The 210,901-nt window shown below is 50.7% G+C and overlaps 9 protein-coding genes across 18 annotated transcripts; 3 read left to right on the top strand and 6 right to left on the bottom strand.

Annotated features, from left to right (window-relative positions):
• Positions 1-15,660: 15,660 nt before the first annotated feature.
• TOB2 (transducer of ERBB2, 2) lies at positions 15,661-27,786 on the bottom strand. 3 transcript variants are annotated; one of them, XM_027594152.2, is made up of 2 exons: positions 27,398-27,786; positions 15,661-19,633 (listed from the first exon to the last, which is right to left on the bottom strand). In XM_027594152.2, the coding sequence occupies exon 2, from the start codon at positions 19,532-19,534 to the stop codon at positions 18,533-18,535; it is 1,002 nt and encodes a 333-aa protein (XP_027449953.1). In that variant the 5' UTR covers positions 19,535-19,633; positions 27,398-27,786; the 3' UTR covers positions 15,661-18,532. The 3 variants fall into 3 exon arrangements, with proteins under 3 accessions (XP_027449953.1, XP_027449951.1, XP_027449954.1); XM_027594150.2 differs by lacking the exon at positions 27,398-27,786 and adding an exon at positions 26,072-27,343; XM_027594153.2 differs by lacking the exon at positions 27,398-27,786 and adding an exon at positions 24,412-24,547.
• A 6,234-nt stretch (positions 27,787-34,020) lies between these two features.
• Positions 34,021-43,656, bottom strand: PHF5A (PHD finger protein 5A). Its single transcript, XM_027594532.2, has 4 exons — positions 43,465-43,656; positions 43,024-43,047; positions 42,132-42,298; positions 34,021-34,669 (listed from the first exon to the last, which is right to left on the bottom strand). Exons 1-4 carry the CDS (start codon positions 43,514-43,516, stop codon positions 34,580-34,582), a joined length of 333 nt encoding a protein of 110 aa, XP_027450333.1. The 5' UTR covers positions 43,517-43,656; the 3' UTR covers positions 34,021-34,579.
• A 3-nt stretch (positions 43,657-43,659) lies between these two features.
• ACO2 (aconitase 2) lies at positions 43,660-99,468 on the top strand. The gene is made up of 19 exons (XM_027594524.2): positions 43,660-43,797; positions 43,940-44,055; positions 76,634-76,770; positions 81,111-81,369; positions 84,785-84,877; positions 88,628-88,786; positions 89,013-89,163; positions 90,362-90,466; positions 91,428-91,519; positions 92,566-92,671; positions 93,811-93,968; positions 94,189-94,262; positions 94,749-94,860; positions 95,734-95,856; positions 96,037-96,192; positions 97,126-97,317; positions 97,758-97,890; positions 98,438-98,559; positions 98,966-99,468. Exons 2-19 carry the CDS (start codon positions 44,020-44,022, stop codon positions 99,101-99,103), a joined length of 2,346 nt encoding a protein of 781 aa, XP_027450325.1. The 5' UTR covers positions 43,660-43,797; positions 43,940-44,019; the 3' UTR covers positions 99,104-99,468.
• A 154-nt stretch (positions 99,469-99,622) lies between these two features.
• On the bottom strand, positions 99,623-128,427 carry POLR3H (RNA polymerase III subunit H). 2 transcript variants are annotated; one of them, XM_027594530.2, is made up of 10 exons: positions 128,050-128,427; positions 126,528-126,620; positions 116,929-117,052; positions 111,896-112,213; positions 111,520-111,649; positions 108,876-108,972; positions 103,947-104,033; positions 103,458-103,521; positions 101,728-101,929; positions 99,623-100,754 (listed from the first exon to the last, which is right to left on the bottom strand). In XM_027594530.2, exons 5-10 carry the CDS (start codon positions 111,628-111,630, stop codon positions 100,701-100,703), a joined length of 615 nt encoding a protein of 204 aa, XP_027450331.1. In that variant the 5' UTR covers positions 111,631-111,649; positions 111,896-112,213; positions 116,929-117,052; positions 126,528-126,620; positions 128,050-128,427; the 3' UTR covers positions 99,623-100,700. The 2 variants fall into 2 exon arrangements, with proteins under 2 accessions (XP_027450331.1, XP_027450332.1); XM_027594531.2 differs by lacking the exons at positions 111,896-112,213; positions 116,929-117,052; positions 126,528-126,620; positions 128,050-128,427 and adding an exon at positions 111,790-111,808.
• On the top strand, positions 122,326-134,555 carry CSDC2 (cold shock domain containing C2). Of its 4 annotated transcripts, none has more exons than XM_027594526.2 (4): positions 122,326-122,720; positions 130,406-130,704; positions 131,868-131,990; positions 132,599-134,555. In XM_027594526.2, exons 1-4 carry the CDS (start codon positions 122,535-122,537, stop codon positions 132,759-132,761), a joined length of 771 nt encoding a protein of 256 aa, XP_027450327.2. In that variant the 5' UTR covers positions 122,326-122,534; the 3' UTR covers positions 132,762-134,555. The 4 variants fall into 4 exon arrangements, with proteins under 4 accessions (XP_027450327.2, XP_027450330.1, XP_027450326.1 ...); XM_027594529.2 differs by lacking the exon at positions 122,326-122,720 and adding an exon at positions 123,018-123,170; XM_027594525.2 differs by lacking the exon at positions 122,326-122,720 and adding an exon at positions 124,278-124,359.
• Positions 134,556-134,859: 304 nt separating this feature from the next.
• On the bottom strand, positions 134,860-144,334 carry PMM1 (phosphomannomutase 1). 2 transcript variants are annotated; one of them, XM_027591794.1, is made up of 8 exons: positions 144,173-144,334; positions 141,521-141,638; positions 140,354-140,430; positions 140,136-140,227; positions 139,794-139,893; positions 136,668-136,743; positions 135,776-135,891; positions 134,860-135,401 (listed from the first exon to the last, which is right to left on the bottom strand). In XM_027591794.1, exons 1-8 carry the CDS (start codon positions 144,257-144,259, stop codon positions 135,279-135,281), a joined length of 789 nt encoding a protein of 262 aa, XP_027447595.1. In that variant the 5' UTR covers positions 144,260-144,334; the 3' UTR covers positions 134,860-135,278. The 2 variants fall into 2 exon arrangements, with proteins under 2 accessions (XP_027447595.1, XP_027447594.1); XM_027591793.1 differs by lacking the exon at positions 134,860-135,401 and having other exon boundaries at positions 135,437-135,891.
• A 9,058-nt stretch (positions 144,335-153,392) lies between these two features.
• Positions 153,393-172,398, bottom strand: DESI1 (desumoylating isopeptidase 1). The gene is made up of 6 exons (XM_027591797.2): positions 172,093-172,398; positions 162,038-162,059; positions 160,822-160,891; positions 158,407-158,516; positions 157,613-157,735; positions 153,393-155,922 (listed from the first exon to the last, which is right to left on the bottom strand). Exons 1-6 carry the CDS (start codon positions 172,178-172,180, stop codon positions 155,829-155,831), a joined length of 507 nt encoding a protein of 168 aa, XP_027447598.1. The 5' UTR covers positions 172,181-172,398; the 3' UTR covers positions 153,393-155,828.
• Positions 172,399-172,520: 122 nt separating this feature from the next.
• On the top strand, positions 172,521-195,047 carry XRCC6 (X-ray repair cross complementing 6). 2 transcript variants are annotated; one of them, XM_027591795.2, is made up of 13 exons: positions 172,521-172,689; positions 173,307-173,390; positions 175,621-175,733; positions 179,859-179,997; positions 180,261-180,515; positions 181,191-181,374; positions 183,706-183,892; positions 185,814-185,982; positions 186,692-186,853; positions 188,370-188,499; positions 188,955-189,055; positions 192,824-192,937; positions 194,640-195,047. In XM_027591795.2, the coding sequence occupies exons 2-13, from the start codon at positions 173,315-173,317 to the stop codon at positions 194,831-194,833; spliced, it is 1,824 nt and encodes a 607-aa protein (XP_027447596.1). In that variant the 5' UTR covers positions 172,521-172,689; positions 173,307-173,314; the 3' UTR covers positions 194,834-195,047. The 2 variants fall into 2 exon arrangements, with proteins under 2 accessions (XP_027447596.1, XP_027447597.1); XM_027591796.2 differs by lacking the exon at positions 192,824-192,937.
• A 5,936-nt stretch (positions 195,048-200,983) lies between these two features.
• On the bottom strand, positions 200,984-209,148 carry SNU13 (small nuclear ribonucleoprotein 13). 2 transcript variants are annotated; one of them, XM_027595643.2, is made up of 3 exons: positions 209,026-209,148; positions 203,018-203,138; positions 200,984-202,206 (listed from the first exon to the last, which is right to left on the bottom strand). In XM_027595643.2, exons 1-3 carry the CDS (start codon positions 209,026-209,028, stop codon positions 201,944-201,946), a joined length of 387 nt encoding a protein of 128 aa, XP_027451444.1. In that variant the 5' UTR covers positions 209,029-209,148; the 3' UTR covers positions 200,984-201,943. The 2 variants fall into 2 exon arrangements, with proteins under 2 accessions (XP_027451444.1, XP_027451443.1); XM_027595642.2 differs by lacking the exon at positions 209,026-209,148 and adding an exon at positions 204,568-204,676.
• Positions 209,149-210,901: the final 1,753 nt, after the last annotated feature.

Here is a 210,901-nt window from a genome sequence, read left to right as displayed (position 1 = left end):
TGTGGGTCTCAGTACTGATGTTCAGACTGCGTAACACCACCCGGCCTTTGTCCATGTTCGGGCAAGCCCAGCCTCCCTTTCCTCTCTTCTCTGCCTCACAAACTCCTAGTCATCCCTCCAGGCCCCAGTCCGCTGTCACCTCTGCCAGGAAGGCTTCACCAACACTCTTGGGGACAAGTTGCCCCTCTTGCATGATTCCACACCTTCTTCTGCAAGCATCCAGCCAGGCCCAGTCCCGCCCTCACACTTGAGGTGAGGAGCCAGTGAGTTACAACACACGAAATCCTTAGAATAGCACCAGGCACGGAGCAAGCAGCCGTATGTACCATCTATACCCGGGCAACCTGCCCTGTGTGTCTCTAGCCCCATCCGCTCCCCCAGCTCCTGACGCTTACCTGGCACCTCAACTGGGAGGTCTCTCAGGCATTTCACCTTAACCTGCCCAGAGGCTCCTGGTCTCCCCCACACCTGCTCCTCCTCAGTCTTCCCCTCACGGTAAAGGGCCCCACCGTTCCTCAGGTGCTCAGACCAAAGCCTGAGTCCCTCCTTTATCTCCCAGCCCCATCCAGTCCGTCCACAAATCCTGTCAGTTCTCGAATCCAGCCGCTCCTTACTACCCCCATGGCCGCCCCTGGTGTCTGAGCGGCTGCTGTGTCCTGCCTGGATTGTGGCAGCATCCGCCCCCCTCTTCTCCCATTTCCTCTGTTTTCGTTCTGCCGCAGTCTGTCCTTCTCACGACACCCTTTCAACCACCTACCATATCCCACGGCTCCCATCACACTCAGAAACACATCCAAACTCCTCCCCACAGCCTTTGACCTGCCCCCCCCCCCCCCCTTGCACCAGGCTCTAGCCACTTTGCCCCTGGGCTCCTCCTGGGTCACCGCCAACTCTTTCCCATCTCAGAGTCGGTGCACTTGCTGTCCTGTCTGCTGGAGTGCTGTCCCCCAGGTCTTATTGGCCTGGTCTCATTCTCCGGGCCTGGCTTGCCCAATCCTTGACACTTGGCTCACTAAATGGCTCATTAAATGGCTGCCAACAGGGCCAGGTGTTGGCCAGAGTGCTGTGTCATCACCAGGTGGCGCTGCAGACACGTCCCTGGGCCGTGACCTCCGGTCCAGCCTCCAGATTTGTGCTGTCAGCAAAGCCTCCCCGCCTCCCTTCCGTGCCAGGCCGTGCTGTGGGACACCAGCTGACTGGGCCCCGGCCCTGCCTGTCTTCCAGCGGCTACGGGTGGACGTGGTCCAGGGGTATCCACAGAAGCGTGGAAGGGAGGGAGGGAGGCCTGACGGCCTCCCATGGCCTGTACTTGAGGCTATTTCTGGGGAGGGAGTGGATGTGTCAGCATGGGGGGGGGCGGAATGGAGGCTCAGCCAGAGCAAGCTATCTGGGGTGAGGGGTTCTGGGTTTGTATCCCCCCTCCTCTAGTCCTCTGGCCGCTTCTGACAAGCCTGGTCCTGTCTCTGAGCCTCGGCTTCCTCATCTGTCAGCAGGAGATAAAATGTGAGCAAGGACTGGAACACTATGTCAGGGAGCCGAGGTGGGCTGCTCTATCAGAATGAGGCAAAGGGGCTTTTGGGGGGCCTCCCCAGTGATGGGTGAGTGGGTGGTGTGTGCATCTGGGGAAGAGGAAGGCAGACAGGAAACCGGCCGCCCCGGGGACCTCAGCCTCCTGCTGCATCAACCGGGAAAGTCTCTAGGGCCTCCCTTGCCTTGAGCCCTGTGACCTGAAGCGTGTGTGTGTGTGTGTGTGTGTGTGTGTGAGAGAGAGAGAGAGAGAGAGAGAGCGAGCGAGCACGTGTGTGTGTTAGAGTCCCTGGATGTCTGTCGGAGTGAGCGTGAGTATGTCTGTGTGTGTCCACACCTAGGAGCCCATGGGTGAGGATGAGCAGCCTCTCACCTTGGCACAGGAAGATCAGAAATTCCAGGGAACCAGGGGCTTTCATCTCCCTGCCAAGCGGGGCCCTCAGGGCCTGGAGCGCCTGCTCAATCAGTACCAGGGATGGTGCCCTAAGTGGGCACCAGGTCACCCCACTTCTGTCCCAGCCCCCAAGCACCTGGTAGCTGGATCTTCTCTCTCCATCTCTCCCCAAGAGCACCTGCACTGCCTGATTTGACTTCATTTGCATTCAGACCCCCCCAGGCCCTCCTTCCCTCAGATGACAGTGTCATTCTCATGCCTATCAGCCCCGTCAAGGAGGCTGCAGACTTCCTGTGGGTGAGGGGCCAAGGGTTATGTTGGAGGGGCCCTGTCCCTGGCCTACCCACTTCTTCATGCAGAGAGTCAGCCTGGCTCTTTCCCTTCTTAAGAGATAGACTTATTAAGTACTCACTCTGTGCAGATAATTTATATACCTGTTCATTACATCGTCACTTTAAGGTACTTTTATGTCCGTTTTACAGAGGAGAAAATTGAGGCTCAGAGAAATGAAGTGACTTGGCTCAGATCCCACAGTAAGTGGGACTGGAAGTCAGCTCTGGCGGACTTTCTGCAGACACACTGGGGTGTGGGTGTGGGAAGCGGGGGACACAAGCTCTCTTTCTTGGCTCCCTACCCTCCTGGTGACAAGCCATCTGCCTTGCCACCTGGCTCTTGGTCTTTTCACTCAAGTGACCCCCTGGGGAGATGAGGGTGGTGGCAGTAGTAATGGCAGAAGACGAAGGGGCTGCTGAGGTTTTGGCCTCTCTCCACACACTCACCCCAGTCCAGTCAGAGGTTTTCTCTACAATTCTTTCTCCCAGACCAGTTGAGCTAGCTACCCCCAACTCCTGATGGCCCTGCCCAGACACCGTCTGGAGAGGCCAACCTTCCAGGTTCAGCTTCAAGGTGAAGATTCAGTGACTGTTTGCTTAGAAATAATAATAATAGTAATAATAAAATCTGCCATCAGTTGAATGCTCACCAAGTGTCCAGCCTGTGCTGAGTGCTTTTCAGGCAGTCTCTCAAAGCAGTATTTCCTGCAACTAGAATTGCATCCTATCATTATTCCCTTTTTTCAGGGGAGGAAACTGAAGCACAGAAAGGTAAAGTGACTTACCCAAGATCACACAGCTAAGAAATGCCACAGGCAGGTTTCAAACCGAGCCCATCTGGGTCTAGAGTCTGTGTTGCACTGAAGTGAACAGTTAAGAAATGGGTATTCTAAGGGCTTGTCCCCCCTAGTCACTGTGGGCTGTGGAGGTGTCTTAGACCACCGACCCCAGGCTGGGCTGGGCTGGGCAAGGTAGATCCATCTCACCTCACATGGACTGGAGGACAGAAGCACCCTGGATTCCAGCCACTGCACAAGTCACTCTTCCCCTTTGGGCCTCAGTTTCCCCATTTGCTGAAGGAGGCTCTGGCCTTGCCCAGCCTCCCAGGGCAGCTGTGAGGACGGAGTCAACGCTGCCATTGTCAAATGGCTTTTTCCAGTAGAACCTCTTTTTCAACTACAATCTCACCCAGAAGGCCAGCATATGAAACTGATAAAAGGGGTGTTTCATCAGCATACGTTTCTAAGCTCAGGGTGCTGACAGGTCCTTAGTCTAAAGTCACTTGAGAGGGTAAGTGTGTGACACTTGTAATGGGACACACATCCTGCTTGGGGTACTGGGGAGGGCCATGGTGCTGGGAGCTACCCCAGCACCCAGTCTGTTCCTGCAGCTTGTCTGAGCTACACAGCATCAAGAAAGCCTTGAGGCCTGCAGGCAAAGAAAAACATTAAAAAAAAAATGAATTTAAATTAAGCTCTGGTGACAGCCGTACAGCCCAACCAGGGGTTCCAGGGGTCTACAGAACCCATCTGATGACCCCTGGCCCTGGCTGTGTGACCCTGGGCACACCCCTTGCCCTCTTTGGGTTTTAGAAGGCACAGGAGGCTGGGGTCCACGTCCAGGGGCCCATCTGTTTACCTCAGCAGGTCTGGAGTTGGTGATCAGAGACACGTGGCTGATGACCTGGCTCCCCACAGCCCCTCAGAAGCCTGGCTGGTGAAGCAACAGAGTGTGTGTGGAGAAAACCTTCAAGGCCTGGCCTGGGGGCTCAGCTGGGATGAGGTGAGGTGGGATGGGGAGGAGGGAGCTGACCAGACCCTGAGAGTTTAAAAATAAATCTTGTCTGAGTTCTGTTAGCTCCAGCCAGCCCCAGCTTCCAGGCTCTGCTGACATCACCAGGGCACAGGATGTCCTTGGCAGGGCCTGGGGGTGGCAAGGGGAGGGTGGAGGGGGTCCTGATTTGCCCTTTCTGTTCTTTGTGTTTGGGGAGAGCCAGCCTGGGTTGTCCTGGACAAGAGGGGCTGCCGGGGGTCCCTCCTCAGCCAACACTTGAGAGCATTCCCTTTTGCATCTGAGAAAACTGAGGCCCCAACTTGGAGAGATTTGGCAGGTCCAGAACTCGAGGCCAGCAGGGCTAGCTCTCAAGCGGTGGTTCTGGAAGTCTGGTGAGCATGGGATGGGGGACCATTTGGGCAGAGGTCTCACTTGGGTGGAGGGCAGGGGGAGGCACCGAATGGGCAAATGCCTAGCACTGTACTTGACATTGTTCAGAACAAACAAGTTCCTCCTGACCATCCTTCGCCTCTGCATTTCCCTCGGACCCTTAGGAGGGACTGGCAGGGATTAGCGCTGTCCCCATTTTATAGATGAGGAAACTGAGATCCGGAGACAGAACCACCTACTCTAGTCCTCACAGCCAGCATATCATGCCCATCTGGGATGGGGTCCAGCATCCCCTGGCAGTCCCCAGCTTGAGCTGCTGATAGAGAGGGAGCTAAGGTGGAGCCAGGGTGGATGTAGGGGCTGGGGGCAAGAGGGGCTGCCATGAGGATACAGGGAAGGGCTGGAAAGGAGACCCTGCCGCCTCCGCTGTCGGGACGCCCCATTCGTTGGGCCTCCCTCCCATAGCTCTCCCTCCCACCCCTCCTCTACGGGCTTCCTGCCCCCTTGCACTCAGGACAAAGTCAGGTCTTGCCTGGTCAAGGCTTTCCCTGCACATCCAGCCTCATTTCTCATCACGTACTTGACACACTCTAAGCCTCGGCCTCAAACTGCTTCTAGATCCCTACAGCGATTGCTATTTCAGGCCTCTGAGCATTTGAACAAGCTGTTCCTGCTGCCTGGAATGCCCCCTCCTGTGTCTTCCTGGGGAACTCCTATACATCCTTCACAGTTCAGCCCTGAGCTCTCCTGCTCATCAGACCACGACCCTGACTCCGGAATTGCTGTTTGCTGCCACCTCTCCTCTGGACCCACAACTCTTTTAGGGCAGGAACTGTATCGTATTCCCCTTTCTGTGCAAGGGCCTAGCAGGTGCTTGGATGAAAGAATTCAACCGGGTCCTGAGCCTGCTTGTTTCTCTCCAGGGACTTTGTCCAAGTCACATCCCCTCTCTGAGCCTTGTAAGGTGAGGGCAAGGGCCACTTTGCAAGCTTGTTGGAAAATGGTGGGATTTCCTGTGTCCCTTAGTAGGCATTAAAGGGCTTTACCGGTGTGGGGGGTGTTGTTCCACGGCCACAGTTCAGTCTCTGGCCACAAACCCCAGTCTAACCACCCCTCCAAGTTAGGCCCCTCCCTTGCTCTGCCGTCTCTCCACACTGCCCACCAAATCAAAACAGGGGCAGTCCCAACCTGCCACCCTCCTGCTGCTTGCTTGCTCCCTCCCCCCAAAGCAACCTCAAGACGCCCCGAACCTCAGAAAGCCCAAAATTCCCCGAGGGAGCCTGTTTCAAATGCTGAGTCCCAGGCCTTATCACCAGAAGGCCCACTCAGAAGGGTCTGGGGTGGAAACCCTCAATCAGCACTGTTAAGCAGCCGCCCGGTGTCCCCGACCCAGCTTTCGGAGCCTCCTGAGTGCAGCATGACCTGCGGCAGGGAGGGAGAGCCGGTGCCACCATGGAGGGGCTGGGGCTGGGGACGATCTCAGGTGGTAGCTGCCAGCAGCCTTTCCTCCATTTCCCAGGGGGAGGCGAGCAGGCCCTAAGCTAGGGGCTTCGGCAAGGGGCTTCCTCGGCCTAGTGGCCAAAGGCGGACCCCCGGGCGGCCGGCACTGGCCGCACACGGTGCGCGCGCGCGCGGGCCCCCGGGCCGGCCCCGCCGCCGCCTCCCGTCAGAGCCGTCTGCTGGGGAGCCAGACGCGGATATAAATAACAGCGAGGCCAGGCCGCATGAAGTAAGCGCGAGCGGAGGGAGGCCAGGAGCCGCCGCCGGGGAGCGGGGGACGCAGACGAGCGCGGCGGGGAAGCGGCGGCGCGGGCCCGGGTGACCTTGGGGGAGGAGGGCGGGCACTCCGGAGGTGTGACGCCGCCCCGGCCGCGGGAAGCGCAGGAGCGCTGCGGGGGGCCGGGGCCTGGCCAGGAGGCTCGGGGCACCGAACGCCGCCCCTGGGGAGCCGGCCAGGGGCTCTGGGCTGGAAGGCTCGCCCGCCGGTGAGCGGCCTCGGCCCCGGCGCACACACCCGTCCGCTCTGAGCCTCGCTCTCCCCGGGCGTGCGCTTCCGCCCTTCCTGCTCTGCCCCCACTACGTGCCCACGGCTCGGCGGGCGCGGAGGGGGTAATTCTGGTGTCGGAGAACGGAACAGCCGGGCTATTCCTAGGAGGGGCCGCCCCCATTGGCTGCCCTTCTCCGCCCCGCCCCCCGCGCCGCCCGTTACGTAACCCTTCCCCCTCCCCTCCCCCCCGCCTCCGCTGGGGTTGGGGGCCAGGAAAGGAGAGGCCCCGGCACCTCCCTGGGCGCGGTACTGCGTGGCTCGGCAACCTTCCCTGCCGCTTAACGCCCAGGGGGAAACTGAGGCCTTTGTCTGGCGGGGCCTGGCGACGTGGGTCCCTGCGGAGATGGGGTGCCCGCGCAGGCGAGGATCCTTGGCTTACAGGCGAGCCCAGAGTGTGATGGGAGCCTCAGCACCGCCTCGGGTCCCGACTTCCTCCTCTGTGCTAAGGTTCCCTCCCTGGCCGGGACCTTAGGGGCCCCGGAGGTCCCCGGCTGCGGGAACCTTGCACAGCTGACCCCCACCCCCCACCCCGTGCCTGGGCCGCAGTGTATCTTGAATTCTAGTCGGGCAGTGTTACCCAGTGGTGCCTGGCTCCTCTCCCCACCCCATGGGTGACCTTGGGTAGGCTTTGCCTCTCAGAGCCTCGGTATCCCCGCTTTTAAACTCGGACTGCTCATGGGGCCTCCTGGTGGTGTAGGGAAGAACCCAGGCATGTCGGCACCGGCTGAGTCCTTAGCGAGGTCTGTGAACTATCCTAATTCTCTAGTCCTCTCCCAGGGCCCAGTGCAGGACCTGAGCCCAGCCTTGGGCTCCTAGCAGTGCCCCATTGGGTCAGTCTGCTCGCCGTGGACCTTAGCCTTTGCCCAGGGAGCACATGGTCCGGGCCTGCCCTGTGGCAGCACAGGGGGCCTTGCCTGGTACCTTCTAAGAGCAGATGTGGGGACAAGAAAAGTATCTGCCCGGGTCGTCTGTGTGCTCCTCAGACTCAGTGGGAGCCTCTGTCCCTTCATCTGCAAAATGGGGAAGATCACACCTCCTTCCTTCCCCTCCTGCTCAGCCTCTGCCAGGATGAGGAGAGGCTGCTGTCCCCCCTCCCAGTTACTGGGCCGGGACCGCGAGTCCAGGGCATTATGCTCATTTTACCTTCCAACAGGTGAGAATTGGTGTCCTTTTACAGTTGAGGAAACCAAGAGGTAGAGTAACTCCTCCAGGTAGGGTGACCGACAGTTCTGGCTTGCCTTAGACTGAGGGGTTTCCTGGGACACAGCACTTTTACTGGGAAAACTGGGAGTCACCCTGCCTCCAGGACATACACCTCACAAGGTGCAGTATCTGAATCCAAAGTCTGGCAGTCCAGCTCCAGACTGTGCTTCCGTCTATCAGTATTTGCTAAATGAATGAATACATCCCTCCCCACAACTGTCCCTCAGCCTTTGCTGGGCACCTTGGCTCATATATCAGGATAGAGTTTGGACTCTGCCGGAAGTGTCGTGTGGGAAGTGAATATGGTCTCTGGGTTCCGCTGCTGGGTTTCTAACATCCCCCTCAGGCCCTCCCTGGTTCACCTTGACCTGAGGGGACCCCCAGGGTCTGCTCGTCAGGCTCTTCCCCTTTTTCCTACAGGAGTGAGGAGCCACAGGCCCCTTAATATCAGCTGTGTCACTTTGCTTCCTCACCTGTAAAATCAGGGAGATAAAACCTGCCTTCTGGTTGCTGCAGGGATTCAGGGAAATGCAGGTAGAGCTCCTGGCACACAGGAAGTCCTCAGTACATCCACGTTACTGCAGCTTATTAATGTGGTAGTTATAGTCGGCTACTCCAGCAAGCGCTTCCTCCGTGAGGGGAACTGTCCTAAATGCCCTCCGTGCATTCAAGCCCCAAAAAGAAGTGGGTGCCATCTTTCAGGTGAAGATCTGAGTCTCAGAGAGGTCGTGACCTCCCGAAGGTCAAGGCCATAGTGGGGCAGGGCCAGCGTTTGCAGGGTACTGTCCTCTTGTAGAACTTAGCTCAAGCGATGGCAGGCAGGAGTGGTCTGGGGAAACTAAGGCGTACGTTAGGGAAGGATTGCTGAGGCCCTTGCAGGGCGCCAGGCCTCCCTGGTCTCCCTCCCAGACCAGCTGGTCCTCTCCTCGCCCAGGGTGGCAGGTCAGGTTGTACAGACGAGCCCTTTGCTCAGGCCAGGCCGCTCCCTGCCCCCCTGGGCCGGCTGCCCGTGCCCTCTGCCAGCTACTGTTCCCTGTCCATCAGCCAAGCCGTGAAGCAGTCCCGGACATTGTGTCCAGAGAGAGGGCCAAGCAGGCCCCCCTACCGGTGGCCGATGACCTCCCGCCCTGCCCCTCTGGGCCTCAGGCCAGCCTGGCCTGTGCCCCGCCCCGGCCCAGGCAGCAGGCCAGAGCTGCCCTCCCAGAAGCCAGACCGGTGCCTTGCCACCTCCTGCCACCCTGCGAGCCCTGCTTAAGAGGGGTGCCCCTGCTGCAACCCGGGCCCCGCTCTCCAGAAGGCAGCCCTAATTTCAGAGGGCTGGGCTCCCTAGGGTGCTGATCAGGAGAAGCCAGCTGGGCTCCCGAGAAACCTGTTTTCCTGCCCTGGGCGTTTCTGCTCGGCCTGTCCCCAAATCCAGCTGAGCCGAGGCGAGTGGCCCCCTTGGGCAGAGAGCTGAGTGTGGGGGGCGGCTCTGTGCCCATGTGAGCTGGGCCGACCCTGTTACCACGCCGTATGGCTAAGGAAGCTGAGCTGCACAGAGAGGCCCGGATTCTGGCAAAGCCACACAACCCGGCTGAGGCTGCGGCGGCGGCGCGCGGAGCAGGAAGGGCGGAAGGGCAGCAACTGCTGGGAGGGGCCGTCCCCGAGGGGCGGGGGGGGGTGGGGCGGGGGGGGGTGGGGCGGGGGGGGTGGGGCGGGGGGGGTGGGGCGGGGGGGGGTGGGGCGGGGGGGGTGGGGCGGGGGGGGTGGGGGGGGCGCGACGCAAGGGGGCCCCTCTGGTTTTAGCTGAGCTGCCCCCCGCCCCGCCGGCTCAGAGCCCCTTTCCCTCACTTCCCCCCACCTAGTGTTCCTGCCTTGTCCCCCGCTTTGCTTCCCTGAGGATATTTCTCCCCGTGGCTTTTGTGTATCAGTTGTATTGTTCATCTTGCGCACGAGACCGGGAGCCTGGTGAGGGCAGGGACTGCGTTGTTCCCGCTGCATCTCCAGGGCCAAGAACACAGGGTTTTGCACATAGTAGGTCAACCTATATTTGTGGAACGGACAATCGAGTATCGGCTGTGCCTTTTAGTCACCAGAATCAAAAAAAGGAACATGTCCGTCACCCTCAAAAGTTTCCTTATTCCCATTTTTAATCCCTTCCTCCAGTCTCTTTCCCTCCTCCTCTCCTGTCCCAGGCAACTACTAATCTGCTTTCTGTCGCAACGTGATTAGTTTGCGTTTTCTAGAACTGTCTATAAATGGATTCAAATAATATGTTGGGTTTTTTGTTTGTTTTGGTCTTTCACTCATTTTAATATTTTGAGATTCATTCATGTTGCGTGTATCAGAGGCTCATTTCTTTTTATTGTTGTGGAGTGTTCCAGAGTGTGATGCCTGGAGTTCAAGCCTTCACCCCTTGAAGGACATTTGGGTTAGTTTCCCATCTGGAGCTAACACATCAAGTTGCTGTGAACATTTGTGTACAAGTCTTTGTATGGACATTCACTTCCTTTTCTTACGGGCAAATGCTTAGGAACAGAATGGCTGGGTCCCGTTGTCGGTGTGTGCTTAACTTCTAAAGAATCTTCCAGTTTATTCTACAAAGTGGTTGTAACATTTTCCATTCCCATAAGCAGTGTATGAAAGTTGCTAATTCCTCCACATCTTCCTTAACACTTGGTATTGTCAGTCTTTTAAATTTTAGCTGCTGTAATAGGTGTGTTTATTGTAATGTTAGTTTGCATTTTTCTAATGACTATTGAACAGTTTTTCATGTGCTTATTTACCATTCATTTATTTTTTTTTTAAGATTTTATTTAGAGAAAGAGAGGGGGGAGGGGCGGGGAGAGAGGGAGAGAGAGATCTTTTTTATTTTTAAGATTTTATTTATTTTGGGTGCCTGGGTGGCTCAGTCGTTAACCGTCTGCCTTCGGCTCGGGTCATGATCCCAGAGTCCTGGGATCAAGCCCCGCATCGGGCTCCCTGCTCCGCAGGAAGCCTGCTTCTCCCTCTCCCACTCCTCCTGCTTGTGTTCCTGCTCTCTCTGTGTCTCTCTCTGTCAAATAAATAAATAAAATCTTTAAAAAAAAGTTTTATTTTAGAGAGAGAGAGAGCAGGGGGCAGGGGCAGAGGAACAGGGAGAGAATCTCAAGCAGACCCTGCAGTGAGTACAGAGCCTGACATGGGGCTCAATCTCACGACCCTGAGATCAGGACCTGAACTGAAATCAAGAGCCACCCAGGCACCCCACCCCCATCATATATCTTTTTTGTGAAGTGTCTGTTCAGATCTTTTGCCCAGTTTTGTATTGGGTTGTTTTCTTATAATTGAGAGGTGTTTAGTTCTGTTTTTTATTTTTTTAAAGATTTTGTTTATTTGTCAGAGAGAGAGAGAGAGCACGCGCACAAGCAGGGGGAGCGGCAGGCAGAGGGAGAAGCAGGCTCCCTGCTGAGCAGGGGGCCCGATGCGGGGCTCCATCCCAGGACCCTGGGATCATGACCTGAGCAGACGGCAGATGCTTAACCAACTGAGCCACCCAGGCATCCCTGTTTTGTTTTTTAGATATAATTGACCTGTAAAACATTATATTAGTTTCAGGTGTATAACGTAATGGTTTGATATTTGTATATATTGCAAAATGATATAATTGAGTTTTGAAAGTTCTTTGTAGATTCTATATAAAACACTTTTATCAGATACATATAATTTGCAAAATATTTTCTCCCAGTCTGTGGCTTGTCTTTTTATTCTTTTTATTTTTTATTCTTTTACCAGTCAGTGTTTAAGGAAGATTTTTTTTTTATTTTAATAAAGTTCAGTGTATCAATTTTTTCTTTTATGGATCATTTTTTTTAAAGATTTTATTTATTTATTTGAGAGAGAGAGAATGAGAGACAGAGAGCACGAGAGGGAAGAGGGTCAGAGGGAGAAGCAGACTCCCCGCTGAGCAGGGAGCCTGTTGTGGGACTCGATCCCGAGACTCCAGGATCATGACCTGAGCCGAAGGCAGTCTCTTAACCAACTGAGCCACCCAGGCGCCCTTTTATGGATCATTTTTCAGGAGTCATATCTAAGAACTCTTTGCCTAACTCAAGATCACAAAGATTTTTCTCTTTTGTATTCTTTTAGAAGTTTTTAATTTTAGTTGTATATTTCTGCCTTTGGGATATCTCTGTGGCTTCTCGAGGGGGTGGTCTTTACTTGCTGTGCCCCTGGCTCTCACTCTTCTACTCCCGAGTCTTGTTCCTCTCCTCGCCTCCCTGCTGACTGCCTGGAGCCCCCCAGTGCTCAGTCCGGGTGTCACCTTACCAGCCCACGCTGGAGCACTTGGCCTATGTTCCGTGCCATAATTCCTCACTCACCAGCTGCTGCCAACCCTCTGAAGGGCCTTCCCAGGCTGGGTGGGAGCCTCCTCTGGGCACTTGTGTCTCCCTGGGCTTCCTTCTGGCGTGAACCTGATCAAGAGGTTGAAGTTCTAATGACCTGGGTGTGTCTTCCATCACCAGATGTACCCCCCACTTCCTCCAGCAGGCCCATGTGCTGGGCCTCTCCTCTGTGTCCAGCTCAGGGCCTGGCACAAAGGAGGGGTTCCGGGAAGGTTTGTTGATTGTGTGAGAGGACATTCTCTCTGTTAGCCACAGACGGGGCAACCTGGAGGTGAGAGACTGAAATCTCACATTTAAGATAACATCCTGACTCCCCATCTGGGCTCCGGGCCCATGATGTGGGACCTCTTGACCTGATCTTGAGCTACTTGCTCTTGTTTACTACTGGCCTTTTCGTTCCCTAAGCATACCAGGCTTGTTTCTGCCTTGCCCTTGGAAGGGGCTGACCCCTCTGCTGCTCACTGTGGTAATTCTCTTGTAATTCAGATCTTCGATTCAGAGCCCCCTCCTTGGTAAGGCCCCTTCTTCCCCTGACCAATCTAAAGGCCACTAGCAGCCATCGCTGGTTGTGATTATGGCCCGTCCTCACAGTCTGACATTTTCTCATTTATTTGTGGTTAATTGAACATGGTCTTTAGGGGAGCAGGGATTTGTTTCCTGCTGTTCACCCTTATTTCCCTCATGCCTAGAACAGTGTCCAGCACTTATGGGGGCTCCACGTTGTATGGGGAGTATTGAATGTTGACTAGAGCCAGTCAGGGCAGAGCTAGCCAGAGGACCCAGCTGAGTGGCTGGCCCAGGCCTCTTCTCTGCAGCCCTTCTCCTTACTCAGCCGGCCACATCCCAGCAGTATTCTGAGCAGGTCCTCATGCCTCGGGCAGGGGTGAGGGGCCTCAGCCAGTAGCCATGAGCTCCTGCCCAGGGCCTAGCCCGTTACTCTTCCCTCCCCGCCCTGGGAAAGGTGCTACAGCACAGGGTGCTCATCACGTCTTGGGAGCCACTGAGACAGGAAGAGGCGTTGGCCCGGGGAGTGGTTTAGCTGGCCCGGCGCCCAGCCCTGCATCCCTTGTCGTACAAGTGGGACAGTTGTCAAGACGGAAGAGAGGTGTTCGAAGTTACACAGAAAGTGAGCAGCTGTGAGGACCAAGAGCTCACTTCGCTTGCTGGCAGGGACATTCCCCAAATTAAAACCCAGGGGATCAGTACGTCCCTATTGCCCAGGGCCTTGGAGACTTCCTGGCTGGTTCCAGCCTGTCCTTGGGCCCTGCCCAGGCACGACTTGGTCCAACTGGCCAGGCCCAAGGGGAGGAGGAGGGAGGACGAGAGTGTGCCCCTCCGCCCCTGACTCACTCAGAGGACCAGACAGTGGCATCCCCTTGGCCTAGGGGCGGGCCCTGACTCGGGCGGTCAGTGACCGACGACGGAGCAGGGCTCTCCTGCCGCCATGACTCACACCCACCCGCCCATCTGTTCTCCAGAGGGAAACTCCCCGGGGGTTTCGGGACGCGGGTCAAGGGCCCGTTCCACCCCAGGGCTGAAGGCTGGGCCCCTGAAGAGGACAAGCGGCAAAGAGCATACTTTGTAGCATGGGGTGGGGGGCATTGTTGGGGCACAAGCGGCCTCCCACCTGGGCAGAGGGCAGAGCAGGGGCCCGCCAGCCTAGTCTCTGCTCCAGGATGGAGTTTCCTGTTCTGCCCCACTCTGGTCCTGCTGCTGGCTGGGTCCGGTTTCGGCGTGTTTGCTGATGCCAGGAAGCCTCTGGGAGCGGGCCGGCTGGTGGTGTTTGAGGACAGACAGGGACAGCCCCGGGGGACGAAGGTGACACTTGTTGTTCACTCTGGGAGGGCCGCTATGCGCAGCATTTTCCACTCATTATTTCATTTAATTTTCACGAGTAATACAGTTACTATCCCCATTTTCGAAGTGAGGGAACGGAGGAGCCGGAGTAGGTGAAGTGGTTTGCTTGAGGTCCCCCCAGCAAGGGAGCAGCAGGGGGTGGGACGGGAACCCGCGTCTTCTGGGGGGTGGGGAGAGAGGAGTCGCTTCCCTGATGGTTCCCCCTGGGGAGGGGTCTGGCTAACTTGGCCTTTCTCTGCCTCCTGATGCCCAGGCCCTCAGGCCCCCGGCGCACGCCTGTCCTGTAACGGCCATCTCCCCTGTGCTCCCAGGGCAGACCTTGGGTGTTCATGGAGGATTTGTCGAGTGAATAAATGACTTTTTTCTGAGGAGCTGAGTCTACCAGAATGCTCTTTCCTCCTATCAGGGCAGAGCTCTCCAGCACGTGCGCAGGGAGTGGGAATGGGTGACCACGGGCACCTGTTGTGACAGGACCCGTGTTAGGTACTGTTTACATTAGCAGACGTAGGAGTGAGTGTGCGGCCCTGGGTCCCACAGGTAGGCCGGCAGCCTGTACACAGGGTCCCAGGGACAGGCGGGGCTTCTCCCTGGCAGGACGGAGGAAAGGGAGACCCCTGGGAATGGCCTTATGTGCGTCAGGCGAAGGTCTGGGCATCCTGAACAGGGGCCTCCCTCCATTTGATGGGCTCCGTGGAGGAAGGGGCCCAGGGAGGGGGCCGGGCATCAAGCGCTCCTGGGACCCTGTGCAGAGGTTGGAGGCCTGGTGGGAGAGCTTCTAGGCCTCGTTCACACTCTTGGTTGGGGAGGGATCAGTGTTGGCCTGTTCGGGAAGCGAGGGGCCTGAGGAGACCCCCCCATCGCACTGATGCCCCAGAAGAGCTGCCCGCCCCCCCAGCCCCTACCAAGCTGGAGGTGGCACGTCAGCCCCCCCATCCCCTCCAGGGGAGCGTCAGGCTTCTCCAGCAGTTGCCATGGCTCTGTACATGAAAACGTCACACACAAAAGCTCAGCTTCCCCAATTGCCAGTCTTGTGCATCTAGACTTGGAGCCCTGTTCTCAGTTGCACTGCAGAGAGAACACACCTCCATCACCAGGTTGCTGTGAGGGGGAAAGAAGATTCCTCCAGTACCGGGCCTTCCTCTTCAACCCAGGGCCCACGGGGCTGATGTGACTCACGGCCAGGGAGAAGGTACACCGAGAAGTTTCCCCAGTGACGGGCAGGGATGGGCCCTGCGAGAGGGAGATGGCCGAGCTCTTCCCCAGCCCCAGGCAGGCCCTCTTGCCTCTACGGCGGCTCGGCAATCACCCGGCCCAGAGAAGGGCTGAGAATCCAAGCCCCAGGTTTTGGGACAGAACCCAACTCGGGTGGGCTCCTTTGGTCCTTACCCACTTCTAAGGGAGCAGTCATCTGAGGGAGGCAAACACTAGACATAGAGCAGGGGGGAGGTTGATCCCTCCCGCAGCCTCCAAGGAATCGGCCATTCCTTAAAAAAGCCACGAGCTGATCCTGTTCTGTTCGCAAGGCTTGCTTCCAGTATAGGCTCCACAACCCGGCAGCAGGGGGAGCTTGGGCAGTTCCCAGCCTCGGGGAGCAGGTTTCCAGGGTGGCAAAGAACCCCTCGAAGTGGGAACTCTGGGTCCTGTGATGGTGCGACAGGGGGTAAAAAGGGGCCCTTGGCACTGAGGCACCCCAAGGGGTGAGGTGAGGAGGACCAACGGTCTCTTAAAGCCGACAGGGGCCCCAAGTAAAAACAAGCCAGGAGCAGGCAGCAAGCTATTATATATCATGCTTTTAATACAAACTTAAAAAAATCTGGAACAATATAAACTGTACAGATTTGATCAATCTTTTTGTTTTGTTTTTAAACTAAATCTCTAAACACACCAATGTCCCATTCCAAAATATTGCACAACATTCTGAATACAAAATGCTTGATTGTATTCCTCCTTCACTAAAGAAAACAAGTTCATTACCCTGCTCCCCCAAGCTCCTCTCCACATTGCCTCAATGCCCTCCTTCCCATCCCGAGGGGTCAAACTAGAGAATCTATAGCTCACTGCATTGAGAAAAATACATCATTCTGGACTAAAAGTTTACATTCTTTACAAGACGATCCACCTTTTGATTTGTTCCTGGGAAAGAGGGGCAGACAGAGAGAGAGGATGGGGAAAGGGGAGAAATAGGTTTAATTCTCCTCTTTTTTTATTTTAAAGTTTGTTTTTCCTGAAAAAATATCTGTTTCTCTCCTCTTTTTAAGAAAAAATCTTGAAAAGAAAAAAATTACGTTTTTTACGTTAGAAATATACATATATTATATATACCTCTTACATTTTACAAATGTAGCAAATTATTCAATACAAACGGACACCAAAAAATGTAAAAAATAAAAAAAAAAGTATTCCTACGAAACCAGGTAAATTAGTGCAGGTTTTTGTTTTCATTTCCTTAAAAAAAATAAAATTGAAGCAAAAATGCCTAGATTTGAGACGAGACAGACTGAACTGGGCCCAAGAGTCCAGCAGTGGAGTCATGCTCCTGAACATACATTTTTCTTCGTATTTCAAAAGACACTAAGGGGTTGGTCTCCCCCTCTCCCTAGATGTGGTGAGAAACAAGCTGACCAGGGGTGGCGGGTACCTGTGTACTGAGTGTAGGGGCATAAATAAGGCAGCATCCAACCTTTCCCAGAGAGCAGCCATCTGCCTGGGCCTGTCACCTGTGTGGGAGCGGAGGGCTAGGGAGAGGGTCGCCCAGACTGGGCCGGCCCCCGAGAAACCTAGGGGACAGCTGGTGCTGGGCTGAGGAGCCAGGGCGTTGCCCCGCTGGGGGAGGTAGAGCTGGTGCCCAATGCAGGGGGAGGAGGCTGGCAGTGTGCGTCTGGGCTGGACCCACTGCCGCGGTGGTTGCCCCACTTGGGGTCACTGAGGAGGGCGGGGTGGGGTGGGGTGCCAAGGGCTTTGGTACTTTTTGGTGATGGGGGGCCCTGATGCCATGTGGCCCACCAGCCAAAGCATCATGGCATGCATGGAAGCTGGCTCACTAGGGTCAGGTGGGAGAAACTTCTCTTCCAGCAGAGAGAGGAGGAGCTGAGGCTCTCTTGTAATCCGCACACACCACCTGCGATGGCCAAACGCCTGTCTAAGCCGGCCTGCCCAAGAGACCACTCCTCACAGCATCGAGGCCTAGTGGGGTTGGGTCAGGCAGTGAGAGGGGCTGGCAAGAGGTACCAAGAAGTTCTCACGCAGGCTGGGGCAGAAACATACTAAAATAACATCTAAAACCAAAGGACTAAGAAGTCTCAATTCAAGGCTCAGGACTGCCCACTCTAGGCACTGACCCAAAACTCCCCCCCCCCACTCCACGGGTGCTCAGGTGAGCAGCTCCCACCCTGGGTTAAGGTCACGAAACAGGAGGATCTGAGTCCAGGGACTTCTCTTAGGCATCAGGGGCTGGTAGGCTGGTATTCCCTCAGCCCCTCACAGCTAACCCCCCATTTTTTTGGTCAAAAACAAAAGTGCAGATCCCTCCGCAGTCTGGAAACCAGTTCCTTCTGCAGTATTTTCCCCTGGGAGTGTCTCAGGCTCAGCCGCAGTCTCACCGCAACACGTGACCCACCCTACAAAAGGACTGACAACCCACCCGGCCCATTCCCCAACCTCCTACGTAAATAAGCACTTGCCACAACCTGGAATCATGCTGGGGAGGGGGAGGGGGTTTACATGGCTTGGAATCCTTTAGAACAGGACGGCAAACCACGCGCGCGCGCACGCACACGCACGCGCGCACACCCCACCCCCACCCCCCCACCCCCGTACCTGCCCCGCCTCCTTCCCACAACCTCAGGCCCAGGGAAGAAGGGACTGCACGAGAGGCCACATGTGTCAAGGGCTGGGTCTCTGGGGCCATGGTGGGGGTCTGGGCCGGGTGGGGATGGTGGTGTGGGGCCACAGGACAGAGATGAAAGCAATTCCACTAGACAGAGTGCTAACCTCTCTAGCGGGAGGGTGTCAAGTAGCCAGCCAGCAGCTCCCCATGGTTCAGGCCTGGGAGGGAGCGGGGGCTGGGGTCAGACCTTTTTGGGTGGCAGGGCCCAAGAAGGCCTGATGAGGTTGGATGGCTTTGAGTGAAAGCAGAGCTGGGGGACAGAGGCAGTGACACAGGGCAGCCTCTCTCTGCTCTGGGCAGGGTTAGGCCCCAGCCTGTGGCTCTTCCTTCCCTGTGAGCTTGGACACACCAATCCTAAACCAGGCGTGTGAAGGAGGGTGGGAGGGAGGGAGGGAGCAGCAATTCACATCTGGACCATTCTTAGCACAGGAAGCCACTAATTAAAGATGTTATATAGAAAACTACATGTAAAAAAAAAAAAAGAAAAAGAAAAAAAAAGAAAGAAAAAAATATAAAACCCAAACCAACCAAATAAATCAGAGGCAGGCAGGAAAACAGCAGGGGGTTGAGTTAACCTCGATTCGGTGCTTCAGGAGCCCCCTCCCACTCCCTGCCTGGGCTGGATCTTTTTTTCTAGAAGCCAGAGTGAGAAGACTGGAAATCTTTTTGTGTATTTTTCTTTTCCTCTTTTTTTGGCCTTTCTTTTCCTTTCTCTTTCCTGTGGTCTTGGGCGCTCCTGGCCTCGCGACCGGCGGGCGGTCAGTTGGCCAGCACGACAGGCTGGAAGGGCTGGCTGGGGTAGGGCATGGTGTTCAGGTTGTAGCTGAGGCCTTCCACGAAGGGTGTCTTCTCCAGGAAGAGGCTGTTGGTGCCGCCCCCAAACACCTGGGCCACGTCAAAGCTGCTGCTAGTGCACGAGGCGGCCCCAGCACCCCCACCATCGGCCCCGTCAAAGAAGAGGCTGGCGGGGCCACCGTTGTACACGAACTCCTTGGCGTTGGGGGAGAGCTGTGACTGAGGGGCCGGGCTGGCCGCGACGAAGTTCAGTGAGTGCAGAGACAGGGAGAGGCTCTTGTGCTTCAGCAGGCTGCTGGTGGGGGAGCGGGCCAGGCGGGGCTGTGGAGGCTGGGGGACCCCGGGCCCACCGCCCGCCACACCCCCGCCCCCTGCGGCCCCGCCGCCCTTCTTCATCTTGGTGGAGCCAAACTTGGTGGCGGCGAAGGAGGCGGTAGTGAAGGTGATGGGCTGGGCAGAGCGGGGGATGAAGGTGGGGCTGGGCGACTGGCCGAAGGATGGTGATGGGGAGCTGGACAGGGAGCTGTCCTGGCTGCCGATGGGCACGAAGACCTGTGCGTCGGGGTTGAAACTGCTCTTGAACTCCTTGTCCAGCTCTGGGGCGACACAGCCCTCGCTGTCATCCAGGTACAGCACTTTCACCGCCCCCTTCTCGCCGATCTGGTAGGATACTTCGAACGGGTCGATCCAGACGCTCAGCTCCTCAGGCACGTTGGCCCGCACATCCTCCACAGCCAGGCCGCTCCGCCGGGCGGCCAGTTCCACCACAGGGTCCACGATCTCCCCGATGTGAACACAGCGGAAGCCGGAGCCCTTCAGGGGCTTGTCAGGGTACCAGTGGCCTTCATATTTCTTTTTCAGGAGCCGCTCCAGCTCCTCGCCGAACAGGTCTGCCCGGCGCCGGGGCAGCTTGTTGTACAAGTAGGAGATGATAAAGTTCAGGGCCACTTTGATCTCCAGCTGCATGGTCCTTTCCGTGGCGGCAAATCAGCTCCGGGCACGTGTATACAAGCCGAGGGCAGTGGCAGGTGATGGAAGGTAGGCAGCCTTGGGCTCCAGACAGCTCTGCAAACCAAGAACAATGCAGGGTATTATGAGTAAATGTGCAGAAAGCCTGTGGGGGGGGGGGGCGGGGAGCGGCGGGCAGGGGGATCAAGGGGAAGGATAGAAAAGCACCAACTTTAGATCTCAGATTCAGAGCCCCCTTTCTGCTCCACTAGTGACTAGCTTGACTGTGTGGCTGAGGGCAAGCCACTTTCTTCTGAGCCTTAGTTTCATCAGTGACATAAGGCTATCATGGAGAGTAAGTTAGCTCAAGGATGTAAACTCTCTCACATTGACCCTGCTATTTAGAAGGCACCTGATAAAATGAGCTACAGTTTTTCAAGTAATTCTAAAGAAACAGGAGTGCTGGGCGCCTGGGTGGCTCAGTTGGTTAAGCGACTGCCTTCGGCTCAGGTCATGATCCCGGAGTCCCGGGATCGAGTCCCACATCGGGCTCCCTGCTCAGTAAGGGAGCCTGCTTCTCCCTCTGACCCTCCCCCCTCTCATGTACTCTCTCTCTCTCTCATTCTCTCTCTCTCAAATAAATAAATAAATCTTTAAAAAAAAAAAAAAAAAAAAAAAAAAAAAAAAAGAAACAGGAGTGCTGTGGTTTCCACTATTTTGAGAATCCAAGTCACTATACAACTGCTATCAAAAAACAAAACAAAACAGAGAGCCTAGGTAGCTCAGTTGTTAAGCGTCTGCCTTCGGCTCAGGTCATGATCCCAGGGTCCTGGGATCAAGCCCCACATTGGGCTCCCTGCTCAGTGGGAAGCCTGCTTCTCCCTCTCCCACTCCCCCTGCTTGTGTTCCTGCTCTAGCTCTCTCTCTGTCAAATAATAAATAAAATCTTAAAAAAAAAAGCAAAAAGCAAAAAACCCACAAAAAGCTGAGACCCTAATTCAACTGGAGAAGGGAAGGCTCTTGGTAACTAATCTCCATAACATCTTGGTGAAGTCGTGCTCCCAACAGTCACAGGCCAAGATATAAGTTTAAAATCCTTAGTTTTTCTCCTTAAATGGAAACGGATACAGATCACTGAACAGGAAACAGCACTGCCAACTTTTCACTGGGGGCTTGGACTCCAGTCACACCCAATTTGTCATCCTGGGTCCTGTTGGTGTACATGCTCTCTGGCTCGCTCTGGGTTTGCAGAACTGATGTTTCAAGAACACACTGTAACCAAAGGGTGCATTTCCATCGAGGTAGCCTCCAAGAATGGAGACAAGAACACGATCCCCAAGAAGTCAAGACCTGTTACAACCAGAGGTGTGGGCCAACAAGGGACTGCTGAGCAGGGGCTGTCTCAGGGGAGCAGAGGAAATGAAACGGAGGCAAGGCCCCGTAGGCCAAAAAGTCCTTAAGAGCAGCACTGGTGTGGCCGGAGGGAATCTCTAGCTTTTGGCTAGAGTGTAGGTGATGAGGGTGGCAAAGAGAAGAAATTTTCCATCACCCTGCAGCCTCCAGCTGGGGACCCATCATCACTCAAGTCTCCTGGGGACCATCTGACCACCTGTCCTTGGCACCAGATAAGACTTATCAAGTGTTTGGAGATCCCTGGAGAGGAGACAGCCCAAGATAAACACTCAGATTGTTATTTTGGGATTCTCTCACAGCCAGCTCCCACAGAGGTCAAAAAGGTTTATTCCTGAGGTCTGGGCCAGCCTCATGTCTCAGGAAGGTGATCTGTAAAGTCCTGAGAGCGAGTGATCCTCATCTCCTCACTCTGGATCTCCAAAAGGGCAGCTCCCGGGTCATGCTGTGGGAAGACTGAGAAGGACCACCTTTAAGGGTCAGCAGGGCCAGAACCTGTTCCCAGCCAGGCCTCTGGATGGGAATGTGCTGCTGAGCTCAGTGCAGAGACAAGACTAATCCATGATCCATCAAGGGCATCTTCTGCCCAGTGATAGATCTGGAGCTGGATTTTGATTAAAATCCCTTCTGGGTCCAGCATAGAGTATTCAGGTGCTAATTCTAGGCTTGAGGATCTTGAGTTTTTTGAACACCTGCCCCAGCTCACTTCCTTATAATTCTTTGGCTCCTAGGGGTATTTTTTAGGACTGGATCCTTGGGCAAAGCTCTTGGGTGAAAATCAGAGAAGCACTGGGTCAATCTGGAGCATCACGGGACACTGGCTAGGTCTAGTCGCACCCTCATTTCAGGTCTGAGCAGAGGGTCACATGGGGATTCAACAGAGGTGCCATGAGCACAGATCAATTCCAGAAGGTTTAAAGAGGAAAAAAAAATGGTAAAGATAGGGGGCTTTCTGTTTATAAGGACTGCGTTCATCACCAGATGCAAGGCTAGCCACCAGGATGCAGGCATCCCACAAGAGGAAGTCTATAAGGGCCACAGCAGCCCACCAGAGGTGTCCAAAATGGAGGAGATTAAAAAGTTATGAAGAAAGTTGGCACTGGTTCCCAAGGACGGGCCTGGAGCTAAAGACAGTGTTTTCAAAGTGTTTTTGAAAAGTAAAACAGACTTAAATATGACATTATACTTCCCGAAAGCACCACGTGGCCAAGAGGTGCACCACTCACACCAAAGGGCTCCTACAACCTTTCTAGGCCTCTTCAAACTTTGCTGCATACATGCCTTCCAAGTTAACCTCCCCTGAAGTGTTCAGCCTCAAAATGGGAGCATTTTTATTTATCTATTTTTTTAATTGAATTTTACTTAGTTAACATACAGTGCAATATTGGTTTTTGGAATAGAATTCAGTGGTTCTTCACTGACATATAACACCCAGTGCTCATCACAACAAGTGCCCTCCTTCATCCCCATCACCCATCTAGCCTGTCCCCCACCCACCTCCTTCCATCAACCCTCAGTTTGTTCTCTATCGTTAAGAGTCTCTTACGGCTTGTTTCCCTCTCTCTTTTTTTTCTTTTCAAAATGGCAGCATTTTAAATGCAGGCCAAAGTCATTGGGAAATAAGCCTCCCACCCCAAAGTACAAAAGAACCACTGTCATCAGCCCTGCCTAGCTGACCATTTTCTGCAGCATAAGCAACTAAAGCTGCACACCAATTTATACCTCAGTGATGCTGCCACACAAGTAAGGAAGTATATAATGCCATCTTTGCCTCTTCAACTGGAGAACAGGCCAGGCCAGATGGCTGTGGGGCGGAACCTTTCAAAAATGCTGGACAACCAGAATGAGATTTTCTGCTCTATCAGCTCAGGCTCTAATTTTGACTTCAAGAAGCTTATGGAACAGAGGATTAAAGCACTGGTGCTGTCTCGTCTTTAACTAAAGATAGGAGTGACCACTCAGATGAGTTTGTTCATTTTTTTTAAGGCTATGGACAAATTCTAGGCTTACATATAAATATTCATAGAATGTGGTAAGATTGGAAAGCTTAGTAATAACTACTCTTCAATACAAGTAACAAGTAGATTCAAGTTAAGAGGGAAGAGAGGACTTTAAGATCTCCAACTCTGACTCAGGTGCAAAAGGCCAGAAAGGTGGCAAAAAGTAAAAACAAAAACAAAACCAACCAAACAACTCCCTTCCCCCCTCAAAAACCAGTGTTTAACAATAGCAACATCTACCTTTTGTCAATATATGAAAAAGTTGCGAATGTGAGAGTAAATTCTGTCCAATTTCATTTAGAATCTAATCCTCCTTCACTTGTTTATTCCCAACAGCAAAATTAATGTGGGATTCAGATCCCTTGTGCTGACTCGTGTTTTATTTTTTTAAAGATTTTTATTTATTTGACAGAAAAAGACACAGCGAGAGAGGGAACACAAGCAAGTTGCTGAGTGGGAGAGGGAGAAGCAGGCTCGTCGCTGAGCAGGGAGCCCGATGCGGGGCTCACTCCCAGGACGCTGGGATCATGACCTGAGCCGAAGGCAGATGCTTAACGACTGAGCCACCCAGGCGCCCCTTGACTTGTGTTTTAAAGAGTGCTTAAGAGAAGGACAAAAACGAGGTAAGAAAGGTGACTGCTACAGTCAATGATATGGTAATGGAGTTTCCAGAAAGAGCTTATAACAAAAATGCGAAGGAAGGTTAAGAAGAAAATCAATATGTTTTAAAGAGGAAAAGGAGGGATAATGGCGAGGGAACTCCTCGGGCCCCCAAACCAGGAGTACCTATAAAATATTCAGGCACCTCAAGCCTTAACAACCAAATGGTCCTACAACCAAGCACTATCAGGTTCAAACGAGTCCGGAAAGAGGAGTCGGGAAGGAGGGGTCCTCAATTTTGACAAGGCCAGCAGGTGTCGCACACCGGATCCCAGGGAGTGAGAGCCAGGTTCCGTGGGACCGCCTGGCCCCACCCCACCAGTCCCAGAGGCAGCGACCCAGACCGGCGGGTATGCTCGAAGGCCTTCCAGGACTTGTGCCGACGGACCACAACACCCCACCCAGAGTCTCCACCATGTCCCTCAAACATGGACTATGCGAGCCCAACTCTTCCGACTAAGAAGGCCCTTTCTGGGGCACTCGGTTCCTGCGAAGCCAGGAAGACCTCACTGAACTCCAACGTAGGCCGGCAGTGAAGGCGCGCTCTGCACTCTGGGAACTGTAGTCCTCAGACACCTCACGCTCAGATTGGAGCAAGTGACCTACTTTCTCTGCACACTACACTTCCCTGCGTGCTTTGCGAAGGTTCAGCCAGCGAATTACGCAGGCCTGGTAAGGGGAGCTGGCCGAGGTCCGGGGAACCGAGGAAAAGTTTCCGATGCACATGCGCGCTGTGGTGGACGCCCCCATCCCCCCCGCCCACCGCTTAATACATTTTGTATAAATTTACCCATAAGGCCTACTCTCCGTATTGTACCACCCTACCGTATTCACGTCTTGGTCTCAAGAAAGGCTGAATTGCCGCCTCTTCCTCTTCACAGGCTCCCTTGACTGTTCAATTAAGGATCTCCTTCTAATGAGTTTTTTCTGGGTGAACACGGTGGGTTGGGACAGATAAAGGTCACACATCCCTCCGCCGGCCCCCCCCCCCCGTCCCCGTCCCTGCCGCTCAATCTGTATTCCTTGGGCTGGGTGGTCTCCGTCTGGAGTTGCTGTAGGGACGGTGAATTCAAAGAGGAAAAAAAGCGTTTTCACTTAATGCCCGGAGGGCTCAGCTCCAACACCCCCACGGCCAGAAAAGGCAGGAACTAAACCCAGTTCTCCCCTCCTCTCAGCCAAAGAAATTCCCAGTTAAGCTGCGGGGAGGGGCCGGGCGGAAAATCAGAAGGCCCAAAGCCAGCAGGGCCCAAGCCTCACCCCTCTTCTAATCCAAGTCCGAGTAACTAGACCCAGCTAGGGAAATGGGAAAAGGTTCCGGGCAGGGAAGGAAAAACTGTGCATCTGACACCCGAACAACATATTCTAATACTTGAAATTGTCTGTGGGTCTCCTCCCATTGCAAGGCCTGCTCTATGACCAGACTTAACCAGATCCTCGGCAAAGCTCCCCTACACGCTGTTAAACCTCCCTAATCCTTCCTCCCACACAAGCTTCTTTCCCCCACTGCTTAAGAGGGGGATGGGGGCAGGCGCCCAAGAAAGCAATAGGAGTGTTTTTCTGCTGGAAAATCAAAGATGAGGGGCTCACTCCCAAGGCAGGGTGGATAGGAAGGAGAAACAGAAAGGTTAGACACTGAGCAAGGCACCTGAGACCCCCTCCGAGGGCCCAAGCTGCAACCCGCTGTGTAGGGTTCTGGTTCCTCTGCGGGGTGGGAGAAGGCCTGCCAACTGCCCCTCCTCTCTCTTCTCTCTGCTCCCCCCCCCCCCCCCCCCCCCGTCAAGGGCACAGTCCATCCTCTGGGCAGGAGGGGAACGAGCTTAGAAGTAGGGCTCTTCCTCCCAGGCATCTCACCGGGATCAACCAGAATCCACTCACTGGTATTGCTGTAAACGCACTTCACCAGCCCCCTCCCCGCCCGCCCCGCACAGTTTTCCCTTAAAACACGAAAGCGAAAACGGTAAATTCTGGTTCAGCGGTCGCAGGACAGTCACCACTGACCCGTCCAAAAGGGGATGTCTACCTTCTATCCCTCAGCTCCACAGGGCCAGAAATAAACCCTATTAATTATTACCACCCCCTTTCCCGCACACGGGAAAAGAAGCAGAAAAACAAAGCCTGGATCCCCTTCCTTCCTCTGATTTATTTAATGGTGGTGGAAGTTATGTTTTGCGGGGGATACAAAGAAAAATCTAGCGAGTCTCTACGATATGAAGAACTGAGGGGGGCGGAGAGGGGAGGAAATGCACCCCACCCAGGAGGGGGCCACACTCAGAGCACGGAGCGGAGAGGAGCACCGGGGAAAAAGGCGGGGGGGGGGGGGTTCTATCGGGGAGGTGGAAGGGGAAAGGAAAATGTTGGCCAGTCCTCGGGATGGGGGCACGATAGCAACGTGCAGCGTCCAGCAAAGCGAGGAGCGAGAGTGGGACGGGGGTGGGAGAAGGCGTCTCAGGGGTCCCCGCCGCCCGCACGCTCCCCGCTCACTCACTCGGGTCTCCGCGGTGGCGGGGCGGTCTGCCGGTGGCGGGGAGGCTTCTCCCTCCAGGGTGGTCCTGGGCGCGGGTCGGAGGTCGCTCTTCCTTCCTTTCTGGGCGCCGCCGGGCCGGAGGCTGATGGGTCCTTTTATTCGTTGAGGGTTGGGGGACAAGTGAGGGAGTTTTGGGCTATGACTCTCAATAATAATTCTTTCAGCTTTTTGGAGGTCAGGCTCGGCGGAGAGGGGACGGAAGGCGGGCGGGCCGGCCGGCGGCGACGAAGCGAGGATGTCGGACCGCAGGGCGGCTTGTGTCGCGGGGCGGAGAACGGTCCGGGCTCTGGCTAGCGGGCGGTCCTGCCTTTCTGGCCCCGCGTCGCCCGAGCCACTCGCTTCTCTACCGCGACGACCCGCACCTTCCCGCGCCCCGGCCCGAAGTGAGCAAAGTCAATGAAAAGTTTCACCCTTAGCAACCCTGCGCACGGATCCGGCTTCCCCACCCCTGCGTGATGCGTCCCTCCGCCCTGCAGGGGCGGGGCCGGGCGCCGGGCCGGGACTACTTTCCAGCCGGCCAGGCGACTTAACCCTTCGCGCCGAGCGGTCGGCGGCTCTACATGCCTCCCGGGGGTTCCCCGGGACCTCCTTCCGCCAGTCCTCCAGTGGCCGGCCTCTTCTCACTCAGATCCCAGGTTAAACGCCAGCAAGGCCGCCTTTAGCCGGTCCAATGATGCTCGCCTCCCCTCCCCAGCACAGCGCCGTGCCGTGTATTTTCTTCATGCCCCAAACCACTGAAAGCGTGCTCATCGGGTACAATGTTTCCCCACGTAGACAGCGAGCTCTGGGAGGGCAGGGTCCTGGACTGGAACCCGGTGGTTCACTTTAGATGTGTGAGAGGAATGGATGTGGGGGGGAGGGGAGCTCCCTCACCCAGCTCCCCGTGGCTTGGGCCCTGCACCTGCCCTAGCGCCGACTGTTCTTAGGTTTCGCCGGACCTGTTCCCCCAGGCCAGGTCGGCGAGTCCCTCCGGGTCTGGGCGTTTGACTGGCCGACCAACCCCACGGCTCTCGCACCGCCCCAGTTACCGTCCCTTGGCGGGAGGGGGAGCTGAGGGGATGGCGCGAGCTTGGGAGACGTTTCGCTCCTTTATTAACTCGGGTTGGCTCGAGTCTTCCAAGCGCCCCATGCCTCGGTGGGTAATGTTAACGTCGAAGGGAGGGCGAAGGGGAAACCGGGGTCTGAGCACGCTGAGCGGGAGGAAGGGGATGCGAGGAGAGGCCGGCCGGGAAAAGGAGCCTAGCGCCACATAAACCTTCTACTTGCTGCTTCTGGCCCCCTAATTACCTTGCGGCCGGAAAAGGCCCGCGCCGGCTCCGCGCAGGCGCGCAAGCGCGCCCCCGGCCAGCCCCGGGTGGGGCTCAGACCTGCTGCAAATCTTCGCGTTTGCTCTCCCGGCTGGCGACCCCCGTACGGGGGACTAGACTGAGCAACTTTTCTTCTATATAAGAGCCCCCCGCTGGCGGGGTGTGGCGCCTGCCCGTGCCAGGGGCCCCAGGCTCACGCACCCGACGGTCCATGGGTTGCAGACCAAGGCTCGCTGGCCCTGCACGGGCGCGCAGGTTCGCGGGCTCGGCCACTTTGTGACTGCGGGGCGCGGAGTTGAGGGTAGGGAGGCCTGTGCCCAGGTGAGGTCACAGGCGGACCGAACTGCCAGGTTGCGAGGAGCCCCTGGGAGCTTGCGCGTTAAGGCTTTTGCCCAGTCGCCCATTCCCCAATTCTCTCCCCAACCCTCGACCTTTATTCTCATTCCAGACGGTTCCAGCCCATCGGCAGTCGCCGAACCCACGTGGGGTGGCGAAATCCGAAAGTTTCCAGCTACGAACAGTTAGCATTTGTTTGTTCCTTGATCTTTTTTTTTTTTTTTTTGGCAACGGCAGAGAGCAGCGGTAGTGTGGGGGTTTAAAAGCGCTTTCCTTGACTGCAGCAGAAAAAGGCCGTACTGGAGGGCAAACTCCAAGGGGACAGGGAGGCGCGAGGGAGCCTAAGCCCGAGATCCCCCATCCCCCACACACTGAGCGCTTCGGCCCCTGGGGCACCTCCAGGAACTACTTGCCTCGTGCGTCAGTGAGTGGCAGAGCGTCACACATACGCCCCGCGCCGCTTTGCCCCACTCCACTCCTTCTCTTCTTTTTCCTCCCTCTCCACCTCCCTCCCCTCCCCTCCCCATCGCTCCCCACTCCTCCCTTGCTCTCCCCTAGCGTATTCCATGCTAGCAGTGAGACCCCACCGACCTACAGGGTGCCAGAGCACTGAAGAGCTAAAAATATAACTCGTGTGTTAGCAACAGTCTTCCCATTGGTCGGGGAGCAGGGAGAGGCGGCTTCTGATTGGGTTTCCCATCCAACCGCTAGGATTAAGAATGGGGGCCAAAAACCCGGGCGCTGGGCCTTTGAGAAGAGTGTGCGTTTGCGCAATGAGGCATTGCAAAGGATGCTGGTATTTGAAGTCATTTATTAGAGGCAGCAATGGGTTTGAATCCCAATTGTGTCCACCAACCCTGTTATCTTGATTTTATGGTAACGAATCTCTTTACATCATCAACTGTTTTCTTGTTCTTAAAATGGAGATCGTATGAAGATTAAATATGATACAGGATGTAAAGCCTGGCTCAAATAGTTGGTATCCTTAATTTAAAGGTAACTGTTCAGGCCAGCTTGCATCCTACATATCCTGTGCACGGTTCGGTGTGTATTCCCCAACAAGAAACCTTACTATAAAGAACGATGAGAAAGAACGGTTAGGGTGAGCTGAAACGAATTCTCCTAGGGCATCTCAGGAAGGAGGGATGGAGTCCATATAAGTAGGTAAGGGGTAGACATCTACCTAAATTTAATGCAGGCTGAGGGAGGGCGCACAGAATCCCTGGACAGAAGGCATAGGATTTCTGCGTGTTCGTGCTTTTGTTTTACTCTCCCCTGCAGTGCTGGAAACACACCAGGCCTGAGCAACTTAACTAAAACAAAACTGAGAAATCCAGCCTCCTTGGCAGTTGGGAGCTCTGGGTAAAGGGTTGGCAAAGAAATAGGAAGCGATAAAATAGAGGGGCGAAAGGTAATCACCATTCTTAACTGCTGATGTCTCCATTTGTCATGTGGCGAGGAGGAGAGAGGACTTTTCTCTCCTCAGTGTGTGACTTCGTCTTGCCAGGGCTTAATTGTGAGCTTAATTCCACTCAAGCATTCCACAGTCCCCTCCCATTTTAAATAATCATGTTGAAAGGTACACACCATGTTTTCAAAATGGTGAGCTTCAGAAGCAACTCCCCTGTCTGAGAGTAAGCAAGTTATACCAGATGTTTTGTTGCCTTGACAAGTCAGGCTGGTAATAATTAACCCCAATTAACTCTCAGGGGTGAGTCACTCTCTCATACACACATGCTAGGGTGAAAAATTTTGTAGTTCCTTTTATGTTATCTAAGTAAATAGCTCCTCATATTTGACTTTTTCAGATCCACTGCTCCAGCTGGGCAGGAGCAAAGACAACCCCAACAAAACTGGCTTCAGGGAAGTAATTGGATGCAGGGCAAATGACTGCTATTTATTCACCAACAATGTGAGAGAACAAACCTCACTAAAGGTTTGCTTGGACACTGAAACTGCAGTGTTCAAAGAAAGCAACATTTTAGCTTTGGTGGCAGCAGGCCACTTGGGATAGAGTTGATAAGCAACCAAATAACTGGGAAAAGATGCCGGAGTCCTTTTTTGCAAGGCAAGAAAATTTCAACCAAGGCAAATAATCTTTCACTTTTATGCCTAGCTTCAAACTACTACTAAAGAGCTGCAGGTCAGAATAGGGTGACATCGTTTTTCTGAAATTTGGTCAGTTCAGTTTGATTCCCTGTGGAGTTAATTTTCTTTTTTCTTTTCCTTCTATTTCCTGTATAGTTAACAAACTGGTTAATCTTAAAGATTTTATTTATTTATTTGAGAGAGAGGGGCGGGGTGGGGGAGGGGCTGAGAGAGAGGGAGTGAGAGAATCCCAAGCCGACTCTGTGCTTAGCGCAGAAGCCGATGGGGGGGGGGGGGGCTCGATCTCACAACCCCAAGATCATGACCTCAGCTGAAATCAAGAGTGGGCCGCTCAAGTGTGGGCACACCCAGGCACCCCAATCTTAATTTAGAACCTGCTAACTGGCAGGCCAAGGTCCACACCTGGTGGATATATTGTCTTGGTGTATACTGACACATTAACATTTTAAAAATGAGTTGACATTTAAAACTTGGGAGATTGCAAAAAGTTATCCTAATTTGCCACTTCTCCTAAATTCAAAGGATCTGGGCATCCAAGCTGGCAATCGTCTGGAGTTGAATGGCAGCTGCCTCCTTTAGGCTGAGCCTATACTCTTGGGTTCCCCAAGTCCTCACCACTCTCTATTGTGTCCCAGACACTGAGACCAAGGGTCACATACCATTTATCATCCTGTTTGAGCTATTCTTCTTACACCCCTCTTTTCTCTGTTTTTTTTTTTTTACAGAATTTATCTCACATTTATTTTTATTTATCTTTTAATAGGTTTTTTTTTTAAGATTTTTATTTATTTATTGAGAGAGAGAGAGAGAATGGTAGAGAGCATGAGAGGGAAGAGGGTCAGAGGGAGAAGTAGACTCCCTGCTTCGCAGGGAGCCCCATGCGGGACTCAATCCCGGGACTCCAGGATCATGACCTGAGCTGAAGGCAGTCGCTTAACCAACTGAGCCACCCAGGTGCCCCACTTTTTTTTTTTTAAAGATTTTATTTATTTGAGAGAGAATGAGAGAGAGCACATGAGAGGGGGGAGGGTCAGAGGACGAAGCAGACTCCCTGCCAAGCAGGGAGCCCGATGTGGGACTCGATCCCGGGACTCCAGGATCATGGCCTGAGCCGAAGGCAGTCGCTTAACCAACTGAGCCACCCAGGCGCCCCCCCCCTTTTTTTTTAAGCAAGAGCACATGGAATGAGTGCAATATTTATTTTTTTAATTTTAATTTTTAAAAAGATTTTATTTATTTATTTGTCAGAGAGAGTGAGCGAGAGAGCACAAGCAGGGGGAGAAGGAGAGGCAGAGGGAGAAGCAGACTCCCCCCTGAGCCAGGAGCTGGATGAGGGACTCAATCCCAGGACCCTGGGATCATGACCTGAGCTGAAGGCAGACGCTTAACTGCCTGAACTACCCAGGCATCCCAAGGGCAATGTTTAAAGGAAATTAAATTACTAAGGGTGTACAGTATATTTGAGAAACTGGAAGACACCTATCCTTTTTAAAACCTAGAAATGAATATCAAATACTGAATACTTAATAAATAATAATAATGCCATAAATCCAGGAAATGGCACTGCTTTCTCAGGCGGACCATGATGAGTTCAATTATTTCAATTAGACCTATGTAGGTATACTTATTTTTTAGGTAGTGCTTTTTTTTTTTTAGAGGCGGGGAGGAGCAGAGGGAGAGAATCTTAAGCAGGCTCCATGCCCAGCGTGGAGCTTGATCCCACAACCCTGAGATCATGACCTGAGCTGAAATCAAAATTCTGATGCTTAACCAACTGAGCGCTGGCCCAGATAAATGCTTATTTAACAATGGAGAAAAACACTTAATAATTTTTAAGACCATTCTGATTTTTTGTAGATATACACAGTTGGCTGAGATCATTTTCTAATTCTCGCCACAGAATTGTATAGTGTTAGAGGTTAAAATTCAGTTTGTTAGTTATGTTTTCCCAACAGCAGAGAATTTGGTACTATTATTATCCTAATTTTTTAAAATTGAAGAGGACTGAACTTGAAATTCCAGAATAGACAATTAAGGATTTGAACTTCAAGACCAATTGCTTCTCGGCCTTTTGGCCAAGATCAAGTGTGAACCTCAAGACCATTCACTTTATCACAGGTGTTCTTAACTCATTAATTGTATTGTTCTCTTGGCCTTGGAAATGAAACAAACCAACAACTAGATTATGAAACTAGGTGAGAGAGGAGCAGAGTTCAGCAGAATTCACTGGGTTGAAGTTGAACTTGCTCCATTCAGCAATGGAGCATGGGGGGGTATGCCCTTGAAATCATCTGGGCATTCATCTTAAACTCGCTTGCAATACCTTTCAGAGGTATGCTTGCTAAGGCTGATGGAGCACAGTTAAAGGTGGTGTTTTGCTGAAACTAAGGAGTAGCTTTTGATGTATTTGTAAATGCAAGATGTTATGTGGACCAGGGTGGTTAATAAGCAAATTTTAAAAGTTGATTTGTCTTTATCCAGACAAAACATTGTGACTTACAGTATACATTAAAACTAAAATTACTACAGGGATCAGTTATAAATTCTAATCTGAAAATTACCTGGTCTCTACAATTTTGACACACCATAATCCCCCTGACCCACACTTTAGAATTGCTCAGAGTGCTCCCCAAACACATTGCCCAGATTGCTTCCCCCACATGTTGTTATCTACCCACCCCACCCCCTTTGCCTGTAGATTCCAATATATCCTTCAAAGCCCAGTTTATTAACCAGCTTGACTTCAATTATTCATTTAATACTGAGGAGCTGCTACCTGCTGGGCCATGGGCCAAACAGACTTGGTTACTGCCACCGTGGAGCCAGCCTAATGGAGGGCTGTCAATAATCACCAAACACCAACAAAACGCTACGGTGCTATGTGGGATTACAAGAGGAATGAACTTAGATTGGGGGTCAGGAGAGGTATCGTTTGAGGAAATATTATCTAAGGTCTGAAGGATGTGTAACAGCTGGACAAAAGGGGGACCAAGCATTACAGAGAGCTTAAGAGGTAAAAAGCACCGAGCAGGAAGGAAACCAGCAGCTGAGGAAGTGAAATGAGCCCCAGTGGCTAGAGTGTGAAGAGTGGTAGGAGATGAGACGGGAAAGCTTTAAGGATTATCGTTACCCCTGTGGCTATGACCTTCCACTGGCCTTCCTGAGGTGCCCCCAACCTAGGCCAAGGACCTTCCTTTGTGCATCCTCCCTGGGTTATTCTAAACGGTGTCTGGCTGCCTTCATTATTAAATTTCTTGAAGGCAGAGATTATATTTTAATTCACTTTTTGACCCTCAATATATCCCAATTAATCAAGCGTTCTGTTGATCCAAACCAAAGCTCTGGTAAGTAGTCAGAAGACGATCTTTGTTCCTTGGCTTTGCTGCTAAATTTCAGGGTAACTTGGGCCAACCCTCTGTATTCCTAAGGACTCAAAACCTGCTTCAGATCCACAGTGTCAAAGACCACTTGACTGAAGCCTCAAATTATGATTGTGCTTCTTTAGGATAACCTGCTGATCACCTCTAGGAGGCAAAAAGTAAACAGTTGTGTTAAGGTAAAGGATACGTCTGAATTTGCCCTTATTCTGTGTATTTACTTAAAAATAATAAAAAAAAGGAAACATACTCAATGTATTTATGCCCACTTTGTGAAACGAATCAACCAAGTTCCGTTCTCTGAACTCATCAATTTGAACACATTTTGTCTCATCCCTGTGACCCTGGTTGGAAGTCATTTCTTCAGTTCACATTAAAGTTGAACAGGAAGAAGGGACCCTGGGTGGCTCAGTCATTGGGTGTCTGCCTTCGGCTCAGGTCATGATCCCAGGGTCCTGGGATCGAACCCCACGTCGGGCTCCCTGCCCAGTGGGAGGCCTGCTTCTCCCTCTCCCTCTCCATGCTGTTCTGCCTACTTGTGCTGTCAAATAAATAAAATCTTAAAAAAAAAAAAAGTTGAACAGGAAGAAAAAACTAGTAAGTTTCTAAAAACAACCTTGATTTATCTATAATGAAAGGCATCGATGGTTTAGAATTCCTTCCAGCAATAATAAGAGAACAAGGTGCTTGATGAATCCCAATACGTCTATTCTGAATCACAAATTCCTGGGTAACTAAAATAAATTCCTAGAGTCAAACTTAAATTGGGACTGTGACCGAGTACCAGAAAAGAAACACCTGCTTTATTAATACAACAGCAACAGAAAAGGATTCCAAGTTCTTAGAAGAAAAATAACATGAACAGGCACCACCTGCTAAGTGTTACAAGATCCAATGCCCACGATGACTGTTTGGAGAGCCCCCCACCACACTGCAGATGTCTCATCAAGGACAGCTGCCAAGAACAGGTTTCTCACTGCAGTAGCTTCACAGTCAATTCCTCAAACAGAAGACTGAGATGATATTATTCCTGTTTGAGAAGCTCTTGGTATAGAGAGAACATAGCAATTTGGAAAACATGCTTGTTTCTTGAATTCAAGAAAAATCATGAACCAGTCTATCAATTTTTCACTGCTACGGTGTGCCAGAGTGTTCTGTGAAAGATTTCTTTTCCGATCCTATCCCGTGTCCAGGTGAGAGGAGAGGCAAGGTGGAGAGGGGGCCCGTGTACTAACAGGCACTCAGATGGTGCCCTGCGCCTACTTCCTCTGTGCTGGCGGTGGTAGGCGTCTTTTCTGGCAGCTGCAGCAGCTTGGTGGGAGGAAGAGGCCACCCACCAATCACCTCTTCTTGAAGCCGTATTTTTTGCGTTCATAGAAGAGATCTGTCTTAGAGCTCCCCAAATTGACAATCTTTGGGCAACCATCTCTCTGGAAAACAGGATAGAGAAGTTGTTAAAAGTCTTTGAGCCCGAATTGAGAGGGACTGAAGATAAAAATAACTTTTGGATCAGTGGGTTTAGCTATTTACCTTATCTGTTCAGTTATCCTATTCAGTCAATCATCAAGAATTTATTGAGCATCTAGAATGTGCCCAGGGCTTGTCCACTCTCTAGACAGGGTGGCTTACACTTAGAATGTTGGATTCTTAGCCCACTTCTGTTGCAAATATGATATAGCTGAGATAGAATTTAACTCTTAAGACATCCAAAGGGTGGGGCACCTGGGTGGCTCAGTCGTTAGGCGTCTACCTTCGGCTCAGGTCATGATCCCAGGATCCTGGGATCGAGACCCGCATCAGGCTCCCTGCTCAGCAGGAAGCCTGCTTCTCCCTCTCCCACTCCCCCTGCTTGTGTTCCCTCTCTCGCTGTGTCTCTGTCAAATAAATAAATAAATAAATAAATAAATAAATAAATAAATAAATAAATAAATAAAATCTTAAAAAAGGTATCCAAAGGGTTTTCTTCAAGTGAGAGGTAAAAGTCTGTAATGATCATCTACAAATCAAGCTCTTTACCTCTCCTTCACCATCTCAAGAAAGGGAATACCACTAAGGCAAAAAAAAAAAACCCTACAGGCTTTAGGAGATAGTACTTTATATGTTAAACACCATAGGAGAAAACAGGGCTTGATGTGTCCTTATTAATTCACTTAATCTGACACATGGTCTTGGGGGAAGAGTGTTCCTGTGTTAGAGATGGCTGCTGAAGGTCTGTACTGATTTGTAATGACACGTTCCCCTGGCCATTTTGTGAGCTTGAGCGGTTTCAGTGAAGCCCCTGGGAAGCTGTGTTCTGCAGAAATGATGACTACATCAGTTGATTTGGGATGATGGGAGGAATATTGGAGAAAATGCTACTAAAGAAAACCTTCACAGGTCTGATTTTATTAAACACTGCTATCAAAGGAAGTTGCTCCCTGGGACACTGGGCTTTAGAATGAATTAATGATCCAATCTTTAGACATCTCATTTCTAATTTAGGTGACTTCTCCTTTGGGGGACCAATATCAACACCGTACAAAAATCTCTAAAAACAAAACCAACACTAACATCACATTATTTTCTAAAAAACATGTAGTATATGCTACCTTGAGAACTGCTATCTGTGGAGTTCAGTGTGCTGAAGGAGCCAGGTAGTGGGCCCAGCCCCACCAACAGCTCCCAATGTGAACTCAGGCTGTGTAATCTCTATTGAAAGTCCTGGGGCAAATGAGGGAGCACCTGCCTCTTATGGTGAAGGTGGCCTGATACCAAACACAACCATGCTCTAAGTTCTTTAACTTTAGAGATGCTATGAAATGTTGTGCTATGAGAGCCTGTTTAGGCTTATTATACCTTACTGACTTGCATGACTATGGGCAAATCACTTCTCTTTGGACTCATATTCCCTAACTGTAAAATAAGTGGACCAGATCAGGTCCATGTGTACAAACTGTGGAGAGCCCTGGAGAGTTCTGTGAGGTGCCAGGTGATACAAGGACCCATCCTTCAAACTGGGCAGCTCCGACTCACAGCTTAGGTTAAGATGGTAGGCTGTGGTGTCAGGCCACCTGACTTTTGATGTTATTAATCTCTTTGTATCTCTTTTTAGTCACGTATAAAATTACCACAACCTATCTACAGAGTTACAAATCAATAAATACTTAAACAAATGGATTTCCTGATTTTATTTGACAGAGAAAGAGTGCACAAGCAGGGAGAGCAGGAGATGGAGAAGCAAGCTCCCAGCTGAGCAAGGAGCCCAATGTGAGACTCTATCCCAGGACTCTGGGATCATGACCTGAGCCGAAGGCAGACGCTTAACGACTGAGCCACCCAGGTGCCCCTGTAAAACACTTTTTGAAGATAGGACTCTACAAATTAAAAAACAGTTGGGGGGCGCCTGGGTGGCTCAGTCGTTAAGCGTCTGCCTTCGGCTCAGGTCATGATCCCAGGGTCCTGGGATCGAGCCCTGCATCAGGCTCCCTGCTCGACAGGAAGCCTGCTTCTCCCTCTCCCGCTGCTTGTGTTCCTGCACTCGCTCTCTCTGTCAAATAAATAAATAAAATATTTTTAAAAAAAGTTGGAAAACCAATGTATCAGATTATGAGATCTTTGGTTTTTATGGCATTGTCTCTCACAGACTGTTTTGTTTCCTTGCCTAAACACTCCTGCGTTTTATTTTCTACACATCTCCCAAGGGTCTAATTGTTGTTTCCAAATTCTACCAATGCTGTATGAGGTGAGGATGTGCTCTCTGGAACAGGCTGGCTTTTGTCGAATATGCCTGTAAATGAGATCCTGAGGTGGGGCTCCATCCCAGGATCCTGGGATCATGACCTGAGCCGAAGGCAAATGCCTAACTTACTGAGCCACCCAGACGCCCTGGTAATTGTTTTTCTGATCTCAAAATTTTTTTCATTGCCTTTTCCTGCATTTCAGTTTTGTATAGATTTCCATTTGATATGTTATGTTTTGGTAATGATAAGTGTTGGATTTAAAATATTAGTTGGGGCACGTGGGTGGCTCAGTTGGTTAAGTTTCAACTCATTTTGACTCAAGTCATGATCTGAGTCTTGGGATTGAGGCCCGGACTGCACTGGGCTCTGTGCTCAGTGGGGAGTCTGCTCCTCTCCCTCTCCTCCTGCTTGCTCCAGCAAGTGCCCCTGCCTCAGGATCTCTGCTCAGTGGGGAGTCTGCTACGCCCTCTCCTCTGCCCCTCCTCCTTGCTTGTGCTCTCTCTCAAATAAACAAAATCTTAAAAAAAAGAAAAATACAATTCTTGAAAGTGGGCCTACATCTTTCTTACAAATGATAGCAAAGAATTATGAAATGGGTGCTAGTGGCAGGGCCTGCTTTATTAATTGATATTAAATGTGTAGTTCTTTTTTTTAAAGATTTTATTTATTTGACAGAGAGAGACAGCGAGAGAGGTAACAGAAGCAGGGGAAGTGGGAGAGGGAGACACAGGCTTCCCGCCGATCAGGGAGCCCAATGTGGGGCTCGATCCCAGGACCCTGGGACCATGACCTGAGCCGAAGGCAGACGCTGAATGACTGGGAGCCACTGAGGCTCCCTCCCCCCACGTTTTTTTTAAGTAATCTCTATACCCAACATGGGGCTCAAATTTACAACTCGGGGATCAAGAGTCTCATGCTCTACTGACTGAGCCAGCCAGGTGCCTGTTTTTTGTTTTTAATTAAAAAAAAAAAATCTTTATTTGCGGGGGAGAGTGAGTAGGAGCGGGGTGGAGGGGGAGAGGGAAAGGGAGAGAGAATCCTCAAGCAGACTCCCCAGTGAGGGTGCAGCCTGACGTGGGGCTCAATCCCAGGAAACTGAGATCATGACCTAAGCTGAAATCAAGAGTCAGCCACTTAACTGACTGAGCCACCCAGGTGCCCGTGTTTTATTTTTTTTTTAAAGTAAACTCTACTGACCAACATGGAGCTCAAACTCAAGACCCTGAGATCAAGAGTCACACGCTTTGCTAACTGAGCCAGCCAGGCACCCCAAATGTTGTTCATTCTTTTGACAACTGTTTAGTGATTAACAATAATGTGAAAACCAGACTGTACATTGATTGGGACCTTAACAATAGTATCATGTTTTCCATCTGAAAGGCCTTTAACCTCTCAATAATGGTATCCATGAAATAACAGGGATATTACTTCCTTTTTGGAGAGAATTCCCTAAAGCCACCCACATGTTTGCAGCAAAGCAAAGACTTGAATATGGGCTTTCTGGCTCCTAGTCTGGTGTTTTTACTACCCGGGCTTCTCAGAGGCAAAAACCAAAATTTTCCCATGGTTTAAGAAGTTGTAAAGGAGGTAAACTATGAATTAATTTTGAAAAGTACCAAATATCCTTTTTTTTCAGCCTAATGGCTCTGCTGTTCACTAAAGAGGGAAAAAAGAGTGATATAAATAGTGAGAGGGAGGGCGCCTGGGTGGCTCAGTCATTAAGCATCTGCCTTCGGCCCAGGTCATGGTCCCAGGGTCCTAAGATCGAGCCCCATATTGGGCTCCCTGCTCAGCAGGAGGCCTGCTTCTCCCTCTCCCACTCCCCCTGCTTCTGTTCCCTCTCTCGCTGTGTCGCTGTCAAATAAATAAAATCTTAAAAAAAAAAAATAGCGAGAGGGAGAGGCACATCCTGAACCACCCTGAGAATAGCAATATAGTGAGGTGGTTTGAGGAAGTGCTTTGACTGTGATCACTCATTTTTTTTTTAATTTTCATTCTTTTATTTTTAAGATTTTAGTTATTTATTTGACAGAGAGAGACAAAGCGAGAGAAGGAACACAAGCAGGGGGAGTGGAAGAGGGAGAAGCAGGCTCCCCACCGAGCAGGGAACCCGATGTAGGGCTCAATCCTAGGACCTTGGGATCACAACCTGAGCCAAAGGCAGATGCCTAAGGACTGAGCCACCCAAGGACTTAGCCACCCAGGCGCCCTGACCACCCATTCTTAAAAGTGATGAAACCATCTTCAATATTACCATGGTTTGTATTTATCCTCACCCAATAAAATATTATTTCTTAGTACTTAATTTCTCTCGTTAGAGAGAAAATATAATTTGAATTTTAACTTTCTCTTTAGGGGGCAATAATGAAATGAAAAACATGAGAAACAGGGAGTCAGAAAACTTGGGTTCTAGTCCTGGATCTGCCATTGATTAGCCATGTGACCTTGGGCCAAGTTGCTTAACATCTGGAAGCCTTAGTTTTCTCATTTGTATCACAAAGAACTTTTGAAAAGAATGTTCAGCACAGTTTGGGGCACACAGCAAGAGCTCTGTAAGTATTAGTGGCTATTCCCCTTGTCTTCTGGTTGGGAGAGCTGAAGAAAATATAAGAGAAATAAAGAAATCGAAGGATAAGGGGTATCAGATCAGTATGACGCTGCACTATAAGAAAATACAAATGAGGGGCACCTGGGTGGCTCAGTCGTTGGGCGTCTGCCTTGGGCTCAGGTCGTGATGCCAGGGTCCTGGGATCGAGCCCCGCATCGGGCTCCCTGCTCAGCGGGAGGCCTGCTTCTCCCTCTGCCACTCCCCCTGCTTGTGTTCCTGCTCTCACTATCTCTGTCTCTCTCAAATAAATAAAATCTTAAAAAAAAAAAGAAACTACAAATGAGTCCTCTGGCAGCAGCGCACAGATATGACTCCTGAGTATTCTTGATGCTAAAAACTAAGTGAGAACACCCGTTTAATGCACTCGTCTAATTCCCTGATAAATTATGAAAATGGCACGAAGAGGAGTACAGTAACTGGGCTTGCTTTGGCTGCAAGATTTCTGCCTAGGAAAAAGGTCCGGGGGACTTAATCTACATGAAGATCTGTAAGGCTGAGAGGCTGGATCATGTCACTGGACTGCTTTGGGGTCCTTGGAAACTACTGCTGAGTAAATGTAAGCTAGGTGCCATCTCAAGTATCCTCAGAACATTCCTGTACAGTATGAAGTAGACGGAGTGATGTCTAGAATTATCAGGAACAGAATGAAGCACAAAGATCCAAAGTATCAGTTCACACACCACATGCAGACAAGTCAAACAGTAATTAACATTTATTAAGCACTCTGGTTACAAGCTTATTCCAGACAAGAACTCTAGCTACAACCATGTAGAAGTTAAAAAAAATGTTGTCCTTATGGGCTCTGTAGCTAGTCTAAGACCTGTTCATATTTTTCTCATCACTGTTGTTGCCTTCCCATAGTTTCACTGCTTATAGATTATAAATAATCATCAAATACTTACTGTATACCAGACGTTATGGATGGCTTACAGGAGAAGCACCAAAATGTGGACCACGCTTATAATACATACCAGACACTATACCAAGAACTCAGGGAAAAGAGAGATAAATAGCGAAACCAAGGTCCTTTCTCTAAAGGAGTGCAACCTAGCTGGTGGATCAGATAGATAAAGATATGCTTTGACACACAAAGATAAATGCAAATCAGGGGCGCCCTTCAGCTCAGGTCATGATCCTGGGATCCTAGGATCCAGTCCCTCCCTCTCACCAGGGAGCCTGCTTCTCCTTCTCCCTCTGCAGCTCCCCCTGCTGGTGCTGTTGTGTGCGTGCACGCGCACGCTTACTCTGTCAGAGAATTAAACATAAAAGATTTATTTGACAGAGAGCACGCACTTGCGAGAGGGGGGAGGAGCAGGGGGAGAGAGAATCCTCAAGGACTCCCTGCTGAGCACAGATCCTGACCCTGGCTTGATCCCAGGACCCTGAGATCATGACCTGAGCTGAAACCAAGAGTCAGCTGCTCAACCTACTGAGCCACCCAGGCATTCCCTCATGTATCTTTTGCCTTACCCTAGATTAGGTAATCAGGTACCTTCTATTATCTTAGTGGTACTATTATGACACTTAAAAAATTTTTTTGGGGGGGGCACCTGGGTGGCTCAGTCTGTTAAGCGTCTGCCTTTGGCTCAGGTCATGATCCCAGGGTCCTGGGATCTAGCCCTGCATCGGGCTCTCTGCTCAGCAGGGAGTCTGCTTCTCCTTCTCACTCAAATAAATAAATAAAATCTTAAAAAAAAAAACTACAAAACTTTTTTTATGATTTTATTTATTTGTCAGAGAGAGAGCATAAGCAGGGGGAGTGGCACAGCAGGCAGAGAGAGAAGCAGGCTTCCCGCTGAGCAAGGAGCCCAATGTGGGACTTGATCCCAGGACCCGAACTGAAGGCAGACGCCTAACCGACTGAGCCACCCAGGCGTCCGACACTTCTTTTTACTGTGTCATACGTAAGGAGAGGAAAACAAGCAGATTCATAGTCCCCACCCCCCTAAGGTTCCTGCTTCCAACCTAAACAAAAACAGTAAAACTTGCTTTTGTTATAGATCTACAAGCCCTCTATCCTGGCATTTGACTAAAGGAATTGAACCGCCACTGCCACCACACGATGTCAAGGGGCAAAAATGTCACGAGACAGAATCACAATCCTGCAATATCAGACCAAAGGCATTCTTTAGCCAGTTAAAGTGGGAATCAACTTGAGTTGTCCCAAATTCAACTGTGACCACATCCACTCAAACAATCTTTAATGATAGTAAAGAAAATGACTGAGTAGCTATTACATACTGTGCACTGTGCCAGGACTCACAAAGTGCAGGATGTTGTTTCTGAATAAGAATAATCAGAGAGAGACATCAAAGGAGTAGAGAGGGCTCTTCAAATTGCTGATGTTGACAAAGTTTTGCTTCTGTTGCATTTTAGCCCTTGATGCAAAATAACTGCCTTTTATTGGACTACACCCAGCTCGCCTCATAGAACTTGAGGAAATTATAACCTATGTGCCTAGCTGAACATAGTAATCTCCACAGGCCATAGGAGTTTGCCGTGGTTGGCAAAGAGTTACTAAATAAAAGCAGCAAAGATCAGACGGAAAGCTTAGTATACACTCACATCCTTCTCCTGGATGGTGCACTCCTTACAATAATAGGCATCAGAGACTCCAGGGCCTCCACAGATCACACAGCGCCCCTGGTAAGAGCCATAATTACACTCATCACATATGCGCACCAGAGTGCAGGGACGCACGTAGGAGTCACAGATCACACATTTGCCATCACCTGTGAAGAAGAGAGAATGGAATTATGCCCACATGCAAGTACCTCCTTAAGTCTACTACCCTCCTCCTGCTATGGGGAAATACGGTAGTCTCCGCCTGATTGTGACTTTAGGACCCTCTATTTTGGTTATCACAAAATTCAGCTAACCCAGCGTCCATCTCAATCCCTTCAACATGTAAGTTAACCAACTAATATATAAAGAGGTTAGGACATCATCTCATAGACAAGAACTCTCTATCATTACTGGCAAAGAACTGTGTATGTGTGTTTTGGGGACGGGGTCAGGCCATCTCCTGGCCAAAGCTAGAGATTTTCTCAAAACGTAAACATAGGGACGCCTGGGTGGCTCAGTTGATTAAGCAACTGCCTTTGGCTCAGGTTATGATCCCCGACTCCTGGGATCGAGTCCCGCATCGGGATCCTTGCTCGGCGGGGAGCCTGCTTCTCCCTCTGCCTGCCGCTCCCCTTGCTTGTGCTCTCTGACAAATAAATAAAATCTTTAAAAAACAAACAAACAAAACCCCTAAACAATGTTTAAAACGTGCAAGTTGGAGCGGGGAGATGGAGAGGGCTTTGGCTGCAGCCTAGTACTCAACGTTCACATACTTCCAGGCACATCTACTCAAAACCCTCTTTGTGTTACTGCTGGAAATGCCTGTTTGCTGGCTTTACACAAACTTGTGAGGGGAAGGAGTGGGGTGTTTGGGAGGGCGTGTTCCACTCACATTTTTCACACAGTCTTCCGATGGCTGCAAGATGAAAGATGGTAAAGAGTACAATTAGAATTGGTTTTGACGAAGATCCTCGAGTTTGGGGTGGCGACACAGCAGGGACTGCAGTGAGCCTTAACGGCTCTTATCCGTCTCACCCTCATCGTAAGCTTCCAATAGAAGCAAACCCACACCCTTCTGAGGCCGCTCCCAGGTCCTGGGCAATCTGAGCTTCCCCGGACCTCACTTCGGCCGCCCGCCTCTGGCTCCCAGCACGCGCGCCACCGCCCTCTTTGCATCAGAGCCCACAACCCCGCGCGCTCCCATGCTACCAACCGTGAGGCGGGAAACGTGGCGCCTCCGAGGCAAAACCCTAAAGATGAGATGGGAGCCTCTGACCCCCCAGCTCCTAACACCATCCCCACCCACACAGCTGGGAGCAGAAAGCTGCCTCACCAACACCAGCCTGCTTGCGGCAAAAGATCAAATCCGGATGATGTTTAGCCATAGTCCAAACGCTAGCCGGCCACCGGAAGCTTAAAGAACTTCCGTGCGACCTTTAGCCTCCATTTTCCAGCCTCCCCGTCGCTGTGATTGGTCCTCCAGGCTTCATCAAGACCGGCTCGCTCTCGCGTGATCAAAACCTCAAGTTAAACGGTAGGAGTTTCCGTCGTGGCTTGGGAGCCAGGTCCTGGCAGATGCATGGAAGTCATTAAAAAAATGCCTTTCCCAGATTTGGATGGAAGAGACAACTGAAATTTGCCCTTCGATGACACATTTATATGTCCGGTATCTACTTCCGCAAGTGTTTTTAGACAGCTCTTTTCTTTTCAGGCCTCCGTTTCTAACACGGAAGCTCCGCCCACTGCGTTCGCCGGGATCTGGCCCCTCAAGGGAGGCTCCGCCTTCACCGTTATGCGTTTCTCTTTAGGCCCCGCCTCTGCCCCAAAGCTTTAAAAGCGCAGTGGTTCACGTCATTTTCACGCGACCTCATCTTTGTCAGTGCACAAAATGGCGCCTTACAGCCTACTGGTGACCCGGCTGCAGGTGAGCGAGTTCAGGGCCCTCTGGGTTCATGAGGGCGGGGTGCTTCCTACTGTGCCTGCGGCTGTGGGCGAGGCAAGGCGAGGCGGGCCCGACCTCCCGCCGACTTTTCGTGTACCTGTCCCGACCGCGGGCCCAGTGTCGGTGCCTGCTCCTCCCGCGCCCGAGGTCAAGGCGTCCCGGCTCGGCTCTCCCGGTCCTCTCCCCGCCCCGTGGGAAGCGTAGGTCTAAGCAGCGGCTGTCAGGTGAAGAGTGGAGGCACCCTTTTCTGAGGACTGCACTCTCCTCTCTTGTAGGGTGTCTTTGCCCCGTTCCTCAAGGTGAGGACAAGGTGACTGAGGGGGCGCGGTCATTGTGGAGCCCGCTAGGCCCAGAGTCTGAAGGCCTCATTTCTCATCTCTCGGCAGCAGAGTCCTGCTAGCCAGGTGCATCTACGATTGCCAGGCCTGGAGACTGTAGAAGAGATTAGTACCCTGTTCCATTTTAAAAGGATCCTGTGGAACATATAGCCAAGAATGCGAGGGGACTTTCCTGGACCAGACATAGTAAATAGTAACGATAACAGTAGTCTCTCATCTTTGCAAGATTGCAAGACTGTTCTAATTCCTTGTCATATCATTTGATTATTCATATAATCATCTGGTGAGGTGATAATTCTCATTGGATAGGTGACAAAACTGCTAGACAGTAGGTGAAAGTTTGTGCTCTCTTGCGTGTCACCGAGGTGATGTGGCCGGAGCATGTGCACTACTTACCCTTTTGTTCTTGTTCATGTCATTCTGTCTTCTGTGAGCCAGAGTGTGATCCCTGGGCTCACATTTGTATTTGTGAGAGTACTAGTATAGAGTATTTTGAGCTCAGTTAGTTTCTTTTCAATTATTAGGTGGAGGATAAAGAGACGCAACAGTTTGACCTTGACTCTCCTGTTATGAACCATCTATTAAATTGACTGTGATGGCCGATGGTTTTCTTCACTCCTAACTTAACAACACTAGGGAGGTTTTATATGTAAGGTTTCAATGTCAAGCATGTATTTTTTTTTTAAGATTTTATTTATTTGACAGAGACAGCGAGAGAGGGAACACAAGCAGGGGGAGTGGGAGAGGGAGAAGCAGGCCTCCCGTTGAGCAGGGGGCCTGAGGTGCGTCAGACTCCAGGCTGGATCCCAGGATCCTGAGATCATGACCCGAGTGGAAGGCAGTCGCTTAACCAACTGAGCCCCCCAGGTGCTTCAAGCATGTATTTCGTTAATAAGCAATGAAGTAGACATTCTCTAACAACCTTTTACATTTAACTTCGTGAATCTGCTTTGAATCAAGTGGCATAGCTTTGATTATAAAATTAAAGAAGTTATGTGCTATACTCTCAGGAAGCATTGCCTTCCGCTCAGGTCGTGATCCCGGAGTCCTGGGATTGAGCCCCGCATCCGGCTCCCTGCTTGGCGGGAAGCCTGCTTCGCTTCTCCCTCTCCCACTCCCCCAGCTTGTGTTCCCTCTCTCGCTGTGCCTCTCTTGGTCAAATAAATAAAATCTTTTTTTTTTTTAAAGAGGGTTTTTCTTTTTTAATTTATTTGATTATTTTTTATTTATTTATTTGAGAGAGAGAATGAGAGAGAGAGAGAGAGCACATGAGAGGGGGGAGGGTCAGAGGAAGAAGCAGACTCCCTGCCGAGCAGGGAGCCCAATGCGGGACTCGATCCCGGGACTCCAGGATCATGACCTGAGCTGAAGGCAGTCGCTTAACCAACTGAGCCACCCAGGCACCCAATAAATAAAATCTTAAAAAAAAAAAAAATTCTAAAGAGAAAATTAGGGCAAACCCCTTAACTTTGCCCGGAATTGAGAGATCGTAAGTGTTTAAGACAAATGATTTCATTTTTTAAAAAAAATATTTATTTGACAGACATGGCGAGAGAGGGAACACAAGCAGGGGGAGTGGGAGAGGGAGAAGCAGGCTTCCCGCAGAGCAGGGAGCCCGATGCGGGGCTTGATCCTCAGGACCTGAGCCTCAAGGCAGACACTTAACGACTGAGCCATCCAGGTACCCGTCTCTTTAGAATTCTTGATTTTCTAGGTTAATAATGTAGAAAGAAAGGTAGTTGTTTTTTCCTGATCCTGCTGTCCCATGATGTAGTGAAGTCAGACAATATATTTGATGTTAAACGATTGCAGATTTGGTGATCTTGGAAGAGAGGACTAATATTACAGTATTTTTGAACTGAAAAGGGGTTTTGGAAAGCATTAGTGTTAGACTAGTATAGAAAGAGATCTGGGCCATAGTTCATATTCTTTCCTGACCCTGTGACCTTGAGCAAATTACTTTTGAATTCTAGTTTCCTCATCTGTCAGTTTGGGATGATCTTCATTGATAAATGCTTATTGAGCACTTGGTAATAGGCTTCCATTCACATTGTTATGAAGTGATAAGAAAACGGAATATATTTATGATCATCGTGTAGTCCAACTTCCTTTTTTATAGATGGATAATATAAGACCTTGGGAGCCTGGGTGACTTCCAGTAGCAGAGTGAGGATTAAAATCCAGGTATCCTTGTTTGTTCATTCAGTTAAGATGAATGAGTAGCAGTATACTACACTGCCTCCCAATAGCCAGGCTGTCTTAAGTAATGGACAGCTAACACTGTCCTCTGAGAACCTTGTAAATTTACCTCTTTTGTATTTAGCTAGATTTGAGAAGTGATGGTACTACTGTAGTTGTCATGGCTGCAGAACCCTGTCCATGTGTTCAGTTTATTCCTACCTCATTCACTGCATATTTATTGAATAACCACCACTCGCTTTGAATACAATGATGAGCAAAGCAGACAGGTCCCATTTTCGTGGAATTTGTACTATATTCTAATGTGTTTTACTGCAGAGGGCCTTGGAAGTCTTTCTCAGCCAAAATATTTTTCTTCTACCCTTGGCTGGACCGAAGGTGAAGGTCAGTAATAGAATGATGACAATTACTACTGCCATGAAGAGTAGCTAATGTTTGCCTTGCTGTGTGCCAGTAATCCCACATGATCCTGTGAGATAGGGCAGACCTCGTAGCTCTAATAGACAAACAGGATTAGAGAAGGAACACAGTATGAGGGTTAAGAACCTGGATTCTGGCATAACACTATCTTGACTTGAAAGCTGACTCTAATATTCCCCAGCTGTGACTGGGAAGATTACTTGACCTCTCTCTGCCTCTTCCCTCACCTGTAAGATACAGATAATGATAGTACATCTGGCCTATTTAATTACTGTATTACAGTTGCAAACTATTTAGAAGCCTGTCTATACCTTGTAAGTGCTGTATAGTTAAGTATAATTAAATTAAGTAACATGAAATAAACCTGCCTAGGGCCTTATCACTAGTCGTTAGCAGGTGTGATTTGAATCTATACCTTTTTGATTCCAGAGTCTGAGGTCCTAGCACCTGCACTATACTGCTTCTCTTTGGCATCAAGACTCAGCCTATCAACCAGGGTACAGTTAATGCTTCATAACCTGAGAACAGATCTCCTTAAGTTGAAAGTGTTCCACTGTTTAACAGTGCCCACCATCAGCTTGTAAGGTTAGAAACAGTGAAAAAAATGGTAGTCAAAATTTTGAAAAGTCCCATTTACCCTTTGGTATTTATTTTTTATTTGTGTGCACATGACTCTGGATGGTAGATAAATAATATAATAAATAATAAATAAACTTGCAAATATTTTTCTTAGGTCTTTGGTTTTGCCTTGAGGTACTGGGTTGCTGAGTTCTCATGTGACCTTGGGGAAGTCCTGTAACCTCACATGTAAATCCGAGATGGCCTTTAACTACAAAGGAGTCTGACAAATTTGGCAGAAGTTCTCTATAAAGTGCCATATTAAAACAACAACCACCACCACCTTGGGAATTAGGAAATGGGTCCTTCTGATTGCACGTCACTGTACCGTCTTGGGTACCCTATAGTCAGCTGTTGACTGGAGTTGAGTAAATGAATGAATGATTGAACGCATGAGTAAACAAACTTCCAATCTAAAATTTGGGCAGAGGGAGTAGAGTCATCTTGAGAACTAGGGGAGCACATTGTTGCCATTTGAACTAGCTGTTTCCAGAATGTTCATTGAATGCTTTGCTATATGCCTAACACTGTTCTAGACCCTGCGAGAGTGCAACAGTAAACAAGAATAGTGGATCTTATATTGTAGTTCTGGGCAAACAAAATAAAGAAGTGGACAACATTGTAGCTACTAAGTGTTACGAGGAAGGTAAAGTAGGATCCTGTGGTAGAGAGGGTAAGTGTGGGGATGTATGTGAAATGGCTTTAACTGGGGTGGTTAGGGACGGCCCTTCAGAAGAGGAGATATTTGAGCTGATACTTAATTGCTAAGAAAGCAGCCTTTCAGTATTTTTTAAAAAATATATTTATTTATTAGAGAGCACGAGCAGGTGGGGGAAGGGGCAGAGGGAGAGGGAGAAGTAGACTCCCCACTGAGCAGGGAGCCCACCATGGTGCTCAATCCCAGGACCCCGAGATCATGACCTGAGAGCTGAAGGCAGACACTTAACCGCCTGAGCCACCCAGGCGCCCCAGCCCTTCAGTGTTTTGGGAGGAGAGATTTCAAGTAGGAGCAGCATGTGCAAAAGCACCTGATGTAGGTGTGAACTTAGTGTGTTGAAGATAAGAAATAAGGCCCGGCTGGCTTAGTTGGTGGAGTGTGTAACTCTTGATCTCAGGGTTGTGGGTTCAAGCCCCGTGCTGGGTGGAGAGATTACTTTAAAATACAATCTTCCCCCCCCCAAATATTTTATTTACTTGACACAGAGAGAGAATGCACAAGCGGGGGAGTGGGAGGGAGAGGGAGAAGTGATGTGGGGCTCGATCCTGGGACCCTGGGATCATGACCTGAGCCGAAGGCAGACACTTAACCAACTGAGCCACGCGGGCACCCTTAAAAATGATATCTTTAAAAACAGAAAAATAAGGCCAGGGTGGCTGAGGGTTGAGAGGGAAGTCTGAGCAAGAGGTGGGGGCCAGGGTTATGTAGGCTTGGGTTTACCCCAAGTGGAATGAAAATCCCCTGGAAGGTTTTGTCCCCCAGCCCTCCCCGCTGGAAGGTTTTAAGCCAGGGAGTGACAGGATCTGATTTATGGTTGAAGAAAATCATTCGGGTTGCTGCATGGATGATGAACCACAGTGGGACAGATGAGGAGGTAGCGAGACCAGTGGGGGCTGTTGGAATCATCCAGGGAGTGGTGATGGTGTCTGGGACTAGGGTTCTGGTAGTGGAGATATTTTGGAGGCAGATGGGTTGGACGTGGAGTGTGAGGGATAGGGAATAATTAAAGATGACTCCTAGGTTTGTGGCCTAAGCAACTGAGGGATGGGTGAACTTGAATTTGGTAATGTGTTTTGCATAGTACTTGTAACATGGCCAAAGTTTGTTCATAAATTCTTGATTCTTGCATCAACTCTCAACAAGTACCTGTATTTCATAGGTGAGGAAGCTGGATGGGGTCAGGTGTCTTGCCCAGGGGTCCCTCACTTGAGTATGAACATCATTTCCGAAATGAGCCCTGGTCTTTCTGTCTGTGGCCTTTTTCTGGTACCTGGTGCCTCCCAGAGGGCCATCTGGTCAGTACTGAGTGTTGATGCTTGAGCGGTCTGTCTTCCTTGGCTCCAGCTTTGTTTGACACACTTGTTTTTTCTTGTACCTGGTTTGGAAGGCAGTGGTAGGCCTTGGGCCTCTCAGTATGCAGGACGGGAGGGACTATGGGAAGGCTGCTTGTATTCTTTAAAAAGCGCAAAGAATATCGACCCTGAGAGAGACTTCCTCTGCCTTGGACTTAGCTATCCTTATCCTGATCTGTGGCTTCAAGCAAGGTTTCAGCCCTCTGTGGCCCTCAGGTTACACATTTGCAAAACATGACTATTAATTGCTACCCTCCCATTAAGGGTTCTGAAGGCTAATAATATTTGAAGAGTTCTTTAAGCTCTAATACACTGTAAAAATTTGTGAATAGTTTTTAATGTTATTGTAGGAATAGGCCCTTTAAAAGGTTTATTATTATTATTATTTTAAGGAATAAGCCCTTTCTAACATTGAGAATAGGGGCAGATTTTTTCCATTGTTTCTCAATGAACCCATAGATGCTCTTCTTTATTTTGGGGGGGTTCCAAAAGGCATGGGTAATGCTTTTCTTGGGTTCATTCTGCAAAACTTGGATCAAAGGAAAGGGCACCAGTTTTGGAGCTGGGTCTGGAATTCTGCCTTTGCTGTGAGGCCATGGATAACATAGTTAACATTCTAGAGCCTCAGTGTCCTCATCTGTAAGATGGGCTTAGTACTTTCTGCCTCTCAGGGTAGTTGTGAGTATTAAGTAGGACTGTGTGTGTAAAGCACCCAGGGCAAATCTGGTGCAGGTACAGGCCCTTGGTGAATGGCACCCCTGAGCTCTCAGGTTTAAAAAAGATTGGCTCATTAAGCATCTGCCTTTGACTCAGGTCGTGATCCCAGGGTCCTGGGATCGAGTCCCGCGTTGGGCTCTTTGCTCAGCGGGAAGCCTGCTTCTCCCTCTCCCACTCCCCCTGCTTATGTGCGCGCGCTCTCTCTCTCTCTTTGACAGATAAATAAAATATTAAAAAAAAAAAAAAAAGCCTGGCTCTAGGGAAACTCTTTGTTCCTCCCTTAATCTCCATGGACTTCCGGTATGTAGTAGTTCAGGAAAACCTTTCAGGTGCTGCTGTTAAGAGTTGGGAGAAGAGGCAGAAATGAATCTGTTGGCTTCCTGATTTTATTCTCTAAGTTGAAGGGCAACATTGGGAAAATGAGCTTTAGAATTACATTTGTACTATTTTTTCTTTAAAGATTTTATTTACAGGACGCCTGGGTGCCTTATTTGTTAAGCATCTGCCTTCGGCTCAGGTCATGATCCCCGGGTTCTGGTACTGAGCCCCGCATCGGGCTCCCTGCTCCGCGGGAAGCCTGCTTCTCCCTCTCCCACTCCCCCTGCTTGTGTTCCCTCTCGCTGTATTTCTCTCTGTCAAATAAATAAAATCTTAAAAAAGATTTTATTTACTTGAGAGCAAGAGCAAGCGTGGGAGCACGAGTGGGGTAGGGGCGGGGCAGAGGGAGAGGCAGGCTCCCCGCCGAGCAGGGAGCTCAGTGTGCGGCTCGATCCCAGGACCCTGGGATCGTGACCTGAGCCGATTCTAGCCACCCAGGTGCCCCACATCTGTACTATTTTCATCATCAAAGCCTGGGTCCTGGGGGAAGTTGGGCCCAGTGGGAGTATTTCTGCTTCCATCCTGCAGAGACTGGGACAGCTTCTGATTGGGAGCTTGAATTCTGGGGCCAGTTGCAGGAGGAACCGAAGAGGTCTCAGAAGCCCCTCTAATCCCCCACACCTTGGTGCTGCGTAGCTGGATTCCTTCACCTTCTGCTGGACATTTGTGGTGTTCTTATTGTTCATTGAGAGAGCTGTGGAGCTGGTTTAAGACAAGGGCCCTGCCTGGGGAAGAGCTTATACGCTGGCGAGGAGGAAGTCACTTCTTTTTTTTTTTTTTTTTTAAATCTTTTTTTTAAAGATTTTATTTATTTATTTGAGAGAGAGAGAGAATGAGAGAGAGAGAGTACGAGAGGGAAGAGGGGCAGAGGGAGAAGCAGACTCCCTGCTGAGCAGGGAGCCCGATGCGGGACTCGATCCCGGGACTCTAGGATCATGACCCGAGCCGAAGGCAGTCGCCTAACCAACTGAGCCACCCAGGCGCCCAGGAAGTCACTTCTTAACTATACAACACCCTGGGCTGAAGCAAGGAGGGAATGGGTGTGCTGGGCCATCGTGGGACTTGGGTGTCCTGGGGACTTGTTTAGTCTGTGCCACACCATCGCTGCCATTAGAGATACCAGTCACTGAACTAGGTCTTATTTTACAAAGACTGCCTCATTTGCCCTTCACAACACCTGAGAACCAGAGAGGCTAAATGGCTTGTCTGAGGTCACAGCTAGCACGCAGCAGGGCCAGGTTTTTTTTTTTTTTTTTTAAATAATATTTTATTTATTTATTTGAAAGACAGCAAGAGCGAGAGACGAAATGCAAGCGGGGGAGTGGGAGAGGGAGAAGCAGACTCCCAGCCGAGCAGGGAGCCCGATGCGGGGCTCGATCCCAGGACCCTGGGATCGCAACCCGAGCTGAAGGCAGATGCTTAACGACTGAGCCACCCAGGCGCCCCAGCAGGGCCAGGTTTTGAATGCAGATTTGTTTGATTGCAGAACCCAGGGTTTTTACCACTCTACCACACTGTTTCCCCAGAGTACTTTCCCTGAGGGTAGAGAGTAGGAAGTAGACCTCTGTGGAGTAGGCTGGATGTAGGGGACACAGTTCAGTTAGCTCCCTGCCCTGTTTAGATGTATGTTTATTTGGGGCCTTGATTGCCTTCTGCCCCAAATACCAGCCAGACTTGAGAGGGAGAGGCTAGAGGGGTGAGTCCCACAGAGGCAGCTTTATTCCTTGCCTGAGCTGTGGGTTAGCCTCACAGGCAGCCTATTGAGCTTGCAAAAGATGTCCTTCCTAAGTGTGTTAGTGCAGTGCTTTGCCCTGGGGGCCAGAATAGGGCTCAGGATTTGTATGCAGTTCACAGTGTGCCTGGAGTCTCTGCCACTGACACCAGCAGCAAAAGACAAGTAGGCAGATGAGTGAATATATCAAGCAATTCCTTAAAGAACACACACACACACACACACACACACACACCAGCAGCAAAGGACAAGTAGGCAGATGAGTGAATATATCAAGCAATTCCTTAAAGAACACACACACACACACACACACACACACACACTCTCTCTCTCTCTCTCTCTCTCTCTCTCTCTCTCTCTCTCTCTCTCTCGGAGCCCATTTAGAGGCTGACTTGGAGAGACCCAGCTCCCTGCCACTTTCCCAAGCCTCTGACAAGGACTGCATCACCTTTTGTGCCTGCCAGTTGCATAGCAACCAGGCTAGCTGATTGCCTCCTGGTGGGAGAGAATTGTTTAGCTTTGGATTCTTGGGAGAGGTGCCAGGCTTCGCCTCCCAGGGGTGGGAGAGAATTGTTCCAAGCAGCAGAGGTGTGGGAAGATGCTTTTTCTTAGGACATTGCTGACTGACAGGCATTCCTTGTGGCCCACCAAGCCAGAGCCTGCCTGAGGCTTCCCTGCTGGGAACAGCGGGGCAGCTCCAAGCTAACAGCTATGAGCCTGAAGGCTGCTGAGGGTCATGGTCAGAGGAATAGGGGCCTTACCCTAGGGAGACCCTGAAGTCATCCTGCTGGTGAAATAAGTACGCGTTCCCCCACCTCTGGGCACAGGTTGGACGGCATGCCCAGGCAGCATGAGAGAATAGATGAGACCTTTTCAGTACCATTTCAGTTTGGTAATGTGCCACCCTGGTGCCTGGGACCTGCTCTGGGGTCCCTGGTCTTTGTGAGCGAGGAAGGGGGTAGAGGACATGGTGGGAAACAGCACCCTTTCTTAGTCCTTTCTGTAATACACAGGCAACGTATCCTCCCAGGAGAACTGAGTATTTATTGAATGCCTGTCAGGAATCCAGAATGAGCTCTGTGCTTTTCTTACATTTTTTCCTTAAAGAATGTAGTGTATTCATAAAAACTCTTTCTCTACATTCCAGTCCACAAGGGCAAACACTGATGGGAATTTTGTGTTTTATCATTGTAGATGGTTTTTTTCTCTGCATTTACAAGCAATACATTCTTTGTAATCCTCACAAAAATATCTGCTCTTTTACCCCCATTTTATAGAACAGGAAACTGAGGCTCAGAGAGGTGAAAATCTTGTCTGAGGTCCTGTGGCTAGGGGAGCTGAGATTGTAAGCCAGATCCACCCAGCTCCAGAGTGGATACCCTTTCTTTGACTTGGCACGGGTTGGAGTGTTTCCAAAATGGCACTCGACAGGTCCGTGTAGGGCTGGTGGCTGCTTTTTGTCTTGCTGAAGCAGCTACCTCAAGAGACCAGGCCTCTTCCAGGAGCGCAGGCTATTGGGAGAGCTCAGCCACTTCTGCTTCTTGGCTTGCTCCAAGTTCTGGTGCTCAGCGACACGTGGTTCCAAGGCAGTGCTGCTATGTGCCGTGTCTCACAGGGTGGACCAAAGGTCAGGCTGGCCTCTTGCCTGAGAATATGTCAGTCTCTTTGGTTTGGACTGTTCTCGCTATACAAGTGGTCCCAAGGGAAGACTTGTGTCCTTTGGAAAGAGAGTAACATGTCTGACCTTGGCCAGTTGGGAAGGCCAGAGTTTCGAGTGGGTGTGCACACAACATGCCACAGGGTGGATCCCCTTTCCATATGCTTTGCCTCCGAGAACGGGCGCGGCCAGCTCAGCACATCTGCTAGAGGCACTCAAAATGTGAATTTGAAAGCATGATGGAGAGGCTTGGTTTCAAATTATGGCTCTGCCTTCATCTTTTCCATCACCAAGTATTTCTTGAACTTCTGTGTGTCAGACATTGTTCTAGGCTCTGAGTATGCATGGTAACGTGACTAGACAGGTTTTCTGCCTTCAGGGGGCTTACAGTTTAGTGGAATTTACTTTCTCATCTGCCTGAGTCTCCATTTTCTCTCTGTACAAGGGACAAGCTGACCTGTAACAATTCTACTTGGCACACTTGTTGGGAAGGTGACATAAGATAACCTTTGTGATCTTGTCTGGCATAGTTTTATTTCATTTCTTTTCATTTCTTACCAGGCTCCCCAGTGGGGTCCACTTTGGGTATGTTTCCTCCTTCAGAATTTGTTCTGTGTCAATAAATGCAGGATCAGCAGAGTCTCCCTTACTCCCTTGGAGCCCTGGAGATTGGATCTCATCCAGTAAGGGAGGGGGCACTACCAGGACCCAGGAGCCAGACTCCACCAAAGACACTTCAGTTCAGCGGTTGGGACCAAGAGCCCCCCATTGAGGGCTGAGCCCGCCTGGCTGTTGGGCCAGAGCAGAGGCTGGGAGACACCTTCTGGAGCACCATGAGAAGACCATGGGCTCTGTAGGTTCCCAGCTGTGTGACCTTGGGCAGGTCATTTCCTGTCTCTGGGCCTCTGCATCTTCAGCGCAGTTAGGGAGGCTGAGCTCGTACATCAAGGTTTAGCAGAGTAGCTGGCACGGAGCAGGGTGGCAGCTAACAGCTGTTTACTCCAAAACAGATCTGTGGGCATCTGGCTACTATGGGAGACTCCCACCCAGTGTAAAATTAGGGCGTTGTTTTGTAGCAGAGGAAATGCTGTGTGGATGCTTAGACTGCTGAAGACACGATTCGAGTTTTCAAGGATTTGAAAGGCTGAAGTGTGGAAGAGTGACTAGGCTCATTTGATCTGGTTCCAAAGGGCAGGGCTAGGAAGTGAGGCCTGTCGTGTGTCAGGCACTGGACTGGGTGCTTCCTGTAGGTGCTCTCTGAGCCCTCACTGCGGCCTGGGAAGGCTATCCCCACTTAGAGAAGGTGATGTTTAGATGCTAAATACGGCTGCACGAGGTTACACAGCTTATTGGGGGCAGAGTCTCTGGTGCTGGAATCTGTATTCTGATGTGACTGAGGCATGTTTCAGTTCAGTATAAGAAGCATTTGTTGCAGTTGGAAAGTATTAGAACTGTCCAGGAGTGGAATAGGCTTTCTGGAAGAAACTGAGCTTCCTGGCCCCATCCTGTTGAATCAGGGGCTTAGGGAGGTTGCCCAAGAGAGGTTTCTGCTCAGCTTTGCTCTAGGCTCCTTTGTTCCAGAGGAAGTGGAGGGTGAGGGCTTAGTGAAAGTACCCCTTCTAGATGAGGGTCTGGTATGTACCCATGAGAGTTTCACAAGACCTGAGACTTGGGCTCCAGGTATGGGAAACAATTTTTCTGTTTCCTAGTTGTTGCGACATCTGGGTTGGTAGGCCTTAGGAGTGATCTCAGGAATGTTTCTGGGTCCCGGGGCCAGGTGGAACTGAGCACTGAGTATGTTTTACTTTTGGATTTAGGAAATAAAAACAAAATCTTTCTTAGTAGGTTGTTTTTTTTTTAATATGCCCACAAATCATCATCCTTTTTTAACACTGGTCCAGACTACTCGACCCCCAACCACAGTTGTTGGCATATTATAGGACTCAGTAATATCTGTTTTTAAGGTAAAATTAATTTCTTAACTTTTTTCTTGTTTATGAATTACCCATTGTAGGAAATTACCCATTGTAGGAAACTTGGAAAATACAGAGGTATAGAGAATATCATAGAAGTTACCTATAATTAGGGGCACCTGGGTGGCTCAGTTGTTAGGTGTCTGCCTTCGGCTCAGATCATGATCCCTGGGATCGAGCCCTGCATTGGGCTCCCTGCTCTGTGGGAAGCCTGCTTCTCCCTCTCCTACTCCCCCAGCTTGTGTTCCCTCTCTCGCTGTGTCTCTCTGTCAAATAAATAAATAAAAGTCTTTAAAAAAAAAAAAAAGTTGGGGCATCTGGGTGGCTCAGTCGTTAGGCATCTGCCTTCAGCTCGGGTCGTGATCCCAGGGTCCTGGGATCGAGCCCCGCATTGGGCTCCCTGCTCCGTGGGGGGCCTGCTTCTCCCTCTCCCACTCCACCTGCTTGTGTTCCCTCTCTTGCTGTGTCTCTCTCTGTCAAATAAATAAAATCTTTTTTAAAAAAAGTTGCCTATAATTATTTGTGGCAATACCCCCCTTTTACCCAGAGATAACTACTGTTAACATTTTGGTGTATTTCCTTCCAATGTTTTTAAATTTTTACAATCCAGGTTAAAAACATGTGCAATAATATGTGTATTTATAATCATAAAAACAGCAATGAGGACATTCTTTTTTTCCTAAAGATTTTATTTATTTGAGAGAGCGTGTGAGTGCAGGAGCAGGGGGTGGGAGGGTGGAGAGGAGACTGAGGGGGACAAACAGACTCCCCACTGAGTAGGGAGCCCAGTGTGGGGGCTCAATCCCAGGACCCCAAGATCATGACCTGAGCCTAAGGCAGATGCTTAACGACTGAACCACCCAGGCGCCCCAACAATGAGGACATTCTTATAAACATTTGAATGCTTTTTTTTACATTCTTATAAATATTTGAACGCTTTTTCTTTTTTTTTTGTTAAAGATTTTTATTTATTTATTTATTTATTTGGCAGAGAGATACAGAGAGAGAACAAGTAGGCAGAGAGGCAGGCAGAGGGAGAGGGAGAAGCAGGCTCCCCGCCGAGCAGGGAGCCCGATGCGGGGCTCGATCCCAGGACCCTGCGGTTATGACCTGAGCCGAAGGCAGCCGCTTAACCAACTGAGCCACCCAGGCGCCCCTTTTTTTTCTTTAAGTAACGTCTACACCCAACAGGGGGCTCAAACTTGGAACCCAGGAGGCATGCTTCACCGACTGAGCCAGCCAGCCAGGTGCCCCTGAACACTCTTGATAAAGCTAAAATCTTTCTTTTCTGCCAGAACTTTCCTAAACTTACCACCTCCTCCAGGAGTAATAGCAGATCAGGGTATGTCCTCTTAGGTGCATATCTGTGAACATACACTACATACAGAAATAGTGTTAAAGCAGTATGTTGTATGTTTTATTTGTAACTTTAACAGCGAATCTTAGAGATTTTTCCCAAAGTGTTACAGTATTCCACAAAGTGGATAAAATGTAACTTAAAAAAAGAACATTTAAGTTGTTTCTAATTTTTTTAAAGATTTTGTTTTTAAGTAATCTCTCCACCCAGTGTAGGGCTCCAACTCACAACCCCGAGATCAAGAGTCACATGCTCCACCAAATGAGCCAGCCAGGCACCTCGAGGTTGTTTCTAATTTTTTAAATATTTTGCTTCATGGTGCAGTGAACATTCTTGTAGCTGCCTTCTTGTGCGTGGTATAGGGGTGCCTGGGGAAGCGGACTTGCTCAGTCACAAGTATACTGAGTTCTAGTAGCTATTGCCAGTTCCCACTGAGAATACTTTACTAGTGTTTTCTGATAGCAAAATTCAAGGTTATTCTTTCCTTCAAACCCTTGCCTGCACTTTATGTTGTAAATCTTTGAGATTTTTGCCAATTACTTTTGTGTAATGGGGGTGGAGGGAAGCGGTCATGTTCTTTAAAAAACATCTGCCTTCATTCTTCTGCTTTTTAATAATCCAAAGTAGACTGCCCATTGTAGGAAACAGTGTGGTGTTTAGAAACATGATTTCTATTTCTTTAAAAATATTTTTCTGATCCTAAAACAGACGTACGTACAGTATTAAAGGTTCACACTTAAATTTAAAAAAGTTAAAATGCCTCCATAATTTCACCCTCCAGGGAGAGCTGTTGGTAACAGTTTGGCATCTATTCCATTTTGATTTTGTTTGTTTTAATTCATTTGTGTCCAGATCTGCACTTAGAATTGGCAAGAGACACTGGGAGGGTTCAGTGCTAGGGTTTTAGAGCTAGGCTGTGTTTGAATGCTGGTGTTATTATTCACTATCTGTGAGAATTTGGGCAAGTTGTCACCCTTTTCCAGCTCTCAATTTCCTCATCTGTTAAATGGGGCTCATGTTATTACAAGAGGGCTCTTCATCCATGTAGAGCACTTATAACTTGGCATTCAGTGTGAAGTATTAAATATTACTACTAATGGTCTTTGCTTAGAAACCTCAGCCATGACACCTGTTCAGTGTGGGTATAGTGGGTACTGTGGTACTGGGGACTGTGAGGAGGGGTGGATGTGGCATGGAACAGGTGTTTGCTGCCTCTCTTGGAGTCACTGCGTATTCAGTACCACTGGGTACCTGGTGTCAGGCCAGGGAGTCTGGTGGGAGCAGTGGTGGTATTGGTGGATATCCCTGGATGAGCTTCAGGGAGTCTGTAAAGTTGTGTTTTATGTGTTTTTTAACTTTTCTTTATGAAATGTGTCCTACTTTTTGAAATGGCTGGAAGAACCCTAGTAAGTGCTATTTTTTTTTAAACTGCTTTTAGCATTTCATATAATAATTGCTGTTTGAGAGGAGCCCATTCATGTCCTTTTTTTTTTTTAAGATTTTATTTATTTATTTGACAGAGGGAGGCACAGCGAGAGAGGGAACACAAGCAGGGGGAGTGGGAGAGGGAGAAGCAGGCTGTCCCCTGAGCGGGGAGCCCGATGCAGGGCTCGATCCCAGGACCCTGGGATCATGACCTGAGCCAAAGACAGATGCTTAAGGACTGAGCCAACCAGGCACCTCCATCATGTCCTTTCTTAGGTCACATAATATGCAGCTATTACTCCCTTTTTCCAAATGAGGAAACTGCGTTCAAAGGTGAAGCCCGCTTAAGGTCACACAGCCAGTAAATGGTGGAGCTGGACTTTGGAGCTGGATCTAAGTTCTTTTCACTGTGCTGCTTGTAAACCACAGGTTATAATTCAAGTTTTAGGATAGTCAGCTTACACCCAGCCTGACCTTCCACTGTTTCCTGCTTTGTCTGTACATCCTACCATTCTGAGTGCCTAGTAGCTTTTGCACACTTGACTTGATGATTCTGTATCTTTACATACTGTGTGTCTTCTTCAAGTGCCGTGCAAAGTCCTGTTCATCCTCCACAGCCCTGCTTGGTGAAATCCTGCCCTGGCTTCCCAAGCCGAGGTTGTTGTTCCCTCTGCAGCCCTCCTGCCTCTGGCCGGTGCTTCCTTTTTGCACAGGTGACAACTGGTTATGTTTATGAGCTGATCTGGGTCAGACTGAGGTCTGTTAGCTTAGGGACTGTCTTCCTTGGTGTCTGTGTCCTGTTGCTTGGCACATAATAGGTGTTCAAGTGTTACAATGCACAGACCCCTTTCCTAGAGTAAAGAGGGTACGTGATAAGCCACCATCAACCTATTCTCCTTTTGTTCCTCTTGAATGCATTGTCTACATAGCAGCCACAGTGTTGTTTTTTTTTTTTTTTTTTTTATGTAACTCTGATCCAGTCATGATCCTGCTTAAACCTCCTGTGGCTTCCCACAGCTCTTAGGATCAAGATAAACATTAACATGTCCTGCTGTAAAGTTCACACACACTTACAAGACAAGGTCAAGACCTGAATGATTGGATTGGTAAAGGTACAGTGAGGCGCTTTCATAAACAGTTCTTTGCTGACAAAAGACGACAAGAACAAACCAAAGGTGCCAACTCCCTGGGTCCCAGTCCCACACACCAAATGGACTACACCAAAGCTAAAGGAGCCGATGACTGCACACATGTTGTGGGTACCCTCTTGCAGCTCAAGTGGGTTTACATTCTGCAGCTGTAGTCTGAAGGGTCCAGGGCAGAAAGCTTCATACCTAATCAGATTCTGGGAGACAGGAGAAACTGTCTCATAATAGTCTCCCAAGGGAGATAAGGAGGCAAGTGGGAGATAGCCTCATGGCATCTCCTTTGGAGGCCTCCCATCTAGTGTTCCAGGGACATCAGAAGGTGTTCTGGCAAGACTCAGACAAACCACATGTGGTTCAAGGTTGCTGGGGTACTTTTCTCCTACTCCTACAAGGTTCCTTATGATACCTGGCTGCCTTTTACCTCTTAGCCTTATTTTCTGCCATTTCTGCTGCACTTTGCTCACTTTGCTCCAGCCAAGCTGGCTTTCTCTGTCTTCATTCAGTTATAGGTGATTTCCTGCCACGGGGCCTTTGCACATGCTGCTCTGTGCCTGCAAGTTTCCTTGGACTCCCTTCCCTGGAGTTAGCCTGGCTAACTCCTATAATGTTTCAGTTCTTAGATTAATATCACCCTAACCCTTCTCCCAGTCTAGCTTAGGTTGTCCCACTTTCTACTGTTACAACTATTAACTTTTTTTGTAACCCTTCTCTGACTTAGCTGCCTATATGGTCCCCTGAGTGATTACTTTGTATCTGTCTTCTCCACAAACTGTAAACTCAGCATAGGCAGGGTCGTGCCTATCTTATCTCATTAATTCAGCACAAATTCTGGGGCTTGATAAATATTTGTTGAATGAACCTGTATCACTTTAGTTTAAATTAGGGAAGTAGTGTGGTGGAAAAAGCACTGACTTGAGAATTGAGTTGCTTGAGTTCTCCTAACTTCTGTTAACTAGGTATGTGACCTCCAGCTTTCATTTCTTCATCTGTCAAATGAAGTAAAATACTTGGTGATCTGGGCTTACCTGTGCTTCTGATAATCCATGATTCTAGATGAACTACTTAGCAGGGTTCTAGAGGGGTGGGGCCTAGGATAAAAATCCCACTGCCTCGTTGACATCTCCACCCAAGGGTCCTCTCCATAAGGAAACTCCTGATCTCACCCTCAAGCCTGCTCTTCTATTGCCCGCGCCCCCCACCCCGTTTCAGTGTGTAGCAACTCCATTCTTCCAGTTACCCAGGCCCCAAACCCAGTGATGTTCTTGACTCCTCTCTCACACCCCTTGGCCAATCTGTCAGCAAATCTTAACTGTTAACTACCTTCCGAATATATCCAGACTCCAGCCCCTTCTCACCACCTCTACCACTCTGACTCTGGTCCACATCACCACCATCTTTCACGGGCTGTTGCACTAACCTTCGACTTGGTCTCCCTGCTGGAGATCCTTGTGAAAAAGTCGGAACGTTGATTCCCGTTCAGAATTCTTCATTAGCTCCTCGCTCAAAGTCAAGTCAGAATCTTTACTAAATTCTGCAAGGTCCTGTACAATTTGAATCCTTGCTACCTCTTACCTCACTCCCTTTTGTTTATTCTGCTCTGGCCACACTGGCTTCTTTGCTGTTTGTTTTGTTTTTTAATTTTTTACAACCATTTGTTTTTTAATTTTAAATAACCAGTTTCAGTATACAGTTCAGTGGCATCAAGTACATTCACGGTCGAGCAACCATCACCACCATCCATCTCCAGAGCTTTTTCATGATCCTGTACTGAAACTGTCCCCATTTAGACACTAATTCCCTACTTCCCCCTCCCCGCAGCCTCTGGCAACTACCATCTACTTTCTACTGTATCAGTTTGCTTACTGCCGGAATCACTGGAATTCATACAGTATTTGTCCTTTTGTGACTGGCTTATTCCACTTAGCATCATGCCTTCAAGGTTCACCCATGTTGTAGCACGTGTCAGAATTTTTCAGGCTTTTAAAATTCCTTTTCAGGAACACCCAGCTGGCTCAGTCGGTGGAGTGTGCGACTCTTGATCTCAGGGTTGTGAGTTCGAGCCCCACGTTGAGTGCAGAGATTACTTAAAAATAAAATCTTTTATTTATTCCACTGACTGAGCCAGCCAGGCACCCTAAAATTCCTTTTCAAGGAATGTTCCATCGTATGTATGCATCACAGTTTGTTTATCCATTCATCTGTCAGTAGACACTTGGGTTGCTTCTACTTTCTGGCTCTTGTGAACAATGCTGTTATCAATGTGGGTGTACAAATATCTCTCTTTGCTGTTGTTTGAACACAGCAGTTACCACCTCACTTTAGAGGCCCCTTAGATTTTCTGTAGGGGATGCTTTTCTTTCATTCTGTAGGTTGGCTTGGATCTTTTGTCAGGTCATTGTTCAATGTCACCTTCTCACAGAAGCCTTAAAGAAGCCTTTCCCAGCTATCCTGTTTTAAATGGCACCTCCCCCCACTGCCCTGGCTCTTTTTCCCAATTGCTGCTGCTTCATTATCTCTCATCACACTTATCAACATCTGACTGAGATTTTACTCTTTTCTGCGTCTCTGTCTGTCTCTTTGTCTGACTTCCTCTAAGGCCCCGGGAATGTCAGTCCCAAGAGGATCATTTTATTCATTGCTGTATCCCCAGTGCCTAGAACAGTGCCTGGCACCTGTAGCCACTCAATAACTATTTGATGGCTAGACAGATGAATAAGTGAGTGAATAAGGTTTTGTGGTAGTAGGGAAAAGGGACAGAGAACAGCAGTGAAGACAGATGTTTTTCCCCAGTCAGCTGTGCTCACCCCTTCTCATATTTCTGGCTGCTACTGAGACTTTTTTTTTTTTTAAGATTTTATTTATTTGACAGAGAGACCACGAGAGAGGGAACACAAGCAGGGGGAGTGGGAGAGGGAGAAGCAGACTCCCCGCTGAGCAGGGAGCCAGACGCAGGACTCCATCCCAGGACCCTGGAATCATGACCTGAGCCGAAGGCAGATGCTCAACCAACTGAGCCACCCAGGCACCCCATTAAATTTGACTTTTTAAAAAAACTTGCTGTGTTGTTTTTATTTTTCCAATTTTCTTGGTGGATAGCTGTGTGCAGAGAGGCACCAAGTGGGTGGCTGAGGCTTGGGTTCCTCTGGTGCCACAGACTGAACTAAACACTGCAGAGAGCCTGATAATGCCCAGCAAAGGCCCAGGGCGATTGTGAGCCAGTCATGTCTTACAGCTATTTGGCTCTGACATTTGTAACTCGTTTTTTCAATTGTAAGTTCTGTAAGGTGTTGTTCAAATTGCCTTTCCTGACCCGTCATCTGATCATGAATTAATGGGGTGCAACTTGCCTTCACGAACAGATAATCTAGGGGCGCCTGGGTGGCTCAGACAGTTGAGCGTCTGCCTTCGGCTTGGGTCATGGTCCCAGGGTCCTGGGATTGAGCCCAACGTCGGGCTCCCTGCTCATTGCAGAGCCTCCTTCTCCCTCTCCCTCTGCCATTCCCTCCACTTGTGCTCTCTGGCTCTGTCTATCCCTCTGTCAAATAAGTAATATCTAAAAAAAAAAAAATCTAGAATGCTAAAGGAAAAAAGCCAGACACAAAGAGCCATGTACTGTATAATTTATATGAACTAGCTAGAATGGATCTGTAGAAACAGATTAGTGGTTGCCAGACACTGGGGCAAGGAGAGTGAAGGGAATAAGGAACAACTGCTGGTGGGTATGGGCTTTGCTTTGGGCTGATGAGAAATTCTGGGACTAGATTCCACTGCGCATGTGCCCAACTGGCCATTTGGTAGTTACAGTGGTAAATTTTATGTTTATTTTACCACAGTATAAACAATAATAGAATAAAAAGTACTAGAGGCCCCTGGCTGGCTCAGTCAGTAGAGCATGTGACTCTTGATCACAGGGTTGTGAGTTCAAACCCCACATTGAGCCTGGAGCCTACTTTAAAAAAAAAAAAAGTATCAGCGTGCATTGCACTTGGCGAGTGTTGTTTAGTGAAACTTGTTTTAGTTACACCACCCTGGGAGTAAATTTGGCCTGGATCACAAAATAAAATGTATATATTGTGTGTGTGTGTTCTCAGTCAGCATGTGAAAGCCCCCTCTCTAAAGCTCCTGTTAGCTCAGAACATCCTCTGTGCAGTATTTGGAAGTTGATAGGACTGTCCCTCTGAGGTGGCTACACGAGGATACAGTGGGCTTTGAATGACTTTCCTTCCATGATGACTCCACAAATGCGTGATTTTAAGTGAGTCGTTCTGTTTGGCTTTTGCATTTGTAGCCAATTTTTTTGAACTTGAACGTGATCTTAGAGAACGTCTTGGCCTCTTTTTCACTTGACCACTCATATTTCCGTGCCCTCGCTGAACTTTGGACGTAATGTCTACAATAGCAACTTTAACACTTCCACACTTTCTGTTTCCGTGTCTGTCACCCCACCAGATTGTGATCCTGCGTGTAGGGACAGCATGGTGGTGGTCTGGAGTTTAGTGGGTACAGCTAAGCTTTCCTCAGGCATGCTGTAGCAAATGGGACACAGGTGTGCAGAGATCCTGACTCCCCCCCCCCCGCCCCCCAGCCAGTTGCCTCCCAGCAGCAGCCTGGTCTGTCTGCCTAGCTGTGCTGTCCAAAATGAGTTATTTTGTTCATGGGCCTTAACTTGGAAAGGTTTGGGAACCATGTGCTAACAGTATTTGGCACCTAGGGAGGTGTTCATTGTTTGTTAAATGAGGTAGTCTGGACAGGGGTTATTCTCCTTTATTTTATTAATATTTTAAAATAGAGTAAGCATTGGCCAGTCATGGGGCCAATAATAAACAGGTAGTGTTCTGAGTCTATTGTGCTTTCTGTGCCTCCACACTGGGTTGCATTTTATGTGCGCATACACACATAGCATTGCATCCTCACCCGTGTGTAAACTATGGCTATGGCTAATTCAGAAAAGCCTTCGCTCTGGGGTTTTCTTCCCTGGGACAGATAAATCTATTCTGACATTCCTACATTTTCCTCTGGGCCTTTGGGGAATACACGGATTTATCTGAGAGCCTGCTTGCTGGGGAAGAGTATTTATAAAATCTCTGAGCTGGAAAAAACTTTGGAGAACATCTAGTCCAGTGGTTCCCAGACATGGCAGTATCAGAGTGACCTGGGAGTCTTTACCAACGCTCAGGCTCCACCCCAGGTGATTCTGAGGGAGAAGTCCGGGAGTGATAGGGTCTAGAAGCTGAAACCTCCCAGGTGGCTTTGATGCAGCTGGAATGATCCACTTCTCCCATTTCATAGACGTGGAAAGGGAGGCACAGAAAGGCGAGATTACTATAAGGGTACCTAGTGACCGGGCCAGGAGGCCAGATCTCAGGACTCCCATGCCTGGAATGTTCCCTTTCGTCCCATGGGGCTTTCACTGTTCATTCCGCACATGGGGAAGTGGCCCATGGGGGCAGGCTCACCCCGGCTCTTTGGCCATGTGAGGGTGGTGCCCTCACTGGAATGTTGGATTGCAAAATTGGAGTTCAAGGACAAAAATACAGTGACACCAGGGGACTCCAGCTCTCTCTGTGCCAGCTGAAAACAGCTCGCTATCCATCGCTTTTCATCCACACATCACCTTAATACAGATTTGGGGAATTATAGGCGAAAATAATTCTCCGTCTTAACCCAGACATTTTTTTATGATGTTAGTGCATTTCCTTTTGGTCTTTTTTCCCCTGTGAACATGGGTTTTATAGCATTGTAGTCAGTGTGTATGTAACATATCACCAGCTTTTTCATATATTGTATCATAGACAATTTCCTGCATTGCTACATAGTGCTTAAAACTATCATTCCTACCAAGTGGAAATTATACATGTTAAGTTGCTTTTAGTTTTAGGGGCTATAAGTAGTAATGCAGTGAACTGTTGAGTACATACATCATTTTCTTTTTTTTTTTTTTTAAGATTTTATTTATTTGACAGAGACACAGCGAGAGAGGGAACACAAGCAGGGGGAGTGGGAGAGGGAGAAGCAGGCTCTCCCCTGAGCAGGGAGCCCGATGCGGGGCTCGATCCCAGGACACCGGGATCATGACCTGAGCCAAAGGCAGACGCCTAACGACTGAACCACCCAGTTACTCCCATACAATATTATTTTCATGTTTAGAATTATTTCTCAAGGATAGATTTTTTTTTTTTAAGATTTTATTTATTTGACAGAGACACAGCGAGAGAGGGAGCACAAGCAGGGGGAGTGGGAGAGGGAGAAGCAGACTCCCCACTGAGCAAGGAGCCCGATATGGGGCTCGATCCCAGGACCCTGGGACCACGACCTGAGCCGAAGGCAGACGCCCAACGACTGAGCCACCCAGGCGCCCCAGGGATAGATTTTCAGATATGGAATTGCTAGGTCAGAGGGTATGGATGTTCCTGTGGATTTCATACTGACAAGCTGCTTTACAAAAAGATCAATTTCTTTTACTCCACAGCAAGCAGTCTATAGGAATATTTATCTTTGGTTTTGAGCATTTTTTTTAAAGATTTATTTATTTATTCATGAGAGATGGAGAGAGAGGGAGAGAGAGAGAGAAGCAGAGGGAGAAGCAGGCTCCCAGGAAGCAGGGAGCCCGATGCGGGACTCGATTCCAGAACCCTGGGATCATGACCTGAGCCGAAGGCAGACGCTTAACCATCTGAGCCACCCAGGCGCCCTGGTTTTGAGCATTTAATTTTTAATTAAAAATTCATGTTGGTTATAGTTTTTTCTAATTATAAGAAGTATTAGGGATGCCTGGCTCAGTAGGTAGATCATGAGACTCTTGATCTTGGGGTCATGAGTCGAGGCCCACATTGGGGGGGTAAAGATTACTTTTTTTTTTTAAGATTTTATTTGTCAGAGAGAGAGAGAGTGCGCACAAGCAGGGGGAGTGGCAGGCAGAGGGAGAAGCAGGCTCCCTGCCAAGCAAGGAGCCCCATGCGGGACCCGATTCCAGGACCCCAGGATCATGACCTGAGCTAAAGGTAGACACTTACCCGACTGAGCCACCCAGGTGTCCCTAGAGATTACTTAAAAAAAAAATTTTTAAACCATAATTGGTGTCTTTCTCAAAATATTTTTTTGTTAGAAATTTTTTTTTGGGGGGGGCACCTGGGTGGCTGAGATGGTTAACCGTCTGCCTTTGGCTCAGGTTATGATCCCAGGGTCCTGGGATCGAGTTCCACATCGGGCTCCCCGCTCCTTGGGAGCCTGCTTCTCCCTCTGCCTCTCTCTCTCTCTCTCTCTGCCTCTCATGAATAAATAAAAAAAAAAACTTAAAAAAAAATTTTTTTTGTTATAAATTTTTACACGTAAGGAAGTCAGGGGCACCTGGGTGGGCTCAGTCACTAAAGAATCTGCCTTTGGCTCAGGTTATGATCCCAGGGTGCTGGGATTGAGCCCTGTGTCAGGCTTACTGCTCAGTGGAGAGTCTGCTTCTCCCTCTCCCTCTGCCCCTCCCCCCTGGTCATGTGCTCTCTCACTCTCACTCTATCTCAAATAAATAAATCTTAAAAAAAAAAAAAGAAAAAGTCGAAAATAGTAGCAAGAACATCCATATATATACCTACCATCTAAACATTTTGTTTTACTTGCTTTGCTATGTATTACTTATTTTTGTCTTGCTTTATTATGTATTATTTCTTTTGTAGTTATTTTTTTCTGGACCATTTCAAAAGAAATTGAAGGCATTGTGACACCTCATTCTTAAAAACTTAGAACATTCATTTCTTGATAAGTCAGTAAGCTGTCTAACTACAATGTCATTATCTGTTCTCCCAAAAATGTCTTTGGTAGTCGTCTTTTTCCAAATCAGGATGTACTAAAAAATTTACACATTGCATTGGTTTTACTTTTTTAGTCTTTCTTACTCTAGAACACTCTCCATCCCCCCGACCCAATACGCCTTGGTTTTCTCTGATGTTGACTTTTCAAAGAGACCAGGTCCGTTTTCTTGTAGAATATCCACATCCTGGATTTGATTGTTCTTTTATTCCATGATTTTCCCTTAAGCTGGAGCTAAGGTTCCAAAGCTTGCTTAGATTCAGGTTAAACATTTTTTGACAAAGAGTTCTTTTTTTTTCCTTCTTATTTTTTTAAAGTAAATTCTACTCCCAGTTTGGGGCTTGAACTCATGATCCCAGGTTCAAGTGTCACATGCTCTACAGACTGAGCCAGCCAGATGCCTTGACAAGAATTTTTTTTTTTAAGATTTTTTTTTATTTATTTGACAGAGACACAGCGAGAGAGGGAACACAAGCAGGGGGAGTGGGAGAGGGAGAAGCAGGCTTCCTGCTGAGCAGGGAGCCCAATGCGGGGCTCGATCCCAGGACCCCGGGATCATGACCTGAGCCGAAGGCAGACACTTAACGACTGAGCCACCCAGGTGCCCCTCGACAAGAATTCTTCATAGGTGATGCTGTCCCATCAGGGGCACGAGTGTCAGGTAGTCTTGCTATTGGTGATGCTAGGTTTGATCTCTGGGTTAAGATAATGGTGGTCCTTCTGTATAAAGGTATTTTTCCCCCTGTTCCTTATTTTTTTTGAAAGATTTTATCATTAGAGAGCAGGAGCGGGGGAAGAGGAGGAGGGAGAAGCAGACTTCCCGCGGAGCAGGGAACCTGATGTGGGGCTCAATCCCAGGACCCTGGGATCATGACCTGAGTCAAAGGCAGACGCTTAACCAACTGAGCCACCCAGGCGCCCCTCCCTCTTCCTTATTAATGACAAATTCCTGTAAATTAACTTGCTGAAACAAAGGGTTTGCACATTTAAAAAAAAACACAGAACATTGTTGATTGTCAAATTGCCAGTAAATGATTGTGCTATACCACTCCACACCATGCTTTCTGCACCTATTTACCTTGCTCATTCTTTTTTCCTGGTTACAAAAGGAACTCCTGTATATCATGTCACATTTAAAAGTTACAGAAATACTTAGCCTAGAAAGTAAAAGTACCCATAATTCTAATCCCTAGTAATAATTGCTATGCACAGTTCAGACATGTCATTTCATTTTTTATATCTACCTTATTGTGTATTATTACTTATTATTATATAGAAATGAGCTCTCATACTACTATCTTGTTATGTATTTTTTTCCCTGAATGCTCATGGAAGTTTTTCTCTGCCTGTAAAGGTAGATCTAAATTATTTGTTTATTTATTTATTTAAATTTTTTATTTTTAATTTAATTTTTTTTTAAAGATTTTATTTATTTGACAGAGAGATAGCGAGAGCAGGAACACAAGCAGGGGGAGTGGGAGAGGGAGAAGCAGGCTTCCCGCCGAGCAGGAAGCCCGATGTGGGACTCAATCCCAGGACCCTGGGATCATGACCTGAGCCGAAGGCAGACGCTTAACGACTGAGCCACCCAGGCGCCCCTAAATTATTTTTTTAAATTATGGTAAAATGTATGTAACATAAATATTGACATTTTAACCATGTTTAAGTATTCAATTCAGTGGCATTAATTACATTCACAGTGTTCTGGGACCACCACCTCTAATTCTTTTCTTTTTTTAAGTTTTTAATTATTTACGTAAACTCTACACCCAATGTGGAGCTTGAACTCATGACCCGGAGATTGAGTCGCAAACCAGCCAGTCACCCCTCAAGTTAATTCTTTTTAAACAGCTGTAGGATGGCATTCCTTGGTAGATGAGCCAGAATTTATTCAATCAGTGCCCTATTTTTGGACAGTTGGGTTCTCTTAAGAATGGTGCTGGCAGAGAATGTCCTTGCCTGTCCCAGTGCTCATTTATGTGAGCATTTTTGTGAGCTAGCTTTCTGGAATTGGGGAAAGCTGGTTAAAAGGCACAAACGTTTTGCATTTCAATAGGTATTACCTAATTGTCTTTCAAAAATGTTGAACTTGGGGGCACTTGGGTGGCTCGGTTGGTTAAGCAGTTAAGCACCTGACTCTTGATCTTGGCTCAGGTCTTGAACTCAGGGTCCTGAGTTTAAGCCCTGTGTTGGGCTCCATGCTGGGCGTAGAGCCTACTTAAGAAAAAAAAAATGTTGAACCTGTTTATACTCTAACCAAGAGCGTCTGAGACTGGTAAATTATTGATTTGTTAACTGCACTCACAAGATTAACCAAACCTGCTCTGTATTTAACCCTGTTCAATATGGAAGAGCTAGTTGGTCAAGCAGAAGCAAGAGTCGTTAAATTGATATTTATGTAGCACCTCCTGTGTATCAGACCTAGTGTTCAGGCATGGGAAGTTTATTATGAATAAACAGACACTTCCCTCCCTGGTGGAACTTACAGACTAGTGTAGACAGAAACCATCTCACAAATGAATGTTAAGAAGTAGTAAGTAGGCATAGAGAATAGGCTTTGGTTGGGCTGGGAGTTCAGGAAGAATTCCCTGTTAATTTGGAACTTGAAGGATCAACGGGAGTGACCTAGACAAAGAGCAGATTGGGAATGAGGGTAGGCAGAGAACATTCTAAGCAGCACAAACAGCATGTACAAAGGCCCTGTGGCAGATCAATTTAGAATTTTTACTGGCTAACAAAGTTCAACATGTTTGGTGCCTTTGAGATATGCAAATTCTTAATGACTGAGAGACCAAATAGATGAGATCCCACCACCAGGACCCCATAAGCGGGAAGGATTACAGAGGGATGAGGGGCTTTCCTAGGCAAATTCTGACACATTGCAAGTCATCTGCAGGAGAGAAGGAAGAGATGCACCTAAAGACATCAGCTTAGACAACTGGAGGGCAAGTAACCAAGGAAAAATTATACAGCCACTGGAATACATTAGAAGAGGGTCAAGAATGCCAAAGGCCCAGACAAGCTAAATCTTCTGAAAAATGCTCATCAACCAAAAGAGCCTTTAAAAGCTGTGTTTGCAGTAAGCAAAAGAAGAGACCTGCAGCTCTGCCAGCATCCAGAGAAGGAACACGGCTTCACATCTCACTCTGCATCTGTCTCCTCTGTGAAGGAAGATAACACAATAACATGTAATGAACAGGCTCTGTGCCAAAACCCAATGTAGGTTATTTTATTGAATAACAACACTGTGAAGTTTATCTCCATTTTCTCTCTGGAGAAACTAAGCCTTGGGGAGGCTAAATAACTTGTCCAGGGCCATAGCAGCTTAGTGGTGTTGCAGGGTTGGGCGATCTGAGTACAGATCTTCAGTCTGGACCAGCCATCACACCGTGCCACCTTCAGTGAGAACGGGTGGGCTGTGAGAGGTGAGAGAGTAGCAGAAGCCAGGGGAACTGACCCGTCTCAGAAGGAGACGGACCTGAACTTGCATCCCGGATTCCCTGCTCACCACTTACCGGTATGTGATTTCTGACTTAACCTCCCTGATCTGCATTTCCCACGTCTGTGAGACCGGAGGAACAATGACCTGGCCCTGTTGTCATGGGAATTCAAAATTAGGCACAGAAAGTGCTTGGCACAGAGCAGGTGCTTAATAAGTAACAGCTGTTTTATTCCTATTCGAGGGGGGGTGTGGAGATCACCTGTAATGTCATTTTCATTTTACATGTGAGATTTGTGGGGATCGTGAATGAGTGATACATGATGTCTTTGCCTTTGAAGTCCGTCTCTGGGGTAAGCATATTATGATGTGGAGCACTCCAGAGTTTACACGGGACATTTCATGCATGTCATCCTCTCACAGCCCTGAAGTGGGGAGCAAGACAGATTTCACCTCTTCTAGGTGTGAAAAACTAAGGCCTTGAGGGATGAGGTGAATTGCGTAAGGTCTCACGGCAAAACTAGCATCTTTTACTTTTTGTTGGGATTAGTAGTTAGATTAGTGAGAGTGAGTATTGATTTCTGCGGGGAATTCCACTGGTCAGTCAGGCTGGTCCCTAACAACAAAACAAACCAGGCCTTAGTGACAAAGCACTGAGGTGGCTGTTGGGGCGCCTCGCTGGCTCAGTCCATAGAACATGCGACTCTTGATCTCAGGTCATGAGTTCAAGCCCTACATTGGGTGTGGAGCCTATTTGAAAGAAAATACAGTTAGGTAGCTATTGTAGTGGATGAAAGATCTGGACCTCGGGAGTGTTGCTAAATAGACCACCGTTGACCTGACCAAACGTCTGCCCTGGGGAGCCCGGCCTGGAATGGGTCACATTGGTGTTGAGGCTTGGATGAACGACCTGGGAACTGTGCTGTGTTTGTGGCTGACACACACTGGAAGGGCCAGCCTGTCAGGATGTGGGGTGACTGACCAGGACTCCTGTAGACTCCAGGGGTGGGAGGCAGACAGAAATCGATGATGAGATTAAAGATTAAGGTAGAGCTTTGCAGGGAAAACCAAGCCTACAAGTACAGTGTGGCTCAAGAGCAGTCAATGAGGAAGATGGCTAGTCAGATGTTAGGGTATCTGGAAGTGACATGTGTGTCCTCGGTGTGGTGGGCTGTTATAGACAGCCTTAAAGGAGGTGATGATCCCTTTGCCCTCAGCCCAGGGCATGGTAGTGCTATTGCGGAATTGGGAAACCTGCCATGTAAAGGGATGGTTGAAAATAACTCTGGGCCACCCTTGGCCAAGATGAGATTTTAGAGAAGATGACAGGGCATGGCTGATTTCAGGTAGGTGAGGGACCCCACCCTGGAGATAGAGTCATTGATGTGGGTGGGGTGTAGAATTATGTATTTTTAACAGACTCAGAAGGTTGTGATGCATCTGAGGTCTGGGAGCCATTGTCCTGAGGAAGAGAGCTGGGTCCCGAGGGTGGACCCCAGCTGGAAAGCAGACTGTGCAAGGAAGCAGAGCTTGACTGAGCATGCAGGAGAAGATTCTGAAATCATGCAGGAGGGGGTTGGGTGGTTGTGTGGGATGATGAGCTCCTGGCGTGGGGAGATGTGTGTGGGTGGTGCTCCAAACTTAAAAGCATAAAGGCACCTTTACAGAAAAAGGGTTCTAATGAACATGTGAGTTGTTAGGGCTTCTGAAAAATCGCTTTCCCTCCTTATTAGTACATAAACCTGAGCCATGTGGCAGCTTCATTTTAAGTTCATTAAAATTGAATAATATTGAAAACCCCTCAGCTGCACTCACCACACTCCAGGGTGCTCTGCAGCCCCGTGTGGCTAGTGGCCAGTGTATTGGTTATGCGGATCTAGAACGCGTCCATTGTGGCCGGAAGTGCTCCTGGCCACTGCTGGCTGTTGTGCTCAGATGTTTGGAAAGCAGAGCACATGGTGATCCAGGGTTGAGCACGCAGTGATTTCATCTGTTACTAACAACGGTGTTCATCTCCATTTTGGAGGGAAGGCTTAGGGAGTTACGTAACATGCCCAGGGCAACGGCAGGTAAGTGGGTCAGTCGGGCTGGATTCTAGTCCTGTTTGCTGCTCTGTGGCCTTAGTCACTTGTTGCAAGCCTCAGTTTCCTCACTTGGAAAATGGGCTAATCATAGGAGACATTCACTGGATGGCTGTGAGGATGAGATGATATAACGCTTGCAAAGTACTTAGGGTGCTGGCATCACTGAGTGTTAAAAAATAATTTTCTCTTATCCATAAGTTGTAGTCTGGATGAGAACATCTTATTTTGTCCCTTTTTTCTCCAACTGGCATTGTTTCTTAAACCTATTAAACCTATTATTTATTGAGGTGCCTGGATGGCTCAGTTGGTTAAGCATCTGCCTTCGGCTCAGGTCATGACCCTGGGATACTGGGATCAAGCCCACATTGGGCTCCCCGGCTCAGTGGGAGTCTGCTTCTCTCTCTTCCGCTCCCCCTGCTTGTACACGTGCTCACTTGCTCTCTCTCTCAAATAAATAAAATCTTAAAAAAAAAAAAACCCTATTTTTTTTTTTTTTTAGTTAAAGCTTTTTATTTTTATTTTTTATTTTAAGTAGGCTCCCTGCCCAACGTGGGGCTTGAACTCACAACCCGGAGATCAAGAGTTGCGTGCTCTTGCTGTAGGGAATTTGGGACTTTACCTTTTCTCTACACTATAATTATGATTACAGTTAATTTTTTAGCCTCCTGGACCAGACACTAGGTATTGTTTATTTATTTATTTATTTAGAGAGTGAGCAGGAGGGACAGAGGGAGAGAGAATCTTTTTTTTTTTTTTAAGATTTTATTTATTTTAGAGAGTGTCAGCAGGGGGTGGGGTAGGGCAGAAGGAGAGGGACAAGCAGACTGACTCGGGGCTTGCAGGGCTCATAGGGCTGGTCGATCCCATGACCCTGCAATCACGACCTGAGCTGAAACTGAGTCGGATGCTTAACTGACTGAGCCACTTAGGCACCCCTTTGTTTTTATTTCTAAGGAACCTTAAGCTTAGGACAGTTAATTTATAGAAAGAAAGATCTGGGGCGCCTGGGTGGCTCAGTTGGTTAAGCGTCTGCCTTCGGCTCAGGTCGTGATCCCGGAGTCCTGGGATCGAGTCCCACATCGGGCTCCCTGCTCAGCGGGGAGTCTGCTTCTCCCTCTGACCCTCTTCCCTCTTGTGCTCTCTGTCTCTCATTCTCTCTCTCTCAAATAAATAAATAAAATCTTTAAAAAAAAAAAGATCTGTATATGGACATTGGAAAGGCATCTGAGGTGTGTTGATAAACGAGAAGAGCAAGTTGCAGAACAGCCTGTGTGGTTTCTCTTAAGGGGTAATAATAGAAACTGTGCCAGTACTTTATGTAACTGCTAATCCCCACAGTAGCTCTGCGAGGAAATAAGCGCTTAGGGTGAATTGACCGAGATGACTCGATCGTCACTGGCCGCCAGGCTTCAGCCCCCCTTTCTCCGTCCCCCTGCTGTGCGTGGGCCCCCGGCTGCAGGGGCGCGGGCAGAGCTGTATCTGCTGTTGACCATGTTCTGCCTGCGCACAGGCTGTTTAGAGTCTTTAGATGCACCATTGGTGGACTCTTCACACTTAGCCCCTGAGGCAGATAGTGAGGATCCCCTGGGAGGGGGCAAGGGGTCTGCAGTCTGCACTGGGGAGGACCCTCCTGCTGGGGCAGTCAAGTGGGTGGTGGTTGGGGTGCTGTTTCCTAATGGGGTGGGCTAATGATTCACTGTCACTAATGATTCACTGTCCTGGTTCAGATGCCGGGGTTGGTAGAGTTTGGATTTGAATGTTCCGGGGACGTAAAGAAGGGGGCCTGGGGTAGTGGCTTGAGCTTTGCCTCTTCCCTTACCCATTAGAATGACCCTCTAGACAGGGAGCATCACCCGGAAGGGAAGCAGCCATCCCTTTCCCTCTCATTTTTGGGGTTCCTTTATTCTTCCCTGATCAGTGTACCCTATGAAGGTTGTCACGGTTTAAAATGAACTAATACAGGCCCCATCATAACAATCACTTACTATTACTGCAAAACAAATTGCCCCCTCATTGAAAGACTTAAAACGATAAAGATTTCTCACTCTCAGTTTCTGTGGACCAGGAATTTGGGAGCAGCTTGGCTGGGTGGTTCTAGCTTGGGATCACTCAAGAAATTGCAGTCCAGGTGTTGATCAGGGTTGCAGTTACCTGAAGGCTTGGTCTTGGGCTAGAGCACTCACGTGCACGGTGGTGCTGGTTATTGGCAAGAAGCCTCGGATCCTGTCTGAGTGGACCTCTCCTAGCACTGTGTAAGTGTCTTAACAACACAGTGACTGTCTTCTCCCAGAGCAGTCAGAGAGGGCTGGGCAGAAGCTGTCCTTTATTTTTTTTTAAGATTTTATTTATTTATTTGACAGGGAGAGAGCAAGAGAGCACAAGCAGGGGGAGCGGCAGGCAGAGGGAGAAGCAGACTCCTCACTGAGCAGGGAGCCCGATGCAGGGCTCGATCCCAGGACCCTAGGACCATGACCTGAGCCGAAGGCAGATGCTTAACCGACTGAGCCACCCAGGTGCCCCAGAAGCTATCCTTTATGATGGCTTTATCCTTTATATTTTATGACTAGTCTTGGTGGTCACATAGCCTCACGCCCCATTCTAATCATTAGAAGTAAGTCTGTGTGCTGCACGTTTAAGGGGGCCACCTTTGAAGGGATGAGGAAACATCAAAGCTCATGCACTGGGTTTTCCTCATTTTTTCATCCATTTAGTAATTATTTATCAAGTCTACTCTGTCCCAGGACTCCAGATGCAGAAATGTAAGACAAATAAGGCTTGATCTCAGCCCTCAAGGAACGTGTTGTGCAGGTAGAATGATAGCTCTGATTTGGGCAGTGCTTTACAGCCTCATGAGGACGTTCACATATGTTTGTATTTAACCATCCTGGTAACCCGGTGTGATCACTGTGGCCAGTGGTAGCCCCAGTGCCCATCTCCTCCGGGGCTCAGATGATGGGGTATTTTCTTAAGTTGATAGACCTTGACTTTAATCCCAGCAATTCTGACTACGAATCCCTTGCTCTTTCTCCTGCCACGGGCTGTGTTCCTGTGGCTGCTGGATCAACCCCTGCCTCAGAGGAGGACACTGAGGCTGCAGTCACTGGGGAGCTCTCAGTACTTCCTCAGTTTTTCACCGCACTGAGCTGTCCTCCAGGGAGGACCACCCTAAATACTCCATTGACAGTCGCTGTTGTCTTTCTTGCAGAAAGCCCTGGGTGTGCGGCAGTACCATGTGGCCTCAGTCCTTTGCCAACGGGCCAAGGTGGCAATGAGCCACTTTGAGCCCCATGAGTACATCCGCTATGACCTGCTAGAGAAGAACATTGACATTGTTCGCAAACGGTAAGGCTGGGGGGGGGGGGGAGCTGTAGAGAGTTCCCCAGGGTGTTGCTTCTGCTTCCTGCCCCTTTCAGGCAGCACAGGAGGTGCTTGGTAAAGGATGGCTGGTGATGGCAGGAGGATCAAGGCCTTTGGGGTATGAAGTTCCCTGCTGAGGAAAGGCATTGCAGATTGGTGATGGGCCTTGGCCTTCTCTGCCAAGGAAAAATCTGTCAAGAAGCCTGGTGATTTGGGCCATCAGGAAGGTCTCAGACACTCTTTGGTGCTGTGGCCTGAACCTCCCAACAACCCTTTCCAGGACAGACTGCCGACCCTGAGCCAGCCCCCTGGGATCCACCAGGCCCAAAGGCTAGAATTTGTATTTCCTCTTCAGTGGGTAGGCCTAGAGGAGAGCTCAGGCTCCAGAAGAAAGCTCAGGTGGGATCTTGAGCATATCTTTTTCTTTGGGCCTCTCTTTCCTCATTTGGTAAGATGGTGGCCATTTTTGCATTGCTGTCCTGTGTCCCAGGTCCTGGGCTAGATGCTGGCACCGGAAGGATGTATGTGATGCCACAGGAGGATGGGGAGGGGTGGGCTGGTAGTACATAGCAACCAGCACTGCCCCCAGAGCGCGAATGACTATAGACAGAACTGGGCACTTGCCCACCTGGTGACCGTGACCCTGGGAGTAGGAGAGAATAAATATGAGTATACCCATTTATAGCCAAGGAATAGGCTCAGGTGGAGAAGCAACTTGCCCAAGGTCATACAGTGAGCAAGTAGTGGGACCTTGTTTCCCTGCCCTCATCCAGTGCTCTAGCCCCCATCCCACACTCCCTCTCAGCTGCCACTTGGCTTCCTCTTTACTGGTATCCTCGCTGCGGTTTTGAGAGGGAGGGACTATCATAGTCTGTATCTCCAGCAGCCTCCAGCCTGGCATCACCTAATTATAGTAAGAACTGATGAATGTTCATCGAGGATGCCTGTAATAATAGTAGCTGCCTGAGTGTCCAGTTCTAGGCACTTCACGTACATTTTCTTTTCTTCTCAACAACCCCTAGAGGTTGTTACTATATCTGCCTTCCCATTTTGCAGATAAGGAAATCAAGTGTCAGATTGGGGAAATACCCAGTCTGAGGTCATACATCTGTTGAGTGGTTGGACCCAAACACAAGCCAGGTCTGTCTGGCTCCATTGCCTCCCACTGTTTGTTCTGGCATTTTTGTGTGGGTTTCGTCTAGGCTGCGTGTTGGAATCACCTTAGAAGCTTTTTTTTTTTTTAAGGTTTTATTTATTTGAGAGAGTGAGAGAGATAGCATGGGGGTGGGGAGAGGGAGAGGGGGAAGCTGTGGGGCTCGCAGAACCCCGAGATCATGACCTGAGCCGGAGGCAGATGCTTAACCGATTGAACCACCCAGGCGTCCCACCTTGGAAGCTCTTATTGATTTATTTGTAAAAGATTTTATTTTTTTTAAAGATTTTATTTATTTTATTTTTAGAGAGAGCACATGCATGAGCAGGGGGAGGAGCAGAGGGGGAAGGAGGGAGGGGGAATCTCAAGCAGATTCTGTCCTGAGCTGGGGACTCGATGTGTGGCTGGACCTCAAGACTCTGAGATCATGACCTGAGCCGAAACCAGGAGTCAGACGCTTAACTGACTGAGCCACCCAGGTGCCCCAAAAGATTTTAAGTAATTTCTCCCAACTAACATGGGGCTCGAACTCACAGCCCCGAGATCAGGAGTCACACACTCCACCAATGGAGCCAGCCCAGCGCCCCACCTCAGAAACTTTTAGAACTACCATCACCTGGGCCCCAATTCTGATTCAGTTGGTGTAGGCCTTACTCCTCAAAATGTGGTCTATGAGTCAGCAGCACCAGCATCACCCTGGGAACTGGTTAGAAGTGAGGCTATTCAAAACAGATTAGTGGATGAAAATGTAAGAATGTTGTAGAAGGCCAGGGGACCTGCAGAGGGACTCTTCCTTCACCTTGTGTTCATGACAGAAGGGGCCCAGTTCTGTTCGTGGGAAACTAGGTCTCTATCATCCCGTAAAGCAGAAGGACAGACGGACACAGAGGACCCGTTTTGCCATCCCTAGTTAATCCTTAAGGAAATGTGGCGCTGAACTTGTCCTTAGGCTTTTGTCATTGTCAGGCTTTTTTGTACAACTTCAGGCATTTGCTGTCAAGGTCTTTGGTTTTAAAGCCCATGTGCTATTTTTTGTCTCCCCTGGGGCTGGGAAAGAGGGGCTGTGCTCTGTGCAGTGAGTCACTGCCCGTACACCAGCCTTGCAGATGCTGCCATTAAAGGGGGCAGGCTGTCCCTCAGGCCAGTGCTATTTTTATTCGAGGTTCTCATGACAGCAGAACTGTAGAGCTCTTCAGAGTTGCCAGTGCTCTGCTGCTGTCCACCGAGCCAGCTCCTTAGGCCGCTCCTGCTTTCGGGATTAGATCAGCGTGGGAGTGGGGGGCCGGAACCCGGGCTGTCGAAAGGGAGTTTCTCTGCTTTCCCAGCAGAGTCCTAGTGGTGACGGCCCTGAGAATGAGTAATCAGGCACTTCCCAGAGCCTGGGCCCAGTTCTAGCTTCCGGGTGTTCCGGAGGGACGGCTGAGCCACACTGCTCGGCTCCTTGCGTTCTGGCTCCGCCCCTCACTGGCTCGTGACCCGAGGTGGGTTCCTTCACCTCGCGGTGCTTCAGGCTCCTCATCCTTGTCTTGAGGAGCTGGTGGCTCGCGTACATTAAAGCGCTTAGAGCCATGCTGAGCTAAAAGGACGTGCTGCGAGGAAATGAATCTGTGGTGATAGAAGGCAGGTCACTCTGCTTGGGAGATGGGGACAGGAGGGGGGGATGACAGAGGGCCACACGAAAACTTTTGGGGCTCATGGGTGTGTTCATTATCTTGATTGCAGGGATGAGTTCACAGGTGTATACGTACATCAAGACTAACAAATTGTGTATTTTAAATACGCATAGTTTATGGCGTGCCAATGACACCTCACTAAAGCTGTTTAAAAACAAGTGCCACATAAGTCCCAACTCTCCTCTCATTCCTGTCCAAGCACCGGACTTGAGAGATGGGGTGGCGAGCTCCCTGAGACGAGCAAGCAGTGGCTGGCCTGGTTACACACTGGGATCAGTAGTAGGGTCAGGTCGAAACCCAGAGCCTCTGACTCCTTCGTTTGATACTGTTTTTCTTTCCTGGCTTGTAGGGTGTGAGTGAACTGCACCCCTTCCCAGGAGGCCTCAGGTTTGGGAGGCGAGTGTGAGGTCCAGCCAGTGCTGCTGGGGCAGGCGGAGGGGAGCCTGCTAGGTGGCGCAGGGCAGCCAGGTTGGGTGGGCGGCAGCAGGGAGCCTCAAGGTGGGTGGCTGAGGGTCCTGCCCCAAGCACAGTCTGCTGGTGGGGGGGCGGGCAGCTGGTGAAGAGGCCACCAAAGCCTGGCAGGGGCTGCACCTCCCCAAGAGCCAGGTTTGGACTGCCCCTTTGGCCCTGATGAGGAAGGGAGGGGTGGGACATGCAGGGAGAGGGGTTCTAGGAGGAGGGTCTAGTGAGGGGCTGGACGCGGTGACTCGGTTTCTGTTCTTGAGAGCTGACAGCCATGCCTGTCTGAATGGGGTGAGAGCAAGTAGGGCTAATGGGAAAGGCTTTAGCACAACAGTGTGAGCACCAGAGGATTGTGGGTGGTGGGCAGGGCAGGTTGGGTGAGGGGCATGCTGGTGGGATCCCCTGTGTCTTACTGGGGCTGAGGGCACAGGGGAGGTGGCTGTGGACAGAGAGAATTAGAGGATCCAAAGCAAGACTCTGGCTGTGAGCTTGAGCTATTACCACCACTGTGCTGAGTCTCCCTTCCCTCTTGCTTGTTTGATTAAATGATCCTGGAGTCCCGGGGTCGAGTCCCACATCGGGCTCCCTGCTCAGCAGGGAGTCTCCTTCTCCCTCTGATCCTCTTCCCTCTCGTGCTCTCTGTCTCTCATTCTCTCTCTCTCAAATAAATAAAATCTTTAAAAAGAAATGACAAGTTTACAATGAGGATTGAATAGTGAGATGTACATGTAATAGCTACTCATCAGATAATAGTGGTCAGTATGCTGGAAAAGCAGGTATCCTTTAGAAAAAAACTACCCCGTCGACCTCTTGGGATGTTGTCACTTATTCATCGAGTAATTTGGAGCACCTGGTGAGTGCCGTGTGCCGGAAGGACCGCAGCGAGCAAGACTGATTCGTGCCCACCCTCATGGAGCGCAGGCAGCAGGCACCCCTGTCCCTGCCCACTGTCCCACTCTGTTGCTGTGGAACAGAGAGGGTGTGGCTGTGGGTGGGCAGGGGGATCGTGCAGCCCGTACCCCTCCCTCTCCCTGCAGATTGAACCGGCCTCTGACCCTCTCAGAGAAGATTGTATATGGACACCTGGATGACCCAGCCAAACAGGAGATTGAGCGAGGCAAGACATACCTGCGGCTGCGGCCTGACCGCGTGGCCATGCAGGACGCCACGGCCCAGATGGCCATGCTGCAGTTCATCAGCAGCGGGCTGCCCAAGGTGGCCGTGCCGTCCACCATCCACTGCGACCATCTGATCGAGGCCCAGCTTGGGGGTGAGAAGGACCTGCGCCGGGCCAAGGTGAGCTGAAGGGGGCATCGGGGACAGTGCATGTGACATGGGACGAGAGGCAGATTCCTTGAGCTAGGCTCTTTGGTATAGTCTTGTTTTAAACATTTTTGCTCTTTTCTAACTCTGAAAATACCATTTGCTTATTGTGAGGATGTTAAAAGATAACGGAGAAAGCCTAAAAACAAAACAAAACCCCCCAAATCATCCTTAATCTTCCCACATTTAAAGGTTATTTTTTTGTGGTCATTTTTCTGTTCTGCTAGAAAAATGATGCAGACCGGCTTCTGGTACAAGAGGATGGCTTAAATCTCCCTACCTACCAGCCTCACCTGTGCGCTCATTCGTGCTCTCGGCCAACCCCCGGGACCCTGGCAGGGAGCAGGGAGGCAGGTGGATGGCGTTGCTGTTCATGAATCCCAAGCAGCTGAGGCCCTGTGCAGGGAAGCCCCCCTGTCTTGAGTGCTGTCTCTTACTGATTGGCCTCCTTGGGGGGCTGTCTTCTGGGAGTTTGCTTCATGAGGTAGAAACAGGTGTATGCCACATGGAATTGTTTTTTTTTCCTTGAATTCCTCCCAGCCTTCCTTATGAAATCAGATTCCTGCCCCTTTCCCCAGCCTCTGCTTGTGGTACCTTTGTGTGTGCCTGCTCTTGACCACAGCGGGTCTCCGCCTGCTCTGGACCTCCACCCTTTCTACCCCTTGCGCTGGAAGTGGGCCCCCCTCCTGGGGGGTTGTTGGCAGGAGCTGAATGCTGGCAGGGCTGCCATTGAAAGTGCTCCAGCTCCCAGGGTCAGCAGAGCTCCCGGAGCCTCTCAAACCCATGGGAAACACTCCGTTTTCCCACTCGAGCCCTCTCTTCCCACCCTGGCCTGTCAGTCTGGGTCCTGGCTGACGGTAGCTCTTTTTCTACTCTGCTGAAAGAGCCCAGCCTGCCGGCCAGAGGTTTCCCTGTTAGCAACAGCGGGGGTGGAAGGTTACAGGGGCCCCTGCGGTGCCGGGAGCTGGCCGTGGCCAGGAACAGGGTCCTCTCCAGGCCTGCAGATGACTGCCCGCTGCAGGCCACTGCCTTCAGGGTCTGGCCCTCCCTTTACTTTATGGGTTCAGAATCTACCTTCTGGAGATGAGATTCACAGGATCACAGGATTTCAGTGTTTATTGAACACTAATGATGTGCTAGGAACTGTGCTAGACGCTGGGGATACGATGTGAACGAGACGGGGGCCCTGCCTTCGTGCATCTTAGAGTCTGTTAGGGAGACAGACACTAAACCATCACACAAGCAGGTAATTGCCGATTCGGTTATATCTTATGACGGGAGACATAGAACTCTGTGAGAGTATAAGAAAAGAAGTCTAATTTATTTTATTTTTAAAGATTTTATTTATTTGAGAGAGGCACAGCGAGAGAAACACAAATAGGGGGAGTGGGAGAGGGAGAAGCAGGCCTCCCGCTGAGCAGGGAGCCCGAAACAGGGCTCGATCCCAGGACCCCGGGACCATGACCTGAGTCGAAGGCAGACGCCTAACAACTGAGCCACCCAGGCGCCCCAAGAAAAGAAGTCTAATTTAGACTCGGGGGGGAAAGGGACAGCCTCTTGAGGAGGATGTGACATGTAAGCTGAAACCAGCACAGATAAGCTGATACTAACTGGAGGAAGAACATTCCAGGCAGAACAGTATATATAAAAACCCCAAGGCAGGAAGCAACTTGAGGCATTTGTGCAGTTGAAAGGGGGCCCGTGGAAGAGAGGGTGGTGTGAGGTGGATTGGGGCGGGCACAGGCGGGGCTTTGAGGGCCACGGGCACCATCCTGGGAGTCCCTGAAGGGCTTAAGCAGAGGAGGGTTATGGTCAGATTTACATGTATTTGTAGAGTCCCTTTGGTTGGGGACCGGAGAGACAGAGTGACCTATCCAGGGTCACACAGCCAGAGAAGGCTCTAGGCTGAGTTCAGGCCAAGACTCTGCTGCACCATCCTGCCCCCCTTCGCCACCACCACCACTTGCCCATACACAAGAACACGTACTCAGGCACACAGCCGCTCCTCCTGCCCTTGGTGCCAATGTTATAAGTGACTGATTTGAATGAAAAAGCTGTCTTAGTAATTATTAATCAGAGAGACGGCTCCAGGGGCCCCAGTTTTTTGTGTGCTGTTCTTTTGCCTGGGGGTACCCAGTGGGCCTCCGAAGGAGGCATGGTTGGTCTGGAGTTTAAATGAAGGAGGCTGCGTGGTCTTGAGGGTGTGCTATTGAGGGCCAAGGAGCTGGCAGTGTGAGTCCCTCTGCCTTGGAGCTTGGGTCTTCCATGCTCAGAGGCCAGCATGTCTCACTGCCTGGTTCCTCCTTTGGGACTCTGTGCAGTCTGCCCTGGTCCCTTCCCTTTTGTCACTGGAGTCTCCCCTGTCCAAGAAGATACCATGTTTTCCAGATAGACCCTGACCTTATATCACCTGTGCTGGGAAGCCTTCCCTGCTCACTGAGGAAGCCACCTTCCAATTCCAGGCAGAGTGGGCACAGCCCATCCTGTTGTGTTGCTGAAATCTGCATTTAAGAACATGGTCCATTTGACAGTCTTTCATTTGGGGCCCATCAGTTGTATTACCAAATATTGAGCACCTAACACGTGCCAGATGCTGGGGTTCCTAGATGTGCTCTTCCTTATAAGGGAGGAAGCTCTGTTTTATATTAGAATGTAACTCTTCAGTTATGTGGCTGCACAGGCCTGGTTTCAAACCCTGGGATTTAATTCAGGGATCTCCAGCAAGTTATTTCACTCTTGAGACTTTGTTTTTTGTATCCGTAAAATGGCCTTGATGACAGTACCTTCCCTCTTTCGTGCGATGGATTGTGAGGATGTTTAGTGCGGTGGGCATTCGGTGAATGTTAGCCAGGATTACTGGCATTGCCTTAAATGGGGCATCCGAGGCTTAGGTGGAGAAACAGCCCCTTGCGTGAGTCACCGCAGCACTGGAGCACCCACTTGATCCCACTGCTTCCCTTTGACAGCCCCCTTCCCCCAACACCATATCCCAGTTAGACGGTCCTGTGGTGCTGGGCCCCTCACTGCTGGCCGGGACTGAGGACTTGAGTGCCAGAGGGACCCTTAGAGATGACGTAGCCAAATTCCTTCTACAAATAAGGAAACTGAGATCAGGATAGAGAAGGGACTTGTGCCAGACCCACTCCCTCGCCAGGTGTCACAGAACTGAGGCTGCCTCTGCTCCCTTGCCTTTGTCCCTAGGCCAGCCAGCTGAGACTGGGCCAACATCCAGGCCCTTTTGGAATTATTTGTAGAAGGCCTCCAGTAGAGGGCCTGTTTCCATAGCGCCAGCATTTCAGAGTTGCAGGGTAAGGGTGGCGGGTGAGCAAGGGTTGTTCCAGACACACACTGTATTACTAATGCTCTGGTTATTGATTTGTCTCACTAGGACATAAACCAGGAAGTGTATAATTTCCTGGCAACCGCAGGTGCCAAGTATGGCGTGGGCTTCTGGAGGCCTGGCTCTGGAATCATTCACCAGGTAAAGCAGGGCTTGACCTGCCTTTCTGGGGGAAGGGCCCTTAGGGAACCAGAGAGCATCTCCTGGCCTACAGGAGCAGAAGGCCAGAGGCTCAGGAGGGTGGAGGGGGGTTATATTATTTTTTTGTCTGGCTTTTTCCCACGAGTGTTATTCCTTGTTGCATGGACAGCTGACATTTGATGGGTGTGTGCAGGCACTAGACTTAGCACTTGACAGATGATAACGTACTCGTTCACCACAACTCTATGAGGTCGGTGGTTTCATTATTTGTGCCTTACAGATGAAGAAACTGAGGCACAAAGAAGTTAATCCACTTGCCCAGGGACAACTGGCTGAGGGTGGAGGCAGGATTTGCCTCCGGCAGTCAGTGTTCTGCACCGTGGGCTTCAGGCTCGCCTCCCACCACACCAGGGGTTCTTACCCCTTTGGGCCCCTTATTCTGTAGGGTGGAGGTGCCCCAGGTCACGTCGCTTTGTCAGCCAGGAGTTCTTCCGGGGTCTCCTGAAGGATGGATGATCTTTTGGTGGGCGATTTTGTCTCTGCAAGTGCAAGTGTGTGTGCATGTGTTTCTAGGGAGATAAGTACTTCGATTTCATCCAAGGTGACTAGTTTGTGGGGTGTGCACTGGTTTGTGTGTCCATTTGCCATCCATCCTGTATGTGCGAGACCTGCCTCTTTACACCTTTCCAAGGTGACCCTTCTCCCCACCTCTGTCCCAGGCCCTCAAGATGAGCTGAGTCAGGCTGTAATCTGACCGTGCATGGGCTCCAACACTGCCCCACTCCGAAACCAGAGCCCACGGATCACTCCTCTGCCCTTTTGAGCCATTGCCCTTGCCAGGAAGGGACTGCCTGGGAGTGGCAGGTCACAGCTGTCTGCAGGGTGTAGAAAGCCTCTCTCAGCGGTAGGGCTAGGGAGTCAGGTGGATCCAACTTTGGACTTCATCGCGAAGAGCAGCCCAATCCAAGGGTCTCCCTTTCTACCCCATTACAAATACCCAGGCCTTTTTGGCAGCCCCTGGGCCAAAGTTTGGGGCTATGAGTGATGGTAGCTCACAGCTGCCCCTGGCTGCCAGCTAAGTGTACAGCGTGATATATCTTTTCCTTTATTTTAAATTATTATTTTATTATTTTTATTATTTTTAATTTTTTTATTAAAATATTTACTTATTTTAGACAGTGTGAGGGAAGGGGCAGAGGGAGAAGAGAATCTCAAGCAGATGCCACACTGAGTGCAGAGCCCGACATGGGGTTTAATCCCAGGACCCTGAGATCATGACCTTAGCTGAAGGCAGACACTTAACGACTGAGCCACCCACGTGCCCTATTTTTATTTTTTTTAAGATTTTATTTCTTTATTTGAGAGTGAGCAAGAGAGAGCACTCATGCACACACGCAGGGAGAGGAGGAGAGGGAGAAGCAGACTCCCCACTGAGCAAGGAGCCAGAAACAAGGCTCCATCCCAGGACCCTGGGATCATGACCTGAGCCGAAGGCAGACACTTAACCAGTTGAGCCACCCATGCACCCCTATTTTTCCCTTAAAAAAGAAAATTCCCATGAAGCATGTGATCTCTGTGCAGCTTTGATTTTTCTCTCCTCCTTGATGTCAGGCCACCAGCAGCTTTCACCCACCATGTCGAAACCAAACCTTAACCCCTTTCCCTCTGCTTTAAATGTCCTGTGCCCAGGCCTGGCACATCCTTCCTCCTCCACATCTCTCTCTGCCTTTTGGTTACCTCTGTGAGGCGCCCCCTGCCTTCCCTTGTGCCCAGCATTAGAGCACCCTTATGTGATTCTCTGTGGGACCCCTTCACGTTATGACCCCTGTATGTGCCAGGACCTTCTGCACCAGACCATGCGCTCTGGGGACAGAGACTGCACTTTACCGATTGCTCTGTAGCTCTGGGCCTGGGGCCAGGTAGGTAGAGACTAGGTCCACAGTGTACACATGTGTTGTGTGGGTCAATGGCTAATGTACACTTTCTCCTCCCCTCCCCCATCCGCATCCAGCTGCCCGAGGAGGTCACTGTCACAGCCAGTTTCATTGTGACACTTTGTGCAGTCCTTAGGTCTGCACTAACCCCTTCCTTTTGGACATGGACCATGTTGGTGGTCTGCACTGTGTAGACCACACTGAATTCTGTGTGTCTGCTCTTCATGGTCAGACTTGCAGAACCTTGAGGAGCCTTACATTAACTAGGTTTAAACTTTGGTTTGTGGCTGGGGCAAGGAGGCCAGAGAAATGAAACAGTTGAGCAGTGTCCTTTCCAATAGTTGTTTGTCTAGGATTTCCTCTCTGTTCGTCTTTTCTCCCAGCCAGCTGTCACCCTCCTGAGGAAGGAACCAGCCCTTCTAACTGCCAACAGTCCTGAGAGGCAAGACCCCTCACTCCTTGCTGAGTCTGCTGGGAGATGTGTATCCCAGGGCAGGGGCCCTGGGGTTTCTGTAGTACTCCATGGAGCCTGTCCACCATGAGGCAGGCCCGACCATTCATGGAGCCTTTCACGTCTCTGACCTCCTTTGCCCTTCCCAACATCTGAGTGTGTGCTACAAAAGAATAAATAGAAGTACTGTGTCTCCCAGGCACGACTACAGCTTAATACACATGATCTCAGGGGCGCCTGGGTGGCTCAGTTGTTAAGCGTCTGCCTTCGGCTCAGGTCATGATCTCAGGGTCCTGGGATCGAACCCAGCATCAGGCTCCTTGCTCAGCGGGAAGCCTGCTTCTCCCTCTCCCACTCCCCCAGCATGTGTTCCCTCTCTCGCTGTGTCTCTCTCTCTCAAAAAATAAAATCTTTAAAAAAAAAAAAAAAAATACACACGATCTCATTGAGTTATCACTGTGAGCACCATGGGCTGTTTCTATCTATGAGGAAATAGGCCTGGAAGGTGAAGTGACTTGCCCTAGGTCCCACACCTACTAGCAGGCAGTGGGTCTGGGGCTCAGACTGAGGGCCCCTTGGCCAGGGCTTTTCCAGTAACATCCTGTGGCTTCCGATGCCTGCATGGGGGGCAGGGCTGCTCTGGGATAGCTGTACCTCCGGAATCAGATGTTTTGGGGAAATGCTTACTGCCAGCACCTTCCCAAGCTGGGAAGAGGCCCTCAATGAAGGAGCCATTTTGAACAGGAAAGGGGAGGAGGAGGCAAGGCAGCATCTACATGAGCAAGTCATTTCAGTTCTCAGAGCTACTACCAGGCCTTGGGTTGGGGAGGCATTGTCTGTACTTGCTTTCAGTTCACCAGCAGAAGAGCCCAGGGCTTGTGCTCCTTTCGGGTCTCCAGTGCTTCCTTGCAGACACTGGAGCCAGCTCCTGAAGAAATTGTCCCCCTGAGAAGCCCAGTGGGCACGTGCCATGCCCTAGGCCACGTGAGATGGGGAGCAGGTGTCAGGAGCACCTGTAGGCAGTCACATTTCTCACAGGACACATTCCTGTATCTCTGCTCGTCTGGTTCTCACCGTGATTCTAGGGTCAAGGCGGTGCAGGTGTTCTTGGTACCATGCCGCAGACACGGACCCTGGGGCACGAGGAGGCACTTGCAAGCCCAAATCAGACTAGTCCAGAACTGTCGGAGCTGGTCAGGGGCCCAGGCTTCCTGTCTCTCTTCCAGCCACCTTTGAGAGGCTCTATCCTGGAGGGGTGCCTGGGAATGGCCCAGAGAGCAGCTTTGCCAGACCCTTTTGGTCCCTACTTCTCTTCTCTGATGAGTGCTTTTAGGCTGAAGATCTTGGGGTCTTTTTTTTTTCCAGATCATTCTGGAAAACTATGCATACCCTGGGGTTCTTCTGATTGGCACTGATTCCCACACCCCCAATGGCGGTGGCCTGGGGGGCATCTGCATTGGAGTCGGGGGTGCTGATGCAGTGGATGTCATGGCCGGGATCCCCTGGGAGCTGAAGTGCCCCAAGGTGAGGAATAGGGAAGGGCTCTTTCAGTGGTGGCTGCAGAGGGGTGGTTGACGGGGAGGCATGGGAGCCTGTGAGACCCAGATGGGTTGAAGGAATAGTTCAGACTCAGACCTCTCTAAGAGAGAGGCAGTGGTAAATAAGCAGGAATGGGAATTCCAGCAGGCGGACCCTTTTGGTTGGAGCATGACACATGGTGCCTAAAATTGCTGTCTCGCTCCACCTATAGGTGATTGGTGTGAAGCTGACAGGCTCGCTGTCCGGTTGGACCTCCCCCAAAGACGTGATCCTAAAGGTGGCGGGTATCCTCACCGTGAAAGGTGGCACGGGCGCCATTGTGGAGTACCACGGGCCTGGTGTAGACTCCATCTCCTGCACGGGTGAGGAGGGTGGCCATGTGACATTGCCCGCAGACTGTGTAGGGCCTGATGGGGCCTGTCATTGAGCCATGGAAGCAGTGAATGGCCTTCCCCTGAGAACCCATCAGTTTGGAGACTTGGATGGACACCTAGAGGTGGGGGGGTATTATCTAGTCAAGGTCCCTCAGTACACTTCAGCTGCCATGGCACTGGGCTGCCTTGGGGGACCCGGAAATGGAATGCCAGAAAGGATGGAGGTGGTGGTGGGAACGGGGAGTCAGAGCCAGGGCTTCATTCACAAAGCAGCCCCCTTCCCACGTCTTCCCTGGAGCCTCAGATCCCTTGAATTAGACTTCTCACCTACTAGGCTCTAAGACCAAGTAAGTAGGAGCCAGGCCCTTCTCATCACTCCAGGTGACCTGGCTTCAATGCCTGGGCGCTCCGGAGTGCAGGGACACTTGGAACAAACCTTCCAGATGGTCCAGTCCAGACTTCCCCAGGTTCAGAGCCCCCACAGGGATCCTGTTCAGCTGGCCCCTTTCCCCTCCAGAGATGGGGCTCAGTCCTACAGGTAGCCCTTACTGCCACTGGGCAGCTCAGTTTGGGAGTGGGTAGCAGTCCCGTGCCCTAGCAACCCCATGAGACTAGCGTCCTGGTGCAGTCAGGACATCTGTAAGCCTCACTGCTGCTGCGTGAGGCTCTGTGGTCCAGATAGTGGGTGTCCTTCCAGTCTTATTGCTGGAAAACCTGAGACCCAGAAACATTTCCACTGTGGTGGCTGAGAGGAGAGCAGACCTGGACACCAGGCAGGTGGACCTAGACCTGAATACCGATGCCAGCACCTGCATTTGCTCTGTGGCATGACCTCGGACCTCTCTGAGCCAGTTCGCTCACCTGCAAAATGGCCACAGTAACAGCTGGGCCGTCTGGCCAGGTCAGCCTTCAGTACCATGATGGCCGTCTGGTCAGTCAAGCGGCACTGCCAGGCCCAGAAGTGGAACCTGGCTGGGAGGGGCTGAATCTTGTGTTCTGTCTGCGGGCCCTGGTTTTAACCCTGGGCCACGAAGGATGAGTCTGTCTGCTGCCACAGGATGGCTGTGTGCGTGAGGGAGGGAAGGACACCAGCTCCCCAGGGTGAATATGTGTGTGCACACCCAGCAGGTGTGTGGGACCCATGCCCAGCTGCTCTGCCCGCTTCACAGGCTCTGTTTCTCTACAGGCATGGCAACAATCTGCAACATGGGCGCAGAAATCGGAGCCACCACGTCAGTGTTCCCTTACAACCACAGGATGAAGAAGTACCTGAGCAAAACAGGCCGGGAGGGTGAGCCGGCAGGGCCAGGGGGGACCGGCAGCACAGTCATGTTGCATGGAGACCCTGGAGCTAAACCTTTCCCTTCAGGGCAGGGGTCTTTAATCTCGTGTTTCCAGTCTGGCTTCAGAGGCCCTGAGAAGCCCCCACAGTGGTGTGAAAAGTTGCGCGCGCGCGCGTGTGTGTGTTACTGTTTCTGAGTAGAGTGTCTGCAGCTCCACCAGCTTCTCGAAGGGCCTGGCATCTGAGATACCTCTGCCTTGAGACTGGAATTTAGTTCTACCTGAAAGGATGGCCAAGTCCAGGGTCTTTTTGGTCTGGTCCCTGGTGCCCCCTACAGGAAGCTCTGGGAATGACATGAATCTGCTTCTGTTTATGATTCCTGCCCAGTAGGAGGAAAACATTTGGAACCAGAACCACTTCCTCAGCCTCCCCCACAGTTTTCCTGAGGTTCTAGCTTGGCTTCTTTGAAGCTCAGAGGAAGAAATAGGGCCTGTGGGAGGGATCATTGGAGCCTCCAAAGGGAGGTGAGCAAGGATGGTTGGTGGAACCAGAAGCCAGGGGTCATGGGGAGAGCTTGTCCAGTTGCTTCCAAAAGCTGAACACCTGGAGTCCTACCTGGCTGTCCCGTCCCTCTCTTTCATTATCAGGTAGCTTCTCCTTCAAAATTCAGTGCTTCTCATTTCCAGGAAGCCTTCCCTGACTCTGAACCTCAGTTGTTACTTCTGTGTCCCCGTGTTCCTGTGTCTCGTATCATATTGTAACTTCCAGTTCATTGATAGCTCCTTCATTAGATTGTGTGCTCCTTGAGGGCAGGGACTGTGTCCTGTGCTGTTTTCATCATTTCTTCAGGGAACTGGCTCAAATGGATGGATGGATGGATGGTCGGTCGGTCGGTCGGTCGGTCGGTCGGTCGGTCTCATAACCAGGTTCTGTCCCACGTGCTTTAATCTCCCTCCCTTATTGGTTTCAGAAATTGCCAAACTAGCTGATGAATATAAGGATCACTTGGTACCTGACCCTGGCTGCCATTATGACCAGCTGATTGAAATCAACCTCAATGAGGTGAGGAAGGCAGTTGGGTCCAAGGAATTTCTGACGGTGGGGAGTTCAGGCCCCATCTGGGGACTCCTAGGGGGCCCTGCCTGCACACCCAGCAGGGTAATTGGGCCTTTGGTTCCCCAGTGCCCCTGCAAACTGCTGCCCAAATCAGGCTGCAGTTGGGTGGGAGAGGCAGCTGTGGCTGGTGATTCAGAAGCTGGCTCAGTTTGCCTCCACCTTGGTGTTAGCAGAAGCCAAGACTTTGCCCTGGAGTTTGCTTTGTTATCTGAGTTCAGAGGTCATGGCCCAAGATTCCCAGTCGTGTTGCATGGAGACCCTGGAGCATGGGGAGCGTTTGGCACCCTGAGACCTACAGACCAGAGTGAGTGTTTGGATGGCTGGAGGATAGGCAGGCTGGAGGAAAGGAAGCAGCCGAGTAGACTGGTTGAAGGTTTAGGCCCTGAAGACAGTCTTCATGAATTCAAATCCTAATTCCTGACCCTGCCAACTGAAGCCTGTGACCTTGAGCAAGTTCCTCAACCTCTTTTGGCCTCACTTTATCATATGTAAAATCTCAGGTGGCCATGGGACCTGAATGCGCTAATTCATGTAGTAATATTTGGGCACATGTATTGAGAGCCGTGTGCAGGCGCTTTGCTAAGTGCTTTGCATTTATTGGTAAGTATTACCACAGACAAAGCACCTGACTTTAAGTCTGTTTTTGTCATAAGATTGATTACAGAGCATCACAGTGTAGGAGACAATGGACTCATGATGCTGACTTCCTTCATTTCTTCCATGCTTTTGCCATCTCCTACTCTGTGACCTTGAGCAAGGCATGCCATCTTCTTCATCTGCACAGTGGAGATAATATGAGCCTCACAGGGTTGGAGGGATCCTGGAGCTGGTGCGTGTACAGAGCCCACCGCTCGGGTGTTTCCTGGGTTTGAGCTAGAAGTCAGCCTCCTGGGTCCTCTGTAAGGACCTGGGGGAGTGGGAGCCACGCAGCCTCTGGAGAACAGTCTAAGATTTCCACACTACGATTTGTTCTCTCCCTTTTGTTTTTTCAGCTGAAGCCACACATCAATGGGCCCTTCACCCCTGACCTGGCTCACCCTGTGGCAGATGTCGGCGCCGTGGCAGAGAAGGAAGGATGGCCTCTGGACATCAGAGTGGGTGAGTACCTTCCACCCTGTCGGCTTCACAGGCTGCGGGACCAGGAGGCCTGCCCAGGGCTGCAGACGCCTGCCGGCGCTCACCATGGGCACTTCCTACAGGTACCAGGCACTTTCTGAAATAGTTTGTTTCTTCTTTATGGCTTTTTTAAAAAATTAGTTTTTTTGGTAATACCAAAAAGAAATACATGCTCATTGTAGCGAATATTCACAAACAGGTGAATTTTAAAAACTCATCTGAACCCTTAACCAGAAACCAGCTCAAGGAGCTCCTGGAGGGGTTCTTTCTGCGTACGTGTACATATTGACATGTGTCTACTTCTGTTTTACAAACGTTTCATCAGCCCAACCCTGTCGCTTGATTTCCATTCACATGCTTTGCATGTACGGACACACTGGCATGTCATTATGACTGGCCCGTCACCGGACAGTGTGACTGGAACGTGAACCACAAAGCCAGGTGGCCTCGGCTTGAATCTGGCTTGGGTACTACAGAGCTAGGCGACCCTGAGCAAGTTACATTACCTACCTGTGCCTTGGTTCCCTGTCTGGAAAACAAGGGTGATACTGTGTTTACCTGTAAATGTTGGAGGGGCGGTGAGTTAACACAGTGTCTGGCGTAAAACAGTGCCATGTGTTCTCCCTCAGCCGTTGAAGCAAATGTAAAAAAACGGTGGTTTCATCAGAAGCAGATTGCTGAACTGCTGAGTGAAGAATGTCTTAAGGTCTGTCAGTAATATGTCATCCAGTCTTTATTGACTTTTTGAATAACTATCGTAGACTTTTAAAAAATAATTTTTTCTCCCTGATGATAAAGCAATTAAAGAAGGAGAGAATACTCAAAAGTATGAAAGAAGAAACTTTATCTCCTAAAAGCCCCGATCCAGCCATGGTCACTGTTCGTGTCCTGGAGTGAGCCCTCTGACTAACCTCACTGGCCACGTCACCTTCCCCTGGAAGGCCGGGCCGTGGAGCAGCCTGTCCTGTGGCGGCAGACAGTTGGATTGCTTCCAGCTCGTCTCCGTTAAGAACAGCCCCAGGCCCGGCACGGTTGGCGAACTCCTGACCAGGTCTGGATAGTTGAGGTCAGGTGGAGACCTCTGGTCCTGACCCCTGGCCCCACCACCCACAACGCACCAGGTCTGATCGGCAGCTGCACCAACTCTAGCTACGAGGACATGGGGCGTTCGGCGGCCGTGGCCAAGCAGGCACTGGCCCGTGGACTCAAGTGCAAGTCCCAGTTCACCATCACACCGGGCTCCGAGCAGATCCGTGCCACCATTGAGCGGGACGGCTATGTGAGTGCCCATACGCCCTGCCCCTGGCTTCCCCTCCCCGCCACCGAGCAACGTGGCTTCGGGCAGGACAAGCCACAGCCTTGTCAGCTGGGGCGGCTACAGGTTCCCCTGCAGCTGCCCCAGGGTCCCAGAATGGCTCTTCATCACTCAGGCTGCTGACCCACCCTTGCCCATCAGCCACCAGCCTGCCCCTGACCTTTCCGTGTCCTCCTCTCTGCAGGCACAAATCCTAAGGGAAGTGGGTGGCATCGTCCTGGCCAATGCCTGTGGCCCCTGCATTGGCCAGTGGGACAGGTGAGAGGCGCACCTCTGATAGGACAGCCTGTTGTGTTCTGGAGTCCGGAGCCCCACATGTTGAGGGGAAGTGTCACTGGGTGGAGAGAAGAGACTCAGCCCCAGGCCTCTCTAGCTTCAGGGGCTACTGCACACTAGAAGACTTTTCTAGGAAGGACTGGAAAGTTGGGCTGAAAGTAAAGAGGAAGGAGTGGACACCTGGCTGAAGCCAGATGCAGCCAGGGGCTCTGAGGGAGCGGTGTGAATGGAGGCAGTGGCCCAAGGTCGGGAAAGTCAGGCCTTGGTCTGGGCTCTGCCTGCCTTACGTGTGGTCCAGGCAAACCTCTGGGCTCTCCCAGGGTCCCTCCCGCTCTGTATGCGTGAGTCCCAGGGAGGAGGTGGCTGTTTCAGGGTCTTTCTGTTTCCCACTCCTCTGTCATAAGCCAGGCAGGACGGGCTTGGTGACAAGGACAGACACGCTTAACCCTGTCTCCTCTGGCCTGGCAGAAAGGACATCAAGAAGGGGGAGAAGAACACAATCGTCACCTCCTACAACAGGAACTTCACAGGCCGCAATGACGCGAACCCTGAGACCCATGCCTTTGTTACATCCCCGGAGGTGAGCCTGCCCGGCCAGGCCGTGGCCCGGGACTGCCTCTGGGGCCGGGCATCTGACCTCATGGGGCTGCTGAGGGGAGGGTTGGCATCATAGAGCAAGGGGCTGTCTGGGTGGAAACCAAGAGCCACAGGCTTCAAGTGTCACGCTCCCTCTGCTCCCTGCCTGGCTCCCTCATGGCCCAGGAGCCTGAGGGGCTTGTTGGCCACAGTTATGGTCACAAGCTGGAGCTTGGAATCCCTGCCCAGGACAAAGGGCAGCCCTGCCTCTACCCAGTCGTATGGCCTTGGCCAAGTCACTGTCCTTCTCTGTGCCCCAGGCTCCTGTCAGGATTACAGGAAAGTGCATGCACTGTCTCCTCCAGGAAGGCGGCCTCTGACTAGGAACGCTGATGTGCCAAATGCTCCAGGGCAGAGTGGCTATTCGGCCTCGGCCATTGGCAGCACACGGCCAGTCTTTCTTGCCTTATTTTTTATATAAAAGATTTTAAGTAATCTCTACACGCCATGCAGGGCTTGAGCTCAACCCCGAGATAAAGGGTTACACGCTCTTGTTTCTTGACTTTAAATGAGTATTCCAGAAATACTTTTAGCCAACAAAAGTGACTGAAGAGGTGGCGCCTTCCTTCCATGTCTTCAGCCGCCCATTTGGGAACATTTTTGTCGCAGTGGCGTTTCTGTGCAAGGGCCCCAGCGCATGCCCGTGACCTGCACCCCCAGAGACGTTCTTGCAGCTCTGGCCTCTGTCGGGAGGACTTGTGTGTGGAGAACTTAGATGTACCTGGGCTCCATTCCCCGTTTCCATCTGGGCTCCTGCTAGGGTGGGGGATGGGAGTGGTGTTTGGTGCTAACCAGCAGTGGGCCACCTCCATTCCAGATTGTCACAGCCCTGGCCATTGCTGGCACCCTCAACTTCAACCCAGAGACTGACTTCCTGACAGGCAAGGATGGCAAGAAATTCAAGCTGGAGGCTCCAGATGCAGACGAGCTTCCCCGAGCGGTGAGCAGGCCCTGCCGCTCGCCATGGGGCTAAGACCCTGCCCTTCCTGGGCAGGCAGGATGGCACTGGGAGAGAGAATGAGGCAGCTCCATGCACGGGGGGAGAGGGGCCTTCTACAGGAGCCTGTGCTCATGGGGACGGAGGACTTGGCACCCAGCATGTCCCGACCTCCTCCTGCAGGAGTTCGACCCTGGGCAGGACACCTACCAGCACCCTCCCAAGGACAGTAGTGGGCAGCGGGTAGATGTGAGCCCCACCAGCCAACGCCTGCAGCTCCTGGAGCCTTTTGACAAGTGGGACGGCAAAGACCTGGAGGACCTGCAAATCCTTATCAAGGTCAGCGGCAGGGGGAGAACAGCCCCGGCCTGCCCAGGCCTGCCCAGGCCCTGCCCTCAGCAGCAGGAAGGGCTGTGGAACCACGTGCTCTCCCCGGGGCGCCAGTGGGGAAGGTCGGGGCGGGGGCCGGCAGGGAGGTCCGGCTGCAGAGGAACCAGGGCCTCCACGGCCCAGTGTCCCTTTCTCCCCCGCCCCATGCCAGGCCGAGCCGGATCTGGCCAGCTGTGTCTGGGGTGCTCAGCCATCAGCGGCAGCTGGTGAGGGCCACCTGCAGCGGCCACGGGCCGTGGGTGCAGCACAGGAAAGGCCAGAAGGGCACCAGGTCTCCACGCCTCTGGCTTGACCACACAGGCTCCAGAAGCCACAGAGTTCTCTGCTCCCGCAGTTGGGCATCGGTTGGTCTGGCCTGTGTCTGGGAGTCGAGCGGACACAAGCCTCTGTGGTGTGGCCAGAGGCCTCAGACCCATGTCAGGCATGAATTTTTGCTGTTTACTAAAGGTCCTCAGGCAGTGGCAGTCGGTATTAAGCCCACATGATCGATAAAACTGGTGACCAGCCAATCAGGACACGTCCTTGGGCTCCTCTGGGTCCAGCATGAGGTCTGTGGCTGGTCTTCCTGCCTGGGCATCACTTGCCTGGGGGCCTAGGTCAGAAGGGTGAGTGAGCAGACCTGCCTGTGGGTGTCCTGTCCCGGACAAGTCACCGAGCAGCCCAGGCCCTTCAAGGGGTCAGGGACGGTCTGGCCTGAGCCCTTGTCAAAGTATAGCAAGGCCACGGTGGCAGACTGTGTGTCCAAAGCCAGACCTGCTGCCTTTGTCACCCTTCCTGGGTTGCAGGTGCTGGGCCTGCTGCCAGCCTCTAGAGGGCTTCTCCCTTCGTCCAGCTCTCCCGCGCCATGCCCTGATCTCTGTCCTCTCTTCTCACCCACCCAAGGTCAAAGGGAAGTGTACCACCGACCACATCTCGGCTGCGGGCCCCTGGCTCAAGTTCCGTGGGCACCTGGACAACATCTCCAATAACCTGCTCATTGGCGCCATCAACATCGAAAACGGCAAGGCCAACTCCGTGCGCAATGCCGTCACCCAGGAGTTTGGTCCTGTCCCTGATACTGCCCGCTACTACAAGGTGGGTCCCGGTCAGTGGGGGCGGGGGCAGGGATGCAGGGAAGGGGTGCTCCCCCCCCAGGAGCCCACACCAATAGCTCTGCAGTTGAAGGATGCCCTGGTGCCACGGGGGCAGTCCTGTGTCACCCTCACCGCATACCCCTGCTCTGGGCTCTGCTCCGATCCCACACTGGCCTTCCCCCAACACCTGCCTCTGTCCTGAGTACGGATGGGTAGGTGGCACCTCCCCATGCCCCTTGCAGAGAGTCAGGGCCCGTGTCTGATCACCTCCATCCCCTCAGGGCCTGATTGGGGCCTGATTGACCTCTGATTTCTCAGCCCCTGGGGAGCAGATAGGGAGGGGCCTCTCCGGCCCCCTGACCTGTGAATCTCAGGAAGCCCAGGGCCAGCAGGCAGGGGGCCAGCGTCCTCTCCCTCATGGCCGCCTCATTTGTCTGACAGAAACACGGCATCCGGTGGGTAGTGATCGGAGATGAGAATTACGGGGAGGGCTCGAGCCGGGAGCACGCAGCACTGGAGCCTCGCCACCTTGGGGGCCGGGCCATCATCACCAAGAGCTTTGCCAGGATCCATGGTAAGGTGGAGTCAGGTCGCGCCACATCCACTTCCCCTCCCTGGCAGCCCACGGTCACCCGCCCTGCCGGTGGTGGAGTCAGGCCTGGAGCCACGCGACTGGTTTCCACACCGTGTCCACAGCTCCCGTTTTCCACCAGTCTCTGCCCCTTCTGAGTTGCGTTGGGTCCAAGGCCCACTGCTTCCCAAGATGGGAACTTGCTTCCAAACTTGCAGACCTAAGCAGCAGAAATCGAGGGCACGTGGTCAGGGGATGTTCTGATTGTGTATGTCTGTCAGGAAGGCCAGTGCAGACCCAAACCAGCACGCTGACGTAGGCTCAGGCAGAAGGGACCCTGTCATTGGGAGTATAGCCACCCTGGTCCTTTTAGTTCTGCTCAGAGTTGTCTCCAGATGGCAGGACCAGGGTGCCTCTCCCAGAGCCTTCGCTGGGCTTAGAAAAGGAAGCTCTTAGGCTGGTGAGGCTCCCTGTGCAGAGAAGCGGGGGGGGCGGGCGGGGGGACTGGCCCTGCGTGCTATGGAATGACCCTATGCTCTCTGCCTTCTAGAAACCAACCTGAAGAAGCAGGGCTTGCTGCCCCTCACCTTCGCTGACCCAGCCGACTACAATAAGATTCACCCCGTGGACAAGCTGACCATCCAGGGCCTGAAAGATTTTGCTCCTGGCAAGGTCAGGGGGCCAGGGAGGGAGGGCAGGTCGGGGACAGCCACCTTGCTTCCCCTCCTTCTCCTCCCATGAGTCTTTGTTTCAGCTGCAGGGGCCCTTAAACTCTCATGGCACCCGCGTCGGAGGGAAGGAAGTGCCTTCCCAGAGACAAGGGTGGAGCTAGCTCAGGCCCACGCATCAGGGCAGGCTTGGCACTCAGGCCAACAGCCCATGCAGAGCAGGACCCTCTTGTCCCTGGGAGTCATGCCATCCAGGTCTTACTGGGGCCACCCAAGCCAGGACCTGGCCTAGAGCTTGGTTTGCCTGCTGGCCCGAGGTTCACCTTGCGTGCACCCCACCTCCCTGACCCTGCACCAGAATCCAGGGCCGTGTTCCTAAGACCCACTCCACTTCCCCCTACTCTCAACAGCCCCTGAAATGCATCATCAAGCACCCCAACGGGACCCAGGAGACCATCCTCCTGAACCACACCTTCAACGAGACCCAGATCGAGTGGTTCCGTGCCGGCAGTGCTCTGAACAGAATGAAGGAACTGCAGCAGCATTAAGGTCGGGCTCTGCACCCTGCCCGCCTGCTCCTTGGACCCGACTCCGGGGTCCCCAGTGCAGTCCACACGTCATCAGAACTGGATCCACCCCGATCCAGCCACGGCTTCCTGCTCCAAGACGGTGTGCTCAGCCTGAGTGACCCACGGTTGGGGGCGGGGGGGTTCTTAAAAGAATGTTCCAGCCCCCCTGCCTTCCCATGTTTAGTCTGATTGAGATCTTGAGCAACTCCATTCAGCTATTTATTTTTGATGACAAGACTCCCGTCTAAAGTTTTTCTCCTGCCTCATTTCACTGGTGGCTCAAAGATTTTAAAGAAACTTTTGCTCTTACAAGGAAAATTAAGAATCCAAACTCAGTGACTGTCCCTGTGTGTGAGTGGTGGTATCCGTACCGTTACCGACTCCAGGGCGCAGGGTGGGTCGCTGTGGCCAGTCGGCAGAGGCCCCCACTGGCCACGCCACAGCAGACCTGCCACTGCCAGGAAGTTCAAGTGGGAAGGCCGCTTTCCCACTTCTTAGTCCCACCTTCCTGCCCCCCTGGGCCAGCCTCCCCTCCCCGCTCCCCAGCATCCGCATGGCCCCCCTTGTGTCCTTCCCCTGGTCGTGGACTTATCCGCCTCCCTCAAGGCCATGGTGCCACGCGGGGGCGGGCATCGTTCTGCAGCTGCTGCTTCCCCTGGAGCGCCGTCCCCAGGCAGGACCCACGCCCCGGTGCCCTGGTGCCCGTGTGAACAGAGGCGGCCAGAGCAGGAGGTGGGCTCCAGGGAGGGCCCTTCCTCAGCACGAGACTTGCCTGACAGAAACTCGGTGTCCCGTGGGTGCCATAAAACAAGCCTGCGGGTCCTGTGGAAGTGAGTGAAGAGGCAGGAGGAACCTGGCAGAGCCCCTGTGCTGAATAAACAAGGTGCCGTTTGCCCTCGTCTGGGATTTGGTGCCGACAGCAGGCCCACGCAGTGTTCCTGGCATGGCCGAGGTCTGAAAGTAACTGTGGTCCTGCCGGGGGGGGGGGGGGGGGGGCGGGTAACACAGCTGGTCACCAGCCTGGCCCTCGGGCCACCTGAGCCCACGGCCTCCACTTTCCTGGCGGCGCTGGCTTGCCTGAGTCCAGGCCCCCGCCTTCCAAACACTGGTGGGGAAAAAGGCGGCTGTCCCTGAAAGGTCAAGACTTGACAACTAGCAGCTACCCCAGGTCAACCTCTCGCTCAAGTTACTTTAGGGAGCCACCGAGCTTAGCCCAGAGTCCAGCCTGAGGCCCTCAACCCCCCAAGTCCTGCCACGGGGGCAGGTCACCTGCAGAAGTGACCCGGGGAGAAGGACAGGTGGTCTCAGCTGTGGCAGCTCAGTGACCTTAGATCACGGAGACAGGGTGGCTCCTCCCTGACTGATGCCGTCTTTTATTAAAAGTCTGTGCCGTCGCCGAGAGGCAGAGGTCCAGAGGGAGAGCGGACTCCGGGGATAGCTCCAGTCCGGCGGGGCACACACTCTGCTCCTCGGCGTCTGCGGAAGTGGCTGTGGTCCTCACAGCCAGCTGCACCACTTCCCCAGGGCTGGGCTGGGGTCTGCCGGGCTGGCCGAGGTCCGCCGTCGAGCCCCAGGGCTAGCTGCTGGTCCACCAGGAGAGAAGGCCCAGGCCTGGCTCACTGATGGATCCCTGCGCGGGGAGAGAGAAAACAAGACCATTTCATCTACCTTCAGGGCTTGAGCCACCTCGGGAGGCAGAGGGGCCCACCCTTCCGGGTGCCCCGCACAAAGGGAATAGTGGAGCAAGCACACACCAGCCAAGAGGAGGATGGGGGAAATCCAGAGGCTGCCCCAGCACTCCCGGCTGGCACCCGGAAACACAGCCCAGCTCCCCTTTCCTGCCCCAACCTCACCTGAGGCCTCTAAGGAAAGTGCTGGTTCTCTAAAGGGCATGCCTCTGGCCCCAAGGCCTCAGCTGGCTCAGGTTCCCTTCCTCGCCGCCAGGCCCGTCCAGACATGGCCAGCGGCAGGCCAGGCCTGGGCACGCTCTCAGTCCTGCCAGGAAGGCCTAGTGACCCTGCACCCCAGCCTCCAAAAACATGCAGAGGGGATGCCCTTGGCCACCCAGATTTTTGACAAAGCACAAGCAGCCCCCCAAGCAAACCACCTGCAGCGCAATCCTACCAGGAAATCCTAGCAGGCCCCAGAAACGTGTCCTACTCTGTCCTGCATCACAGTCACTTCGTGAGGGTAGAAGACCCAGGTCTGGTCACAGCTCCCCTGCCACCCCATGTGCACACCTGGTCGGGTGTGGGAGCGGCCCCGACGGAGGGTCACCCCTCCCCGAAGCCCCCACTCTTGTGCTTGACCTGCTCCCAAGCCCCTTCCCCACTTGCTTTCTCCCTCAGCCTGCGTATCAGCAGCCTTGTCACCCAGCGTGGGCTCAGTCCCTCTTGCCGCCAGGAGTCTGACGCTCCCAGTGTTATGCCCTGGCTTCTGAAACACGCTCCCCAGGGAGAAGTGACCACCTAAGAACTCATCAGGGACTGGCGCCCTGACCTGCGGGGAGAGGGGCCCCAGGCGGGGAACCCCAAGTCAACACCCTAGGAAGCCGCTCCCGTGCCTGGGTTCTCCCACCACACCGGTGCCCGTGCGCATCTCACCACAAGCGTGTACGGAGCCTCCTTCTTTGGCAGCTCCTCACTGGAAGACGTGGCCTCGGCCGAGCTGGGCCCCGTGGGGGACGTGTCCACAAAGCTCTCGTCCACCACCCGGAAGCGGATCTCCTCGCCGGTGTCCATGTACAAGTCGTGCGCTCCTTCCTCTGTCTCGTACTCCCACACCCACACCTGCTCTGCCTCGTCGCTGGGTGGGGTGCAGAGTCAAGGCAACAACCAGGGAGGGGGCAGCCCGCGGGTGGGGGGGGGTTCCTCCCCCAGGCAAACCCCATCCAAGGATGAGAGCCCCTTGGCTGGGGGTGTCAAGCAGAGACAGGCCCACACCACGTGCATGAGGCAAGGCTGGGCAAGGTCTGGACCCCACGGGCAAGAGCAGGAACGCTGGGGGCTGGGGAACACAGGCCCCCCGCCACCCGGCACCACAGCCAGGCGGGCACACACATCCTCAGGGCCCCAGAGCAGGAAGAAGGCTCAAGAGCAGAGCGAGCCCCACCTCTTGAGGCAGGAGTGACGAAGGCCTCTTGCTGCCCGGGGCCTCTCAGGCCAGCCGCCACGTTCAGACCTCCGCTCCACCGGCCGTGACCCGGGCCAGGCCCAACCTCTGAGCCTCGGGTCCCCATGTGTAAAACGGGTTGTGGCAAGGCCTGCCCGCGCAGGGCTGTGGTGAGGAGGTAATAACGCAGCACACCCAGAAAGTGCTTTCCGTGGGACCCGCACAGTCGGCCCTGGGGTGCTAGCTGAAGCTGTGCTATGTTCTCTGCTGTCCGACTCCACACCCCTTTCCATCACACCCTGTGAAAATGACCAACATGAAGCGCAAGGACTTTCCCGGTGCTCAGGACAGACACGGCTGCCGGAAGGCCACCTGCCTGAGGGCCCACAGCCAGCGAGAGCCCCAGCCGGGCAGGGCCAGTTTCCTGACAAGCCCTGGCGTGCCCCACAGACCCTGGCCCTGGCCCGCACAGGCCGAGCCGGCGTGCGCCGATGAACCAGTGAGGGCAGCACCCTGGGACTCCCGCCAAAGCCCCAACCCCTCCCTCAGACCACACTGAGGAGCCACAGCGCCCTCTAGTGGCGGTCCCGTGCAGGGTTCGGCCTTAACACCCTCCCTCCCCCGCCCCACCCCCCCCCCACCCCCCCCCCCCACCCCCGCCTTGGAGCCCGGTCCCCTGCTGGGCCCTGGGGACACAGTCCTGACAAGATGGGGTCCCTTCCAGGGAGCAGTCTCAGTGAGGACCCCCAGAAACAGACAACCCTAGGGCGACCAGGCAAGGGCTCGGGCAGCGCAATGGGGGAAGCCAGCAGAGGGAAACTCAACCCAGCGCAGGACCAGGCACAGTCAAGCCCTCAAACGTCAGCCAACGGTACGGTTCGCATACGAGGGAAGCGGGGAGGCGAGCCAGTCAGAACAGACCTCTCCAGGGACGGGATCTCCGAGATGATCCCTGAGAGGACAACCTAAGCCAAGGGAACAGCACCCCACCTACAGAGCACTAGAGCACAGACGGGGGCAGGCGCGTGGGGCCACCACGGGTAACATGGGAGCAAGGGCAGGACAGCACTTCTGGAGCACGAGTGCAGGCCGGGGCGGGGGGGGGGGTGGACACAAAGTCAGCAGCGTCAGACCCAGGCCCCAGGGTCACCCCAAGGAGTGGGAACGGTCCTTTGGAAAGACCTGAGCTCCCCTGTGACCCACTTTAACCTTGGGAGGATACAACTTGGCTGGCTGCTGCAGCGACTCAGGGGGGATGAGAATGTCCTCGAAGAACCCTAGAGAGACTGGAACACACGAGAAAGTGACGGCATGGGACAAGGGCAGTTGTTGCCACGGAACTCTGAGCCCCCCACCCCCACCTCGGAGCCCCACGCCCCCGCCTAGTCCACTCAGCCACCAAAACCTGCAGTGGACATCACGCAAAACCAGGACCAGAGGGTGCCTGGGACCCCGAGCCCCCTCTGGCAGCTGCTGTGTCCAGGCGGCGGTCCTGAGGGAAGGCCTCACGGTGAAGCCCCACAGCTGGCCAAGGCCTTCACTGCTGCGTGAGCACGAGGGGGCTGCGTACTGCCCTCCCCCCGCCCCCAGCTTACCTGACACCCCCGCCCCGACCTGTGGCCCAGCCCAGAAGCTGAAGGGAGGCCTGCTGGCCTGGCCACTTGCCCCAACGTGCTCCCAGGCTTCGTCTGAGAATCGGGGCCACCGTTACCGTGCACTCCCTCCGGGCTGCAACCTTTGATCTTGCCAATCAGAATCTCGTCCAGGAAGGGATGGAACACCACATAGCGAAAATGGACTGGAAGTGAAGGAAGAATGTCAGTGACGAGCAGGCACGTGAGGGATGGCTGCTCTGCAGCGGCACCGGCTTCCCAGTGTTGACCATACTCGCCAGCCCGCTGACCTGGAGGCCCTGTGGCTACCCCAGAGTCCGCTGGGCCCTTCATACCCAGTCCCTCTGTGGGTCCAGACCCACCAGTGGAGCTGCAGGAACCCACACCCCGTCCCCTGCAAGGCCACAGCGCAGCCCCCGTAACAGGCCAACAGCAGTAGCCCTGAACGGAGGGCTGGCCCCCAAGCCCACCCGACAAGTCACTCCTGAACCCAGATTCTGGGCCATGGATGACTCCAAAGTCAATTCTACCCTTCCTCCAGACTCACTCCCTTAAATTCTAGAAGGGGCAGAAGTAACCGGCAAAGGGAGCCAGGTTCAGAAACAAGTCTTCCGTCTCCCTCTGATGGGAAAGTTTGCCCCGGGCACAGCTCTGACCTGGAACAGGACGTTAAAAATGCCCTGAAATGGACGGGGCCATGGGGAGGCAGAGGCAAGAAGCCAACAAAAATGCCTCTGTGGGCTCGCAGGCCCTGCCCTAGGTGGTCCCCAACGCGGCAGACCCCCAGGACCTGGCAGAAGCCATTACCTCGTCACTCCTGCCCAACAGCCCCAAAGGGGTGACCAGCACTGGCCTGACCCCCGCCAGAGCTAGAGAATAACCGTGAGGCTACGTCCTGCCGGTCACACGGTGCCCATCGCCACCCACCCGTGTCGGCTGTCGCGCTTCCCCGCCATGAGGATGGGAAGCGGCGCAGAGGGGCCACGTGACCTGCTCACAGCCACTCAGCTCTTCTGTCCTGCTTTGCCAGGGGAGGACTCCAAGCCTTTCTGGGCCACCAAACACGGCCACAGGGTGGAATCTACCTTCCCAGACAGCTTTCACCCCCACACAGGCTCCCGCCCGTAGCACCCTCAGCTCCCCGCTCTGCCGATGCCGCCCTAGGGCCGACGGGGCCCCCAGCTCCCTGCCAGGCGGCCTCTCCGCGGCCCCACCAGGCAGGAAGCACGAGGGGAGAGGGGGCGAACGTAATGCGGTCTATCCACACAACGGAATATTACTCAGTCTTAAAAAGGGAGGAAGTAGACACCTGCCACAACACGGATGGAGCTCGAGGACATCACGTCATGTGAAATAAGCCAGCTCCGGAGGACCACATACCGTGTGACTCCGTTGTATGAGATGTCCAGCATAGGCGAACCCAGAGATGGAAAGTAGATCCGCGTTTGCCAGGGGCTGGGGGAGGGGAGCATGAGGAGCAACTGCTGGTAGGTACAGGGTTACTTTTCGGAGGTGGGGGAAAATGTTCTGGAATGAGATCGTGGTGACAGTTGCACAACTCTGAATATCCTAAAAGCTACCGAATGTAAGCTTTAAATGGGTGAATTTTATGGCATGTAAATGAGATCTCCATTAAAAACAAAAAGGAGGCCACAGACCAGCAGGAGAGCCAGCCAGGCCAGGGCCGTATTTGGAGCCACCTTCCAAGAGCCCGACCTCAAGTTCCGGGGTGTGTAGTGGACAGACGGGAGCCGGGAAAGTCAATAAGGATGGCGCTGCAGGATCAGTAAGAGGAAGACCCGCTCTCAGGGGCAGGCTCGGGCCAAATCCCAGGAGCAGCAGGGCTGCCTCGGGATGTAGTGAGTTTCTGCAAAGGACAGACACTAGATGATTCCACTACACGAAGTACCTCAAGTAGTCAAATTCATAGAGACAGAAAGTACAACGGTGGTTTCCAGGGCCTGGAGCTGCTGGGAATGGGGAGTGGAGGCTTAAGAGGGGCAGAGTTTCAGTTTGGCAAGATGACAAGGTTGGTGGTGGTCACGCAGCAATGACTGTACTGGAAGCCATTGAACTCGGCACTAAAAATGATTAACATGGTAAATCTTATGTTATATATATTTTATCACAACTTAAAACCAAAAAAAAAAAGAACCAGAATGAAGCAAACGGTGGGCATGAGGACAGTCCACTCTGGAGCTCCGAGCAGGTCAAGAGGGGCTCCCCCGGGGCCAGTCAGCTTGTGGGGCAAGGGGAACATGGCCATGGTGCCATGTCCAAGTACCCTAAGTGACAAGAGCTGAGGCTGGACACCCGGGCGCAGTGTCACAAGTCACAGAGGCTGACGTCTTGTGAACACTTACCGTCCGAGAGAGGTGAAGCGACCTGGCCCAGGGAGAAGGAAGTACAAGGCAATAAGCAAATGAAGAGCCCTCAAAACAAAGGGGGAGGCATGGGGCTGAGGCCTCCCTCCACACACCCTGGCCACAGCCCTGGGTGAGGCAGTGGGCTGGGGGGGCGGCAGGAACGGGGCCCGGGGTGGAGGATCAGCCTTAAAGCACGGCATTGATCCCCACAACAGAGCACCACCATGCACGGCGCTCCGCAGACCACAGCGAGCTTCACAGCTCCAAGTGTTGACCCCATTTTACAGATGAGGAACCCGAGGCCAAGACAGGCGGTGTTACCTGCTCAAGGTCCGCATCCGGTGGGGGGCAGGGAGCAGAGCCAGAATTCAAATCTGGGTCCATGTGACATGCTTCACCCAGGGCCCTAATCCTCACACCTCATTCCCAAGGAACCAGGGGGCCCAGGGTGAACTGGGGGTGGGGGGACAATGAAAACCAACAGTGGAAATCTTACACCAAGTGGCAGAAACAACCAAATGAAAGAACAGAATTTCCTCAAGTTTAACTTCTTCCTCCCAGTCTTCCTTGAAGTTCTGGTGCCTCTCACCACTTGTCCAGGGCAAGTCTAAAGGCAGAGACTGGGCTCAGCTCAAGGGCATCCTTCTCCATAAACAGAGGCCCTGTGGTCTTGTTTTCACGTCTCCGTTTAATTTCTCTGCTAAGTGCTCCTAGGGCTGTCCACAGAGCACGGTAACATCTCTGTGAATCTAATTAAGTCTCTGGACTCCTGGACACAGACACGAGGCAGCCTCATGGCACGTTCTGGAATGCTCGACATCTCTGTGTCCAGAGGCTGACCAGGATGGGCTAGGGCAGGGCTCCTCACACTTGGCCTTGTGTGAGAAGCACCTGGCTCCTTGTTAAACACAGTCTGCGGGCTCATCTCCAGAGATTGTGATTCAGCAGCTCGGAGTGCCTAGCGCGTGGCAAGCTGCAGGCCTACCCGCTAATTCGCCCCGAACCACGTCAGCAGCCCCTCCCTTGCCCTCTGCTGCTTCGGCTGGGTCCAGGGAGGACAGAGAACGCCCCACGCCCTCCCTGAGAACCCTAGCCAAGGTGACCATCGCTCTACTCGTCCAGGACTGCTAACCAACCTTGCCTTCCTTCCCAGGGTGCACACCCCTTTGCTATGGGACTGCAGCTCCTCCCACCGAGAGGTGGAGTCTATTTTCCCATCCCTTGGCCAGCCTCAGCCATGTGACCTGCTCTGGCCAATGGGCTCTTCCTACAGGAAGAAGAGACCACATGCAGCAGAGATGAGCTGTCCCCCCTCCTCCCCAGCAGCCAGTCTGCCAACCACCAGACACATGAGGCCATCCTACCCCACCCAGCCCTGGACAGGCCAGCCCAGAAGAACCCATTTAGCGGATCCACAGAAATCAGGAGAAACAGTTCAAATCAAGGAGCCACTGAGCCCTCCTGATGTGCGAAGGACCCATCCTAGGACCTTTGCATGTATTAATTTAGTATTCTCACAACAGTCCTGTAATATAAAATCTACTGTTAACTACATTTTATAGGCAAGGAAACAGAGGCATGGAGAGATTACATATTCTACACAGGACACAGAGCAAATAAGCGGCCAAGTGGGATTTGAATCCCAGAGACTACACTTAACCATTAAGTTCTAGGGCCCCTCAAAGTCCCCCACCCTCAACCAGCCTCCTCCCTAAGAGACAGATGCACTCCCCTTGGCTCTCCACACTTTTATTTTTATTTATTTTTTTAAAGACTTTAAGTAATCCCTACACCCAACATGGTCTTGAACTCACAACCCGAGATCAAGAGTCACGCACTCTACCAACGGAACCAGCCAGACACCCCTGCTCTCCACTTTTAATCCAGCAATGACCGTTCCAAGTGCCCTCACCTGTCTGGCCACCCCTCCAATCAGACTGAGCAGCCTGATGGCCAGGCAGAGTAGGGCTCAGTAATAAATGAGACCAAAGGGGGCACAGACACGGAGCCACGATCTCAGAGCAAGAGAGGCCTCCAGAATCACCTTGTCTGGGGCACCTGGCTCAGTCACGTAGCGACAGAGTCTTAGCTCAGGTCTTGACCTCAGGGTCATGAGATCGAGCCCTGCGTTGGATTCCACATTGGGCAAGGAATCAGCTTGGGGTTCTCCCCCTTTCCCTCTCCCCCCACTGGTGCGTGCACACTCTCTCGTGCTCTCTCTCTCAAATAAATGAATAAATGAAATCCTTAAAAAAAAAAATCATCTCGTCCACCATTTCTTATAGGTGAAGAAACCAAGGCCTAGACAGGGGAAGATTCTGCCCACTGTCACCCAGTCAATTCCTGGCAGAGTCAGGACTAGGCCTCAGGTCTCCCAATCCCTAGACCAGGATTCCCACAACCAAAAACCAAACCCCAAGAAACCCAATGCCAAAGAGGAAAGGGCAGGCTGCCTGGGTGGCTCAGTCAGTTAAGCGTCTGCTTTCGGCTCAGGTCATGACCTGGGGGTCCTGGGATCGAGCCCCACATCAGGCTCCCTGCTCAGCAGGGAGTCTGTTTCTCCCTCTCTCTTTGCCCCTCCCCCCCCTGTGCTTTTGCTCATGCACACTCTCGAATAAATAAAAAATCTTAAAAAAAAAAAAAAGAGGAAAGGGCACCCACCTTTGGTGTGCGACGCGCCGTCCCCTGGGAACACGTAGGCGTCCTCCAGCTTGGTGATGTCAAACAGACAGATGCAGAGCCCCACGTTGTACACGACCTGTGTGCATACACACACACACACACACACACACACACACACACCGTGACACTGAGGCCCAGCTCCCCAGCATGCTCTCCTGAGACCCTCACCACCCACGGCAGGTAATGATTACCCCGTTTTACAGCCAGAAATGAGTTGGGGCACCGTCTGAGGTAACCATGGGTCAGGGGCCTCTGAAGGATGCAGAGCTCTGGAAAGAGTGGGGCCTTTGTGACAAGGCAGGTCCCGGTTACACTGCCAGTTCCAACACTCACTGTGTGACCTCCAAGGTCACTTCTCTGAGCCTCAGTTTCCCCCATTTGCAAAAATGGACCTCCCAGGCTGCAGGTTTGTTAAACAGAGGGAATGGATGTGAAGCCCCATGCCAGAGTCTGGCTTACACGCTAGAAGTAGTAATAGTCAACCACGGATCACTATTATTAGTCAGGATCCCTGACAACCAGGGAAACCTGGTTTAAACCTGCACTTCCCAAAGTCTCAGGTCCATGCTAGAGCTCAGGGCTTGGTGTCAGAGGCCCGGCTAATCCCCCATGCCCCTCACAAAGCAGGAGACACAGCCGTGGCTGCAGGGACTGAGGCTGGCAGAGTGACCCAGGGCCAAGGCCCCGAGACTAGGCAGACAGCATCCTATGCCCCCTCCGCACCCTACAGCGCTCCAAACCACCGGCCCGCTGGTGTCACCCTATCTGCCACCAGTGTCATCACCTCCCAGTTACAGCCCTGCAGGACTGTTCAACGATTAGCAAGAAGCTCAGAGAACTTAGGGTCCGGGCCAGACCTCACCACAATGAAGCACAGAGTCTGGCTGGCTTCGGCAGCATAAGATCTGTGCCCTTGGCGGGACCACGGACCTCTTCTGTGCAGCCTCCTCGCAAATGACTCAAATACAGAAGACTCATCTCAACAGGTCACTGAAGGACCCAAAGGGACTACATGCCCTTCTTGGACTTTTCACACCTTCTCTCTCCAAAATGCTCACACTTCGTCCCTCCACAGACCCCTTGACCTTCTACCTCACAAAGTAACCGGAAGCCATCCACTAAGGACTTCATGAGTTCTCTCCACCAACAACTCCCTAGATCCATACACCTCCCTTCTATGACCTCAGCCTCTATGGAAGGGACTGGCCTCCTGTCTAAAGCCAGCCCAACCTTCCTCTTGCTGGCTCCTTCTCAGCCTATCACTTCCTGCTAGTCTACAGATGAAGACCAATACCGCCATGACATCCTGCAGGCCCTGTGCGGCTTGACTCCTGCCACCTTTCCAGTCTGCCCTCCCCTCTCTTCCTCTGCCCAGGCCACACCAGCCTCCTCCATGTTATGATGGGTGAAACATTCCCTCCTGCCACAGGGCCTTTGCGCATGCTGTTTCCTTTGCCTGCCCAGCTCTTCTCTCTGCACAGCCCTCTCCCACCCTCAAAAATGAATCCCCTCGGGGCGCCTGGGTGGCTCAGTCATTAAGCTTCTGCCTTCGGCTCAGGTCATGATCCCAGGATCCTGGAATCAAGTCCCGCATCGGGCTCCCTGCTCCGCGGGAAGCCTGCTTCTCCCTCTCCCACTCCCCCTGCTTGAGTTCTCTCTCTCGCTGTCTCTCTCTCTCTGTCAAATAAAGAAAGAAAATCTTAAAAAAAAAAAAGAATCCCGTAGTTAGTTCCTCTTCAGCATCATCTCTCAGCTCAAGCTCAAATGCCACATCCCTAACAAAGCTGCGTTCTCCCTCACCGTAGGCAGAGTTCTCCTCCATTCCAGACTTGTGAATGCCTGTCCTTCACAGCACTTACCTCAACTTGTCATCACATACTCAACTGTGGGTCCCTCTCATTCATATCTGCTCTCCCCACCACACTACAGGGTAGAACCTTGTCTGCTTCATTCAATCAACAGACAATTATGGAACATCTGCTATGTGCCAGGCTCTGGCTAAATATGAGGGCACCGTGTGGGGAAGACAAAGGTGCCTGCCATCATGGAGCCGGAAAAAAAACCACAATCATCTAAGAAGGAAAGAGTGATAGGACACAGAGTAACTGAGGAAGGGTTACTATAGAAAAGGCAGCAGGAAGCCCCAGACTAGCTGTCACTAAGTCATGTAGGGCTGGCATATAAAAGGTGCACAAATACTTTTTTGCAGGAATGAATGGATAAACCTCCTGATGGTGAACTCTAAACCACTCTGTCCATCTTCACAAAAACAGTGCGCGGTTGGACAACCATTATTATTTCCATTTTACAAATGGAAACTGAGGCCCAGAGGGGTAAGTGATCTGCCCAAGACTGCAAAGTAATTTGGCAGTGCAGAATCTAGCATTTCCCAGTTACAAGAGCCTTTTTCAAACCCAGTTTCTTTTTTGATTCCCTCTGACATCCTTCGTGCAGAGGGATTACCCCCATCCCCTGTACAGGTGAAGAAACCGAGTTCTGAGACGTCAAGCTACTTGACCAAGGCCAAGGTCTGGCATGACCAAGGCCAGGCCTGCAGCGGGCAGGTGGGTAGTGCTGCGCCCGCCGGTGCCAGGGCCTGCCAGCGACCCCGTGGGCCCAGTACCTTGTTGGCCAACTTTTTGTTCAGCTCCTCGGCAATGGAGTCGTTGAGCTTCCTCTCAAACTGCCACGGGGGAATCCGCACGGTGTCCACCATCTCCACCAGGACAAACATCCCGGCCTGCGCTGAGGCCCTGGGAATGGGAGGGTCAGTCACGCACCGTCTGGGGCGGTGGGCATTCCCCAAGCCCTTCCCACGGCCCCACCCCCAAGCCGGCAGTGGGGCTGCGAGGTAGGGCGCCGGGGCGTGCTCAGCCGCTGCAAAGTGAGGAACCTGAGGATTAGCGGGGGGGGGGCCCTCGCTCCCGTGGAAGAGGTACGAGCACCCGTCGCACGACCCCGCGCTGCCCCGCCACGAACCACGCGCCGCGGCCACGCACCGCGCTCCCACGCGCAGCCGACTTGGGACGAGACTCCGAATCTCACTTCCGGGGAACAGACCAATAAGAAGCCTTTGCCCGCCCCCCGACGCGGCGCGGGGGCGGGGCGGGGCGGGGCGGGGCCTCCCCTTCTGCCAGGGCGGAGCCGTCCACCCTCCGACCGCGCTTTCTGGTTGCTAGGCGACCTCGGTGCATTCCAGACTTCACCGGCTTGGCTAGGGCTATACTCTCTTCTTCCGGGTCTCAGGTTGTGCTCTGCGCCGCAGCCGGAGGGGTCCTCTCAAAAGCCGGGACAGGATGCTTAGACCCCTCAGTACCCTGGAGGCGGGAGAATTAACTGGAAAGGGGCAGGCGGGACCTGATAGAAATGTTTCGTATCTTCTAGGGGGTGGGTTACACAGATGGATGCAATTGTCAGGGGTGCCTGGCTGGCTCAGTGGGTAGGGCATGCGACCCTTGATAACAGGGTTGTGAGTTCAAGCCCCACGCTGGGTACAGAGGTTACTTAAAAACAAAATCTTTTTAAAACCCGCATTGAACTCTATAGTTAAGATCTCTGCATTTAATTGTAGGCAGATTACATCGCAATTGAAAAGTGATAATAAGTTGGGACCCAAAAACAACCTCAGTAGCTTCCCACTAAACTAATAATAAAGTCCGAAACTTTGAGGCGCCTGGCTGGCTCAGTCAGTGGAGCCTGCGACTCGATCTCTAGATTGTGAGTTCAAGCCTACACCTTGGGTGTAGAGATTACTTAAAATAAATAAATTGGGGCGTCTGGGTGGCTCAGTCACTCAAGCAACTGACTTCAGCTCAGGTCATGATCTCAGGGTCCTGGGATAGAGCCCTGTATTGCTCATCGGGGAGTCCGCTTGTCCCTCTCCTCACCCTCCCTCCGGTCCTGCTAGTGCGCGCGCTCTCTCTCTCTCTCAAATAATAAATATCTTAAAATTAAATAAGTCCAAAACCTTTATGGTAGCTCACAAGGCCCTGCAGGGTCTTGCCTCTAAAATAAACTCTTTAAAAAAAGGCGGGGGGTGGGGGGGGCGCGCCTGGGTGGCTCAGGCGTTCAGCGTCTGCCTTCAGCTCAGGTCATGGTCCCAGGGTCCTGGGATCGAGCCCCGCATCGGGCTCCCTGCTCCGCGGGAAGCCTGCGTCTCCCTCTCCCACTCCCCCTGCTTGTGTTCCCTCTCTCGCTGTGTCTCTCTCTGTCAAATAAATAAATAAAATCTTTAAAAAAAGGATCTTGCCTCTACCCACACCTCCAGCCCCATTGTGTTCTTTCCCCTGCCACCCCTGCCATTCCCACTCATCTTCATATGACGGGTAACACGGGCTTGGTAAGACAATTCAGTAGCTTGTCCGAGATCACGGGCTGCTAAGTGGTAGAAGCGGGCCCATCTAAACCTCTACACTGCCTCTAAAAGTTGGTGGGCTGTGGAAATATACTGGCTTGTGTTTAAACAAAGAAAAATTTGAGAACTTAAAAGAAGCCTTGGGGTGGATGAGAGGCACTCAGAAATGCATGGTGCTTCACTTTGCAGATTTTACACGTGTGGCGATATCTGTGTGAGTCTGGTGCAGCGATACTTAATTTGGCCTTCTCTGCATCCATATTTTTATTTTTAGGTCTGTCTGCCTTTCCTAGGATTTGAGCTACTTGAAGATAGGGGGAAATGCTACTTCAGCTCTTTAGTCCCATGATCCCCTAATATCATTTCTAGGGGGCATTCAGGAAAAGTATTGAGGAGGTGAGTCTTTTCCTCGGTCTCTCAAACCTCCGTCTTCATTCCATTCCCACTGCTACTGCCCTGGTTCAGGCCCTTCCATTGCTCTGCTGGAGCTTAGCCACACCCCTGGCTTCTGGCCTCAGTCTCTCCTTAAGTGACTCTCACACTGTCACGAAAACCTTCCCTTCATGAATATCCTCTGCCTACATGGAAAGGTCTGGACCGAATGCAGCCTTTCTCTCCAGTCTTACCTTCCTTCTGTTTCCAAGCACTGGGATGGAGCAAGTTCTTTTAGTCCTTCCTCAAACACTTGTTCGCCTGGAAAACTCCTACTCATCCATCAGAACCCAAACACAATGCCTACCCCATTCATTCATTCACTCAACATACTGTGTGCCCAGCTTTGGAGATCCAGTGGGGAAGAACTGGGCCCTGGGCCCAGCTTCAGCTCAGAGGGGTTGCAGGGAAGAAGGAGAGAGAGAGAGAATTTGATGCTCTCGGGAAATTAAAAGTATTTCAGCTGATTTATAGGGAGATAAGAACCGTGAGACTGGAGACCTCAGCAGGGTCCAGATCACAAGGGCCTTATCATTATAATTTAATCCTCACAACAGCTATATAGTAGGGTCTATAATTATCATTACCTGATTTATCTCATTCTCATTTATCTCATTATCTCATTTTGCCTCATCTAAGGCAGAAAGAGGTTAAGTAGGTCGCTCAAGTTCACACAGCTAATGAGTGGCAGAGCTGGGATTCAGGCTCCAGAGCCCATGATCCTAACCACTGGGCTGTACCAGGACATTATTAGCCCAAGGACGGCAAAAGGAAGCCTTAGATGGTAAGAACAGGGGAATGACACGTGACGTACCAGTGGCCTGGCCAGTGGGTGGGAAGGGGCTGGGCCGGAAACGTGAAGACCAGGGAAGAAGTTATTGGGTGGCTCCTGTAAGAGAAGGCCTGCGCAAGGCTGGTAGCCATGGAGCGTGAGGCTGGGCAGAGTCCAGGGGTCTCCAGGGGGTGGTCTCAGCGACAGAGCGGATGACCTAGGGACAGAAGTGGGAGGAGCCAAAGGCAGGAGGGCTGTGGGCCCTGGCTGGGTAGGGGGCCTTTCACTGAGAGGGGAAACTGGAGGAGGGCCAGGCTGAGGGGATGGGGCCAGCATCGCAGCGTTACTGTTTTGGGTTCCCAGGCTTCTTTTATGGTATTCAGCTCACACGACTGCAACAGTGATTTGTTGGCACGTTTGGTTTCCTCATTAGGAAAAACAGGGACTGGGCTTCTTTGTTTATTCTCTGCGTTGTTCCATGGAAGATTTGAGGTGGCTTACAAAAACACACAAAGGCAGTGTGTAAGCTCCTCGATGGCAGTGGACTTCTCTGCCATGTCCCTCTACATCCTCTGGGCCTAGCCCTGTGTCTGGCACATGGTCAGGGCTTGTAAATATGTGTTATTTGAATGAACAAAAGGATAACAAAATAATTGTTAACTTGAGGAGTGAGGGAGAAACAGGGTTGGAAGCTAACCCGGGAGGAGGGGGAGAGTCCAGGGAGGGGTTAAGGGCATGGCGTTCCCACGCCACAGCACGCTAAAGCCCGAGAACCTCTCAGTGCCTCGGCTCTCTCTCTGTAAAGCAGAGATAATAATAGAACTGATCTCAAATGATGGTCCATCATGGAGGACTGGATAAAAACTATATATGGTGCCTCATAGAAAGGAATAATATGAAGGCACAAAAAAAAGACTAGAACGCTCTTTGTGTATTGCTATGGAATGATATTCAGGATACGTTAAGTATAAAAACACAAGGCACCGCTCAGTGTGTCTGGGATGTTACCATTTGTGGGCAAAGGGGAAAAAGAATACTCTGTTGACAAGCATCTGATTACATGGGGAGACCACAGGGCGAGGAACAGAATGGCTGAGGGTGTGGGAGTGGGGGAGGCGGGGGAGATTACCAAACGCCCTCTGGAATCTTGGATAATTAGGATCATGGGAATATCTTACCTATGCAGAATTTAAATTTAAATTAAAAAAGCAATTAAGAGTTTTTACGTCTTAAAAACGCCCCTCTCTCGGCCCTCCAGCTAGTGGCCCATTTTCTGCTCCCTTTACTGGCAAAACTGCTCGAAGGTGGCGTCGGAGCTTGTGGTCTCCAAATCTCTTCTTGTCCTCTCTTCAACCTGTTGTGGTCCGGTTCTGGCCCTGCCACGCAGCCCACACCGCTTTCTTCAGTTCACCAGTGGCCCCCACGTTGCCCAGCGCAGCGCTAATTGTCAGTGCTCAGCAGCCACGGGCCCTCCTTTGTCCTTCACACACCCCTGCTTGGCTTCCAGGGGACGGCGCTCACCCGGGTCCTCCTCCCATCTCTAAATGCTGGCGGGTCCCGGGCCCACGTCGCGCCATCTCCGCATCTCCGTGCATGCCTGGTGCTGTCATGGGGCCTCGGCGCGGTGACCAACCAGCACCTTGCCACGGAGGCTCCCCCGTGGCTCCCTCATAGCCCTCTCCCCGAGTGCCAGATTCACCCCCTGCCCGCTCCATGTCCCTGTTCAGCAACTTGAGTTTAGTCTGGGCCAGAGTGGAACTCTTGGTCACGTCTCTCCTGCCAAGCTGCCCCTGCCCCAGTCTTCCCATCTTAGAAAATGACTCCTCCATTCTTAGGTCGCTCGGGCCCAAACATGGGGATTATGTTTCGTTGTCTCTCACCCGCTCCCCTACACAACGTGAACAAATACTGTTGTTTCTACCTCCGATGCAAACAGAGTCCAACCCTCCTGCTCACCCCCACTGCAACTCTTGGGGCCCAGCCACCCTCACCCTGTACTCCTCACTCCACACTCCTCACCTGGGCCTTTGTTTTAGCCTCCACCCTGGTTTCCTTGTCCTGGCTCACGCCCCACCATCTCTGCTCAACACAGAAGCCGGAGAGACGCTGTTAAAATGCCGACCAGAAATTCTCAATCCTCCTCTCCAGACCCTGCGATGCTCCATCTCATAAAAGCCAGGCCTTAGGACGTCCTTCACAGCCCTCGGGGTCCTCTGCCCCTCACCCCCGTGACCGCATGTCCCACTGCTGTGCCCTGTGGCTGTTTCTGACACCCCAGGCACGCTCCCCACTGGGGCCTCTGCCTCTCCCCAGAACGGTCTCCCCTCCCCACCCTCCTGTCTTCAGTCCTCACCTCCTGCAGACCTTTGCTTTAGTGACACCTCCGTGAGGCTTTTCCTGACCCTCCACCCGGAGCCCCCCATTTTAAATCTCAAACCACCCAGCCACCAGCCCCCACTCCCTACCCCACTTACCAGTTTCCCACAGCACATGACCTGCTTTATGAGGTTCTTCTATTGCCCCTCTCCCTCTTCCTGATTGTAAGCTCCATGAAGACAGGCATTTCGTCTGTTTTGGTCACTGTCAACTCCCCACTACCTAGAAAGGTGCACAATCAGTTCAGGACAAATATTTGTTGGATGATTGAATGAAAGAAGGAAGGAAAGAAAAGATTGGCCCTGGGATTCCTCCTCGCCCCGCCCCCCCCCCCGCCCCCCGCCCCCGCCCCCGCCGTGGTCTGGAAGCTTGCTGATGGTGGAGGGATTTGGCTCTGAGCTTTCCAGCATCCACAGCCAAGAGGAAAACATTTTCAGTTACAATATGGAAACCAACCAGGTGACAGTAAGTCCAGATTGTCTTGATTCTGAGCCCCAGAGACCTCCCTCCGGGTTCTTAGGAATGGAAGCTTTGAGGAACAGCACCAGGCCCTTGACGGTCTGTCTGGACGGGCCCAGGAACGATTCTCATTTGGGCACTTTTTAGAATGTCCTTCCATGGGGCACCTGGCTGGCTCAATCAGAAGAGCATGCAACTCTTGATCTTGGGGCTGTGAATTCGAGCCCCACGTTAGGTGTAGAGATTACTTAAAAATAAACTCTTTTTTTTTTAGATTTTATTTATTTATTTGAGAGAGAGAGAGAGAGAGAGAGAGCATGAGATGGGGGAGGGTCAGAGGGAGAAGCAGACTCCCCGCCGAGCAGGGAGCTCAATGTGGGGACTCGATCCCGGGACTCCAGGACCATGACCTGAGCCGAAGGCAGTCGTTTAATAGACTGAGCCACCCAGGCATCCCTTAAAAATAAACTCTTAAAAAAAAAAAAAAGTTCTTCCCTGGAAGCCAAAAGCACAGCTGAAGTACCACTGGGAATAGTGATTCTAGAAGGGACCTAAAAACAGAGCCTCCTGGTATGTTGCTCTCTGTTCTGGCTTGAGCCAAAAGCAAAGTGCAAAAAGTCAACAGGTATTTGTTGGGGGCCGTTGTGCATGAGGCCCTGCTCTGGGGGCTTGTGTTCCAGAGAGGGGAGATCATTCCAGGCATTGCTATGGAGAAAGGTCACATGAATACTGTGACAGTGAGTGACTAGCACTCTAGCTAGGGCAGCCAGAGACAGCCTCACTCAGAAGATTCGGATGGAGGTGAGCCTAAATGTTAAGAAGCCTCAAGGTGTTCAGGAATGGGTGTGTGAGGGAGGCCTGGCTCACAGCCCATCCCAGCCCTGGGTTCACTGGGAGTCAGCCTGGCTGCTCCAGCCCCAGGGCCTCAGGGCAGGATGCAGAGGGGGCCAGCTGTGGGAGGGACCCCTTACCCTATGACAGAGAGCACTTCCCAATGACTTGAGGGGATTTAAGCACCAGGAGACCCTCATCCACAGGCCAGAGAGTAATCTCCAGCCCTGGGGTCAGGGCCAGGGGACCCCTCCATCTTCCTCAGTCTCCCGTCTGCATTGATCATTACCCGGGATGAGGCTGTGAGGCCACCAGGGATACTGTCTGGAGGCAGGAGCATCTCATGCCTTCCTATCTCATTTCAGATGAGGAGCAGGCCTCTTGCCAGGTCCCCACACAGCCCTACACAATGTGACCCCAGCCCTCCTCTTGCTTCCTCATCCAGTCACACCAGTGACCTTTGGAACATGCAGCGTCCTTTCCTGCCTCTGGGAGTTCACCCATGCTGTTCCCTCTTTGGGAAACACTCTTCCCCTGCTTTTTACAAGGCTGGCTCCTTCTCACCCTTGGGGATCAGCTTACAAGGGCCCTTTCTCAAAGTGGCCTCTCTCAGCCCTCAGCAGGTGGACTCAGCCCTGCCCATCTCCATCTGCCCACCCCGCTTGTGTGCTGCCTTCATAAATCGCATTCAAACATTTATTCGTTTGCATACTTGGTACCATGTCTCTTCCTAGTTAGGACATGAGCTTTGTAAACTCAATGTGTGTATCTGTCTGGTTCACTGCTGGGTTCCGGCCTAGACCATCTGAGGAGTCAATAACTATTTGTCGAAGGTTTGACTGAATGAACGAATGACGTGGTCAAAGCTGCAGAAGAGGATCTTCCCACGGCCCAGGAGACGGGCATGCAGGGAACCGAAAAGACATTTCAAAGGCAGTGTGGTGTGGCAGAAAGAATAAGAGGGTAATGAAGCCAGAACTCCTGAGTTCTCACCAGTTGTGTGATGTCGGGCAAGTTTCTTAACCTCTCTGTGCCCGAGTTTCCACATCTGTCCAACGGATGGCACTGACATCTTAAGGATGTTATGTATCTTAAAGCATTACATGGTTTCAGGGCCAGGTAGGCCCAGGTCTGGCCCCCAAGGGGGGGGGGGCAGTAGGCAACAGGGTGTGAATGAGGACTCAGATGGAATCCGTAGGGCCTAGGGGCTACTCTCCTCTTACCCACCTCTTCAGATTCTCTGAGGTGAGGAAGGCTTTCGAGGAGATGAGCTTTTTGAATTCTCAGCTTTTCACAAAAATAGCCTCGGCGGCAGAACCCCTGGTTTCAAGCAGACAATTTCTTTGTTACTCAGCTGCTGGTGGGTGGGTGGGTGGTGCCACGGGCTGCTCATTTCCTGAATGAACAGCTGTGCCCTCTCCTCGTTGTAGAGAATAATCATAACACTACTTCAAACCTTGGCCCAGCCTCCTTCATTCACAGCTCTCCGGCTGCCTGGCAGCCTCCACACATGTCCACCAGCCGGCAGGTGGGGCCTCCAAGAAAGGCCGGACACGAAGTGAGGGTCAGGCCCGTGGCCCTTGCCTTGGCCTTGTCCATGGCAGACCAGGCCTTGGCCTCTCACACGTAGCCTGGATATCTTCCCCCTCCATTCCCTCACCCCCGTCCGGCCACACCAGCCTCCTTCCTATTCCTCAGGCACTCCGAAGCTCTCACCCATCCGGGGACCTTCCGACCAACCATTCCCTCTTCCCACAGTGTCTTCTCTCTGGATTCTGGCAAGTCTGGCTCCTTCTTGTCACTTGGGGCTCAGCTCAAACATCATCACCTCAGAAAAGTCCTCCCTGGCTACTCCCCGCTGGTGGCCCATTGGCTTGTAGTCCATAGCTTGCCACCAACAGCCCACGGCCAAAGCTCTGCCAACTCAGGACCCATGGGGAGAAGAGCCGGCCTTGGCCTCGACGTTCCAACCCAACTCCTGACTCTGGTTCTGATGGGCCACCAGGGGTCCGGTGGCTCAGGGGAGAGGAGAGGGCATTCCCCGGATGAAAGCATGGGGGCCGTTTCCTGGCGGAAGGGACAGTGGGTGGTGGGCAGGGGAGATGGCAGCCATCCACCCCAGCCCCAGCCCCAGCCCTGCTCCTGGAGCGTGTGAACCATGGGTCTAGGCCCCTGTTCCGTCACTCTGTCACTTCCAAGCTGGATGACTCTGTGAGGTCCCCCATCTCTCCCAGCCCATTTCCTCATCCAGGTAAACCTCACAGAGTTGTTATAAGCAGCAGGTGAGCTGATGCCCGTGCAGGCACTTTGAAAACTATGATTATCTTTGGAAGAGAGGAAAACAAGAAGAGAAGGGTTTAAGCAGGTTGAGGTTCCTCTGGGCGGGGTCCTCAGTCTAGCGGGTGGACTAGAATCCGAACTCCAGGCTTCAGGTGACAATGGGCAACAAGGTTCCCCATCTCTTGTGTAGGATCAGAAACCTAGGCTGTCTGAGCCTGATTGTTCTGGGAGGTTCTGGAAGGGCAGGGATACGTGGTGGCATTGGAGGGCCCCGGGTGCAAATATCCTTCTAACCAGACAATGAACGCGGGCAATTCCCTCCTCCTACCTGAGCCTTACGTCCTCGCCAGCAAAATAGGGGTGGTGATAATAAATTGCTGGATCGTTGTGGGCCTTGAATGGTGGCAAAGCCTGCTGCCCCACAGCTGGGGAGTCCTGGGGTATCTGACCAGCTGTTGTTATTATTTGCATATTTCTTGATCATTTCCCTTTGACTCCCTCCTCCTTTTAATTTCAGTAAGACTTCTGTTGAAAATGCCAGCCTGCGTCAAGAGTGCTAAGGATCACAGGCGGGAAAGCCTTCCTTCTTTCCAAGCTGAGGCTGAGGAGAAAGGAGGGGGAGGAAGAGAAGCCCCTTTGTGGCAGCCTCTGTAGCCGGGCCTGAGGCTTAGCTACGGACTGTTCTGGAAACACCGACAGTGGCTCAGAAAGGGCCTTCTTGCCTCCTTTACAGAGAGGCTGTGAGGATCAGAGTCAGTAAAAGATTTTCCCAAGTGCACACAGCCTGGGAGTGCTGGAGCGGAGATTCACACCCAGGGCCTCTCTGATGTGGAAACCAGGGCACTGGGAAGGGGGCAGGGGCTGTCTGGCCTGGAGTGTGTGTGTGTGTGTGTGTGTGTGTGTGTGGTGTGAGTGGTGTGAGTGGTGTGAGTGTGTGTACGTGTGTGGTGTGTGTGTGTGTGTGAGTGGTGTGTGTGTACACGTGTGTGGTGTGTGTGGTGTGAGTGTGTGTACGTGTGTGGTGTGTGTGAGTGTGTGTGTGGTGTGAGTGTGTGTACGTGTGTGGTGTGTGTGCGTGTGGTGTGAGTGGTGTGAGTGTGTGTGTGGTGTGAGTGTGTGTACACGTGTGTGTTGTGAGTGGTGTGAGTGTGTGTGGTGTGAGTGTGTGTACGCATGTGTGGTGTGTGTGGTGTGAGTGTGTGTATGTGTGTGGTGTGTGTGAGTGTGTGTATGTGTGTGGTGTGAGTGTGTGGTGTGTGTGTGGTGTGTGTGGTGTGAGTGTGTATGTGTGTGTGTGTGTGGTGAGTGTGTGTGGTGTGTGGTGAGTGTGAGTGTGTGTGTGGTGTATGTGTGGTGTGAGTGTATGTGTGTGGTATGAGTGTGTGTGTGTGTAGCAAGCTTATCACTCCCTACGGGACTTCTGAATTCAATTCAATTCAATTCAATTCAATTCAATTCAATTCAATAGAAATATCTTCTCCTGTGGGCCAGAGAAGATGAGCGCCTGTGATTGCCCACGTTCACGTACTCACAAGGATCTCCACTGAGCAAGGGATAGACCTGAGCCCAGGGTTGTGCTAATGGAGGCCGGGGGACCCTCTGAGAATCAGAAGGTAGAGGAAGGTCTGAGAGTCCCTCGAAACTGGGCTCTCCCCCGCCCTCTCCCCTCAGAGAGGGCTCCTCTCTGCTGAGACCTCTGTTCTCCCAGACTTACCCCTCTCCACCCCGCGGCCCCCAGTACACGCGCATGTACACACACACACACACACACACACACATGCACGCATGCACTCCCACTCACTAGCTCTCTAACTGCCAGGAATGCAGGCCGTCCCAGCTTCTCTCTCCCTGCATTCCTCAGCGGCTACTCCCACCTGGCAGGGCAAATTATACCCTGGCCTGGCAATAAAAGCCACTTTCCAAAAAAAGAAGCTTTAGGCCCCGAGAGATGCAGCTCCCTCTCTCACCCAGCCTGTGCCTGACTCCGGAGGCGGTGTCTGGCCCAGAGGCAACAGGGCCCCGTGTCCCTTTAAGCAGGGAGTACAAATTCTCATCGCAGTCCCTCCCTCCTGCTCTTCCTGACGTCAGGAGGAGGGCGTGTGTGAGTGAGTGAGTGAGGGGCTCGAGGTGCTGCATGCTCACACACACACACACACACACACACACACACACACACACACACACACACACACACACACGAGTCGTACCCACAACACATCCTTCAGACCATCCCCTGCTGGCCAGCTCCGAGCCCAGAGAGAGGCGGAGTGCTGAAGGCGGCTGCAGGAGCCAGTGCCTGGACCTCGGCAGCCAGGGAGAGGTAAGGGTCAGGCCTGGGCTGCGAGGGCACGGCAGCTTGGCAGGGGCAAAGCAGGGAGGAAGGACGCCGCGGGGCTGGGAAGGTGGGTCCCTCCCCTGGGGCTGGCCCAGCCCCGTTCAGTTTACAGAGGGGGGTGTAGGAGCGGATGTGGATGAGCCCACCCTGTCCTCCCTCCTCCCCGCCCTCCCTCCGTCCCTCCTCCTGGCCCCCAAGGGAAGCTGAGGCCCTGTGGCTCCCTGTGAGAGAGAGAGAGAGAGAGAGAGAGAGTGTGTGTGTGTGTGTGTGTGTGTGTGTGTGTGTCTGGGACTTGTGTCTGGCTCAAGAGGCAGAGAATAGCAGACACCTGCCAAGCCCCAGCCTCCTGTCTGGGAACCAGGGGAAGAGAAATGACTGGGGAATGAATAATCGTGCTCCTACCAGATGCCAAAAGGAGAATGCAGCAGGGAGCATGTGGGTCTGTCCCCCTGGAATTTGGGGCTGGGGCCGGGGAGGGACCATCTAGGGCAGGCAGATAGTTGGACCTGGAACAGCTGTCTAGTCCTGACTCTATTTCATCCCCAAACGCGATGGGGATAATTGTTTTAATTGGCTTGGAGATGTGGCTCCATGTAATTATCTTCGCCTCAGAGCCACCCCTACCCAGAGCTCTCGCCTCTCCTGAGGCCACTCCTCTCCCCTGCTTGCTGGTCTTGCTCTGACCTCCCCCCCTTGCCAGGGTGTAGCCCCGGGGGCAGGGGGCGGGCTAGGCTGCTGGCCGCCAGCTGCGGGATGCAGGGACTCGGGGCAGCCTGGGCTAGCCCCAAGTCCTTGAGGGGCCTTCCCCGGGCACAAGGAGTCCAGGCAGAGATAAGGGGTGATGCTGGCCCCCGAAAGGGAGACAGCAGGTTCCTGCAAAGCTGCCAGCCTGCAGCCTCTTCCCAGGGAGAGGGGAGGGACGCTGAGCGAGAACAATAATAAATACAGAGTGTGAACTGCTGCATCCGCTGGGGCTGGGGGAGGGGAGGAGGAAGTGCGCCTGGGTGGAGGGTGGGCAACCTCTCTGAGGGCCTGGCACCGTGCCCCCCTGGATGTGCTCCAGAAGGGGCCTCTTGATGGGGAGGGGCAGTCTCCGGCCCCTTGGAGGATGGGGAGCCAGTTTTTGTCCCCCAAACTGACTCCATTCCAGAGGCCTCTGGGCCCTCCAAATTCTGGATGTTTCCTTCACCCAGACTCCCTCCGCTACCCTCACCAGTTCCTTGAAGTCCTTTCCAACATCTATTTCCCATATCTGTCCCACCCCGCTGGGTCTGTCTGCCCTCCACTCCAAGAAAAAGGTCTAAGCAGGAACTGGCCGCACAGGGGCCTGGGAAAGGCCAAGGGACAGTATGGGCCACAGAGTCCCCTCTCAGGCCTGGCAATGTTCACGGATGCCCACCGGCCACGGAGGGGCTCTGGAGGGAGGAATAGGGGGTCCTACACAGCTAGCCTGTGGGGAGGGGACACCCACGGGCTGGTTGTTCTGGAGGCAGGTCCCCCAGATTGGCACCAGCAGAGGGCGCTCCGGGCTTGCCTGAGCTGCTCACATCTACTGGTCACAACCAGCACAGCCAAGTCCGGGGGCTTGGGACAGTTGGGACCCGTGTCCACGCAGAGCAGCAAGGTAGGAGCAGAAGGTAGTGGGGGGTCTTCTCCCCTGCTCCAAAGCTGATGGAATGATGGTCACCGGGGTGGCGGCTGGCACGCTGGAAAGCTCTGGGTTTTGGGGTCACACTGATTTGAGTTCAGCTACCCTAAGTGTGACTTTGACAAACCCTTTCCTTTCTCTGGGGGGACTCAGAGTGGGAAAGTGACTTGCTCAGGGTCACACAGCCTGGCAGAGATGGGATGTGAGCATGGCTCTTGAGGTGCCCATCCTGGCATCTTCACCCTCACTGATGCTAAGGAAGCCCAAAGCCCTTGTCACATACCCCAGGGCAGTAGGGGCCTGTGACAAGGAGAGTGAAAAGGTCTCCATGAAGCTCAAGTATTCGCTGGGGCAGTCCCTCACCCCCATACACACGCGCACACGCACGCACATGCTGCCGGAGGGGGAAGAACCAGGTTTAATTAGGTCACCTCCAGCTGCCGGAGCAGCTCTGGCACTGATGTATTTTAAGGACTGTCTGGGTGGCTGGGGGAGGGGAGGGACTGGGGAAGTGCCAGCTTCTGGCTGGTGGTCCTGAGGCTGTTTCCTCAGGCTCCCAGGGCCACCCACTGTAGATAAGACCCCAATGTTCAGAAAGCCCTCCCAGCACCATCCTGTGCTCCATGGCCTTCCCCTTTTTAAGTCATCATATCCTCTCCTCCCCCGGCTGTTCCTCCACACTGGGGGCTCGGGGCTGGGACATTTTTATTGGGGGAGTTGTTTTTAGGCTTGCCAGAGTTGGCAAGTGATTCACCCAAGGTCATAGTCTGAGTCAGCACAAAGCCAGAAATAGAACCCCAAGCCCTGACTCCCCAGTTCTTCCACGCCCCTGTTCTTCCTTCTCCAGGGGAGGGCAGGAGATGTCAGAGAGCTTTCCTCCCGCCTCCCAGAGGCCTTTCTGTAACCCACCCCCCCCCCCAACATCTCAGGTGCAGAAAGCACCACTCCTGACCAGCTGTGGGAACCCAGGAAGCCTCTTTCGCTCCCTGGGCCTTAGTTTACTCTTCTGAAGAATGGGGATAATAATGGTCATTGTCATGTAGGGGTGTTGTGGGGACTGCCTGAGGAAATGGGGCCAGGGACTTGGCAGAACACTGGCACGTGGCTAACGATCAATACACGATAGCTGTCTCTCGTCATGTTATGCTATGTTGTGCTCTGGTCAGTCTGGTCCTCCCCCTGGAGGGTGCGGCTGTCTCCTCTCCGGCCTGTTGTCCCAACGCCTGGCATTCAGCTTCCTTTCAGTTACGTGTGTGCTTTTGACAACCTCAGAGGACAGTCGGACTGACCTTCAGTAGGCGTCTGGTCCAGTGATGTTTCGAGTAGTGAGGCCCAGAGAGGGTTGAGGGCTTGCCCCAGATCACACAGCACTGGGGGGTGGGGGGGGGGTGGAGCCAGCTTGCTCTCCCTACTCTGCCCCGAACAAGACAGATTTCGCATGGTCAAGAGAGGACTGTGACAGCCATTTCCTGCCCCATTCTTTTTGGGGTACCTGAGAATTGGAGGAGGCCCAGCACCAGGATGATGGTCACCTGCTGATGGGGCTGAGTCACACTGTATCACAGCCTCGCCTCAGGTTACCTCTGAACAATCCTGATGTTCTGGTTTTACCTCCCCTGGTCCTTCCGTCTGCAGAATTGCCAGGGTTTGGCCCCCACGCAGGGAAATGGAGACAAGCTCGGCCGGGAGGGTCAGGGCCAGACCGCGTGGGCAGGGAGATGCACCCTCACAGGTGGACCATCCACACAGCGGCTCCTCAGCCCCTCCCACACGCGGGACAGGTGCTAACTATTAGCCCTATCTGACACATAAGGAAACTAAGGCTCAGAAAGGGAGGGTCACTGCCGAGTCAGGGTTCCGGCCCAAGCCAGAAATGGTCCCGGCCTGTCTTCGAACCCCCGGGGGCCAGTTCTGAAGGGCATCGTTCTGGGCAAAAGGTGCTCCCAGACAGTCGGACCGAGTCCCTTGGGGGCTGGGCTTTACTCTGAATCGAAACAAACGTCCTACACACTCATCTGTTTCTCTGCTTTTGGAGGAGTTTATTTTCCCCTTTAGTTTCTCAGGGAAAGTTCTTTTGGTAAAAACTCCAGCCGTGTTTTGGCTGAACCAGGAGCAGAATTTATCCTCACGAGAAGAGCACCCACCGTTTGCTTTCAGATGGATCTGAGCTCTTGTCATTCACGTGCTGTGTGACCTTGGGTGAGTCACTTCACCTCCCCGAGACTCAGCTTCCTTATCTGTAAAATAGAAACAATGGGAATTCCAAACTCTCAGGGCAACTGGGAGATTTCAAAATGGAGAGTAGCCTCTGTAAAGACTTTTGCGCCGGGTACCGCATTCAGACAACAAAAGCCCATCTTTCCTTGTCCCTTTCTGCAGCCACACTCTGGGGAGAGGGCCTGAACCAGAGGCTTGCCCTGCATCCCCTTGTTCTCTTCTCCCAGGGTTCTGGCAGGGCCCAGAGAGGGGAAGATCGTCCAAGGTCGCACAGCAAGTCAGTGGCAATGCAGGGCCTGAACCCAGGGCTCCAGAGCCAGATTACCTTGGTTCTTGAGTCCTGGCTCAGACATTAATTGCTGTGTGGCCTTGAGTGAATGACTTAGTCTCTCTGAGCCTCAGTGTCCTCATCTGCAAAATGTAGGCATAATAGCAGCTGCTGAAGGGGTGGCTGCAGGAATTAAAAAGGGAGGGGGCTGGGCAGGGACCTAGTGGGTGGTCAAGTCCTTGGGGAAAGAGGAAAGAGGAGAGTGCGGGTGGGCTTGCCTCAGGCCGGCTGGGGCTCTCCTTCCGCCCACTCCTTCTTCCCCCTCAGCCCAGTTTAGCAGCCCGGTCTGGGAGGGCGGACCTCTCACCCAGCACCTGCTGTTCTTCCAGCATTCCGTCCCATCTCATCCTCCCAGGAGCTCTGGAGGACAGGCTCTTGCACAAGAGGAGGGAGGTGGGGGAGATCCCACAGCAGAGCTCTCTGCCCCGCGGAGGCTGCCTTGTCTGCGCCCCCAGCCCTAACTCCTGCTCTAAGGCTAACTGTGGGCTTCTCAAAGGAAGCTGGCAGGGTGAGTGGGGGTGAAAGAGCCCAGAGCAGCCAGTCCTGTGGGGCTGGAGGGCACGAAGGCCTATCACTGCCCTTATTCCATTCTCCTCCCTTCTGCTGCCTGGTCTGTTATGGGGAACTTATTTTGGGGAGGGGAAGGAAGGGGGCTGCTGCCCTCAACTCTAACCCTGGGTGATCGATCAATGCATCTGTCCCCCTTCCCCGCAAGAGGCCTTGGGTCAGGAGGCCGGGAGGCTGGGAGGCCAGAGCAGGGCCCGGCTCAGCTGCGTCTCCCTGGTAACGGCTGTGGGCTGTCTCTGCCCCTCCTCCCCACGACCTCCCAGCACCGGCTGTCACCGCCAAGCACAATACCAGCTCTGGGAAAACTGTGCAGTGGGCAGGCCGGGACCAAAGGAAGCAGAGCCTCTGTCCACCTGCCACCCCTGCTCAGGTGGGGTGGGGGCGCCCGGACGCGCGCCAAGGGGCCCGACGTCTCTTGCTTTCCTGGCCCTGACATCTTGGGTAGCTTTGCTGCCTGTTTTCCTTTTTTGATAACAGCTTTATGGCGATATAACTCACGTACCATATGTTACAACTGTTTAAGGTGGACGAGTTAGGGTTTTCAGAATACTCACAGAATTGTGCGACAAGGCCACGGTCAACTTCAGGAGCTTCTCATCACCCCGGAAAGAAACTCTGCACCCATTAGAATTTACTCCCCATCATCCCTTCTCCGCCAACTCCTGGCAACCATGGATGTCCTTTTCGTCTCTGTGGACTTGTCCATTCCGGACATTTCACGTAAATAACATCACGCAATGTGCTCTTTTGTGACCGGCTGGCTTCTTCCACTCGGCGTAATGGTCTCCAGGCTCGTCTGTGCTGTAGCAGGTGTCAGGGCTCCGGACTCCATTCCTCTTTATGGCTGAGTCATATTCCACTCTGTGGCTAGACCACGGTTTGTTTATCCACTCCTCTGTTGATGGACGTCGGGTTGTTTCCACTTTGGGCCTATTGTGAATTACGCTGCTGTGAACGTTCAAGTCCAAGTTCTTGTGTGATTGCGTTTTCTTCTCTCTAAAAATGGGAATAAAAAGGCCAAACCCGGCCTTGACTCCTGGAGCAGGCTCAGAAAGAAAAACCTCACATCAGCTTGGGGGCACTGTGAGGAGCTGTGAAGGGCCGTGAGAGGCCATTCTCAGCCCCCGGCAGCTCTCCTGGATGGAGAGGGATGTTGGGGCACGGGGGCTGGGGGGGAGAAAGGCTGCATCTCCAGCCCCGGGGATGGCAGAGCCGGCTTATCAGCCTGACCCAGAAAAAGCCCACTTGCTGTGTGACCTTGAACGGCGGGCAGGAGACCTGCCCCACTGTTGAATGGTGTGACTCCAAGGCTCTCCCAGCCCTTGCCACACTGTGTTTCGGTGCAAGTCAGCCCTGGAAATTCTAGGCTGGGAGTGGGGCACAAGATGGAGGCCAGAAATAGGGCTGAGGCTCAGGGATTTACCTCTGGCACTAGGGTCTTTGAATGAGGGGGTGAGGTGGTGAAGCACGGGGGTGAGGAAGTGGAGGACCCTGTCATCCTCACTGCTACGTGACTGTGGATTATGAGAGCTTCTTTATCTCCCCAGGCTTAGCCAAGCCTCACCATAGCCTGCGAGGGATCGAGGCAGGGTCTATCTGCTCCGTTATACAGATGAGGAGACTGAGGCCAGTGGAACTACTCCCCAAGGTCGGCAGCTGGTACACGGCAGAGCTGGAGTGCTCCTGGTCCAGGTGTCCTGCCTGGTCCCGCTGTGGCCCCAGGCTCTGTCCACAGCCTGGCTCAGTACTCTGAGCTGCCCTCCGTAGGGTTCCACGGCAGGGTCTCTTAGGGCCCGAGGCTTCCCAACCCTTGTGGGGAGAGGACTATGTTCTCTTCCTTAGTAGAGGGAAATACAGGATGAAGTTTTTCAAGGTCATCCAGGCACTGAGCAGGTGACGAGGGTATTTCTATCCATGAGCATTGATGATAGCAATTCAGTGGGTATCTCTGAGATTCCGGGAGCTGTCACACACTCTATCAGGGACTCCTCAGCAGCCTGGCATGGTAAGTATCCCCAACCCCATTTCAGAGCAGAGGAAAATAGGGCTAAGGCAAACTCACCAACGTTCCCAAGGGCTTACCACGCCCGGGCACGGAGAGGGTCATTGACAGCAACCTCTCTGTGAAGTGAGAACCAGCACTAATCCCCATTTTACAGAGCAGGAAATTGAGTCAAAGGTTAAGAGCATGGACCAAGGCTGCACAGCCAGTTAGGTGCAGGAGGCAGGATTGAAACCCAGGTCACCTGGGTCCAGAGGCTGCACTCCCACCCGCCATGGTGGAACTGTCGAAGTCCCCAAGGTACAGCGACAAAGCTGAGATTCAAACCCAGGTGTGTGGTTGTGAAGCTGCTCACACTTGTGCCAAACTGTGTTCCAGACTGTCACTGGCCACTTTCCCCATCCCACCTCCCAGGCCCCTGGAGTTAGAGAATTGAGCTTCAAGCTGGAAGGACTTTGAGATTAGTTTTAGCTTGGTCTGGTTCTAGTGAGAGCCCTCTTCCTGTTTTGTAGACAGCTCCCATTTCGCTGTGTCCCCAGATGGCAGAGAGGAAGCAAGCTCTCTGGGTCTCTTCTTCCAAGGGCACTAATCCCATCATGGGGCACCCCGCTCCTGACCTCACCTACACCTAATGACTTCCCAGAGGCCCCATCTCCGAATACCACCACCGTGGGCGGTTAAGACTTCCAGATATGAATTTTTGGGGGAACAGTTCAGTCCAGAGCAAGGATATAGGACTGTTTTGTCTTTCTGGGGAGGACCCCGAGTCAGGGTGGGGGGGCCGTGAGCGGCCTGAAGTCACTCTGTGAAGATTGGCGAGCAGGCCCAGCCCTCCAGACTTGGGCCGGGTGTCCAGAAGCCGCTCAACCTGGCCCACACTCACCTGTACCTCTTTCTTCCCATTCCAGACGGAGCCTGCGGCTGGTGCGGCTGCCGAGCAGGGCCAGGCCGGGCCCTGCCCGCAAGGACGCCCAAGCCCTTCGCCGGCCCCTGTGCCCGAGAGCCCACCAGGCTCTCTTGCTGGACCCACCATGACTTCAGAGCCCACGTCACCCCCAGTAGTGCCCCCTCTCCACTCCCCCAAGTCTCCTGTCTGGCCCACCTTCCCCTTCCACCGGGAGGGCAGCAGGGTCTGGGAGCGGGGCGGCGTCTCGTCCCGGGACCTGCCCAGTCCTCTGCCCACCAAACGGACCAGGACGTATTCAGCGTGAGTACCCGCCCCTCGCCCAGGCTCCAGTGATTTTCCCCAGGACAGGGCTCCAGCCCTGTCCAACCCCTGTTGTCCTCACTCAAGGACAGAGGAGCTGTGTATGGACCTTCCAGTAACTTCTGTGTTCGTTCATTCATTCTTCACTCCACTAAGATTTATTGAGCACCTGACCAGGGGACCCAGGGATGAATAAGACAGTCTCCACCCATAAACTGCCTACAATCCAGGAGGAATTTGTCCAGCATTCACCTCCACCCAGGGTTGGGGGAGAAGGCACATCATCAGGCGTCAGGGAGGGGAGGATGAGGTCCTAGTGGGTTTGGAAACTGTGTCAGGTGAAGAAGGAAGTTGGGTGTTCCAGGTCCGTGGGTCAGCCTGGACCAAAACGGAAGCAAGGGACTGACCTCTGGTGAGGGGTGGGCAGGCGAGACGGAGACCAGGCTTGGGCCTCTGGCACAGGTCACTGGCTGGGGTCACATGGGGGAGGCGATTTGGAGAAATCACAAGGGAGACTGACTTGCCTTGGCCAAAGGAGAGATTTTTGGTTTTGTTTTAAGTAAGCCCTACGCCCAACATGGGGCTTGAACTCACAACCCCAAGATCAAGAGTCGCACACTCCGCCGACTGAGCCAGCCCAGGGTCCCGAAAGGAGAGGTTTTGGATGGCAAGCACTAATTGTCCCCTGTGTCCAACCCAAGGCCAGGCACAGAGCAGATGCTTAATAAATGATGAATGAGTAGATACGAGACAAATAAGTCAATAGGATACTGCGACCTCAAGAGGTAGTGAGCTCCCCATTTTGAGAGAAATTCGAGTTTAGGCTGAGCATTCTTCCCTCAGAAATCTTACAACAGGAGCCCATGTAAACCTGAATCGTCTCAGGAGGAAAGGGTCCTGTGCACAGAGAGGGGCACTGGCTGGGAGTTAGGAGGCCCACTTGCTGTGCACCCTCGAAGGGCCAGCTCCCCTCTCTGGGTCTCAGTCTCCTTGTTGTCCAATGGGACCATAAGAGAGCATTACTGTGTGCAGTTTCTGGCCTGGGGAGGGTTTTCCACAGCCCTGGGACAGGCTCTGCAGGCAGGCAGGGCCCAGGGGGGCTGTGGGAGTCCAGGGAGGGGAGGCCCCAGGCCACAGCTCTTATCCCCCTACTCTAACCTCAGGACAGCCCGTGCCTCGGCTGGCCCCGTGTTCAAGGGCGTCTGTAAGCAGTTCTCACGCTCACAGGGCCATGGCTTCATCACCCCTGAGAATGGATCCGAGGACATCTTTGTGCATGTGTCTGAGTGAGTCCCTCCCGCCTCCCTATTCCTGGCTGGGCCCCTGCTGCAGGGTCCCGGCAGGGCCTCAAGAAATGCCTCTCCAAGCCTCTCCCCTGGCTGGCTGAAGTCTGTGTCCCTGGCATCTTTCTCCTCCTGTCGCAGGGGCTGCGGGTGCGTGTGTGCGGGGTGGGGGGGGGGCGGTGGCACGAGGAGGAGGAGGGCCGGAGCCACGTGGGGAGGGGACACCCAGGCCGCAGAAGTCCCGGGAACCGCTGGCTGAGCCCTGGGATCCTGCATCACGGGAACTGAGGACTGGGCCAGCCCCTGGGTCTTCTGGCCTGGAGGGTAGACGGACATGGGAGAGATGATCTAGGCCTGGCCCCCAGCCCTGATGCCAGGCAAGACCTGGTGGGGGCGGGGGCACTGAGCTTCTCCAGGCCTCCGGACCTCCCTTGCCTTTCACGGCTCAATCCCCAAACAGCACAGACAGGGAGGGACCTTTTCGGGTTCCCATTTTACAGATTCGAGCTGAAGCTCTGACAAGGGAGGGGAGGCAGCCCTCAGGCCAGCCCACAGTGGGTGTCTGGGAGCGGGGCCTGCTGCTGGGCTGACGCCCCTCTCCCGCCCACCAGCATCGAGGGGGAGTACGTGCCCGTGGAAGGCGACGAGGTGACGTACAAGATGTGCCCCATCCCGCCCAAGAACCAGAAGTTCCAGGCTGTGGAGGTGGTGCTCACCCAGTTGGCCCCACATACTCCCCACGAGACGTGGTCCGGCCAGGTCGTGGGCTCCTAGGCCGGGGGGGCTCACGTGTCAGCTGCCGGGCAGGTGGGGAGCCACACAGGGTAGGCAGGCCGCCGCGGGCTCCAGGCCCCTGCACCTGCCGGGTCCCCCGGGCGGCCTCGGCGTACACGTGTCTGTCTGTGCTTGTGACCGCGAGCACGTGCCTCCATCCACCCCCCCGTGACCCACGACTGTTGTGTGAGCTGGACCAAAGGTGAGGCCCCCCGGGCCTGCCTTCTTGTTGTCGGCTCTCTCCTGCCCCTCCCTGCCACATCCGCACAGGACCCTCTCGCCCTTCTGTCCCCTGAGCCCCTGGGGCCTGCGTCGGGCCTGGGCCTGGGAGGCAGGGGGCGCCAGTGGGCCCCTCCCCGTGCAAGCCGGTTCCCCTTGCCTCTGCCCCAGGCCCAGCCCAGGGCCAGATTCTGCTTGTGCTACTTAACACCTCCCACCCTGGGCTTGGGTCTCCCGCGGTGGCCTGGACCCCTTGCCACAGAAGCCAGGCCAGCGAGAGCTCTGGGGGAGCCTCCCAGCCTCTGGCAGGGAAGAAGGCAACCCCTGGAGTAGCAGACCCCTCCTCACTGCCACGGGCCCAGCTTCCCTTCCCTCCATCTGCTCTCTCCTCTCAGCATCCCCGAGAGGCAGGCAAGGAGCCGAGGGCAGAGGTGGTTTTGGGGTCTCGGTCCCTCCTCCTCCTCCTCCTCGGCTTGGCAATGGCTCTGTGAGCTCCAAGGCTGCATCCTCTCCCCTGGGCCGCGCTGAGCCATGCTGCCACCACTCTCCGAGACGCAGATCTGTGGAGGGGTGGGGGCACATCTCCCCCTGCTTGGATGGAGCCAGCCCCTTCGCCCTGACCCACAAACTCCGCTGATGCTCTGCCCATGCCCAGATAAGGCTGCCGAGGACCTGGCGAGGCAGACGCACGTCCCCTCAGGCAGCGCCAGGCCTGGGCACCCACAGGATGGCCCTCAGCCCGAGACCACTAGCCCTGTAGCCCCTCGCTGGACCCTCTCCCCGAAGCACTACTGCTGGCCCCCACTAGGCCAGTGGCTGAGGTGTGTGGTCCCAATCTCATGCGTTGAGTCCCTTAAAGGGGGTGTGTGTGTGTGTGTGTGTGTGTGTGCATTCACTCTCGGGTGGGGGGTTGGTCTGGCCTGCGAGGCCAGAAAGGAGAGGCTTCGCCTCAATTCCCCCCATCACCACCACACCCCTTCCTAGAAAACACATTTGATGCAATAAGAAATGGGGGTTGAGGGAAAGCCTGCCAGGGACAGTAAGCCTTGAGACAGGGTCTGTGAGTAAAACAGGGGCTCAAATGCCCAGGATGAGGGTTATCTGTTTAGAAGGATCCCCAGTACTGCAGGTACCCCTTGGGCCTCGGGGTAGAGATCAGCTGGGGTACGTGCACCCCAGCCCCCAGGCTCTACCAGGCTGGGTGGGGGGTCAGAGCTGCTGAGAAACAGAATGGCCCAGCCTGACACCCCAGTCTGAGCTGGAGCTGGCCTGACAAGGCCTGAGGACTTGTCCCAGAGGAATAAGGACTCCCTGGCTTCCTGGGTGGAAGGTTTATTGGTGCAGGTGAACTCCTGGAAGCTCCCCCCCCCAAGACTCCCTCCTGTGAGCAGACCCCCCCCCCTCCGTTTTTAGGCACTAGCCAGTAGACAGGATGTGGCAACATCAGCCCCAGGGCTGTCTGGGAGGCAGAGGGGCGGCAGTACCCCTCCAAACCCATAGCCCTGCAGTGTGGAGTCAGAAATCCTCCCAAGACCCCCAGCCGCCTGGACTCCGCCCCCCCCCCCCCCCCCGCCCCGCCCCGGCCCACCAACCTCCCATCCTTCCTAACACTGGCAATAAACCCTCAACTGTGACTCAGCCTGGCCCAGAGCTGCCTCTGTCTGTCTGGGTCCCGGGGGAGGCGCTTGGGGAGGGTACCCCCAACTTAACCCTTGTTTAGGGCTTCAATGGCCCACTCTCCTCAAGTGGATCAAAGACTTCCCGTGTGACCAGGCAGGGGGTGAGGGGAGTCCCTGCCCACTCTGCCTCGGCTCCCTCACGTAATGTCATCTGTGATTGGGGCCAATTATCCATTCAGACAGAGCTGACACCATACCTTGTTCCAGGAATTTTAATGTTTGTGAGAGAAAGTTCTGGCAAATACGCACCTTCCCTGGTGCTCTGCGCCCTGCCTGGGACAGGCAAGCAGAGCGGGCTCTATCTCGTACCAACACTAGTGCAGGTCTCCTCCCGGCGTAGACAGAAATCTGTTCTCTTTACAAGTACAAGCAGCAGCTGTAGCCAGGGCTGTCGGGGTGGAGGACGGAGCCGGCCCCCCTAGGAGCTGACCGGCTGGGGACGGTTGTCCACGCGGACCCTGGCCCCATCAAGGTGGGCCTTGCAGCAGGTAATAGGAGGTAGGCATCCTGAGCCGGAGGAGGAGGGGCCCTGGCACCCCACCCAACACCAGGGCCAGGGGCTCTCTTTAGGCCTGGGTGGAGCTCTCTAGAAGTCCCTAGGAGCGGGCGTGGGCCCTGGTCATGCCTCATGGGCTGTCTCTGGGAAAAAAATCTCACGGCATCGCTGTACTGTATCCTGCGGAGAGACCACACTGTGGCCGACGGTCCGAGGGTCAGCGTAGATCTCGAAGTCATTCCCACCCTGCACACAAGGGCAGGAAGATGCACATACACGTGGTGCCTGGAGGAGGTTCCCTGGGCTAAGGCCCAGCACGTGCCCTGCCATGGGGTCCCCTCCCCACACTGGCCCCTGCAGAGCTGCCTCTCCTCCTGCCCCCTCAGAACCACCCGGACCCCCACCTTCTCAGCCTTCACCAGATCTGCCCTGACTTGCTCTGTGACATGGGACAAGCGGCCAGCCAGCTCTCAGCCCCAGCCTTCCAATCTGTGTAATGGGGCTGAGGAACACTGGCTGGTCTCCGGGAGTCTCCCCAGGGACAGTTCTGTCGCCCTGTGTCCTGGCCTTGACCTGGGGGTGAATTGGGGTGGAAAACATCTGGGCTGAGCCACACTCACGGGGCTGGTCTCGTTCCCAAAGAAGTGAATGGTGTCGAAGCTGTCCTGGCCGAGGCTGTCCAGGCAGTAGCGCTTGTCCCAGCCCTCGGGGAAGACGTCAAAGCTGATCATGCCGCCTGCAGGGGGTGGCAGACAAGGCGAGCACAGGGGTGGCCCATGGGATGAACTGGGGCAAGATCCTGCATTTATTCATTCATTCAACAACCTGGAGTGCCTACGCAGAGCCAGGCACAGGGCATGGGAGCCTCAGGCTCCTCACTGAGAGCTGTGGTCCCAGGGGGGCCGAACAGGCAGTGGGCAAGCCAGGCCACCTCAGAGCCGTGGGGCGGAGGGAGGGAAGCTGCCCCAGGAAGCACCACCGGGGAGACCTCTCTGGGAGGGGCCACCGAGCTAAGGCCTGAGCCAGAGCAGCCACTGCGGGGAAGCAACCATGGTCCCCGAGGCGGAGAAGGACACGGAGTGTCCCAGCACCAGAGAAGGCAGGGCAGAGGTGAGGCCATGCAGGCCCTGGGGTCCAGCAGGGTCTGCTTTTCGGGGAGCATCCCTCTAGACACTAGGCGGTGGGAGGACAGCTGCGCTGGAGTCAGCCAGAGCCTGAAAAGAGGCTGCTGGTGGCAGAGGTGTGAGCCGTGGTCGGATTCCAGGATTCTGGATGCAGGGCCCTGGGGCTGGCTTGCTAGGAGACTGCCCTTGGGAAGGGGGTGCGGGAGAAACATTGAGGGAGGCCTGAACTACTGGGTGGGCGGCAGGGCATGGACTGGGTTTGGGTGGGGAGCACCACCGGGCAGGAAGGCTTTCTAAAGGTGCTGGGGAGTGCCGCGCGGCCTGGGGAGTGAGGCCCGGGGCTGGGCCAGGCTCTCGGACCCTCCGCGGGATGAGTGGACGCACGTACCTCGAGAGAACCTCAGCCCTTTGCCGGCAAACTCTGTTTTCAGGGCTTCCACAAACTTCTCCCGGATCTTCTCCTTCTGCAGGAGGGGAGGGAGCAGACTGAGGCTCAGAGGGCTGCCCTGTGCCAGGCCCTGTGCCGGGCCCTGTGCCGGGCACACAGCTGGTGGGAGCTCAGAGTCTTCCAGGTGGAGATCGTGACCCCCATTTTACAGATGAGGAAACCGAGGCTCAGGGAATGGCTGTGTCCTGTTCAAGGTCATCCAGCCTCAGTGGCAGGATCCTGCCAATGGGGGTGTGGGCGGGGTATCTAAAGGAGGCCTTGGAGTGGAGGCATGAGGAGAAGTTGAGGGGATGGGCTTTCCCCAGCTCAACAAAGCAAACCAGACACCAGAAATGAGCACGAGGAGCAAGAGCACGTGGAGACCTGTTACTACGTGGCAATGCGTGCTCCGAGAGAGGTCAGCAGGATGCCGGGCACAGCCACAGCACCAACCACATGGTGCAGGGGGCTGGGGGCCTCAGCAGTGCCAGGAATCCCCTGCTGCACCCCAGCCCTCGGGCAGGATCTTGTAAGTCTGCAGCATATCTAGAGACTCGGACTAAGGAGACATTCACTTATTTGGCTGAGGACCCCCAGCCTGGCCCTGCTGGGGCCACAGGCGGAACAGCCATGCAGGGCCTAGAGGGGCAGCATCTTGGCTCCTGTGCCGAGGGCCAGCACCACAGGGAGGGAAGGTTTGCGCAGTGCAGGCTCGCTATGCCCGAAGCAGCAGTGAGAGCCTGGTGGGACAATCAGCTCACAGATGGTCTGGAAAGGAGCTTGGACACATCCTAGGGGACCAAGAGCCACTGAGGATTTTGAAGCATGGGAGTAGAGTGCCTAGGACTGCATTTTAGTGGGTCCACGTCGGGTAGGACTGGAACGGAGAGAGGCAGGCAGTGGCCGATGGTTTGGGGCCTGAAGTGGGCCAGGGAGGACATGAGCTATCAGGCCAGATATGACCCAATCTGAGAGATAAAGGCAGGCCTCCTGGGTTCCAGGCCTGGCTGTGTGACCATGGGTGAGTCACCTGACTTCTCTGAGCCTATTTCCTGGGCGAAAGGAAATTCTCTCCTAGAAAAGCAGAGAGGTGGGAGGTGGGCCCCCAGGAAGGCCAGAGTCCCCATCAGAGGCTACTTTGTGGGCCCAGGGTTAGAGTTAAGGGTGCCCCAGGCTCAGAATAAATGTTCCCACACGGCCCAGGATGGCTGTACCTCCTGTCTCTGGAGAACCAGGCTGACGACTGGACAGCCCCATGTGTCAAGTCCAGCCTTAGCAAGGACCAGCGCTGTGACCTGGAGCTAGTCAGCCTATGGCCTCAATGTCCTCTTCTAAGGAAGGGGACTACTACTGCCCTTGGGATCTGAAGGACTAAGGATGAATAAAACATTTATATGGGATCCTGGCTGGTGTAGGTCACACAGATCAGGAAGCTTGTGCCCTCCCCTCATACCAGAAGGGGGCGAACAAGAGCCAGAAAGACAAGAGAAGACCCTGGGAGCTGCGGGAAGGGTCAGCGTGTGCCAGACTTCCATCCTGCCCAGTCATTACAGCCCACGAGATGGGAACTATGCTCACCCCCACTTTACAGACGCGCAAACGGAGGCACACGATAGTAAAGCCACTTTTCCAGGCTGCTCGGCAAGCAGGAGGTGGAGCTGGGATTGGAAACCGGGTGGCCTAAGTAGGGGCCACCTCTCAGTATGTGTGTGGGAGGGGTTCTCTGCCAATGGTCAGTCTTCACCACCCCAAAAAGAAAAACCTCCATGCCCGTGGGCAGTGCCTACCCTAAGCCTTGGGACATGGAGTGGGAATGGGGGTGGGGGTTGGTGAGCATCCCTGAGAGTCCCACCCACCCTCAGGGAAGCATCACCAATTCCCTATGTGACCTTGGCAAGTCATTTCCCCTCTCTGAGCCTCAGTTTCCTCATTCATAAAATGCGGACGACACCACCTATTTCATTCATTCAGAAAGTATTTCTCGAGCACTTGCTGTGTGTTGGGCACGTGCCAGGCACAGGGGATCCAGCAGTGAACAGCCACAGAAATCCTGGCCCTTAAGGAGCTTACAGCTTCAGTGTGGGAGACAGACAGTAACCAAGATTTGAAAAGTAGGTGACAAGAGTGTATTAGAGGGGGTGATGGCTGCCTGGGGAGTATCTGGATAGGCGAGGAGCAGGAGGGGCAGGGGTGCCATGTTCAATGGAATGAGAAAGTGACACCTGAGCAGAACTGGAGGGGAATGGGGAGAGGGCGAGTGGAGTCTGAGGGAAGTGTGTTCCGGGTGGAAGGCATAGCCCTGAAGCTTGCTCTGTCTCTATCTGCTATCTCTAGAATCAGCAAGGAGGATGTGGCTGGAGCAGAGACAGCAAGGGGGAGAGAAGGCCAGAGACGGGCCGGTGGCAAGAGGCTTGAATGGATGGACTTACTCCATCCCTGAAAAAGCGGGGTGGGCGGTAGGGATGACAAGCAAAATGCAAGTCAAGGTTCAGCAGGGGCAGCATACCCAAAGGCAAGAGAAATGCTGGTATGTTCTAAGAACAGACGCACAGAGAGAAGGCTGAAGGGGTGGGTCCGAGCTGGGCAGACCCCTCAGGGCTCAGGGCAGCAGCGGAGGGGCTGGGGCATTGCAAAGCTGGCAAGGGGAGCGATGGAAGGACTGTAAGCAGGGAGTGGAGGGGGCCGACATGCTTGAAAAGGTTCTCAGTGGCCCTGCTGGAGAACAGACTGGCAGGGGTTTTGGGGGGAGAGCACACAGGTGAACAGATTTGAGGCCACTCTGGAGGCTGAATCAAGAGGAATTACTGCTGGACCCCACATGGGCAGGAAGGTAGAAATGATGCCCTTGGTAGGTAAGTGGTGGCTGCTGATGCTGGTCACCAAGGGAAGGAAACCAGCCATGTAGGAAAGATAGGGGAGTGCCTAGACCATGGCACATGGTGGGTGACCCAGTGGGTATTAGTTGAATCAGAACCATTCCCCCCCCCCACCCCCGCCTCATCATCCATCTCGCTGATGAGAAAGCAAAGGCCCAGAGAGGCTGAGTGACCAAGGTCCTAGAGCCTAAGGTTGCACAGCTGGTGGCACCTTGTCCAGTTCTGAGAACTCGATTCGTTCCTCCAGGGTACAGCTTCGGCCGATGGGCGAGATGTTCAGCATGCCATTCCGGAATTCGATGAAGGTTCCGCTGGTGGTAACGGGGGTAGGAGAGAGGGCAGGGAGCCAGGGAGAAGAAGGGCCCTGAATTCAAATCCAGCCCCGTCTGGGACCACCGCCTCCCTGGACTTCACACGGGACAAGAATCCATACACCGAGAAGTTGGGGCCCCAGCACCCGCCGGTTGCATCCAAGAGACCTGCCCCTGTCCTCCCTCAGGCTTGGGATGGTTGGGGGGAGGGAGGCTGGATGCAAGGCTGGGAGGGGTCTCACCGCTTCTTGGGCAGTCTGAGCAGGGCCATGTAGTGGAGGCAGAAGTTGATCAAGTCCTGCAGTAGCTCCTCCCCCAGGTGGTTCTGGATGGTCTGGGCAAGGAACACGGGGCTCTGAGGGTGGCGGGCACAGGGCGCTCCCCCAGCCCAGGGCAGAGGGACCACAGGCTGTGCCACTGTGGAAAAGTGTTGTAGGCTGAGGCCCTGGGGGGCACTGACCTGCTTGGAGAGCAGTCGTCCGTGCTTATATTGCACGGTCCCATTCTCGGCAAACACATAATCAAACTTCTCGATGACTTCAGGGGCCCATAGAAGCCAGGAAAAAAGAAAGAGTGTGAGACCAAGCACCCAGAGCCAAGTAGAGGGATAAAGCCCACACTCCTGGGTTTGGCATTCATAGCCCACTTGTTCCATCCTAAACCTGCTTTCCTAGGCTCTTCACCTTCAGCTTTTTTTCCAAACAAGCCAGCAAGCCAGTCACACCTCTGGGCCGTTGCTTACACAGGTCCTTCTGCCTGGACCGCCTTCCCCTCCTGCCCCTCCCCCCTCCAAGATCCAGCTCCCTCCTCTGGAAGCCTCCCAGGACTCCCCCGCAGGGGGCGCCATTTCCACTTGCTCCCACAGCCCCAGGGTCCAGGGGGCTTCTGCTTTGTTTTATCCGTCACTGTTTTTCAAGAATGGCTGCATGGGGGAATTTTCAGCTCTGGCTGCCACAGTAAGTGGCTGGAGGGGGCATGAAGAGGAGGCTCAGGGAGCGCAGTCAGGAGGGAGCCTGGACAATGGAAGGGCGGTGGAGATGCCGACGGGGACCCACAGGGAGATATTTCTAGACTTGTTGATGGAATGCACAAGGGGGTGAGGAAAAGGGAAAATTCAGGTAAAGTTTCCGGTTTGCAAACTGGTGGGATCTGCCTCAATGGTGCTGAGACGGGGCACTCAGCTGAGAACAGATGCTCTGGGGCCAAAACAACTTCCCAGGTGACTTCAGAATCCTTCTGTGTTCAATGGGGTAACTGTGCCCACCCTAAAGTGTGGTGGTGAGGATGCATGAGAAGAAATCAACACATGGTCATTTTCAATAACGGTAACCATTACTGACTGCGCACATTTTAAAGAGGGCACCTGAGACTCAGCAGAGAGAGCTGAGAATGTCAACTTCTCCAGAGCAAGATGCTGCCTGCTTTGTTTCCTGCCCTTCCTCCAAAGCTGACACGGGGCCTGGCACATGGCCGGCGCTCACTATGAATCAGTGAGGGAGCGATCTGGCTGTTCCCTCTGCCCCACAGATGCAGGGCTGGGTCTTTGAAGGCACATGGGTCCAGGGACCTCCCCAACTCCCCCCACCCCCATCCAGACTGTGGAACTGGCTCTGGGTGCTCCTCCTACCTTCATCCCCCTCTCCCAGCTGCTCAGCAATCTTAGAGTAGTCGGAGCCGCCGACCACACCGATCTGCACCCTACTCCGCAGCTTCTGCAGGAAGGCAGCCACCTCAGGGTCAATTTTCTGCAGGGGGTGGGGGTGGGGAAAGCACAAGATTTCTGGCTGTCAGCGTGTCTGGGACCTCACTCAATCCACACTCAGCGCTCAGAATCCAGGAAGCCATGTTCCATCTGAATCTGAGGTAGCTCAAGGTTTAGAACCCAGACCTCAAAATGAGATGTAATGGATTCAAACTCTGGCTCAAGTCCCTCAGTTGCAGGCTGATCTTGGGCAATTGGCTTTGCTTTCTCTGCCTTAGTGATTGTCCCATTTACAAAATGGGGATCATAGTAGCAACCAGCTGGAGGTGGTCAGTGCTAAGATTAAATGAGATAGCGCACCCAGAGTGCTTGGAAACGAACAAGCAATTAACTGGTGACTAATCACATGAAGATTCCCCAAGGACATGAAAACTAATGAGGTACACTCCACGTTTTCAGGCTTCCAGCTATTTAAAGCTGACAATTCCTATAGGGAATGACCATGTCAAATTCTGCCAGAGTACAAATTGGTGCAGCCACTTTATAGGGTAATTTGGCAAGAAAACTTAAAATGCATGAACCCCGTAACCCAGAATTTCCACTTCTCTTGCCTGGGTGTATATGGAGGCTCACTGAGGTATGGTTTATCATAGTGAACACCTGCAAACAACTCCTAGGCTTGTCACCCGGAGAATGGTAAATATGTGCTCTGAAATACTACACTGTGGTCACCCAGGGTAAGGCAGGCCTGTGCTTCCAACAGGGGAGAGCCCCTAAGACATGCTGTTAACTGTCAAAAGGAAGGTGCTCAGCACAGAGTCTGCTTGAGACTCTCTCTCCCTCCCACTGCCCCACCCCCCTAAAACAAATAAATCTTAAAAAAAAGACAAGTTGCAGGAAGGCACACACAGTATGATACTACTCATTAAAAAAAAAAAAAAAAAAAAGAGGGGCACCTGGGTGGCTCAGTCAGTTAAAGCGTCTGCCTTCAGCTCAGGTCATGATCCCAGGGTCCTGGGATGGAGCCTGCTTCTCCCTCTTTCTCTCAAATAAATAAATAAAACCTTAAAAAAAGAAAAGCCTCACAAAAACTGCGTAGTATTTGTTCTGAGCAAACAGATCTAGATGAAGGTCTGGAGGGAAGCCACATGACAGGCAACCACCTGTCAAGTGGGGTTGGGCCTGGGATCCTGATGTAGTCAGAAGGCATTTTAGCATCTCTGTTTTCATTCTTCACGAGAGAATGTGTTCATGAGTATGTGTATAATTAAAAATTAACTTTTATTTATTTATTTATTTTAGTAATCTCTATACCACGCGGGGCTAGAACTTAGGAACCCCAGATCGAGTCACATGCTCTTCCGACTGAGTCAGCCAGGGGCCCCCGAAATTAACTTTTTAAAAGCACTAAGGATAGGGCTTGGCACTAACATTGGTGGACAGCAGTAACAACACTTGTACAGGCTGTTGGGTCAGTGGAGCAAAGGGTCAGAGGGAGGGGTTGGGGCTGGGCCTTAGACCTTGCCACCCTCCCTCCACTGTATCTTTCTCCCGTCTCTGGGGACCCTGGGAGCTGCTGGAGGCAGAGCAGCCTGATTCCTCCTTGTGCTCCCAGAGCCTACCTAATCCAGGGCCCTCAGGCAGGGAAGGAGGGGTGCATTCAGGACCTAAGAGGGGAGGCTAAGATCTGTCTTCCCATCAGCCTCTGCTCGGCAACCCTGCCCTATGGCTCCCTGCTCTAGGGGATCCCAGTGTTCTTTATGGCCCGACTGGAGGGTGGAATACCCTCAAGGCTGGCAAGAGAGAGGCCTGCTTCTTTATGTACCCAGCTGGTGAGGATCGGTCTAGGGGCTCATCTAGGGTGAGATCCAAAGCTAGAAAAACTGAGCGTGGAGCAGAATTTGGAGGATCAACACGGTGACAAGTCTTTAGAAGAGCTGTACTCCCACCCTCCCTGGGCCACAATACCTTCACGATGACCAGGGTAGGCCCGGGGACTCTCACTTCCAGGTGGGCAGGGCCCAAAACTCATCCAAAAAGGTACAGAAGCCCTCCCTCCCTCCATAACTGAGGGTGGGAAGGAAAGTGGTTGAGGAGCTTGAGAAATTAGACCTAGGCCCAGGCCTGTAAAGGTCGGGGGGTATGGCTCCAAGACTCCCGGACTCTCACTAGATGGCGACTCGTGCTAGCGCGCGCGCCGCGCCCTGTCTAGAACCCCGGGCTCAGATGCCAGCTTCAGGCTACAGGTGCGTCCTAGGGGCGGGAGCCGGGGCTGGGGAGGCGGGGGCGCCCGGGGACCAAGCTTCGGCGAGAAGAAGCCTGAGCGGGGGTAGGGAAGCTAGGTCCCCGCTCGCAGCCTCCTCCCTCCAGAATTCCACCCGCCCCGACGCTCCCGGGCAGAAGGTGGGCGCAGACGCTCGGGGGCTGCGACACGGGGGACCGGGGCCGCATCACTCCCATTGGGCGGCCCTGGGTGGGGGACCGCTGCATCCCACACTCGGTCCTGGGTCACCACTTTCGGCCTCTGAGCGTCCGCGTGACACTCCCGACCGGAGCTGCTGAACGTCGGGGCCTTACCTGGCGAGCCGGCGTTAGGGTCCCGTCCACATCAAACAGGCAGAGAACGCGCTCCTTCCTGCGGGCGCCCTCAGCGGAGACCGCCATGCCTGCAGCTCCGCGCTTGCGGCCGAGGCCCGGGATGCGGCCGCCGGAGCCGCTTCGGAAAGAGGCTTGACCGGGCGGGGCCTGGGAGGGGCGGAGCCAGAAGGCCCGCCGGCGGGTGCCAAACCAAGAAGGGGCGTGGTCAGGGCGTGATCTTGGCGGGAGAGGAACTGCTTGGACGGGTCGGGGGCGGGGCCTGAGCTGACTCAGGCAGGCTGATTCTGATTGCACCAGGAGGGGAGGGGGCGTGGCACAGGGCGCAGCAGAGCCCGGCGGATTGGTCAGACTGTTCCAAACCAGACGCGGGCGGGGCCTGGGCCTGGGCCAGGCGGGATGTGAGGGATTGAACCCGGAAGAGAGGAGCGGGGCCAGAGTTGCTCCTCCGCGGAAAGATTCTGATTGCATCTGGTCGAGAAGGGGCTGGACGGGGGCGGAGCCTGAAACCCCGCAGTGCAGTGCTGTGCCGTGCAGTGCAGGGCGGGGCGGGGCGGGGCGGGGCGGGGGCGGGACTCAAAGAACCCGAGCTGTCCCCGACTCGCTCCGCCTGCCATCTATGACTCACCCGCTCGTTGCTAATGTCTTGGCCCTACAAATCTTAAGCTTTATAAGTAATCACCTGATGTCCTTTGCTCAGGCTCTAGACTTTGCCAGCTGGCCTTCGCCGACCTTTACTCCTCGTGCTGTCATTCTGCCCACCCCATGAGGCCCAGGTCATGGTCCCCCTCCTTCAAGAAACCTTCCCGGATCCTAATGGTCACAACTATTTAACCATCCCATTGACTTTACGGTCAGTTCTAGATTTTCTTCGCAGCTCCACCACTATGTGACTTTGGACAAGTCACTTCACCTCTCTGAGGCTTTGTGTCTCCATCTGTAAAATGGGAAGAACACCACCTACTTCCTACGGTTGCTGTGCACCTGCAAAGAAATAATAAATGAAAAAGCCCACATAGTACCTGGCAAAGCCCACAGCAGACCTCCTCCAAAGGAGAATTTATACAGATGTGCTTGATATTGTTACTGGTTAAACAGCTATTGGCACATCAGAAGTCTTAAAAATGGGCAGACCTTTGAGCCAGCAATTTAACTTGTAAAAATAAGGGAAAAAATTGGGAATTGGTTAAATTAATTATGATCCATTTCTGAGATGAAGTGCGGTGAAGCCGTAGAATCTGTGTTATAGAATATTTAACATGGAAAGAGCATTGCAATGGAAAGTAGCAGGCTGTCTCCAGGTGGTGGTATTATGGTGAATTTTAACGTTTTTCTCCCCTTGGAAATGCATCGACTGCAGCTTCCTCTTCTCCAAGACTCTCTTTTTTGGTTTCCTTCCATACTGCCAGAGCCAAGCCCACCCCTGCTTCCCTCTGCTCCCAGGGGGGTGCCATTCAGCTTGAGAGTATGCCTGGGTGGGCATTTTTGCTGCACCCACCATTCTTGCCCTGATGCCTGTGATCAGTTCTGGCAGTTTTGGTCATGCAAAGACACACATCCACACACCCATGAGTGGCACTTCAGTGCATCATGCTTTTGATAGTTGGGCTTTGTTTGTTTATTTTTGTCTCGGTAGCTGCAGTGGCCTGGGAAGATCATGGGAGGCAGAGTCAGGAAAACTGTAGTTTGGTCCCTGCTAACTGTAAGGACTTGAACAGGTCACCTTTCCTGACCTGTTTCTCCATCTATGTAATGGGGATGTAGATCCCCACCTGATATGACTATGAACAGTGAGATAGTAGTGATGAAGGAGCAGAAGGCAAGCTAAAGACAAAGCACAAGGTGATATCCTGGAACCCCCACCCCCTTCCTGGGTGGGATATGTGTGACATTCCTCCAGGAAACTTGCAACTATCTTCATGTTAATGCTTTACTAGAGGGAAAAACCACCTTAGCCTGATAATGTCAAGGCCTCCAGTATCCTGAAGGTCCTCTTTAGCAGATGAAAGTCGTTTTGGACACCTCCCTTTTTCCTTAACCCCAACTCCCAAGTATATAAGCAGCCACCCCTCACAACCCTAGTGCAGCAGCTCTCTCTGCCCACGGTCCTGTCCCTGAGCTTTAATAAAATCACGTTTTTATAAAATCACGTTTTTGCATCAAAGACATCTCAAGAATTCTTTCTTGGCTGTTGGCTCCGGACCTCACCAACATTCCAAAACTACATCAGTAGTAACCGTTATTTATTGACCCCTGACTGTGTGCTAGCCCTCACACTGGGCACTTGACCGCATATCTTCATTCATTCTCAGGGCAGTTCTAGAAGGTACTATTGTTGTTGCAAGATTTATTTTCCTTCTGTGCCCGCGGTCCTTAGTCAACGTCGCTTTGAAGAATGAAGAGGTAGACCAGACAAAGAGTGGTGGGCAGCAAAGCAAAGTTTATTGAGCAATAGTATAAAGTTTATTTATTTTTTTAAAATTTTTTTAAAGATTTCATTTATTTGAGAGGGAGAGAATGAGAGATAGAGAGCACGAGAGGGAAGAGGGTCAGAGGGAGAAGCAGACTCCCTGCTGAGCAAGGAGCCCGATGTGGGACTCGATCCCTGGACTCCAGGACCATGACCTGAGCCGAAGGCAGTCGCTTAACCAACTGCTAACTGTAAGGACTTGAACAGGTCACCTTTCCTGACCTGTTTCTCCATCTATATAATGGGGATGTAAATCCCCACCTGATATGACTATGAACAGTGAGATAGTAGTGATGAAGGAGCAGAAGGCAAGCTAAAGACAAAGCACAAGGTGACATCCTGGAACCCCCACCCCAGGCACCCAATAGTATAACGTTTATTGAGTGATAGTACAAAGCTCCTGAAGAGGTAGGAGACCCAAGAGGGTTGCCACCGGAGTTTCTAAGTCTAGGGGTTTTTATGGGCTTGTTGGCGGGATGTTTTAATCTGATTAATCCTCTATGTGGGGTGCCTGGGTGGCTCATTCGGTTAGGCGTCTGCCTTTGGCTCAGGTCATGATCCTAGGGTCCTGGGATCAAGTCCTGCATCAGGCTCCCTGCTCAGCAGGGAGCCTGCTTCTCCCCTTGCCCCTCCCCCTGCTCGTGCTTTCTCTCTCTCTCTCAAATAAATAAATAAAATCTTTTTAAAAAATAAAAAGCCAGCTAAATTATATCCAACAGCGTAGTCCTAAAAAAAAAAAAAAAAAAAATCCTCTATGTGCCTGTCACCCAATCAGGTTTTTGTCATCTATCTATCATGTGGAAAAGGGTGGAGGGCTTCTTCCAGGGTGGGTGTAGAATCCTTTTAAGGGTGGTTTCCTCTTATGGTAGGGGGATTTGGGGGCCATGGGGAGGTAAAGTGAGTTATCCGCCACAGGCAAAATAAGTTTTTAACCTAGGAGAGTACCAAAATAAATATAAGAATAAATGGCATTTTAATTTAATTGTTTTCTTGGGCGCCTGGGTGGCTCAGTTGGTTAAGCGACTGCCTTCGGCTCAGGTCATGATCCCGGAGTCCCGGAATCGAGTCCCACATCGGGCCCCCGGCTCGGCGGGGAGCCTGCTTCTCCCTCTGACCTTCTCCCCTCTCATGCTGTTTCTCTCTCTCTCTCTCTCTCAAATAAATAAATAAAATCTTTAAAAAAAAATTTAATTGTTTTCTTTTTAACTTAATATTTTTAAAAAATCAAAATTAATGCAAAAGAATCCATGATGAGCAGAATATCAGAAAAAAATTAAAAGACAGGATCAATAGGGGTGGCGCCTGAGAGGCATAATCGGTTGAGCGTCTGGCTCTTGGTTTCCGCTCAGGTGGTGATCTCAGATCCGTGAGATCCAGCCCCGAGTTGGGCACCGTGCTGAGCTCAGAGTCCGCCTGAGATTCTTTCTCCCTCTCCCTCCCACTTGTGCTTTCTCTCTCAAACAAATACACAAATCCTAAAAAAAAAAAAAGGATCAATAATTGCGCCCTGCTGAGGAGCCCTATTCAAGCTGGGCAAAAGAAAAATCTGCCTTTTTTTTTTTCCAGGCGCTGTACCAGAGTCTGATTCATTCATTAAGCAAATGCATTGTGCTACACACTGTTCTGGGTTCTGGGAACACCATAGAGAACAAAACAAAGGCCCTGCCCTCAAAAAGCTTTTGTTTTCTGTTAGATACAGACAGCCAACAGAATCATCTCTGTGGGAGGGAAAACCCAACTCGTTCTGCTGCTCCTCCTGCTCCATCCAGATCTGTTCCCTGGGATTTTGGGCACTGGCAGGACCTAAAACCCCTCCCAGGGCCCAGGAGCGTAGAGCCAGCGGGTGGGGCTGGAATTGTGTAGATTCGCCTCTCATATCTCACAGCCAATACCTGTTCCATTGCCGAAGAATTCCTACGAACTGATTAAATGCAGATACCCAGGTCTCACCCCTGCTGCTAGGTTCCAGAAGCTGTAGGATGGGGTTCACAGGGAAGGACAGGGTTTTGTCTCCTGTGGATTGGGTCCACAACAATAGCACACATGTGCCTTAGACCTGTGGTGAACTAGTTTCCTTACAAATACCTTTCACAGTCTCTTCCTGAATTCTCACCTCAACCAGAGGGAGTAGCCCTTGCGGCCACCAATGTGTCCCTTTAAGAGAGAGGCTCATCCCTGGCAACTGGTGCTCAGATGGGGCCCTGGAGCTGCCCTAGGGAGAGGGAGGAGTAGAACTGGGGGAACTGGGACTAGAAAGACTGGCCGGAGGGCATTTCCAGAGCACTAGAGGAAGCCAGGCCTGAAGACAGGGGGCCTGAGACCCTAGCCTGGAAGGCTCCTGCTCAGAAAGGCTCTGGCCCTATGGGGCCAGGCATTTGCCTGAGGTTTGGAGGTTAGCGGGGCTTCCATATTTGGTTTGGACACTGTGGCTCCTACCCTAGGTGTTTCACTTGCTTTTTGCCAAGAACCCTTGGAGGTGAGTACCCTTATATCAATTTCTAGAGGTCGGTACTGACACCAGAGAGGTGAAGTTGGCTTTCCAGGATCACAGTGTGGTCAGGATTCACATTCAGTTCTGTTCCTCCAAAGCTCATGCTTTTCCCTGCCCCCTTGGTGGAAGGCCAACTGTCAGCATGTGCTGAGCGAATATAGGGGGTATGGACCCTCTTTTTCCCCATCTGGAGTGTGACTTTCTGAGGGTGCCAGTCCCAGCCTGAGGGGCAGTCCTGATGTAGTGTGTGGACAGTCAGACTGACCGCTCCTGGGCTGCCCCTCCTCCCCAGCTGGGTGACCTTGGACAGGCCCCTCCCAATGTCTGAGCCTGTTTCTCATCTATAAATGGGGCCACCCAGTGCCAGCTTCTCCCAGGCTGTCAGGAAGATGAGGGTGCAGGAAGGGAGACGTGCTAAAGAGGCTTTGCAAAGAACAGTCAGGGCTGATCTCTGGTTCTAATTCCTTCTGGGTTCAGGGGCAAGTGGGAAGTTGGGGGAGATTGTGGATGTTGGCTTTTTTTCTCCCTCTTTCAGAATGTCTGCAGGGCTTATGTTGTTTTCACAATAAACAAGTGCATGGAATTTAAACAAGTGGAAGTGTGCATGCTCAGAGGTGTTTGTGGAGGGGGTGGAGGGCTGTTGCTGGGTTGGCACAGGCCCCCTTGGGGCCAAAGCCAGTGGGGACAGGGATGACACTGCTCCACCTGGAGGTGGGGGGCAGGGGCAGCAGCCCTCCCTCCGCCTACACCTGGGGTTAGTGATCTCTGTGGATCAGAGCCAAGCCCCAGGACTGAGAACTTGGGTGATTCACTCCTTATCTCTGGAGCCAGAGGTCGGGAGAGGAGTCCCCGTCAGGGGGGTGGTAGAGACCATCTGATCCATAGACTTCATTCTACAGATGCAGATCTGTAGATCTTGATCAGGGTTATTTGAGTCAGAGGCTCAATCCAGGTAGGTCTGTATCTAAGTCCAGGGTTTTTTATGATCCGATCTCCCCTTCAGTGTTGGCCCCACAGGAGATGCTGGCTCTGTGCCAGGTCCTGTGCTGGACGCTGGGCACACAGGTGATCGGAGCCAGGTCCTACCCCTGGAGGGTGCCTCAGCTAGTAGGAGTGTGCCAGGAAGCACCCACAGGAGGAGGGGTCCACTCTGGGGTGGGGAGTAGCCAGGAAGGTTTTGTAGAGGAAATGCTGGAGCTAGGCCTTCAGCTCTGGGTAAGCAGTTGCTCTGAGGATAGGTGGGGAGGGGAGATCCAGGTCCAGCAACAGTAACTGAAGCTGGAGGTGGAAACGGCTTTGCAGTGACAGGGGCCTGCCCTTGCAGCAGGATGTGGGGGTTGGAGAGGTCCAGGGATAAGTTTAAGAAGGGCCTTGATAGAGGCACCTGGGCGGCTCAGTTGGTTAAACATCAACTTTTGATTTTGGCTCAGGTCACCGTCTTAGGGTTGTGAGATCCAGTCCCGCGTAGCTCTCTGAGCTGGGTGTGGAGCCTGCTTGAGATTCTCTCTCCCTCTCCACAGCGCCACCTGGTGCCCATCTCTCTCCCTGCAGCACGACCTTGGCGGTGGGGGTGGGGTGGGGGGTGGAGTCTGGAGCAGAGATCGCCGCAGGGGACTCTGGGCTCCCAGGCAACCCTTCAGACCAGGACCAGTCCCACAACCCCTGCCCCCTTCCAAAGCAGCCAGGCTCCGTGGTCAAGGGCTCACATTCAGAGATGTGCCAGGCCCCTCCTGGGTTCTTTGCTGCCCTCTCAGGCCAGAGCACCTCTGAGCTTGAGGAGACATGGGTCTCATGGTCCAACCTGCCTGCCTGGGCAGGTACCCTCCTCCACCGTCATCCCACTCCAGAGCAGGTCCAGCCTCCACGCACACAACTGTGATAAGCGGCCCACTCTTACCTAATGGTTCCCTCAAGCTTTGGGGAACTTTGCTGGAATGTTCTCTCCTTAGAGCTTCCTCTATCCAATACCACCAGGCACCATCACTCCCTCCTCGATGGTTCTCCTTCCACCTTCCTGGGCCTTACAGATCTTCACTACATGCTGAGAGAACAAAGGCAAGTACCACACAGCATGTCTTCAAATCCACAGAAACGTCTGCAGAGATGTTCACAAAATCCAGTATCTCTTAGGATGATGGAATTTCAGAATTTCATCTTTGTACTTTCATTGGTTGCTTACATTTTCTAAATATAGATTACCTTCTAACCAAAAAAAAAAAAAAAATCACTTTGGGCAAAACAAATTAAGAAATTTAAGCACACCCCAAATCAAAGCTGGAGTAGCTCCGTCAAAGCTCACGGACACAGGGCAAGAGGCTGACAGTGGCTCTGCAGGCACCGCAGCTCTCACCTTTCCCATTTCCCAGGAGCTGACCATTCCTCCCCGCACTCCGAACAGCCGGGGAACGGGGAGCTTCTTCACAGCTCCGGGCACTTAGCAGGTGCACAACACACCTCACCTGTTACCTGACTTCTGCACTACTCTCCTTCCCGGTTTTCTGCTGCTCTTCTTACACCACCGCATCCCCAGTCTGTTCTCAACATAGCAAACCGATTGTGTCATTCTTTGACCTACAAGGCCCTGCACCATCTGACCCACCGCCTCTTCGGCCTCCACGCCTGCCACCGCCCCCTCGGCTCTCGTGCTCCAGCCGCTCTGGTCTCCGTTCAGCCCTTCCAGTGTTGTTTCCACTTGCTGCTCCCTCTGCCTGGAGCACTTCCATCCTTCGGCAGGTAGGCCTCAGATTAAACATCACCTTGTCACATGACTTGCCCAGCCTCCTCACACATATCCCCCACTCACACACTCTGCTGCCGCCTGGTTTTATTTCCTCCCCAGCACTATGCCACCTGAGATTACCGAACTTCTCTCCCCTTTTGTCTCCCAACCTCCCCCGAATAGAATCCCTGCCAGCCAGGGGCCTTGTCGGGCCTGCTCAGCACTGCACCCCTAGCGCAGAGCCAGTGCTGCTTTATATAAAACAGGCCCCCAGGGGAACCTTCGTGGGGGTAAATGAACTCACCCTATTGACTTGCCGTGAGTCAAAAAGGCTAAAGGTAAAACCATTTGCCATTTCCCCCACCAGTAGGCGGTACACATCTGCAGCATCTTGGAAACCATCCTCAGCAGAGAGGAACGGCCGCCTCTGCGCGGAGCCGGTTCACCAGAGTCCCCACAGTCAGTGGCTGTGGGATGCATTCTGCCCTCAGCCCGACATTCATTGAGTATTTCATCTGTGCCAGGCACTGAGCAGAGCACTTGGCATTTACTCTCTTGAAAAGCACCCTGTGAGGTAGGTACCATTTACCCCATTTTACAGATAAGGAGACTAACAGACTGGCCCCCAAGTGGCAAAGTTAGGACTGAAGGCCAGACTGTGTGATCTCAGAGCAGGCGCTCTTAAGGAGTTCTGCCTCTGAACATGCCAGCTTTGGGGGAAAAAAACAATGTCAGCCAAAGCCACCTACCCTCTGTGTCCTCTGGAGGGACAGAACTGTCTCCTCTAGCTAGCACGCTGAAGACACACAGTGCCTCAACAGCGAGGTCTCACGGGTCTGGTGGTGAGAACACATGACCTAGACTGAAGGGCTCAGCCACGTGCCCCCTGGATCACTTCCTTTCTCTGCACCTGTCTCCCCATCTGTAACATGAGACCCATATCTACATCTCAAGTCCGTTGTGTGTGAAAGCACCCAGCAGAGGCTCAGCCTGGGGAAGCTGCTCACGCAAAGTAGGCCAACTGAACCTACAGACACCTGCAGCCACACTGCTGTGTCTGGTAGTACCAGGGGATGCTCAGAGAGCTAGCCACCCATCCCCACACTTGTTCAATGAGGTCACGGTAACAAGGTGGGGAGAGATCCGTGGGGCCATAGACCCAGGCGATAGCCAAACTGAAACCAGAAGTGAACACTTTTTGGTGAGGTCAGATGTCCTCTGATGGCCAGCATCCTCTGGAGGAAGATCTCAGAAGTTGGGGCCAGGAGATGAGGCTTTGAGTCTTACTCTACCACCAGTTGCAAGGTGACATCGGCCAAGTAATATTCTCTGGGCCTTGTCCCCATTTTTGTAAACCAATGGTGAAAGTCATACATTATTCCCTGCTATCATCACTTCTTATCCATAAGGCTCACAACCAAGCAAAGGCAGAATATCCAGACTCAGCGAAGTTAAGCTCAGACGGAGACAGAAGCCTGGCTATGCTGGATGCATACCCAGCCCTTCAAGCACTACACAAATGCAGCAGGCAGAAATGAGTTTATTGCGTTAGAAAAAACACCAAAGAACACCAGCAAACACCTCCGTACTAGACAGTTACCAGTTTGACTTCAAGGGCACAAAGGAATCTCAAAGGTACAGCTTGATTTCGGAGAGGGGGTGATGGTTTCATCCCCCCTCCTTCCCTGTCCCTTTAAGCCAGTGGACCTCCACGGAGGTGTCCACAGTACGGTACGATTACACACATGGCTCATTTCCCTCTCTGCTCACCTCGCACACCTGTGTGGAGCTAGCTGGTCACAACGAGCACGCTCCTGGGGTTCTGCTATTGGCCGAGAAATGTGAGGATGGGGTTGGGGGTCGTAGCCTGAGCCCAAGCTTCCCAAATGAGTGACGGTGGGACTTGGTTGGGGAAAAAGAGTGTGCCTTCCTGGAGAGCTCCGAGGAGACGGCTGGTTGATCCCTCCATCTCCCCCCACAATCCCTAGGGCACAGGCATTGGCACAGATGGCTGCTGGCATGAAGGGGGGCTTTCGATGAACCCAGTGACTCAGTCTCTCAGGGTAGCTACTTTGGCTAACTTCTCCTGGGTCTGGAGAGACTGCTATTAGGAGTGAAGCCAGCTGAGCCTGGATATGGAGGAGAAGGGGGTGAGGAGCCTGTGATGCCCAGTGCCTTCTGGATAGAGCTGAGAGTTCTGGGAGAAGAGGTCTGGAGCAGGAGCCTGGAAGAGAGGGCTAGGAGAGGCAAGCGGAAAAGGGGAGAAACTGGGTGGGAGGCGGGGCAAAGGCCTCCGCCAACGAGCTGTCCTCCTGGGAGAAATCCAGCCTGAAATCTATTCTCCATGAGCCCAATTCCGCCAGTAGGTCCACCACATTAAATAACAGTCTCTGCTGGGTTCTGGTCTCCAAAATGTCCTTTGACATCACAGCTGGTCACCGTGGAGGTGCCCCTGGTCAGGTCACGGGCCAACACTAAGGCAGAAAACCGTCTTTTCCTCTAGCTGAGACCGCGCTGGTGCCAACTGCTATGACTCATGGCAGAGACAGGAGATGAGGCCAGAGATGAGCAGCAGCTTTTTGAAAAGCAAAGGCACCTGCTACGGGCCAGACCCCGGAAAGAGAACATAATTCAAGTCTGAGAAGTGGCAGGAGCTGTGGCAGGAGGGGCCTACAGATGCCAGGGCTGGGACTCAGGGGCCTGGCAGTTTGAAGTCCCTTCACCACACTCACTCCCCAAAAACTAACTTAAGGGAGCCATGTGAAGAAAAAGAATCTGAGAGCCTCTCCAGAGAAGAAAGGTCTGGATTGTTCCTCCCTATAAGCTCTAGCAGCAGCTCATTAGGAAAATGCCCAGGCAGGCTCTCAACAATGCATCCTTAAAGTCAGAATGACAACGGAAATAACATGTGCCTTCAAAACACATTGAGGATAATGTAAAAAAATCTCTATTGGAAACAACTCCAAATTTTCTTGCCACCTTGATTCTGCATTATTATTATTTCTACATCAGGGATATTTTCCCAGAGCAGGGAACCCCTTCCCCTTGGTCCCTAGCCGAATATTGCATATTGGTTTGGGGGGTGGGGGGTACAGCGACTGATAATATAACCTACATTATTACTTGCAGACAAAAGGCCCAGGGGTCTCTGCCGCTCCAGCCCAAACCTTCATCACTATGACAGGTCAGGAGGAAGGTCAGGCTGCTGAGGAAGAGCAGCCCACAGGCAGCAAGGCAGGTTCTCCAAAATTGACGTCAGAGGATTGGCAATCAGGAGGCGGAAGGAAGAATGGCTTTATCCTGTACTCTCTGGCCTGACACTTGCTGTCACTCTCCCTCGATCCTGAGGTTTCTGGTTGCTCCAGGCCTGGCCCCATGGCCTTGCTTGGGGTAGGGAGGGAAGGTGAGAGGTTGCGGCTACAGAGTTCACTTAGGTTGGGTTAGTCTTGCTGAAACGGGTCCCAGGTGCACCAAGTCCTTTGGTTCATTTAAAAACCAGGGAGTAACTGCTTCCGGAACGTCGCAATTGCTGTTCCACGGATGTCGTAAAACTCATCTGGGTCCCGCAGGTGGTGACAACCTGGGTAGAGCACGGGCGTTCTCTGGAAAGAGGTGCTAGGTCGGGACTCCCCCAAACTGCGCCTCTTGCCTTCTGCTTAAACAAACCCCCTCCCTTTCTCCAGTGTGGAGGACGCTCAGGAAGCAGCGTCAAAAGTGAACTCACAGACAAGACAGCCTTAATAAATTAGTATAATACTATTAGAAGGGATGGCATTTTGTTCTGTTTCTTAGCAGCATTGTCCTACATGCAGCCTGATGATCTCCTTCCCTGGGAAATTTAAAAAGCCGTCCCTGGTTGTTAGATCTGATGTAAAATTATAAAATAGAAATCTGGTAGGGTTTGTTTTGTTTAAAAAGGAAAAGCCCCTGTGAGGCAGGGCGGTCCCATGCAGTCCTGTTAGCTCTGGCCGTTGGGTCGGCCCACGGGGCTCCCTCCAGGAGGCTGGATCTGGACGGGGTCCAGGAAGGGCCGCAGGGCCTGTCCGAAGGGCCTGTGGAGAAAAGAGACCCAGGGGCTGGGGTGGGCTGGGTGCAGAGTGTCACAGCTGCACCCACAGGGGCGGTGGTGCCACCAACACAGCCTCATTCAGTTTTCTCACATACCCCACACATGACCTTCCTCGAGGGGCTCTCGAGATAACCTGCTTTGCCCTTTCACCCCTGGGGCCCTCTCCTCAGTAGGTGCTGCCATCTGCTAGATCCTGGTTAGCTGTGGTTTGAACAGGTTAGCGACACACAGGGAACCAGAGCTTTCTGACCTTTCTGTACCTGAAGCTTTAACTCTCATGGTACAAGAAGATAAAAAAGTTTGAACGAGGAAGCTGAGGCAAAAGAATAAGGGTATGGAAACGAGATCTTCTAGAGTACAGGGAATATTCAGGGAAAATGACAAATGCAGGTTACCAGAAGGCGTTAATGCCACTTTCTAAAGGGCTCCCTGTTCACGCTCAGAGTAGCTTGGCTGGAAAAAAACACTGCAAAAACTGGAGTCTTAGAGATTTTCCAAAATTCCTAGAATCTTAAATCAGGGGGCCCACAACACATCTCAGTTACTGGCCTTCTTTTTCTTTGGGGGATATTTCCATTTTTGAAAATCCCATCCAGGTTTAAAGGGAATGAAGCATTCTTGAGCATAAACAGATGAAACCCTAATCCAGACAAGTCCTAGAACTCCACCCATCAAATAACAATAGCAAGAATGTTCCAGCTACTTCTACTTGCTTAGGGCCCCATAACCTAGATCCTTTAGCAAGGCTGTGGGGGTTCAACACACCCACTGAGGAATAGGCAGGGAGGGCCAGGGCCAGGAGATGGGGCTCTCCTCACCAGCTGGACACAGCTGTCCCATTTCCTCTGCAAGTTTTCCCTGAGGGTTTCCTACCCAGGTGTGAAAAACAGCTCATCTTCCCGAGCCTGCTAAACCTGTCAGGATCTCTGGTGGACAGGGTGCCAGTTCAGGAGAAACTGAGTCAGAGTCAGCAGATGGACATGGTCCTGGAGTGGGTAGAGGCTGCCTGAACATAATCAATAGCGAAGGAGGGGAAAGGTATAATGGGTTTGGGTGTGTGTGTCCTTTTAGGGGACACTGCCTGGATGATGGCCCACAAAGCTGGGACTACACCAGGGTGGGCGGGGCTACAGTGTGTACCTAAAGAAAACGTTTACAGAGGGCTGACTTTGCACTACAAGATATGAGGGCCAGTAGGATGTTGTCTTTGAGAGCATCAAAGAGCTCATGGTGCAGGGGAAGCAAGACCAACAAATGACATTTACAGAATAAGCCACACTATTAATTCTCTGATCTGTCCTCTGCTTGTCCATCTAAAAGTGTATTTTATGCAAGCACTGCTGGGAGCGGCCTGCTTCATGAGCAATGTGAAAGACAGATGCCAGGAATCTGTACAAATGCTGGAGCCAGATTCAAGTGGGTTTCTAAGTTCTGTGGTTGCACTCAGGCCAGGGTAGAACAGGTCCAACTCCAAGGAGGGTGAAGGTCACAGAGGTGGGCACCAGTGACTGGAGGGAATGGTGGCTCTCCCCGTTGGCAGGTGCCATCACGACAGGGCCCACCGAGGACGGGAGGGTTCCGCTGAGAGCAGGGAGGGCGGACGTGGGCCAGACGAGCCGTACTGACTGTGAATGGGGGCTTCAGGGGCAGGGCCAGAGATCGAGGCCACTTACGTGGACAGAATTTCAGAGGGAAGGTCAGTGATGTAAGAAGGGATCTTCCTTCCAGTCAGGAACTGTGCCACTTCGTTGGTAAAGGTGTTACAGTTGTTTTCAAAGACGTTGTAGGCCTCTCTCCTGTGCATTGTGGGAAAGGTTTGGCAAACAGATCAGAGGAGCAGCAAGCACATATGTGGAATAACTCAAACCGAGTAAAGGCATGGTGAGCACAGCTGGGTACGAGGACTAGGGTTCTCCTTCTCTCTTACGCTCCAAAGGACTGCTGGATTTGCCACCTTGGACCATAAAACACCGATTTTTAAGGGAAGGATGAAATAAAAATATATGGCTCCTCTACAGTTTCAGGAGAATCTTTATATTCACAAAAGCAGAGCTCAAGGGTTAGATTGAACACTTACTGCAAATGACTAAAGCTTCTTGAAGAGAAAACCTGCTCAAGGTCGCATGTCATCCCAACCCCTCCACAAGCCCCATTTTTTATTTTTCAGGACAAGATACTTGCCCAGTATGGGTTGAGAGCAGCAGCTGCTGATTTCAATCAGGAGGAATAAATAGCCCTTCCTTCCCTCAGAGTTTCAGCAGAAGGTACGCTGGGACAGAGTGTCTGCCTTGGAGCAATGCTGAGCTCTATCTGTGGCATAACTTCCTTCTCTTCAAATTTATTCAGCAAATACTTGGCCAGACCTTGTGCTGAGTGCTCTAGGGGATGTGAGCTGGTGGCTGCCTCCGGGGCCGATTGTCTAGCGGGGGAACAGACATGACTAACCACCACCCATGTCTCCACTCACCGGAACAGAGACTCCCCCAGGGAGGACAGGTACTCCTGAAAGAGTTCTTCTGTGACTTCTGTGCTCCCCACATCAACCACAGAGTCTGGGGGCCCAAGCAATGTCCCTCCCTAAAAAAGCCAACCCAGAGAAAGTCATTAAGTCACCATCTCCACTGAATTTTTTTCATGTGGCTTCCCATGGAAGACCACCAAAGCTCTGTTCCAACAACGTTTACCTTTCAGAGCACCCAGGGCAGATGAAGAGTGTTATTTCCTATTTGGATCAAGGCTGCAATGGCTTAGAGCTTCTTGTCAACTCTCCATTGCCACATTCTGGCAACATGCTAAGAAGCTGGGCTGCTGGTTTCTGGCGGGGCCCTGGGAAGCCAAGTCTCTGGCTGGTCAGACCCCTGATGATGTCTACTCATCTGGTTGATTAAAAAAAAAAAAGAAACCCAGAACCTGAAGTCTCCCTTTGTCCCCAACGTGCCTGATCCCAAGGCACAATAGGATAACCAGAAATGGCTAGCACCTGACAGGCCATCTTTCTATGCCTAATTTAAGTGTATGCAGCCAGTTTTTTCTTGTGACACACTTGATATCCCTTATAAGACTGGGAAAGTGTGAAGGACTCTGAGAAATCTGGCGGGCTGGCAAATACTTCCACAACTCAGTCCTATTTGGATCTATGAGGCTAATCTAACAACGATGATAGGGTTCCCCAGGCAAGGGAGTTAATGGCCCATGGAAGGCCTGCAGAAAACCCTCTGCCGTGGGTTAACAGACTGCCATAGCAGACCAAAGGAGAGACTGAGGCCAAGGGAGAACGAGCCAAGGGTGAAGCAACAGATCACTGGGGAAGACAGAGCTGGAAATGGATTGGGGGTGTAAGGGAGAGCACTCCTGAGCAGAGCTTCCAGAAAAGACCATTCATTCATGCAATAGCTATTGAGCACCTACTGTGTGCCTGACATTGTTTGAGGCACTGGGGAAAGCATGGTGAGCAGGATAATTATGGTAGTCCAGGAATAATGGTCTCAGAATTGCAAGAGACTGAAAGGTCACTAGTTGAGCCCCTATTATTCACTCATGTAACAAACATGCATTGAGAACTTACTAGGTGCCGGGCCTTATGCTAGGCACTGGGGGTACGATGTGGGAAAAACAGATGAGATTCTTGCCCTCGTGGAGCTTATAGTCTAGCGGGAAAGGCAGACAAGAAAATTCCATAAACCAATGCATAATTATGAGCTGCGGTAAGGGTCTTGCTGGAAAGTACAGAATGCCATCAGTACGTACGACAGGGGACCTTTCCAGTCTGAGGGGTTTGGGAAGACTTGCCTGAGAAACTGACACTGAGCTCAAATCTGAAGGATGGAGAGGCAGGTGAAGGATCAGGGAGGTGGACTGAAGTGAGAGGGAAGGTTCCAATGTCCTCAGAATGTTCTAGGAATGAGAAGGGGGTGGGGGTGGAGAAAGGCACTACCTGAAAAGAGGTCATTCAGAGGGGGAGACTGAGACCAGATCAGATAGGGCCTGGAGGTCGGGCTGAGCTTGCTGGGTTTTATTCCAAGGGCAGTGGGGAGAGTTCTGACTGAAGCGGGGGAATGCCATGATCAGATTTTCATTTTGAAAAGATCACTTCACCTCCTGTGTGGAGTCCTGACTGAGGAGGAGCAGATGTATTGCTGCAGTCCAGGCTAGTTGTGAGGGTGGCATGGATGAAGGTGAGAGCTCTGGAAATATGGGAAGAGATGAAGAGAGAGAGACTGACTTAAGATACATTTACAAGGTAGAATTGACTGGCCTTCGTGAAGGATTTGTTAGAGAAGGTGGGGAACAGTGAGCAGAAGAAATCAAGAATGACTTTTCATTTATGAGTATCAAAATGAATGGTTGCTTGGTCTTTGCTTGAACACCTCCTGTGAAATCTCTTAGATGGCTCAGAGAGAAATTTCTTGGAAAGGTGCATGGACTTTAGAGACAGAGAGTCCTGACTTTTAGCCCCGGTGCCACTTACTGGCCCTATAACTTGGGGCAACTCACTTTACCTCTCAGAGCCCTAATCCTTCGGCTGAACACTGGCTGAGTTCACGCTATGAGGTAGGCACTGAGCTGGTGACGGGAACAGGGAGGGAGACACAGTCTCAGCTCACAAGGAGCTTACACACAGCTCCCCGCAGAGACTCAGGAACAGCTCATCTACCATATCATGCTCGGTGTGACCCAGAGGGACCCACACATGCTGAGGGAGTACAGAGGCGGCCAGGGAAGGGTGCTCTTGAGCTGAGTCTTAAAGGAGTTATGAGGAACCATGCCACAGGCTGACATCCACTGGGCTAGAAGCCAGGCATACAGAGTGGTAGCAAATCTCCTGGTCTACGGGAACCCCGGGAACTTGAGACTGGGGAAGGGTGTGGGGGAAGCCACTCACTGGGGGACAGCTGGAGATACCGCCACTGCCGAAGTAGAACTCATCCTTGTGCACAACTATGGAGGTGTGCCTGCAATGCAGAGAAGAAAGAAAATAAGCCAGAAAACTTAAAACTGGTCTGAGAAAAAGCAAATACCACACTGTGAGGAGAGTCATTTCTGCCCAAGGATAGACTTACAAGGTCAACAGCCTTATGAAACTAACCAAAGGCACAAATATCATAGATCAGAGTTTCTCAACTTTGGCACTATTAACATTTGGGGCTGGAGAACTCTTTGCCGGGGGGCCGTCCTGTGTATTCTAGGAGGTTTAGCAGCATCCTGGCTTCTACCCACTAGATGCCAGGAGCACCCTCCCCCCGACCCCCAATTGTGACAATCAAATCTGTCTCCAGACACTATGGAATGTCCTTGGGGGCAGAACTGTCCTCCTTGAGAACCAGTGCTACAGATTATGTTAGCAGAGGGGAGGCCCTCGATTCACCGATACTGACAAACCATTAGTGAAATAAAGGTCTGCAGACCAAGGTGTGTTCCCAGGCTTTTAAAACTAACAGGAGCAGTTAACCTGGACCATGCTGAGGGCAAGACTAGATCTGGACCTATTTCAGGGGAAGGTGCTCATATTACTTGGTTTGAATCAAACAAAGCAAACGATCATTCTGGTCATCCCCAATGTCAGCAGGCTCTAGGAGTCTAGATGGAATACTGACCTATGGTTTCCTCATTAATGGAACTGAGAGCTCAGCTACCATCTTGTCTGACAGGGATGGATCCAGTACAGAGAGACCAAGATAGACAGACATGTGGGGCCCTTGAGACTTCTGTAGTTAGAAAGCTTGGTCAGGGGTGGGCATGACATCATTCTGCCTTTCTTTAGGGCCGGGTGTCTCAACCTCAGCACCACTGCCATTTTTTGGCTGGATAATTCTTTGTTGTGAAGGACTGTCCTGTGCATGGTAGGATGTATATAGTAGCATCTCTGGCCTCCCCCTACCCATCAAAAATGTCTCTAGACACTGCCAAATGTCCCTGGGGTGGGTGGTTGGGGCACAGAATTATCCCTGGTTGAGAACCACCACTGCTTTAGGAACTGGAAATTTTATGATACGGAGTACTGGCTTTCAAGCTGGAAGCCACAGACCGGGACCTGAAATGCACAGGTACTGCTTTGTTTCATAAACTAGCCAATCAATGTAGAGTCCCACCCAACTTACCAGATGCCTTCCAGTTGTTTCCCTGTAGAGAAAAGAAGAGATTTAGCCACTTGGGATCAGACTAAATGGCCTCCCAGCCTGAGTAAATTCAGAACATCACTCAAACCCAGAGTAACCCAGGGTTGCCTGCGTGGCACAGTCGGTTAGGTGTCTGACTCTTGGTTTCAGCTCAGGTCATGATCTCAGGGTCGTGGGACTGAGCTCCGTGCTGAGCGCAGGGTCTGCTTAAGACTCTCTCCCTTGAGGGGAGAAAAAAAGAAAAAAGACTCTCTTTCCCTCTCCCTCTGCCCCCCGCCCCCCCGCCCCGCTCTCTCTCTTTCTGAAATAATCTTAAAAAAAAAAAAAAAGAAAAGAAAAGAAAAGAAAAACCCAGAGTAACCCATTATAAACCTCTTGGGGGACTCTCTAGGAATGCAGTTCTCCTCCAATAAGGTCCTTAGGTCCCAATACAGGTATGTTGTGTTAAGTAGGTTAAAAAGTGATTAGCATCCTTCATCAGAATGCAAGATAAAAAACACTGGTATACGGACACCTGGGTGGCTCAGTCAGTTAAGCGTCTGCCTTCGGTTCAGGTCATGATCTTAGGGTCCTGGGATCGAGTCCCACATGGGGCTCCTTGCTAAGCAAGGAGCCTGCTTCTCCCTCTGCCTGCCTCTGTCTCTTTCTCTCTGATAAATAAAATCTTAAAAAAAAAAAAACACTGGTATAGATGAACCCCAATTTTGTGTCTGCTTTTCTTTCCCCTTCAGGGTCAATTCAACTTTGCCTTTTCTTTGTCTCATATATAGAGACAACAGAACAATGGTATAAAAAAAGCTATTATCCACTTCTTCATTGAACATATGTGAGGTGAAATCCTTCTTCAGGAAATGACTGGGCAAAACTTGACAAATGCCATCCATCTGAATAGTCAATGCAAATGTATTCTGTATCTCCATATGGCAGAAATGATGTTAGGTATGGAAATGAAAATATGAACAGATCACTGTCCTGCCTTTAAGGAGCCCAAAGTCAAATGGAAAGAGAAACACACACACAACTAAGTGAAATACAATGTTGATAGGCTCTAATTATAGAGTGGAATAATTACAGAGTGGTAAAAATGAGATGCTATATATAATAACGATAAGGAACTACCTTTATAAGCTGCAATTCAACTGGGGAATGAGTAGGGGCAGGGATGGACTCTCTGCCGGGGTGAATATTATGTGCAAATGCACAGTTGTGATAAAGCGAGGTTAGAGGAGAGAGGACAGTGACGGTGATAGGAGGGAAAGTGGCCAGCAGGGGCGCCGGCAAAGTGGGGTAAGCCCAGACAGAAGGCTGCCCTACACTGTGCTGCATTCATGGTTGTTAGGCAGTAGAGTGCCTTGATCAGGTCCATGTTTTTAAAAAGACACCTATGGGGGCGCCTGGGTGGCTCAGTCAGTTAAGCGTCTGCCTTCAGCTCGGGTCATGATCTCAGGGTCCTGGGATCAAGCCCCATGTTGGGCTCCCTGCTCAGTGGGAGCCTGCTTCTTCCTCTCCCTGCCGCTCCCCCTGCTTGGACTCTCTATTAAAAAAAATAAAAAAATAAATAAAAATAAAAGACACCTATGTCTTTTAAGAGAACTGTAGGGGCACCTGGGTGGCTCATTGGTTAAGCGTCCAACTCTTGATTTCGGCTCAGGTCATGATCTCAGGGTTGTGAGATCGAGCCCTGCATTGGCTCCGTGCTCAGCGGAGAGTCTCCTTAAGATTCTCTCTCTCCCTCTACCCTTCCTCCCCTCTTGAAAAAATAAAATAAAATAAGGCATCACAGTGTGTGGTACCCAGAGGTTTGATAAATAGAGACTACATTAGGTATAATGGCCTTGGGGAAAAGGGTAAAGACCCCCAGAAGATAAATTTTACCTCAGGATTGGTGGTAAGATCTAAGAAGAGATTTCAGTATGTAAGGAATTAATATGAAATACTATGTCTATTTTACATATAAACATTTCATTCCCTGTTAGTGTTGCCAGGCTAAATGAAATAACAAGGAAAAGAAAATGTAGCAGAGTTCTGTCTCTCCTCTAGTTAGGAAACCAGTGTGCTTTTCACTAAAAGACCTGCTACTTTGGCCCACAAGGCCCAAATGGACAGAGCGATTCTGGACTGGGGTTTCTGAGGTAGTCCCCTAAAGACTGTGGGGGCAGGCTCTGCCCTTGTCCAAACTGAGCTGAAATCTCACAGTGGTGGATGAGAAACAGACCGGATGCTGACGGGCAGTGGTGACCCATTTAGGACAAGCATCTTCAAATGTGGACTAAGCAGACTTACATCCTTTCTTAATGTGAACTGCTTCACAGTTATCCTTATTCTCACAACATCCTTATGTGGTAGAGTAGGGTAAATATTTATTAACATCATTTTACAAACAGGTAAATAAAGATGGATGGTTTGTCAGGTATAAAAGCAAGAAGGAAAAACACGATATGACAATGTACCCGTTGGAGCAGCTCAGGTAGAAATACTGCTCTGCAGCCTGTTCTTGGGAGGAAAAAACAAGGGCCATGGTCTCCTCCATTGGGTGACAGGCATTGGAAAGTGGAACTAAATTGATTTTTTAATTTTTTTGGCCACACTGGGGTGGGAGTAGGTGAGTAGGAGGTGGTGATTTGAGATTGAATTAGGTCACAAGACCATTTTGGAACATGAATTAGGCTCAGTGGATATTAGCACACTACAGAAGCAGATTATTTTCCCACTAGGATTTCCTCAGCAGGTCAAAGAGTGGGTGGGTCAGATGCCTGCCTGTCTCTAAGCTTGTTGGCACAACCAGTGCACTGATTTCGAGGCCTACGAAGTATGTACATGAAAACAAATGGAAGACATGGATATCAGTCCTGTTTTCATCAAGAGTAACAAAGAATGCAGAGTGAGGTCTGCATTAGTCAGCATTCCACTGATTGTAAAGTTAAGTTAGTATATAAAAGCCAAGGAGAAAATACTCCATCTACCTCCTTATCAGTTAACATGGATGGAGCACATAGACATACATGCTGGTTGTAGGACATGCTCAAGATCAGCACCTGGAATACTGCTGGTGTTCTACAAAGGTCTATTTGGTGATGGGGCAGCACGGGCTCTGTGCAAGTAGCATTAGGTCACTGGTATAAATCAAGTGCAGCTCCAGCTCACCTCCCAAATTTCTCTAATGATAGTGTTTTTATTTATTTTATTTTAATTCCAGTATTTTAATTCCAGTTTTTTAATTCCAGTTAACATACAGTGTTATTGAGAGTATATTTATTTATTTTTAGGATTTTATTTTTAAGTAATCTCTGCACTGAATGTGGGGCTTGAGCTCACAACCCTGAGATCAAGAGTCATATGCTCCGCCTACCGAGCCAGCCAAACACCCCTTGACAGTGGTTTTAATTGGCATTGTTTTTTTTAATTAAAAATTTTTTTAGGTTTATTTTTAGTAATCTCTACACCCAATGTGGGGCTCAAACTCACAACCCCGAGATCGAACCACATGCTCCTCTGAGCCAGCCAGGCACCCCTAACTGGCTGTGTTTTAATCTGCTGGTTGGCTCAGCATCTGCCAGATTACCAGCAATGTGAAGGGGTTAATGTTAACTTACAAAATCAGCTTGCTCTTCCCTGGGGCCACTGGATAAATATTGAATCTAGGTGGGAAAAAGGTAAAAGGAAACATTTGCATAACATAAGTGGGCCTGTGTGCCAATATTGTAAAGAAAAAAAAAAAAGCCTATTGGCAGGAGGGCTTTCCCTTCCTTTAGGCAGAGAAAGGTTATCACAAAATCAAATGCAGTACATTTAACATCAGTTAAAAACTGAGAGGGTATTTTGATCTTCAAAAAAAGTAGGTTTAAAACTACTTGATATTCTAATGCTAGGATTTGTTGGAGCCAGTACAGGATTCTTTCCTTGTATAAAATAACTGACATATGAGTTCTTTTCCTCAGTACTGTGAGGGTTCCCTTTTCTTTCTTTCTTTCTTTCTTTTTTTCTTTCAGAGATTTTATTTATTTTTCAGCAGAGAGAGAGACAGCGAGAGAGGGAACACAAGCAGGGGGAGTGGGAGAGGGAGAAGCAGGCTTCCCACTGAACAGGGAGCCTGATGTGGGGATCGATCCCAGAACCCTGGGATCATGACCTGAGCTGAAGGCAGACGCTTAACAACTGAGCCACCCAGGCGCCCAAGGGTTCCCTTTTCATCACTGCTTGTTTTCATTAGTCAGGCCTTATAGCAATGCTTCGAGGTAGGTCTGCAACATTCCACCATTCAGCCAGGCTATATTTACTGAACACCAATCACTGTGCTAGACTCTGGATAAATCTATAGTTCTTGTCCCCAGTGGAGCTTCCCGTCCAGTTCTGGGGATGTGTGCACACTGATGAGAAAAATAAGCAATTACAGGGGTGCCTGGGTGGATCAGTTGGTTCAGCGTCTGACTTTTGTTTAAAGATTTTACGTATTTATTTGACAGACAGAGAGAGAGAGCGAGCGAGAGCGCACAACCACAAACAGGGGGAGTGGCAGGCAGAGGGAGAGGGACAAGCAGGCTCCCTGCTCAGCAGGGAGCCCAATGTGGGGCTTGATCCCAGGACCTTGGCATCATGACCTGAGCTGAAGGCAGATGCTTAACCAACTGAGTCACCCAGGTGGCCCAGTGTCTGACTCGATTTCGGCTCACTTCATGATCTCAGGGTCATGAGACTGAACTCCACGTTGGGCTTTGCGTGGAGTGTGGAGCCTGCCTAAGATTCTCTTTCTCCTTCTCTCCCTCTGCCACCCTGCCCTGCTTGTGGGTGCTCGCTCTCTAATAAAGAAAACAAGCAATTATAAAATAGAATGATGAATGCTATGTACAAGATGTTATGAGCATATACTAGGGACACATGACCAAGATTTGTGGGGTGGGGGTCAGGGAAGGCTTCCTGGAGGAAGAGACATGTTACTTGAGACCTTGAGGATGAGCAGAAGTTAGCCAGGCCAAGCGAAAGTATTCTGGGCAGATGGCATAGCCTTTGAAGAGCCAAGAGGTGAAAAAGCTGAACAGGTTCAGTCCTATTAGTGTATCTAGCCCTTTTCCACCAGGGTTCTGCCAGAGCATTAAGCCTTCATGCCCTAAGGTATCTATTGGCAGAACTGAGAAAATAGTCATTCAGATCATTTCCCCTAGAGCTTAACTCTTGTGGAATCCAGTGGAGAAAGGCTCCTGCTGATTGTGTTGAGCATGTGTAGACAGATGAGGGTGGAGAGAAAAGCAGAAGGATCACAAAGGGCCTTGTAAGCTGCATTAGTTTTCATGAAATCTCATGATTACTAAATTAATTCATTAGATGGATAAAAAGTAGTTCACACAAGCAGCAATAAAAATCTAAATAGATGGCATTAAAAATCTAATAGATGGGCATTAAAACTTTAAAACCCCTTCAGATTCAAATAAATTCTATGTAATCTTCAAGCTTGAGTTCAAGTCTCAATTGTTCCTATAATCGATACTTATTGTGGGGCCCCTGGCTGGCTCAGTCAGTACAGCATGCGACTCTTAATCTCAGGGTCGTGAGTTCAAGCGCCACATTGGGTGTAGAACTTACTTTAAAAAAAATTAATGAGCACCAGCTCTGAATGGCCACTGGGGACATACAGAGAAATGAGACAGTGTCTCTGCCCTCCAGCAGCTCAAGGTTCTCACTGAAGTCTTTCTGACACATGCAGCCCACCATGGCCTTTCCCTTCTTTCAAGATCTAAAATAATTGCTTCACCACTTGCTCATTCTGGCATCCAGTTACAATCTCTTTTATGCTGTTCTCTTAATACTGCATGTGCCCGTATGTTATTTTTAGTGAAATAAACCCCTGGAGGACAGAGTTCATGGTTGTTTTTTTAAGATTTTTTATTTATTCATTTGAGAGAGAGAGAGGTAGAGAGTGCACATGCACAAATGAGAGCATGAGGAGGGGGGAAGGTCAGAGGGAGAGGGAGAAGCAGACTCCCCGTTGAGCAGGGAGACCTACGACAGGGCTCCATCCCAGGACCCCAGGATTATGACCTGAGCTAAAGGCAGATACTTAACCGACTGAGCCACTGAGGCACCCCTCAGAGTTCATGTTTTTTATTTCATTACTATTTGTATTACAGAATTAAGCAAGGAACTGAGTATAAAGTAAAATCTCAAATATTCATTAGGTTGCATTCTGCCAAGAAATAAATATCAATGTTCTATATCCTTGTCTTTAAACCCAAGAACAATTTTGAGATAGGCTTGTGAAAAAAATAAAAAATAAATGTAAACCTGGGATATGTGCATGCACACAAAACTTTAGATTAGAAAACAATCAACAAGGGGCGCCTGGGTGGCTCAGTCGTTAGGCGTCTGCCTTCGGCTCAGGTTATGATCTCAGGGTCCTGGGATCGAGCCCCGCATCCGGCTCCCTGCTCCGTGGAAAGCCTGCTTCTCCCTCCCCCACGCCCCCTGCTTGTGTTCCTTCTCTCGCTGTCTTTCTGTCAAATAAATAAGATTTTGTTTATTTATTTGACAGAGAGAGAGAGAGAGAGAGCACAAGTAGGCAGAGCAGTAGGGAGAGGGAGGGGGAGAAGCAGGCTCCCTGCTGAGCAGAAGGCCCAATGCGGGGCTTGATCCCAGAACCTGGGATCATGACCTGAGCAGAAGGCAGACACTCAACCGACTGAGCCACCCAGGTACCCCAAGATGGGGTCTTACAATGAGGAACCATCATAACAAGAATAAGAAGGTACAACTGATGAGGTCACACTAATTTAATTTGGGAAAATGAAGGCTATGAGGAATGATCATAAATCTATGATTATGAATGGCACATACACATTGAACCCAGATCCTTTTCTCATCCAAATTTGAAACACTTGACCAAAGATGCCTTTACAAACTTGAAAAATTATAAAGGGACACATTACACAGTAGAGGTGATATATGATATAACAAAATGATTGACAACATGAGCTCTGAAAGTCAGACTGCCTGTGTTTATAACCTATCCCTACCACTTACCAGCTGTGTGAGCTGGGGCAAGTTTCTTAACGCCTTAAGTCTCAGGTTCCTCAAATGAAAAATGAAAGTAATGACAGGACCTACCTCACAAAATTGTGGTGAGGATTATAACACACACAAAGTACTCAGAAAAAAAGAGTCTGACACTCTCAATAAATGCTAAGTTCTTAATAAATTCTCAATAAATGCTAGCTATTAATATGCTTCTGGAAGTCATAGCAAAAATCAGGAAAAAGGTGGACTTTTTAAAGGTTCAAATAATATTTAGGAATGGGAAATCAATATATGGCTGCTCACAGAACTGGGACATACCCAACGTTAAGGTTGGTGATGTCTGGATAGGATGAACCAGTAAGGCAATGCCCATTTCCCCTAAGTTGCCAACTCTAGAAAAGTGTGATTATTAGCTTTGATAACCCTTTCATTACTTTTGCAAAAGACAAAAGGCAATATGGGGAAAAAGGGATAGAGAAGAGAGAATTAGATTTGCAGGCAAGGTTATGTTCTCAGAAATACCACTGTGGTCAGATGTGCCAAATTGGTGAAGTTCCCATTTTTGCCTGTGATCCTTCTAGGATTTCACATTTATTTAAAAAAGAAGGGGGAGGGGGCAGGTCCGGCCCTCCACCTTCAGTTATGGCACTTTTCCCTTCACCCATGATGCTCCACAAAGACCTTCTTTCAGTTCCAGGACAAGGCCAGGCTCTATCCTACCTCAGGGCCTTGGCAGATTGATCCTCCTTATGCCTAGAACACTACAACTCCCTTACCACCCTCCTTGTGACTACTTTTTCCTCCTTGACTTCCCAACTTAAGTCATTCCTTCTGATACCCTTACTTAAAGTTAGGTTTCTCAGGGCACCTGGGTGGCTCAGTTGTTAAGCGTCTGCCTTCGGCTCAGGTCATGATCCCAGGGTCCTGGGATCGAGCCCCGCATCAGGCTCGCCGCTCTGCGGGAAGCCTGCTTCTCCCTCTCCCACTCCCCCTGCTTGTGTTCCCTCTCTCGCTGTCTCGCTCTCTGTCAAATAAATAAATAAAATCTTAAAAAAAAAGAAAAGAAAAATGTGGCCATGATTTAAAAAAATAAAGTTAGGTTTCTCTTGTCACTTTCGATCTCAGCATCCTGTTTGCTTCTTGCACAGCCTAACACTTACCACAGTTAGTATTTGAAATAATTATTTTCTTTGCTTATATTTAATATTTTCCCCAGTTAGCAGCTCCATGATGGCAATGAACATCTTTGCTCAATATATTGTCCTCAGTTAAGCTTAACACATAGACTAACACATAGGAAGCACTCAAAAAACAATCTGTTGAATGAATCATGAAGCAGTGATCCTTCAAGGCACTTATAGCTATGATCAAACTAACCAAATAATGGCTCCATTCCAAGAAGTTTAGTTAGAACTTGACTGATGTAATCTGTTAGTGATTAGCACGTTCCCCTGTGACTTTGTAAGTTTTGCTTTCAGCTTTGCCCTACTCATTTTAAACAACTGGTGATCTAGGCCCAAACTTCTAGCCAACAATGGACTGACTACATAACAATTACCTGAAGAGCTTATTAAAAATACAGGTTTTTGGATCAAAACTCCAGAAGATTCTTATTTCGGACCTGTGTAATGAGGCTCTAGAATCCATATATTTAAAACTTTGTTTATTTTGAATAGATAATATATGTGTGTAGTACACAATTCAAAAGGTACAGAAAGTTTATAGTAAAGTCTCCCTTCTATTTCTGTCCTCTGGCATCAAGTTCCCCTTTCCATAAGTTACCACTGTTTCAATTCCTTATGTATTCTTCCAGATAATTATTTGCCTACACCAGCATGTATAAATCCTTTGCTTTAAACACACCTGAATATTTAAAGAACTGTTCCAACTTTGTTTTCTCTATTTCCATTGAAAAAAACTTGTTGAAAGTGAAGTTATCTGTATTTTTAACAAGCATCCCAGGTGATTCTGATGTGAGGCCAAATATGAGTAACCATTCACTGGCCCAGGGTTAAAGTGCAACTCATTATGATACATCAGAAACTCAAGGACATTGAAAAGATGCCTTCCAAAGTAGCCTTGCTTACTTGACTTCAGCCTCTTGTCTTACCAAGATAAACTAAAACACTCTCTAATGCGTCCATAAAAGCCAGGAAAAACTAGCCATTCAAATTCAAATGGATGTTGCCAAAGCTGTTCAGTTTTTCAATTCCTGGAATCCTTTCCTGCCCAATATCAACTGAAATCACAAACTGGACAATTTCTATGTTAGATGAGACATTTTGGTATTTGGGTTATAATGAGGTTTGATGTACAGCGAACTAGGGCTGATTTTCTCTCCTGGTAGGTTAAGTAGTTTAATGGAGCACAACGGAAATACTTCCTTTACTAATCCTTACTGACACAACTGTATCCAATCCTCTCCCAGAATTGCTTTCTAACCATCTGGGCAAAAGCAATTAACTTAGAAACTGTTGACAAGACCGCATTGTCAGGGCAGAACTTGAATTCTCGAGTTCGGGCCCCAGTAGACCTGACTTTACCTCTACCTGGGAGCAATGGCTGGGCCCCCGTGCGGCTCTAGCTTCCTATTCCTATCTACCCCAGAGACGGCAGTTTCCTTTTGGCACGGACGGAAGGCTCTCTAAGGGCCACCTGGGGATCTCTGCAGTGTCCCTTTCACCACGAGGGGCATCGCGCGGCAGGCATCCTCACCTCCCCTACACTGCGCCGAGGAAGGAGTGTAAAGGGCTCCCCAAGTGAGGCAGGGGAGCCGCCGGGCAGCAGCGCCCGCTCACCCTACGGCTCGGAGGGGGCAGGGGGAGGGCGTGACTTCTCCATCCCTTCCTCCTGGATTCAAACGTGAAGTCGGGAAAGTGGGGCTCCAGGCGCCCGAACCTCAGACCTTTCCCTTCTACACTCGCGCTTTCCTCCATCCTCTGGGCCCCGCGTCTCCCCCTGAGCGGTGGTCCAGGCCTCTCTACCGCTGCCGGCCGGCCCGGCACCCTCTCACCCGCCCCCAGCCCCCTCACCCAGCATGATGGGGCTGAGCCGCCGGGCCAGGCCCTTGGACAGGTCGTACACGTAGAGCTTCACCGGATAGAGATTCGGCGGCTCCATCGGGACCCGTGGCGGCGGCGGCCACTAAGTCCCTCAGGCACCCGGCAGCGGCTTGGACCTTCCCGTACCCGACGGGGGTGGAGGACGGAGGGAGCGGGGGACCGAGCCCAGGCCCGGCCTGAGGGGCGGGGGAAAGGCGGCCCTGCGCTGCACGCGCCCCGGCACCCGCCACCGGCAACGACTACTGTGAGGTGACAGAGCCGGGACTGGCAGGGTCCGCGCGGAAGAGGGGGCGGGGGCGGGGACGCACTCTTGCGCATGTGCCTACCGTCCCGACGGGCGGCGAGGGGCGGGGTTTCGCGGTAGGGGGCGGGGCTCTCGCGGACGGGGTTGGCTTAGTTCGGGACAGTTGCGGAAAGGGGGTGGTGGAAGTGGGCGTGTCAACTTGAGGAGGAATGTGCGCACTATGCGTGATGACGTAAGAGACGTTGATTGGGAGCGAGAACTGGAGCCCGTGCGTGCGCGGCGCCCCGCCTTCTGTCCAAATTGGCCTCATCCTTGTGCTTAAGGTATGGAAGTTGGGGCAGTTCGCTGTGTCCCTTGCTTTCCGGCCGGGGCTGGCCTCGACCTGCTTCGTTCACTTAGTCTTGAGCGTCCCTCTAACCTCCCCGCGGGGCAGAGTGAGCACGAAGTGTGCAGACCCGCGGGGTAGAGAGTTTCTGGTCCCCGTCCCCTCCGTGCGAGGCGGCACCTGGCCTTGAGGCCCGCCTGCAGTGAGACCCCCCGCTGGGCATGGCTGGCGGAGGAGTTGGGGGAGATTTGGGAGCGGGATGAGGTCCGCTAGAGGATCGAGTACTCTGGAGCAGGAATCCCGTAGGTTCAGATGGTGCAGGAGGCCAGACGGGACCTCCAGGTTGGGCTGCCCCAGCACCCCAGTCAGAGGGCCACCACCAGCCCTGAAGCGGCCCTAAGGGATAGACGAGGTGAGGCTGCTGCTGGAATGATGCCCATGACCATATACGACTGCGTCTCAATTGCTGAGAGCTCTGGAGGCAGCAGGATCCAGCATCCACATTCCTCATCAGTAACCTCGAGACTTAAGATCTCAGAGGAGCTTAGGAGTCGATATTTTTTAGGTTTAAATTTGCTTCTTACTGATCCTAACTTTCTTTCACCTGGTGAGCAGTAAACAATATGTCAGGTTGGGAGTCTTATTACAAAAACGAGGGCGATGAAGAAGAAGAACAAGAAGAGGGCCTTGAAGCAGGTGGTAAGTGTCTTTAATGTGTGCACTGTTCTGTGTGTAAGGAAGACTTTCCCGACTGTCTCTGCTGTGTAATGGCCTACCCTTCTCTCCCTAGAGATTCTCAAATGCTTTTTTTCCATTTGAACTTTGCAGAGCTACCCAAGGCTCTTTTATTCAGGTCCTACTCTAGTCTATGGGACATTCCTAGTCTTAATTTTTCACTGTTACTGGTAGGTTGACATCTATTGAGCTCCAGTAAATGACCCTGAGCATTGGTATCCTTTGTCACCTTAGGTGGCTCAGGTAAGACCCTTCCTCACCCAGGAGAGTTGTTTTGTAGGACCTCAGTATAAAATTTAGGACCTCAGTATAAAAATGCCTTCACCCTACAGAAACTGTAGCAACCAAAGCGAAAACATGAGGAGCACAGTTACAAGACTCATTCTATCACCATGGAGGCGGGGGCGGGGACGCACTTTCAATGTTTGGAGTGTATGTTCAGGCAAGGTAGTAACACAATAAAGGAAGAGAAATAAGGGGTACATGTAATCTACATACTGATGAATGTAAGTCCTGGGTAAGAACATTTTAAAGTGTTTTTACTAAAAGTGAGAAACGTAGGAAATATATAACATAAAAAAAGAGAAAATTTACTGTGATCTATGTAACCTACCATCCTAACGCTACCTGCCGCATTTTGCTTATTTCCTTTATCGAAGGAGATTTCCTTCATCTTTCATTCTGATATTTCTTAACTATTTCTTTGGATCTGATTTTTTATAGTTAATCATAATGAATATATTTTTTCATTTTAATTTGCACGAGTCTTTTTCCAAAAAGAATTTTAAACATATATACATAATTTTGTGTTCTGCCTTTTTTCCTTAATGTGTTATAGATATATTTTCCCATGTAACTACATATATATTGTCTTTATAACTCATTTTAAAGGTACCATAATTTATTCAGTCGGCCTCCCATTGGACATTTTAGTTATTTTCAGTTTCTTACTTTAATGAACAACATTGTGGAAAATTTTGTATAGGGGGTTTCCCATATCTTATGTTCTTTAGATTGCTAAAGAATTCACTGAATTCACTGGGATGCTAAAGAATTCATTGGGTCAAGATAGAATTTTTGATTAGGACTCTTGACCCATAATTGACATATTGCTTTACAGATGGGTAATTACATTTATTGTATTAGAAAGCAACAGTGTGAAAAAAGGAGACAACCAGACATTTTATGTGTTTCTTTTTTATTTTTATTTTTTTAAGATTTTATTTATTTATTTGACAGAGAGAGACACAGTGAGAGAGGGAACAGAAGCAGGGGGAGTGGAAGAGGGAGAAGCAGCTTTTGGCTTCCAGGAGCCTGATGTGGGGCTCAATCCCGGGACCCTGGGATCATGACCTGAGCCCAAGGCAGACGCTTAACGACTGAGCCACCCAGGCGCCCCTGTGTGTTTCTTTTTTAAAGATTTTATTTATTTATTTGAGCGAGAACAAGAGAGAGAGAGCGCGCGTGTGCATGTACATGGGGGGGAGGGCAGAGGGGGAGGGAGAAGCTTGACACAGGGCTTGATCCCATGACCCTGAGATCATGACCTGAGTTGAAGGCAGATGTAACTGAGCCACCCAGGAGCCCCCATTTTATGTGTTTTTATACAAAACTCAGCATTGCCTATGATGAGGAAAAAAGAACACCTGAATCTGATGAAGCCTCTCTAGGTCCTCAGTAGGAAAGACAGAGGATTATGTCAGTTTACACCAAAAGAATACAATCAGCAAAATCCAGAAGGTGGAAAACTATATACCACAAGATTCTGGTTCTTCAACAAATAAGTTATAAGACACAGAGACAGAGGGGGTATCTATAGATTAAGAGGCATCAAAAACTAATTATTTTTTCTAAGTAGGCTCCATGCCCAACATGGAGCCCAACTTGGGGTTTGAACTCATGACCCTGAGATCAAGACCTGAGCTGAGATCAAGTCAGATGCTTAACTAACTGAGTCACCCAGGCGCCCCCAAAAACATTTTTTTAAGTCAAAACTAGTGTTTAGTAATGTTCACTTGAATGATAAAACTATAAAAGAAATAAGGAAGTGATTATTAAAAGTCAGGATATTGGTTACTCTTGGGAGGAGGGTGGGCATTGTAATGGGCTTTTTTCTGTTTGTTTTATATGAATAATAAGCATGATAAATATGAACACAAGGGCAAACATTTTCTTCTATTTTTTTTCCCCATAGGAGAATATACATATTCGGGAAGAGATAGTTTGATTTTTTTGGTTGATGGTTCTAGGGCCATGTTTGAATCTCAGGGTGAAGTTGAACTGACTCCTTTTGACATGAGCATCCAGGTAAGACTACCTTCTATTTAATTAAAAAAAAAAAAGGAGAGAAAGAAAAAAGTATTAACACCACTCTAAAAACTATGGACTCTTTGAAAAACTTGTTTGTGAATGATCAATGTTGGTTGGCCTCCCAGGATGGCTACCTATATTCTGAGCTAAAAAGTAGCAGTGTTGGAGAACAGGCCCATTTTATTCTGTGTTTGAACTTCAGACCCTAGGAATACATTGCTCCCAATTTCTGCGTTAGCCCGGGTAGTATGGAAGGGCTCCTCCTTCCATAGAGATGTGTGTGTGAAGGAAGAAAGGAATTTCCAGTAGTTACGGTGTCAAAATGAGTCCTCTTGTAATTGGTATTTAGAAGTTGAGTATTACCCGTGGTTGAAAAAAGGTTACAACAAAAAACCTCATTTAAAAATGGGCGTAGGATTTGAATGTACATTTCTCTAGAGATCTACAGATGGCCAAGAAGTCCACAAAAGGATGTACAACGTCTTTATAGTCATTACAGAAAAGCAAATCAAAACCACAGTGAGGTATCACAACCCACTAGCGTGGCTATATTTTAGAGGGGAAAAAAAAGGATACTAAGAAGCATTGGCAATGATGCAGAGAAATTGGAAACCTACATTGCTGTTGGGAATGTGAGATGGATTGGCTACTGTGGGAAACAGGGTGGCAGTTCCTCAAAGAGTTAAACATAGAATTCCCATATGACCCAGCAATTCCTCTCCCAGCTAAATACCCAATAGAATAAAAAACAGGGACTCAAGACCTGATTCTGTCACTTACAAACTATATGCTGTCAGAAGAGTTGCTGAACCTTTTGGTATCTATTTCCTCATCTGTATAATGGAGAGAATAATAGTACCTGCCACATCAAGGAGTAAATATTTTGTTCTGTTTTTTTTTTTTTTAAGATTGATTTATTTAAGGGGCGCCTGGGTGGCTCAGTTGTTAAGCGTCTGTCTTTGGCTCAGGTCATGATTTCAGGGTCCTGGGATCGAGCCCCGCATCGGGCTCCCTGCTCCGCGGGAAGCCTGCTTCTCCCTTTCCCACTCCCACTGCTTGTGTTTCCTCTCTCTCTGTGTCTCTCTCTGTCAAATAAATAAATAAAATCTTAAAAAAAAAAAAAGGATTTAAGAGGGAGAGTGTGAACAGGGGGAGGGGCAGGGAGGGGTAGAGAGTCTCAAGCAGACTCCCCACTGAGCGAGGAGCCCAATGTGGGGTTTGATTTCACGACTCTGCAATCACGACCTGAGCCAAAACCAAGAGTCCGACGCTCAACCAACTGTGCCACCCAGGCACCCCAATATTTTGTTTTTTAAATTGAGGTATAGTTTACATAAAATGAACCATTTCAAGGTGACAATTCAAAGGTTTTAGTCATTCATAATGTTGTGTACACCACCTCTATCTCATTCCTGAACATTCTGAACAGATAAACAAAATGTATATACATGCAGTGGAATATTTCTCAGCCGTAAAAAGGAATGACGTATTGATACCACAAGGTGAATGAACCCTGAAAACATTATGTTAAGTGAAAGAAGCCAGACAAAAGGTCACATGTTTTTTGATTACATTTAAATGAAATAAAGAACGCATAATCCATGGAGAATGTAAGTTCGTGGTTACCAGGAGTGGGGATGGGGACAGAAGAATGGGGGGAGCAGCTGCTTAATGGTAAGAGTGGTGTTTGCTTTTGGGGTGATGAAATTGTTTTGGAACTAGATAGTGGTAGTGGTTGCCCAGCATTGTGAATGTATTAAATACCACTGAATTATTCATTTTAAAATGGTTAATTTGGAGGCTCCTGGCTGGCTCAGTCAGTAGAGCATGAGACCCTTGATTTTGGGGTTGTGAGTTCAAGTCTTACACTGGGTATGGAGCCTACTTAAAAATAAAATAAAAATGGTTAATTTTGTTATGTGAAGTACACCTCCAGAAAATTACCATTTCTTTATAGAGAGGAATTATAAATTATGAAGACATCATATGTATTATGTTTTATATTTTTAGAGGTTGGAACCAAACAGAAGCTTCTGATGTTCTGATATGTATATAAACAGTTCTTGTAGTTGGCAAATCAGAATATCTTGCATCTAGAAAAAGAATTAGTGAGAATAGGCCTTAACTTTATTTTATTTATTTATTTATTTATTTTTAAAGATTTTATTTATTTATTTGACGGAGAGAGAGACAGCGAGAGAGGGAACACAAGCAGGGGGAGTGGGAGAGGGAGAAGCGGGCTCTCTGCCAAGCAGGGAGCCTGATGCGGGGCTCGATCCCAGGACCCTGGAATTATGATCTGAGCTGAAGGCAGATGCTTAATGACTGAGCCACCCAGGCGCCCCAGCCCATAACTTTAAAGCAGTGGTTTTCAGAATCATCTGTAGGGCTTGTTAGCACAGATACAGAGCCTTACCCCAGAATCAGAATTTCTGGTTCTATAGGTCTAGAGCTGGCACCAAGAATTTGCATTTCCAGCAAGTTTCCAGGTGATGCTGATGTTGCTAGTTTGGAGATCACTTTTTGAGGATCACTGCTTTAACCTTTTTCAGATTGTGACCTTCTTTGAGGATGTGGCGAAAGCTATGTACCCTGTCTCCAAAAAGATACACTCACACTTCCACATGTAATTTCAGAGGGTTCTTAGAACCTTCGATGCCTAAAGAACCCAGAAGAAAATGTAGTATTATGTAGCAACTAAGTGAGACATTCACAGATGAGTATAATGTATTTGATAAGCAATGAAAAAACATTTTCTCAAAAAAAAATTTTTTTTTTTGTAGTTTTAATTCTTAGAACCTAAAAGAAGCCCTCACCAAATTTCTGTAAATGTTTAGAGACTAACTCAAAGTAGATTAAAACTTGGGATGAGGGGCGCCTGGGTGGCTCAGTCTTTGAGTGTCTGCCTTCGGCCCGGGGCATCATACCCAGCCTCGCATCAGGCTCCCTGCTCGGCAGGAAGCCTGCTTCTCCCTCTCCCACTCCGCCTGCTTGTGTTCCTGCTCTCACTATCTCTCTCTCTGTCAAAAAAAGAAAAAGTTGTGGGAATGAAAAGTACAGCAGAAGGAATATAGTCAATGGTATGGTAATAGCTTTATATGGTGACAGATGGGAGCTACACATGTGGCAAGCACAGCATAATGCATAGACCTGTTAGATCACTGTGTTGTACACCTGACACTAAGGTAACATTGTGTTACAGCTACAATAAAGAAAAAGGGTAGATTAAAATACTTGTAGAAATAACTACTTGCCATGCAGATTATTGTCGATGAGTAGACATACTTGAAGTTCTGCCTTTAAGGAGAGAATTCTTGTTGAGGGAGGCTGGGTAGAGTCTCATACCTGACATGGGGACAGGGTGGGACGTGTCACCATGGTTGCATTATTTCTCAGCTTTGCAAATTTAGAAACTGGATGTTGTCAGTGCCCTCCAGAATTAAGTAGGTCACAGGACTGAGCAGCTCTTCTGACACACTGATTTACCAGATGCTAACATTAGTTTAAATGGGTAGACAGGACTTTCCTGGAATACTGGCATCATTAATTGTGTAATTAAGCAAATTTTATTCTACAAGATGCTGTTAGGAATAAAAAAAGATGCTGTTAGCAGTTATGGACTTATTGTCGGGTCACCTCTACTTATTGTTAGCTCAAACCTTTCACATATGTAATTATTTTACATATGTACATTCTGTTTCTTGGTCTCAAGCTGCTTGAGGGCAGATCAAGTGGCCTCTACAAACTCAGTCAATTAAGTAAATGACATCAGTGGGACTCATATCCAGGTTTTCTGATTCCAGTACTGGGCTGTTTTTCCCTCCTATAGCAGAATTTCCTCCCTGACTAATACGTGTTTTTAATTCTCTGTTTTCTTATGGTAGGAACTACTTATACTTCTATTATATACTTAACACACTCTGCCTTTTGTTATAGCATAATATATATGCCTGTCCCTCTCACTGATTCATGACTTTCCTGAAGGTAGGGGTCATGCCTTAATCTAATGCCATGTACAGATTCAGCAAATATATTAAGCACCTGCTATGTGCCAGGCACTTATGGAGTTTAAATTTAATGCCAAGTTAAATATTAATTGAATTTTTATTTTGATTTTGTCAGTGTATCCAGAGTGTGTATACCAATAAGATCATAAGCAGTGCTCAAGATCTCTTGGCAGTGGTGTTCTATGGTACTGAGAAGGATAAAAATTCAGTGAATTTCAAAAATATTTACGTCTTACAGGAGTTGGATAATCCAGGTCAGTAGAGGTGTAAGATCAGCTTTTCCCTTACATTGGAAGGTCACTACCCTGAACAAAGAAGGATGTGGAGAAGGAAATAGATGAAATCTTGACTAAGAGTATGCTTTCCTGCACAAGAGGGTTCTTCCTGGGATGTGGACTTTATGGGTTAAACACTCCTGGGGTGAGAACGGGACCTCGGCTCTTCTGTTAGCCTTATAAATGTGGCACTGACTCTATTCTGATTTTTCTGCCTGTTTGACTTTCCTGTCTCTGATCAGGTGCTAAACGAGTGCTTGAGCTTGACCAGTTTAAAGGGGAGCAGGGGAAAAAACATTTCCAAGACCTAATTGGCCATGGATCTGACTACTCACTAAGTGAAGTGCTATGGGTCTGTGCCAACCTCTTTAGCGATGTCCAGGTCAAGATGAGCCATAAGAGGATCATGCTGTTCACCAATGAAGATGACCCCCATGGCAATGACAGTGCCAAAGCCGGCCGGGCCAGGACCAAAGCTGGGGATCTTCGTGACACAGGTTGGCATTTTCCCTGTTCTTTTAAATTGGCACTTAATCTTACTGCTGCTTTATAGCTGATGTCAAACATTTGTTTTTCTCCCCTGAGTGTGAAATGAAAGAATAAAATGAAGCCAGGGGGAGACACCTGTGTAATATTCCTATTGAAACTGATGAGGCCATTCACGTTCTCTCTTTTTTAAAAAGATTTATTTGTTTTGGGAAGAGAGAGCGTGCTTGTGTCGGGAGGGGGAGGGGCAAGGGAAAGAATCTCAAGCAGACTGTGCTGAGTGTGGAGCCTGACTCGGGGCTCAGTCTCACGACCCTGAGATCATGACCCGAGCTGAAATCAAGAGTCAAACGTTTAACCAAAGGCCATTCGCTTTCTGAAGGGCTCTACTAGATCAAGCTTTTCTTGACTTTTCATGCTACCATGCGTGGTGGTGGTTTGAATAAGTTGTCAGGGCACCTGGCTGGCTCAGTCAGTGGAGCATTCAACTTTTGATCTCGGGCTTGGGAGTCTGAGCCCCACATTGGGTGCAGAGCCTATTGAATAAGTTGTCCTTAGAGCAGCTCATTCCCTTAGGCATTCTATACGTCCTGAAAATGTTAATAATCCATCTATTTCTTTGCATATTTGGGCTTAACTGAAAAAAATTCTCGCTTGCTGAAAATCGTTTGTTTTCCTTGCCCCAGGTATCTTTCTGGACTTGATGCACCTGAGGAAACGTGGGGGCTTTGACATATCCTTGTTTTACCAAGATATCATCAGCACAGCCAAGGATGAGGACCTAGGGGTTCACTTTGAGGAATCCAGCAAACTGGAAGACCTGTTGAGGAAGTTTCGTGCCAAGGAGACCAAGAAGCGCGTGCTCTGCAGGTGTGCTCTGAACCCAGGCCAGCCTCCCACAAGTGCCCTACCTGATCGTAAGCACCGAGCTGCTTTGACAAAGCTTCCCTGGCTACTTACCGGCAGTGCCTCACTAAAAACTTGCTTTATTTCAGCCTAGCATATTTGCATATTTGCTTCTCTTACTCTGGCAAGAGCTGGTAGGCTAGCTCTCTCCAGAATAACACGGGTCTCCACTTCATTGGGGTAAACCGTTGTGGCTTACTGCTGTCCTCAGATGCAGTCACTAGTATGTCATCTGCTTGCTCCTCCGTAAATTGTGGATAACATTAGTACTGTATAGAGCAAAAACTTAGTAAGTGCTAGTTATTGTCACTGGTGTTGAGTTATTCTGATTTCTTATAAACTTGATACCAACAGGAACCCACTTGTTAAATTACTTTCTCTTAGTAAGAGAGTCCCAAGGGCTCTCCCGTTTTGCTTTTTAAGGTCACAGCAGGCTTTCATTTTATTTTTTTAAATTTATTTTTATTTATTTTATTTATTTTTTCAAAGATTTTATTTATTGGGGCGCCTGGGTGGCTCATTCGGTTAAGCGGCTGACTTCGGCTCTGGTCATGATCCCGGGGTCCTGGGATCAAGCCCCACGTCCAGCTCACTGCTCAGCGGAGAGCCTGCTTCTCCCTCTCCCTCTGCCTGCCGCTCTACCTACTTGTGCTCTCTCTCTATCTCTCTGTCAAATAAATAAAAATCTTAAAAGATTTTATTTATTTATCGGAGAGAGAGAGAGGGCACAAAGCAGGGGGAGCGGTAGGCAGAGGGAGAGGGAGAAGCAGGCTCCCCGTTGAGTAGAGAGCCCAACACGGGACTGGATCCCAGGACCCCGGGACCATGACCTGAGCTGAAGGCAGATGCTTAACCAACTGAGCCACCCAGGCGGCCCAGGCTTTCATTTTAGGCCAGGTTCCTCAACATAGGGAAATATGACCATTGGTAGTTTTTGAGCAGTTTTCAAGAGATTACTGACAATTCTACTAGAAAACCCATGAAATGATTTTAGGGAAACCACACACCAGCCCATTGCTACAGCTGTAGTTTGGCTGTTGGCTCTCCTTTCCCCCTTAGGAATGATTTCTTTTTCTTCACACAAACACCCTGGCATCTCTCCTCCCTTCCTGAAATAATGGAGTATTGTTACTACAGTTTGGAAATCTAGCACACATTTTGGTGGGGATGGCAGAGAGGGTAAAATAGTGGTTAAATGTAGGTCCTGGAGTCAGGTTGGCTTGGATTGTAGTCCTGGTCCTTCTGCTGGGCAACCTGGGGCAAGTCATGTAACTTCTCTGGACCTCAGTAAAATGGGGGCAAAAATGGTCCCTCCTCACAGGACGGCTGTATTGAGATAACCCAGGCATGGTGCGTGGTGCGTGGTAATTATTTACAAATGTTAGCTGCTAGTGTCATTCTGTGGAAGAGTTGTTATGGGATACTTGAGAGGAATAATAAATTGGAACTGTTTGAGAACTAATAATGCCTTAGCGTAAAAAATGATTAATGTTCCCACCATAATCAAATAATAGAATTATTTTATTTCATGGTTATTGTATGCCAGGCACTGTCCTAAGTTCTTTATTAACATACTAATTTGTATCTTTTTTAAGATTCTATTTATTTATTCGAGAGAGATCAAGTGAGCGAGAGAGAGAGAATACCAGCAGGGGGAACAGCATGCAGAGGGAGAGGGAGAAGCAGGCTCCCTGCTAAGCAGGGGGAGCCCGATGTGGGGCTCGATCCCAGGACCCTGGGATCATGACCTGAGCCAAAGGCAGATGCTTAACGACTGAGCCACGCAGGTGCCCTTTTTTTTTTAAAGAGAGAAAGAGAACATGTGTGCACGTGGCGGGGGAGGGGCAGAGGAAGAGGGAGAGAGAATCTTTTTTTTATTTGTTTTAGAGAGAGAGGGTTGGGGGGCGGGGAGAGGGAGAGAAGCAGACTGCCTGCTGAGTGCAGAACCCCGTGTGGGGCCTGATCTCACATCCCCCAACCCTGAGATCATGACCTGAGTTGAAATCAAAAGTTGGACGCTTAACCGACTGAGCTACCCAGGCGCCCCAAAACAATCATTTTTATTACAGTACACTCTTCCTCATTATTTTAGTAGTTAACAGTATATTCTGAAACTAATTTTTGCGGTATAGACCCTGAGATAGTATTATAGCAAACTCTATTATTAAAACTGTTATATTTATATTGGAGAAATTTGGATTATTGGAGAGAATAAAATGAGGCTTGGGTACCACAAAAGAATTTTAGCTAGGAAAGCATAATCTTTCCGTGGTTTTTTGTTTTTCTCTCCCCCAGGTTGAAGCTTAAGCTTAGCAAAGATATCGCACTCACTGTCGGCATGTATAACATGGTCCAGAAGGCCGTCAAACCTCCTCCTGTGAGGCTTTATCGGGAAACCAATGAACCAGTGAAATCCAAGACCCGGACATTTAATGTAAATACGGGCAGTTTGCTTCTGCCTAGCGACACCAAGAGGTCTCAGGTAGGTCTGCGTTCTTACTGAATTTTGTCCCATTGAAGAGTTAACAGGGAGGGAGACATTGATTTAGCCTAACCAGTTAGATACCTTTCTGTGTGAATCTTTGTCGCTAAGCTCTTAAAACACAAAGCCATTCCTCTTTGGAACTCTGGCATCTAGGTGTTTTGTTTTAAAGATTTTATTTATTTATTTGAGAGACACAGAGAGAGAGAGAGAGAGAGAGAGAGAAGAGAGCAGGAGCAGGGGGAGGGGCAGACTCCCCGCTGAGCAGGGAGCCCAACAAAGGGCTTGATCCCAGGCCCCTGGGATCATGCATGACCTGAGCCAAAGGCAGACCCTTAACCGACTGAGCCACCCAAGCACCCCGATCATTTTTTTTTTTTTAAGATTTTATTTTTAAGTAATCTCTACAGGCAACGTAGGGCTTGAATTTACAACCCCAAGATTAAGAGTTGCATGCTTCTCCAGCTGAGCCAGCCAGGTGCCCCAGCATCTAGATTGTTGGTACTTTGACAGCTAGAAAGTTGGAACCAGTGTTTGACTGGTTAGGGCATTCTGCCCTAACAGTCGAATTCCTTGCTTGGGTACAGTAGCAGAAAATGCTTTATAGTTAACTAGGGAGATGAGCTAGGGAAAGTGTGTTAGGTGTGAAGTGCACTTTATTTTAGGGAGAGTTTTTTTTTTCCCCAAACCAAATTTTTTCCTGTGCTTTGAAATGATACACATGTGCTTTTCTTAATCTGAAGGACAGACTAAGAATGCAGAACATTATCTTTCTTCATTCTCTCACCTTTGTTCAATCTGTGGAAGGATTGGATATCTAAAATTAAAATCAAATGAGTCATCCTTTTAATTAATGCAAAATGTGGGAGAGAATCTGAGATTTTTTTGCATAAGTTCAGGACCTAGAAGGATCAACTAAGTGACTAAAATTAAATATTATTTTGATTCAACCCATGAGATATTTTTTGGAGCACAAATCTCAAGCCAGAGTATTTCATCCTACTTTCTGAAGGAGAAGACAAGAAATTTCCTCTTCCATTTTGGAAGTAACTAGTTATCCATGTTGGTTTATTCATAGGTGGTAGCTCTTCTGGTCATGGAGTTTCTTTCTTGATTCAGTATGCCTTCGAAAAAACTTGAGGGCTCTGTTTTGTTGATTAAACTCAAGTTGGACTCTTGCTAAGTTCTGTTACCGGTCGTGTATCTATGACCACAGTGCAAAATTAAAGTTTGAAAGTGATACTTAATATGCGTGTTTTCTCAGACCTACTGCAGTACCTGACATATGTCCTCTTGATAAATAGGCGTGTTTTGAGCTTCCTTTGTGGGTCAGGGATGATGCTGAGGGTTGGAATAAATGCCTGAGGCCTTCAGCACCAGAGTGGTGGTGGCTGGTGGTTTAAAGCCCAATTCAATTATGTAACCTGGAGCAAGTTACCAACCATCAAGACTCAGTTCACTCATCTGTAAAACAGTTTTTAACATCTATCGCCTAGGCTGGACACAGAAGATAAATTGGATGACGAATATAAGGTGCCTGGCAAGCACTCAGTAAATGTTCATTCCCCATGGTAGGAGGAAGATGCCCTTGGTGAACCATCTTCCTGTTCCTTAGAAGAAAGCTGATTTTGGGCGCCTGGGTGGCTCAGTTGGTTAAGCGACTGCCTTCGGCTCAGGTCATGATCCTGGAGTCCCGGGATTGAGTCCCACATCGGGCTCCCTGCTCAGCAGGGAGTCTGCTTCTCCCTCTGACCCTCTTCCCTCTCGTGCTCTCTATCTCTCATTCTCTCTCTCTCAAATAAATAAAATAAAATCTTTAAAAAAAGAAGAAAGCTGATTTTAACTTGCTAGTGTCATGTGGCAATCACTTTGCATCTCCATGTAGCCTGTGTACATGGCCCTCGTGTTCCCCTTCCTTTAGAACTATGGGAGTCGTCAGATTGTACTAGAGAAAGAGGAAACAGAAGAGCTGAAACGCTTTGATGAACCAGGTTTGATTCTCATCGGTTTCAAGCCCTTGATGTTGCTGAAGAAGCACCATTACCTGAGGCCCTCCCTGTTCGTGTACCCCGAAGAGTCCCTGGTGAATGGTATGTGGTATAGACTGAGGGTAAATGAATGAGTAACAGAAGGTAGTTCTGCTTGGAACCTGGATAGGATGTACGTGTTAAGGGGGTATTTTGAAAGTTTTTCATGCTCAGACAAGTTTTGGAAATTCAGGACTAAACAAAATTAGAGATTTCTTTAGGACCTATAATAGACTGATACACATTGTGAATAGCCAGGAGGGGATATGGAATTAGAATTTTTAAAACTTAGTTCCTCTGGAAGTCTTTCTTTGAGGCATCAGGTAGAGAATTGAAAAGAAAAACCCAGTTTGTTCCCTAGTGTTGGCAATTAAAGATGCTATGAACTAGGTCATTGTGTTTGTCCAGATCTATATTCCTCTGTGCTATAGCTAATGAACCCCTGGATTTGACCTGGTTGGCTTTTATTAGTAACTGGGGCTTATCTCATTAGTCTAAAGATAGTAAAAGTAAACTAATGTTAATAATTCACACTCTGAAATGGAGTGTTTGAGGCATCTGATCTCTCATTGCTTTCCTTTCCTCTTCCTTTCTGCACCTCTGCTGTCCCCACTTGCCCTTCAGCTCTGGGCTCATCACACCTTACCTAATGAAGTGTCATAAGCCCTTTTAAGAAAATGAAAGAGAAATCGTAAGCTTATAACATGGGCTAAGAGGGAAATGAGGAAGAGATACCTTTAGGTTGCAGACTCCTGGGATGTTTGTTTTCCAGGGAGCTCAACCCTGTTCATTGCTCTCCTCACCAAGTGTCTGGAGAAGGAGGTCATGGCAGTGTGCAGATACACCCCCCGTCGGAACATCCCTCCTTATTTTGTGGCCTTGTTGCCACAGGAAGAGGAGCTAGATGAGCAGAAAATTCAGGTGACTCCCCCAGGTATGTGGAAGAGATCTTTTCAGTGCTTCTGAACCTTGCTCAGACTTTGGAATCCCTCATAGGATCCCAACTCAGACCTGCTGAACCAGAGTCTCCAGGAATGGGATCTGGGAAAGGTGTATTTTTAGGGTTTCACAGGTGGATTTGATGCAGAGCCAGGTAAAGCTGCCAAATATGGTTGTGCAGTGCACAGCATGTGCAACTGTACCAGGCAGCTCTGCAGCCATAATTGAGCATTGGCTGCATAGGGACTGTTTGCAGATTACTGACAAAGTTTATGGCTCAACTGCTGGCACCTTTACTAAAAGCCATTGTTAGGCACCTTTGCAATGTTTAACGTTTGGTTTATCCTCTGTATACCAAGGCAGTGAGGTATAGCAGAAAGACCATGGGTTTTGAAGTCAGACTTGGCTTATTCTTATGTGTGGGAAAGTTTACTTTCTTTTGTTTCAGGCCCATCTCAGCCACTTGTTACCTGGCCAACTTGGGCAAATAATTTAACCTAGAATTTCTACTTATATTCCTTATCTGCAACGATGAGAATTCTGGAACACCTTACTCTTCAGGTTGTTTCCCATTTGAAACAAGTTAATAAATGTATAAGTGACTAGTACAAAGTTGCCGAGAGATGGTAGGTAGTCTTCTTTCTTCCTTAGCCTTGCTAATAAAAATGAACTATAAAGTAACTCTTTGAAGATGTTATATTTGTAACCCTGGTGATCAGACGGCTGAGGAATAGCTTTGTATGTCAGTTAGTAAGCTCTTGTCTCTCAGCTCCAAATTCCTATTACTCTCTGTGCTGCTGAGGCTGACACTCTCCAAACCCAGTTTCCTCCTTTGCCAGCCGACTCTCTGTCAGGCTGTGTCAGTAGTTGGTGCTTGAGGGAGACCGTAGGGCAGAGGAGAGCAAAGGGACTTGCTCCTTCCTTTTGCTCAGCGCTGTTGGCTTTGTGAGCAAGGGCCCTTCACCTTGCAGCAGCCGTTGGTTCCAGTCTAGATTTTCGAGTCTCTTAGAACCTGGAACAAGAGCAGCCGGATAACCCTTCCTCTTTCCTTTGAGCGTGGGGTGGGGATGGGGGAGCCGAGGGGAGAGGCTGAAGCTCAGAGGGCCCCATGGAGCTGGGACTCAGCCCTTCGCGGCGGGGGGGGGGGGGGGGGGGGGGTTGCTGCCCAGCTGGCTCTGGGTGAGTCAAGAAAGCTGGAGGCTGGAACCAACCGTTCCAGGTAGGTGAAGGGCCCTGACAGAGAGCCACGGCTGGGGCAAGGCCGGCAGGGACGGGAGGGCACGGGAAACAGTACTGCTGCCTCCCTGTCCGCTCTGCAGGCCCCAGAGGGAGGTGCTCAGGCGGATGCTCACAGGAATCAGCTGCTAAAGGAGAAGCAGGGCTGGCAGGGTCCCAGCCCCAGCATCACAGGTCCTGGAAGGGCGAATCTGGAGTCGAGAGGCAAATGGCAACTCGGTGACTGAAACCTTTTGTGAAGTCAGATCTCAGAAAACTTTATCTCCTTTCTTCAGGCTTCCAGCTTGTCTTCTTACCCTACGCTGATGATAAACGGAAGGTGCCCTTTACCGAAAAAGTCGTGGCGAACCCAGAGCAGATAGACAAGATGAAGGCTGTCGTTCAGAAGCTCCGTTTCAACTACAGGTGAGTAGTGGGTCCGTTGCAGGCTTTCTTCTGGAACTGTCTCCTGAGGTGAGAGGATTCTTTTCCTCCCAGCTGCTGCTGAGCGTGGGGAGAAAGAGTGTTCGGGTTCTTTCTCTCCCCGTGTCCCAACCTCTGTCCTTCGTCTTGTTTCTGTACTTCACAGCCCTGCCTCCTCTGTGTCTCTCTCTGCCCACTGCTTCTCGTGACAGACAGATGGTCAGGTGTTTGCTTCTGAATTAGCTTTTGGATTTCAATTCAATTTCAATAAATTGAAAATTGGCGAGAGAAAACTTGACTCAAGAGACAGGATTCCCCGCTGTTTGATTCGGGCTGTTTTCCTCAGCCGACCCCGGGCCTATGCCGCCTCAGTCGGGTTTATTTAATAATTTTATTCATTTATTTTTTAAGTGTTCCATCGTTTCAGTGTATTTATGCTATTATGATTGTTTTACTAGAAGTGACAGCTTCGAGAACCCAGTGCTGCAGCAACACTTCAGGAACCTGGAGGCGCTGGCTTTGGATTTCATGGAGCCCGAGCAAGCGGTGGATCTGACACGTAAGAAGGCTGTGGCGAAGCTCAGTGGTTCTTTCCACGGGAGCTTTTCGTAACTACCCCACTCTGGACCAGACAGGTGGATGCATTTCCTAGCACCCTCTAAAAACTTAACCTCCTTGTTCCAGCCATGTCTGAGAGATTTTCTAGTCCAGCGTAGACCGCCTCGGAGCAGATTTGGCTGGTTCTGTCGTGAGAGGAGAGGAAAGTGCCAGGCTTCCGAGACCTGCCTTTGAACGAGGAGGCCACCTCATGACTACATGTTGGTAAAAGTGAAAAATAATCATAATAATCTGTAACATTTATTGAGCGCTCACTGTGTGCCAGGCACTATTGTCCTGTATGTTGTTGACTCATTTAATTCTCGTAACTACGAGGTAGGTGCTGCCATTGGCCTTGTTTTCTAGAGAAGGGAGTGAGTGATGTGCCGAGGCACAAAGTGGTGAGCGGTGGATCTAGGTTTAGAATCCAGGGAGTCTGGCCCGGAGCCCTTGCTCGGCACCACGGTGCAGACTGCGTGCTCTACCTGAGAAGGTCCGCCTCGTTACCCAGCATCGGGGAGCTGGGCCTGGCCTCCTCGGTCGAGCTCTGAGCTCGCTACCTGTCCCTGTCTTGATTGTGATTCTCTTACATATTTCACGAGAGTTTAGTGATGTCAGTAAACACCCAGCGGGAAACAGATGGGACTTAATGAAGGCTCTTGACAGAGGTTGAAAAGATCCGAACAATTAGTGGGGCCTGCTTAGCTCCGCAGTTATTAATGATCTCTCTTAGGCCGGACCAAGCAGCCCCGCACAAGTGCTGTAAGCGCCAGTACACCTGTGCCGTGGTGTGACCGTTAGCGGATCCGGTGGGAGGGCAGGGCCAGGGTGACGCGGCCCGTCGTTCTTGGTGGCCTTTAGCGAATCAGGAAGTAAGTGGCCTGGTCTCCAGCAAGGTGGTGAAGGACTCGGGCTTCAGAAACAGCTGATACAGGTTTAAATCCCCGCTCTGCCACATACTAACTTGATTAGCCTTGGGATCTCATTAATCTCCCCGAAACTCAGTTTCTTTCTTTCTTTTTTTTTTTTCTTTTTAAGATTTTATTTATTTGTTTGAAGGACAGAGAGAAAGAGAGAGAGAGCGTGAGCAGGGGGAGGGGGAGAGGCAGAGTCCCCGCTGAGCAGGGAGCCTGATGCGGGGCTCGAGCCCAGGACCCAGGGATCATGACCTGAGCCGAAGGCAGACGCTTCACTGACTGAGCCACCCAGGCGTCCCTGAAACTCAGTTTCTTTATGGGTAAAATGGGGACAGTGAGTGTTCTTACAAGGGATTAACCACATCTCGGTCCTGATGCTCAGGAAGTGGTGGTTCCCCGTTATTCCGCAGCGTCCTCTCTGTTCCTTGCCATGGCCTTGGCCTCTTGCATCCTGGCACCTGTCCTGTAATTTCACTGCAAGTCATGTTTTCTCTTCCTGCGTCTGTTTTCAAAACACTTTCGGCTGCTGTGATGTTCCCTCTAACTCCTCAGCCCCTCTGCTCTCCCTTTACGTTGGTTTTCTTGTCTGCTCCTATGGCCTCCAGCGTCCCCTCATGTCCGTAACTCCTGAGCCTGTGTCCCCAGCCCTGTCCGTTCTGCTCGGCTCTGGCCGGAACCGCAGCTACCCTGCCCGGTGGGCCATCTGCTGCGCCACCCGGCTCTCCTAACGCTCAGACATCGGACAGCTTTGACTCTTTGCCCTTTCATGTTCTTCACTCAGCTCTACTCCGATGTGTCTCTGCTTCCCTCCGACACAGTGATAATGGCTTTCTCTTCATAAATCACTTACTGAAGACTCACGATCGCTGTCTTGGTTTTTCTCCTGGGTCCACAGCAGCCCAGGACTCCGTTGCTGAGCCTGCTTCCTTTTTTTCCTCCGCCAAACATGGGAGCGCTCTAGGTGACCTTGGGCCCCATCTTTTTCTGTCACTTCACTTCTCCCTCGGTGGCCTCGCAGGCTACCCCAGTGGTTCTGAGTGTCCTCCCCGGACCAGCAGCACTGGCATCACCAGGAAACTTGTCAGAAATGCCAATTTTGAGCCCTTTCCCAAGCTGACTAATTCTGAAACTCAGGTTGGGACCCAGCAATCTGTGTTTTACAACAAGCCTTCCAGGTGATTTTGAGACATGCCCCTACCTCTAGCACGCTGGTTCTCAACTTCGGCCTACAACAGAATTGTCTGGGGGACTTAAAAAAAATCTGGCTGTTTAGGCCTCACCCGCAGACCAGTTAAATCGGAATCTCTGGGGGAAGGGTTTGGGCATCAGTGTTTTTTAAAAGTCCTAGCTGGTTCCCACGTGGAGAACCAGAGTTCTTGCATACGCTCATGTAGCCTGGGACGGGGGGCTTCCGACTTGGCTGGAGCCCAGTTTGGCTGTGACATTGTGCCAGGAGCTCCCCTCAGTACTTTGCAAACGTGGCCACGTGAGGAGATGATGAGACTCACCTCATGCCTGTCCTTGATGTGACACAGCTCACGTCACAAGCTCTACAAACCGTAGACAATGGTAAGGTAACACAAATACTGTCTTTCCCCCAGAGATACCTTGTTCCTATTGTATTGGTCCTGGCGAATATTCCTGGCCTCCCAGCCAGCCACCACCTCCCCACTGGCTGCCCCGACACCTCACATTCCGTCTGTACGTCCGTCAGTTCTGTCACTTCTTGGGTTTATGGGCCCTTCTCCCCGCCTGCTGTCTCACCATCCTCCAGTTCATACTCCACACATAGCTCCAGGGGATCTTTCTAAAATGCACATGGGGTCCTGCCCCCCGCCCCGCTCATAGCCCTTCAGTTTCCCCACTGTTCTCAGGATAATGTCTGAGTCCCGCGCGGGCGTTCAAGTCTTCCATGACCTCGCCATGACTGCCTGGAATTCCAGCCTCCTTGCTGGTCCTGCCCTCCTGACCTACCTTCAAGCTGTATGTCACCTGCCCTTTCTTACTCCTGTGCCTTCTCCTGCTTGGAATAGTATCTGCCCGAGGAAGAGTGCTCAGCTTCCCAGACCCGGCTGCAGAAAGTCTTTGCCGACCCCTCTCGTGTTCCCAGTGTGCCTTGTTCAGTCCCTTCATGGCATTGCCACCTCCTGCATTTATGTTTTCACCACCTCCTTACCCTGACTAGACTGTAAGCCCACTGGGGGCACAGACTCTGGTTTGAAACCCCAGAATCTAGCCCAGTTTGTGACTATCACTCCCAGCTCTTTGGCCTCGGGCAAGTCATCTAACCTTTTGGCTTTCCTCTGTAAAACAGGGAGACAAATTTACCTACCCTCTAGAGGATTACATTAAAAAATAAGTTTAGGGCGCCTGGCTGGCTCAGTTGGTTAAGCGGCTGCCTTCGGCTCGGGTCATGATCCTGGAGTCCCGGGATCGAGTCCCGCATCGGGCTCCCTGCTCAGCGGGGAGTCTGCTTCTCCCTCTGACCCTCCCCCCTCTCATGTGCTCTCTCTCTCGTTTTCTCTCTCTCAAATAAATAAATAACATCTTTAAAAAAAAAATAAGTGTAAAGCATTTAGAAGGGTGCCTGGCTGTAGTAAGTGCTCATTAAATGTGATTGTTAGAAGGTACTTGATCAATATTAGAGAGGCATTCATGGCCAGGTCATTTGCCTCCTCCTGGACCCTCCCGTGACTTCCCCCTAACCCCGGCAGTTAGGTGCTTTCTCCTCTGGTCCCCGTAGACTTGGAACAGGACAGGAAGCCAGGACTCGTGACTCACCCGGCCACTCTTCCTGTGTTTTGATTTTCTAGTGCCTAAAATTGAAGCAATAGATAAAAGACTGGGCTCCCTGGTGAATGAGTTTAAGGAGCTTGTCTACCCACCAGATTATAATCCTGAAGGAAAAGTTCCCAGGCAGAAACAAGGTGAGGAACTGGGTTATTTTTTAAGGTTGACTTTATGGTCCTATCACAGAGGATCATGTCCCTTCAGAAATTTCTAGACAAACCTACAAACATACATATTTCAGCACAAATGGACTTTGTGTATTCACTTTGTTTTCTAGTTTATTTTGTTACTTAGCTACATATATTGAAGAGCTATGTCCATACAAAGCTACTGTATTTAAACAACAAGGCTCCAGAGTACTTCACTGGATAGATGTAAACAGTTTGTTCAACCAGACCTTTCTTGATGGGTACGCTGCAGTGAACATGAACCACTGTTGCGTTCTTGTGTGAGTGGATCCATAGTTTATCTAGGATAAATTCCTAGCAGTGGTATTGATGGGTCAAGGTGTCGACATTTAAAATTCTGATCAGAATTGCCAGTTGGGGGCACCTGGGTGGCTTAGTTGGTTGGGCGACTGCCTTCGGCTCGGGTCATGATCCTGGAGTCCCCAGATCGAGTCCCACATCGGGCTCCCTGCTCAGTGGGGAGTCTGCTTCTCCCTCTGACCCTCCCCTGTCTCATGCTCTCTCTCTCATTCTCTCTCTCAAATAGATAAAATCTTTAAAAAAAAAAATAAGAATTGCCAGTTGGCCTCTGAAAAAGTGATACAATTTATATCCTATTCAAGAAAGAGTGGGTGTATTTCCCTACATTCTCACCGGTACTGGACTTGATATACTATTTCCTTTTTTCACTAAGAATAATAGAGGGAGGGGTGCCTGGGTGGCTCAGTTGTTAAGCATCTGCCTTCGGCTCAGGTCATGATCGCAGGGTCCTGGGATCGAGCCCCGCATCGGGCTCCCTGCTCAGCGGGAAGCCTGCTTCTCCCTCTCCCGCTCCCCCTGCTTGTGTTCCCTCTCTCGCTGTGTTTCTCTCTCTCAGATAAAAAAGTCTGTTTTTTTTTTTAAAGAATTTTATTTATTTATTTGACAGAAAGAGACAAAGCGAGAGAGGGAACACAAGCAGGGGCAGTGGCAGAGGGAGAAGCAGGCCCCCCACGGAGCAGGGAGCCCAATGCGGGGCTTGATCCCAGGACCCTGGGGTCGTGACCTGAGCCGAAGGCAGACGCTTAACGACTGAGCCACCCAGGCGCCCCAGTGATTTGCTTGTTTATCCCCCTCCCTCTGCACTTTCTGATCACCGAGTATGGTGCCTTAGTATTTTATGCAGCACTCGGTAAGTGCTTTTTCAATGAAGGAAGGAATGAATGACTTACCCAGAGTGAGCACCCATTTTGGGTAAACTGTGGCACTTACACTACTTTGAACTCCCTTCTCAGTGTGGTACAGTTTTGACTTTATGCTTAAATGAAGCTGCTTTATCAAAACACCCTCCAGGGGCGACTTGGTGGTGCAGTCGGTTAACCGTCCAACTCTTGGTTTTGGCTCAGGTCCTGATGTTGGGGTTGTGGGATCGAGCCCCATGTTGGGCTCAGTATGGAGTCTGCTTAGGACTCTCTCCCTCTGCCCCTCCCCGCCGCATTCTTTCTCCCTGTCAAATAAGTAAATCCTACAAAACCAGATAACCAAAAGCCACCCTCCCATGGTGTTCTAGGTGGGCATCACAGCCTTATGGAAGATGGTTAACTGCATCCCAGATCATAGGAGGGCCCCTGTGCAGTGTAGCTGGGTGCCATGGTAGCATTTCCAGTCATTCCCTCCTGACCTTTTCCCCCAGATGATGAAGGTTCTGGAAGCAAAAGGCCCAAGATGGAGTTATCTGAAGAGGATCTGAAGGCCCATGTGAGCAAGGGCACGCTGGGTAAGCTCACTGTGCCCATGCTGAAGGAAGCCTGCAGGGTGTATGGGCTGAGGGGTGGGTTGAAGAAGCAGGAGCTGCTGGACACGCTCACTAAGCACTTCCAGAACTGACCAGCCAGCCAGCGCCCCCCGTTCTGCACTCTAGCCAGGCTGCCTGGTTTTGTTCTCATCAAGTTAAAACATGTTTCTCCTGAGCCAGGAAGAGTCTGCCTGATACAAGCCAAGGACTTTACATTTATGAGATGTTCTGTTGCCATGGAGACAGCATAGCCCTCCCACTTTGGTGTGCTTTCCTGTCTGAATAAAGAGCCCTAACTTTGTACTATATACTGTTCTTTAGTGTGACACAGAAAGACGTGTCTGCCTCACATCCAAAGATCACTTGCCATTGGCTATTAGCTTAATTTTCTCTCCCATTAGGAACATATCCTCATCATAATGGAGACAAATACCCGCAAAGGCGGGGGAGAATGTGACAGTGAAGGACAGGTGGACGTACTTCAGGAATGACAAGCCCTAGCAATAGTCAGTCACCCATCCTCTGGCCTCCCACCTGTTTTCCCTTTCATTGCGTCTTAATATAGATCTAAAGAGCAGATTTCCAGAAGCAATAAGTATCTAACATTTCTAATCCTGGTACCATATGCTTCATCAGTAAATAGCCCCCTTCATGCTGCATTCATCTTAATGTGACATTCAGGTATATGAAGATATGTACATTTTCTGCTGCCCTGAGAATTTCGGTTCCAGCAGTTTCGGGGAAGAGGAACAGGGTAGGGTGTCTTTCTCTTCGTGTCCCCTATGCCCCCAACGCGCCATCCCTCTTCTACCCTCCCTGTCCCTTTCCTGCTCTTTCTGCTCTACTGCTTTTGAAGAATTAGCCTGAGAGAAGGAAGGAAAGCATCTGAAAGGATTTGCATCCTCCAAGGATGGCTTGAGATTCAGAGTTTGTAGGTCCTTTGCCTTTCAGGACCAGAGTGAGCATCTCATGAGACATAGGAAGGGTCAAATTACTCTTGTAAGAGATTTTTGGTTTTGGATTCTTTGTTCCTTGACTATTATAAGGTTTTTTGTTTTGTTTTTACTTGGAAAGCAGATGTTATGTTCTTGTTTGGCTTGCTTTCTTTATCTGGGGAAGAAGGAAGTTAAGTCTCCAGTTAGAAGAGATGCTTTTGAGGATACAGCAAGATAATGTGAAGTCATTTACTATAGTAAGTGCTTGTTCTTTTTGAGAAATTAGACCATCTCTTAAATGCAGCGTGCTTGGAAACCCTAGGTTCTAGGGGACCTTACTAATACTAGAAAGATAGATTTGAATCAGGCTAGTCACGAGTAGGGGAGTAAGAACTGAGTATCATTGCTGGGCCTTTGTCTTAAACGCTGGATTTCCTGGCTAGTGATGAGGAGCCCTCGAGTGAGTTCCAGGCTTTTCTACGCACTCCTGAGGGGACCTTACCCAAGTCCAGGCTCCTTTCCCTCAGTTCTATTTACAAAGTGTTGAGAATGAAAGAGCTCAAGGTAGTGTGATGTTAGAAAAATAACCATCCGAGGTCTGTGGTATGCTCTCTCTCTCTGAATTAATGACCTTGCTTTCTCTGCTGTTGATCCTCCAGGAGAGAAGAAACATAACCAAAGCGTAATTTGGTTGGGCTTTTGTAAGCTCCTAAGTCAGATTTAGTAAATGGCGCGAACCAAGCTACTCATGCTGTTTGACAAAGTCCAAGCATGGGGGATAAACCTGAAAATCAGGAGACTCCACAGCTGGCTCCTGCTACTTCCTTTCATTTTGTTTGCGGCAATCTTTATAATCTTGGGATTTTTCCTCGGGTTTCATGATAAAATGATCTATAAATTTAGTTATGCCTATGTAAGCAATCATAATGAAACTGATTCCAAAAAGGCTGACGATGGGCCAAGAAATAAAATGACCCAATGTCCTCCAATCTGTAATTCATCTAACATGAGCAATGCGGAGTTCTTTAATAAGCTTCGCTTAAGGGAGCTGTTGGATCCAGGCCCAGTAAAAGTCCCTATTGATGAGATTCCTCGGGCACCTCTGAAACATCAGAGTTCTAGGAAAGGAAAATCTCATGTCATTCCCACAGTACAGGGACCTCCCAATGTTACTTTGATAGGATAGGGTGCACACACTGTAAGCTGCCTTGGGAGGAAGAATAAACTTTAGATAACCTTTAAGCAAGAGTAAAAATATAACTTTCTCCGCATTAGCACACAATGGCAGATAGGTTACGCTTCGTCTCGCATGGTCACGCTCTGTCCAGTACCTTTGTTTTTAAATCCAAAATGATCTAAGATGATTGCAATAAGATGTAAAAAATAAAATCACATGTTATGAAAGAATGGAAAAACAAGGAAATATTCTAATGTATAAATAAAGTCCCTCCGAGGCTATCAGGAGGAGATGCTTATAACCCGATCCTGTGTCCGTGTCTCCTCACTCACCGACCGGCGCCGTCCTTTCCTTCAAGGACCCTTCCCCTGCTGGAGCTGGGCTCCGCGAGTAAATGTGCATCTTGGCTCCCTCACATACATACAAGTGAGCGTGGGCAATTTACCTGGCATTTTCGAGCCACAGTTTCCTCATATTTATAATAAGAATGATAATGCGGAATGGTGAAAATGAGAAAACATGTAACATGCTGCTTAACAGGTACCAGCCGAGTCGTCTAACCCCTCTGGCTGCAAACACGCTTCAGTCCACCAGGGGGTGGTGACGTGCGGGGGGGCGGGGCAGTGGAGAACCGGCCGCGCATGCGCGTCGCCGGCGGGAAGGGTGAGGTCAGCGCGTCCTCCCCGAGTGGCTGGCAGCCTGCGCAGGTGGTGGAGCTGCGGCGGGCAGCCGCTGGAGAGCACGGATTCGTCCGGCCAAAGCCACGGCAAGCAGACGTATGCGCAGACGCGTTAATACCCCCGGGCCAGGTGCAGAGGGAACATCTCGTATGTCTTGTTTTAATGTCTTATTAAAATATTAGAAGAAAAGCAAGGCAGGACCACAAACTCTGGGGAGAGATTAGTCATCCACTTTCTCTCCCTCCCCCTCATCCAGAAATTCCAGCCTCAAATCCGTACAGGGGGGAAAACACACACCTGATAACGCTCAGCTAGACGACTATCCAGCTTTCTAGTTTGAGCCCAAACTGTCCTTGAATGTGCGATAATCCTTATTGTAACTGACTGCATCGCCTATGACAGCCAGTCCCACGTGGGATTTACTTCTGGCCACTCTGAAGCAGCTGGGGACATTCCCCTTGTGGGCCCTGCCAGTACCTCTGGTGTTCTGCATGACCCTACAGTTTTGAGTGGCCCTGTTTATTGCTGTGTTGACCAGACAGCCCCCACAACCTTAGTTGTCTGTTGCTGTGCAACAAATCAGCCCAAAACTTGGCTTAAAGACAATGAACACTTACTGTTTCTCACCATTTCTGTGTGTAAGGAACTGGGGAGCAGATAGGCTGGTTTGAAGTCAACCATGAGGTTGCATTCAAGATGTTGGTCAGTCCTGCAGTCCTCTGAAAGCTTGCCTGAGGCCGGGGGATCCACTTACAAGAAGGCTGATTAATCTTGTTTTTAATTTTCTGTATCTTGTTTTGACATCTGGGACGGGGGGTGCTTATAGGCCTGGGGAAAGACTGCCCCTCCCAAAGCTAGCTAGTTCCCGAACATAGTTAAGAGTGTATTTGCCAGCATGCCTCTCATGCACCCCCCAGAGACCTTACCAACATTGTCCCTGCCCTAAATCATCCCAGAGCCAGCTACTAGGCAACTCGAAACCACTCTTATGGCCCAAAGCCCACTGGAACTGTTCAGACTAGTGAATCCTAAGCTGTTTTACTCTGCCCTGCCTTGCCTTTGCCACAGAAACCCCCATAAAGACTGTGGCCTAAGCTTTCCCCTTGCTCTTGCTTCTACCACCTGACCAAATCCTGGGTGCTTCCCCTGTGGCCCTGTGTGGTGTGGCATGCCCCCTTCTCTTGGTAAACATAAGTAGTAAATTCTTCCGATGGCATCGACCTCTCCTCTCCTTTAATTTGTAGTCACCTACAAATTAAGATCTTGTGAGTACAGATGAGACAGAGGCTCATTGCCATGGCTGGCAGTTAATGCTAGCTGTTGGCTAGAAGGCTTCGGAACTCTTCACAGGTTGCTTAAAAGACTTCATGACATGGCTGTGACTTCCCTCGTAGCCAGGGATCCAAAGACATGAAGGCAGAAGCTGTAATGTCTTTTATGGAGCTTGGAAGTCACACATCATTCCACCATGTTGGTCATGCAGGCCAGCTGTGAGTTGGTGTGGGCTGGGACTGCACAAGGGCATGAATTCTAGGAGGTGAGGATCCCTGGGGACCATCTTGGAGGCTGGCTGCCATAGGACATCATGGAAAATATTGACTTGCTACTTTCTTTTTCTTCCTTCAGAAGAGGACAAGCAATTATACCCACCCACCCCTGGCCCCCACCGTAGGCAGATATGTCTGCTAAAGTCAGAGGCACATACCTGATTTTTCAAAATGTAACTTAGCTGACACTGAGAGGGACTCGGGGATACTGTCTAGAACAAGCGCCCCTTCCTTCCCCGTCAGTTTTTGTTTAGTACTTAACATGCCACAAATGACCTTTTGCAAGGTCATTGCAAATGTAAGAACATTCCTTAATCATGGGTCCTCTCAGGAAACTTATTCTAAAACAGAAGTTCCTAACCAGTGTGTTTTTGGGGTCAGAGGACCCTTTCAGACCCGATGAAAGCCCCTGGACTCTCTCCAAAATGTTTATATGCAAAATTCTGCAACCAACTTCATAGATGGCTGGATGGAAATTACTAGATGTCCTTGCTTGCATGTCTAGGCTTTAGGAATTATCATTCTCCACTTTTGGAGCATCTATGTTAGGGCACCACCGCAGGTGCTAGGACATCACACAAGTTCCTGCTCTCTCATGAGGGCAATGATCAGAAAACCACCTCTGAGATTAGTTAAAGACATTAAAAATCGAATGTCACAGCGCTGGGGGAAAGAGAAATGAGGTAGTTTGTACCTCAGGCCCTACAGAAGTGATACTAGAATGAAGACTGGCATGAGGAGAAAGCCACCAGTGCAGTAAAGCAACACCAAATATGAGAAGGAAGTAGGTTTGGAGTGTTCGAGAAACCAAATGTGAAACACTGAGCAAAGACAGAACATGGTGGAGAGGCAGACACAGGACAGGCAGGAGGCCACCAGGAGCGGGGAAAAGAGCCAGTTTTTTTCGGAGGATCGTAGATGGACACCCTGCTCTTTGAAGGCTTACAATGGGGCCGGGGTGACTAGGCTAACACTCTATAGTCAACTGGGCACTAGGGGTGAAGATCCCAGGAGCCCCTGCCCCACCCCACTTCTTAGGGCTCAAGTGGAGATGGCCCAGTTTCCACCTAGGTGGAGATCGGACTTCTTGATCTTTCTGCATCCCCTAAATTATTTGTCTTTTAAAGTATGAGTATAAATGTTCATACACAACAAAAGACAGTAAGCACCTGAAACCACCCTCCACAAATATAGAACTGCTTGGGGTGGGGTGGGGGTATATGAACACTGGAGTGAGCCAGGAGAAATGACTCACCCAGCAGGTACAGAACAGCCTTAGGACAGGCTGGTTTCCAGGTTTCCTGCATATGCTCCCAAACTGGCTGAAAGGACACTAAATAAAATCCTCTTATCCGACCGTTATGGTATCCAGTTATCGGCACTTCGGAAGAAAACTTCTCTTGCTGAGGTACGTGGATCTCACGGTGCTTACCCTAAGATAACAGAAGAGGCACGTGAGGTGGCAGTGGCTACCCCCCCGCAACTCTCTAGCATGTGCCAAAGGCTACCAGGAGCCCCAATTCTGCAACAGTTCTCAACTAGGGGGGTGACTTTGCCACCAGGGAACATCTGGCAGTGTCTTGGGGGTGGGCGATTGCTACTGACGTCTGGTGGGTAAAGGCCCGAGATGCTGCGATGCTGCTGAACGTTCAGCAGCAGACAGGGCAGCCCCCTACCGTAAAGAATTATCCAGCCCCAAAACATCAGCAGTGCTGTGGCTGAGAAACCCTTGGTAGCCTGAGAGCAACACCTCAATGATCGAGTCTGTACAAGACACTGAGCGACTAGAAATAAATGGAGGTAATGGCTTTTCCATACCCTCTTGGTAAAAAGTTTGTGTAACCATTCTAATAATGCTAAGCAGTTCTTCAGGTATTAGCTGGATACATACCAAGACTCACACTTTCTTTCAATTAGAATATGAATATATTTCTTTATTAGGATGCTCACAAGAAATGACACACTAGCACTGTCCTTCTGATGTGATAAAGAATACATACATCTGACCCACATCGTGGCAGGAAACAGGAGTCAGGGCTCTCAGAGCTGGTACCAAGTGTCCACTGAAGACATCTCCGTTCCTTGATTCCAACATCTCTGCTGTAGCTTCCAGTCAGGTCTCCGTGACTTGCCCAGACTTCTTCATTCCAGCATCAGCTGACCCACTTTTTTTCTAGCTACTGTGGACTCCTTCAAGACCTAGGTCAGCTGCCTCATGTCTAACTGGCCCAGGCAGCCTCTGGAATTCTGCAGCACATCTCTTTGGTATGCTGCCGCCCCGCCACCCTCAGGGGCATGGTTGGGAGTTGGGGGAGAGGGGGAATAACATCACATGACCAAAGCAGACAGCAGGAGCGTATTGGCAAATGACACTTGGACATATACCTAACAACCTCACAGAATACATGCTTTCTCCCCAAATGATACATAACCCCCTAGAGGACAAACACATATGGAATGATTCTGTACTCCGGGCACAAGGGATACAAAGTGAATGGTGTTTACATCCATCAGGTCCTACACACAACAGGAAGTTAGCGCCTGAATGTTGGAACCAGATCTCTGTCCTGGCTCTTCTCTGCCTTTGAATGGTGTCACCACTCTGTTTCCGCCTGTTCTCGGCATTAGTTCATTTTTCAAAAGAGAGGATAGGACGGCAGAGAGAGGAGAACGGGAGACTGGGGTGGGGGGTTAATATGTGGCGAACAACCTATACAACAAAACAAAGTATACAAAAATGCAAAACCCAGATTTAGTACTAGAATCTAATGAGAAGGTAGCTGGAGAAACTACATGCGGACACAGACCGTATGATACATAACCCCAGGGGGAGGATTCGGGGGGGGGGGCAGAGGCCACTGGTTTAGACTAAGAGCCTTTCAATGGACTGCTGAATAGACTGGATCTGCTGCTTCAGCTGTGAGCCTTCTTTGATGGTGACAGAACAGGCGATGACAGGCCTGGAAACCCCGCAGGCCCGTCCAAGGGCCTGCTTGGAGCGCACAAACACGTAGGGCACATTCTTATCCTCACATAGCAATGGAAGGTGCAGGATGATCTCCAGGGGCTCAGCGTCTGCAGCCATCACGATGAACTCAGAGATGCCTCTGTTGAGGGTTTTGGTGGCTGAGGAGAGGAGGACAGGAGGTCAGTAAGCGATGGGGGGAGGGGGAGGTTGGGCATGGAAGCTACAACAAAGCAATTTCCAAGGAAAAGAAACACAGGTGCAAGAAAACTGGGCAAAAATCCCCAGGCACAAGCAATTCTCTGTGTCCTGTAGTGGCCCTGGGAAATGATAAGGGATTTAAGCATCAATTAGCCATCCTCCATGCCATTCGCAAACCCTACATCAAAACCATCAGTTCTGTGAAAACACATCCTGAAACAGACCGTTTCTTTCCTCTTCGCGGCTACCACACTTGTCCAAATCACCACCATCTCTTGCCTGGTCGACAGGTACAGCTTTCACACAAACTCTGCCAGCATGAAGCTCTGTGGTACAGCACTTCTCAAACTCTGTGATCGAGGAGGGATCCGGCTTTTACCATCCCAATTTGTCATGAGCAGTATTTCTAGAAAGCTCACACCACACACAACTTACCAAGCAAAATCAGCACCCCAGAGCACTGTTTAACCACTGTGGCCCAGTGCTAGCGCACAGACACACACTGTTAATGCTGGAGTACTGACGAGAGCACAGACTCTGGAGCCACAATGCTCGAGTACAAATCCAAGGTAAATGCTACAAAATGTTAACAACTGGTGGATCTGAAATAATTCTTAGTCCATTAACCTTTAGCATCTACTGCCAAAATGCTGCTCTTAAGTCCTTCCACTGGTTCCAATCAAGAGTATCCAGCCCTCTTTCCAAATTGCAAATCTAAGGCAGAGACAGTGCCTTTATCACTCTACCTGAAACACTCTCTGGCTGCCTTACCTTCATTGGCTCCTTTCCGAAGCTGCTTGTAGTTACATGACTGCTGAACAAGGTCCAGTAGTTTCTTGGTGAGGTGGGCGTCTGCTAGGGGGTAGGCCTTTGGATTTACATCAGCCTCAGTCTGTGGGGTGGGAAGTGGGGGGGAGTCATTAAAGCATCAGTCAAACCGAACCAGAAGTTGTTCCAGACAAGTCATAAAACACTTCAATTAACAACTGAGAGAGATAATGATCAGCTTAAAAAAGCTTAGCAATTACCCAGTCCAATGATGTACACTAAAGCTTTATACTTTCATTTGCCTCTCTTTTGCTTGATAATATTATAGCAAATGGATTACAAATAGGTTCCCATGGCTCAGTATCCACTTGAGTCATACAAATTTACTGAATCAAAACTTAAGGTATAATTTATACAAATGTAGCACAAAGTTTTCTCTCTCCATTCTCCATTCAAATCTTCCTCTGTCCTAAGAATTCTGGTTTGCAAAACATCATTTTCTCATTTATCTGACCTGCTAATACATACAAAATGGCTGGCACCTCTACCAACAAGCTCACCAAGGTCGAAATTTCTTTTTGTTCTTAGAATATATCTGACTAGGACCACCTAGTCAGAGTACTACAGTCAAGTTATTCAAATCAATTTTTTTCCTGTGGTTATCAATTTGATATATAATTTGGGTTCCTTTGTATTCAGCTTGCTTAAAAAAATAAAGATTTTACTTTTCAAATATATACAACATTTACATGTTTTCAAAGTAAAAGCTATGTTAGTGAGCTAAAAGTGTTTTGAAAACTGGTAAACAGTAAAGCATTTATTCCCACCTTTCCTACACAGACTATATCACTAGGTAATAAATAAATGACAACTTTCTCTTGTATCATTATTCCACCTAACAAAGAAGGAGTCAGTCAAATCCCACCATCCTGCAACCCACATTCATTAGGTTAATTAATCCAGACATAAATTAATGGATGACACTGATTAACAGCTACCAACATCACAAGATGCCGTGATCATCACCCCTCTTGAAGAACAAAATACCTATATTCAAGTAGTCTTGGGGGGGAAACAAAAGGAAAGAAAAAAATCTGATCAAGCCTTTGATTCTAATATTAGATAGTTAATATTACGGAATTATTAAATTTTGGGGAATTATAATGGCATTGCAGTTGCTAAAAACCCTTATTTTATACCTAGTTTAATACTTATTAATAAAATGCTACGTCATTGGCTTTGCTTCAAAATAACCCATGTAGGGAACGAACTGGATGGGGGCTGCTTATATCATTCCTTCCTCTTCATCCCTACCTCTCGAGTTTAACCATTTTCATTAATTTCTCATTTGTTTTCCCTATGATTCTTTTTACACCTACATATCTTTGCATATAAAATTAGGATGCACCCCACGTTATCATTGCGAGCAACGAGCGGTTCGCGGTGGCGTTCCGGTCTAACCCTGGTTTTGGAGGCTGGACCGCGGCATGCGGCACGCGGCACCACAATTCTAGGTGGTGACCCGTGGGTGACGGCCCGGTGGGAACACTCACCATTGCGTCTGTCCCGGTGGTCTCCTGCCTGATACCACAAGGACACAGAAATGACCCACCCGCAGGGAAGTAGGAAGTGACATAGGATGACGTCAGCGGAAGTGACGTCAAGCGCGAGATTGCACCAAAACGCCCGGTCCCTAAAACATTGCAGTGGTCCCAGGATGAAGTAGTATTAAGTGAGGGCTAGAGTTCCCTGAAGAAGTGGGGAAAAGGGTCTCCTTATTTTTGGTCTGCTGTTCTCCATACATTCTAGAATCTGCTTTTCAAGGCCCACAAAAATCTGCTGGGATAATCTGATTTGTAGATTTGATATAATCCCAATTGCAGTAAAAGACCGTTAGGATGCTGAATCTGTCAATCATTTAAATATATACTATAAACCAGTACTTTTCAGTAAGGCTTTACAATTTTTCCAAAAGGCGTAATATCTTTTAGATTTACTCCTAGGTATTTCAGGCTAAGAAAATTCACTTTATTAAGAAAAAAATTCACTTTATTTCCTACTGTATAAGGAATTTCTCTGAAACTAATGATGTACTATCCACTGGCTAACTGAATTTAAATAAAAAATAAAAAAAGAATTTCTTCTTTGTTAAACAAATTGTTGAATTCTATCATTTTTTTTTGTGCTTAGATGAAAAAGACTTTCCTTTAATTTTTTTTTAGTTTTTCTAATGGTAAACCAATTTTGCATTCCTGAGATAAAACCAACTTAAATAGGCTTTCTTATTTTATATCCATTAGCTAATGGACATAAGGTTTCTTGTGGGGGGGGATGATAAAAATGTTCTAAAATTCTTACAGCAATGGTTGCACAATTCTGTAAATATATGAAGAACCACTGAACTATACACTTCAAAACAGGTGAACATTTCGTAGTACATAAATTATCTCCATAAAGCTATTTTCAAAACTAGGTATAGGTTTTTTCTCATGAAAAAATTTTAACTTCGTTTCTTTACTCTTATTTTTTTAAAAAGATTTTATTATTTATTTGACAGAGAGAGAGCACAAGCAGGGGGAGCGGCAGGGAGAGGGAGACGCAGGCTTCCCGCCGAGCCGGGAGCCCGACGTGGGGCTCAATCCCAGGACCGTGGGATCATGACCTGAGCGGAAGGCAGGCACTTAACTGACTGAGCCACCCAGGCGTCCCTTCAGTTTTCTTTTCTTTTTTTTTTTTTAAGATTTTATTTATTTATTTGAGAGAGAGAGAGAGAGAGCATGAGAGGGGGGAGGGTCAGAGGGAGAAGCAGACTCCCTGCTGAGCAGGGAGCCCGATGTGGGACTCGATCCCGGGACTCCAGGATCATGACCTGAGCCGAAGGCAGTCGCTTAACCAACTGAACCACCCAGGCGCCCCCTTCAGTTTTATTTCTACTTAAATTGGTTTTGATACATTTTTTTCAGGCATTTATTCACTTCATCTCAGTTTCTGTATTTATAGCTATCAAACTGTTCATAATATCCTCTTTAAATATCTGCAGATTATGTCTCCTTCAGGTTTGCTATAGCTTGCAGATACCTCTTTTGATTATTTTCTTAATACTGGAGGGGACTTTTCAAAGAAAATCTTCTGATTCTGTCTTCCCTATAACAGTTGGATCTATTTGCCTTTTCAATAATTTCTGGTTTTGTTTGGTAGTTAGCTGCTTCCTGTGTGCTCTGGTGTGTGGTATTCTCATTACTGATCAGTTCTGTTTTCAAATTTCCATTATAATTTTATTCACTAGATTCACTATGACCACTAGATCAAGTTTATTGATGGTGTTGTTCAAATCCTCTATTACCATACTGATGTTCTGGCTTCACCATCTATCATTTATACACTTAAATGCTATATAACTGCATATTTGTCTATTTCTTCTTGTAATTATGTCATTTTTATTTTATTCATACCTTATTTTTTTAGCCACTGTTTATCTTCACGGATGCATTTCACCTTTTATTATTATTATTTTTTTAAGATTTTATTTATTTACTTGAGAGAGAGGGAGCAAGCAAGCACCAGCAGGGGAAGGGAAAGGGAGAAGCAGACACCCCACCGATCCCAGAGCCCCGCGATCTTGACCTGAGCCACGTAGGCATCCCTGCCTTTCACCTTAAAAACCTTTCTTTATGATGTTTATAGAGGCTACAGAACACCTTTTAACTTGGCCTACATTTACCATTCTTTTTACTTTAATCTGTCTTAACTGGAGCACTTGGTCTCTTTCTATATTTATATAAGTACTGATGTATTAGGTTCAAATCCTTCTTTTGTACCTTCTATTCCAATTGATACGTTTCTTTTTCTTTCTTTCCTTCCTTTGGGTTTATTATTTTTTCACACTACTATTCCCTTTACTGGCTTGGACTTACATACTTAAAAAAATGTCAGGTATTTTATTTTTTAAGATTTTGTTTATTTGTCAGAGAAAGAAAGCACAAGCAGAGTGAGTCTCAAGTTGAACTTAAGAGAAATTTCCCTCAACTGTAAATGGCAGGCAGCGGGAGAAATAGGCTCCCCGCTGAGCAAGGAGCCAGTTGTGGGACTTGATCCCAGGACCCTGGAATCATGACTTGAGTGGAAGGCAGCTGCTTAACAAAATGAGCCACCCAGGCGTCCCTATCACATATTTCCAATGCAGTTCCAACAACCCATCTCTAGAATTTAGGACTCTCAACTTTTTTTTTTTTTTTTTTAGATTTTATTTATTTATTTGAGAGAGAGAGAGAGAATGAGAGAGAAGAGGGTCAGAGGGAGAAGCAGACTCCCCGCTGAGCACGGAGCCTGATGTGGGACTCGATCCCGGGACTCCAGGATCATGACCCAAGCTGAAGGCAGTCGCTTAACCAACTGAGCCACCCAGGCGCCCAAGGATTCTCAACTCTTAACAAAACATTAAATGCATAAAAAGGGAAGACTTCAGGAGCCCAAAAAACCATCAAAGAGGCCTCACCTTATCGTTTTAATTACAATCAACAATAAAAGGCCAGCTCATAAATAGTAACGGAAATTTGCTTAGTGTGTTTATTCACCTTTTAATTTTTTCGAGGGTTATTTAAATGAGTGAAGGAATGAAATCATACTGCTAGCTAATTTTCATCCCTAGCCTGATCCATTTGGTCTCCCTGTACACCAGGGAGCCAAAAACACCCTGGCAAAGTTTTGATTTAACAATAAACACTATGAACTCATTAACACCATACCAAGTTAGGATCAGGTGTTTAACATGCATTATCTCATTTAATTTTTCTTTAAGTTTTATTATTTGAGAGAGAGAGAGAGAGCCAGAGAGCGAGCGAGCAGGGTGGAGGAGGAGAGAGAGAATCCCAAGGAGACACCACGCTGAGCATGGAGCCAGACACGGTGGATCTCAGAATCCTGAGATCATGACCTGAGTGGAAATCAAGAGTCCGACGCTCAAACCACTGAGCCACCCAAGCGCCCCTGCGTTATCTCATTTAATTTAATCATCACAACATCCTCATGCATCTATCCCCATTTTACAGTTGAGGGAAATTTCTTTTAAGTTCAACTTGAGACCACCCCATTCCAAAACTTTTCATGGAATTATGGAAGATGAGCTAGTTTCAAGTTCTAGGCTCAGCCACGTACTAGCTTCAAAATAGGGGGTGGGGGGGAAGGAGTGGGGTAAGATGCCCAACGGGATCCAAGCTCCGTTGGAAGGATTAAACCTCACCATGGAAGTGGAAGCTCTTTGCAAACTCTTCCTTCCTTACCAAGTGCTAAACAAAACTATCTACCAAGCTACAGGAGTTGATTGAAAGTTGGGAGATCATCAACAGCTTAAAAGTTGCACGTGGTGCTGCCAGGACCTCTGATTTGGAAGACTACCGCCTCGCAGAAGCCTTTCCTCAACCCGGCCGGGGTTTGGGATCACTCCACATCTCCCACAGCTCCCAAACGCCAAAGGCTCCAGTAAGTCCCTGGCACGTGTAACCCGCAGCGGGCACTAAGGCGCAAACCCATGGAGATCTAGATCTCCCTCTCCTGAACATCAACAAATGGGGAAATGGGGTAGGGGAGGTTGATTTGAATCCTGGGTTCCACACCCTTAGCGATCCCCAAAAAGAAAAGTAAAAAAAGAAAAAAAAATGGAGCCACGTTTTCTCATCCAACTCTCTACTCTCTCCCACGTGGGTTGGTCTCTTTCTCCCTCCACTCCCCCCGACGCTTTCGGCCACGCGCACAGAGTGCCGCAAAGTACCCCCGACCACAGCAGGTGGGACCCTGAGGCTTCCGGAGTTCTAACCTCGAGCGGGACTGTTGTAGCCCCGTGGCTGCCCGAATTCTAACTCGGGGCCAGGCGGCTGGGACTCCGCGGCCGCCGGAGGTCTAACCCTAGGCCGGGCTGTCTGGACAGCATACGTTCTAAGCCCCAGCAGTCCAGTGAGTGAACTGAACCCGGAGTCTCCCGCTTCCCAGCCCCGGGTCCAGAAGGACACACTCACCATATTTGCAATTCCGCGGTCCCGCCACCCCGCAGAGCGCAGGCGACGTCAGAGCGGGAGCGCGCGCGCCTCAGGAAAGTCGCGCCGGAGAAGTGGAAATGGCTGCGTGCGGCAGGAAGCGGAAGTGACGCCACTACAAGTGGGCGGATGTCGTCCTCTAAGGGCCTCCCGGAACTGTGTAAGTTTTGGGAGAGGAACCGCAATTTGCTATTTTTGTTCTCGTTATGCTGTAAATCTTTGGCAGGAACAATGAATTAAACATGCACACACACACACACCAACAGGTTTCAATGGTGTCATCGTTCCATTGCCTGTTTATCTTTGAGCACATTCTTGAGCTTTCCAAAATCATCTTTTTGACCCTACACTGGTGAGGGAACGGTATGGAGATAATGATGGGTAATCCTAAATGTTTTCCTTCCTATTTAGATATGCTTTTTTTTTTTTTTTTTTAAGATTTTTATTTATTTGAGAGAGAGAGAACGAGAGAGAGCACAAGCAGTGGGCAGAGGGAGAAGTAGGCTTCCTGCTCACGTGGGGCTGGATCCCAGGACCCTGGGATCTTGACCTGAGTGGAAGGCAGATGCTTAACCAACTGAGCCACCCAGGTGTCCCCATATTTAGATATCCTTGTTAAAAGACTGGTGGGAAATGTGGAGTCCACCTGAAATGGAATCCATTGAGTAGGGAATTCAGGAAGAAGAGCAGGTTTGGGGGTGAGGGTTGAGTTTCTGTCAGGTTGAGTTTGGAGATGTCATCGGACACCCATTTTCTTTTGACCCGCATACTGCTCTTTTCTCTATGCTGCTCCAAATCGCCATTATTTAAAGCTAGACTCATGCCTCGCCACCTCCAAGAAGTCCTTCCTGATCTTTAGAGCCCTTACTCATTTCTCTCCAACATGATGCCAGGCACATCTTGGGACCATTTGGATCTAGCCAAAACTAGACCATTATAGGGTAATTCCAGTTAATTATTTTGGAAACCTAGAGGTAGAGACCTAGCAGGACCCTTAGGAATCAAGCAACAATCTCTTCATTTTACAGATACTAAGGCCCAGAGAAGGGAAGCTCCTTGCCCCCAGTCACAGAGTGAGTCAGTGGCTGAATCAGAACTGGGCCTTGGGATTTTGGCTACTGGCCTGGGTTACTTCCACCACCTCTGGCTGCTATGCCTGAGACGAGTTGTGGTATGGGGCAACAGGATGGGTTTGAACTGGCTCCAAGATGGAACATAAATTACCTCAAAAATTGCTCCATCAAACTTCACCTCATGCAAATCTTATACAACTTGTCAAAGAACAAAATTTGTCTCCAAATTAAGAAATGCCCACAGATGGCTCCTGTATAAGAGTAGAACCTGTGGTTTGGATTCTGCTGCTCACTTTTTAGATCCTGTTTATGTTTCCATATTAATGGGACATATCAACCACCATTGTTGGGGAATTAAACATTTGCCAATTTATAGTTATAGATGTGTCCTTATCATTTGCTTTTTAGATATCCTTTATGACAATTTCCAGTTGTTATTTGGCTTACCTGCCATCTAGCACCATCATATCCCAGGTCTCCTCAGTAAAGACTGATGGGGACTTGATGTTTTTATTACTATGAGTAAGGACACAGTACATCTCACCTAATTAATCGTTTCCAAAGCTAGGTCACCCTTTTTTATTTTGTTGTTTCCCTTGCTAGTAAGTTAATAAATGTTGACATACGCTCAAGATCAATCTGTCTTATAAATTTGTCTTTGGGCGCCTGGGTGGCTCAGTTGGCTAAGCGAATGCCTTTGGCTAAGGTCATGATCCTGGAGTCCCGGGATCGAGTCCCGCATCGGGGTCCCTACTCAATGGGGAGTCTGCTTCTCCCTCTCCCGC

This window comes from Zalophus californianus, chromosome 9, assembly GCF_009762305.2.
Source record: "Zalophus californianus isolate mZalCal1 chromosome 9, mZalCal1.pri.v2, whole genome shotgun sequence".
NCBI classification, from domain to species: Eukaryota; Metazoa; Chordata; class Mammalia; order Carnivora; family Otariidae; genus Zalophus; species Zalophus californianus.
Note: the sequence above shows the minus strand (reverse complement) of the source record. Positions and strands in the feature narration are given on the sequence as shown.

Excerpts from the sequence above, each read along its gene's own strand:
- TOB2 (XM_027594152.2), bottom strand. The coding sequence starts at position 19,534 with ATGCAGCTGGAGATCAAAGTGGCCCTGAACTTTATCATCTCCTACTTG.
- PHF5A (XM_027594532.2), bottom strand. The coding sequence starts at position 43,516 with ATGGCTAAACATCATCCGGATTTGATCTTTTGCCGCAAGCAGGCTGGT. Across the intron at positions 43,048-43,464 it reads CCGCAAGCAGGCTGGTGTTG|CCATCGGAAGACTGTGTGAA; the intron begins GTGAGGCAGCTT and ends TTCATCTTGCAG. Across the intron at positions 42,299-43,023 it reads CGGAAGACTGTGTGAAAAAT|GTGATGGCAAATGTGTGATC; the intron begins GTGAGTGGAACA and ends TCTTCTTCACAG.
- ACO2 (XM_027594524.2), top strand. The coding sequence starts at position 44,020 with ATGGCGCCTTACAGCCTACTGGTGACCCGGCTGCAG. Across the intron at positions 91,520-92,565 it reads TTGAAATCAACCTCAATGAG|CTGAAGCCACACATCAATGG; the intron begins GTGAGGAAGGCA and ends TTGTTTTTTCAG. Across the intron at positions 98,560-98,965 it reads AAGATTTTGCTCCTGGCAAG|CCCCTGAAATGCATCATCAA; the intron begins GTCAGGGGGCCA and ends TACTCTCAACAG.
- POLR3H (XM_027594530.2), bottom strand. The coding sequence starts at position 111,630 with ATGTTTGTCCTGGTGGAGATGGTGGACACCGTGCGGATTCCCCCGTGG. Across the intron at positions 108,973-111,519 it reads ACAAAAAGTTGGCCAACAAG|GTCGTGTACAACGTGGGGCT; the intron begins GTACTGGGCCCA and ends GTATGCACACAG. Across the intron at positions 103,522-103,946 it reads CAGCCCGGAGGGAGTGCACG|TCTCTCTAGGGTTCTTCGAG; the intron begins GTAACGGTGGCC and ends CGTGTGTTCCAG.
- CSDC2 (XM_027594526.2), top strand. The coding sequence starts at position 122,535 with ATGCTCACACACACACACACACACACACACACACACACACACACACAC. Across the intron at positions 122,721-130,405 it reads ACCTCGGCAGCCAGGGAGAG|ACGGAGCCTGCGGCTGGTGC; the intron begins GTAAGGGTCAGG and ends TTCCCATTCCAG. Across the intron at positions 131,991-132,598 it reads ATCTTTGTGCATGTGTCTGA|CATCGAGGGGGAGTACGTGC; the intron begins GTGAGTCCCTCC and ends CCCGCCCACCAG.
- PMM1 (XM_027591793.1), bottom strand. The coding sequence starts at position 144,259 with ATGGCGGTCTCCGCTGAGGGCGCCCGCAGGAAGGAGCGCGTTCTCTGC. Across the intron at positions 136,744-139,793 it reads AGTTCTCAGAACTGGACAAG|AAGGAGAAGATCCGGGAGAA; the intron begins GTGCCACCAGCT and ends CCCCTCCTGCAG. Across the intron at positions 135,892-136,667 it reads AGGGCTGAGGTTCTCTCGAG|GCGGCATGATCAGCTTTGAC; the intron begins GTACGTGCGTCC and ends CACCCCCTGCAG.
- DESI1 (XM_027591797.2), bottom strand. The coding sequence starts at position 172,180 with ATGGAGCCGCCGAATCTCTATCCGGTGAAGCTCTACGTGTACGACCTG. Across the intron at positions 157,736-158,406 it reads CTGGGGGAGTCTCTGTTCCG|GAGAGAGGCCTACAACGTCT; the intron begins GTGAGTGGAGAC and ends CACAATGCACAG. Across the intron at positions 155,923-157,612 it reads CCCTCTGAAATTCTGTCCAC|GCCCTTCGGACAGGCCCTGC; the intron begins GTAAGTGGCCTC and ends TTTTCTCCACAG.
- XRCC6 (XM_027591795.2), top strand. The coding sequence starts at position 173,315 with ATGTCAGGTTGGGAGTCTTATTACAAAAACGAGGGCGATGAAGAAGAA. Across the intron at positions 175,734-179,858 it reads CTTTTGACATGAGCATCCAG|TGTATCCAGAGTGTGTATAC; the intron begins GTAAGACTACCT and ends TGATTTTGTCAG. Across the intron at positions 189,056-192,823 it reads GCAAGCGGTGGATCTGACAC|TGCCTAAAATTGAAGCAATA; the intron begins GTAAGAAGGCTG and ends TTGATTTTCTAG.
- SNU13 (XM_027595643.2), bottom strand. Across the intron at positions 202,207-203,017 it reads TCGGAAAGGAGCCAATGAAG|CCACCAAAACCCTCAACAGA; the intron begins GTAAGGCAGCCA and ends TCCTCTCCTCAG.